The sequence below is a fragment of the Pinus tabuliformis genome, chromosome J (assembly GCF_031772625.1).
Source record: "Pinus tabuliformis cultivar Carrire ecotype Pingquan chromosome J, CPIR1, whole genome shotgun sequence".
In the NCBI taxonomy this organism is placed as follows: domain Eukaryota; kingdom Viridiplantae; phylum Streptophyta; class Pinopsida; order Pinales; family Pinaceae; genus Pinus; species Pinus tabuliformis.
This window is the reverse complement of record NC_142295.1, coordinates 323,147,085-323,416,120: the sequence shown is the minus strand read 5'-3', so window position 1 is coordinate 323,416,120 and position 269,036 is coordinate 323,147,085. Positions and strand designations below refer to the sequence as shown.

Genomic DNA, 269,036 nt, shown 5'->3' with positions numbered 1-269,036 from the left:
CTGTCCCCTCTATTGAACACATCCTTCAATGCGTTTCTGGGTCTGAAATGTTATCCCTATTAGATGGGTTTTTAGGATATAATCAAGTGTTGGTATCTAGTGGGGATCAACTGAAGACAACCTTCAACACTAAATGGGGCACCTACACATATCGTAAAATGCCTTTTGGACTCATTAACATGGGCGCCACATTCCAGAGAGCTATGGACATAACTTTCCGAGGATTGATTAACAGATCAGTAGTGGTTTACATGGAAGACATCACTGTGATTTCATATCATAGAAGGGATCATATTTATCACCTGAGACAGATTTTTGAAAGATGTCAAAGGTATGGAATTTCATTGAATCCCAAGAAGAGCATCTTTGCAGTCATAGAGGGGAAACTACTGGGTCATATCCTCTCTAAAGAAGGGATTGTTATTGATCCTTAAAGAATAGAGACTATCATGAGAATACAACCCCCTGCAAATAAGAAAGCCATGCAATCTTTCTTCGAGAAGATCAATTTTGTTTGAAAATTTGTCTCGGGCTTTGCGGAAATAGTGCGCCCCATGCAACTGATGATGAAGAAAGACGTTGTGTATAAATGGAGCAATGAAGCTAAGAAATCATTTCAGCGAATCAAGGAAGCCATCGCAGAAGCTCCTACATTGGTCAGCCTCAATTTCGGCAAAGAAATATTCTTGTACACTTTTTCTTATGATCTTTCATATGCCGCAATTCTCACTCAAAAAAATGATGATGGAAATGAAGTCCCTATTTCTTATATGAGTTATAATCTCCAAGGAGTATAACTGAACTACCTAGACGTGGAGAAACAAGGCTTTGCGGTCTTTAAGGCCATAAAACATTTCCGCCCTTATTTATTAAAGGCCAGGACTAAAGTAATCGTTCCCCATCCTATGATAGCCCTCTTCGTGCAGAATGAAATGGGTGAGCGAAGAGGGAATTGGATCACCACACTTTAAGAATTCGACCTCGAGATTAAGCCAGCAAAGATAGTCCAAGGGCAGGGGCTGTGCAGGCTAGTAGCAGAAGCCTTGGTAGATAGAGAAGGGGCATTTGAAGAAACAAAAGCACAGAGCATGCAAAACGAACAAGTAGAATGCAGGGAGGAGCCCCTATGGATCAATGAAGCGCTAATATATGAACGCGAAGCGTCAGTACCCCTTTTGGATCTTGAGTCGTGGTATTACGACATACGCTTCTATCTCACACAGGGGTCATGTCCTGAACACATGGACGCATCATAGAGGAGAGTGCTCAGATTGAAATCTAATCAGTATCACTTGGCCAACGATACATTATATTATGAAACCAGCTCAAGAAAAGATAGAAAAGATAGATCAACGCCTTGGAATTCAGCCTCTTCGAGGGCGCAACCTCCTTTACATTACATAAATGAACAATTCTTGGATGATACAAATGAAAAGACCTCCTTTCCATATATAGGAGTCTAAGGGGTCATAACATAATCAGAGCCGACATAACAATAATAATGTAAGGGCACAATAATAACAATAGTGGGCTTCTATGGGGCACAATAGTAACAATATGGGCACTACATGGGTACATCAATATAATAAGTGGGTTTTACTAATAACAATAAGGGGTTACACTAGTAGTATAGGGGCCTAACAATTATACAGAAAAAATTATGATGGAATCTGGCTAAGGTGTTTGGAAAAGGATGATGTCGACCATGTATTGAAAGAAATGCACGATGGCCCAGCATGTGGTCACTACGGCGGAGAAACCACTACTCGCAAAATATTAAGAGCTGGGTATAATTGGCCCATAGAGTTCAGAGACTCGCATACCCATGCTCGCAAATGCAACATGTGTCAAACCGCCGCAGGACGAGAAAGAAAGCATGTTCTTCTCCTCAGGCCTGTTATGATTTATCGATCATTCCAGGAATGGGGCCTAGACGTCATAGGCGAGATCACTCCAAACTCTTCACAGCAGCATAAGTATATACTCACAGTGACTGATTACTTCACCAGATGGACCAAAGCCATCTCGCTTCGGAAGGTGAACGAAGATGAGGTAATATCATTTATTGAGAAATTCATTATCAACAAGTATGGCATCCCTGACGCTCTCATATTTGATAACACTTCTTACTTTTCATCACTGAAATTGATTGAGTTTGCTATTGATAAATCAACCCACATAAGGTATGCAACATATTATTACCCCCAGGGAAATGGAGTTGCAGAGTCTTGAAATAAAAACCTTATCCGCATAATCCGCAAATATGTTGCTGACAACCAGAGGAACTGGCACAACGCCCTAACAAATGCCCTTTGGGCCGATAGGGTCACCCCAAAAGTGGCCTTAGGAAACTCCCCATACTTCCTCGTCTATGGACAAGAAGCCATCCTGCCTCCCAACATTACCCTTCCCTCTTTACAGCTCTCCCAAGCTTCAAGAGGAACCCCTTCAGCCTTACTCCAAGAAAGGATCAACCAACTGGTGAAGTTGGAGGAATTGAGAGAGAAAGCCAGAATAAATTCAAAAATCACCAAATGATTGTGAAAAGATGGTTTGATCATCATCTCGTAGGAGATAAAGACTTCCAAATAGGAGAGCTAGTCCTAAAATGGGACAAGTTGAGTGAGCCAAAGGGTAAACACACAAAATTCCAACACTTATGGCTGGGCCCATTCCAAGTTGAGGAGAAGATTGGTCAGGGAACTTATAGATTGAAAAATTTACAAGGAGAAAGTAAAAAACTCCATGTTAATGGCCAACATCTCAAAAGATACTTCCAGTAGCCACCACATGGTGGTTACCTTCTGAGTAGTTTAGAATTCATTTCATTATGTTGTTAGTTTAGTTGTATTTCTATCTTTTCCTTTTGTTTTCTGCAAAATTTATTTTCCTGTTGTTTTGAATTACAGTCCTTTTTCAGCCAACTGTTTTTGGTCCTCCAACCTCGTTTTACCCTTCAGATTTTCCCTCATTTACCACCTTCAGCCTTTCCCTTCCTCACTAACCTGCTGATTCTGTTGTCCCTAAATCCATCATTACCTTGCAAATCAAACAAATTTTCAATAAGCCCATGAGAACTTGAAAATTAGAAGTGAAATGCAAACCGAAACCCCTCATTGGCTTCTGTTGGGAACTATGTGAGATAACTTGGATATCTGGAGCATGTAGGGGCATCTTTATAAAACAAAAAATGTGTAACTACAGCTAGACTGGCATGGAGGAACGTTGCATCTTAAGTGAATCCCACTCAGACCTAGCCTATACTTGCTTATAAGGTTTACAGTCATTCTCCAGTGGTCCCATACACCACACTAAATTGTCCAATACCTATTATCTACAATTAAACCTCCTTTCATGGGCTAAGCTCACTGTCATATACCCCATGGCAAATCCAATTGTGATCTAGTCCTTGTGCCTGAAACTGGAAGGACTTATTTAAAAGAAAATGAAATGTCAAGTCCTTGTGCTAATCTGGAAGGATGGGTTGTTTGGGAAGTCGGTTAGAGTAAGGACTGTTGTTGGGCTCAGAGTACCGGTTGATACAGCAAGACCAACCTTGCTTAAGCAGTTTAAAAATATGGCATGACCCATGACTGTGCCCCATTCAATCATATGAAAATATAGCACTGAAATTCTCATATAAAGTGCAGATAAACATATCTACATCAAGTTTGATGAATAATAAAGAGTTGAGGTACACAACTAAACAGGTATTGACAGACCAGTGATGGCCCCAAGAGGATTTTTGAAAGTAGGAAATAGGTAAAGTAAGGTTAATAAATCCCATAACACTGCCATTGGAGAATGCCTGTCAAAATCCTATCAGTAAGTAGAAGCTATTTGTTTCTATCCCACCTGAAGCAACTGGTGTTGAAGTGGAACCCATGATGGTCCATCTATATAGTTTGCATTTCAAGTTTATCTTAACACCCTCATGTTTTATTGATCTGAGGATTATTTGGAAACAGAGATAACTGGTTCGCCCAGCGGTTCGCCATTTGTTGTGGCCACAACCACCACCCATTCAAAACTTGCCTTGGCAACAATTTTGGATGGGTCCCCTAGAAGTTAATCTTGCATCTCTCTGAATGATCTATTTTACCTGAGGGATTTAGCTCTCTGGAGAGTCAAATCTTCCATTCACAAATGGTTAAAGCCCCTTAACAAATCCCTCGCATATAACCTTGTTTAAGCCCTTCATTCATATGCTCATCGGGATTTATTTAACTCACAAAACCCTCCATCGCATCATTATTCCCATCATAGCTCTTTATAGCAGAAATGCTCAAAAAACATGTGTAAAACCCCTTCTCCACCTATCGCAATTAACACTAAGACTTAGTGTTCACCGTTACCTTCCAGACCCGACGGTAGTATTAACCTTATTTTATATATTTCGGATCCGGAAGCTATATCGCTATATCGCTATCGGCGGAGTCTTATACATATATGGCACACCACCGTTATCGGACCCGATGGTTCTATTAAACACGATATATATATATATATATATATATATATATATATATATATATATATATATATATATATATATATATATATATATATATATATATATATATCAGGTCTGGGGTTTAATCGCTTATCGCTATCGGGAGGCCCAAGGCTCATATATATATAGCGTGCTTCCATCTTCTGGACCCGATGGTTTTATTAACCACGATATATATATATATATCGGGTCCGGAAGCCACATCGCATATCGCGATCGGCGGATCCTGGGGGTCATGCAGTTAGCGGAGAGGCAAGAGCTGGACCCAGCGATGATTATATGCCTGATTACATAACATTTGAAGTCCGGCCTACGGCCGGCCACAGGTTTTGTCTGTGTTTTCCCTTGTATTTTCGAAAAACGCTAGAGTCTAGGTTCTACAAAGGGGAGCCTTAGGCACCGGACCCGAAGGAATTATGAACTCCAACATATATGCATGTCGGGTCTGGCCAACCGAAAGGCACAATTGGCATAGTCTTAAGCCCAAGCTCATGGCACGATGCGATGTGATGTGGTGGACCCGACAGGGTATGGGTTACCGCCTATAGTTTTTCAGGTCCAGATTTTGGATGCAGCCCTGTGTTTTGCGGGGACTTTCAGTGTAAATCGGATTTTCGCCTACAAGACCAAATCAATGCGTAGATTAAAGACCAGGGGCCGATTCTTTCACGATTGTTGCTCTTGATGTTATAAATGCTTCATGAATGCAAAATTTGTGTTTTTATGCATTTTTTTAGCATATCTATATATGTATAACTGATGTTGGCCATATCTGCAGGTGAGGACTGAGAGAAGGCAAGTGAAACCTAAGGATGGATGCATAAGCTTCAAGTTTGACTCCAAATAAAAGATACATGCACAAATCCGAAGAGTTTACCCTTGTGGATATGTTTATTTGAAGATTGGACTCTATGGCGTGGCGGTCATTTGTCCAGGTGTTGCCTATGTATTCCAAAAGCGAAACCGCCCTAGATTGCATCATGAAGAGATGACACACAGTCATCCTCTCTAATCAATAACCATTCAGTTCCCAGGAAATGAAGCACTCTAATGACAGGAAACGCCCTTTATGTGTCAACAGTGACACCGACTGTCTTCCTCTGTTTCTTCTGATTGGTATAATGAAGGAAGGAGAGGGAAGTTGAAGGGTGAAAAGGGAAGGCCGAGAGTCATTTCCAGGGGCATAAATATTCCCTCTGGAGGAGAAAGGAGGGATTTTTGTTTGGAAAAAACAGCTCTGATTTATTGTGAATAAAGAGAGACTGTTTGGTTCAATGAAGGGCCTATGTTTCAGATCGATTTCCCTCTTCTCTTACGTGTTTTGATCAGAATGTTTTCGCTGGCATAAATGCAAATGTATATTTGTTTTTCTTATGCATATTGATAACTTACAATTCATGGTTATGCCTAGTTATTTGAATATGATTCAACATCATGGTTAAATCATGAAAGGTTGCTGATTCAAAACTATGCTAGACATCAGTTGCAAGCTTTTCTTCCATAAAATGGAATGTGTATTCCTGTATGAATGATTAGATTGCAGTTAGGATTTAATACAACCTTGTTCTTAAAGTGGACCAATAATTGATTCATTCAGACTTGGGATTTATATATGATGTTTAACCTCCTTTTTTTTGCTCTTGCAGGATAGGTTAGGATAGTTAGGATATAAACTAGGGTAGTTAGAAATAGCTTAGATAGGAGTTGATACATATAGGTTAGTTGTTTTAATTTTGTTGATTTAATTAAAGCCTTCTTCCTAGAAGCAATCTTTCAACTCATTTAATAGTTTACGGGGTCCCTTAAAACCCGTTGGAACTAGCCATTCCAAATGAAAGCAGGTCTAATTGGGGCTTGCGATCGATTTAGTTACCCTTTGTTGGTATAGCGAAAATTCGCCATGTCAACATAATGAAAACAAGAGAACCAAATATCCACATGCATGTACCATGCATGCCAAAACTAGCAAGGAAATCATATATGCAACTCAATACCTGCAATCAATCCCCTTGTAGCCACTTGATCTAACCCTTCCTTCCTAGATATTTTCTTCCCTTTGCTTTCTTTTCATTCCTTTTCCTTCCTTTCTCTAATGCTAGAGTGCTCCAAGAATTCTCTAAGTTTCCAAGAGTATGAGAGAGAGAGAGAATAGAGAGATAGCTCCAAAAAATAACTGACAAAAGGTTGTGAACTAATCCTTAGAATCCTTTTTATTAATGAGGCCTCTATTTTCTTCAATTTTGATTATTTTCCTTCAATTTCCTCCTCACTTGAAATATGTGACCTTTAACCTTCCTTTTCTCCTAATTTCCTTTATTTTCATAAATAAAATACCAAATAATGCCACTTTTCCTTTTCAATGCCATTTCCATTGCCTTTTCCAATTTACCCTTAGCCATAATAAACCAGATTAACACCCACTAGGATGTTTTTCCCAACATTCAGCTTGGAATACATGTCCCATGACCTTGGTCTTATTTTTCCTTTATTAACTTTATTACATGGATTTTTAACGATGGTTGTTACAGAACCCCCCTCCTTGGGGAACGTTGTCCTTGGTGTTCAATGACACCTATAACTAGAAAGACTATTAAAAACCAAAACATATTGCCCATGTACATCTATAACATAGATCGATGCAATATTTACAATGAACAACCTACTAAAAATCAAAACTAATATAACCAACATGACCACATGACAACAATACCACTTGTTGGAGCTTTATAACACAACTTGATGCAGTATTTACATCATACATATGCATATAGACATAAAAAAAACATAACACCAAAACATGTACCGAAATACATTTGCTCAACCAGCGAATAGAGAAGGATACATAGCCCACATCTGATTATCCATCTCCCATGTAGCTTCATCGAGCCCAAAGTGCTTCCACTGCACTTTAACTTGCTCGATTACTTAGTTTCGGAGCATGAGCATATTTCGTTGCAATATGCATTGCGGTTCTAGTTGGAATCCTCCTTTTGGCTCCATCATCCTTTACATATCTTTTAAGTAATGAAACATGGAAAACATCATGGACTTTCACTTTCGGAGGTAGTGCAGGTCTATAGGCCACTGGTCTAATCCTCTCAAGGATCTTGAAAGTCCCACAATACCAAGGTGCCAACTTCGCACAAGACCCAATCCTCAAGGAGCTCTTCTTGGGCTTGATGCGTAAGTACACGTGTTCTCCAACCTAAAAATCCTTAAATAACTTGTGTTGGTCTGCATAACTCTTTTTCCTATCCTGTGTTGTCTTTAGATTCTTCTTGATAACTTTCATTTCATGTTCCATCTCTACCAACACGTCCAATCCAATCAACACCACGTTCAATGGATCACTCAAACTAATAGGATTATTAAAAATCCACCCATATAGTGCCTGAAACGGATTCATCCTCAGTGACTCCTAATACCCATTGTTGTAAGAAAACTCTACTGGTGGAAGGTACACTTCCCACTTCCCCTGCTAATTCATAGCATACATTCTCAACATGTCCTCTAAAATCCTATTGACCCTCTTTTTCTATCCATTTGTCTACGAATGATAAAATGTGTTGAAGGCCAACTCTATACCCAAACCTGCAAATAACTCTTTCCAGAACTTGGAAGTGAACTTGGCATCTCTCTCTGACACAATATTCTTCGGAACACCATGCAACCTCACTATATCTCTCATGAAGATCTGTGCTACCTCACGCACTAAATAAGTAGACTTAACCACTACGAAGTCAATTACCTTTGTCAACCTGTTGACCACAACCATGATGGAATCATGTTGTCTAGATGTCCTTGGAAAACCTGTAATGAAATCCATAGAAATTACCTCCCATTTCCACTCTGGAATCAGAATCAGTTGTAGTGAACCACCTAGATGCTTGCACTCTACCTTTACATGTTGACAATCCAAACATCTAGCCACAAATTCTGAAACCTCTTTCTTCATATTCAGCCAATAGTATAATTTCTCAACCATTGTCAATGTATTTTGATATCCCAGGTGACCTTAATAGGGCGTAACATGAAATTCCCACAAGATAAGCTTCTAAAGATCGTTATGTATAGCACATAGATCCTATCCCTAAATTTCACCAAACCATCTTTCGTGAGATGATAGTCCACATTTTTTTCACCTATACCCTACTGTTGTAACCTATGCCTAAACTCCGTGTACCTGTTATCCTATTGTTCTACCTATAAGATCAGATCCTGTAAATTTTTTCATATGAACTCATAGTTGTTATGTGATTTACCTGTGCTCTTCTGCTAAGAGCATCTGCAACCCTGTTCTATTTTCCTTTAATGTGCCTGATCTTGAAGTCAAACTCACTAATTGTATCCAACAACCTAGTTTTCCTAGAATTCAGATTCAGTTGGTCAAACAAGCTTCCCAATCCACTGTGATCACTCATTAAGATGAATCACCTACCAAGAAGATAGTGCCACCACATCTTCAATGCATGGACGATCGTTTCCAACTCAAGATCATGTGTGGCATAATTCTGCTCATGCTCATTTAGTTTCCTTGACTCGTAGCATGCTATCTATCCCTCCGACATCAGGACTCCACCAAGTCCTCTCTTGCAAGCATCTGTACATACCACAAATTCTTTATCCGGATCTGCAATCTTTAGAGCTGGAATATTTGTCAACAACTTCTTCAACTACTCAAAATTAGCTGCACATTCTTTTGTCCATTCAAATTTCTTTCCTTTCCTCTACAATGATGTAATGGGATAGACAATCCGTGAAAATTTCTAGATGAACCTCCTGTAGTAACCTGATAACCCCATAAATGATCTAAACTCTTCCACATTCCTAGGAGCTTCCCATTCCATGACAGCTCTCATCTTTTCTGGATCCATTGTTATGCCTTCCTTGGAGACAATATGCCCCAATTAATGCACCTATGTCTGAAAGAAAATGCATTTAATAATCTTTGCATACAACTGATGTTGTCTTCGTAATCTTAATATTGTTTCTAAGTGTTTGACTTGCTCTTCCTCATTCTTAGAATATATAAATATATCATCAATGAATACAACAAAAATCTTGTTCAGATAAGGGCACAACACACTATTCATCAAGAACATGAAAGTAGTTAGATCATTATTCAAACCAAAAGGAACTACAACAAATTCATAATGCCCATACCTGGTCTGGAAATCAGTCTTGCAGATATCCTCTTCTTCAATTCATAACTGATGATATCCTAATCTCAGATCAATCTTAGAGAACACCGCTATTCCCTTCAACTGATCAAACAAGTCATCAATCCTTCGCAAAAAATACCTATTCTTGATCGTTACCTTTTTCAGCGTCTTGAAATCAATACATAACCTAAGAGCACCATCCTTCTTCGTCACAAACAACACTGGTGAACGCCAAGGTGACACACTTTGACTAATGTATCCCTTGTCAAGCATTTCCTGCAGCTACAACTTCAATTCCACTAACTTTGGAGTGCTCATCCTATACGGTGCCTTTGATGCTGGTGTTGCCCCTAGTACCAACTCAATAGAAAAGTCCACTTCCCTATGAGGCGGAAACTCTAAAATCTCTACTGGAAATACATCATAAAAATGTTGTAAAACTAGATACTTCTTCAAGACTTCTGCATCCTCAACATCCTTATCTTTATCACTAGAAATATGAACTACAAATAACACACATCCTTTCATGCGAATGTTCTTTTCCTGCATAGTTGTAACCATTCTAACTGATTTATCCTTCTTCTTACCCTACAAGATTCTTTGTTTTCCATTGTCATCTAAGCACTCAATAGCCTTCTCATAACAATCCACCTTAGTCTTGTGAAGATACAACCAATCCATGCCCAGAAGTATATAGAATGATCCCAATGGAAGTAAATTCAAATGAATTTATGTAGGCATACCATTCAACTCAAATACACAAGCTCTTACCGAATGACAAACTCTCTTCTTAGTACCTGTGGCCAAGTGCACTAACCAAGACTTTGCATGCACTTCTTTTCTCAAATTATCCACCAAGTTAGGGTTAACATAACTATAATTAGATCCAAGTTCAATCAAAATAGAAACAACTTTATCACAAAGCCTACATTCCATCTCGATAATAGACGTCTGGTGATTCGCCTGCCTATTATCCAACACTGTATAGATCTGAGGAATTATTTGTCCAATATCCCCAACTATTTGCACTTCCTGTGCATTGTAGATATGAGGCCTACCACCTTGATATGACATGCAATCCCTCTTGATATTCTCCTTGCCACATATCCAACACTGCGAATTTCCGTTACCCTCACCTTCATTCTACTTCCCTCTAGGTTGTGACCCATGCCCCTTTCCAGCTACATTAAACTTCTTGTAAGGAACACCATTCTCTTTTTCACTTGCATCTTGAGGTCTTGTTCGCTTCGGTATCCATTTACCTTTAAATTTGTATTTCCCTTTCCAACCTTGTTGAATCTTTGTCTTACACTTCAATTGCTCATAACAGTGCTTCAACTTTCCAATTACTTCTTTAAGTAACCAAGGCTCATCATACTCAATCTGATATTTAAATGCTAATGGTAATCCATTGAAAAATATCTTAACTTCGGAATTCTCATCCTTAATATAAGGTACATATCTCAACAACTCCAAGGACTTAGTTGTGTACTCCTCATTTGTCATTGATCCCATCTTCAACTCATAGAACTCCTTAGGTTTACTTTCAATGTACCTCTATGACAAGTACTTCTTTGGGAAAAGTCTCTTGAATTCATGCCAACTTGACTCCTCTGTCCTGATGTCTCTGACCTGCTTCACATCTTCACACCATATGTATGCTTTCCCTTTGAGGCTGAAAATAACTATCTTGGCCTTAATGTTCTCTGTATAGTCATGCAACTCAAATAATTTATTCATTTCAAGCAACCATGACTCTGCATCTTTCGACTTCTTCAACTCTCCATCAAATATAGTTGGATTTAATTTCTTGAACTCATCCGACAAATATCCCCTATCATTCCTTATGTGAGGATGACAATGATGACCATGATACATGTCTAAACTAGAACTAGAGTAGAACTCATGTCCATCACCTCTCCTTTCTGGTGTATCCAAGAACCTTCCATCCCTAATGGTATTATCCTTATTCGACTTGTGTCCACTATGAGATCTACTACCATAGGCTCCATTAGTCATGTCCTCCTATCCATAACTGATCCTAAGGTGTCCCTGTCTCTACAAATCTGAGAAACACTCAAGGATAACAGTATTGACCTCTGCTCATTTCTCTTGGGCCTTTGCAAATCTCTCCTGTGCCTTGGCAAGTTTCTCTTGTGACTAAATGATTTTGTCATTATCTACCTTGCAAATTCTTATTTATGCCTTCAAACTTCTCAAATTTTTTGTAATGTGAGGGGATTACTCATCACCATGTTGCTCATCTGATCTGTAGGGAGATTCTCGTGAACTATAATCCAACATTTTGTCAGTAATCTTTGATCTTCTTCTTCTTGGAAGCATATTATGTTAGATAACCAAACATAAACATAAGAAACCAACATTAGTATAGTTCAGGGGAGGATATCTTGTCTGCAAGATCAACCAGATTAGCACGATACATGTATAATCATAATCATAATAATATATCAACATCATCTCAATCATTATCCAGTTACCATGCATGAAAAAACCAACTGCATATGATGCCCTCATGCACGACAACCATGCCCATAACAATGCATGCATAGACACTAACATGCATAAAAAATGCATATACAATCAACATGCATTCATGACAAACACATCCCAATGACAACATCATCAACTTCTACATGTCAACAAAACTGCAACAATGACCACCACCATGCATACATAGCATGCACATATACAACCTTCATGCATGCATGACAACACATTCTGCCCATCCAGTCCAAGGGTTGAATGATGCTATGATACCAATCTATAACACCCTCCTCCCACACTTACCCAAGCTTACTGGTCCACTGGGTAAATATGTGACGAAGAGTTACTATGATATGACTCAACTCCCTAAGTAAAATTAAGTAAGTGGAATCGACGAACCAAAAACAAATTAACCTTCCTCGGGAGCTACAGGACTCCCAAGAGTTAACCAACCACTCCAAGTGCCAAACCCCTGAGTTAACTTGCTTTTTCACTAACCTAGGCTCTCAGGCGCTCCCATGACAAGGCAAGCTAACAACTGGAAGCCTCCAGTCACTCCCATAAACTCGCTTCCCAGTGACTATAGACTAATTGACTTAGTTTTGTGCCAATGACCACAAGATTTGAGACACTTTTTCAGGGTTAGGACCCAGACCTCTTCCCAGAACTTAATGAAACTCTTAGAATTGATAAATAACACAAAGAAAAATCCTTTAATGTAAAACTTGAACAAGTATATAACCTAACCCCTCCCAACCATAACAAACATTTTGTCAAACACATCATGAACATGTAATCTATAGGTCATAAATACACATCTGAACATAGGGGTCTCATACTTATCTGAGAATCGTTGAGAAGGTTTGATTCCCTCTCAAAATAGTTGCATTATCATCTATTAGGTCATACATTCATTAAGCATTCATTTACTAATCAAAACATGATGAGATCCATAATTAAAGTCTGTCGTAAAACCATGCTTATAACCAACATATAGCCAAAATATTAACAATGATAAAGCAACCATCAAAGCCACATCATAACAAATATAAATACTCATGAAATACAAGAGGAAAAGGGCTCTCATTAACATATGCAAAATCCAACAAAGTTAGGGACTTCCACGTACCACCTGACCATAGATTAGGCTGAACCAAATATTTCTTTAAGCCAATCACCCCCGTTCCATATTCCAAGCATGAATGCGGGACTCGCAAAAAAATAACCAAGGCTTACTCAGGCTTTACCGTGTATCCTACCATTACTGGTTAAGGGATTCCTAGGCCCAAAACCATCATCTATACAACTAACTTTATCGTGTATCCAGCTATTATCGGTCAAGGGATTCCTAGGCCCAAATAAAGAAACATACACTACTAGGCTTTATCGCAATCCTGCCATTGCCGGTCGATGGACCAATAGGCATAAACCAACATGAATGTCTTCGGATTTCTTCACCAATACCTTGAGGAATTTTCCAGTCTCCACCCTCAGGCTTTACTATGTATCCCTCCATTACCTATCAAGGGATGCCTAGGCCCATGGGAATTTTCTTGATACCACCTCCCCCGGTTCCCAAAACCATCTGGAAATTCAACTCAACCAAATGAAAGAACCCTATCACACCATGGTTATCCATAAATGGCAAGGTAAGGATGAAACCATTATCACACCTGGAAAAACATATGCCAATGATAGCAAGAGAACCAAATACCCACAAAAATGTACCATGCATGCCAAAACTAGCAAGGAAATCATACATGAAACTCGATAGTTGCAAGTAATCCCATTGTAGTTGCTTGATCCAACTATTCCTTGCTTGATATTTTCTTCCCTTTTCTTTCTTATCCTTCCTTTTCCTTCCTTTATCCAATGCTAGAGTGCTCCAAGAATGCTCTAAGTGTGCAAGAGTATGAGAGAGAGAGAGAGAGAATAGAGAGAGAGCTCCAAAACTGAACTAAAAAAGGTTGTGAACTGATCCTTAGAAGCATTTTTATTAATGAGGCCTCTGTTTTCTTCAATTCCCATTATTTTCTTTCAATTTCCTCCTCACATGCAACCTGTGAACTTTCACCTTCCTTTTCTCCTAATTTCCTTTATTTTCAAAAATAAAATATGAAATAATGCATCTTTACCTTTTCAATGCCTTTGCCAATTTCCCGGTTAGCCATAATAAACCAAATGAAGCCACTAGGATTTTTTTTCCAACATTCAGCTTGGAATATGTGTCATATGACCTTAGCCTTATTTTTCCTTTATTAACTTTATTACATGGATTTTTAACCACGGTTGTATCAAAATTCAATAATATCCATCTATCATAATAACGAAAAAATGGTAGCTCTAGTTACGATTTTATATAATTCAGTTTTCCTAACAGATTCATAATCAGAGGGACATTCCTCATATGAATTATCATCATCTAAACTATTTGATTCTTCCCATTCTTTTTTCTCAAATAAATTGAAAATATTTTCCGAATGGATCTTATCTGCATCTTGAGTTTTATATGTAGTATCTGAGATTAATCAGGGTTTCTGATAAAGTTTCTTTGGCCCTCATCCCTCAACTAAATTCAGTTTATCTTTTATTTTCTCAACAACCTACCTGGAGGTGGGCGACTTTCCTTTTTTCCCATTGTGGCCTGCAACAAGCAAGAAATTCGTAATAGAGAGAAAAATAATGGAAGAAATTTACTTCTCAATTAACCTAATACGAACCAACAAAAATGTGTTCATCCAAATTTCTTAACATTTCAAGACGCAACTTAAGATAAAAACTTGGGCATAAAACTTTAAAATTTACAATGAAAATGGAAATTTTAAGAGTAAATCTTCAACAAATGCTTGAAAAGTCTCGTAAAACTAAAATGTAAATGCATAAAAAGTTTCCATAAACTTTAATAAGTATGATGTGATTTATCGATTTTTTATGGGAAATGTTTGTAATTGGTTGATCAATGTTCTATGGACGATGTAAAAGGTGTTGTCTATCGAGGCCACCATTTTTCCCATACAACAAGTTTGTCGCTAGAATCTGATGAATTTCTTTTTTCAAAAGTATGACTATGGGATTGTTTAAATCACTTTTTTTATGGAATAAATGGATCAAGTTCCATCAAGAACCACAGGGGCACCTGGAATCCTAAAGCTTGACAACTATAACCCATATTTTCAAAAGTTCCTGCCAATTTTTTTCAAAATCTAGCTGGAATTCCTATTATTTTTTGGGAAAAATTGTTGCCTCTTTAGACTCCTCGTTAAACAAAAACACTAAATGAATGGCGGGTTGTTATTGTCATAGTATAACGAGGCTTCAAATTTTCCCAGAAAACCATGGAAATTCTGACAAGATTTTGAAAAAATTTGGCAATTTGATTTGTAGATCCAAGTTACCCTTGTCAAGCATCAATATTTTGTGTGCCCCAGGGGTTTTTAATGTTGATAAATCCATTTCCATTATCAAACATGATTTAAACATTCCTCCTTCTAGATTTTTGATAAAAAGTATTGTCGATTTCCGACCACTTTTGGTTGTCCATGCAAATTGGTAGACAACGCCCTATTTATTTAACGCTTTAATCTAACAAATAGAACAAAAATTTTAAAAATTAAAACATAAGAAAATGACATAAATATGAAAGGTCTAGAGTCAGGAAAGGTCGAGAATGAGGACATTACAATAAACGTATTTCAAACAAAAGGTCATGACCTCCAAACTTATGAAGAGTTACACATGTTAGTTATGGCCTCAACTTATTATGATCTGTCCCAGGTGTCACTTTTTGGTGAATAGATGGCTCCCTTTCGTGGCTCCGGTCATAGGGGATCACATCTATTTAATTTGTTGTAAGTGAATTAATGAATTACCTCTAAACTAAAGTAACTAGTGCAATTCAATCAAGCATGAAGTAATTTCTTCTGTCCTACTATGATGTTATACCGCCATTATTCCATTCAAGTGAATTTCATGTGGAGTTTCAAGTCTTTTTGTTGCAGAATGGCTCATGCTATCATCCGAGTCCTTCCTATTTATCATCTGCTTCGAACACTTTGTTCTCATCTTAGTTTCTTTGTGTGTTCAGTTATTGGGTTTTGGTTTATTTCCAAGTTATGGATCAAGCGGGTGTGAATTCCTCAATGCCCTGAAGTTCAGAGTTATCTCCACATAATGGAGGAAATTTTCATCCCTTTGGAAAGTATTTTTCTCTCTAACATCATTGATAGAATGTTGTATTCCTCCTAGGCCCTGATTTCCACTATCTAGAAGTTAGAAGATATGGTGGAGCATCAAAGATGTTCCTTCCAGTTTTTCATGGAGGACAATTTGCTTGTTCACCATGTTTAAATGTAAATATCCCTTAATGTAATGAGGGAATAAATTCATCATCTTAGCTCTCGAGTTACAGCTTTGGAAGTCTCCTCCTCCTCTAGTGGCAGGACTACTCTTGAGAACACTATCCTTGCAACTCCTACTGCCCGTAAGAGGTTTCACCGCCCAAGAGGATCATATGTTAATGGTCGAGGTGCCTAATTATGTTTGTCACATTCCCTGGAGATCAAATTTCATTTTATGGCTCATATTGTGCCAACTATCTCAGTTTTTCATGTGTTTTCGTAAATGTATTCTTTTGTTGGGTTATTTCTGTAGAATATACAGTTGTCGTCTCGTTTGTCTTAACTAGTTAGTTAGTCTTGGAGGTAGTAAACTTTTTTACACATTTTTGTATACTTCATTGAAGATGTGTTTATTGTCTTAGACAACAGTCGTAAGGGATCTGGGCCCTATCCTAGTTTTTATTAATAGAACTTCTACTATCTGTTCTGTTGAAAAATAAAATAAAATTAATCAATATATGATAGTTTCAGAATTTAGAACTCTCAAAAAACACGAAGACCATGATGGATAAAGATAACATAAATAAACATACAAAAACTTCTAACAATAACCCATGACTTTTCAATGAAGGCCAAAAATGGAACTCCATGACATCATATTTCTAATTGAAGAACAAACAAAAAATAGAATTCCATATCATTGGATTATGAAACATGATAATGTTAGTTATACATCAATACTTGTTATAAAAATGGGGCCAGGCACAACTTATACACATCTTTTGTGGAACAAATAAATTCTACTATCAATTACAATTTTCATAAGAGGCAGGTACTAAGCAACAACGCTAGATATTACATCTATTTGTTTTTTAACATAAATTTCAGAAAATGTGCTCCAATATAAATTAATCATAGCTCTTTAGTATAGGAAACCATATATATAATGAAATTTATAAAGTGCAATGAAAATAAAAATATTTTCAATCTTTTTTTGGAAACACTTTTAACAAGAATATGTTGCAACATGCAGAGTAAATTAACTTTCATTAAAATCGCAAGAGATAAATTTAAATTAAAAGATATTTTTTAACGATAGCCATGTGGAGAAGGAAGCACGTGGGATGGACAAGCGTCATGCGCGGATTGGAGGGTAGGTTGATGTGTGAAATGACATGACTTCCAATGTCATCTTGGAAGACAAATCTCAGAAGAAATTCAAAGGGGTGTTTTTTTAAGAAAATTTGAATATCATTTCTCTGAGAAGACATGAAAGGTGGAGACCGGTCGTGTTACGTGGACCGTTGGATGGATGATAATCGAAAGTGAGAAGATGTGAACCTATGGGCCATATTAGAACTTGAATCTCGAAAGTATTCAAATGGAACTCTTGGAAAAAATCCAAGAAGCAAGTCCTGAAATGAACATGGCAACCATAAAAACTATGGAATTCTTATATCCTCTCGATTCTCCTCAGACACTTGGTGTAATAAATGAAATTTTATGGCATGTAGTCGTGGGTCCTCCCCCCTTACGTTATCATACAATCCACAAATAGAAACACATCATCTAATCCACAAACAAAAACTCAATTAGTTTTATATGATGATATTGTTGACCCCATTTCAGCGGATAATTGGAAGGCCATATTTGAATAGCGGGGGGGGTGAGCTATCAAGGTTTCGCCTCCTAGTTCTTCCCCTTCCATCGAATGACTACTATCCACTCGACCAAATTGACCGTATGTGCAATTTTATGGTCTTGTTTAGCATACGATGGGGGGGGCCGCCATCATAGTTTTCCCTCCCAATTCCTCCCCTCCCATCAAAATTGTTATTATCCACTCGACCAAATCGACAGTATGTGGGGGTATCGTCCCATTTTTCATATGGAGGGGGAAGGGTGGGTGGTCTCACTATCGTAAGTTAAAACAAATCTAGTGTGCATTAGATTTGTTTCTAGCACAAAAACAAGCATCACAAAGTAAAAAAAATCTAGTGCATGCTCTCTCGGGAGTAAGTTCTCAACAAAAATACAAAAATTTCAAGGTAAAACAAATGTAGCACGTGCTAGAATTGTTTCTATCAGAAACACAAGTAGTACAAGATAAAACAAACATAACACACATTAGATTTGTTTCTAGCACACAAGCAAGCATTGCAAGGTAAATAAATCTAGCAAGTGCTAGATTTGTTTCTAGCACAAACAAACACATTGCAAGGTAAAATAAATCTAACACATGCTAGATTTGTTTTTAGCATAAACACAAGTATTGTAAGGTAAAATGAAACCTATCACGCACTAGATTTCCTTTTGGTAAAAAATAAAATATTTGCAAGGCAGAACAAATCTAATGCAGGCTAGATATGTTTATAACATCAACACCAACGTTGCAATGTAAAATAAATGTATCGTGTGCCAAATTTCATTCTACAACAAATAATGCAACCACAACATGGTATTTATGTTTTTAGTAAAACTTAGGCAACACCTTCAGTGCTCTCGTGTGCCAAATTTCATTCTACAACAAATAATGCAACCACAACATGGTATTTATGTTTTTAGTAAAACTTAGGCAACACCTTCAGTGCTCTCAACTATCCACGTGTTCTCACCCATTCATTTTTCCCATGAGAGAAAAAGTAACCTTTTGATCTTCTTTTCCCTTTTAAAAAAAGTTAACCAAAATTTCACCAAACACGTTCTCACACAATTTCCAAACTTTCTCACAATTCCTCACATTGTCTCCCACATAAGTAAGAGGTTGGGGATTCTCTTTCATCCACCCATTTATTACCCAAATTCCTTTTGAATCTGAATAATCGATGAAACCTTAGGTTAGGTCACTGCTTTGAATGTCATTGGTAGTTATGCCAACTAGTCTGACTATTTGGTGGACCCACAACACAAGGTCGAGGTTGCGTTGAAATGATATGTCTCTTGTAGAGGTTAAACAGGGACCGACCTCCGACTAATGGTCATCTCTTCAACTATAGTGTATCACAGAAGGAATGGTGAATAAATAGTGGTTTCTTCCATCGCAATGGATTCTTGCTTTGTGATGATGACTATGAAGTCTTTATTCAATAAATTTTAGCATTGTGATGTTGAGTGTAACGTTGGTTCACTATCACATATGTTGACTAGATTTCAGTGATTAATAATGAACTACGCAACCATATGAATATACACCAAAGTGATCCCCTTGGTACAAGCTTCATGATTTTAAAGGATGAAAATATGGAAGTTGTCTTAAGCTAGAAATTTGGAAAACAAAACTTTGATCAAGACAAATCAAAACACCAATGAAATCATTCATTTATTTTCTTTATATTCCCCTCACATTCATGAAGTTCCAATCTTACATAGAATTATATAACACGATAAAAGAGGAATGACAATTAACATAACATTTAAATTCGACAATGGGCCATATTCTAGAAGTGATTATTTAACAAACAAAACATTTTTCCTGTAAAAGGAACACATCTACTAACACTAAAGAATCAAACTATTGAAATTTCGAAGTCTATCCGTTAGAAATTTAAGTTGTATTCTTCTGGTTTATGTATTCTACTTGTTAATTCTGAACAAGTTATTTAAACATATCAATAACAAAATAAACACAATATAGTCTCAACATCTACATATGAACAGCTGAAAGAAAACAACCACACAATTGACACCATTATTTTTAGTTAAACATCCCCAGAAAAAACCCAATGTGGGAAAACCGGTGCAGCTATTTTGAGGGTTTATTATTATGCAGTATTTCCTTGAGTACAACTAGGTGCCAAACTAGCTCACTCGACAGAGAAAAAAAAATGGCAATAATACCTCTCTATTCGGAAACAGGTATTCAAATACCCTGTCCCATGAAACCCTCTCCAACAAATCTGAAGCACCGCATCATCCTCCTGCTGCTCTGCGTCAACCTCAAAACCCTCTGCGTCAGCCCTCTAAGGCATTGCACATCCTCTAGGACCCTCTGTGTCACTCCTTCTTCCCTCTGTGTCAATGATGTAGGCCCTCTGGCCTCTGCGCTATCTCTATTGGGCTCTGCATGGCCTGCTATGGTTGCTGCGTCTCACTCTCTGCCTCTGCGCTGGTCTCTCAGCACTATCTCTGCCTCTCTGCCCAGCACTCACTACACCTTGCTACTAATAACTAATTCAACTTTTCTTAGCAACCCCACTCTAGCAAATCGAATGACTGATCACTCTGGTGTGTCTACTGACCCTCAAACCTCCTCTTATACTTTTCTTGTTGGTCCTTCAACGGCGGAGATTACATCTCTAATCAATGACTAAGATTAGATTTTGGCTTGATCCATGACTTTTGGAACCTTCTAACCTATTTTTATATTAATACCCATTACTTTGTTTTTCCTAAGTTTAGACTTAGGAACTCCATTAAAAATATTAATTATTTTAATATCTCCCAAACCAGTTAGAATCTACCCAAACCATTTCTAAGTCTTCGAGATCTCATGTGCTTTAGCCTCTCCACCAATTTTCATGGCTAGAGCACATCCGATGCTACCCAAAATCAACACCCCCTCTTAGCGAGGATTGTGCTCTAGTAATACTCCTCACTAAGCATCACTCTAATTATCCGGCACTGATACCTGTGCTGATGCTAGGCCTCCCTTCCCCCTATCCTCTGCAGTGCTACCCATGGCCCTGACACTTCCACTGATGCATCCGTACGATAACTCCCTCTACATCTGTGTTGTTTCTAGTCCATCCTCCCAATATTGCAACTACACTGCATTTCCCTCTCATCATGCTACATCGTGATACTTCCAACTACTACCGCACTACAACTCAATTACTAAGAAGTAAGTAACTGATCCTCCCAACTTCTGACATCCTTGTAAAGCTAGAAACACTCCTGATGTTGAAGCTCTCTCTATCGCTATCAAGTGCTCCCTCTATGGCCTCTGCACTGCTACAACAACTCCCTGCATATCGTACCCCTACAAACCTCTCTATGCCATCTTGCACTGTTGCAACACTCTCCATGCCTCTTGCACTGTTGTAGCCTACTAGCCTCGCACTGCACGGGGACTCCTGCACTGTAGAACTCTCCGTCACTTCATCCGCATCCATCTCTACCGACATCTGCCAGTGTTTCTACTCTCTCTTCGAGGCTCCCGTAGCAAGGTATAATTCAGTAGGTTGGGTACCTCAAGAATCCTACCCCTCATCACCTGTAGTCTTCCTGACTACAACTCGATGTCTCCCCACCTATTATCTAGAGATACATGAGCACTCATGGCACAATCGTCATCCTCCTCGACCTTTTTATCTTCCTTCACTGGAACTACCTTAGATTCAGATGCCTCTCCCTTACTTTTCTTCTTCGGACACTGGTTCACATAATGACGCATTTCCCCATAGTTGAAGAATTTGACCTTAGAGAGGTCCTTTTTCTTCCTCTTCTCCCAATTTCCAGCAAATGCTAGAGCTGCATCCTCTTCCTCTTCCTTATTGATCCTGACTCCTTTGCTACTATTTCCCATCTTGCTCAACTGCTTGATCTCCTCTTGGTGAAGATCCGCCCACAATTCTTCCCAATCTGGAAGATCTGCCCTGCCCAGTATGCTCTGGACAAATGTCTCCCACTCCTGGAAGACTGCATTAAGTGTGTTCCTCACCAACATCTCTTCATCCGGCGTGGCCCCTATGGAAGTCAGTTGGTCCAAGATCTCCTTCAACCGACTGAGGAAGTGATCTATCTGCTCCCCCTTTTGCATCTGGTATGACTACAGCTGATTATCAAGTAACATCTTCCTCAATACAAAATTATGCTGGTATAATTTCTTCAAGGCATCCCACATTTCTTTTTCCATCTCGTTCTCAGCAATATGTTGGAACACATGATCCTTGAAGCCATCAATAATGATGCATTTCGCCCTAGCCATTTCCTCCTTGTACTTCTCATTTTCAGCCAGGTGAACTGGGATCGCCATTGTTCTGAAAGTGAAGGCCTTGATGCGATGTCTATCTAGAATGGACAGGATCCTGGCCTTCCATACCACAAAGTTGGACGCCCCGTCCAACCTATCCGGATCCCTCAACCCATTCATGGCCATCTCTCTACTCTTCTGTCAACTCCTCTGAGTCTCTCTACTTTCCTCTGCAAGTTCTCTCTTCGACTCTTGCTGAGTCTCTTTACTTCCCACCTGGAATTTCTCTGCTGGACTCCCTCTAAGTCATGATTTCCCTTCTGGAAATCCTCCTGCCAATCGTCAAGTTGTACCTCTCCAATATTCAATGCACCTGCAGCAGTGATCCAGATTCCTTGGCTAGAAATTCGCCTTGGTAGCAACTCCCTCTACATTGGTATTGCCCTGTTAGGTATTTTTCTACCCATATTACCCCACCAGTTTTGCTCCCGCAAACTTCCCACAGCTTCCCATGCCCCAACAACTAAAGGACTAAGCCTCTAGGCTCTGGGCAATCACGGCACTGGCAAAAAATCTCCCTCAACCAACTGTGTCAACCCTTCTGGTCTCTGCGAGAACCTCTTTCTTCCCTCCTCAACCTATGCGCTGGCCTCTCTCTAGCCCGGAATGATGATGTAGTCCCTCTACGTCAACCCTTCTTCTGTCGCTTTCTACAAGGATCAACTTCTTTCACTCAAGACAATTGGTTCTGCTACAAATGCTCTACTTAGTTGATGCCTTCATCTCTCTTATGATCTACAACCACGCTCTAATACCATGTTGACATTTCTAAGTCTATCCATTATAAATTTAATTTGTATTCTTCTGGTTTATTTCTTCTACTTGTTAATTCTGAACAAGTTATTTAAAACATATAAATAACGAAATAAATACAATACAATCTCAACATCTACAGATCAACAGCTAAAAGAAAACAACAACACAAGTGACATTGTTATTTTTGGACAAACGTCCTCAGAAAAACCCAATGCAGGAAAACCGGTGCAGCTATTCTGAGGGCTTATTATTATGCAGTATTTCCTTGAGTATAGTTGGGTGCCAAACTGGCTCACCTGATAGAGAAAAACAACCGATAATAATACCTCTCTATTCAGAAATAGGTATTCAGGAAACCTGCCCCACGAAAACCTCTCCAACAACTCGAAAGAACTGTGTCAGCCCTCTGAGTCACTGCGCGCCTCTGGGACCCTCTGCATCACTCCTGCTGCCCTCTGCGTGGATGATGCAGGCCCTCTGGCCTCTGCGCTGTTTCTACTAGGCTCTGTGTGGCCTGCTCTGGTTGTTGTGTCTCGCTCTCTGCCTCTGCTTTGGTCTCTCAGCACTATCTCTGCCTCTTTATCCAGTACTCACTACCCCTCGTTGCTTATCACTAATTCGACTTTTCTTACCAACCCCGCTCTAGAAAATTGAATGACTGATCACTCTGGTGTGTCTTCCAACTAACCCTCAAGCCTCCTCTTATACTTTTCCTGTTGATCCTTCACCGACCAAGATTACATCTCTAATCAACGACTAAGATTAGATTTGTCTTGATCCATGACTTTTAGAACCTTCTAACCCAGTTTTATATTAATACCCCTTAATATTTTATTTTTCCTAAGTTTAGACTTAGCAACTCCATTAAAAATATTAATTATTTTTATGTCTCCCAAACCGGTTAGAATCTTCCCAAACCATTTCCCGATTTTAGAAATCTCATGTTCTTTAGCCTCTCCACCAACTTTCATGGCTAGAGCACATCCAATGCTACCCCAAATCAACACTCCCTCTTAGTGAGGATTGTGCTCTAGTAATACTCCTCACTGAGCATCACTCTGATTACTGGGCACCGATACCTATGCTAATGCTAGGCCTCCCTACCCTGCATCCTCTACACTATTTCATCCTGTATTGTTGCCCATGGCCCTGCCACTGCCACTGTTGCATCCTTACAACAGCTCCCTCTACATCCGTGATGTGCTGGTGTTAGGGTCCAACCCTAACCCCCTTATTTATGTAATAAGGTCGAATCATAGTTATAGTTAGTTAAAGAGTCAATAAAGCCCATATTAATAATTGTAAGTGGTTGACCCGCATTTAAAGAAGGGACCACAGTTAGTTGCAAATGGGCCACGGTATTAGATAGATGGTATTAATATGAACCATGGTATTGCATGTATGAATCCTATATAAAGGATAGAGACTCCCCTTGAGGAGAGTCGTGTCTTATTTTATAATTGAGCCTAGCTCTATTGGAGGTTTCCCCCTCAAAGAGGCAAGTGAACATTGCTTTCCTTTATGAATAATAAAATACATTCTATTATTTCTTATTGTTCTGTGTTCTAGGTATATTTCTTCACATATTTGGTATTCTGGTATTTTATCACAGGTCAAGAGCATAACAAGTGGTATCAGAGCACTTTCCAGGGCCAGTGGGAACTCCATTTTTAGCAGAAATTTTTTTGGCTAGAGACGTGTTCTAGCGTCTTTAAACCATGGGATCTATCGTTGAGCGCATAAACATGTGGATTTGGGGAGGCATGCACGCAGGAAATACAATAGGTGGTCACGCTTGTTGGACTCCCTTGTAACCCCTGTGGGTACCCCTTCGAGTAGTAGCGCATTAGACAGAACCGCGCATGGACTGTCTTCCAAGTACCCTCTGGGTATATCGGAAGCCCCCTAGACTCTCTTGAAACCTCGCCATAGATAAACCGTTAGCCGTCTTGCTACTACATTACACCGAGAATAGCACTCGGGGAGATTACTCGCGCGTATGATAGGGTAGTCAGGTTGTACGACTAAGGGTACGGTTGATCCTCCTTGGTTAGTGCCCTGAAATATTGGGCCGAGTTCTACTGTCGAACCCTTATGTATATTGCGATCTGTAGCACCTGACACTCCTTGAGACCATAGTTCCCTTGTATCTCTCTAGATCACGCATCATCTTTTCCAGATCAGATCTAGTAGATTGGGTTCTGTCACAGCCACAACAATCAGTTCCGCCATTCAGATCTATCAGATCCGCCATTTAGATCTATCAGATCCGCCAATCAGATCTATCAGATCCACCATTCAGATCTAGCAGTTTGGGTTCTGTAGCAGTCGCAACAATCAGATCCACCATTCAGATCTAGTAGCAGGGGTTTGATCACTGCTACATTCCTACTCATACTCTGCAGTTGAGGGTTTCGCCAACAGATCTGATTATTTGTGTGTCTCCTATACCTAGGCGTGATTATCACATGACATTGGCCAGAATTAAGTTTTTTGGGAATCGACTACTGTAGTATTCCTAAGCGAGGAGTAAAAAAAAAAAAAGTCTGAGACCCTCCCGAGACGCTTATAGGAGACTTAGCCCATAAGAATCGGGTCGATGAGCTAAGCAAGGTGGTACCATTCACTTTTCAGCGTCAAAATTTTAGGTGGTCCCAAAAAAAAAATTCACAGTAATGATAAGTGCATCGGATCTATGCATCGTACAAACCAGAGCTCAAGCTAAGGCCAATGAGAAGATAGACACCCTTGACCAAAAGTTGGAGGCATTAACGAAGCAGATCCATACCTTAAATGACACAATCACAAAAGGCAAGTTGGGGGAACAATCAAAGGCATATGATTTTAATGAAAACCTTAAGGGCGAGTCTAGCCATTCTCTTCATTTCTATGGAAACCACCAATAGTCCCAGCCTTGACCACCCAAGTTGGACATGTATAAATTTGATGGCTCTCATCCATCCATATCGCTAGCACAAATGGAGCAATATTTCACATTGAATCACATCAGAGATGATGTGACTAAGCTAAGTGTGGGAAGCCTGTACTTGGACCAAGAAAGATGGCAATGGTGGCAGTGGCATAAATGTTGCTGTGCAATGCCAATGACTTGGCATATATTCTCAAAAACCCTTTCTAATTACTTTGATCATGAATCTAACTTTTTGGGTCGTCTTACTAAGCTCTGACAAACAAGCACAGTGCAAGAATATATTAAATCCTTTGAAGCATTAGCCTCCCGCATAGGAGGTCTAGCAGATGAATTCTACTTGGAATGTTTTGTCAGTGGTCTCAAAGATGCCATACAAGCCCACATCCAACTGCAACACCCAATCTCATGGCTGGCAGCTTGCAAGATAGCTTGTGAAGTAGAATGCACGTTAGCGGCCCAGCCAACTCGTCCAAATGTCATAGCCAAGGGACGCCCCACCCAGGCTCCGAGCACTACCCAAACACTTAAGGTTCAAAAGGTGTCACCAATGGAAATGGCGGAAAGAAGAAAGCAAGGATTTTGTTACTACTGTGATGAGAAATACTCCCCGAGGCATAAATGCAAGGAACCAAAATTCTTTCAAATTGATGCTACTGATCATAGTTCATCTGAGGAAGCCCCACCATTTGAGGGACCAGAGGAGGATGATGAGGACAACCAGCCAGACAATGAGCTCCCAACTACACCTGAATAACCAGTTATCTCGCTTCATGCTTTGGCAAGAATTTCTTCTCCCCAAACTCTCAAAATCAAAGGTTTTATTAAGCATCGCCCTGTAGTAGTCTTGATTGATAGTGGCAGTACGCATAACTTTATCCATCAAAGAGTCGTTGAAGCAGTGCATTGTTTTGTCAGAGCATTCTCTAATTTCCAAGTCCAGATTGCTGATGGGGGACAATGAAATGTGAAGGCGCTTGTGAAAATGTCAAACTTCAAATGGGGGATTATCACCTAAAGACCCACGTGTTTGCCATCAACATGGGTGGGTGTGACATTGTCTTGGGTGCTGAATGGCTCCGCACACTCGGCCCAATCATAAAGGATTTCCAGGAGTTATATATGAGCTTTAAGCAGAATAACTACACACATATCCTCCGCGGACTCCAGGCAGGTGCTCCTTCTATCATCAACTCGCATAGGATGGAAAAATTGTTAAAAAGGGCCACAATGGAGTTATAGCCCAATTTAATTCCATCCAGGCCTTCGAACCCACTTCCCTTCATATTCATCCTGAGATGCAACAGGTCTTAAACAACCATCTGCAGGTCTTTGACAAGCCTCATGAGCTTCCACCCTCGAGAGGGGAACATGATCATAGCATTACTTTGGTCCCAGGGGCACAACCACCAAATGTGTGCCCATATAGATATCCTTTTGCCCAAAAGAATGAAATTGAAAAAATCATCAAGGAACTCCTGGAAGCTGGTGTCATTTGTCCTAGCATTAGTCCTTATTCATCGCCTGTGGTCATGGTGCTCAAAAAATATGGGGAATGGCGTATGTGTCTAGACTTCAGGGCCCTCAACAAGCTGACGGTCAAAGATAAATTTCCCATCCTGGTTGTTGATGATTTGCTGGATGAACTAAATGGGGCTCAATTCTTTACTAAGCTCGACCTTCGCTCAGGTTATCACCAAATTCACATGAAAGAAGTAGACATTCCAAAGACTGCTTTTCGAACTCATGAAGGCCATTATGAATTCCTAGTCATGCCATTTGGTCTCTGTAATGCCCCATCCACTTTTCAGAGCCTCATGAATCACCTGCTCAAACCATATCTCAAAAAATTTGTCCTTGTTTTCTTTGATGACATCCTCATCTACAGCCTCACCTGGGAAAAACATCTTCAGCATGTAGATCTACTCTTGCAACTGCTCCGGAAGCATAAATTATTTGTCAAATTGTCCAAGTGTTCTTTTGGCATGAAAGAAGTTGAGTATTTGGGCCACATTGTGGGGTGTGAAGGTGTCAGGGTGGATCCCAAAAAGATCCAGGCAATGCAGGATTGGCCTCAAACAAAGACCTTGAAGAGCTTGAGAGGATTTTTGGGTCTCACCAGCTACTATCGCAAATTTTTCCATAATTATGGTCGCATTGCTAGACCCCTCACTCACCTTCTCAAGAAAAATTCATTCCTCTGGAATGATGAAGCGCAACAGGAATTTATAGCTCTCAAACATGCCATGTGTTCCACTTCTGTATTGGCACTACCCGACTTCACCAAATGTTTGGTGATTGAATGTGATGCTTCAGGTACGGGTATTGGGGCTATCTTAATGCAGGAAGGTCGACCCTTGGCCTTCACTAGCCAACAACTAAGTGGGACAAATCTCGGACAATCTACCTATGAGAAGGAGATGATGGCCATCTTACATGTAGTGGAAACCTGGAAACCATACTTATTGGGGCGGCATTTCCAAATCCGCACAGACCATCAAAGCCTTAAATATTTTTTAGAGCAATGCCTATCCTCGCCACAACATAATAAATGGCTAGCCAAAATGTTGGGATATGATTATGAGATAATTTACAAGACAGGGTGCGAAAATGTCATAGTGGATGCTTTATCACGCCAATTTGAGGAGGAAAGCACCCTGCTAGCAATCTCTCTTCCCATTCCAGAGTGGATTGAAGAGGCTCGCAAGGAATAGTTTTCACATCCTTTGCTCTCCCAACTCATTAATAAATCGCAGGCGGATCCAAATTCCACAGCAGGCTACTCTTGGCAGGATGAGATTTTTTGCTACAAGGACAAAGTAGTGATATCACCAACATCCACCCTCAAAAATCACATTTTGGCAGAGTTGCACTCATCTCCCACTGTAGGCCATTCATGCTTTTAGAAGACTTATGCTCGCACTCGACATTCATTCTTTTGGACAGGCATGAAAAAGGACATTCTTACTTTTGTAGCTGAGTGTGATGTGTGTCAGCGCCACAAAGGAGAAACAGTCAAATCCCCAGGCACATTACAGCCATTGCCCATCCCTGCCTCAATCTGGATGGAGGTTTCTATGGATTTCATTATGGGTCTTCCGAAGTCAGGCAACAAGTCAGTCATCATGGTGGTTGTGGACAAACTTTCTAAGTATGCTCATTTTTTCGCCCTACCCCACCCTTTTACACCAGCTTTGGTGGGTCAATATTTCATGTACCAGATCTTCAAATTGCATGGCATGCCCACTTCCATTGTGTCTGATCGTGACCCGATCTTCACCAGTAACTTTTGGCAGGAACTCTTCAAGCTACAATGTACCCAACTACAACTCAGTACTTCCTATCATCCTCAAACTGATGGTCAAACTGAAGCAGTCAACAAATTTCTGGAGACCTAACTTAGGTGTTTCACTTCAGAAAAGAAACATCTATTGGTATAGTGGTTGCCTCTAGCAGAATGGTGGTATAATACTAACTATCATGCCACCACCAAAATGACTCCATATGAAGAAGTTTATGGTCAACTCCCTCATTCACCTACTTCTTATATCTAGGGATGCTTGAAGGTACAAGCAGTGGATCAACTCCTATAGAACCATGCAACCATGCTGGCCCACCTCAAACAAAATCTCCATCAAGCTCAAAATCGCATGAAGCAACAGGCAAACCAACATCGTTCAAAGCACAAATTTGAAGAAGGGGATTTGGTATTCTTGAGGTTGCAACCATATAAGCAAACATCACTCAAAGACAATGGTTGTCAGAAATTTTCTCCAAAATTCTACGGCCCATATCAAATACTTCAACGCATCGGAGAAGTAGCCTACAAGCTAGCCTTGCTACCCACTGCAAAAATCCATCCTGTCTTCCATGTCTCATGCCTCAAGAAAGTGATTGGGAACCATTGTAGAATTCAAACCAGTCTACCGGAATTGGATGAAGAAGGTTCAATCTGGCTCCAACCTAAACAGGTTCTTTACACGCGAGAATGGCACCTGCGCAGCTGCACGATCAAGGAATTCCTCGTCAAGTGGAAAGAAACCTCTCCAGAAGAAGCAACCTGGTGTTACAGGGAAAAGTGTCTATTTAGAACTGCTCTATCCCACTAAGGTGTGACAGCTGCCTTAGAAACAAACAGAGGAAAACTACTTTTGTATTTCCTTTATGAATTATAAATAGAGAGGAATAGAAAGAACCAACCTGTGTCTTGCGCTAATCCTTTGATCCAATCCCTCTCTTCTTTGATAGTCTCCAACTACCTGCTCCCTTGCATGCCCAGCTTCACAAAGTACCTGTAAGATCACAGAAGAAGAGCACTATACAAAGACATGGATCTATATTCATAAACAACTTAGGATGATATTAAATTTAACCATACAAATGTAACAAGCATCAATGATACAAAAGCATGGAGGAGAACTCAAATAGTTTTTATTGATAAACAAGAAAAGATCCAGGAGGAGTTACAACCAGTGGTTCTGACCCAGCATCAACCTCCCAGCAAAGAAGCCCCTCTTCACCTTAAACAAAGCATAAATCACCCAACAATCTGATGTTTGTCTCTAGAAACCAACAGCAATTCCTTACAATATGCAAAATTCCAACCTCTGGATCTCTGGGATGAGGGATCCATATATAGATATCTGTAAGGAGGATGAGTCAGCTTGTGATTTGATTAGTGTCTTCTCTCTGTCAATTCTTGCTTCCACTTGGAGACTGAGGGCCTCTTACTCATCCTTGGTCGAATTCAGTGAGGCAAGTGTCACAAGAGAAGATTCTGGAAGCTTCCATTGCCTCTCCACCTCGTGGAATGACACTGCCATTTGTCATTTCTCGCCCATCGCACCCTACAGAAGGGAGTTTTGAAATGCAACGCACCCTCATAGTGCATTTGGGTGAGATGCAACGCACCTAGCCATTGGAGCAGCTGCAATGATCCTGTTTTGACCAATTCTGAGCAGTTTCTGGTGGAGAACTTCTGGGAGAAGCTGTAATTTGTTGACTTTGTTCCTTTAGGGGTTAGAACAACACTTTTAGGGACTTAGGAACCCTTGGTTTATGGACATTTCATGCTTGGAGTTGTAGGGCACAAAAATGTCTATAACAGTTTCCCCCTAAAGTATGAGGCCGTTAACCTTTTGGTGTCGGGTGAAATGCTTTATTATGAGGATCCGAAGTTCTTTCAATGCTGGGAGGAGACCTGTAATAAGATACAATACAATACATTATCTTCATACTATTTTCATGATCTAGCTGAGGCGGGCATTCCCATGCTCAGCTTTATAAATTCATTTTCATGTACATAGGACAGACAATCGTCTGAGTGTAGACTGATGATTCTGATAGAGCCATCATCCTTTTGGTAGGATGATTATCTGTGCTGCAATGTTGTACATTTAATGTCTTCATTTTCCTGAATATATATCGCAGCCCGGATGGAGGAAACTAGATCCGGGGTCTTCAATCTCGTCCGATCTTCACTCAAAGTACAAGTTGATCCATGTGAGAAATGTTCTGAAGTCGAACATGGAAAGACATCGCTTGATTACCAGTCAATGATGTAAACTGTTAACAAGCACAAGGGGAATCACCGATAATGATAATTATCCTCAAGGTACTGCAGTACAATTCACGTGGTGTGAATAAAGGACTTGGCATCGAACACCACGCAAAATCTTTCGGTCGAAGGCCATTGATGTAAACCTGTCGCCGAAAGTGAGAAACTTGCCATTGAGGCATGCAAGCTTCAAAGTACTGAATGGGGTGTTCCTAGATCAACTTCTTGGATAATGAGATGATGTCGACAAGAAGTCATCCGTCACAAGAGGGCCTTAATGAATCCCACATCGATGACATGGAACGGAGCAAATGATTTTGATGAAGGTGAAAACGATCTGGTGATATAAGGTTCAGGGTGATGGTCATGAAAGAATGCAGTATAATGTATGGTAGTGGGTGAGACACAGGTGACTTCTCTGGATGACTTCTCTTGAACATATCGGCGACACTGATGTGATGGATTGGTAGCATTAACCCCAAATGTGGATGGTATGGCGTGACCATGGTGATGTGACCGGTGAATGAAACAACCCAACCCGACTCAGACATGGAGTGGAAGTGTCATGTTCAATTGAAACTTGCTACCAACAAAGTTTCTTTGAGTTTTCTTCCCAATTTTTCCCCTATCATTGCTGACCAGAACCTCTTTATTTTTGTCAAGATTGAGGAGGATAGCATATGCTTGTTCTATAATTTTCCCTTCGGGCAAACCCATCGCTATGTTTTAACAAGCCTAGCGATAGTGAAACTCGTTCTCCTCTAAAGACAAGTTTGTCGCTATTAATCTTTTTAACGAGTTTAACGACAAAGATAACTCGGTCCTTTTCAATTTTAGAGAGTCTGAAAAGGAACATAAAGGTAACTCCAAAATTCCTTTTTTGTCATCTAATCCCTTAAGTCCGAAAAAGTATAAAGCAATACAGAAGGGATGAATTTTCGATAGTTTTAACGAGCCGAACAAAACAAGCACTCGATCTTTTTGTGTAATAATCCCTCAGGTCCAAAAAGATTAAAATCTAGAGGAGGGATAGCACTTCCTATCCCTTTAACGAGCTGGAGAGGCCAATGGCTCGCAATGTTTTCATATTTTACGAGTCAGTTGAAAAGAGCTTAAAGGAGACTCGTCTTTTGAGGAACGAGTGATAAAACGGGTAGCAGCTGATTCCAGGTAAGGTTTGGAATTTTCCAATCACGGCGGTGTCACAAGGATGGCTAGTGAAATCACTCTTCGCAGCTGTTCCTAAAAATGGGTAAACAATCAAATGGAGGTGAATGATCGGCCAATGAAAAGTGGAGGTGACGGTGCAAACACGACCAAGGCTTTAACAGCTGAAGTACTACATTCACGATGGTTATTTACCGGTGAATAGTTCATTTTTTAATGAGCTTAAACGCGGGTGGAAACATTTGCTCATGTCTTATGTTTATTTTTTAACGAGCTTGAACTATGTGCTAAAACTGCTCGATTAATCCAGTCTTGTGATAAGAATGTCCCATATAAAAATGGCAACTTTTAGAGTTTTGCCCCACATCCTTTCTTTATGCAAGTTAGGAAACAACCAATCCAAAAAACAGATAAATGATCGTTCTTTGTTTGCACTCCAAAAGGTTTGCATGCCCCCAGGTATAAAACAGAGTTTCAAGGTTACCACTTCTTCAGTCCGTTAAAACATTTGTTTTACCAAGAGAGGCCTACCTCTTACAGGTTACCAAAGATTGTTCTATTTACAGCGTAAACAAAACACTTATTCGGCAATGTCTACCGAAATAAACAAAGGTGAGCGACGATGCTCGCCAACTCACATAACTTTGACAAGAGAATCTTGTTCCAGAATAACCCCCTCTTCCAATCGCGGACGGGGGTACAGACTAGTCATATTCTCCCGTGGAAATCTACCCTATACCCGAAGTTTTCCTGCCAAGGCAGACCGGGGTGCATGCCCCCTGGGTTTCAGTCGTATCCCTCCGAATCACTCACACTCATCGGGAGGACGGACTGGAGATTGAGACATTTCTTGCGTGAAAAGACCATTCAGGGATGGTATATGACTATTTGCTCTGTATGATCCGGGAAATGAAAGCTGGTCCATGAGCTTGACCACTCTTCCTTCGTGCGGAAAACACATTACTCTAAAGAGCGAGGAGACAATTGCTCCCATGCAATAAATATAGTCTCGTCGAAGGAGTAGATTGTAATCCAAGGGTCCTTGAACTACCATTACGTTCATGTGAACGGTTTTCCCTCTCAATGTTATGGGCACATCAGGAAGGATCCCTAACGGTCAACTGGTTCCTTTATCAAAGCCTGTCAGATTTCTCATCTCAGGCAAAAGCGATGGCGAACCAAGCGCTTTCCAAGCAGTTGAGGAAAGGATACTCACAGAAGCCCCCTCATCTATGATGGTACTAGCCATAACCATTCTATGTATTTGAACAATAATTCGGAATGGTACACTAGCTGGTAAACGGGGTCTGCCTAGTTGATTCCAGTCGAAGGAGACAACTAGGTTGCTTGGAGGTGGGACCAAATAAACGGTCGGGTACGACTCTGACGAACTTCCTTCCTGTGGTAAAGGAATGAGTAAATTGTCCCCATGTCCGTTGTAGTCTGTGCTTATGAAAAGAATTTGGACGGTGTCATCCTTGTTCTCTTCAGTGATTGTATCATCTGAAGATGGAACCTCTGAAGGCAAGACCGGGTCAACTGCCGCATCGACCTTTTGACTTTTGTCTGGTATGGATTCAGATGGTTCATCTTCAATGACAGATGCATCGGCCGACCACTTGAGCGGGTCAGCCGGATTTTCAACTAGTGACGGACTCGGCAAGAGTTTTTGTATCCAGGAGGAAGTCGTAACGGAAAAACCGGACGATCATCCAAAACTCTTTTAGCTTCGTCTAAGAAGGGACAACGATGGATGGCATGATCGCCTTCACACAGTTTACAAGGAAATCTATATTTTCCTTTTTGTCCTGGGGCTTCACTTTCGCTAGTTGACGGTGTGTTTTCAACATCATCATCAGAGGTTGACAACACCGGGTTGTGCAAACGAGGAGACCAGTCCTTTAAGATCCAAGGGATGCAAGGACAATCTCTGTGAAAATGGTCTCCTTTGCAAATGACACATGGCAATTTAGGCCTGATCGGTGCAGTGTGTGGATTTTCGTTAGACGACACTCGTTTGCCCCCATTCGCTTTCGGCTCCTTCTTCTTCTTCTCTTTCTTCTTCTTTTCCTTCTTCTCCTTAGGAACTTGACTTTTGGCTTTACCAGCCCCATCAAGCGAAGAGGAAGGAGGAGAGGAAGAATTAGAGGAAGTAGAAGGTTGGTGGGTAACTCTGGACTCGTCTAATTGCTGATTCGATTGTTCAGGAATAGTGGTATTCTGAATGACAGAGGTTGAGAAGAGCCATACAAGTAAACCAATTTTCAGTCCTGGAAGCGACAATGTGGCCATATGGGGTGCACCAACATCTCCCCAAGAGGAGAAGGGACTAGGATTTCCTCCAAGGGGAATTCCTTGGTTGGTGGACTCCATTTTCTCAACCCAAGATCAACGTAGGAAAGGGGTAATGAATATTTAAAATAAATTTTTAGACGCTTTGACACAACTTGTTTTTTCAGTTTTTAAGAGTCAAGAAAAAACAAAAAGATGACTCTAGTCGCCTTCGATTTTTAATGAGCCTGAAGTGACAAGTGCTCAGATGGACCTTTTCCATTAAGGAGTCTGAAAAGGAATGAAAGGGACTACTCTGGAGATCTAGGTAGAGGGAGTACCAAACCAATCGCAAAACTGCAGAATACTTTTTACGGTACGGCAGTCAATCTTCCCAAATGCTGTGTTCAGTGCATTGCGATCGATAGGGCAGCAGACACGGCTTCCTAAGGATAAAGGATTTAAGCCTATAGGGGTCTCCCAAAATATACTCGACGGTACGTGGGAGCACAAGTCCGTACTCGCACTTATCGTCTCAAAGTGGAGAAATCACCCAACCATTAGTGAGGACAACAGTTACCAGGCTTTACGACGCCGGAATACGTCTCTAGCCTAGACCTCTAAATGTTGTGCGTTAAGTTCCAAAGCGTTGTTAGATTCATTGAATTTATTTTAAGTTGATCTTGTTTATGAAATTTGTCTTTCGGGTTCACCATGAGATGTAGATGTAATTCCTAAAATGCAATCTAAAGATGATAAACAAACTTTTATCTCTTTTGTGCAATGAAATCCCTAGCTATTAGGGGAAAAGAAAGACAGAATCTTTTCACAAAGAGCAAAGAGCACACTGTAAATGCACTTTCCTAAATCAAGCCAAACAGACTGTCTATATGCAAATGCACATGCATGTATTTTTTTTCGACTTTCTTAGTATTGATGCCAAAAAGAAAGTTGATGTACAAATCTGAATTTCTTTTCAAGCGACAAATATAAACAAGCTCTTTTTCGAAATCAAAAACAGAGATGATTACGACACCTTACGATTTTGAAATGAACACTCGTTCTTGACACTAGAAAATTACAAATTCAGACCAAAGGCGATAGTAACAGTATAATCGACCATCAACAGTAATCAAACTTTCTCCTATGATCGAAATCGACACTTGCGACAGATTCAAATCACAGGACGACAGTACGACTATTCTACTTTTGCAATGGAAAACTATAAATGACTCAACAAACACACAAAAACATCTACAGTTCTTTTGTACAAAGGAGGCAGAATAACAGCAAGGAAAAGAGGTTTCAAATAGACATATATTGATCACAGGCAGCAAAATTCAAGGATAGAACTGGAAAGAATGAAGCACAAGAACCACAACTACACAAAGCTAGTCTGATCAGCGCACCTGTAACACAGAGAATCTGAAATGCAGCGCAGGTTGCCCCTTCGGGAAGTGCGCTTAAATTCAGGATCTCTGAACAGTACCTGCGCTGGGCCAGAAACGAGACTCTGTCCGGGTTCCGGGTCACAATTTGCAGTTCAGTCCTTGGTTTTTGGCCGAGTAAAAAGTAATCAGTAATGAAACAATCAGGGGTAGATCTAAAGAGGATCTAAGAGCTATCACAAGGGCAATCAGATAGTTTGTGAATCAGCAGTTTAAATCATAAATAGATCCAGTGAATGGATTGAAGCAGCAGTTATCTACTTTGCATTTGTTATGGCAAATGCAGTTCGAAAGCTACTTATAAGTTTATGAAACAAACAACAAAGAATGATACACAAACAAACTAATTAGACATTCCCCAGCAGAGTCGCCATTTTTTTACAGGGAAAAGTGTCTATTTAGAACTGCTCTATCCCACTAAGGTGTGACAGCTGCCTTAGAAACAAACAGAGAAAAACTACTTTTGTATTTCCTTTATGAATTATAGATAGAGAGGAATAGAAAGAACCAACATGTGCCTTAGAAACAAACAGAGAAAAACTACTTTTGTATTTCCTTTATGAATTATAGATAGAGAGGAATAGAAAGAACCAACCTGTGTCTTGTGCTAATCCTTTGATCCAATCCCTCTCTTCTTTGATAGTCTCCAGCTACCTGCTCCCTTGCATGCCCAGCTTCACAAAGTACCTGTAAGATCACAGAAGAAGAGCACTATATAAAGACATGGATCTATATTCATAAACAACTTAGGATTAGATTTAAGTTAACCATACAAATGTAACAAGCATCAATGATACAAAAGCATGGAGGAGAACTCAAATAGTTTTTATTGATAAATAAGAAAATATCCAGGAGGAGTTACAACCAGTGGTTCCGACCCAGCATCAACCTCCCAGCAAAGAAGCCCCTCTTCACCTCAAACAAAGCATAAATCACCCAACAATCTGATGTTTGTCTCTAGAAACCAACAACAATTCCTTACAATATGCAAAATTCCAGCCTCTGGATCTCTGGGATTAGGGATCCATATATAGATATCTGTAAGGAGGATGAGTCAGCTTGTGATTTGATTAGTGTCTTCTCTCTGTCAGTTCTTGCTTCCACTTGGAGACTGAGAGCCTCTTACTCATCCTTGGTTGAATTCAGTGAGGCAAGTGTCACAGGAGAAGATTCTGGAAGCTTCCATTTCCTCTCCACCTCGCGGAATGACACTGCCATTTGTCATTTCTCGCCCATCGCACCCTACAGAAGGGATTTTTTAAATGCAACGCACCCTCACAATGCATTTGGGTGAGATGCAACGCACCTAGCCAGTGGAGCAGCTGCAATGATCCTGTTTTGACCAATTCTAAGCAGTTTCTGGTGGAGAACTTCTGGGAGAAGCTGTAATCTGTTGACCTTGTTCCTTTAGGGGTTAGAACAACACTTTTAGGGACTTAGGAGCCCTTGGTTTATGGACATTTCATGCTTGGAGTTGTAGGGCACAAAAATGTCTATAACACATGGGAACCAGCCACTGTTCTTCAGCAGTTTCTGCAACTTCAACCTTGAAGACAAGGCTATTTTTATATGGGAGGGCATGTTAGGGTCCAACCCTAACCCCCTTATTTATGTAATAAGGTCGAGTCATAGTTATAGCTAGTTAAAGAGTCAATATCTAACAGCTGGTCCATCCTCACAATACTGCATCTGCACTACATTCCCCTCTCATCATGCTGCATCTTGCTACTACCAACTACTACTGCACTGCAACTTAGTTACTGAGAAGTAAGTAACTGATCCTCCCAACTGTGGAGCACTTGAAAGGTATGTTTTTGACAAACAATTTAGTGACTTTTTAGTAACAATTGTAACCTTTTCTGCATCATGAACTCAAAGAAATAAAGAATTCTAATAGAACGTGTGAGAATTAGTATGGAAAGCTTAATCGCTGATAATTGTCATTTTTCTATGCAGGGAAAGGTGGAAACGAAGAGCTGCCGTTCAAAAGGGAAAGACAAAGGAGAAATAACTGTTGTCCCTTTAGAAGGGAACCGGATGCAAACGAGATTGAACAGATCGAAGCAGAACGACCCAGGAAAGAAAGAAGGGTTACCAATTCGGCGGAACAGGGAAAGAAAAGTAAAGGATTAACGGCTTGGTGAATCCCTCAGGATCTTTGACCCTGAGGGATCACTGTTTTACTTATTTTTATTACCTAGATATCTCCGCCATTACTTTTATAAAAAGGAACAGCATCGTTAAGAAAAGGGACTTTTATGTAATTTTCAGTTTCAGACTAAACTTTGATCATCGACTCTCACTGAGACTTGGTTTCCTGTACGTTTGTTGATGCGTTAATATAAACGACTTGGTGTTTATTTCATCTTTGCGTCTGGAGTAATCTAAGGCGGTGTACCATTGGAAGCTAAGGGCCCGGCTCCGAAGGACACTTGCTTTTGTATCATTATAACTTGATTTTTGCGTGGTTTGCTTATCTTTATTGCTCAGTAATCTGATATGCTTTTCATGTGCTATTCCATGCTTTGCTACGATTAATTCATCAATGGTTTCTTCAGGAAATTCATGTAGTGACTCTGTATTGTATGAGTGAATCTTTTCGGAGTTGATTGCATGTTATTGGTCTAAACCAACTATTTCTGTTACAGAGCGTTTGTACTGAATATTACTGTTATTGGATTCATTTGAAATCCTGATTATTGGAATCCGAAAAGTGATATTATTCTATTTGGAAACATAGTCGTATTCACCTTAATCGTCAGATTACTATATTAGCGTGTTGTATGTATATATGGTTGATTCTTGTTGTTCCATAATTCATCAGTGAGTGCTGTTCCATAAAGTACATTTCATCCGATTTTCCTTAAGAGAGAAGATTGTTATTTTATTGCAGAGTGTGAGTTTGGTTCAATAGAGCAAGTTTGGTTCTGACTCGTGAGACTTAGTTTATTTGGTTGTTGTTCCATTTTAGACTTGCTGTTCCATTTCCTGTTTGCTATTCCATTTTACTTTCTGTCGTTCCATTTACTTGCATTTGCTGTTTTGGTGTGAGAAAAGGTCTAAGGCTGTAGTGAGCCTCAGCAGTCGCTGCCTAGCTCCCAGACCTATGGTCCATGCTCTAATTTCCTTTCCATCAGTTTCTAGAGGGATGGGTTATCGCTTTCGCACCCTTGACTGATAAACTACCCTGTGTGATTTTATTCTTTTAAAGTAATTTAGTCATAGTTTAGCATCCGTTTACTCTTGTATTTTCTGAACGCTGTACTACTAAGCATTACTCTGACGAATAGCCTCGGATTGAGATGTTCTTTGCAATAACAAAGCGTTCCCGGATTGACTTATTAATGTGGGATAACTAAAGGTGAAAGAGACCCTTGTTACAGCTCTACATTTTGGCGTCGTTGCCGGGGAAAGAGTATAGCCATTTGTCTTTTACAGAGTAGTGTACGAATCTGCTAGGGGAGAGCTGGATTTTAAAAACGGAAGGTAAGAACCTGCGTACGGAGCATGTAAAAGCCCTGCTCCACCGTCCGCTTTCCTGGTAGAATTGTGGGTTGAATAGGATCTAGTAGTTTATAGAGTGCATGACTAAGCAGAAAAAGCTAGAAAAGAATATCAAACCTCCATTCAAACCCGAAAAAGCCAAAGGGCCGGTGACCCTTGGCCGAACAACCTTCATAGACGAAATCTATAAGAAAACTGAATCGCAGCCATCAGTAGGGCCCAGGAAAACCAATTCTAAATAGCCTACTAGTTCCCTTCAGGCCGCAAGATCACCATCTGTAGCCTTCACTGAGGTGCATAGTCAGACTGATGAACAAGACTTTCAAGAAATTGAAAATTCTATTCCAGAACGACTGCAGGAAGGGAATCTAAGCAATATTTGTGAAGGAGAAGGGGAAACAGGAGAAGTTGGGGAGCCAAGATCTCCTCCTAGGATAATTCAGCCATTAAATAGCCCAGATAAAGGGAGCGTTGCAAAAATCATTATTGGGGGAATTCAATCTCCTCAAACAACAGGGACTTTCACTATTCCAGACAAAGGAAGTGCTATTAAAACAATCCCTGTCAAGGCCGTTCCTTCTCAGCCTAGGAATACCCTCCTAGAAATCCCGGAAGGTTACTGGCATATATTTGATCCCATGGCGCAGAATCAGCCAAATACTCAAACTTCTACATTACAATATCCTATAGTGGATTCCGCAACAAATGCTCCTATGAAAGCAATTCCCCTTCAACACATTCCTACATTTCACGGACTTACATCAGAGGACCCCGATGCATTTTTATTTGAATTTGATGTGCTATGCAGGGGATATGATTACACCACTGACCCCCAAAAATTAAAATTGTTCCCCTCCACTTTGAAAGGGGCGCCTTTAAGATGGTTCATGGGTTTAGGTGGTGGAGTTATAAATAACTGGGAGAAAATGAAAGAATCTTTCCTAAAGAAATATCAAGATTACTGTAGGTCTAGAGAACTGAAAGATGAAATATTTCAGATGATAGCTAGACCAAATGAAACATTAGAAGAATATGTAGAACGTTTTCAGTACAATTTACAAAGATCTCCCTATGCATCACTACCTCTGCCTGATAATGTGTTAAAAACTGCATTGATCAGAGGCATGAAGGAACAATGGATTGAAACATTAAATATCATGGGAAAAGGGGATATTTATCAAGAGAATTTTGCTGACATCATTGATTTATGTATCAAGAGCTCGAGAGGCAGCACAAGGATAAAACCAGAAGAATATGATCGGTTTGTCAGAGATAACAAAATATCAACAGAAGGAGTAACACGTGTAGAACTTGGAAATTTATTAGAAAATTTTAAAATTGATATTCTGGGGACATTAACTACACAACTTGATATTGTGCAGGCTAAACAGAAGCAGATGGAGGCAGAATAGAATTTGGCGATCTTCTGCCCCCGATGTAGAAGAAAACATAGCCATAAGGAATGTCCACTGGATGCAGTTCAAACATGTGCTATCTGTACAAAAGATCACCTTACTAAGAGCTGCCCCTCACTTCCTGGATTGAAGGCAGTATATAAGGAAGCGGAAGAAGAGCCAGAATCAACATACTTCATTAACCAGCGTCGCCAATGGCAACCAAGGCAATCTGGTATGTTTTCAGACCCAACTTCTTCTTTCCAGCCTCCGCAGTATAATGCTCAGCAATATGGTATGTGGCAAAGCCAATCTCAACCCCCATTTTCGAACTGGTCATCACAGTCATTTCCTTCTCCAAATCCGTGGATGAATCAGACAAGCCAATTTGGCTGGCCGAATTTTCCTCATGCCCCACCATATTGGCAAAATAACCCATATCCTCCACAATGGACTCCTCCTACTTCACAAGGTTCACCCTGGCAGACAAACTGGCCAAAATTGACATATCAGCCAGCAGGAACTATTCCGCTCCCTCAACCGACTCTGCCAGCTTTACAACAAAACCCCCAGTCTAATCTGAGACCGCAACTCCCAGCCCAACCCAATCCCAATCCGAATAACAGACCGGTCCAATCCCTCCAAATCATGGAATCATCTGAAATCGGACCTGACCTGAGGGAGTGCAATGATCTTCAGTTAAGATCTGGACGTATAATAGAAACGGAGGGAGATAAAACAATTCACATTGAAGATCAATTACCAACAGAATAGCCGTTACAACAAGAGGGTGTAAATAAGGAGCAGACTCATCATCAAGCAAGTACATCCTCTCCTCCCTTCCCAGAACGATTAGTCATACCACGACCTGTACAATATCCAGACTTTGACATTCTGGGAGAGTTACAAAATCTGTACATAATAATTCCATTCCTCCAAGCCATTCAAGACATCCCTATATACGCAAAAACTATAAAAGAATTGTGCATAAAAAAATCAAGGAGGAATGTAACCACTAACCCAAGAGTCCAAGTAGTCGGTACTTTATCTGACCTGTTATCAGGAACACCCATTAAATATGAAGATCCGGGAAATCCAATCGTAACTGTTCAAATCTATGGTCAGACCCTGACTAATGCTTTAGTTGATCTAGGAGCTGCAATTAATATTTTGACAACTTCTACTTGCCAAAAGCTCGGCATTACATCGGTAGAACCTACTTCTACTTTGTTAGAATTGGCCGACCGATCTGTAGTTCGACCAGAAGGTACTCTATACGATGTCATGGTCTCTGTAGATTCCTGGGAATACCCAACCGATTTCCTGGTAATTAATCCAAAAACCCGACTGGATGGACACCCGCTAATTCTAGGTAGACCTTGGCTTGCTACCGCCGATGCTTACATTGGTTGCCGGCAAGGAAATATGACTATAACCAGAGGACCAGATATTAAAAATCTAGTTCTATACCCTCCAGCACAGCCAAATCTTACGATGATAAAAACTAACCAGCACCCTGTGTCATACCTTACTGATAATATCAGATCCCCATTGACTGTACAGAAGGCTCTAGACTTTAAAGACCAAACAGAAGACGATGCTATCAATAATTTCATTAGTCAAACTGAATCTAGATCTCACACACAGTGTTTCATGATAGAAGCTGCATTCGATAGCGAACTAGAAGAAGATCCTTTGAAAGACGCGCATGACCAAACAATACCTGTGACTTCTGTTGCCAATAGCAAAGTAGTGGAAATTGGGCCGGGAAAGACTCTAAATATCAATGCCAACCTTACATCGGACCAAGAAATAAAGCTCATCCATCTGTTACGAAAGTATCAAGAAGCATTTGCATGGGATTACCCTGATATGAAAGGGATTGATCCCCAATTGTGCACCCACCATATTTATATAGAAAAAGATACAAGACCTGTTCGTCAACCGCAAAGAAGACTCAACCCTCATCTAAAAGATGTCGTAAAAGCTGAACTTCAGAAACTTTTAGATGTTAATTTTATCTATCCTATTTCTGATAGTAAATGGGTCTCTCCGCTTGTGGTGGTACCCAAGAAGAATGGGAAATGGAGGATTTGTGTGGATTACAGGGAGTTAAACAAAGCCACACAAAAAGATCACTTCCCTCTCCCATTCATAGACCACGTATTGGACACTTTAGCAGGAAAGAAATTCTTTTCTTTCCTAGATGGAATCAGTGGATACAATCAAATTCAGATTGCCCCTGAAGGCCAGGATAAAACTACTTTTACTTGTCCTTGGGGAACGTTTGCCTATCGAGTTCTACCCTTTGGCCTATGTAATGCTCCTGCTACATTCCAAAGGGCTGTCCTTAGCATCTTTGCAGATTTAATAAATGATGGACTTGAAGTGTACATGGATGACTTTACACCATATGGAGATGATTTTGATCCAGCTTTAGACACTCTAGAAAAATTCCTACAACGTTGCATTGCTACCAGGCTTTTCTTAAGTCACGAAAAATGTTATATGATGATGACTGAAGGGCTTATTCTAGGACACTATGTTTCAACAGCTGGCATTCAGGTAGATCCGGCTAAAATTCAAATACTTTCGCTTATCCCCACCCCCACTACTCAAACAGAGGTACGCAGCTTTCTTGGATTTTCTGGGTATTATAGACGATTTATAGAACATTATTCACAAATTGCTGCACCTCTATATGCACTAACTGGTAATGTTGATTTCTTGTGGACAGAAAAATGCGACCGTGCTTTCCAGGAATTAAAAAAGCTTGTATCAACAGCTCCAGTCCTTCGAGGACCGAATTGGAATTTACCATTCCAAATCTCATCTGATGCATCAGATACAGCAATCGGTGCAGTCCTTGGGCAGGAAGAGGATAAAAAACCATATGCTATCTATTATATCAACAAAAATTTATCCCCTGCTGAATTAAATTACACTGTCACTGAAAAAGAATTCCTGGCTTAGACATTATATCACAGGCTATCCTGTTATTTTATATACAGATCATTCTGCTATCAAATATTTAGCAAATAAGCCTGTCACAAATGCTAGAATAACTAGATGGTTGATCTTATTGCAGGATTTCGATATCACAATCAAGGATAGACCTGGCAAGGAAAACCCTGTAGCTGATTTTCTCTCAGGAATACCAAAATCAATTGAAGCAGCAACAGTGGAAGATCAATTTCCTGATCAGCACCTGTTTTTTGTTGCTGTTCAAACACCCTGGTATGTTGATGTTGCCAATTACCTTGCAGTAGGTAAGCTACCAAAACACTTAACCCCTAGTGAACGTAAGCAAATTGTTCAGAAGAGTACTCGATTTTCGTGGATTGGGGGTTATTTGTTCCACACAGGGGCAGACATGCAAATTAGGAGATGTATTCGAGAAGATGAAATTTTCGACATCCTAAAAGCCTGTCATGACGGATCATGTGGGGGACACTTTGCTGAAAAAAGAACGACACATAAAGTATTGCAGACAGGATACTACTAGCCTACAATTTTCAAGGATGCAAAGAAATTCGTCCAAGCCTGTGACAGCTGCCAGCGAGCAGGACGACCTGGTCAAGCCGACGAAATGCCTCTGAGGCCACAATTAGTCATTGAACCATTTGAACGATGGGCTATTGATTTCGTTGGACCCATAAACCCATTATCAAATCAGAGAACATATATCTTGGTAGCCACAGAATATGTCACTAAATGGGTTGAGGCCGAAGCGTTGCCTAGAGCTACAGAAGATTCTGTAATACAGTTCTTGTTCCACTTGTTTGTACGTTATGGCCTTCCGAGAGAAATAATTACAGATGGAGGACCACAATTTGCCGGAAACAAATTAGCTACAACACTTAACAATTATCACGTCCAGCATAAAATTACTACCCCATATCACCCGTAGGCGAATGGGCAAGTAGAAAGTAGCAATAAGGTAATAGAATCAATTTTAACAAAAACCATTGCTTCACATAGGCGTGATTGGGCCGCCCGACTACTTGAAGCACTGTGGGCTTATAGAACCACCTGGAGAAGTACCACCGGTTATTCACCCTATCAATTAGTGTTTGGAAAACAACCTATTTTCCCCATAGAATTCGAAATCCAAACGTTACGAACTGCACAGGAAGTTGGCCTAGATTTAAGTGAGGCACAAGTTAGTCGATTACAGCAGATTAATGAATTGGACAAAATCAGGCTCTCTGCATTACAGAATACAACACTTATTCAATAGCAGCGAGCTAAATGGCATGATGCACTTATCAAGAACAAAGTATTTCACGAAGGGGACTGGGCTCTGTTATATGACTCTCGGTTTCAGGACTTCCCGGGGAAACTGCAGACTCGTTGGTTGGGACAATATGAAATCCAGAAAGTACATGATAATGGGACCCTCACTCTGATCACAATCGACGGTTCTGAATATGCATTCAAGGTAAATGGCCACTGAGTTCGTCTCTATCGCAAGCCACTCACTCGGCAATCCTTCTGTCAGCAGCTACGTCGAGACACTGATATGGAAATTTTAGGAGAGGAAGCAAAATCTTCCTCACCTATAATTCAGTAAGGAATGCATTTTTTTCCTATAACTTGTACATAAGTTTTTGTATATACGTTTTCTTAACATTTTCATTGATCTTTCTCTTTTTTAATTTTGATTTTTGCATTCTGCGTGTCTTTGCTGTTCCTTTTCCAAAAGGAACGACATTTGACTATTTTTGTGTTTCTGCTGTTCCTTTTCAAAAGGAACAACATTTGTGATTTTCTGCTGTTCCTTTTCAAAAGGAATAGCATTTGCGAGTTTTTGCTGTTCCTTTTCAAAAGGAACAGCATTTGTGAGTTTTTGCTGTTCCTTTTCAAAAGGAACAACATTTGTGATGTTCTGTTGTTCCTCTTCAAAAGAAATAGCATTTGTGATGTTCTACTGTTCCTTTTCAAAAGGAACAACATTTGTGAGTTTTGCTGTTCCTTTTCAAAAGGAACAACATTTGTGAATTTTTGTTGTTCCTTTTCAAAAGGAACAACATTTGTGAGTTTTTGCTGTTCCTTTTCAAAAGGAACAACATTTGTGAGTTTTTGTTGTTCCTTTTCAAAAGGAACAGCATTTGTGAGTTTTTTGCTGTTCCTTTTCAAAAGGAACAGCATTTGTGAGTTTCTGCTGTTCCTTTTCAAAAGGAACAGCATTTGTGATTTTCTGTTGTTCCTTTTCAAAAGGGACAGCATTCGTGATCTTCGGCTGTTCCTTCTAAAGAAACGACATCTTAAGTATTTGTTTGCATGGATTCTTCTCTGCTGTTCCTTTTTCAAAAGGAACACCATCGCCATGTTTTTGCTCTCTGTGATGATTTATATTGAGGATGCTTTTCGCCCATGTTCTCTCCAGTCTTTAAGATACAGCTATGCACTTATGCAATGAACATAAATCACGACATACCGAAGTCAGCAGATCATAGATCGCTATCTTTATAAGGCCTAGTATTGATAAGAGGACAAGAGGAGGGACACACTTACTTCTCATCTTCGTTGTCATTGTCTTATTACCATTGCTTTGGTTGGTTATCTTTATCATGACGATTTCCCTAAAAATTTTCTTTGATTATTACTTAAGGATAAGAGCAGAGGATTTATATCTTCCTGTTGTGATGATAATACTTCTTCCACCATTCCCACTCTTAAGGAGTGCTGAACCACCCTTATGTGTAAATAAATAAGAAAAAGTGCTTTGCAAAAAGAAAAAAAAAATATGGATTATCAATTGTCAAATGCAGGATAGGGGGTCTCATCAAGAGCCAGCCTACCATGATCATCAGGATGGAAACAAAGTGGCATTCCCATTATGGCCACCACACCAGGGATATGGTCCAAAAGGTACACTAAATAAACAGACCTTGGAACAGGGGGTCTCATCACGAGCCGGCCTGCCCACGTTTCGCACCTTCCTTGTGAATGGCATTATGGCTACCTGGTTACCAAGCCAGCATAATGGCCTGCATTTTGACAAAATACTTTTCAAAATACACACAAAGGATCATGGTTCCGAGGGGTGAAATAAACAACTCTGCCAAGGTTATGAACACCTGTCGGCAGCAGAGCTCTGTTAATGGTATCGAAGTCGTAATGGTTACACCAATAGGTATGATATTAATACTTCTTTGTCTCTTATATCCTATGGATAAGTCATATTTTATGTCCCGACGTATACATCGCATGAACACTCATTACCACCAATCATGGCAAGGGAACTGACAATGACCTCTGGAGATTTCGTACGATTGACAGACGTCCCATCCCCCAGCCTCGCATCATATCACGCAGGCTCTTATGTAAAACGTGGTCCACCTTTTTGCCTCGATTTCGGTATTTCGTTGTCCATCTAAAACATGGCATAATTTCATATGCTGTTCCTTTATGACTTGGTTACACAATGGCTGCTCCTCCTCTATTTGACGGCTGGGACAGCCTATCACATCGCGGGGGGGAAGGTAACCTCATTACTCCACGAATTACGTGTCAACACACCGTTCGGGGAAGATAGTGTACGAAGGTATGGCATGGTTTAACGGTATGATAATTCTATTTTACGCAAGTTGCCATCCACAATCCATTTTTGTTGCATACTCTGTTTTTTTTTTCTTGCGACAATCACCCTCTCTGCGTCTCAAACAGCACAGGCAGTTGCTGTTCCATTGGAAATTCTTAGTGGAACCATGGGGGGAAAGGCAATCCGAAGCGAACCTCAGGAGTTGACAGTCTCCGCTGCTGCCCGGGAGATCCTAGAAAAGGCAGGATGGCTAAATTATTTCAGTCGCCTACAAGAATCAAACGAAACAGTGGCGTTGGAGTTTCTGCAAAACTTGCAGGAGGACTACTCCATAGTAAGAGAGAGGCGGATAGCGGTCACTGATGATATAATTGCAGAAGTCTCTGGACTACCAGCCGCCGGACCTGTATGGACGCTAAAGAAAGAAAGATTACAAAAGACTATGGGGATTTACCAGGATGAAGGCCAAAGCTTGACAGTTAAGGGGAAGGGAGTTCTGCCAGCAACGTTAGGAGAACCCTGGACCGAATTAGCAAAGATAGTGCAGAGCTACATCACTTGTGAAGGAAGGAAAGACGTGGTAAGACCACGTCATCTTAAACTCTTAGCTGTTTTGAAAGAAAAATGTTCTGTAAATTTGCTTGCACTTTTAAATTCGTTATTGCATGATGTGGCCCGAAGCCTGAAAAAGGCACAGCACGTAGAAACAGTTGTTAGCCACCATGGATTGATTCGATTGATAGTGAGCCATAGTCTCACTCAACAGCAGAGCAGCTGGGAGGAGCTCATTGCAATGATCGAGGGGGGATTGGCTGCACCATCCCCAAAACCTAAACATTCCTCTAGCACACCAGAACGATCAAAGAAATGCAGAGAATTGGCAGCAGAAAAACATGTTGCTCCAAAACGAAAACATTCTTCAAGTACACCGAAACGACCAGAAAAACGCAGAGAATTGGTAGCAGAAAAATCTATTGCTAGTACACCCGAACAACCTGAGAGACCAAGAAAATCAGCCTGGCTAGCTCGGATACGAGGGAGGCTGGAAAAGATTCAGGAGAGCACCAGCCAGCCAATCGAGATTACAGACAAACCTCCAGAACCAGAAGGAGGACCTTCCGAAGAAAATGCTAAACAATCTTGGGGCGAGGCTGAGCAAGCCAGAGAAGGAGTCGAGGAGGGAGACGTGCACTCCGAAATAGAAACAGAAGCTGAACACTCCAAGGCAGTCACTGAGCAGGACAATCAAGAGGACGAAGTAGTACAGCCAGAGGGCAGCCCGCTGCGAGACCCTGTGGGTGAAGACGAATTGGCCGCAATCCTGGCCAATATGGGGGAGTATGGCCAACCCTCCAGCCCAGCAGGTCTCCCCGACAGACCTCCAGAGGAAGACATACCTGAGAAATCACATGAAGAAAAGGCAGGAGAAGAAAACCTGCCCGTTTATGATGAGGAGATAAGAGACACCAATCGGGAACAATCTGTTCCCAAGACACCAGAAGAAATTCTAGATGGAGTAGGAGCAGATTTAAGGGCCAGTCATGAGCCCTCTACTGAGGCAATAGAAATCAAGAAATTAAGGAGGAAACAGCAGAGGCTGCTGAACACTATAGCCCAGCTCCGACAGCAAATTCGGATTCTGAAAGCCAATCTGAGGATACGAAGGACCACAAGGAAAAGAAAAAGGGCCACTGCAGCAAAATCCCGTAGGACAAGAAGACGAAGGACTTATAGCCGCCCTATTGGTCAAAACCCCGCTGAAAGACCTACTGTCGTTCCAAATGACAGTGAAGAACAGACTGCTATTCCAAATGGCGTTGAAGAACAGACTGATGTTCCAAATGACGTTGAAGAACAAACTGTTGTTCCAATTGACACTGAAGAACGGACTGTCGTTCCAATTGAGGCAGAGGGACAGGATGATGTTCCATTAACAGGGGAACCACAGCAACCTTTCATTCGTGTTAAGAAAGAAAAGGAGAATAAGGAGATCCAAACAGAGGCACCACCCTCAGGGGTAATTCGGGTTCCGAACTCCAAACAACATAACAAAAAGGTTCAGGTAAAACTCCCGGCCTCTACAGCTCTATGGAAAAAGGATCCGAAAACAAGAACCTTGCACAAGATGATGAAGCAAGCTCAGCAAGAAGCCAAACAGCTGAGAGAACAAACAGTCCCCCGGGAGAAATATGAAGAGTTACAACAGCAACTTCGGGATATTAGTCAGTCCGAGAGCCAGGCCTTCGAAGGATGGCAAAAGGAGCAAGAAAAGGTTGCCAAGGTAACTCGTCGATTAGATATTGTTGTTAGGCAGATGGACACTGTGTGTTCTTTGTATAATGACGTTCTGGCCTGTAGGGCCCCTGCTAAAAACTATGCTTTATTTTTGCTTGAACGATATTTACGATTAAAGATAAAAGCTGTCAGGGCGGGTGCCCCTATACAAATCAATACTGTTAATGATTTCATAGATTGTTGCAAGCATTATGGAATTAAGGTTCAAATATTATTGTGTGAATTTTACTTGCATAACCTCGTGCTAGACCAGGAAACTGATTTAAATCCTGGCCCTTTTGTTGGGGACATACAATTGCAAGCCTTCATTTCATTCGGGGTTAATCAGCTAAAATGGCTCAGGGCTTATAACACTTTTCAGAGACAGGAAAATAGCCTAGACTTGTGGGTGAGAGCTGAGCCTAGAGACCCAGTGCTGTTATGGAGAGCACATAGGAACCTTATGAGAACCCCGGGTGTTATGGAGACATTAGGACCCATGCACGAGGACCTAATCCGACATAGTCTAGAATATTTTCTGACTATTAAAGACCTCGCCATCGATGCTGCAAAATTCCGATACCAGATTTCTAACCAAAACATCCAGCTCATGGAACCGTTCAAATATGAAAATTTTGAGCTGGCTGCCAGCCGATTGAACCTTTATGGCGAGCGTATTTTGCAAGCAGGGCCATCCTGGTTAGGGTATCGATTTCGTAGTCTAATCATTTGGCACCCTGCACCCGGATATCAGGCCTTGTATGAAATGCCTGAAGGTCAAACAAATCAGTTCTTTGATGATCTAGTTGCTCATCACGGTTGTAGGCCTCCACACGAGGTTCCCTCTCCGGCCTATTCTCTTACCGCCTTGCATGTCAACTATAATGTTTTCATGAGGGCATGAAACAGGGTAAGCAGGGGGGTGTGTGGAGCACTTGAAAGGTATGTTTTTGACAAACAATTTAGTGACTTTTCAGTAACAATTGTAACCTTTTCTGCATCATGAACTCAAAGAAATAAAGAATTCTAATAGAACGTGTGAGAATTAGTATGGAAAGCTTAATCGTTGATAATTGTCATTTTTCTATGTAGGGAAAGGTGGAAACGAAGAGCTGTCGTTCAAAAGGGAAAGACAAAGGAGAAATAACTGCTGTCCCTTTAGAAGGGAACCGGATGCAAACGAGATCGAACAGATCGAAGCAGAACGACCCAGGAAAGAAAGAAGGGTTACCAATTCGGCGGAACAGGGAAAGAAAAGTAAAAGATTAATGGCTGTTTTACTTATTTTTGTTACCTAGATATCTCCGTCGTTACTTTTATAAAAAGGAACAGCATCGTTAAGCAAAGGGACTTTTATGTAATTTTCAATTTCATACTAAACTTTGATCATCGACTCTCACTGAGACTTGGTTTCCTGTACGTTTGTTGATGCGTTAATATAAAAGACTTGGTGTTTATTTCATCTTTGCGTCTGGAGTAATCTAAGGTGGTGTACCATTGGAAGCTAAGGGCCCGACTCCGAAGGACACTTGCTTTTGTATCATTATAACTTGATTTCTGCGTGGTTTGCTTATCTTTATTGCTCAGTAATCTGATATGCTTTTCATGTGCTATTCCATGCTCTGCTACAATTAATTCATCAATGGTTTCTTCAGGAAATTCATGTAGTGACTCTGTATTGTATGAGTGAATCTTTTCGGAGTTGATTGCATGTTATTGGTCTAAACCAGCTATTTCTGTTATAGAGCGTTTGTACTGAATACTACTGTTATTGGATTCATTTGAAATCCTGATTATTGGAATCCGAAAAGTGATATTATTCTATTTGGAAACATAGTCGTATTCACCTTAATCGTCAGATTAGTATATTAGCGTATTGTATGTATATATGGTTGATTCTTGTTGTTCCATAATTCATCAGTGAGTGTTGTTCCATAAAGTAAATTTCATCCAATTTGCCTTAAGAGAGAAGATTGTTATTTTATTGCAGAGTGTGAGTTTGGTTCAATAGAGCAAGTTTGGTTCTGACTCGCGAGACAGTTTATTTGGTTGCTGTTCCATTTACTGTTGTTCCATTTTAGACTTGTTGTTCCATTTCCTGTTTGCTGTTCCATTTTACTTTCTGCCGTTCCATTTACTTGCATTTGCTGTTTTGGTGTGAGAGAAGGTCTAAGGTGGTAGTGAGCCTCAGCAGTCGCTGCCTAGCTCCCAGACCTATGGTCCATGCTCTAATTTCCTTTCCATCAGTTTCTAGAGGGATGGGTTATCGCTTCCGCACCCTTGACTGATAAACTGCCCTATGTGATTTTATTCTTTTAAAGTAATTTAGTCATAGTTTAGCATCCGTTTACTCTTGTATTTTCTGAACGCTATACTATTAAGCATTACTCTGACGAATAGCCTCAGATTGAGATGCTCTTTGCAATAACAAAGCGTTCCCGGATTGACTTATTAATGTGGGATAACTAGAGGTGAAAGAGACCCTTGTTACAGCTCTACACCAACTTCTAACATCATGTCAGACTAGAAACACTCCCGATGTTGAAGCTCTCTCTGTCGTTATCAAGTGCTCCCTCTATGGCCTCTGTGCTGCCGCAAAAACTCCCTGCATATCACACCATTGTAAACCTCTTTGTGCCATCCTACACTGTTGCAACACTCTCTATGCCTCTCGCACTGCTGCAATCTGCTAGCCTTGCGTTGCCCAAGGACTCCTGCACTATCGCACTCTTCGTCGCTTCATCCGCATCCATATCTAGCGACATCCGTGAGTCTTGCTACTCTCTCTTCGGGGCTCCTGAAGCAAGGTATAATTCAAGAGGTTGGGTACCTTAAGGATCTTGCCCCTTATCGCATGTAGTCTTCCTGACTACAGCTCAATGTTTCCCCACCTCTTCTCTAGAGGTACATGAGCACCCATGGCACAATAGTCATCCTCCTCGACCTCCTTCTTTGGCACTGCCTTAGAGTCAGACGCCTCTTCCTTAATCTTCTTCTTCGGACACCGATTCACATAATGACCCAGTTCCCCATAGTTGAAGCATTTGACCTTGGAGAGGTCCTTTTTCTTCCTCTTCTCCTGCTTTCCCATAGATTCTAGAGCCGCGTCCTATTCCTCGCCCTCCTTGATCCAGACTCCTTTGCTGCTACTTCCCGTCTTGCTCAACCTCCTGATCTCCTCTTGGTGAAGATCCGCCCATAATTCTTTCCAATCTAGAAGATCCGCCCTGCCCAATATGCTCTGGAAAAATGTCTCCCACTCCCCAGAGACTACGTTAAGTGCGATCCTCACCAACATCTATTCATCCAGCGTGGCCCTTATGGAAGTCAGTTGGTCCCGGATCTCCTTCAACCGACCAAGGAAGTGATCTATCTGCTCCCCCTTCTGCATCTAGTATGACCGCAGTTGATTCTCAATTAACATCTTCCTCTGCACGAAAGTATGTTAGTACAATTTCTTCAATGCGTTCAACATTTCCTTTGTTGCCTCCTTCTTAGCAATATGTTGGACCACATGATCCTTGACCCCATCAAGAATGATGCATTTCGCCCTAGCCATTGCCTCCTCATACTACTCATTTCCAGCCGGGTCAATTGGGATCGCCATTTTTCTCAAGACGAAGGCCTTAATGCAATGTATATCTAGAATGGATAGGATCCTAGAATTCCAGGCCACAAATTTGGATGCCCCGTCTAGCCTGTCCTGATCCCTCAGCCCATTCATGGCCATCTCTTTGATCTTCTGTTGAATCCTCTGAGTCTCTCTACTTCCCTCCGAAAGTTCTCTCTTCGACTCCTGTTGAGTCTCTCTACTTCTTGCCAGGAAGTTGTCTGTTGGACTCCCTCTGAGTCACAATTTCCTTTCTGGAAATCCTCCTTCCAATCATCAAGTTGCACCTATCTGATCTTCAGTGCACCTGCAACACTGATCTAGATTCCTTGGCTAGAAATCAGCCTCGGTAGAAACTCCCTCTACCTTGGCTTTTCCCTATTAGGTACTGTTCTACCCACAGTACCCCACAAGCTTCTCTCCCGCAAACTGCCCACAACTTCCTATGCCCCAACAACTGAAGGATGAAGCCTCTAGGCTCTGCGCAATTCCAACACTGGAAAAAAAGCTCCCTCAGCCAACTGTGTCAACCCTTCTGGTCTCTGTATGGCTCTGCGTGAGCCTCTTTTTTCCATCCTCAGCCTCTGCGCTAGCCTCTCTCTGGCCTAGAATGATGATGTAGTCCCTCTGCATCAACCCTTCTTCTGTCGCATTCTGCAAGGATCAGCTTCTGTCACTCGGGATAGTTGATTCTGCTGCAAATTCTCTACTTAGCTGATGCCTTCAGCTCTCTTTTGATCTACAACCATGCTCTAATACCATGTTGAAATTTATAATTCTATCCGTTATAAATTTAATCTGTATTCTTATGGTTTATTTCTTCTACTTGTTAATTCTGAACTAGTTATTTAAAACATATAAATAATGAAATAAACACAATACAGTCTCAACATCTACAGATCAATAGCTGAAAGAAAACAACCACACAAGTGACATCGTTATTTTTGGAAAACATCCCCGGAAAAACCCAATGCAGGAAAACCGATGCAACTATTCTGAGGGTTTATTATTATGAAATAATTCCTTGAGTAAAATTGGGTGCCAAACTAGCTCACCCTACAAAGAAAAACAACCGGTAGTAATACCTCTCTATTCGGAAACAGATATTCAGAAAACATGTCCCACGAAACCCTCTCCGGAAACTTTGAAGCATTGTGCTAGCCTCCTGCTACTTTACGTTACCCTCAGAACCCTCTGTGTCAACCCTCTGAGGCACTGCACAACCTTTAGGACCCTCTGCGTCACTCTTGTTGCCCTCTACGTGGATGACACAAGCCCTCTAGCCTCTGCACTATCTCTGCTAGGCTCTGTGTGGCTTGCTCTGGCTACTACATCTCGCTCGTTGCCTTTGTGCTGGTCTCTCGGCATTATCTCTACCTCTCTATCCAGTACTCACTACCCCTTGTTGCTGATCACTGATTCGACTTTGCTTAGAAACCCCGCTCTAGTAAATCGAATGACTAATCACTCTGGTGTGTCTTCCAACTAACCCTCAAGCCTCCTCTTATACTTTTCCTGTTGGTCCTTCAATGGTCGAGAATACAATCTAATCAATGACTAAGATTATATTTGTCTTGATCCATGACTTTTCGAACCTTCTAACCCAGTTTTATATTAATACCCATTAATATTTTATTTTCCTAAGTTTATACTTAGGAACTCCATTAAAAATATTAATTATTTTAATAGCTCCCAAACCGGTTAGAATCTGCCCAAACCATTTCTTAGTCTTAGAGACCTCATGTACTTTAGCCTCTTCCCCAATTTTCATGGCTAAAGCACATCCGATGCTACCCCAAATAAAGACTCCCTCGTAGTGAGGATTGTGCTCTAGTAATACTCCTCACTGAGCATCACTATGATTATCTAGCACCGATACCTGTGCTAATGCTAAGCCTCCCTGCCTCGCATCCTATTCACTGTTGCATCCTATATTGTTGCCCATGGCCCTACCGCTGCCACTGTTGTATCCGTACGACAACTCCCTCTACATCCGTGCTGGTGCTGGTCCATCCTCCCAATACTACATTTGCACTGCATTCCCCTCTCATCATGCTATTGTCAACTGCTATCGCACTGCAACTCAATTACTGAGAAGTAAGTAACTGATCCTCCCAATTTCTGACATCCTTTTCAGGCTAGAAACACTCCTAATGTTGAAGCTCTCTCTATCACTATCAAGTGCTCCCTATATGTCCTATGCATTTCTGCAACAACTTCATGCATCTCACACCGCTGCAAACCTCTCTATGCCATCCTACACTGTTGCAACACTCTTTGTGCCTCTCGCACTGCTACAGCCTTCTAGCCTCATGCTGCCCAGGGACTCCTGCATTGTAGCACTCTCCGTCGCTTCATCCACATCCATCTCTACCGACATCCACCAATCTTGCTACTCTCTCTTCGGGGCTCTCGTAGCAAGGTATAACTCAAGAGCTTGGGTACCTCAAGGATCCTGCCCCTCATCGCTTGTAGTCTTCCTGACTACAACTCTATGTCTCCCCACCTCTTCTCTAGAGGTACATGAGCACTCATGGCACAATCGTCATCCTCCTCGACCTCCTTGTTTTCCTTCACTGGTGTTGCCTTAGAGTCAGACGCCTATCCCTTACTCTTCTTCTTCGGACACTGGTTCGCATAATGACCAAGTTCCCCACAGTTGAAGCATTTGACCTTGGAGAGGTCCTTTTTCTTCCTCTTCTCCTACTTTCTCGCAAATTCTAGAGTTGCATTCTCTTCCTCTTCCTTCTTGATCCAGACTCCTTTGTTGCTACTTCCCGTCTTACTCAACTGCCTGATCTCCTCTTAGCGAAGAGCTGCCCACAATTCTTCCCAATCTGGAAGATCTTCCCTACCCAGTATGCTTTGGACAAATGTATCCCACTCCTCGGAGACTACGTTAAGTGTGGTCCTCACCAACATCTCTTCATGCGGCATGGCCTCTATGGAAGTCAATTGGTCCCGGATCTCCTTCAACTTACCGAGGAATTGATCTATATGCCCCCCTTCTACATATGGTATAACCGCAGCTGATTCCCAAGTAACATCTTCCTCTACACGGAAGTATGTTGGTACAATTTCTTCAAGGCGTCCCACATTTCCTTTTTCATATCCTTCTCGGCAATATGTTGGACCACATGATCCTTGACCCCATCAAGAATGATGCATTTCACCTTGGCCATTGCCTCCTCGTACTTCTCATTTTCAGCCGATTCAACTGGGATCGCCATTGTTCTGAAGGCGAAGGCCTTGATGCGATGTCTATCTAGAATGGACAGGATCTTGGCCTTTCATACCACAAAGTTGGACACCCCGTACAACCTATCTTGGTCCCTCAGCCCATTCATGGCCATATCTCTACTCTTTTGTCGACTCCTCCGAGTCTCTCTACTTCCCTCCGGAAGTTCTCTCTTCAACTCCTGTTGAGTCTCTCTACTTCCTGCCTAGAATTTCTCTGTTGGACTCCCTTTGAGTCATGATTTCCCTTCTGGAAATCCTCCTTCCAATCGTCAAGTTGCACTTCTCCGATCTTCTATGCTTGTTATGACATCTTCAAATCTAATTTCTACTCATTTATAAAATAGTTAGACGATATTGTGTTATTCAGTTACAAACTGGATAATTTCAATATATCATTATATGGGTAGTAAGCTTGCATTACACATGTGCTTCTTTGTTCTTGTGCATGTAAATGCATATAATGTATTGTAGGATATTTTATTAATATTTGATATTTCATGTTTTCCATAATTGTTTTCAAAAACTATGGAATTGACTATATCTGAAGTCCAAGTAAAGCAGTGGAGGGAAAATGAAAAATAGGTGATACACAAACAATGGCTCCTTCATTTGCTATGGTGGTTTTATATATTATTTATACTCCCTTAGAAATGGTTAGATTAGTTGGTCTTGTCAAATTAGTTAAACACTATATAACAATGTTTGGAATTATAATTTCATTTTCATTTTTTTTAATAATTCTTTTATGATTGTTTGCAGAGTCTCATTGCCCCAAATCAAGCAAAACGTTACAAACATCATCTAAGAAACAAAAAAGTATTCCAATTCAGACTACATTTTCAAGAATAACTTCTACTGGTATTTTTGAAATGATCCAAAAGTAAAATACATCCAACACATTTGAGTTTGTGCAAGATGTGTATGTTCAGATAGAAACTCCCATAAATATGTTTCCTGGTATGTATCTATTTGGGTGTAGATATGGAATCAAATTGTACAAATTAGGAATAATTTTTAATTGTTATTCTCATAATGATAGTGACATCAACTTCCAAGTGGAGGATATTGGAGAAAATGAAGTAAAAATAGTTTCTTGTGAAGTGGAGTATACAAAATTTAGACCAGACTTGATTGAAGCTTCAAGTAATGATTCACTAGAATCACTAAATAATTCAATGTTTAAGTTGGATAGCTATGAGAGCTTCTCCAAATCTGGTATCAAGAGTTGCATAGATATTTTAAAATGTATCACTAAATTTTTAAAAAATCGTTGGGTAAAATGTGTAAAAACATCATCTGTACTTCTTTATTTGCAACAAAGAGGTAAAAATTTGGATAAAATACCAAACGATAAAATTGATGCTCAATTACTTGATTTGAGGAGAGTATATTTAAATGAGTTGGAAAAGAGCAATGTAGAAAGGCATTTCAAACCTACTGTTGAATTCCAAAAATCTAGGAAAGTTGAATCTGAGATGACAAAGCTTGCAGAGCAATGTGATGAAATTCATGAAAAGTTCAAGCATTGCTACTCCACTACTCAATCTTGTAAAGATTGCAAATTAAATATATATAGTTGTTGAAAACACCAAATTTTGGATAGTTGATGATCAACACACCTTCAAGCGGTGAAAGAAGTTATAACAATCCAATATATAGTGTATTTATGGAGGCAAAGAAAAGGTATCAATGATGTAATGCTCATTTATATCCTTTAGTTGAACCAAGTGAGGTTATTAGGATTTGTTGTCAACTCAATTCTGCAAACAAGGTGTTCTATAAAACACCATTTATTGATTGTGTGTGCTCTGCAAAACATTTCTTAACTTCCAATGACAATTTAAAGAAAAGTAGGATTGGATATTCTAAGACAATTGAAGACAAGGTATGAAATTTTAATTATTTTTGCACCTATCACTTATTATCATTTCTCTCTTTATTTTACACAAATGATTAAACATCATGACTTATTTAAGTTGATAATATAAGTAATATTTTATCATATTTACAATTAATTCGCATTAGTTTATATTTCCTTATTTTATTTCAAAATATAATTCATATTTTCATATCTACATTGAATTCTTAATAGTTTAATTTTCTTTTTATCAGGGTAATGATGAAATGTTGTTCTTCTTCTTTGACTGCCTAAGTTTGAATTTTGCCGATAAAAAAAATTCTCCTATATCTTGATCAATCTACTTGGGATAAATGGGACACAATTTTCAGTTGTTATAAACTAGGAACATTGAAATGATCTCTAAGTCAACCTGAATTAGAGAAGTACAAGACACATAGTCTACACAGTTTGACAACTACTTATTTTCTCCCCCTTCAAGGACTAACTACAGAATAAATAAGCTATTGGATGGGACAATTTGGTTTTCTATTTCACCTAATGATCCAACAAGTGCCATAAAATTGAAAGATTATTGCAATAAATTGAAAAACCAAAAACAAATATTGGATGCAATGGTCGCATATTGTATAAATCATGACGAGAAAGAGAAATTGAGTGATATGGGTCTTACCACATCCAATATTCTGGAGCATTATCAAATAAGTGATATTGCATTTTCTAATTTTTATAGAGCAGTGGCAGGGTCTACTTATGTAAAAGGAACAAGAAATACAAAAATAAATACCATTTCTCAACAAGTATGCATAATCCTCAACAGAATAATACATGGATCAACAAAATTACAAGAAACTGACAACAATTTTCAATTTGGTTGTCATTCTAGAGGGCCTTGTCTTTTGACAACAATTTTGCACTCTTTTCCTTATCAGTTGAAAGAAGAAACATTCAACAAGGGATATTATATTGATTTTTTTCAATATTTTATTGAAAACAATGAGTTGAATGACTTTACTATGGTTCTCTTAGTGGAACTTTGGTTTTGTCATGTAGTACACGACGCTTTGGAAATTTCCATAAAGAACTCCAAGTTCAACTATAAAATGACTAATGGCATTTATGAATATGAATCCCAAAATAGGTATATATATGATATAATTTTAACTCTACATTTCCATACTTATCATTTGAAAAATTTTGAGAGTTCAAAATACTCTCACACTACTAAAGACACAACTGATGAAAACGAAAAAGATTATGATTTTTGGGTAGATTCATTGGAAAAGCACCAACAATGTAGCAGTGGAAATGTGATTATTTCGCTTTATGCAGGGACAAATTTAATTAAGGCTTCTTATACATATGGAAGAAGAATTTCATGTGTTGTCTAAACAGAGTCACAAATGACAAAGTTGTTGAATAGTTACAAATATTTCTAACCGTCAAACCCAAGAATCATTAATTTCCTCAATACTTTAGGTATTGCACTTCCTTTGTTGCCCCACTTATAATTCTTTGGATATTTTATTTCTTAGAATTACTAATGGTCAAAATGTCTACCACTAATGATGGAGATTCTGAAACAAAGAATGTTGAAAATGGGGAAAATATAAATGATTGAGACAATGAACATGAAAGGATGGAGATGGAAATGAGCATTAATCATTGTAACTCTCTCTTTCTTTTCGTATTTTTTTTTCATTAGCATGTTTCATAATATTTCGTATGATTAATATAGTTAAAAATAACTAGAATAACTACAATGAAAATGTGAATGTCCTACAAAACTATATTCAATATCAAAATATTATATTAACAATTTAACATGATTCATCATTTGCTTATTTAGTTGTGAATTATATTCATTGCCACAATTTATAGCACTCTTTATGTTTATTATAGCAATAAGGAGAACAATGACATTGAATCACTGACAACAAAACAAATAGATATAATATGAGGGACATATAACCTGTTAAATAGATTTCCCTATTATTTAATGATATGTATTCATTTTTACAAATTCAAAACATTTTTATATGTTTATTGTAGTGACAAATGAGGACAAAATCAGTGATTAGGTGCAAGATTATAATTAAGAATATGATTGCATATCAAGTACTTATAACTTGTTTTATCATTTCACTTGTTACTTTTTAGATTTTATTTTTTTTAATAATCATAACTTTTCATATGTTTATTACAGGAACAAAGCAAAAGATCAAAACTAAAAACTAGAACAATGTTAAATGTGTGTGTGTATTGCATTTCTAATGCTTATATTTTATTGTCAATGTTGTATTGAATATGTATTATATTACTTAATTTGGTCATAAGACGTATTATTAACATTTGATTGAACCTTTGACATATTTTCTCCAAGGCCCATGAATATAACAAAAAAAAATATAAGCTCATCTGTAAATAGTGGGAAAAATTTTCAAGGTAATTGTACTTTTTCAACAATGTTTTTTTAGAAATTTTTGTAGCATGAATAAAGTGGTTTGACTAGATTATCTATTATTGTGTTGCAGACAAAACAAATGGAAATAAGTTATTTATTTTAGAGTTAAAAGACATTTTCTATTAAAGCATTGATGATAGTGCAACAGAGGGCCATATTGAGAAAATTGGAAAGAAGGTAGATTGCTTAATAGGGAAAAAATTATTTTGGTTTCGACCACATGCAAAAGCTTTTCTTGAAATGTGTTTGTAGACTAAATCTCTTGACATTGCAATTTGGGTGACAACTTTGAAACAAACAACATTAAGAGTTCTAAGAAAGTTGGTTTTAGAAAAATCAAACATGGATCAACATCTGTTTATGTGGACTACTTTAGATTGTAAACTATTGAAGGACCATAAGGTCACTGACAATCCAGAAAATGTTACATTAGAGGAAATTTCAGCATAAAAGTGGCCTCTGAAGGAAAAATAATAAAATAATAGTTAAAATAATAAAACAAGAGTTATGAAGAGGGAAAAGAAGAAAACTACATTTTTTATTGTATTTTTGGATTATCTCCTTATAGGTCTACTCAAATTTCAAGTGTATACACACTTTGGATGCAGAATTAAATTCCACATATAATGAGTACCCATTACACATACTTCTGAGAAGAGCCACATTGAAAAAATTGAAGATACATTAAAAATAATGTTTAACACATTTTTTTAATGTATCTTCAATTTTTATCAATGTGGGTCCTCATAGAAGTATGTATAATGGATACTCATTGGATGTGTAATTTAATTTCCCATCTAACGAGTGTCTACACTTGAAATTTGAGTAAACCTATAAGGAGATAAGCCAAAAATACAATTAAAAGTAGTTTTTTTTTCCTCCAAAATATTTACATGTAATTTTTTTTTAATTTAAAATATTTTGATTGATTTACATATTATGTACATGAAAATTTCATGGGCATCCTTAGGCTGAAATGTTCCCTAGTGTAACCCTAAATCATTGGAAAAGGTGTGGGAAAAGCATACCCAATATGATGAAACTAATATTGTGGTAATGAATTGTTCACCTAAGAATGTGAAAGAGAACCCTAAAGGAAATGTGTTTATTGCTACTCCATTCACTGGAACAAACAATAATGAGAATTGGTTAATCGATGTGCTATGGACAATGTTAAATAAATTGATCAAGGAAACAAATCTGTGAGCTATTTTGAAGGATCTCTAGATGACAAGTGTGCATACACATATACTATCAATAATATTAATTCTTTCTCATTCTCTGTATGACATCATGATTTTTTATTGTATTTTGTAACCTTTATTAATTTAAGTTGACTTGTATTTCATGATACCAAAAGAAATATTGGTGGTTTGGTTTGTCATTAGTAGAAAAAAAATATTTTTATTTTGTTCTTATAACTTCTCTTATTCCACAAAGATTAAAAAACAATGGTGTGTTGGAGGCAGCACCAACAAGTAGATCTTGCACTAAATTAAACACCAAAAATAACGAAGGGATCCATTATCGAAAATAATATATAATTTATTCGTATGTTTGAAATTTAGAAAGTGTATTAGGTTTGATGTGGAAACTAACATATAATTAGTTTTTCTACTTGAGTTGGGCTATTCAAATTATTTTCGTCAATTGTAACTAAACAAATCATTCTTACTCCTAAAATCAACAATTTAAATGGTGGGTCAACATGTTCATGTGATACGTGTTCCATTAAAATTAAATAAAGGTATTAGGTTGTATGTAAGTAGACATATCATTAATTTGTTCACTTAAATGGGGTCAGTGTAAATGTTTTTTCATCCCTATTCAACTCATAAAATTCACTTTGTTAGAAATGGAAAAAATAAATCATAATATATAATAACATCATATTTTGAATGTTTTGAAGTGCTATGTTTTGATGTTCTCAAGTAACTAAGTGTTAAAGTGGTGATATGTTAATGTCATGTATGTGTTTGCAGTGCAAATGAAGTTAACCAATAATGTAAGTGGGAAGATGTTGTTGATATTTGAAATGGTTGGAGTATTCTTCTAATCATACACTACGAATGAACCAATTTGTCAAATCCAAAGAGAACCATATTGGTAGTTTGGTGATAGGTCTTATTTTTTTAGGCCTTTTTAGTTAGAATTATTAAAATATTGCTTAAAAAATTATGATGTTGCAATATGGACATTAGATGCCACTAACAAGTACATCTGACAAGTACTTGAAAATTCAAATATCGATATGGGGGATTTTAAATTCATATGGGACAAGTCTCATTACCATTTGCAAACGAAAGTAAAAGCAGGGAGAACAATACAATTCTACGAGAAAATATAAACTGATGTATCATCCCAATACGGAGATAAATATGAAGAATCAAATGTGTTGCCAATAGATACATCAAAACATCTGTCTCATTCATCGGATATCAGTCAAATCACATCTTAATAAAAGTATATACATGACAAGAGCAAGATACTTGGCTTATGCAGGTTTTATTTCCATTTTTTAAGACACTTATTCGTATCAAAGAGAAACTTGAGTACATTCGAATGTTCAATAGAACATGTATTTCAGTGTAATGGATGAAGATCATTTTTTTTTTTAATAAATTTGGTCACAAAAACATTCCAATTTTTCAATGCAACTTGGACATGGCTTTTTTGAATCAATTTGTATGATTTTTTATTTTTTGGAAATTTGTAATCATCTTTTACATTCTTTTTGTTGTACGAATGCTTATTTTTTTAATGTCTATGTGTATTTTAATTCATAGTTACCAAATTCGAAACTGAATTCATATTTGGATTCTATTAAATATGGAAAAAATTCAACTATATAAAAAAACAAAAGTATATATCTTATAAATTACTTATGCATATTATTTTTTCAAAAAATTTAAATCAACAATCATTATATTTAAAACTTAAAATTTAATAATATTAACATTTTTTTCTATCTAAGACTTTATCAACTCCTCCTATTTGAAATGGTTTATAAATATTGAGGAACAAAATAGAACTTACCATTCCATCACGTATTAAAATTTATTGTTTTTAACAAGTGCCAACTTACCATTCTTTACCATATTTTAGTATGGAATTTATTGTTTTTAACTCCTATTTGAAATGGTTTAGAAATAATAAGGAACAAAATAGAACTTACCATTTCGTATCATATTAAAATTTCATGTTTTTAACAACTACAAACTTACCTTTCTTTACCATATTTTAATATGGAATTTACTATTTTTAATAACCTCAATTTTCTTAGGGGAGGCAAGAGCAGGAGGGGTTTTTTTCGCCTCGATAAAGAAAGGGAGTTGCAATTTTCCTGAGGCCTAGATGTATAAACAAACAATCAGGCAGAGTACCAAGCATTATGGCAAGGTTTAGAATGGGCCTATTCTAAAGGGACTAGACATTTGACGATTTTCTAAGAATCCACACTAATAATCTAACAGATGATTAAATGTCGAGAAAAGGATGATCAATTTCTACCCTCAATCTTGCATTGAATCAAGCGGAACCTCAACGAAGGGGCAAACAACAAAGCCAGTCAAGGGGTGCAATTAAAGAAAGGAGAGTTAAGTGTATTCCTTAATTAATTGAAATAAATTCCTTGATGATGTGAAAGCAATTGAAATTAGTTTGGTATTCAATGCACATTAAGCATAGGAGAGGGAGTCAAATCATCATATTAATGCCAGATATTTTATATCTAATAACTTCGTCAATTAAGACAATGAAGTGGCATCAGTCTGATTTGGAGATTTGTGTCATTACAGCCACCTAAAGCGATGACATGATATTGAAATGGGCACTAGACAGTTGGAACAGACATAATTTGATATATGTAGGAGTTTGAATGTGTGAATTATCGTTATCTGCCTCATTATTTCATTTTGGCGGTGGGTACTACATCAGAATTCGTTGTGTCTGTGCACCCCTCATATGGATTCAGTGTAGGTGGCCTTGACAAACACAAAAAACATCAATGTTGCATGTTAGTATGAGAAATTATGCGATAAGGAAGTATGGCTTGGCAGTATATATGGAGTGATTGGGCAAGTATGTAAGAAGTGAAAAAGCCATTCAATTCCTCATCTTGATGTGTCAGCAAATTAGGCACACTTTGAAATTTATGGAGCATAATTTAAGGGATGCATAGGAGCTCAGTGTTCCGCTCACCAGAATGGTAGGGGTTGTGGATTTTATAATTACCCTGATTTCACGCAATGTTGAGAAGTTCAAGGAAAAATCCAAGGCTCATTATGAGCTGCTTTCTCAGTGGAGCTTTCTCAGTGGATGGAACTTCTGGAGTTAAATTGGACTGCCTTCAACTGACATCTAAAATGCTTGAATTTTGGGTCAATAATTTGGGGAGGGATGTAGTAGAGAATGTTGTAGCAACGCACAACCCAGTGAATGAAGGAAATCGAGAGCAGTTCGTGATTGTGGAGCAGATGGAGGACGGCAATAGTGATGGTGTTGGTGACCATGAAAACAACCATGAGAAACTCAATGAGGAGGCAACTACAACCATGAGAAAATCAATGAGGAGGCAACTGGAGTCTAGGTCGCTCGTTCCATGGAGGATTTATAGTTTCAAAAGTCCTTAGTTTTTTGCTATGTCATGTCAATATGTAGTATTTGATGGTTTATGTATTCAAGCTTTTGTGATCCATAATGAATTAAGCAAAGTCTTTTGGCAGAAATCACATAAGAGACATTTTTGGCTAATGTGTTTCGAACCAACAAGTGTGGTTCATCATCAAGGCCAGATGAAGAGGCAGACCATGGAAAAGGATTAAATAGAGAGCAATGTAGAGACATAATTTGATGGTGTTTTTTGGAGAATATATGGATGTAATCTTGTTAGAATAGTAGTACATAGTTCAAGGGTTACACATGTTGTAATGTTGTGGAAATTTTGGAAATTAGCAGAAGAATGTATGGCATGTACGCTATACAAGGTTCTGGCCTTCAAACCAGTTCTTTATAATGCCAAGAATATCCATTCCTTTAAAAAAAAACTATCCTCAATTTTTTTGAAATGTAATTCATTGTTTTATAGTTTTTTTTTTTTAATATAACAATTACTATTTTTTTGTTATAGAAATAATTATTGTTAGAAATTAAAATTTATAATTAAAAAAAGTCCAGATTGAATTCGAATTATCGAATTATGGCCCAAACCGAATGGAATGGGTGAATTTTCAAATTTATGGGGCCTTACAGCCGAACTTGGTAACTATGTAATTTAATTTGCATTCTTAAATGAAATTTGTCATTAAAATAATCTTATATGATACATTAAGGCGAAAAGTTATTTTTATTAATTTTTATTTACTTATTTGCACTAATACTCATATAAATGTGAAATGTAGACTTTAAAATAACTTTCAATGTAAATTAAGGTACAAATTATTTTTTTTTAAGAGAAGGCTAGATTTTCATATTATAAAGGCTGGATTATGGTCCAAACCCTTACAAATGCTCACTACATTTTTTTCTTTGAAATTTTATGTTCAACATTTTATCCAAAAAAAAAAAAATGACATGTTCTTACATATTCTAAAGTCATAAATGACTATACAACCTATAAATCATTTGTAATAGAAATAATGTGATTAAAACCAATAATGTATAAATGACTATACAACCTATAAATCATTTGTAATAGAAATAATGTGATTAAAACCAATAACACATTAACTTATTTATTGAAATGCATTTAGTTATATGCATTGATACAAGTTTATATATGTATTGCACTTTTGAAAAAGTTTTCTTCACCATGCTTTATACGCAAAAACATGGTAAACACATACATTATTTTTTAAAATAAATGGTTATAAAATTTCTATCAATACTGGCTAGTTTAAAGGCCACAACCTTTTATACCAGAGACACTATTTTCATCTTCATCCTTTAAATATTAAAAAATACACTATTTGTAACATTTCTTCTAATACAAACGACTGTTTTAAGAGTACTGTCCTAACACATGACCTAATATATCTATGTGATTACAAATAAAAACCTAAACTTTATAAAATAACACTATTTTGCATAAATCCCCCTTCGGCCGGGGGCTCTTTATTTCCAAGATTATCTAAGGGTGACATGGAGAGTTCCACTACCTGAGATTCCATAATCATCTCTTGTTGCACTCTAGAGGTTTCTTCTTCTTCATCGTTGTCCCCTACTTCTTCAGATTTGGAAGGAAAAACAAAGGCACAAAGCTTAATGTTGATTTAGTCACATGCCACCAGAAAATCTAATTTCTTATTTATCAGCTCAACACGAGCTCTAGACTCTAATAGGACCATTTCACCATACCTACTTATTAAACTAATTATAAAATCCATTGAAGCCAACAGGTGAACGATATAATAGTTGTTACCCTCCTGCCCTAAGTTATTGCGACTCTCCATTAACTATGACATATTCAAATCTCCCTATTATGTCTTGCAATCAAAGTGAATCACCAACAAACTTCTCTGAACATGCGAGGGAAATCCCTCTCTTCTTATAACCAGGGCCTTCTACTTTTTCCTGGCTCGTGATCATTCCTACATAATGAATGACGCATTGATGCGTCTATAGCCATCAAACATGCAAATCCTAAGTCATGATTTGCATCCTGAATTGTAAATCTTTCCCCATTAATTTATGCTTTCTTGAGTGTGTTTTCTGGGCAGCTAATGCAAAGGTGCAAATAATAAACTTCAGATCAAATTTAATAACAATGGGAGGAAACTTCCATATGTGCCTTGATAGATCTGGTGATGCATGGGAGAGGAGATTTGGTACACAAATCGGTATCACTTCATGAGGAAAGGGCCCCTAAAACCTTATGAATGACATATTACTTAACTCGACTGATGACGTCTCTTCCTTTAATTTGAATATTGAATCCATCTGCGATATGCATAATAAGACAATTGATGTCTCTTCCTCTAATTCCAATATTGAATCCATCCACAATATGTATAATAAGAGATCCATTGCATAATTGTTCCATTTAATGAAATTAAGGGTAATGGGACTGTCGATGTCTTTTACTGGTTTTCTAACTTGATTAGTTAAAGTTCTAAATTCTAATACAGTGATATGGGCTTTAACGGTAAGTTTCGTTGGGTGAAACCCACGAGATGAGGGTTCAAATCTCATTGAGTATATATATGCCCTGTTGTGTCTTGGCTAGAAGAGTAGGCGACCCCATAGCGAACGTCTCGGCTCTTGTTGAGGCATAAGTTTCCTGCTATTGTGCGGCTTGCAGGGGGTTGCACGTAGCCTAGGTTTATAGTGGCAACCAGTTAGATTTGATCCCGGGTCTGTTCAGGATAACTCTCACCAGTTACCGATTATCCTAGATTTAAAAAATAAAAATTAAAAAAAATAAAAATTCTAATCCATTGCATAATTCCAAATTTAATGAAATTAATGACAACGGGAGTGCTCTCATCTCTTACTCATTTTCAAACTTAATCTAGTTAAAGTTCTAAATTTTAGTTCCATTCCATTATTCTAAATTTAATGAAATGTGTTTGCAATAGGTTCTTGGAATATAATTTTTCCAATTTTACGGAAATATGTGTTTTATGTTGATAGGTGTGTTTATTATAATGTAAAAGGGCTTTTATAATTTTAATTTAATTATCAATAATTATTAGGTGTATGGTAGAGATTTAACCTCCATAGAATATTCTAGAATATTCATAGTTGTATACACAAATCAAAGGTTGAAATTTATCTCCAAAGTAATTATGTCATTTTTTCCTTTTAATTAAATTGATTAATTAAAAAAAATGGCATATGAACAACTGTCATATGAAGTGAGTTATGGTTTTTTGGGCATGCGGTATTAATAAGCCATTGTATTAGTCCATGGTATTGTAACAAATCCTATTTATAGATGAATAATCTCCATGACAAAGTGGGGCTAAATCTCCATGGTTAAGACTCTTGTTCCATGTTTTTTTTAAAAGTATGTATATATATATATATATAACTTTTACATATCAATCCTTTTAATTACTTATTCTTAATAATAAAATTTAAAATACCCCCTGATCGGAGTGACAACCAGGGAAAGCATGTGAGGGGAGGGGAGGGTTGGCCTTCACCATCACCCAACTTCACTAAGGGAGGAGAAGATGTTAGTTTTCCCTCAACTTGGCATCAAGCCTCAATGCATTAACTCATGATACTCTCTTTGATTACTACACCTCCCAAGGTGCTCTAGGGATGCCTCAATTTGATAATTCCTTTGTATTATCCGTTGCGACGAGGTCTATTTATAGTGGTGAGTGGTAACCTCAAGCAACAACTTGCCATATTTCTCACTACTCCCTTGTCATTTGTTGTTGTTTCCATCATTGTTAAAGGGGTAGGTCTAGGTCCTTCTGACATGACCTCCCTTGGAACCGTTAGTGTTTCCCAACTGCTCATAGAGAATCTAATTTCAAGAATTGTAACAATGAGGATAGTCTGAGTGACACTTGAAATTTTCTTTGTTAATGCTCGAGAAGGTAGTCTTATGATTCCAATCTATTCTCGTCATTAGTGCACACCCACATTAGAGAAATTTTGAGGTAAAAAATGGGCCTCAAAACAAAAATGTACAACACAAATAAACTTTATAAGAACCAATAGGATTCAATATGATGATGTCAACCATGAGGGCTGATTCACTATTTTTTGAGTAAAAAGGTAAAAAGATAATAATAATAAAAAACACGTTTTCAACTCATTTTTTCAACTTATGTCCCTATGATTCACTCAAATTTCGAGCGGGAGCACTTGTTGGACGTGGAATTTAATTTTGTATCCAAGGAGTACCCATGTTGTATATTTTCGATGGACCCTACTACACGAAAAATGTGAAATACATGAAAAAACATGATTGCAATCACATTTTTTATGTATTTCACATCACGCTTTCTCATGTATTTCACATTTTTCGTGTAGTAGGGCCCATCAAAAGTATGCAACATGGGTACTCCATGGATGCAAAATTACATTCCACTTCTAATGAGTGCTCCCCCTCAAAATTTGAGTTAAATCATAGGGAGGTAAGTTGAAAAAGTTGTTTTTTCATTTTTTTTCTTCAAAACTTGATGAGGTAATCTAATCTTATTTTATTATTTCCACTATTATTTTATAATATTCCTTAGGAGGCCCATTTTAGACCTCAAAATTTCTCTAATGGTACTTGCCTTGCATCTACTTAGGTGCTCTCTTATAATGGTACTCTAAAGTCTTTTATGAAGTGCATCAGTCTAGCATTTAAATTATGTTTTTACCAATATTTTTCCAAGCTCCGATTTAGTCTCTCGTTATACTTTCCATCTCATCTCTTTTCCAGTTAATTCTAGTCGCAATTCGAGTCCACCTATGAAGGTACTTTGTTGCAGTGTTTGACCTATTATGGGCCTCCCTTAGAGTCTATCTTTTATTGCATGTGTGGTCTCTTTACACTCCCCTGGAACTTGCCTTTATTTTTCCCTCTTCTCATCACCAAATTATAGTCAGTCTTTGTGTTTCTCTTTGTTTCAGCCCTCAAGAAGCTCATGTCCTTCCCTTTACCTTCCATTTTCACTCCTTCATAGAACACACTGTCACTCTACTCCAATATAATTACACCATTGACTGTCAACGCACGAGATGTCGACATGGATCTACTAGTCGTGGTGAAGGTAGATCCTACACTGAGGCTACACCTGAGCACAATCATCACCGAATTTACCATGTAGCCATTGAATCTATGCATGTGCACGAAACTGACACTGATGATGATATATTTTCTCAAGTTGATTGAATTCTTGATCCTAGTCACACTCGTGGTAAACATAACCAATACTTGTGCACAATAGAGCTCTACTAGCACATCAACACTCTTAATAGTAAGGCTGTCAGAGACAATTAAGATAATAAAATAAAATATTCCCTCGAACTTAGCATCCTAATGCAGAAAACAGGAAGATGTCGTTGGAACATAGAGACATGGAAATGAGGCTTGCAAAAATTGGAGTGCTCCTTCACAAAGGGAAAGGTACAACCTCTATGGTCACTCCTACTGCAACTTTTAATGTATCTACCTCTGCCTAGTCATCACTCCTTCTCTTGTTACAACGGTTGGAAGTGTTTCTCTATGGTTGGCATTCCCACAGTCACGATTGACCAAAGACAGAGTTTTGGGCATTTTGTTTAACTTAGCATAACATATATTTTTGTTATATTTGTATCTCATGATGATACTCTCTCTCGGGCCTATTTTTTTACTCTGCTTATACTCTTTTGGACTATGGATTTACTTTCACTGATCTAGTTTCCCTAGTGGTAGATCGCAATGGAAAATACATTGATGTATGATCTTTTTTAATAATCAATAGAAATTTTAATTAAAAAAAAAGGTTATAATCTAGTCAGTTTTTATGATTTTTATTTTATTTTATTTTAGCAACATGAGATGTATCATGTAATAAGTGTTTGATATGTATTACTCCTTGCCTAGACAAGAATCTAACTATCGATTTGTAGTTTCACGGCTATTAGTTTAGCTTTGCCTTATACAAAACCTAATGTTGAACTTTAGAAATAAATAACATATTTTTTATTATAATTAAAAGAATCATTTGTAAACACTTGATTGGACAAAATAATTGATGTAGTATTTCAGCTTTAATGCCATTCATCTTAGTTTCACCAATAAACTCTACACTTTGAGAAGTCATCGCTATTCACAACCATTATATGCCACCATGCTTTAAAATTTGACATCATACCATATTTATACGTATATACAAATGCAAAACCCATATTTTAAAACTGTGATTGTTCACTAAATTGTGACTAGCAAAGATGGAATGTCATATGTACATGATTGTGGATGCATCAACCTTAATGTCATGATTTGAGGCCAAATCTAAGGTAACCAGTGCACTAACATAAGGCGGCCGGTACATGATAGTTGTCAGTGATACTTGCCAGTGACAATTGTAAACATGATTCTGGAACTTTCACCGGAAAAGATGGATAATAAGTTTGAAGGTGACAAACATCTAATTCCAACCGGCCCCGATCCGCTACATAAAAAATACTGGAGTTCGATATATCATAAATGTGTTGAATGGTGTTGTCATTGTTGTCAACATCAGTTCTTAAATGCTCTGAATATACATTATGAATTACATCAATGGAAAACTTCAGTGAACAAGTAGTCCTGGAAGGATGACAAGAAACCCTAGTAGCCTCACATTTGCTAAGGTTTTTGAGGATGAAGATCAATGAATTTGATCTCAATATCATTGTCATTAAATGCTCCTCCTCAAGTTGATTCTGGTGATATGTGGCATGACATGAGAAACTTCACAGTTTGAGAAATATACCCTCTTCAATATGGCAACCATAAAGCCCAAAACAATAAATGATGTGGCGCATGGCACATTGATGTTTTTGTGGGTCTCACGTTTATTTTTAAATTCAAATACATGAGGGATTGTTTGTTTGAATCCAAATGAAATTAAAACTTGATCCTAATAAGTAAATAAGTAAACAACCTCCAAAGTTTAAGGTTAAAATTAAATTAAGGATTTCCCCTTAAATAAATAAATTCTCCCTCCCGGCCTCCAAATTATATATATACATGACTTACTGCTCTTCAAAAGTATCATGAATCTAATGCTTAACGTATTGAATTCTGAATTAAAATTTCGACCCTGTGGATCAATGCGTTAAATATGTTGGGATGTCGAGATTTGTTGACGTTTTGAAGTCTGGAAATATCTCACTGGTCTAGCTTGAACTCTAATGAAAAATTTGTCAGCCTTTGCTAATTACCTTGAAGAATCATGCAAGACATCAAGGGTTTTTGAAATTGTCTCTAAAACTTCTTGAAGATTAGAAGCCAGTGAATTTATTTGACATATCCTGTAACTTTCGACACCCTTTTAGGCCATTTTCTGAGCATTATATTGACATTTTGGATTCGGATTTGTTGAAAGATCAAGGGCCCCATATGTGCAGCGAAGATTCAGGAATGGTCTAAGGTTTATTGGGTATGATATCTGAGTCTTGACCCTTCTTGGGGGTATCACTTTTTTTTTCAGTAAGAAAAAAACTATATTTATATTATCAGATGGATCATGTACATCATAGCAACATTCATTTGCTCGTATCATCATAAAAACCAGAAATTCCGGGATGCATGATCAGCCAACCCCTATAAAGTGACCTTATAAAGAAAGAGATGTACATACAGAGAGTGTATATCTAAATATGAACTGCATATGGAATATAGCAGATATATAAGAGAAAATTAAAACAACTAATTCCATCAAAATAGCTTTGTGATGAAACCATATCTTGTATTCATAGTGAATCATATAAAGAACCATATCACCCTCTGATTCCATTTTTTACATGTTGCATACAAAAAAAAGAAAATCGCTTATACAAAAAAAAGATCATAGATCATAGAGTATATGCAAAAACTATCCTGGAAACATGAACTCCACGGCGCCCATAATATTGCCCTCCATAAATATATCCATATGCACTTCTCCCACTTTTCCTTGCAATCCTTTCTTTGAGAGCTCATCCGCAAGCTGGTTATGCTCTCTGCCGGTGTGGTTGATTGGAGGCCTCCTGAGCTGAAACCAAAGACTTTCAATTCTCCTTAACCAACCAAGAAGAGCTGATTGTTTGATCTGTGCCTTGCCATTTACATGATCCATGATAATCTTTGAATCCCCATATATATGGATGTCGGGATGTTGACAAAACTTGTGATCCATAAGATGCCCTATAGATCCATTGCCTCAGCCTTGTTATTCGATCCCATACCAGCATTCCAGTGGGCTCTGTATTGTAATTCATTTGACATCACTATCCAGAATCCACAACCGCAGACATTATTTTGTGCCGCACTATCAAAAAAAGCAATCGGGTACACCATGGGAGGGAAGTTGCTCCTTTGTTGATTTTTTTTGGAAACATTCTCACGTATAGGAAATAGTGAGTATAATGATATGATCCTCTCATATACCAGTCCAAAATCCTTGGCAGAGTTCTCAAATATGTGTTTATTTGAAAACATAAAACGTCTTGGGGTATCACTTATGAACATAAAACGTCTGCGGAAAACTTCTGGACACACATCCTTTGGTTTCATGTGCATTTTTGAGCAAAATATTTCCAGGTTCAAGTGCAGATCAGTTAAATATTTGCGTCCTGGTAGAATCCACATGGAATTATAAATTGTTTGAGGTGTATACGCTGCTCAACAACTAAGGACTCTATACGGCTTTGTGGTGCAAGACAAATCAAAAGTAGCTCGAATTGATTGAAGGTTTGTATGCTCCTTTTAAGGGTTATTCTACTTGAAATTTATAAAGTCAAATGTTGCAACCTTACTTCTGTTACAACAGAATCTTCCAATATATTAAGGGTTATTTCAAGGTTTGATTGAAATCAAATTCCTGAAGCATTAAACTAAGTAGATTACAAATATTTTCCTTTAAAAGGTCACTGGAGGCGCAAATTTAGCTCAGGTTATAATATCCTATCATTCATTACGACTCAACTTGCTTTGTTACAAGATCAAGGTTTATTGATCACTGTACACTGAACTTCAACTTGTATCACGCACAAACTGATATCTTCCACATTGCATGAGAATACACTTGTAAGCAATATTGATAACCTTAGATCTGAACTGTCCCTGAAGCATTTGAGGCCTTGGTAACTTGTGAGCAGTCTACATAGCGTCCCTTGTTCAAAGATAAAAAAAATTAAAGATCATCATCAACATATTCAGGTCTGTAGTAAGGGATTTTAAAAGGAAGAAATATAGTATGGTCTACAGTGACATTTCCTTCTAAGGACAGTAATTGAACACTCGTTGTGGAACTATTTTGTAATTGTTAAAGAAATCTGAAGAAAGGGTATTTTAGCCACAGTTAATATTTTATGATTTCTCAGTTGTTTCATCATCTTTGTATCAATTGCCCAGAAAATCTTCAATGCATCTATTGATAAGGAAGAGTGTTGTCATCATTCAGAATTGAAGTGGTCGGACTTCAGAGACATATCATTTTGCAGTAGTCTTGTCATCTTGCAGCACCAGATTCATTTGTTTCTAAGGGATTCATTGTTTCATTATTTGTTCTGGGATTTCTTTGTATTATTACATATTCAATGTACATTTGTACCAAGATTTCATCATTCATACAACTGTAAGGGTTTCACTGTCTTATTATGCATCTGAACCAATGTTTTTAAAACCGGAACCGGTGACCGGACTGGTCCACCTAATTAACCGGTTTACCGACCGGAACCGGTCTAATCGGGACTGGTTTGGTCTAAACAAACCGGTTTTAGAAAAATACATTAAATAATTAATTTTTAATGAAACAAAACTATTTTTAAGATTTAAAACCACGATTCCAAGCCAATAGAGACAAAATATGCAAAGTTTGCTCATTTATATACCATGCAAAGGTGAATATATCGAAATGGCACTGAGTGCAATACATATCATCAACAAAATAGCAAAATACATAAGCAATGAGGCTCTAAATGGCCTATAAAGTCCAAAAACAATGCTGTAAGCTATGAGGCCATTGGCCTACTACAAGTCTACACTGTACACATGATCAATCATCAAGTTCATCGCCACTACTAGCCACAGGATCATCATCAGGAGCTACATAGACATCATCTAGTTCAGAGTCTGAGGATGCCTCAGCCTGATTTGCAACCTCAGTAGCAATGCCACCAGGTGCTTTGTTCATCATTTGGTTCCTCCTCAGTCGAAGATTGTATTGCACGAAAACAAGGTCACTTAACTGTTTTTGTTCCTTAAAGGCTTGGAGAGGGTGTTTTTGGAGGGAAAGCACCCTTAATTTCCCTCTAAAACCCCTAAACTACTTTGGCAAAGCCGCACTGTGGGTCCTCGGTGGGCATGGCAGGTAACCGGCCGATTTAGGACCAGTTAGGGCCAAATTCTCGCCACAGCGCCTCCTTAACCGGGTTTTTCAGCCAGTTCCAACCAGTGGCCCTACTGACCGGCCGGTTAGACCGGTAAATGGTTAGCTAGGCCAGTTTTAAAAACTATGATCTGAACCTCATTAGTGGTAAGAGTTTAATTGTCATTATTGAAGAAGCATAACAATTAGGGTTTGAGACAGTAGAGAGGGCTTGTATGATTTTGTTGCAACAGTTAAGACAGTGTAAGGTTGGATACATGACAGATTGATGGCATCTAGGTTTGTGCTCTTTGCCACAAGTCAACAGTGGGAGCAGTGACAACTTTGAAAGATTGTGATGCTAGAACAAAGACAATGTAGAATGTTGTGATTGAGAATTGGATTCACCATTTCTAGAGTCATTAACATATATATCTATATGACGAGACGAACAATGTTTATCACAATTGTGGAGCTAGGGTTGAATTACAACATTGAAATTGACATTGAAAGCTAGGGTTTGGTGTTCAAATTGAGCAAAGGAAGAATTGATTGACACTTTCTTATATTACAATATTGATATTGAGCATAGGTGGATCTAGTCTAAAAATTGTGAAACATGGTTCGTCAGCTGATAAGGTGGCAGGGTGGTACAAGGCAGGAAAGTGGAGTCTCCTTCAGGTTGGAGCTTGAGAACACTTTAGGGTAGCAGGATGGTGCTAGGGCAAGTCAGAGCCTGCACGGGGCATTGGAGTTGTTGAAGGAAATGTAACTAGGTTCGGTCTTCATAAATGTACTTTTGATATTTGTATTTATTCAAGAAAAGAAATAGTATTTTTATAATATATGTCAATGAGTTTCTTGCTCATTGAAACAGGTCTAGCACATGTTAAGTGCTATAGGTGAGTCAAGGAGTCAAAAGAAAATGTTGAAGACCTTAAGGGCATATTACACCATGAATGTTTATGTATTAGAGTCAAGAGAATACCTCCAAGCAAAGTCAACAAGTCTCCTCCATGCAACGAACGACACATACAAAAGAAGCAATTCGAATTATAAATGTCAAGTCGGCCTGCAGTCTTCTAGTCGTCCTAAAAGGAGGGACAATCCTCTATATATAGAGGGTGTCCACTCCATTATAACGTCAAGTATTCTCTCTGAAATCAACAAAGGTAGAAGGTCAAATAAAGGGTTGTTGAAGGACGAAAGAAGAGTCTCCAAGGGCAGGGAAGAAGGACAAGTCATCACCAAAGGGTTAAGGACTGTTTCTAGGGTAAAATGTAGTCACACATGCAAAAAGGGAATGGTTTTCCCGCGCTCAAAACAACAACAACTTGCAGTCAACATATATCATCATTTAGTCTAAGAAAATAGGCCTAAAGGGTCTCCCACTCAAGCGAATAAGTAAGGAAGAAGAGCGAAGGTAATAGGATTGTTCTAAAGCCTATTGCAGTCACACATGCGAGGAGAGGGATGTTGTCCCTGCTGTTATAACAACCCTCCCATTACAGACATACAAGTTCGTTGGTTGGTGTAGAGAAGGAAGAGACCATTATAAGGGAAGGGTCTCATCAAAGGTATGTCTTCTAGAGCAAGTATAACAAGACTTACCAACAGTTGAAAGAAGAACGCAGTGCCGGAAGAAGGAAGACGAAATGCCGGAAGAAGTGTCGGGAAACAAAGTGCAGAAAGGAGGAAGGACTTGACTTGTGCTTGGAGGATATTCTTGTGAAGGGTCTAGGGTTTGGCATTGATCAATAAGAAGCTTCAATAAGAGAAATTTACCAAAGGGTTTTCCTCTCAAGAGAAGATAGGTTTTGGCCCTGGTAGAGAGCCAAAATCTTGTGTTCTTGTTCTTATGTTTTTTGGTAGCAGTTTGATGAAGTACACACACATGCATTAATAATAAGAAGAAGAAGATTAAGTAAAAAGACTCCACAAATTGTTATCAAGCAAGAAGAAACACACTACACCTAATTGCCCTTGATTCTTCAACAAGAGTGTCCTTCAAGTCAGAGCTGGTAAATAGGGTGTTGGACAATCCTTCGGGTTGGAGCTTGTAAACTAGAGCGTTGAAACGTCCTTCCAGTTGTATCTGATAAGTTAGGGGGTTGGAGCTTCCTTCTAGTTGTAACTAGAGAATCTTGAAAGTTGGAGCTTTCCATTGATGTAATCTTGAAAAGACATATATTAAGAAGTGTTTGGTGGTTGTTCTCCTCTAAGTGTTTCCACCTAAAAATTTGTTGTCTACTGTCTTTGATATTATGCATTGTTGAATGATGTTGATTTATGTATTGATTTGATGCTTATAATTAATTAATGCTCTGAAAATAAAAATTAACTAATTGAAGAGAAATATTGATTCAACCCTGATCCGGATTTAAACAGGAGCGCAACAAATTACAGAGAAAACCATAAACACAAAGATGCAGTAGAAAAAATACTTCATTTCATTAATGTAAAACACTGAAATATGCTTACAAATAGCAATGGAAATAGACCAGCTAGGGCGATGGTAGCTTATCTCTGAGAAGAGATGTGGCGGCTACATGCCTTTGAATTGTCTTACAATGAGGCTCGAAGGCCTATTTATTGTTGAGAAACAATGGAAAACCCTCAACATCCAAAAACCTAACCCTAGAAGATGAAACACCAAACTGTGGGCCTCGTTTGGGTAAATTGGTAGATCAACTTCCCGGGGTTGTAACTTTGGCATATGATCTCCGTTCGACGTGTACAATATCTCGTTAGAAAGATCTATCCGAGAACTACAACTTTGGGAAGAGCAGCATTAGTCCATGGACCCATGTTACTCCTAGTTTTCCCGAAAAATGTCGTTTAGGGCCTCAAAACGGCTCTGGAAGTTCAGGACCCGAAAAACTGCTAAAAATAGTAAACTGTGCTACAATTAAGGAAACTGAAGAGCTGAAAGAAACAATGGTGGGGGTCCAAGTGGACTTGGCAGGTGGCCGCCAATATCCACCTGGATCATTCCTCCCCCCTTAGGAAGCAATGGTCCCCATTGCGTTGAGTTCCTCCATGAGATGAGGAAACTTCTGCTAAACTTGGTCCCTGGTGAGCCACCGGCCCTGGTGAAGGAGTTGTCCTACTTTGACAACTCGATATAGCTGGATATTCTGCTGGCGAGTGTGCTTGATCTGTGTGTCCATGATCCGATCAGTTGCAGTTTGTTCTATGTAATTTGGATTTAACTCTGTGGGTGTGAGCTGTTCTGAAATGTCGGATGTGTCTAGTAATGGTGGAAAGTAAGGCCGAAGGTGGTCCACATTGAACACTGGGTGCAGGCCAAGGAATGGGGGAATGCTGAGCTCAAATGCATTGTCTCCCACAACCTTGGTAATGGTGTAAGGACCATATCGGATTGGTTTGAGTTTCCGATAGGCTCCGGTAAGGCATTCCTTTTGCAAATGCAACCAGACTTTGTCGCCCACCTGAAACTTGTGTGGCACCTGATGTTGATCATGTCGTTGCTTGTACTTGGCATTTGATTTCTCCAGAATGTCATGGACCTACTGGCGAATATGTTGGATGTGCTCAATGAAGCTGGTTGCCTTATCTGTTTCAGACTGGACATGAACCGAATTTGCGTGAGTAGCTGCAAATGGCATGGCCACATCAATGGGACATAATGGCTAGAATCCCAAGCCCACCTGAAAAGGGCTGTGGCCAGTGGAGTTGTGGAGAGCTCGGTTGTAGCTGTGTTGAACATAGGGGAGGCTCTCGTCCCATGTGCGTGGATGCTTTGAGTTGTACATGCACAGAATGTGTACGATCATCCTGTTGACAACCTCTATCTGGCCATCAGTTTGAGCATGGAAGGCTGTGGACTTAGCGAGTTTGATGTCCAACATCGATTAGAGACTGGACCAAAATTTACTGAGGAACCTGCTGTCCTGATCTGAGATGATAGACTGTGGGATCCCAAAGTGTACCCACACTCGTTCAAAGAAGAGTTTAGCAGTGGCTTCTGCAGTGATATTCTTCTTGCAGGCTGCCATAATGGCCATCTTCGAGAACCTGTCGACGACCACAAAAACACAGTCGTTTCCATGCTTAGTGGAAGGAAGGCCTGACATGTAATCCATGGAGATGGATTCCCAAGGTCGACTAGGGGTAGGCAACGGGGTATAGAGGCCTTGCTTCTTGATGGTCAGTTTGGAAATGGCGCAGGCAGTGCATGATCTGATGTACTTCCCGACATCCTATCGAAGATTTGGCCAATAGAAATACTTTTGCAGTACTGCCACCGTTTTCTCGAGCACGAAATGCCCAGCAGCCCGACTGTAATGTGCTTTCCAAATTATCTTGGCACGCTTGCTTGAAGGAACACAAAGGTGACCCAGGTGGCATAACAGAGCATCCTGGAGGTGAAAATCTGGAACATGCTGATCCTCCAAGAGTGTCTAGTATGTGTGGCCGAATTCTGGGTCGCTTTTGTAGAGAAGTGGCCAATTAGAAGTCTCGTGCCCACAAGAGTTGAGCACAGTGGTTAACGCCATGATCGGTGGTCGACTGAGGAAATCTACAACATTATTGGTGCTACCCTTCTTATACTTAATATTCTAATGGAACTGTTGCAGGTATGTGGACCACTTCTGATGGTGATCATTCTGCAATTTCCCTTGGGTCTGTATGAACTGCAGGGGTCGGTGGTCTGTGTGGATGACCGTTTCCTTCCCCAAAATGTAATTCTTCCATTGTCGGCAGGCTTGCACAATGGAATACATCTCTTTGTCATAAGTGGGATACTTCCGGACTGTGTCTGAAAGTGTCTCACTGCGATATGCCACTGGATGCCCGTGTTGAGTAAGGATTGCCCCAATAGCATAGTTAGAGGCATTTGTCTCGACTTCAAATGGTTGTTGCAACTCTGGTAATGCGAGCACTGGTGCCGTGCAGAGGCGATCTTTCAACTCTGTGAATGCCTTTTGTTGAGATTAAGACCAAAAGAATTTTGCTTTCGCTCCTCCCTTGGTGACTTGACTCAAGGGCCAAGTGATATGAGAAAATCCCAACACGAACCTACGGTAGAAGTTGGCAAGACCTAGAACACTGCGGAGCTCTGTTAGAGTGGTTGGAGATGGTCAATCCCGAATGACTTGGATCTTGGATGGATCCACATGCACCCCCTGTTCATCAATAATGTATCCCAGATACTGAACCTGGGTCATGCCAAAAGTGAATTTCTCCAAATTGGCACATAACTTGTGTTGTCGCAGTGTTTGGAGAACCTGTTGGATGTGGTGAAGGTGCTCTTCCCAACTCTGGCTGAAGATTAGGATGCCATCCAAGTATACCACTACAAATGAGTTGGTGAATGGTCGCAAAATGTCATCCATTAGCCTCATGAAGGTTGCAGGAGCACTCATCAATCCGAAAGGCATAACCAACCATTCGAAAAGGCCCTCCTTGGCTTTGAAGGTAGTCTTCCACACATCGGAGGGTTCGATTGGTACCTGGTGATATCTTGACTTCAAATCGATCTTGCTGAAATATTTTTCCCCCTTCAGTTGTTCTAGGAGGTCATCAATTCGTGGGATCGGGTACCTATTACGGACAGTGATCTTGTTCAGCGCCCGATAGTCAATACAGAGTCTCCAAGTCCCATCCTTCTTCTGTACCAACACGATCGGGCTCCCATAGGGTGATGAACTCGGACGGATGTGACCTTTCTGCAGCAGATCCTGAATCTACCTCTTGATTTCATCGTTCTCCAGAACGGAGCGCTGATAGATTGGTCCATTAGGCAGCGGCGCACCTGGGGTCAGATCGATGGAGTGCTTGACCTGACAGTGCAGAGGAACCCCTGCGGGAGAGGTGAAGATGTCCTTGTACTCCTCCACGACCTTGTCCATCTGTAGTTGTCGTGCGGAGGGGCCCTGTCTGGAGGTCGTGGCCACCGTCTTCTTCTTTCCTTGAGGGCGTATCATCAGGAAAACAAATTTCCCGGTTTTGAAAATGACCTTACTGCATTGTTTTGCAGTAGCCAAAGAGATGGCGGTAGGTGGTGCTACCTTCGATATCCTGTACCACTTATTTCCCAAAGTAACAATAACAGCACAGGGCCTTGATTCATACACAGCATGTCGCTTCGACAAGTATGGTTGTCTTAATAATACATCACAAACTTGAAGGGGAGTAATGTCACACAATACCTCATCCGTGAAGGGCTTGATGTTGTATGGAAGGCGACACTGTTGGTTCACGCGAAGATCCCGTCCTTGGTGAAGCCACCCGATGGTGTACGGTTGTGGATGTGCTGTGGTTGCTAAGCCCAGCCGCTTCACGACCTCAGCCGAAATGAGGTTCTTTTGGCTCCTGCTGTCAACAATGAACTATAGCGGGGAGCCCTTTACCCACATTTGGGAGTGGAAGAGACGCTCCTCCTCCTCTGGATCTTCGGGTTCCTCCTTCTGGATCTTTGTAGTGGCAACGGTGGCGTTGGGATCCCCATCAATAATCTGCTTCCCTTTGTCATTCCCCTTGTCGGGTTTTGACTCAGAGTCGGAACATGCATCTGATTCTGAAACCTTTAGCTCGGCCACCAGTGACTGCTTGGCCCGACACTCATTTGTGTTGTGAGTGGAGCTCTTATGGAACTCACAACACTTTCCCGTGTCCTTTTTCAGCTTCACGGCGTTGTTCTTTACTTGCAGCTTTGGCGGGTTGTCTTGGGCCGCCCCGCCTTGGCTTTGTCCTTTGTTCTGCGGTTTGGGGCACCTTTCCCTTGCTTTGGATTCGCAGATCCAAAGTCTCGCTTCTTCTGTTTAAACTTTTGCTCGACCTTGACGGCATATCGGTATGTTGTGCCGAGCGAGGGGATGTTCAAGAATTCTATTTCTTCCTAGATGTACTTGTGCAGGCAGCCACAGTATTTGAGTACCAAATGCTGCTCTGAATCCTTGATACCCAACTTTATGCGAAGGGTATGGAAAATATTGGTAAACTCCAGCACGTCTTGGTCCCTTCCCTGCCGCAGCGTGGTCCACTTTATGTATTGATCCTCATAGCTTCCGACAGGGTAGTACTGCTCCTTGATGACATCTCGAAATGAATCCCAAGTGGGTGCAGCTGAAAATAGTGAGCCTGTACTTTCATCCTTCTGCTCGCAGTAGGTTTCCCACCAGTCCTTTACGTGGGGGGCTGTTTTGAGAAGAGCGAAAATAATCTTTTCCTGACTGGAAAAATCATGAAAGAAAAATAAACCTCTAGCAGATTTAACCATTTATCGACAGCATCTGCGTCTATCTGACCCTCGAATATGGAGATTTCAAAATTAACTTGTACCTTAAACGGTGTGGCGTTTCCAGAGTAGCTGTTGGAAGCCAATGTGTCGCCCCTGGGTAGTCGCTTAAGGATCTGGGCAAAGTTGTCCATCATCACGTTCCTTTGTCGCTCGAGGGCTTCTTCGAGCAAGATTTTGATAGGATCTCCTGCCTCCTCGTCTTTCTTTTCATCTGCCATGGGAGGCCGTCGGGATTTGCGAGGCTGGTCTTGCAAAGGTTCGACCAGTTCAAGCCCTAACTCCTTATATCCTGACCTTGTTGGGGACATGCAAAGAAAAACAAAGAAAAAGCAAACCGCTCTGATACCACTGATCCGAATTTAAACAAGAACGCAACAAATTACAAAGATAACCATAAACACAAAGATGCAGCGGAAATAATACTTCATTTCATTAATGTAAAATACTGAAATATGTTTACAAATAGCAATGGAAATAGACCAGCTAGGGCGATGGTAGCTTATCTCTGAGAAGAGATGTGGCGGCTACATGCCTCTGAACTGTCTTACAATGAGACTCGAAGGCCTATTTATTGTTGAGAAACAATGGAAAACCCTCAACATTCAAAAACCTAACCCTAAAAGATGAAACGCCAAACTGTGGGCCCCTTTTGGGTAAATTGGTACATCAACTTCCCGGGGTCGTAACTTTGGCATACGATCTCCATTTGACGCGTACAATATCTCGTTAGAAAGATCTATCCGAGAACTACAACTTTGGGAAGATCAACATCGGTCCATGGACCCATGTTGCTCCCCGTTTTCCCAAAAAACGTCGTTTAGGGCCTCAAAACGACTCTGGAAGTTCAGGACCTGAAAAACTGCTAAAAATAGTAAACTGTGCTACAATTAAAGAAACTGAAAAGCTGAAAGAAACAATGGTGGGGGTCCAAGTGGACTTGGTAGGTGGCCGCCAATATCCACATGGATCAAACCCCCTCTCAATATTTCCAACAAAATGCAAGTTGGTTAATGCCAATACATGTGAAAATTTTCAAGTTATCCTCCAAATTTTGGTCATTAGGTTTTGAAGATAAGTCTGGTATCGATTGAGAATCTCCAAAGCTATAAGGAAGTGGTGTTATGCTTGTTTGCTCGACTTGCCTCTTTTATTTTCCAGCTTTCCCTTCTTTTATAAGATATGTGTGAAACAATAGTTGAACACATTTTATCTTGTAATTTCTTGGAAATAGCATCTAATTTTATAAAATCTCCTCTGCTTCATGTACTAGCGATTTTGATTCAACTCCAGCATATAATAGTCAGAAATGTAAAATAGAGGAGATTGTTCTGTCTGTCCCTTAGTTGGGTTGATTCTTCATAGTAATCATGTCTCGCTTATATAATTTATTTGAATTTAATAGCAATATGGGTATCTTAACTGTATTGTTTGCAAATTTTTATTGGGTGTAATGATCACTGGGGCAATGTCTCATTTTTTTTTGTTTTGCTTTCAGACAGTTGTTCCTATGATCGATGAACATATAGAAAATACATCTGCTCCTATTATCGATGAACATATAGAAAATGTATCCTATTTGGGAAACTTAATTAGGGAGTCGAACCTGTGTTATAATGCACAGTTGTCGTTCCTCAAGGGGTCACTATTGAGACCAACAATGCAAGTTGAACAGTATTTTGGATGTGTGATTACTTGAACCATATGGTTCGTAGCCTGTACTGTACTGTCTCACTATTTGAATACTTTCTTTGATTTCTTTGTGTGTAATTGCAATATCAATCTCCAGCAGGAATATGATTGAAATAAACACTGAATGGGGGCAAATTTCCTTATCTATGAGTTATAGCTGAAAAGGGTAAACATTTATTGCTGGCAGGGAAGCGAGGTGATCTTCAATACTTCGTGTACCAACAAAAGAAACCCAAAAAATGCTAATGTTGAATTTAATTTAAATGGTAGCCAGTCGTCGAGTTCTTCCTATAAAATTTATTTAAATTTTTAAAGTCGTCCATAAATCCTATCCTATTTTGGAACTGTTGAAATGAAAAATTACCGTGCTAATATTAGTTCATTAGCAATTGCAGTATTTCTATTTCTGGTATCAGTGTCTAGTGTATTCTGTATTCTTTAGCAGCTTCAATAGATTGAAGACAAAGATATAGACGAATTCCACTTCATCCTTCTACAAAGATGTGATTTATTGATTCAAACTTATTGCAATGTTTGAAAAATCTTGTTAACATAATTAGATTTTGATGGACTCGATAGTCCTAAAAATAAATCCTGTCATTAAAATTTGTCACAATGTTTTCCTTGTATTGTACCATAAAAATCAAGCTTCATAATATTAACAATTCCATGATAATTATGCTTGAAAATTCACAGTATAATGAACGTCTTCTGTATCTTTTCTAAACAATTGCGTAACAGGTATAAAAAATGGTTATTCAAAGATAAATAGAGACTGTAACTATAAATGAACCACCAACTCACTGCAAGTTTTTGGCGGTCATTGCACAGTGAGGAAGTGCTTTGCCTATTTTCTATGCCTAAGTTGAACTTTTGGAAGTTGCTCATCTAAGAGTGGTGGCATTTATAAGTAGCAATACAATTAAAATTCATAACCAAATTCCGTTAACAAATCAGTAATCACTTAAGAAATAAATTATAATCTAGGGCAGAATGCAAGAAGTTTCGTGTGAACGATAGTATATGCAATCTTTTGACTTTTTGCACAACAAAATATAGATGCAAACACGTGTTTGGTTATTCCCCGGATAGTTTTTTTTAGTAGGAAAAAATCTTCATATTATATATTGAGAAATATATCGTGGTTACATTGGGACCGCAGTCCTGGAAATGTGGATAATGGCGTCAAGAGGACGCAAGAGGAATGTATCAGACAGCACCATACAGATATAAACAGCATCAAAAAATGATACATAGATATGAAAGTAGAATCGGCAGCATGAGTGGTTATTCCCCGGATAGTTATATGAATATCTTTTTACGAAACAGGAATATATAAAATTAAGTTGTGGAGTAATGGAAACAATACAATTAATTAAAAATTAAATTTTAATGTTTTTATTGATATCATGTTTGGAAAATTTTGTTTTACTTATTGATGTTTATTAGGCTTTACCAACTATTTAATTTATATAGTTGTGCTACTGTATATTTATTTTCATTATGATGATCATTCTTCATAACTATGAACAATTAATTAATTAAAGTATTTTGATAATTACGCTGATAGGTGTGTTTATTTTGAAATAGGGATTCCAAATTTTTAATTTAGTTGTCAATAATAATTAGGTAAGCAACTATTAACAATTAATTAATTAAAATATTTTAATAGTTTGCTGATATGTGTGTTTATTTTGAAATAGGGCTTCCAAAATTTTAATTTAGTTATCAATAATAATTAGGTAGATGGCAGGTATTTAATTTCCATAGAATATTCTAGAATATTTATAGCAGTGTACACAAATGGATTGTTGAGATTTATCTCCAAAGTAGTTATGATCTTTTTAACCTTTTAATTAAATTGATTAATTAAAAAAATGTCATATGAGAAAGTGTCATATCAAGTGAATTATGGTGTTTTGGGCATGTGGTATAAGCCTATTTACAGAGTAAGAATCTTCATGGTAAAGTGGGGGTAAATCTCCATGGTTAAGAATCTTGTTCCATGCTTTTTTGAACAACTCGAGATGTATTATGGAGTGTTTTGATGCTTATTAGAAATTGATGCCTATTAGCATTTACCAACCATTTAATTTATATAGTTGCCCTAGTTTATATATATATAAAGAGTATGAAAATAGATAATGTTGTAAAAATGATTTTTATGTTTATATAACTTTTGTATTAAAAGGTCATGAGAATCCATCAATTCCATGTTGCAAGTTAATTTGAACATTTAAATGGCCCGTTAAATCTAAAATATTTATATGATTCCGCCTCAACAATAGGGCTTTAACTTGAGACATTATGAAGAAACAAAATTTTGAAGGACTTAGTAGATGTTGTCTTTGGGAAGTTGATTTAAAAGCCAATTTCCATCTCATCATCTCTTGCCCATATTCGAAACAGTTCTAGAGAGATATAGATGGACTAATATGTTTCCATAACTTTCACGACCTCAGGGCCTCCTACGGTCATAAGGTGCCTATTGCAATCTCTTGAGCATGTGACACTAACATGTTTCATAGTTGCTTAGTGTAGCACAGTGTTACTTCACTCGGACTACGCCTCACAATGTAATTACTTGTGTTTTTTTTAATATTTATATTAATGTGTGGAATCCATCAAACATAGAGTTATAACAACATTGTCACATCATTTTCCATTAACAAAAATTATGTACATCATATGCAATATATAAAACATCGTCATAAGCATATACAATTTCAAAGGAGATGATCCTTTGGCCTTCTGCTTTTATTAAAATATCAATGTACAGGGAACCAACAAGACAACGAATCAATCCAACCAAAACATAAACCAAAATCACTAGGAGAATAGGAAGAAACCAACTAAGAATCTTGTTGACCTTAGCGAACCACCCTACCACCTATCCCCTAGGTTGTTTCAGGTTGTCCTCTTTTCCTCAGTTAGGTTAGTCGATTGGTCGCCTTCGCCCTCGGGCCTTGCCCTACCGCAAGCCCGAACCATTCAGAATCATTTCTCCATCCTTTGCATCTTGTTTTGTCTCATTTTTTTGGTTCGATCAAGTTTGGTTCATTTTGTCCATGTCTCAACTCATTCCACGTCACTTTATTTATATCGCATAAGCTCGCTCATGCTACTATGTCTTCGCCCATTCATGCAAGTCGGCTTGATCAGGCCAACAATTGTCCCACATTTGATGAAATTTTTTGTTTAGTCAAGTTCCAAATTCCATTTGACTCGTTTGTGCTTTTGGTTCATCCGTCCTTGTAAGGCCCCAAAATTTTCGTATTTAATACATCCTTTTGCCCCTATGATAACCTATTTTGTTCCCTTGTCTTACTAATTTTGAACCTCTACCTTGTACTTTCACATCCATTTGATGTAATAATGAAGATTTCTGCTCAATTTGCATTTTACCTAAAACACCTTCAGTTGTGTGCAATTTTCAAGATTTATGATTGTTTATAAGTCACTAACAAAGGTTGCACAATTCTTGTACTATGTATAGAGGTCATGCACCAAGGAAATGGATGCGTGGACTTCTTTGGCCATTGAAGTATGCCATGAGGGCCAGTGATTAATCAATATTGTGTACCCCTGTTAGAGATCTTTTTGGAGTTATATCAAGGTCACAGAGTGCCCATTATGATTACAGTTAACTCCAAACTGAGGAAGAAGGAACTAATCTCTAGCTCTTCTTGTAGCAAATCTATGATTTTCTTATTTAGTTTGTGGTTGCACCAGATTTTCCTTTGAGCAAAAGTTGTTATGATTCTTGTTTTGTATTCGATTGGTTGTTTTGAAGCCCAATGATGTATTGTAACATTTATAAAATCCAAGCCATGACCATGTGCCTAAGGCAGGTGGTATTATTGTAGATCTATATTTTTTATTGCTTCTTTGGTCAACTGGACCTGAGACATTGATATGGTGTAGAGACTAGGCAAATCTAATACAAAGTTTTATGCCAAGTTCCATCTTACGCTTTTTGTGCATTTGTTGAATTAAAGTTTCTTTGTGATTTAAATTTTCTATAGGAGGCACGAGCTGGTTGGATGGGCCCGCCAATCTAGCTCATTGTCCTCCTCCTTGTGCATTCATTTAGCTAGGTTTCAGATATGTTGATTGATGCTTGATATTTTTCCATTTGGTGTGCTAACTTGTGCATTTGATCTCAATTCTAGAGGTTTCCCGTGTGAAAACTACACACTTTGTCTCCCTGGTAGACAAGTCTTTATTCTATGTTTACTTTAAATTTATGAATCTGGGAGTGTTGAGATTACAAGCATGATGAATTTCCATGGAAAACATTGCACATGTAATTCATTGTTGTAATAGATTTTCATGTGATGATGGCTATAAGCTACAAAAAAGATTGCTTATGCATATTGTAATGATCAAACCAACCGATACTATGTTTTCTTATGATCCATCGCTTAGGGTTTCGATCTGTGGTCCCAATCTAGAGTGCTCCATTCAATGTCAATATAAGGTGTGTTGGATCTAATGAGATTTGGGTTTTTCTCTCATAACAATGAACAATAGATTGACTGAGATTTAAAGTTCTCCTTGTATAAGTATAACAGTTATGTTAAGATGTGGGATCCTTTGGTAAATTTATAGTTTGGGTTATCACAAATCTATTGTAACTTTAAACCGGTTGTTGAACAATGACGAGAACCATATTTTATTCACCATTATTCGTTGAGTTGAGACATGAATTGCTCTTTGATTTATCTATGTTTGTGTAGAGTTTATATAAGTGTTGCTTGGTGTATAAGACTCAATGATAGGGATGTTTTACATGTATAATGTGTTGTCACCTTTGTGGAAAGAATTAATCTCTTGAGGATTCGAATTATGGTTTCAATCCTGAGACATTCCATCTAGCACAAATCGTATTAGAGCCGTTGAAATCCAGTATCTGAACTAACACAAGTTGCAATGCGACTTGGAGTTATTGATTGATTTGAAACATAAGCTACAAATCTAGTGACCCTCTTATGCTTGTGCACTGAAACATAACATATATGTATTGTTGTTTCGAGGTTTCACAACAATGGTATAAGTGATGCATTGTCTTATCTACTCGGATACATGTCAAAGGAATTGTTTATAAGAGGGGTTTGATTATTTATAAGGCTATAACTTTTTCATTGGAAACAAAGTGATGATTTATGCTCTGAAGGATTATAAAATTACTTCTTTCCTATGTCCTTTTTATGACCAAGATATTCTCTTTTAGAATTCATATTTGATTGATTTTGCTTAGAAAGATTTGAAACTTTTATACTAGTTTGAAAAATAATGTGAATAGATTTACTTGCAACTTTTATGAAGCTTTAAATGAGTGTTGTGTGTATAAACTAAGTATGGACCTTGTTATTCATACATATGGTGTTTTACATAATTTGCACATTTATAATGGACTGATGTGTGTGTGGAACAAATCTGGAATCTTTCTTTTATTTTACACAGAGCGCAATATCAAAATAGACTTAGTTGTTTCTTTTGATTTAGAGGCTTGCATTGAGTGTGGAAAGATTTTACGATGTGTGGATTGACTAAGATCTCAACTCTTTTTCCCTTCAAAGACAATCTTTACATTTTCTCAGCCGATGCTCAAGTTTCTAGTTAATTAGTAGCTAGGGTTTTCATTTTGATAGTTAGGGTTTGTTATTTAATTGTCAATAGTTAAGGGTTTGCCTTTCAATTAAATAGTTAGGGTTTTCTTTTCAATTGTTAATAGTTAGGGTTTGCTTTAAAATGTTGGTAGATTGCAGGATTAGTATTTGTAGTAGTTAGGGTTTCACTTCAAATGAATGCCTTTAATTATAGGATTAGACCAGGGAAATGATTATTGCTTGTCAGAACTTGAGATGGACAATTTCTAGACAGATTAGTGCTTTGTTTTGTAGGTCCTTGGAGTCTTTCTCTAACATTTCCAGTGTTGCGTCTCGAAGTCTACGAACCTCAGATTGATATCAAATGTTGGTCCATTAATCTACCATATACTAGATCCAACAATCCTGTCTCGGTTGACGCCCTCCACTCGTCTCACCTCATGTGATTTTGGCATGTCTTTCCCAAGTCGTCTCGGTTGGCAGACACAACTTTTCTTTTCGACACGTCCTCCATAATGATACATTTCTTACAACAGGGGTGTCACCCCAAATAAGTCCCCTGGTCAAGGCTTCAAGTAGCATGCCTTGGCACCATGGGGCTTGATATCCTCCCCCACCCTGAGTTGTTTTCGTCCTCGACAACCTTGGTACTTCCAAATAATTCTTCTCCTCGTAAGCTCTTAGATCCTTTTCCCATTTCCACAAGGACTCACAGGTCTCCCATCCATTCTCTTCTGGAGCATCCTTTTATTTGACGAAGCACTTGCCCTTCCTGTTGCTTCCAATGCTTGAATTATAGTATCTTGTGATATCATTAAGCTCTAACTCTGGAGGATCAACAATCAATACAGGGGCTTGTGGCGGCTCTACTTTGCTCAGATCCTCTATATCCACCTTTCCCTTCTTCAATTGACTGATATGGATCACTAGATGTCGAGCTCACAAGTGAAAGGAAATTATAGCTTGTGGGTGATGTTATCTACTTATATGTACATGTTAGGAAACGAAAACTCCATTCCCTAATGGACAGGGCACCTATCAATTTTTTTGAAGATTAGAAGTCCAACAAGGCATTTTGCCTCTTTTGACTCTCTATATTCTCTCTTCTCTATGTAAATTCCACAACTCCATGGGGGAATTGTAATAAATGACACTAGCATGATGAAATCATGTAATAGGCTTAGACCCTTGGGACCTGGTTACTAAGAAAGTCACTCTAGAGTGTTTTTCTTACTTGATTAATAATTTTTGCTTTTTAACGATAAATAATTAATCAAGTTTTTTCACTCATATCATACAAAGTTGTAGCGTGTCTTAATAGTAGGGCTTTGAGTGTGTTTTTAAGTCTAGTGTCAATGTATATTACCATGCTAGGAATTTCCCAAAGTCTTACAAAATTGCATTTGGTATTTTTAGGATTTTTTAATAATTAAAATTTCCTTTAGAACAAGAATTTTTAATAAATTTGGATGTAATAAGTTAAAAAGTGGCACTGGGAAATTGTATGGCATTTGAGTACTTAAAATACCAATATTATCCTAGTACCCACATTAGGGTGCAAAAAATAAACATTTCCCCGAGAAAAATCATTTTTACTCATAAAAGTGAGAAAAAGACAAGGAAATTCAAAATTAAATAATTGGGAACAACCCAGAAGCATGTTTTGAGATGACTAAAATTCACAATTAGTTAAGTGAAGTGATTTGGCATCCAAAGGCTGAGTTAAGCCCATATTAAAGGGCCACCTAAGAGCATCACGAATTTGTCCATGTGGAGGTCGAGTTATCCCCTGGATTGTTGTAACGAGTTGCCAAATATAGGAGGTCAAGTTGGTTCTCTCATTGCTGCTAAGATAACTTGAAGTTAGTGGGAGTTATCTCCCCCTTCACTCCTCTCCTCCATACTTGGAAACCAAATTCCATATGCATGCTTGTGACAACCACCACACAACTCTCCATAGCATCCACACGTAACACATTTGGTTGTCCCTCTTGTTGTCTACGCATAGTTAGGAGATATGCTACAACCACTTGTATCATCACTTGAAGAACTCACAAACCATCTCAACCACCTAGCAACCATATGCAACACTCAAGGGGCAGTTGTCTACACTTGGATATTCAGGGGCATTGTAAGGAGATCCACACTGCCACTTAGAGCCACTTGGAGTAGTTCATTGGCCTTGGTATTATCATCAACTTGGACACTTCTAAACCATTTTATCATTGGGATTTTCTCCCATTCTTTTGTATATTGTAACCACCTCTCTCATTGTAAGCTAGTGTTGGAAGCTTGAGCTCGGGGAATTGTTGTTGGTACTATTTTGCAATTGTTTCATATCTATCAATAAAAAAAGACATTATAGGTCAAATGGTGTCAAGAATTGTGTGGTGTGCTTGAGATATTTGAGGTAACTTTGTACATGTTCATATTTTGAATTGCTTTCAATTTTGTAGCCTAGGCCCTAGAAAGGGAATTGTTGTTTAAGGAGAAGGTTAGTAATTGTTTACTACCATATTTTTTACTTACATTCTATACTTTATTAACACATGCATTTCTTGGTTGAATAGCATGTTTAATCTTGTCATTGTGTAAGTCACCACCTATGCCACTAATATTGTTTTGTAAGATTTTTAGTGTGATACAGGTTACCTCTATGTTGGAGTTGGCAACATTCTCGGTTGAACAAACCATCTTCAAGCCTACTAAGATGCAATAATTCCACTCACATCAAGTGATTCTAAAGGACTTTAAGAGGAATTCAAGAGGACTTCAAACGCCCCAAAATTTCTCTCTTCCTTCCTCATAAAATTCTAAAATTCTATTCAAGTTTCTTGGTTCTATTTGTGAGGGCTACATTTTTATATTTAGCATCTCAAGGATTGTTATTTACAGTTGTTATGACAACAACAATTTAGCAAAGAAAAGACCAAGTTATCTTTGTATTTCCTTAGCTAACTAGTGTAGGAAACTTAGTAGTCTAATTGTAGATTTTTCACTTGGTTTTGGGCTAACACATGCTAATATTTTTTAGGTTTTCTAAACTCATTTCCATAATTTTCTAAGCTAATAGCTTGAACTTTTTTAGCAGACCCATGCTTTTACAAGGGGAGATGCTAGTGATATTTCATCAACATTGAATATTTGGAGCATCCAAAGAAGGCCTATAACCTTGTACCTCGTAAAAACATCAATTTTAACCGTTATAACCTCTCTAAGAGCCAAAATAACCCCATTGTTTATAAGGGAAATCATTTGTAACTCCATATGTCATTTTTCAAGACCCTTTATTCATAAGGGATTTCTTTTTCTCTTTTGACCCCTTTGATTTCAAGGGATTCATTGCAGTATTATAACTTTTTTAGGAGTTAGGGGAGTCCCCAAAACATCCCTACTCCCCATTTGGGGATCTTCTTGTGGTTTTGTCTCTTTATGATTTGCTATTGTTTTTTGCATATAAAATTAACTTTATAATATAATAGTCACATTACATTATAATAGATTGTAGTTTCTTTTGATTTAAATTCACTCATGCAATCTAGTGTAGATTTACTTTCATTTCATTAGAACAATCTAACTATAGTCTAGAATAGTTTTCCTTTTGTTCTTATATTAGATTAATTCTAATTTATTTATTTAGATTAGATTTTATGTCATGTTATTAGCTTAAATTTCATTTCTTGAAAGGAGTAACGAACCTCCATCAAACTATTTCCTGCTCTCTGCCATTGCAAGCTTAGCCTGATCTTTGTGTGTGATCATGAAAGAGCTTGTTGGTTGAAGTAGATTAATTAGGTCCCACTCTCTTCTATGTTTTCTTATTTTGATATGGGGGAAATTGGTAAACATTTGACTTGCTAAATTAGGCTAGGGGATCATTATCCTTAGTGTTAGATATGCTTACGAACATGATGAATTGTGGGCTCTTGGGGATACTCATTGAAGCCTAATATTCCCCTTGTAGGATCCTCTCACAACTTTTCTTAACCCAGCGAGGATAAGACCTGAAAAGGAAACCAACTTTAGATTAGTTTTATCTTTTACAGCCACACATTTCATGGTGTGGACTCGCACACTTAATCAATCTAAATGTTAGCTTTGTAACATCGAACAAGTGTTATAGTCCCAACTTTGGTCAGAGAGGTTAAGGAACATAGGAGCTCCAGAACCCAAAAAAATTCTTAAAGATAAAACACCTAGAGATGTCTCAATTAAGTTGATTAATCAATAATTAAATATTTCCTAAGTCTAACTTTGGAAAAGTGATTAATTAATAGTAATTGATTGAGAAAGGTGAGGTTTCTCTATAAATTCACATGGATCGACTTAGAGATGATCTTAGTTGTTGATGTGGATCTAATCATGGTCGTTGGTTCACCAACGAGAGATTATAAGAGGATTTCATGGGGTTGGAGATAAATATACTAGAGAGGTTATTTTCCTTGGCAAATTGAGCAAAGAGAGTTTGAGGCAGAAGGGAAGCAGAGACAGATATGGAGTAGATACAGTGAGTTAGGAGGAAGATTTTCAGTTTTGGAGAGGCAAACGCAAGAGGCCGAGTTATTCCACTAGAGGTTGCACAAGGACTGCGTAGACAAATTCAAAGTGGCAGATCGATTTCGCTGAGCAGGGGGTCGATTCAACTTCCAGAGGCCGAGAAAATTTCCAGAAGGTCGAAAGATCACTTCCAACAACAACAGTAAACAAGATGTTTGACTCAGAGGAAGATTCCATGAGTGTGAGTTACAGGCTGCGCAACATCTGTGAAGAAGCCTATGCAGGGGTTTTGGATGGCCAATTTTATGAGTGGTGTTGTGCTGAGATTCCCCATGGAGGAGGGAGAAAGTCCCTCAATAATTTTTGCTAGTTTTTCTTGCTAAGGATTTCCAGTTTTTGACATCCAGATTGTACTTAGATTATTCACTATTGCATAATAATAAAACCCTCATTTGCTGCACCGATTTTCCCACATTGATTTTTTCCGGGGACAATTGTCCAAAAATAATTGTGTCAATTTTATTATGTGTGTGCTAGCATTTTCTCAGTTTCCAACATTTTCCGCAACATTTTTATGGTGAAATTGCAGTTGTGATTTTATTTTTTATTTGTTGTAGCAAATAAAATGCACTTAGTTAGAAGAATAATTTCTAGTTGCTGTAATAGGTTAAAAATCTCACACTAAACTCAAGTGAAAATCTAATCTTAACTAAAATTAACCAAGTACACTCCATCACATTTCCATTTTGCAACACCTGGTATTGGATCATTATCTCATTTCCACTTTACCTTTTAAACTCATTTACTTTTGGCAAATTTATTTCCAAGTTCAAATACATTTATATTCAAGCACTTTATTTCTGAAATACTTTTACTTCAAGCATTTTACTTTCATGTCTTTACTTTTCAAGTAGTATCTCACGATTTGATCATTTGCTTTCCAAGCTATGTGACTTTGCACTGGTCTCTATTAGGTTATCATTTGTGAGCATTTCATTCAATTTCTTATCATTGTTACATATATTGTTTATGAATGATCATGCTGCTTATGTTTATTTTCTTGTTAAAACATTTACATGCTTTGAAGATTGCATGTTGCAATTCATTTATTAATGGTTGAATGTATCTTGTATAATTTCTTTTAACTCTTATAACTTAATTTAGTTTAACTTAGCTTAAATCAAGCCTTAGTCTTTTTTGTCTCATAGGGTCCACCCCTTGGCTTTCCTAAGAGTTATCTTAGACATAGAAGTTGAGATTTGAGTGACAGGTATTCAACTCGAGACTTGTCCCCAAGGCCATACCAACTGGAGTTAAATATTTCCTCCATGTTAGCCTAGGTGTGGATTTAGGCGACAACATTTTCTGGCGCCATTGCCAGGGATAAATCTTGGCAGACCCATACGACTTCTTTCTTGACTTTATTTTTGTTTTTTTAATGTATTTTTTGTCATTATAAATTGGCTTGTGTCCAACTGGTGACTCCACTCACTGAAAATTTTGCAAGATATTCTACTAGAAGAAACTCAAGTAATTTTCTTAATCCCATTCTTGAACCTGAAGGGGATTGTAAAAGGAGATTAAATAAACTCCTTGCAAGTCTTGGATAGGAATTGATCTCCGATATCCACCTTTTTGAAGCAAATAGTAGCCAGGTAGAAGAAATCAATGATTTATTTGCTCCATGTGAATTTTCTAACATTAATAGTTATCCTCATAAAATTCCTGACAAAGCTATAAATAAATTGTCAATCTTTTCAGGGTAATAATGCAATAAGTGTAAAACACACATAAGCAACTTCAATCTTTGCATTAATAAGTGGTGCAATAACGCAAATGATGAGGATATAAAGATGAATTTGTTTGTCTTGTCATTAGAGGAGGATGCTTTAGATTGGTTTGAAAAACAAAATAAAAACTCATTCACAACTCTTAAGCAAATCATTAATGCTTTCAAGAATAAGTGGGGAGACAAAAAATAAGATTATCACCTATTGGCTACTTTGAGTGGAATTAAAAAGGATGAGAATGAGACCATGGAAGAATTCAACAAAAGATTTAATGATATAGTCAAGAGTCTTCCTCAAGACATTAAACCTCCATTAAAGTTTATTCTCATATACTACATTGATGCATTTAATGGTGATATATCATATGAACTAAGAGGTAAGGAACCAAGAACTTTGAGGCATGCACATGCTATGGCTATAAAGATTGAAAGGAACCAACAAGCTTTGGGAAAGTATAAATTCCTTGGTTTTATAAGAGGGGCTTCTTTAATGTCTCATGAATCTAAATGAAAAGAAGTTAAGGAAGTAGCTAGTGACCCCATTAGGGAATTAACTGAATTAATAAAAAAAATGGAGGTTAATTATGAAAACAAAATTAAATCCATGGAAATTAGCCATGCAAACCAAATGAATGCTATTTAGAATCAACTAATTGCCATGGAAAGGTCACAAGCTAGTAAATTCCCTCCTAAGAAAAATGGTAGGTGGCAAAAAAAAAATCCTTCTCAAGACCAAAGGCCACCTAATCCTCTGGATTCCACAAATATGGTTGACCATTCAATGATTTATTTTTGTAGGCCATGTAATGATTTCCATAAGGAATCTACTTGCCCTATATATTATCAAATTGTTGAAGGGGATATGGTTGGGACGAGTGAGCAAATAAACAATGGTGGGAAAAATGTATACTCTTTCCATGGAGGATTAGATCGAAACCATTGAAAGAAGTCAGAGGGTTAATGATACACCTGCTACTTGTAGTGTTAACAATATGTTTGATTATTGTGATAATGCCACTAAAATTTATGAAGAGAAACCAACACCGGAACAAGTCCTTACAATGGCTAGGCACAATGGGTTGACACATCAAAGAAAACGTAATAAAGATCAAAGTGAATCACAACATAGTATGACTGAGGTTTTTACTCCTTCTACATTAGATTTAAACATTGATTTAGGTGGTTGGATTAGCAATGCAAATTTTTTTGTTCTAGTGGCAAAACTACTTAAAATACCATCCCAAAGGGCGAAGTTGTTAAAGGATTTAGAAGTCTTGCAAGGAGGAGCTAGTGAAAATATGTTGAAAGATACAACTAAGGATGCTCCAGTGATATTAAAGAATATGGATAGGGGCATAGGAAATGAACAACATCGGCCATTCTTTATAACTTTGTCAATGAATGACCACCTCTTACATAATTGCATGCTTGATTCAGGTGCATCTTCAAATGTAATGACTGAGAAAGTCATGGAGCGACTAAATCTAAGAATATCTATGCCATACCACAATATTTGTGTCAACGATTAAAAAATAATTCAAGTATATGGGTTGGTAAAGGATCTATGAGTTCATTTAGCAACATACCCAAATAAAATGATCACTATGGATATTGCGGTAATAGATGTACTTGATGCATTGGGCATGCTCTTATCTAGGAAATGTGCAACACACTTGGGTAGTAGCATCCAAATGGACTTATCATATTCCACCATCCCAACAATGGATAATACTTTTGTCATGCTTGATCAGGAATTTGAAATAATATACCATGTGCAAAAGCCATAAGGAGCCAAACGATGAGATAATTTGTGGGTCATATAAGCATGGGAGTTTGTGGTATTGTCAAATTCTTTAGCACCCATGAATGATAAAGTTAAATATGACGAGGTTGATAAATTTGGGCATTCAACAAAATAATTTGATATATCAAACTTAAATACAATACCTAAGGAACCAAGAAGTAAGGTAGAGAAGTCGGGTGTTCCATCATCACATCAACTCATAGAGAAACCGACAAAAATTTAGCAAAGAAAAAAGACAATCACCTTTAGACTGTTAGCACTGGACAATGTAGATCATCAGTGGGTTGGAAATCATAAAAGGAAAATAAAAAGGAGAAATAAAATTGGTGGCCACATATAGGTTAGCATTGGGACAAGTCAAGATCACAAATTGGTCAGAATGGGAAAAGTCGCATCGGAGAAAGAGCTAATGGATTCCCCTGTGAGCAGGAAAGTACTCAAGGTGGGCTTCACTGAGAACATCTAATGCCTAAGGGGCATTCTATGTAAAATATTTCTTCCCTTGCCTTTTATTTCTTGTATTTTATTTCAACAATTTCATTTAAGCATTGTCATTTCCTTTTATTTAAGTTGTTAGAATAATTATGACTTTATATGATGCATCTGTTTCTAATATCTTTTGTTGCAAGATCTTTGTATATATTCTAGATTCTCGAGTTCTTGCATGCTCTCCTGAAGATCTAGCACACGTCCCCATGTGGAGCCAGATGTTCCTTTCTCATATGTACATGGAAAGAAGTGAAGGCCCCATTTCCCAATGGATAGGGAACCTATCAATTTTTTTGACGATTAGAAGTCCACTGGGACATTTTGCCTCTTTTCTCTCTCTATATTCTCTCTCCTCTCCATGCAAATTTTGCACCCCATGGGGGAATTGTAATGAATAACACTAGCATGATGAAGTTATGTAACAGACATACCCTTGGGACCAGGTTACTAAGGAAGTCACTCTAGATGTTTTTTTACTTGATTAATTATTTTCGCTTTTGAGAGATAAATAATTAATCGACTTTTTTCGCTCATATCTTCCAAAGTTGGAGTGGGTCTTAATAGTTGGGCATTGAGTGTGTTTTTAAGTTTAAGGTCAACGTATATTACCATGATAGGCATTTCCTAGAGTCTAATGAAATTGCATTAGGTATTTTTAGGATTTTTTAATAATTAAAAATTTCTTGCAAAACGAGAACTTTTAATAAATTTGTATCTAATAAGTTAAAAATTGGCACTAGGAAATGTTGTATGGCACGTGAGTACTCAAAATTCATACTCATAGTACTAGAATTATCCTAGTACCCATTTAGGGGTGAAAAAAAAATATTTCTCCATGAAAATTCATTGTTACTCATAAAAGTGAGAAAAAGCCAAAGAAAATTCAAAATTAAATAATTGGGAACATCCGAGAAGCATGTTTTGATTTGAATAAAATTCACAATTAGTCAAGTGAAATGATTTGGCATCCAAAGGCTGAGTTAAGCCCAAGTCAAAGGGCCACCTAAGAGCATCACGAATTTGTCCATATGGAGGGAGGGTTCTCCCCTAGATTACTGCCACAAGTTGCCACATAGAGGGGGCCGAGTTGGTTCTTTTATTGTTGTTGAGTTGACTTGAAGTTAGTGAGAGTTATCCCCCCCTTCACTCCTCTCCTCCACTCTTGGAAACCAATTTCCATATGCACACTTGTGATAGCTCCCACATGGCTCTCCATAGCATCCACATACAACACAATTGGTTGCCCCTCTTGCTGCCTATGCATAGTTAGGAGATATGCTACAACCACTTGTACCAACACTTGGATAACTTGTCGACCATCTCATCCACCTAGAAGCCATACACAACACTCAAGGGGAAACTGTCTACACTAGAAATTCATGGGGATTGCAAGGAGATCCAAGAAGCCACTTACAACCACTTGGAGCATCTCGTTGGGCTTGGGATCACCATCAACTTGGAAACTTGTAAACCATTTTGTCATTGGGATTTGCTCTCATTATTCTATATATTATAACCCCCTCTCTCATTGAAAGCTAGTGTTGGAAGCTTGAGATTGGATAATTGTTGTTGATATTACTTTGCAATTGTATCATATTTATCAATAAAGAAAGACATTGGAGGTCAAATTTGAGGTAACTTTGTACATGTTCATATTTGAATTGCTTTCAATTTTGTACCCTAGGCCGTAGTAGGGGCATCGTTGTCCAAGGAGAAGGTTAGTAAGTGTTTACTACATTTTTGTTCGCTTACATTCTAGAATTGATTAACACATGCATTTATCGGTTGAATAACATGTTTAATCTTGTTTAAGTCACCACCTATGCTACTAATATTTTCTTGCAAGATTTTTAGTGTGATACAGGTTACCTCTAGGTTGGATTTGGGGGCATTCTCAACTAAACCAACCATATTCAAGCCTACGTATAAGCACTAATCCCACTTGTTACCACACAATCTAGCAGGGCCCTAGGAGGGGAAACTTAAGGGACAACTACTATACTAAGTGATAACAATGACCCATTGTCACCTCAATCAATGTCCCTTGCTCTTTATGAAATTTCACGGATGGGAGGAGTCCCGGTAGGTAGAAAATCACTTGAAATAAATATGTCAATAACTAGGGACTTAGTGATTGCATAAATCCCATTCAAGGAGAGACATAATAAAGGCTCGATGCTCCAAAGAAGCTAACACACTCTCCAAGAAAGACATTAGGGAGAGAAGATGAAGACCTGGGGTTTGAGATATGCAATGATAATATGTATTCATAAGGTCAAGACTTTAGGGGATGGGGTAGGGCCTCACAAAGGAGCTCTATGTAATAATTTAGCACTTCTAAAAGGCTCTTCACTCTCTTTGAAAGAACTAAGGAAGGTTTGCTCTAGACTTAGGTTTTATGAATAAGCGTGGGAAGAAATACTTCCAAGATACTCGCTAGGTCAAGGAAATGAAGGAGAAAGGATTTCTTATGATTTATTCCAATGAATATTAAGCTCATACAACCCTCAAAGAAGTCCCCAAGGTGAGAGAGAAATACCTAGGTTTCCCCTCTTGGAGTGACACCTAGGGAAAGAGATTTTATGGAGCTTAGACCCTAAGCTTGATGTGCGGACCCTCAGATTCCCAAAAATCACCTCCCTAAATTTTTTCTGTTAGCCCTAGATTTCTGCCCTACCTTTAGGGGATAAAAATTTAGAAAGAGAAAATATGGAGAACAGAAGAGTTTATCACCAAACTTTTTGGATTAGTGCCTAGTCCTTTGTGCTATGGAGTCTTAGATGATTTAAAATTGGCCCAAACCGTCCTTAAGGAGGCTAAAGATTGATGCCACAGAAACCAACCTTTAACATTTACCCACTCAAGATTTATGGAGTTTTATGGAAGAAAGACTAAATTTCATCCACTAGGAACATTCATCATTTGTCATACAATGAGTAACATATGCAATTTCCAACCAAGAAGCTTTCCAAAAAATGATTTTCAATAATTAGGGAAAAATAACATTAACCTAGTTGCAACAATTCCATACATTAGACCAAATTCCAAGAAAATATTCAACAAGAAGCACTTGCGAGATGACAATATGATATATCCATCCACAAATCATGAGATAACTCCAAAGAAGATCGAAAAATCTCAGCTTCAAATGTCAAAATGCATCTAAGAGAAGAATCCAAGTGATGATGATGATGCTCACACAAATGAGAGTCATGTTTATTTATATGATGCTCCTATTAATTCAAATTATCCTAATAGCCCCTACAATGATAAAATAATGTGCAAGTAACATGTCCTTGGTGACAAGCCCACCAAGCTCATAAAGTGATGAAGAAGCCATAAGTGAGCCAAAATGATGAAACCATGGTGTAGAGGCGTTGTTGGAAGGCTGAGATGAGTCCTCAAGGTGCCATAATGAGGGCGAGGGCTCCATGAATGATGAACAAGGGGTTGGTCCCTCAATCTTTGTGCAAATGATCATGTGGTGCTCCAAAGTGGCTCTAGCGCACAAGTAGTGGTCTTATAGGTATCTTGATGAAAGATAAGCCTACAAATTGCTCTAAATGAGGGCATGGAAGATGGTGCTTTCCCTCCCATGTATCAAGGATGAGACAAACCTCCTCTGGCCCTTGTATCATCTACCAAACCATGTATATATTGCCAAGTCGGTTGGGGGCACTGCTGGTCCAAGTGCATCATCTCACATATTATGTGGGGCAATGAATAAGTTGATGAAAGTGTAGAGGGAACCCATAAGATGAGACAATGCTATCTCACATGACGGAGTCCCATGGCTCTCAACACATCCCCTACAAGTGTTAATATGATCCTCTAGTGGGATTGGGACCCAGTTAAGTTGCCCAACCCATGATGAAACCATCTGCTAATCCTGTATAAGATCTAATGCGTCTCCTCACCTCATGTACAATAATTCATTAGTGCATCTAAGTGAATCAAACTTGTTATTCTAGGGAACAAATGAGACTTTATGATGGGTTTCCCTTCCAAATTTTTGGCTTTGAGCGTGTAATGGTGTTACCTCCCTAGGCAAGAGTGGTTAATAAATAACCCTATTAGGTTTTCCCAGCCCCTAAAGGGAAGGACATGTCTAAGGTACATCCTTCAAGTGGTAGGTGTCATGTGGATAATGATGAGGTGGATTGGGACATAGGGGTCTCAAGGCCAAATGCCATGAGCTCAAGGGTGGTAATGACGAGGGATGTCCACATATTTGAGTGTATGAATGTAGGAGGGATCGATTGTGGTACATGAGTTACCCTGACCTTTATTTTTCCACCCTTCTTCATTTTCCTTTTGGCTTTTATTGAATTTTCTTTTATTTCACTGCTCGGGGCTCCAGGGGATGAGAGCATGTTGTGTATGATATAACATAGATTACCCCCTTAAGGTGGCGTAGTTCATTGCCCAACAAGGGTTGGGACATGCATGAGTTCCTTAATGATGTAGGGGTCACTCAAGGGGGCCCTACAAACCAGGGTGATGGCCATAATGATAATGCGTAGAGCTCATGTTTTTTTTTTTCCCATGTGCTAAATTCATTGTCCCGACCATATTTTGCATTTTGTGGCATTATTTCCTTTTGTATGTGGCCATGATATGCTTTTATCTTTATTTTTTTAGTTGCATCAACTTTCGAGGCATCATTCTAGGCCCGACCGAGACATGTGGACAAGGGGAGGGTGAGTACCAGAGCCTTGCGAGCCTAGTGGTCATGTGGACCAAGAGAGGGAAGATGATGAAATAAGGCATGTAATGTGTGGCAGGGAGTGAAAAATGTGGAATGGGAAAATGAGACTGCACTACCAAAATTGGGGTTTCCCAAGTAGTGCCCATCCTAAATCGTAAGCCAGTAAGAGAGATCCCATAGGATTAGGGTTGAGGATTAACCCCCCATTTAAGGTGAGGGAACAAGGCTACAGTCGAAACTCTTCCTCCTTCCAAGTCACCAAATAATCCATACCCAAGTGTGCCCAAGAAAAAAAACCATAAACACCTGATTTCACAATGAAAGACATACCTTTCGTATTGGATGGACCACCTTCAAACATACACTCTCGACAGATGGGCGAAGGGACATATGAGTGGCTTACGGAGCTAATATTAACTGGTACGATATCGACTACATTGGTGGTTGCAAGGTTGCTGGCTTCCCACTGAAGGCAAAACTAAAAGAAAAAAATTCTACCATGGGGTCACCCACTGGTGGTGGGTAACATCTAGCTCCAACTGGAACATGAGATCTATGTGGAGTGCACATGTACTCGAACGAGAGGTCATGAGAACACTAGAAATCCTCTGGGACGTCAGATCTATATCATGCACATCACAAACAAATGTTGGATGCATTTGTCCTGCACATACTTTATCACCCATGTTTTCATCAAAATAATAAAACCATATAAAAATAAAATCTATTCTAAAATGAAAATTTTATCTACATGCATCTACTCTAGCATGAGAACATGACATGATGATGTTAGCTATGCAAAAGCAATATGTAATGCATCCCACTCTAACGTGCATATTCCATTATGCATATGTTAAGTGTAATCATAGAAACAATGTAACCAACATATCATTAAATCAATATAAGGACACTTTCCCTTTTGATACCTCATGCTATAAGTCCAAGAGCAAAGATAGGAACAATCATATGGAAGATCACAAGGGTGGGAGGCGGGAAAATATGAGATCCATACATAATAGAAAGGAGTAATGGATAAAGGGTAAGACAACAATTTGCAAAATCAGATCCTCTCCTATAAACAAAGAATGGAGGATTGAATGACCAAGTTCATGAACTTTATATCAAGATCCTTCTTAGTGATGTTGTGATCCATAGGGTCCTTAGAAACGTGATGAGAAGGATGAAGGGCTAGCTGGTATGAAAGGCCATAACCATATCTAGGAGTGGGAAATGACATATGATCGTCATCATTAATAATTATGGGTCGAGGAATGATGAGGGTATCTGTGGATGGCTCGAATATACCCCCATGATTATAATGAAAAGTAGGGAAATTCAAGGCCACTGTTGATCTTACGATCATCAATATCATAGATAAGGTCCTTATCAAAACGATGTCCATCGATCTCCCACTTCCCTTCTTCAAGATGCATGTAATCACTAATGTCAACGTTCAAGGGGTTAATGGGGTCATCCCTCTCAAGGTCCTCCTCATGTTCAATGAAGGCTTCCTCTTGAATATCTAATGCTTGGAAAGCTTGTTCCCTAGCTCGAAAATGCTCAAGGAAGTTGTTAAAGAATGGTTCAATTGACGAAATGCTCCTAGGCTCACAATTTTTAGAACCATGAATTGTGACCATAGAGGGACCTTATGAACAACATTATGAGGCCATCATGATGAACCACCTTAGCCTTTGAGATATATGTAGCAAAGTTTTCCAAATGATCAATTGCAGAAGATGGATCACCATAAAACTTGGGCACCCCACATATTGTGGTCTAGGTGACATGATTAGGGTGTTTAGGAATGCCAACGAAGTCCAAGGTGCATATTTGATCAAGGTAAGACAATCTATTAGGTTAAACATATCAAATATGCAGGAGTCACCAAGGTGGATTCAAAATGCCTTGAGAGATGCTTGCTTCACCCTACAAGCATTGCCTTTGATGTTCAATGAAGAACAAGGGCTTCGTTCTTCCAATGGAGTCACCAAAAGAGGATCTATATTGTCTTAAAAATAATCACTTATTCAAATATTAGACCAAGGAAGTAGACCTGCTTCCTCCCCGACAACGACGCCAAAAATGTTACCAGAGAATCTAGAAAGGCCCTAGGAGGGGAAATCTAAGGGAAAACTACTAGACTAAGCGACAACAATGGGACAATGACCTACTGTCAGCTCAGTTGATGTCCTCTACTCTTTACGAACTTTCATCAATGGGAGGAATCCCGACAGGTAGAAAATCACTTGAAATGGACACGCCAATAATTAGGGACTAAGTGATTTCACAAAGCCCATTCAAGGAGAGACACAATAAAGGCTCAATACTTCAAAGAAGCTAGCACACTCTCAAAGAAATACCTTGGGGAGAGAAGATCAAGACCTAGGGTTTGAGATATGCAATGGTAATATGTATTCCTAAGGTCAAGACATTAGGGAATGAGGTAGGACCTCTCAAAGGAGCTCTATGTAATGATTTAACACTTCTAAAAGGCTCTTCACTCTCTTTGAAAGATATAAGGAAGGTTTGCACTAGACCTAGGGTTTTATGAATAAGCGTGGAAATAAATACTTCCAAGTTACTCACTAGGTCAAGGCAAGGGAGGAGAAAGGGTTTCTTATGATGTATTCTAATGAATACTAAGCCCATGCAACCCTCAAAGAAGTCCTCAAGGTGAGAGAGAAAGACCTAGGTTTTCCCTCTTGGAGTGGCACCTAGGGAAAGAGATTTTATGGATGAAATTCGGGCGAATGCCCACCGAATTTGGAGCATAGGTAGCCTAGCATATAAGCTTGATGTGTGGACCCTCGGATTCCTGAAAAATTACGTCCCTAAAATTTCGTTGGAAGCCCTATATTTTTGCCCTACCTTTAGGGGATTTAAATTTAGGAGGAGAAATTATGGAGATTCAGAGAAGAGTTGATCACCAAGCTTCTTGGACTAGTGCTTAGTCCTTTGCGCTATGGAGTCTTAGATGATTTAAAATTGGCCAAAACCATCCTTAAGGAGACTAAATATTGATGCCCTAGGAACCAACCTTTAACATTTACCCACTCAAGATTTATGGATTTTTATGGAAGAAAGACTAAATTTCATCCACTAAGAACATTCATCATTTGCCATACAATGAGTAACATATGCAATTTCCAACCAAGAAGCTTTCTAAAAATGATTTTCAATAATTAGGGCATAATAACATTAACCTAGTTGCAACAATTCCATACATTAGACATAATTGCAAGAAAATATTCAACAAGAAGCACTTACAAGATGACAATATGATATATCCATCCACAAATCATGAGATAACTCCAAAGAAGATCGAAAATTTCAGCTACAAATGACAAAATGCATCTAAGAATATCCAATAGTCTCCAAAGAAAAAGTGTGAGTTCTTTACAAGAGACGAATCCAAATGATGATGATGATGTTCTCACAAATAAGAGATCTTTATTTATATGATCCTCCTACTTATTCGAATTAGCCTAATAGCCCCTGCAATCATAAAATAATGTGCAAATAACATGTCCTTGGTGACAAGCCCACCAAGTAGCTCATAAAGTGATGAAGAAGCCATCCATAAGTGAGATGAAATGATAAAACCATGGTGTAGAGGGGCCGTTGGAAGGCTGAAATGAGTCCTCAAGGTGCCATAATGCGGGAGAGGGCTCCATGAATGATGAACAAGGGGTTTACCCCTTAATATCTTCCCAAATGATCATGTGGTGCTCCAAAGTGGCTCTAAGGCACAAGTAGTGGTTGCATGAGTCTCTTGATGAAAGATAAGCCTACATACTACTCCAAATGAGGGAACAGAAGATGGTGCTTTCCCTCCCATGTCTCAAGGATGAGACAAACCTCCTCTGCGCCTCGTACAAGCCTCCAGACCCTATATGTATTGCTAAGCCGACTGGGGGCATTGTTGGTCCCAGTGCATCATCTCACATATAATGTGGGGCAATGAAAACGCTGCTGAAAGTGCTAAGGGCACCCATAAGATGAGACAATATTATATCACATGACAAAGTCCCATGGTTCTCGATGCATCCCCTACAAGTGTCAATATGATGCTCTCGTGGGATTAGACCTCAGTTAAGTTGCCCAACCCATGATGAAAACCACTTGCCAATCCTGTATAAGATCTAATGCATCTCTTCACCCTCATGTACAATAATTCATGAGACTTCATGATGGGGTTCCCTTCCAAATTAGGGGCTTTGAGCATGAAATGGTGTTACCTCCCTAGGTAGGAGTGGTTAATAAACAATCCTATTAGGTGTTCCCAACCCCTAAGGTACATCATTCAAGAGGTACGTGTCATGTCGATAATGTTGTGGTGGATTGGGACATAGGGGTCTCAAGGGTGGTAATGATGAGGGATGTCCACATATTTGGGTGTATGAATGTAGGATAAAGAAATTATGATACATGAGTTACCTCGACCTTTGTTTTTCCACCCTTCATCATTTTCCGTTTGCCTTTTATTGATTTTTTTTTTTTAATTTTACTACTCGGTGCTACAATGGATGAGAGCATGCTATGCATGATATAGTAGTGATTACCGCCTTAAGGTGGGGCAATTCATCGGCCACCAGGTGTTGGGACATGCATGGGTTCATTAATGATGCATGGGGCACTCAAAGGGGCCCTAGGAACCAGCGTGATGGCCATAATGATACGGGGCAGAACTCATGTTTGGATTTTTCCCATGTGCTAATTTTATGGTCCCGACCATCTTTTGCATTTTGTGGTATTATTTCCTTTTGTATGTGCCCATGATATGCTTTTTTTTTTTTTTCTGGCTGCATCAACCTCTGGGGCATCGTTCCATGCTCGACTCAAACATGTGGACAAGGGGAGGGTGAGTACCAGATCCTCGTGGATCCGGTGGTCATGTGGACTTATGGAGGAAAGATGATGAAATAGGGCATGTAATGTGCATAGGGGAGTGAAAATGTGGAATGGGAAAACGAGACCGCACTACCAAAATCAGGGTTTCTCTAATAGTGCCCATCCTAAATCCGTAAGCTAGTAAGGGAGATCCCACAGAACTAGGGTTGAGGATTAAAGCCCCCATTTATGGTAAGGGAACAAGATTACAATTGAAACCCTTTCTTCTTCCAAGACACCCAATAATCCATACACAACTGTGCCCAAGAAAAACACGCATAAGCACTTGATTGCACAATGAAAGACATACCTTTAGGATTGGATAAACCACCTTCAAACATATACTCTCGACAGATGGGCGAGGGGACATAGTATTGGCTCAGGGAGCGAAGATCAACTGACACAATATCGGCTACACTAATGGCTATCAAGGTTGCTAGCTGCCGATTGAAGACAAATCTAGGAGAAAACTTTCTCATATGGGGTCACCCACTGGTGGTGGATAACACCACTCACATTAAGTTACTCCAAAGGAATTCAAGAGGATTTCAAGTGGAATTCAAAGGCCCCAAAATTTCATTCGCCCTTCCTCATAGAATTTTAAAATTCTATTGAAGTCTATTGGTTCTATTTATGAGAGTTACATTGTTATATTTAACATCTCAAGGCTTGTTATTTTTTGAAGTTATAATAACAATCATTTAGCTAAGAAAAGACCAAGTGCTCTTGATATTTCCTTAGCTAAATAGTGTAGTAAACTTAGTGGTTTAATTGTCGAATTTTCACTTGGTTTTGGGATAACACATGCTAATATTTTTTAGGTGTTTTAAACTCATTTCCATCATTTTCTAAGCTAACGGATTGATGGTTTTTAGCAGGTCCATGGTTTTACAAGGGAAGATGCTGGCAAAATTTCGTCAATAATGAAGATTTGGAGCAACCAAAGAAGACCTATAACCTTCTACCTTGTAGAAACATCAATTTTGACCATTCTAACCTCTCAAAGAGCCAAAATAATCCCATTGTTTATGAGGGATTTCATTTTTAATTCCATCTATCATTTTTCAAGCCCCTTTATTCACAAGGGATTGCTTTTCCTCTTTTGATCCCTTTGATTTCAAGGGATTCATTAGAGCATTGTAACTTTTTCGGGAGTTAAGGGAGTCCCCTAAGCATCCCTTCTCCCCATTTGGGGATCTACTTGTGATTGTACCTCTTTGTGATTTGCTTTTCTTTGTGGGATCTAAAATCAGCCTTAGAGTAGAATAATCACATAACATTAGAATATGTTGCAATTTCTATTTATTTAAATCACTCATGCAATATAGTTTAGATTTACTTTCATTTCATTAAAACAATCTAACTACAATCTAGAATAGTTTTCCTTTTGTTCCTAGATTATATTAATTCTAATTTCTTGCTTTAGATTAGATTTTATTTTATGTTATTAACTTAGATTTCATTTCTTGCAAGGAGTAAAGAACCTCCACCAAATTCTTTCCTATTGTCCGTTGTTGCAGACCTAGCCCAATCCTTGGAAGAAATCACAAAAGAGCCCATTGGTTGAAGTAGATTAATTAGGACACCCCTCTTCTATGTCTTCTTATTATGAGATTGGGGAATATCAATAGATGTTTGACTTGCTAAACCATGTTAGGGGTTCATTATCCCTAGTGTTAGATCTACTTGTGGATGGGCTCATTTGTGGGCTCTCGAGGGTACTCATTGAAGCCTAAACTTCCCCTTGTAGGATCCCCTTGCAATTTTCCTTAACCTAGCGAGGATAAGGCCTGAAGAGGAAACCAACTTTAGATTAGTTTTATTTTTTGCAATCACACATTGCATGTTGTGCACCCACACACCTAATCAATCTAAACCCATGTGAAAATATAATCTTTAATTAAAATCAACCAAGTACACTCCATCACATTTCTATTTTTCATCATTTGATATTAGATCATTATCTCATTGCCACTTTGCATTTCAAGTTGATTTACTTTTGGCAATTTTATTTCCAAGTTCAAGTACATTTATATTCAAGAACTTTATTTCCCAAGTACTTTTAATTCAAGCATTTTTCTTTCAAGTCTTTATTTTTCAAGTAATATCTCACAATTTGATCTTTTATTTCAAAGCTATCCTACTTGGCAATGGTCTCTATTGGGTTATCATTTGTGAGAATTTCATTCAATTGATTATTGTTGTTACATCTATTGTTTATGAATGATCACGGTGCTTATGTTTATTTGCTTGTGAAATCATTTACATGCTTTGAAGGTTACATGTTGCAATTCATTTATTGATGGTTGAATGTATCTTGTGTACCTTTTTTTTAACTCCTAGAACTTGATTTAATTTAAGTTAGCTTAAATCAAGCCTATAGTATTTTTTGTCTTGTAAGGCCCACTGCCCTTGGCTTCACTAAGAGTTAGCCTAGATGAAGGAGTTGAGATTTGAGTGACAACTACTCAACTCAAGACTTGCCTCCAAGGCCACACCAAGTGGAGTTAAATTTTTTCTTTATGTTAGCCCAAGTGTGGATTTAGGCAACAATATGTGACATCACCAATCCGCTCCAAAACTCAAAATGGCCCCTCAAACCTCCTAACAAATGATCTAGACATCCCAATAGGTGACAATAACTACTCCTTAGTCATCTTAACGAAGACCATATTGCCCACACTAAACTCTACATCTTTCCTATTCTTGTCTGCCCACTTCTTCATCCTCTATGATGCCTCTATCAAGTGCTCTCGGGCCATCTCCAACATCTCTTGCCAACAATTCATGAATTTCAAAGCCAAAGGATTCCTCCCATAATATCCTTGCATGACCATGTGTGGAGTGATGGGAATTTTCCCTTGAACAAACTCAAATGGACTAGACCATGTAGAAGCACTTTTCTACAAGTTGTAATTGAACTAATCTGCATCCAACAAGCTTGGATAATTCTCCTAGTCGACCCTCACATAATGCTTGAGGTAATCCTCTAGTAGGGAGTTGATATGCTTCGTATGTCCATTTATTTGTGAATGAAAACTAGAACAACGCAACAACTTCATTCCCACAAGTTTGAATAAGGAGGTCCAAAACTTCCCTATGAATCTTGTATCTCTATTCAACACAATGCTCAATGGTAAACCCCAGTACTTCACCACATTTTTGAACAAATTCTCTTTATTCTCTTCTGCATTGCATGGTATCTTTGCATATCTTTGTAGGTACAAGATGACATACTTAGAGAATCAATTCACAATTACCAACACTCCATTATACCCTTGCATTGCCGATAACTGCAAGATGAAGTCCATTGAGACACTTTCCCAAGGCCTCTCTAGAATCAGTAAAAGGTGCAACAATCCTACCTACACCACTGTAGGCCTGAACCATTCATAATTGTTTCTCCATCCTTCACATCTTGTTTTGGCTTGTTCCATTCCATTTTAGTCAAGTTCAATTAATTTTCTAAGTATCTCAACTCATTCCATTGTCTCTCTACTTATATCACACGCGTTCTTTCGTGTGACTTTGTCTCTGCCCATTCGTGCAAGTTAGCTTGGTCGAGCCAACACTTGTCTTGCACACAACACCAAATTTTGTTATACCAGGTTCTTCTGTAGGGAACCAAATTTAGTTTCGTTGGGAACCAAATGTCATTCCAGCCGATTTGTCCATGCCTTCGGTCCACCCATCCCGTCTCAGTCGTTGCTCTCAACTTGTCTCATCTCGGGTGCTCTTGGCACGTCTTGCCCAAGTCGTCTTGCCTGACTGGCACAACTTCGGTTTTTCGACCCCTCCTCCATAACATCACATTACTTGTGACAGGGGCATCACCCCAAACAAGTCGTCTCATCAAGGCCTTAGAGAGCGCACCTTGGCACATAGTTGGGATGAGGGCATGCCTTGGAGCCCTGGGGCTTGACAATAACACTTGTTAATGGGACACTATTGGGGAAGCTTTTAGAAGATGGTGTTCAAATAAGGAGACAAAGAGATACAAAGCTCTCCATCTCAATTATGCTTGATGACTTTGGTTGGTTACAAATGCCAAAGTTTTCAAAGGTGTGAGCATTCATCATCTTCCATGTGCCACACAAAGTCTCAACATCATCTACGCTTTTCCTCAAATGTCTTTCTCTTCCTCACACTTTTTTAACAAATCACATAAACAAAGGAATTCATTAGATTCTCTTTTGTTACATCCCTAGTTTGACAGTTTTTGCAGGGAGCTTACTAAGCTACTCACTTGTTCATGAGTTGGTTTCCATACAACCAAGTTCATTAGTTGGTTTCATTTCCTTTTCCGTTGGCGTCAATGGTCACGCATCCTTGGCCCTCCTTTCTCTTCCTTTTTCTAAACTTTGAAAATAAGACAGACTTGACCTCAGCCTTACTCTATGGCATAGAACCTTAGGTTCTCTTTTGATGGAGCTTCACAAGGAATTATATTCGTATTCCCTAGTCATATAATACCATTTAAAGTTGGAATGAGTCTTGTAATAAACCATTTTTGTGAACGAATGACTCTCAAATTGGTTCTCATGTTGGCTCAAGAAAGACAAGTTACACAAATTCAAATATTTGGAGACTCACTTTTAGTCATTCAATGGATGGATCACAATGATGAAGTTGTCGTAGCTAGCAGCGATATGAGGGAGGTGGATGGAAAAGTTATTGACTCTTCTGTCACGGTCGATATATATGTCTTGGCCGATGTCATGAGTCATTTGAGGAACATTCATCTAAACAAAAGCATCAGATATTTGGGAGAACCTCAAGTGAAGATTGTGAATTTTGGAACACAGAGTCATCTTGCCTTCTTCAGTGCGTCAACTCTTTGTAACATTTATTCCTATATATTGAAAACTGTTTCAGCAAAGGATATTGTCCAATTGCAAGCAATACAAAGTACAGAAAACGAGATAGCTCAGGTGCCTGAAGAAAGAAAAAATTGTGGATCTTGTCCACCATTGGAGTATATATACCATATTTTTAACAAATTTGCAACCAGTCCTTCCCTGTTTAGTGAAGATAAGAGGGATGTTCTTTTCAATGTACTATTAAGCACCAAAGTCGACGATCAAAACTGTAATGATCATGCATTTTAGAATGTCTTGAGATCTCTTCGTCAACAACTGAAGAAGGAAAAAGGTAAAGATTTCTCAAACATAGAGATTCAAATGGATGTAAAAAGATTTGAACCATGGATATCTGGGGCTCGGTTGATCTTACGGGCTTGACAACTAAGGCTATGGGAACATGGATTCGCACCCTTCCTTGTCTTGTCCCTATCCAAATAGCCTGAGCAGAAAACAATGGGCTGCTTGCTCTCAAGGACGGGCTTCAGAAACCAACGGAACTGAGTTATGAAGACAGTTTATCTCTGGCAAATTTGATTACTTTTGGAATTTATGACGCAGTTCTTAGAAACTGGGAGCGTGAAATTATGGTGATATCATCCATGGGAAAACAAAGTAGTGGAAAATCTTACTTGTTAATGTAAAAATCTTAAGTTACAGCCCAAAGATTATCAATACCAAATATTTCACTGACAAACTTAATATGATCTTTGTTTAAGATGACATACCTTGATTAACAGCGGAAGAAGTAATGGCTGCCATCTTCTGTCTTCTGTCTTCTGTCTTCTGTCTTCTGTCTTCAGAATTCGGTTTCTCTCCTCTTGCCCTCACTTCCTTTATGCGTTTCTTGATGGAGAAGAATACAACTCTTGTGTGGGAGAGAGAGGACCCAATCCTTTATATATATCATTTAACTCTTAATCTGGTACGTCCATCATATACCAATTCAACGCTTTAATGCTTTAATGCTTTAATGCTTTTAACGCTTTAATGCTTTAATTTTAGAATGATTTATTTATGACTTAATTAATCGGGTCACATTAAGATTTAGAAACTGCAGATTTCTAACATTCTCCCACTTGACCCGACTATTCATAATATTAAGCGTTGAACATCATACTATGATAAATTGCTGAGAGTTATGGCGGTTGTGCACTATTAATTCAATGCATTCCCTTCCATATACTACAATACCAGCAATCCATCAATTCATACTCATAATTTATATAAAACAGCATAATGGTCCACATAATGTCTTATATCATAATGATTAAACATAATATCTTTATAAGACTCTTTCTTGTTTAAAGTTACATAAAATACGTACTACTACATTAAAACAAGAGACACATAATTGTATATCAGAAACACATAAAAGAGCTCAGAATGTCACACATCAATTATCATTAATACAACCAAGACCCATTCTTTGAACATGTTCCTTAAATTGTCTTGGTTGTAACCCTTTCGTCAAAGGGTCTGTAATCATAAGTTCTGTCCTGATGTGCATGATTGACACTCTTTGTTTCTGAACCTCATCTTTCACAACAAGATACTTCAGTTCTATATGTTTGGCACCTTTAGAGTACTTGTCGTTCTTTGAGAAAAATACTGCTGCAGAGTCATCACAATAAATTTTCAGCGGCTTGCTAATGGTGTCGACAACCGCAAGTCCTGAAATAAAGTTCCGCAACCATAATGCATGAATTGTGGCTTCATAACATGCCACAAATTCTGCCTTCATAGTGGATGAAGCAACGATAGTCTGTTTCGCACTTTTCCATGATATGGCACCTTGAGCAAACATAAACAGGTAACCAAAAGTCGATTTTCTAGTATCGATGCATCCAGCAAAATCTGAATCGCTATATCCAATCACATAGGATGCCTCTCCCATATCTTTCATTTCAAAGTTCGTCGAGAGAAATTCCTTAGTCTCATGCAATATACTTAAATTATTTGCAGCAAGCAAGATGTCATTAACATAAAGGACCAGAAAAATAAACTTGCTCCCACTAATCTTTTGGTATATACAGTGATCAACCGTATTTTCCTTAAAACCAAAAGATGTAATAATGGTATTGAACTTAATATACCATTGCCGGGATGCTTGTTTAAGCCCATATATTGACTTCTTAAGTTTACACACCAATTGTTCTTTACCTTCTACAGAAAAACCCTCAGGTTGATCCATATAAACATCCTCATCAAGATCTCCATTCAGAAACTCCTTGTAATCAACAATTCCAATATCATAATCTGATTCTTGCATATAAACCACATAATCATTAGAAATAGCTGAACTACGATTTCTTTGAGGTCTTCTTAATGCTACTTGTTGTGGTTCATGCATATCAACATTATGTAAGTCTTTCCTTCAGGAAGTACTTCTTCATTTATATGTTGTTCATTATCATCATGCTGTTCTACAACAGCTGGAACAACATTTGGAGTAATAGTAGATGGAGGAACTATTCTAGGCAATGTAACATTTACCCTTGTTTCCTTTATTTCTACTATTTCTCTTCTAGTACTCCCACTGACTTCACCATTCTCAATGAATCTTGCATTACCAGTTTCTAATTGCCTCTCAACTTCCTTTACAAACGTCTCAAGGACATTCACAGATTGAGATTTTTTCATGAAGCAAATAGACATAACCATAACGGGAAAAATCGTCAATAAAAGTGATGAAATACTTTTCTCCATTAAAGGCTGGAGTGTCCATAGGTCCGCAAATATCAGTGTGTATTAGTTCAAGAAGCTGGCTGCTTCTAGTGGCTCCTTTCTTATTATGTTTGGTTTGTTTACCTTTAATACAATCCACACATAATTCTAGATCACTAAAGTCCAAATTTGACAAAATTTCATTACTTACTAATCTCATCATTCTTTCTTTGGATATATGACCTAGTCGTTTGTGCCACAAGAAAGCAGAATTTTCATTCAACATGCTACGTTTACATCCAACATTATTTACTACATTCAACAAGGAATTCGCATAAGTGTCATTCAGTTTCAATTTATATAAACCATCAATTAGAATACCAGAACCAACATTATCAGTATTCTTATATAAATCAAAACAACCAGATCCAATCATACATCTAAAACCAGAAATATCCAATTTACTTGCGGAAATAAGGTTTCTAGATAATGAAGGTACATAAAGGGTACTGTATAAGTTTAATACATATCCACTTTCTAGAATTAGACAATAAGTCCCAATGCCTTCAATTGAAGATTTCATTCCGTTTCCCATAAAGAGAAAACTATCTTCATTTGGATTTATGGTTCGGATCGTAAGAAATCCCTGCACATTGATGGAAACATGAGTTGTAGCACCAGTATCAAGCCACCATGTATTAATAGGAACTTCAATTAAATTTGATTCAAAACATACGAAAGATAGATAATCACCTCTCTTTTCGAACCAAGCTTTCCTTTTCGGACAGTCACTTTGATAATGTCCTTTCTTTTTACAGAAATGACATTGAACATCCTTTAGTTCCTTCTTTTCCTCATCCTGCCCATTCTTAGCAGGTGCCTTTTTCTTCTTGAAATGACTTGATTTTCCTTTCTTTTCTTTACCAGCTTTATTACTCACAAAACTTACTGAGTGATTCACTTGATTTTTCAAACGTCCTTCTTCCTGAACAAGTCTACTGGCCAATTCATTAACATTCCACTTATCCTTTATAGTGTTATAGTTAATCTGAAAAGGTCCATATTCAGAAGGTAGCGAGTTCAGGATGAACTGGACAAGAAAAGAATCCTCTACTGTAAGTCCCAGGGAGTTTAACCTTGCTGCAATATTAGTCATCTCTATAATGTGCTCTTGCATAGTTCGCGACCCATCAAACTTCATGGTTGTGAGTTCTGCCATAAGAGTACCAGCGAGTGACTTATCAGCTGAACGAAAACGCTCTTCCACAGACTGCATATATTCCTTAGCACTTTCTGTTTGTGGAATTGTTGACTTGATGTTGTTAGCAACAGTCATCTTAATAAACATAAGGCTCAATCTGTTACTGCGTTCCCATGCTTTATGGTGTGATTTTTCTGCCTCAGTACTATCTCTTGTAAGAGCAGCAGGCTTATCCACAAGGAGTGCCAAGTCAAGATCTTGAATACCTAAATGGAAATTGACTTGTTCTTTCCATTCAGAAAATTAACACCAGTGAACAATGTAACAGATGAAGCATGTGTATTCATGGTAACTCCTGCAAATTAAAATGAAATAACTATAAGCTCATAACTAACGCGATTCAGATGTAGACATAATAGTATAATATAGCACTCCTTTGGGTAGATACTATCTTACACTTAACATAATTAAATACCAAAACATAAGCAGGTAATAAATATATTCAATCAAATAGAACTGACATCTTTGGATGATCAATATTTATTTAATCAAAATATCTATTAAACCTCATCATGTCAACTAGTTATAGAACAAGACTTTCCTTTGGGTAAGTTCTCAGGTTCTATCATTAGTGACGCCAGTTTTAATTGGTATTTTTATAACTGGCAATTTCTATCAATAATCATTATGTCACTTATGCACTAAATGATTATTCTGATTTTGACCACTTTGGTGATTAACAAAATCATAAATCTCATGTGCATAAATGATTTATAACACATACTTGATGCGAAACAATCAGTCACAGAACAATTACTATAGAGATCCATCATTATATGGATCCATCATTATATGGCAAAACATCAAACGTCAATAACTTCTATTATCAACGCAGTTACTCTGTGGAAAAAATAAATTTCCAACACATTATTCTATAGAGCATGTTCTTGTACAAAATATATAATGGATTATATCAAGATATTTATATGCTGTTATTGATTCCACTATGGGCCAAAATCTTACGCCTCAAGCTAGCAGCAACCAAAACCTTGATTTTTACCACTCAACCACCATGGAACAACTTAGAGTTTCGCAGATTCCATTACAGCAAATACAAAATGATGGAAAAATCACAATACGGCAGTTGAGACAGGACGGCAAGTAATAACGATGGTCACGATGAATTTATTCACCATATCGGCCCCATATCGCATTACTTTAGCTTTAGTATTATTGTTTGGGTGGGCATAAAATTCAATACAGTCAATACCCTTATGTGATTATAGTATACATTTCGATATTGAGGGGATTCATAGTTATTCTCCAGAGAAGCCCAAATTTCAAGCAATGCCAAAAGTGCATAAATCTTGCCCTAAAATCCAAAAAAACGTTCTAAGAATTCAGTCTTGGGTTATACAAATACTGATATTAACTTTTAAATATCATACAATATGACGCATTCAAAACAGAATTAATCCAATAAGGAAAGACGTCACTCCAAACTATATGCCCAGGCGCAGAATGTATGATTCGAAGCTGGCAATGCGATGAACTTTTGACAGCGCTGGAAAATTCAGTGGTAGCCTGAGTTTCTCGTGAGCATACCTATCATTCTCAGGAGCTGTCAAAACAGGAGGGGTCGGATTTGATTCTTAGTACAGAGGCCGAGCATATTTTTCAGAATTAAAAGCCGGTGGCTACAGAAGGACGTATTCAAAAGGGCCGACTACTATTTTTCTTCTCATGTCGAATAGCCAGTGTGGGGATTCGAACCTTTAGTTTGAGGCTATTCTTCAGATCAACGGTTTCATGTTGTCACAGTACCCACCAGCAAGGAAATCGATCTTTACAAGGGAGGATGGACTCGTCATTGCCATTTTCATAAATGATATTTGGGAATGTTAAACCTCCAGGATTTCCCAAAACTTAATGGATGATCGCAGGGCATATAAAACGCTAGGAAATATTCATGGGAAATATTCAGTTATTGATTTGGCTCCGATACCAAATGTAAAAATCTTAACTTACAGCCCAAAGATTATCAATACCAAATATTTCACTGACAAACTTAATATGATCTTTGTTTAAGATGACATACCTTGATTAACAGCGGAAGAAGTAATGGCTGCCATCTTCTGTCTTGTGAATTCGGTTTCTCTCCTCTTGCCCTCACTTCCTTTATGCGTTTCTTGATGGAGAAGAATACAACTCTTGTGTGGGAGAGAGAGGACTCAATCCTTTATATATATCATTTAACTCTTACTCTGGTACGTCCATCATATACCAATTCAACGCTTTAATGCTTTAATGCATGCTTTAATGCTTTTAACGCTTTAATGCTTTAATTTTAGAATGATTTATTTATGACTTAATTAATCGGGTCACATTAAGATTTAGAAACTGCAGATTTCTAACAGTTAAATCACTTCTCAGGGTCTCTTTTGGATGTGGCAGGTGGAAGGTGTACTGGTGGAGTGTGGATGACTGCGAGAGCAGCAGAGAAACGCATCTATGTCGTGCTGGACTTTGAAGGACTGGGTAGTTTTGAGGGGACGGAGCAAGAAGATATGCTCCTATCGGTTCTAAATGCAGCTATAAGCAATTTAACGATCTTCAGCAACTAGACTTGTCACTCCAGTATAGTTGCACAAGAGTCATGATTTTGTCTTGGACTTTCGACAAGGCCAAAAATTCTGGCATGGATCTGGGTGATTGTAAAAGGCTATCATTCTGGATACCAAGGGATTAACAAATGCAAATTGTGTGCAGAGTAACTGTCAGCAGTTCCCTTGCAAAAGATGGTGACATGTCAATTTTTCTCTCGCTCAACTCAAGCATTATTTTACAATTACAAACAACTTCCTATTCAACGCATGCTAGACTTTGACTTTCTCTGCAGTTAGTTTCCTTTTGCTTCTACAATGGCTTCCTAAATGTTCTCCTTACTTGGGGAAGCTTGCACAAAACATTTGATTCAATTTCATCTTAATTTAGTTATAGTATGGTGGAGGATAGCTGAGATCACTTTTGTTTACATTTCAGGTAGAGGGGCAACGTCTGTTGCTGGAATCATCAATTCTGGTTCCGAAGAATTTCAGAAACTGTTCTTTGGGAAGGAAGAAATTGCCATACCTGTTCATTCAGCATGAGTCTCTTTCCTTATTCTGTGGCAAGTATTCTATGGGTGTTTTGTTTCAAATCATTTGAACTTAAAATCTTGAATGTTTTTTATAACACTTTTGTGCATATTTTGCGGTATTGAGGCTGCATACAAAGCCCATCCGATGTCTTCATTAGAAGGCACCTTTAATAAATTTTTGCTGTGGGTTTGATTTTATTCTTATACCATCTTCATCTTGAGATATGGAAGATATGAGAAAGGAATATTATCTCTTCCCGTAGCTATCTCCTGTTCTTCCAGACCTTACCATTATAGTTTCTGCTAACTATATTCTCAACAGTCTTCATTTGAATCCTCTCCCATATCTGCTGCTCGCTAATCTGTAAAGAGAGTGCATGCTGTCTGCGCAGTGCATTTGCTTCCCCTGTCTGCTCTCAAGCAGCCAACAATCAGAGTAGCAGCTACAATAGCAGGTGTCCCGGAAGGAGATACTAAACTTTTGATTGCTTATGCCCGTGCTAATAATAAGGTAAAAACAATTTTCATTAACATTTTTTCCCGGATGGTTTTTCATTATCTTGTTCGCCAAGAAAATCTCAAACATCGGCCGTGTGAGATGGGACAAGGGAAATTAAGGGATGGTTGTCACTTTAGTTTTTTATTAAAGGTCCCCTTTCAGTGTTATGGACTTTATGAAGGTTGCTATAGAACAGAGTCAGACTTACCCTTTTCCTTGTTTTTTTGCCTTCAAAAAAATCGTAATTTTATTTAATGATAAAATCACCTTGCATGCATTCATTCCAAATAAGGAACCATAAATAGGATCAGATCCCCAGATAAGGCAATAATCATACAAAAAGATTCAGAGTACATGTTTGAAAATGTAAAATGCAGTGTTAAACCACCATAGACAAGCTTTATACTCTCCACAAATGACTAAATATAGTCCTGATACCGTTTTCCTAGTTAGTGCTAAATGCTTAAAACTGTACTGCAGCTTATAATTGGGCCTACTACTGTAGGTGGAATTCAGGCCGGAGCATTCAACATTGGTGATACAGCTAGCACAATTGACAACATTATTCAGTGCAATCTGTACAGACCACGATCTGTTGGCTTTGTTTCTAAATCCCTAATTATCTTAAGTTCCCTCTTAGGTTGGAGTTGTCTTAAGCAATACTCTGCTCTAACATGTTCTTCACTCTTGAATCCACTTGTATCTTGAAATTTTGCTGTAATCACGAAATCCACTTGTATCTTGAAATTTTGCTGTAATCACGAAGCCATTTTATTTGTAACGAGGTTTTACCATCGTGGTGGTCATAGAAAATTCGTTGATTGAGTTGGATGTTTATAATAACCTTGGGGTTGGTCCAGGTTTCGAGGAAATAAAACTAAGGTTAAAGTTGATTTTACTCATTATCTTTTTGTACTTATAGATGCTTACCTTTAACAAATATATGATAGAAAATTCGTTGATTGAGTTGTATGTTTATAATAACCTTGGGGTTGGTCCAGGTTTCGGGGAAATAAAACTAAGGTTAAAGTTGATTTTACTCATTATCTTTTTGTACTTATAGATGCTTACCTTTAACAAATATATGACAGATTTTAATGGAAGTGAATAGATATTTAACAGATTCCAAATGAAGATAGATCTTTGTTAATTATTGCCTATTATGTATATAAAAATAATTATATATAATAATTAGTGTGTTATTTTATTATTAATATATAATAATAATTAGTACGTTTTTTTATTAATATTATAATATTGAAGTTGAAATATATTTTTTATAAATTTAATGAATGTGAGATTAAAATGAATATAAATTAATTAATTTGTTCTTAAAATAAATTCATAAATTAAAATAATTTCACAATTAATTAAATTTAATAATTTTTTATTTTTTAAATTATATAAATTAAAATTAATGAATAAATAACTAAAAATATATTTTAAAATGAAACAGCTAACAATTTCATTGAGCTAGATTAGCTTTTTATTTATCCATTATTATAGTTTTCCATTCATCTAATTGGGTAAATGAGTTAAGCATTTTATTTATTTGAAGAAGCTACCCTATATTCTCAATTTGATTGTGCTATTTTCATATTGATTAGTAAAATTTCACCGTAAACAAAATCAATTAATAGGCTGAGATTGCAGTTTTCAGGTAATTGTGGTAGTTTGAGCAATTTAATTATATTCTTTCTTGAAAGGCAAATAATATTGAGATGCTGAAATTGGAAATGTTGGATCAAATGTACATATTATTGAAATTACTACAATTTAACAATCCTATCAGAATCTCTTTGCACCTTCTACTTCTATTGACGTCTCTTGAGCGGTGTAATCAACAAATAGCTTAGTTTTCTAAATCTAACTACACAATTTAGTTGCCTACATTTAAACCGAGCGACTAAATAACTTATAGATAGCAACAGGTCAACTGTTGCAGAACAAACTTATTGGGTTTCAGGACATGTAGTTCTCTTCGGGCAAAGCCATGTAACCAACGAATAGCTTAGCTTAGCTTTGCAGATCAACTGTTGCAGCACAACCTTATTGCAAGTAAACTATTACAGCCCAAACTTATTGGGCTTGAGAGACATATACTCCTCTTCAATCAAACCCATGTAAACGACGAATAGCTTTGTTCTCTAGATCTGAACACTCAATTAAGATGCGATTAAAGCAAAGCTACTAAATAGCTTATGGCTAGTAACAAGTCAACTGTTGGAACACAAACATATTGGGCTTCAGATATATATACTCATCTTTCACTAGACCGATCTAACGAACGAATAGCTTAGCTTAAAATCTTTGCAGGTCAACGGTTGCAGCATAAACTTACTAAGCTTCAGAGATTTATAATCCTCTTCAGCCAACCCCATATAATCAGCTAATAGCTGAGTTTTCTAAATCTAAATACCCAATTTAGATGCATACAATTATAAAAAGTTGCTGAAAGGCTTATAACTGGTAGCAGGTCAACTGTTGCAGCACAAACTTATTGGGCTTCAGATATATGTACTCCTCTTCACCCAAACCCTTGTAGCCAATGAATAGCTTAGCTTAGCATTGCAGGCAACTCTTCCAGCACAAACTTATTGGGCTTCAGACATATATATTCTCTAGCTTAACCAACTAAACATTTGGCCAGTAGAGCCCAACGAACGGCCTTCTGCTGTTCACCCCACCAAGGGAAAGTGTTCAGATCACTTATAGGCAACAATACTGAGCAGGTCAACTGCAATAATTGAAAATTCCTGACACAGAATTGCATTCAAGCCTGAGCTTTGAAACACAAAAACTCAGCACCCACATACCTGCAATTGTGAGCCACTTCCTCAAGCCCCCTCGTAGATAACCCAGAGCACTTCTCGAGTTTGAGCTACTGCAACATGTGACCTTGGATCCCGGACGAGAGTGGCCAGATCATCATCGGTAACAATCATTTTGGGCAGATGGAGGGCCTTGAGACAGAGACAGAGACAGGTGAAGGCAGGGGAAGGAGATTTGGTCTATCCAGCGCCGGGCATAACCCCAACCCCCCCCCCAATCGTCAGGGAGCAGATTATACATGGCGGCCCTGGGTTTCCTGCGGGTGAGGTCGCTGGCGTGTATCGAGTAGCAGTAGGCCACGGTCACATGCTTCCTTGTGAAGGCATCCACGTCGTACCACTTCTTGCAGACCAGAGAGACCGAGCCGCGATCTATCGGATCCTCCAGCTGGCCCATAACGCACCCCAGGGCTCGTCCGATATGCATCCATAGCTCGCCCGCTTCACGGCCATCGCATTCAACACAGAGAGGTGATATACTCAATGAATATATTCATATGGACTTCAAAGCTATATACACAGAGAGCCCATGGTCGACCTCGGCCTCTGATCTGATGGGTTCCTTGGTTATCTTATATCTATTTGCGATATTCCCATCGTTCATTGTTCACTCATCGCATCTTACAGTAACAATCTAAGCTTCCTGTAGGTCGGGAAAATCTCTCAGACGACAAAAGGGAAAGCAAACCAATCGTGGTCGCAGGGGAGTGGATCCGACGAGGAAGGCAGAATCTTGCATCAGCGTCGCGCGATGGGGTTCGATCTCCGCGACTAACATTATGCGAGCTGTTTTTACTATGATTTTATTAATTTTTTATTATTATTTTTTTTGGTGGGAAGTTTTTGGTTTAATTTCTTTAAATTTTGGTGGGAATTTAATGAAATAATAAGTTGGATGATAACACAGTAGGTTTTAGAGGTGCTAAATTATATATAATAAAAAATCAATTTAAATAACACAAATTAAGATTTCATCTCAAATTTTTCAGAGTCATTTACGGGAGAATTGCTTGGATGGCCAAAAAAGCCAGAATTTAGTCAAAAAAATTTCAAAAAATCTTGGAGTAGTAACAGTGTTTGAATCATGTTTTTGATGGTAGAAATAAATTCAGCACCATCAAAAACCCCTAAAGCACCCAAAATATTAATGACCAAAATTTCTATAATTTCCAACGCAAACAAACTATATGATTAAACAATTACAAATTTTTCACCGAAAAATTCAAAAAATCACATTAAAACAACTCCATTACTATGTATTCTACTATACTCTTAATGATTTTTTTTTAACAAAAAAAAACCATTTATTATATATCACAATAAATATATATGAATAAAAATTAACTAATATTTATTTAAAAAAAGTGAGTCTCAAATTTATCGAAGGCCACGGTACAACGTCAAATTTCATATTGGTAAGCCATCAAATATATTCCGAATATTCTCTAGCATCTTCAGACCCGATATATATATATATATATATATATGCGAACCAGAAATTTGAATGCAGTCGCAATGGGGGAAATGGGAGCAAGTACACGTGTGTCACCGTGTATATCGTTTCTGGTATTAATGCTGTCATTACTTGTAGTGGAGAAAGGGGGATCAATTCCAATTCCAAGCACGGCAGATGGCCCGCAGAACCCAGTAACAGTGCGTTTTGATCCATCCCTTCGTAAAGGCAGCGATGACCTTCCAATGGACAATCCCAAACTCGCCAAGAGAGTCCCCTCGATATTCCCAGAACAAATTTCTCTTGCCCTTTCAACCCACGATTCTATGTGGGTGTCATGGATTACAGGTATAATCACCTTAATTTTCAATCAGATTTTTTTTCAGAAGAATTTTTTTCAATCAGATTAGTCAACAGATGGATGCAGATTATAATAATTTTTTGATTTAAGTGAATAAATTGGCTTTGTGCTGCAGGGGATGCTCAGATGGGGCCTACAGTTAAGCCTTTGGACCCTTCAAGTGTTGGAAGTGAGGTCCGCTATGGGACAGAGAGTGGGAAATATAAGTTTGTTCAAACTGGCGCTGCTTCTGTGTATAGCCAAATATACCCATACGAGGGCCTTCTCAATTATACTTCTGGCATCATTCATCATGTTCGTCTTCAAGGTAACTATTGCGAGAAGCCTTTTTAATCTTCGCCACAAGGGGAAAATATTTGCAAATTGCAACCTTCCCTGTTTTCGTATTCCATTTCATGAAGGCTTTTCGATGGCCTCCGGTTCCCAGCCCTTTTTAATACAATGCCTTATTTTGTCTATCAAATTAGGGAACTATTCGGAGCTAATGTGGCATTGAAATTCTTGAATTAAGATACTATTTTTTTCGCTTAATGTAATCACGAAATCTGGTTACCTCACCAAACTCACAATTCAGTATGAGTCGGGGTCTGTCAGTTATGTTATAAAAAAATAATCGCAGAGATTATTCATGTGGCAACAAATTTGTATGGAGTATCATTCTACAATAACATTCATGTGGCAATTTGGAATAATGCTTACATTAGTATATAGGTAGGATGGTAAGATTGGGTTGTTGGAGTTTTGTTGAGAGATTTTCTCAACAATATTCTTTTTGTTTGGAATCTGTTGAATCTAGTGACCACTATTGCTATTTATGTGGCTTGTAATTTGGCTTTGTGATGGTAGGATTGGGTTGTTGGAGTTTTGTTGAGAGATTTTCTCAACAATATTTTCTTTGTTTGGAATCTGTTGAATCTAGTGTCTGTTGAAGAAAGTGTAACTAGGTTCGGTATTTACAAATGTAATTGTGATCTTTGTACTTGTCAAGAAAAAGAATATTATTTTTGAATTATAAGTGAGTTTCTTCCTCATTTCATAGGTCTAGGAAAGTCAAAGAGTCAAAGAGCTCTTCTTGAGCATATTTGTAATGTATATAAGTCTACCTAGTGACTAGATTAGCCCTCCAAGACCAGCACAATCCTCATGAAGAAGACAACGAGCAAAACGATAAAGATTACAGTCATGTCGGCCTCAAAAATATATATATATATATATATATATATATATATATATATCATGTCGGCTCAATAAACAGACACAACGTTTCTGTTAATTTTAGGTATGTTCTATGCTTAGAGCAATTTATTTCAATTTTCACAGTTAGCTCAATACCTTTTCCAGATTAGCAATCACATCAGCATTAAAATAAGCTGCAGATAGAACATAAACATAAATCGCAGAATACAAGCCAAGACAAGAGGACACAAGATGTGGTGTTAGCTAGGGACAAACCCCAATATGAGGAAACCCTTGATCAATTCTTCTTCTATGTTCTTCAATATTTCGACAGAGAGAGAGAGAGATAGTACCTTTACAACAGAAGTCAACACTTTGACTTATCTAGATATGAGCATAGATCATCTCTAAGAAGATGATACATGAGATCAATTGAAGACATGCTGCGTCAACTGATTCTCCAAGGTGACTCCTTCACCTATCGTTGTGCTGCATTTCGTCATCATGCTGCACCTCACCATGCTGCACCCATCATCACTATGTTGCATCTCATCATGCTTCATTAATCATGACTGTAACCATCATTGTACTGCATTATGTGCCATTGCTGCACCATGTTGCCATACTGACCTATGTGCTGGCTGCATCTTGCTTGCTTGTTGTCCTTTGCATGCTCGCTGTTGCATGCTAGTTGTCCCTTGCATGCTAGCTGTAACATTGCATGCTTGGTGTATTTGCTGCTAAGTACCATACAACTGTCCCAATGTTAGTTAGCTGTCCCTTGCATGCTGCTCTCCCTTAGAGACAGATGCTCTGGCTGTTCTGGCAGTTCCGGCAGTTCCGGATGTTCCCGGCAGTTCTGGCAATTCCGGCAGTTCCAGCAATTCCGGCTGTTCCCGACAGTTCCGGCTGTTACCGGTAGTTCCGGCTTCTGCCCTCTGCGTCAACTTTTCCGCCTGTTCCAGCAGTTCTGGCTGTTCCCGACAATTCCGACTATTCTTGGCAGTTTTGACAATTCCGACAATTTCGGCTATTCCTGGCAGTTCCGTCAGTTCCGGCTATTCCCGACAGTTTCGGCTTTTCCCGGCAGTTCCGGCTATTCCCGGCAATTCAGGCAGTTCCGACAGTTCTAGTTTTTCCCCGGCAGTTCCGGCAGTTCCGGCTTTTCCCGGCAGTTCCAGCAGTTTTGGCTTCTGCCCTCTGGATTAGGGCAGCGTTATCCCTTAGGATCTCTCCTCCTACTAAAACCCAAAGACAAGTAGAGAGGAAGAGATCCCAAGTGTGTTGAAATGATTTGAAGGCCACCTCTATTTATACTAAAACGTTGAGCACAAGTGGGGTTTATTTGGTTGCTGGCCGATCTTGACGAATTGTCCCATAACACAAGTAAATTCATATCTCCATGAATACTTATTGGAATCGGATGATCTTTAGATCAATCCTACACCTCTCGATGAGAGGGATCCAAGAAAAATATCAGCTTCCATTAATAAGATGACCGACATGGAGTTTGGCCCTAGTTGCCAATTTTAACAGTTTCACACTATATGTTGGCTCATTTATGGAGACGTGACCACTATAAATACCCCGCTGGGGTCACCACAGAAAACACAGAACTTCGCATAAGCCTCTACAACTTCGAATATCTCTGATAATTCGGATAAGTGTCTGCAACTTGGGATGATGACAGATGTAGGAATTTGCAGGGTAAGTTCCTCAGACAGAACACCAAAGGACACTGCTCACAAACAGATCACAGATCAATACACTAGTATTGTTGACGTGGTTAAAACCCTCAAAGAGGGAAACAGTCCATGGCCTGAGCCAACGCGGCCACTTCAGGCAATTTATTAATAAAAGAATGAAAATTTACATAAGCTTCTCTCATGAATGATTACCCTACAAATGTCCCTCCATGCTCTTTAAATAGAGATCATGGACCAATCGGGTGTTAAGCCACGGATCAAGTGTCGGTAATACCGAGGAGAGAATGAACCGTCGGATCACTGCATATCGTGACCGTCGGATTGTAAGTTACAAAAGTACATAGTAAAGAAACATACTTTACCTAACTCTACATTAGACCAAGTTATACTTAACTATTTCTTATGTGTCGGAATATCCTAACATCCCCCCTTAAGAACAACTTGGGATAGGATTGAAGGATGTACAAATATGACACAATAGGAGAAGGAAGGAGGCACTAGAGCCTATCCCCCCTTAGTGACAACTTCTTGAACTCCAACCATAAATCGAAGTTTAGTAAACTTCGCCTCTGTGAGAGCCTTTGTAAAGATGTCTGCAACTTGATCATCTGTTGAACAATATTGCACTTCAAGAACATGGTCATGAATGAGCTTTCTGATGAAGTGCATGTGCAGTTCAATGTGTTTGCTGCGCTGATGTTGGACTGGATCTTTGCATAGTTGAATGGCACTTTGATTATCACACCAAAGTGTAGTCGGATGCTGCTACTGAAAGCCAAACTCTAACAGGATCTGACGAAGCAACAGGGCTTCCTTACTAGCTTCTACGGCACCACGATACTCTGCTTCTGCTGAAGAAAGGGAAATGGCACTTTGTTTCTTGCTAGCCCATGTAATAGGTCCTGAACCAAGAGTGAACACATAACCTGCAGTAGACTTCCGATCATCAAGGTCACTAGCCCAATCGGAATCAGTGAAACCAACCAATAGAGGAGATGCTTCTGCACTGTAATGAATCCCAAACTGAACTGTACCTCGAACATAACGAAGTATTATTTTAGCTGCTTTCCAATGACTTTCATGTGGGTTTTGCATAAACCGAGCAATAAGGCCAACAACAAAGGAAAGATCAGGACGAGTATGGGTCAGATACAAAAGTTTTCCTACAAGTTGACAGTATAAGGTAGCATCAACTTCAGGGGAAGTACAAGTGACTGAAAGTTTGGCTCCAGACTGAAAGGGAGAAGGGGCTGGCTTACAGTCTTCCATGTGAAAATGGCGTAGATGATCACAAACATACTTGGACTGGGAAAGGGAAATACCTTCCTTGGATTGCAAGACTTGAAGACCAAGAAAATAATGCAAGCGTCCTAAGTCTGTCATTTCAAACTTCTTTTTAAGGCTGGACTTCACATGGTTTATAAGGTTGGGATCACTACCAGTAAGGATAAGATCATCAACATAAAGAACAAGAATGATAAGAGATTTGCCCACTTTCTTGGTGTAGACAGTATTGTCAGAATGACACCTAGAAAATCCAGTTTCTAAAAGAAAGCTATCCATTTTGGCATAGCAAGCCCGAGGGGCTTGCTTGAGACCATAAAGGGATTTCTTAAGCCGACATACAAGACTGGAGTCTGTTTGTATAAAGCCAGTAGGTTGTTCCATATAGATTTCTTCATGCAAGTCCCCATGCAAGAAGGCAGATTTAACATCCATCTGATGAACTTCCCATTTGAAAGACGTAGCAAGGGAAAGAACAAGGCGGATAGAGTTCATTTTGGCAACAGGGGAGAAGGTTTCAGTATAGTCAATGCCTTCTACTTGTGGAAAACCCTTAGCAACAAGACGAGCTTTATGTTTATCAACTTTTCCATCTGGTCCATACTTGGTTCTGTAAACCCATTTGCATCTAACAAGTTTTCGTCCCTTTGGTAGAGGAACAAGATCCCATGTATCATTTGCCAATAATGAATGATATTCTTCATTCATAGCTGTGTCCCAATCTGGATGGCCTGAAGCTTCTGCAAAGGTGTCAGGATCATAATTAGTTGAAGCTTGAGCTAGTAAAGAAGAGGCTCTATCGAACTGAGAACGTGTATGTCACTGATCTGTAGGATCACCGATAGGAGCACCTGCTACATCCCGAGTAGCACAGACCCATTTTGGAAGCTGAGGAGCTGAAGGAGGATCCTGAGAAGGTGGGGGAGGATTGTCATCCTCGCTGTCATCATCTGAAGAAGAAATATTTTCAGAAGTAGAAGGGATAGAGAGAGGTGGCACATCCGCCGAACTAGGCTCGTAGGCCGATATATTTTCAGCAAACTTTACATCTCTTCTAATGATAATATTTTTGGACTTAAATGGAATAAGTCTGTATCCTTTGACATCTTCAGAATATCCAACAAAAATACATTTTTCACTCTTAGGTTCTAAAGCTTTATGTTTCTCATCTGGAATATGGGCCCATGCTTCACTTCCAAAAATACGAAAGTGACTTACATCTGGTTTAATTAAGCTCCATGCTTCTTCTAGAGTGATATTCTTTAAAACCTTAGTAGGAGTGCGATTTATTATGTAATTTGCACAGTTAATTGCTTCTGCCCAAAAATTAAGACTAAGTCCTTTAGATTGAAGCATACAATTAGCCATTTCCTTTAAGGTGCGATTCTTCCTTTGAGCTACACCATTTTGTTGTGGAGTATATGGAACAGTATGTTGCATTTGAATTCCATTCTCAGTGCAAAAGTTGATGAATTTGTTGTTAACATATTCTCTGCCATTATCAGATCTTAGCTTAAGAATTTGATGTCCAGATTGTTTTTCAACAAAGGCCTTAAAGTCCAAGAACATGTTAAATACTTCACTCTTGAGTTTTAAGAAGTATACCGAAGTGCGTCTGGAGAAATCATCAATGAAAGTTCAGAAATACTTGTAGCCAGAGAATGAAACCACTGGAAGTGGACCACATAAATCACTATGCACAAGCTGTAAAGGGGCCGGGGCGTGCCAAGAGGCACGTTATTCAAAACTGTCCCGATGATATTTTCCGAGTACACATCCAGAACAAACACCATCCCTACAAGATACCATTGGAAGACCTGTCACCATATTTTCTTTCAATAGATTCTGAAGGGAGCGATAGTTTAAGTGACCAAATCGCTCATGCCAAAGTTTGCTCACTTCATCATTATGAGCAACAAATACCGAGGGAAGATTTGATGACCCAAAGTTGTTAAACTTATACAACTTTGTAGAATCATCAACAATGCCAGTAGCTAACATCTGTCTAGGATCTCTTAGGTCCTTAATTACAACATCGTGAGGTGAAAATTCAACGATTTTACCTTCACCTGAATGAGTTATCTGATATACAGATAGAAGGTTGCAGGATAAGGTTGGAACACATAATACATCATTAAATTGACCATTGTCTATATGAACAGTTCCAGTCCCTACAACACTAAGAGATCTATCATCACCAACATATATATTTTTGGCGTTACAATCATTTAAAGAAGAAAACATGGCTTTGTTTTTGGCCATGTGATAAGAAGCTCCAGAATCAATGAGCCACTCATGAGAATGAGAAGAAGAAGATACATTTAGTGCATATCTAGACCGAGATGCTTGACAACCACATGCAGAAAGTGCTATTCCTGAAGATGAAGTTGAAGTTGTTGAGTGCTCCAAATGGATGTTATGCTTCTTCATTGCTGCTTCCAAGGCTTCCATCTTTTTAAAGCATTTGGATTCTAAGTGGCCATTTCGATTACAAAAGTGGCAATGTCTATCAGTCCAATGTTGCAGTTATCGTTATCGAGATATTATCGGCGAGGGGAAAAAATCGGGAAAAAATTGGTAAAAATGGGGAAAAAATGGGGAAAAAATCGTAAAATACAAAAATATTCATTTTTTTTTCAATTTTTTTAATATCTAAAGCATCTACAACATAAAATAAATACATTGACACATAAATATGATAAAAGAACTAATATATAAGATGTGTAATATCATTTCTAGTGCTACATCACACATAACAGTGAATCATGTCCTGAATAGTAAGTCCTGACTCTTGAGTCCCAACTCAGCCTCAAAATATCAATAGAAAATATAATAATGTATTTCATATCATGAGTCATAATGTCATATACAATGAAATGAACCAAATAACTAAAGTTTAATACTACTGATTTCCTCTGCCCCTCTTGTGAGTAAATGCAATAGCTTTCCCTTTCCCTCTAGATGTAGATGCCGGTGGAGTTGGCAGTGGACTCTTTGTGCTCTAGAAGCTGAAGAACTAGGAGCTATAGGAGGTAGACCACGTCCTCTGCCGGTGGCAGGGGTAGCCCGGGTAGGTGGTGTCTCCTTCTCCTCCTGTTGTTCCGCCTCCTCCTGCCCCTCCTCCTCCTCCTCCCCCTCCACTACCTTCTGCTCTAACCAATCATCGATAGAGTCCATGAGAGGCCTCTCGGCCTCAACCCTCCATGCAGCAGTGATGTCAATCCCATCCAATGAGATGGCCTCCATATCAGGTATCCTTTCAAGTAGACATAGACCATATCATTAAGTCGCTGGGACTCCAACCTATACAAAGATCATGAAATAATAATTATAAAAAAGATATTGTTTAATGAATTAAAAAAATTATTTGGAAATTTGCAATATTTTAAGTTTTAAGTTTAACTTGTTGAGCTTCTTGTTGTGTATTTTTTCAAATACACTCCAGTTGCGCTCACATCCTGAGGAGCTCCATGTTTGGCTGAGGATTCGAATGGCAAGCTTTTGCAGAAGGGGTACCCTGGCACCATACATTCTCCACCATGCATTTACAACAAAATTACAAATAAAATTTTAAATAAACATAAGAAAAAAAATGAAATTTGAAAGTTGAAGCAAAGTATGAATTTATGAACTTGAAGAGACAATGAAATTTGAAACAAACTAAAAAATACCTGGCATTTTAGTCATCCTATCAGTCACAGCCATGTCAAAGCCAAATGTGCCACCTGCCATCATGTATGTCTCAATTTCTTTGGAGATTTTTGTACGTTCTGCTGGGGATCACACCATCCTCTGAACACAGGTTAAGAATCCATCCATGATCTCAGCATCAAATACGAATCCACATGCTTAAGAAAATGCCGGGTTCAGGTAGATCCCTGCAGCATGAATGGGACGATGGAGTGTGTTGTTCCATCGTTCATCAATCACTTCCCATAGAAAGAGTTGTCTTTGAAACCCCTCATCTCCCTTATCATCATAGTAGGCTCGAATGGATTCTTTGGCCCTATCCATGGCCTCATACAAATAGGCCATTGCGGGCTTCTCACCATCAACTAATCGAAGAACCTTTACCAAAGGTCCAGTAACGGTGCACACCTCCTGCACTCCCGCCCAGAAGTTTTCCTGGTATTTAACTAATCTGCATATGGCCTCTTCCTCTGGTTTGTGGCTTATTTTCAAAGCACACCACTCCTCTGAAAGAAACATTCTCTTCACATCCCACATATAATTCAAGAGGGATTGAAGATATATGAAACTGGTGGCGAACCGTATAATGGCAGGGCGCACCAACTCTTTGTTGTTGGCGAATTTTCTCATCAAGCTAAGCACAAATGTATGATTATATATAAATTTTGTAATTCTTTTTGATGACTCAACAATATCTTTGACAAAGGAAATTTTCCCTATGTCCTCCAACATCAAATCAATACAATGTGCAGCACAAGGTGTCCAAAATAAAGTAGGATGCTTCTCCATAAGCATCCTGCCAACAGCAACACAATTTGTAGCATTGTCCGTTATGACTTGGACAACATATTCTCCACCCACCTCCAAAATAAACACATCCAGCAAATCACATAAAGTTTTTGCATCTTTGATATGTGAAGATGCATCAATAGATTTCATAAACATTGTCCCCTTGGGACAACTAACCAAGAAGTTTATAAGGGTTCTCCCCTTTTGGTCGGTCCAACCATCTGACATCACAGTGCATCCTGTTTGTGCCCATGATGCCCTAAACTCCTCCAATCTTTTGGTGCAGTCAACCTTTTCATTTTGAAGAATCCGGCCTCATAAGAAGGGATTTTGTACTCTGGGCCAACAGTTGCAATAACATTAACAACAGGCTGGAAAAATGGATTATTCCTTGCAACGTTGAAAGGAATATCACTCCAAAGGAAAAATTTGGCCAACAACTTGTCAGCTTGTTCTTTCTCAGTTTTTTTAAGCATTGAAGTGATAGATGGTTGTGAACCAGGCGTGGTTCTAGGAACAAAAAATGATGAGGCAGCTACCGGGTTGGTTGTAGATATTGATGCTGAAGTAGAACCAGTGCCACTTCCTTGTTCACCTGAGCCTAACACAGTCTTTGCTAGTTGCTTCTTCATTTCTGCTTTGGCCTCTCTATTGTGCTCTAAATTTTCCAATGATCTCATGGCTTTTCGGATGATTTCCGGATTTGTATTTCTGCAAGGCCCTACATCAAATCCAGGGATTTGTGCAAGGTGATACTTCAATCTATAAACCCCCCCTGACATATGCTGCCCACACAACTTGCAAGACAAGTTTATTCTATCAAACCCTCCATCAGGTTCACCAAATTCCCACAGAGGGTCCAATTTCCTTGGCATGTTTGTAACTTGGTTGAACTCTTGACTCTTGAGTTTTAAATTTGTAAGATGAAGTTTGAACTTTGAAGTTGAATGGTGAACCTATGGCAAAATAAGGATTGCAAGTTACAAAAATTAAAAAAAATTACATACATGAGTAACATGACAAAACACATTGAATTTTTGACAATTTAACAAACAAAAACACCATCAAATCAACTCAAAAATATTTGATAAACCAATGGGTTATCCAAACCCAACCAAAAACAAAAAAAACCAAAACAAAACACATAAATTTGGTGCCCATACCGGTTGCCGGAGAAAATTGATCCTCTTCTCCTCAGCTCTCAATCCATCGGGGGTTTTGAGTCATTTTCTCCTCCAATCAGCGCCTAATCGACCAAGATTTTTCTCCAAGGGGACTCCCAATCCACCGCTGCCGCTGTCTGATCAAATGAATAAAAACAAAATCGTTTTTTGGGTGTTTATAACCCGTTGTCTGCCAGCCCCACGATTAAAACACATCGAATTGCGATAATATCGTAGTTATCGCGATAATTTTAAAAACTGGTGCCAAAAAAAAAACCCGCCTACAAATCGGCCGATTTTATCATCGTTTTGGAAAAACCGCGATAAAACGATAAAATCGCGATTTTATCTCGAGTTTCGCATCACTGTATCACTCTTCTTCCCTTTGTTTTTATTTGCCTTATCATTTTGTTGAAATGATTTTTCATTTTGAGACTGAAATGGCTTAAGACCTTTGTTTGGTTTAGGACCATTCTTTTTAGGATACGGCTTCTTAGGATTCTTTGAATTTGGTTGCTGCTGAGCGGCTAAGGCTTTCTTAGAAGAGTTTCCAAGATTAAGAAGACCAAGATGTAAGAGTTTTTCTTGTTCTCTTATTAAAGAATCACAAAAGACATCAAAGGAAGGGGACTTGTAGTCTTGTCCTTGAGAAATGAAGGCTTCTCTTGTAGAATGGAAGGTGGAAACAAACACAGAGTAGGCTGGTCCCAACTTAGTAAGAACGGAATAGATAAGGTTACCATCTTCTTTCTTAACCTTAACACCTTCCAAGAGAAGTCTAAGGGTCTTGAACTTGGACAAAAAATCTTCAATGGAAGAAAAATTATTTGGGTCCAATGTAAGCAACTCATTTTCGAGTTGATGGGCTCTAAGTTCATTTTTAATTCCAAAAACTTTAGTGATCTGTTTCATTGCTTCATTAGGAGTATCAAGTTATGCGATATGGAATCTAAGGTCTGGAGAAATAGACATCCCTATCAACCCACGTGCTTGATCTTGCCTATTTTTCCATTTGGCTGCCTTATCTTCATCTTTCAGTTTGGTTTTTTGGCCTGAGGCTATTCTGTAAAGACCTTTACTTCTAAGTAAATCCACAATGTAGGACCACCATTGGAAGTGGTTGGTGCTGTCAAGAATAACTTGGCATGGACTTTCCATTTTAACATAAACTGAAGTTATAGATGCTGAAACTAAGTGTTCCAATGGAAAGATCTCGAAAAATTAGGCTGATTAAAAAAAAACGGCTCTAGAAACGGCTTCTGGACGAAGAAGTTATGGCTTTTTGAAGAAAAGAGTTGAAGATGTCGACAAAGTGCGGGAATGTGCGGAAATGAATGATAATGTTATATTTAAAAAAAATCCGCCCCCTTTCCAAACTTAATCTAATTATCTCAACAAAAAAAAAGACTTGAACTCAAGACCTCTATTCTCATAAAGTAGTTTTGGACCAAGTGAGCTAGATTAAAAGTTAGTAATTTTTGGAAAAGAGGAAGGAGGTTTTTTTTTTAGTCACTGAAGCTTTGGGGTGCGTGCTTACTTGAGAAAGCTCTTCTTTGCCTAGAAAGCAAAAAACACAAAATCCAACACGGACATACAAAAAAAAAAAACCTTACGGCTCGAAGTTAGCTTTACCCGGAAACTAAATATTTTCCTCAATGTTTCTGATTTTCTGAGATCACACTAAGGCGCAGCAGAAAAGAGCATACGCATGAGAAAAATTCTTCCTTTCTGTTTCTGATTTGCCCAGATCGCACAGAGTCACTGGGCAAAGAGCATACGCAGAAATGAAAGGTATAGATCCGCTAATAAAAAAAACAAAGAGCTAAATAAACCGAAATAAACAGAGAGAAAATAACTAAAAACTGCAAATAAACAATGTATACCTCCAGATCTTAAAAATGACATAATTAGGGCTACTGGAAACCTTTTCGTGTCAAACGAAAGGGGTTCCTCACTGGAACAGATGCTCCTAACACAATAGAGCAGTCTTCTCGGCCCGAAAGCAGTCAGTAACAGTAGATCTAGGAAACGACAGTCAGATGCAGTTCTACCGGCTTCAGATTTGGATCACCACCGGATGCGGCCCTCAAATAGCTCTGATACTAGGAATTTACAGGGTAAGTTCCTCAGACAGAACACCAAAGGACACCACTCACAAACAGATCATAGATCAATACACCAGTATTGTTGACATGGTTAAAACCCTCAAAGAGGGAAACAGTCGATGGCTTGAGCCAACGCGACCACTTCAGACAATTTATTAATAAAAGAATGAAAATTTACATAAGCTTCTCTCATGAACGGTTACCCTACAAATGACCCTCCATGCTCTTTAAATAGAGATCATGGACCAATCGGGTGTTAAGCTACGGATCAAGTGTCGGTAATACCAAGGAGAGAATGAACCGTCGGATCACTACATATTGTGACCGTCAGATTGTAAGTTACAGAACTACATAGTAAAGAAACAAACTTTACCTAACTCTACACTAGACCAAGTTATACTTAACTATTTCCTATGTGTCGGAATATCCTAACAACAGAACCCCAGAATACCTCTGAAATCTCGGTGACAACTACAAAAATCTCGTCGCATATTTCCCTGCAATCTCGGCCTAGTTCAGGGTACAGGAATCTCGGATAAAGACAGAGGTTCAGTGTGTCAATGGAGAAGGGTCATGTCTCAACAGTCTTGGCATAATGATAATAAGAAGAAGCTCAGTGATCTCACAGTGAAGCATTCTCGACATACTAGTCACAATCATGATCTCAGTGAGGTGGTAATCATGAAGATAAGGTCATGATAAATATCTCGGTGCAACTCTCATACATTATAGAGACCTCGTTGACATAAAGATGATTTCAGTAAGGGTGCAACAAGGATATAAGTAAAGGAGCAACTATGGTACAACAACGATGATCTCATTATCATGGTAAAGCCCTCCATATAGTTGCAGCAATGAAGAGTGCAGTAGTGATGGCCTCAATGATGCAACTATGATGATGATCTAGATGACGCAGTAATGATGATGATGATGTCAACAGTAAGAAGAGGATTGGTGTCTTGGTCTTGGAGTGGCCTAGTAGGTCAAGGGTCATGGTCTTGGTATTCGTCAAGTAGAATCTCTATAAGAAGAATTTTGTGCGGGTTTTCCTCTCCAAGAGGGAGAGGTTTTGGCCCTGGCAGAAAGCCAACATCTGGTGTTCTTGTCTCTTGTATTTTGGTAACTGTTTGATGAAGTAAGAAATACACACACTAATGATATCAAGATAAGATTGTGCTAATAAGCAAAAAGTTAAAATACCTCACAAATAGTTATCATGCTAAGAAGAATCACATTAACTACATGTGCCCTAGATTCTTCAACAGTGACCACTACCACTATTTATGTGGCTTGTAATTTGGCTTTATGAGTAATATACAAATTGCTTTGAGTAAAGTTGTGCACCATGTTTGCTCTACCAACAAAGACAATGTTTGCTCCAATTGTGCTTCAAAGGTCACAATTGGTCCTCTCGGAAAGAGAGGAATCTAGTTCCATGATTGGAATTTGTCACTGAGCTGCCAAATTAACATGGAGTTCAACCTAGAGACCAATAGGGTGTGTGTGATCTTTACCAAGGACATTTGTGATTGCCATGGACTTGGTTCTGGTAAATTGATCTCCCCTACTGTTGGTTGTGGATTATTCTTCTTCTACGAGATAAGATGAGCTTCTCTTATGACGAGACATATACATCCGAGATAAGACACATAGTGCAGCTATAAATTCGTCCCTAACTGAGAGGGAGTGTTGAAATTTGGGGAAGCTATGGGATGGATTTCCCTAATAAACTCAATTACCCCAAGGAAAATTCATCTTGCCCCAAAAAGAGAATTTAATTTGGATAAAGAAATATTGTTATTATTATATTTGGCACTCCTCCCATTATTATTTGATGTGATGAAATTATTTGGGCAAGAAATCGTCAAGGCACTTACAAGCAAATTTGAATTTATGTTTTTTTCCCTCCAAATTCACAAGTCAACCTCATAAATTTTCAAGTTGGCCTGCACTAAAGGACGTTTCCCTTCGTATGTGGAAACAACTATAAATTGGCACCTTGTCGCCATCATTTGGCATGAATTAGATTTCTTCTGTGGTGGATTTTGGCCTCCTAAGGCATATTTCTGTGGCCTCCTAAGGCATATCTTTGCAGCCTATTTCATTGGATCATTTGTGGCCTATCTCAGAACATATGTGGCCTATCATAGTGGTCTCTTTGGTGATATTTGCGGCCTAATGAAGGCATATCTCTGCGGCGTTTTGTATGGATCAAATGTGACATACATCCCAAACCTAATGCAACCTTTCACTATGATTTATTTGTGACCTAATCTCTACAATATGTATGGTTTCCGGCCTATCTTTGTGTATATATGTGGCTCTCTTTGTATGATCTGTGACCTACCTCTATGATTAGATGCGGTCTTTTCTTTATGCGTATATGCGGCCTAATTCTTTGTGGTATATGCAGCCTCCTTTTGTGATTTATATGAGGCCTAATGTTTCCTTCTTCTGCTTCTTTTATATATCAATTGCGACCCTTTTCTCTATGCATTTGGCCTAATCATGTGCGACCTTTCTCTGTAAAAAAAAAGACTATTCTAGCAGACATTATTTGTAGTCTCTTTGGCATAACTTGGTGTGGTCCTATTGGCCCTAACCTTCAACATCTAGGGTATTGCTTTGTGGTCTCTATGAGGTTTGTTAGAAGACCTTTTGCAGCTTTCCTGAGCAGTGTTTACGTGCCCTAATTGTTTGTGTTTGGAAGTAATGTATGGCCAATATATTTGACAGTAATCTTGTGACAGTGGGCAGAGATACTTGTTCCTGTATGGCAGTGTTCCCTGTGAAAGACAATAATGTATGTCAATGACCTTATAACAATGTTCTCATGACTGTGATGTAAGACAAGTATTGTATGATAGTATCTTTTCTGGCAAAGTTATTTTGTAGCATCCCTATGATTGAAATGTATGGAAGTGTTCTTGTATGGAAGTATTCTTGAGGACAATGATAACAATAATATCTACAATACTCTTGATGACAGTGATAACAATAATATTTACAGTACTCTTGATGACAACGATAATAATAATGTCTACATTACTCTTGATGACAGTGATAATAGTAATGTATACATTGATCTTTTTGACAGTGATGTATGGCATGACAGTGATGAATGGTGGCGGTAGTTGTTCTCTTCGCAGTGAGCTTATGTCAGTAATATTTGGTCAACAACAATTGTCCTTGTGACAAAGATGTATGGGCAGTGATTATTGTACGTATGATAGTACCCCTGGCAGAATCATATATGACACTCGAGACAAAGATATATACCACTTACAATGATATGGAAGAAGCCCTAGCAGAGATCTTATGATTAGCTCCTTGATAGAGTAGTTTGTTTCCATCTTATGAGGATCCTGTATGATCCAGGGTTGGTCTTAGAAGGCCTAATATGATTGATGATGAAGGACTTGTGTCTTAGTATATTTGTACATCGTATCTCAACTGAACATCTGATGAATATCTAAATATGAAGAAAATTTGATTTTTTGGGTTTTCCCCCTTGTGGGGTTTTGCCCTGGTCTCTGACCAAAATTCTACTATTGCTGTATGCTTTTCATTTGTTGTTCTTTTCTGTTACGCTGCCTTATTGATGTTATTGTTCTCTCTATGATGATATGGGGTGTATGTAATGTGTAAATTGTTGAAAATTTTAAAAATGTGATGCTTTAATGATCATCACTAATCCAATAGTTAAATCTAGGGTTCGCGTTTTTTGCAGTTTGTTCGACATTTTATATGTTTTTTGTTGAATATAAATGGATCAAAATATATTAAAATATGTATTATATAAAAAAAGCTTTGCTCTTGGAATCTTTTGGAAATTGCACTTTTCACTCTCACTCCTGCTCCTCGATTCGAACAACCTTGCTGTAGGGTTCTTGTTGGGGGCCATCTATAAGAAACATTAAGCTTATAAATATGTTGAAAATAATTTTATGAACCTTTTTTGGACAATTATGTCCACTAGGAGGATATATCATCCGATATGGATTTAAGTCAAACCCTTGTGAGCAATGACCTAGAAACTTGCGAGCACATTATTTTTCCCTTGCAAAGTGATATTCCTCCTTTGAGATAGCTAGTCTACACATGCAGTATAGGTGGCAAGGTTTTAACTTTTTTATGGAGTCCTCTTTATTTTTATGGAACAAAATAGCCAAGGAAGCAAAGGACAAGTTTCCCAAATGCGTGCTAAGTCCATATACTATGTTGTCAAGCATTAGGTTTTGATTTTAGAGCAAGTTATTCTTTTCCTAGTAAAGGATGATTGAAGGAGAGATTGATTCATTAGATTCCATTTTATTGATACTCTCTCACCATCTAATGAGATCAAAACCACATGTGATATATTCTATTTTTGGTGGAAAGATGCTAGAAAGAACAATGACCAAAATCAGGGTTGCGGGGGAGTGCCCCCCCCCTCTCGCTCCCGCTCCCAATTCGCACTCCCAAAAACGCTCCCGATAGAATGACATATCAGAGCCATTCTATCCATTCTGTTCGAGGTAGAAGGGAGAAACATATCTGTTGTAAGCAAAAGCTGAAGGTGTCTTTCGCGATAAGTCCCATTGTTGTTGAGGAAAGGTGTTGTTGGGCGCAGGGTGTGACCCATGATTGCAAATCTGCAATTTTTCAGGTGCTTTTAATCCTTTTATCTTCATCAGTATGGATGCTAGGCAAAGTTTTAATTTCTCTACTGAATCTTGTAAAGTAGCACATGAGAAAAAATGGGCATGGCTTACAAAGTTTTTGAACAAAAACAATACAGATGTTTTGTTTGATACTAGAGTTGTAGAGCAAGAATTTAATCCACAACCTAATTGGGAACTACCAAACATTGAGATGGAAAAAATATATAAACTCCCAGTTTTTCAGTTCCGCGCTGCTACACTGTTTAGATTTTCCTCTGTAAATGTTCCTGTTTCTATTGGTCAGAGTGTATATCAAATTCCTCTCATTAGAAAGGAAGATGTAGAATGGGGTCTGAGTCATGATTACAAATACATACATATCGGACTCATACAATTTGGGATTAATCCTCTTATACGACCAGGGTTAGATAACTCATGTCTAACTTGTGTTCTTGATAACAAACATAATAAGTTTGAAGATGCATTGATAGGAGGATTCCAAAGTCCCTTAAATAATGGTCCTGTTTGGTCTTCAGTCATCCCAAGATACCAGGTGTCGCTTATAGATCCATATATTAATGAATTTCTCCAAGATTACATACAGTTCCATGGATATGATACCGCCCCTCATACACAAATAGCACAACTCCAATCTAATGTCTGTATTAGATTTGTCTCCTCTACTATGCCTCCACTACATCCCAAACTACCACAGCGAGCATTAAAAGGTGTCATTGTTGGTCCTGATAATACTACTCCGTTGTAAGTAGGATTTTGTGAACTAAGTCTGCCATCTGAATGGAATAGTGAGTATACTTCGATGTCTCAAAAGTATCCATAGCTAGCAAGCTCTTCATCTCCAAACCAATTAAAGTTAGTTCCAAACCCTGATGGTAGTACCAGTTTACGGTTCCAACTGACTACTTCGCAAAAACAATTACCAAGAAGTCAGTCAGTCAGAGTCCCTCGTTCTGTACAAATACCACCCAGACTGTCAGTATCTTCAAGTAGCCATAATCATCGTCAGTTACCAGATTGTGTATATTGCCATGAAAAAGAAAAAGAAAATTCAAAAAAGAAATACCAAACCATCACTTCTACATCACACCAAGGACAACATTCAGACTGTCCTGAATGCATTATGTTCCCTGTCCGAGACCAGAAAATGTTCAGTCTACCTAGAGAAAAGACAGGCGCAAAAGCAGAATTGCCAGAAAGGAGACTGGAACCTGGTAATAGTACTCCTAAATTCAGAGATGGTGCTATCTAGAGCGATTTGCAATTTTTGCATTATCGATCAGCCACAGAGCCTAAACCAGTAGAATACTTAAAAATGCAGAATTATGCTAACTACATGTCTGTCTATGTGGCCCAAAACATAGATGATCTGGCAAGAGACATTGTAGAAGTAAAAGAGCATGTCAGAAATATCCACCAGAGCATAGATACAATGTATGCTCACCAGAATACTCATGAAAGTCAGTTAAGAGCAATTAATGATCAATTAGGGGTAATAAGCAAATCAGTCACAAGTTTTGAAACTGCTATGAGTAGATCAAGATCTCCCCCTAGATATTCTGAGATAGAAGAAGAAGGCCCCAAATTCACCTTGATAAAAGCTTCCTAGTCCTCATCCAGTCTCTCTCTCAAAGTTTTTGAAAAGGATGAAAGCCAGTTTGAAGCCTTAGCAAAGGGTACCGAGTTAGCACGAGAAAAATTAAACCTTTTGAAAAAGAAAATTTCAGAATTTTACATGAGAGAAATAAAGATGGCAAGCTAGTCAGGGGATGAAGGTGGATCCTCTACAACTAAGCAGAAAAGAACAAGTTCTTTCAGCTTTTCTAACAAAGCTGCAAAGACATCAGAAGGTGGTGTTAGCTCTCATCATAAAAAGAGTCCATTCCATTCTTGGACTCAACATCTTGCCTTTGCAGAAGTTAGAGATGATATGAATGTCCAAACAAAATTTGGAAATCAAAACAATACTTTCTTTATCAATTTTGATTGTCTAAACAGGGATCAGACATTAATTCTCCTGCAACAGATTAATGCATGGGCTTCTCAGAAGAAAGTAGACACTAAAGCTTCATGGAAAGAGGTAGTCATATTAATCACATGGAACCTAACAGGGAATGCTAGACTATGGTGGGAAACGCTTAAGAAAGAAGAGCAAACATAAATTCTTGAAAATGATGATCCTTTGGAAGCTATCTTGATGGCTCTCTCCCATGAATTTCTGGGAGTTATTTCCTCTGACAGTGAACATTATGCCCAAATGTTTATGAGTCAAAGATTGTGCAATTTAGATTTATTATCAGAATATTATTGCACAATGCAAAATCTTTATTATAAAATCCCTGATCACCATAATGTGGCTTATCTCAAGCACTACATAGCCTCCATGCCAGGCAAAATACCTGAATTAGTTCAACAGTCACTGTCCGCACAACACATCGCCATAGATACATTGTCACTAGCCGCACTTCACCAACACATTCTTACCATCTTGAAAAATGAATGTGTCACCAACAAAACTTGTAAGAATGTCAAAAAGCAGTTGCATTTCAACCCCACCATCTGTGACTCCTTTACTAAAACACATCATTTTGGATGTTATAAGAACCACTCCAGAAAGGGTTCTCAAAAAGACCAAAGTGGTAAGTGTTCTTGTAGGTCGAGACCTCCTACTAAGAAAAAGCAATATCGGTCAAAATCTCCCACAACCGGAAGATCAAGATTTATTTTCAAGAAAAGGTCTAAACCAGCTAAGCAATCCAAATGCTTTATTTGTGGTCAGACTGGTCATTGGGCTAACAGATGTCCCAACAAAGGAAAGAAAGGGATCCAGAAAAAGATTGCAGAAGTTTTTAAATCCTCTTATGACCCAGCTGACTGGGACATAGTTTCCCAGATTGATTCTGATTTTGAATGTTTTTCTGTACATAGTACTAATTCAGATAATAGCTATGACATTGATGAAAAATTCCAAAAGGTTTCTCTTTCAGACAGTAATAGTGACAACAACGAATGTACATATCTGTCTAATTGTTTTATGTTTTCATTTTACGATCTCCAACATCAAATTGAAGAAATCCAGAGACAAAAGGCCTCTCTTCATCCCAGCTTGATTATTCCTCAGAGACGTCTCCAAGAAAAGATTGACCAGTTGTAGGCTTTTATTCCTCATGGAGAAGAATTTGAGGTTTCAGATGAAGAAGATCTCTAAAGAGATAGAAACCAGATGAAGCAGCTTGCACAACAGATTCAAGCCAACATGCAAGAACTTGATAGTCTGAATTCACAGTTTGTTTCTTCTACTTTCCTTTCCTCTCAAACTCCATTACTATCATCTAGTCAATACAGTAATGAAAACATTCATGACATCAGTGGTATTGATGATAGGATGGTCATCCTTGTAAAAATAAAAGTGCCAGGCTACAAAGAATATACTCTTGATGCTCAGATTGATACTGGAGCTATGAGCAGCTGTTGCAAATTCAAGGCCATTCCTGCTTACTATTGGAAACCCACTCAAGTCCAGTTTAGAGTAGTTAACAAACAGCTGATAAAAATCCCATATATTGCTCCAGACTTCCCAATACTCTTAGGTTCACAAGAAGTATATGTCACCTTATATAATTATGATACTGGTGCTGATATGTTACTTGGACAGGATTTTATGAAGAAATTCATGCCAATCACCATTGAAAAGAATCTGATAATTTTCAGCATTCAAGGAGACAAGGTGCAAGTCCCTGCTAAGAGTAAATACACACTCAGGGTAAAACTTGATGAGGTAAGCAATTTTGATGAAGCAGTAACAGATCTTTCCAAGATCCAAAAAATTGTCAAACATGTAGAAATCCATGGCCCTGCCATTTTGTTTGATATTGTAAACAAATTGAAAAATGACTGTACAGCAGAACACCCTGACGCATTCTGGTTCAGGGAAAAGTATTTTGTTTCACTTCCATTCCAAAAAGAAGGCTCCGTTAAAGCACAAAAGGCATCAACAAATCACATGAGCCCATCTGAACAAGAGCTTTGCAAAGCAAAAATTAACAGTATGATAGAAAGAAAACAGATAGAACCGTGCAAGAGTTCTTGGGCATGTCTAGCTTTTTATGTCAACACGCACTCAAAACAAAAACGTGAAAAAAAGAGGTTAGTTATCAACTACAAAGCTCTGAATGAAGATCTTGTGCCCATTAAATATCATCAGCCTAATAAAGAAATGTTGTTATCAAAGATCGCCAAAGCAAATGTGTTCAGTAAGTTTGATCTTAAAACTGGGTTTTGGCAAATTGGCATTAATCCCGAGGATAGATATAAAACAACATTCATGGTACCTGGAGGACAGTTTCAATGGATAGTTATGCCATTTGGTTTGAAGAATGCTCCATCAGAATTCCAAAAGAGAATGGAAGATCTTTTCAAAGATTATTCTTTTATTATTGTCTACATAGATGATTTGTTAATTTTTAGCAAAGATATTAGTGAACATAAGAAACACTTAGAGAAATTTTATCAGGTTGTTTTCAAGCATGGTCTAGTTCTCTCTGCCTCCCTAGATAAGTTCATCATTGCACAAACCCGGATTGAGTACTTGGGTTTAATCATATCCCAAGGGAAAATAGAATTACAACCACATGTATTGAATTATTTATCAAATTTTCCAGACTATCTTCCAGATGTTAAGACTGTGCAAAGATTTTTAGGATGTTTGAATTACATCAGGCAATTTTATCTAGAGCAGGCCGCAGATACAAAGCTTCTGCAACAAAGATTAAAAAAGGGCAGCAGTTGGAATGACTAGATGACCAAAGCAGTCAAAAACATAAAGCAGAAAATCAAACAGCTACCACCTTTGGCTCTTCCCCACAGTGACCTACCATTCATTCTTGAAACAGATGCCTCAGATTATTGTTGGGCAACAATCTTATTGCAGAAACATGGCAAAAAGGAAGAAGTATGTGCATATGCCTCTGGCACATTCTCAGAAGCTGAAAAAAATTATCCTTCTTCCCATAAAGAAATTCTAGCAGTAAAGAAAGGTATAAAAAGATTCAGGTTATTCCTTAAAAGTGTCCACTTCATTGTTAAGACAGATCTCAGGCACATGAAAGGAATGCTGCAAAACAAAAGGTTGCTAGAACAAGGTAATTCCAAAGTTTTAAGATGGGCTTTGTGGTTAGATGGATATGATTTTGATATCATATATAAAGCCGTTAAAGAGAATTATCTTGCAGATTTAATGACCAGAAGGAGCAATTATACAGACAAAATATGCAGTTAAAAAATTTGAATTTGGTGAATGTTGATGATCCTCCCAAAACAAATCCCAAGTTACATTATGCTCTTCCTGCCATTATTCTTTTTGTGTGGATTGTCTTTTAGGAAAAGTTCTGTCTTTACCCATGGAAATTTAGAAGATCATTCTTGAGAAATAGTTTTGGCTCTCAGATAAAAGACACAACTATGATATTCCATTAGCACCTATCAACAATAACCGTGCTTATTTTGGTGCAGTAAGATATCCATATCACAGACTTGTTTATATTTATGATCCTAATCTGAGATGGATAGATTATTATGCCATTCTTCAATATGCTCGTGCTTATGAAAGAGTTTCAATCATCATGTATTGTGAAGACATCATGTCTCCATTCAGTCATTGGAGTAGTTGGATGAATCTCCTACTTGTTTCATTTGTTCCCAGAAAAGAAGATCAAGGCAGGCTCTGTCAGCAGTTTGCCCTTTCTATTTTGTATAATGACATGCAGGATGGAGCATAAAGATATGATATATTTGAATTCGATTTATTATATAAGGGCACCAACATGAAGATCAACCAGGATAGTACTTCTCCTATAGGTTATAATTTTACTATTGAAATTGACTATTTTGGTGAAGTCGGAATTCCCCCAGATAAGCTAGATCCATTCATGTGTTTCTCAGCTTTTTCAGCTAGCTTCGGAAGGGAACCATCATGGTTACAACAACTTCCTGGGTTAAGTCTTGACAGGTATGTTGAAGAATACGAGTCTGACTATGATCCTGACTATGACTCTGACCATAGCCCCAAAGGCTGGTGACCAAATCTTCAAAGAGATTTTATTTTAGGCTTTCAAGGGTTCTCCTTAAAAGAATCTCCTCTGTGTTGATAATCATTGTACCTAGTTTACTTTATTTTAGGCTTTCGAGGGTTCCCCTAAAAGGAATCTCCTCTGTGTCAATAATCATTGTACTTAGTTTTGCTTTCGTGGGTTTCAAGATATTGGAATATCCATTATGTATCAACTTTTAGTACATATATGATTTCTTCCGTGAAGAAACATCTACTGTATATAACCTTTTAGTACATGCATTATGACTGTTGTGGATTCCCCCGGTCAGAATCTCCACTTTGTATCATATCATTAAGATTTTATGTTATATGAAAAATCTCTTGGGAGAGGGGAAAGATTCCAAAGTTGGAGCAATACCCCAAGGGTCCATCCTATATAAAGAAGCATGAGCCTCAGCTCAAGACACTTGTAAATTTCCGAGTTTTCCTATAATATGAAAGAAGTTCTCTTTGAGTTTTAAGTTCAAAATATCTGCATTCTGTGTTCTGTGATCTTTGAATTCTGTGTCTTGTGATCTTTGAGTGCGCGAGTGCGTATTAAGAGTGAGGAGGGAGCGTTTTCGGGAGTGCGCTCCCTAAAAAAAAACGCTCCCTACCTTTTCGGGAGCATTTAGCCTTTTTTGCAAATTTTTTTTGCAGTAATGTTCCAAATGCAATTTGTTTGAAGGAAACAAATAGGTTTTGAGTGGGCCAGCTTAATGATCAAGCCTATGGCCCTAGTATTGATATGCGATTCATAGTAATGTTAAATTCTTAAAGTAAAAGGATGAAATGAAGACTTTTACTTAAATTTTTAACATTACCATGAAATGACTCAGGATGTTTGAGAGTGGTTCCGGCCTCATTGGATTTCATATGGAGAAAATAGAATTTTAGATTTCATTCAAAATCCAGCAGACTTATCAGTTTTTCAAGATTTCAGGATTGGGGGATTGCAATGTTTCCATTGAATTTTGTCATGTATTAGGGTATGGAATTCATATTTAATCAAGAGCGCCAATCCCTCTATGTACCTTGATGTTAGTGACATTGGTTGTTGAACTCCTCTATCATGAACCTCCTAAAAATGTACGCATCACTCAAACAAAATCTTGACTTGACATGCTATGCTTTTTCTATCTTATGTTAATGCTTAGAGGGTGATATTAATGACAAATTCCCTATGTAGATACAGAGGTAATGACAAAGATACCTCTGGATATTAATGCTTAGAGGGTGATATTAAGGACAAAGATCCTGATTTTCCAACAAGACTAAAAATTTAGACATTTCTCGTGGTGGCAAGAGGCCCAAGCATAAGCAATAGATAATAGATTTACTTGTCTTTTCTAGTTTCTAGTAGTTTTTATAACTATTGACTCTTTCATATTTATTATGATATTTTTTTAAACAATATATGACAATTTAAGTTTGAAGTTGGCAATTATAACTCATTAGTAATGAATTATGAATATGATGCTTCATGAAAGTTGAAAGTTGTTTCATTTCATTTCATTTTATAACATTTCATTTCATGTTAGATATTATTTGTTGTAATGGTTACACTTAGCTTACAAGTACAACTTTGGTGATCAATGATGATAAATGTTATATATTGAATTTTGAAAGCTTGAAACTTTAAGATTGATGAATCATGAGACTCAATATGTTGTATGTTACTATGTTACTAACTTGTGGACGTGGTTGATGAAGATTATAACTTCTAGATGATTGTTGTTATATGGTTCAATCTATGTTTTTCTATGTTTTCTATATCTAATTCATCATTCTACATGTTTTTGTTGACATATATGTATCAAAATATAAAAAATAAAAAATATATACATATATTATATAAAAAACGCTCCGGGATTCGCTCCCAAACCGGGAACTTCTGAAAATGTCGCTCCCGCACCCGTTTTTGCTCCCGCTCCCAAGTAACACTGACCAAAATCATGATTGACATGCATAACTATTGGAACAATTTGGTTACACTAGAAATGGATGAAAACCAATATAATTTGAGAAATTAAGGGAAGTTGATGATAAATGTTATTCTGGAAATAATTCCACCCCACCTTCTCCTTGATTTCATAGCGTGTTGAACTTATGCTTATATTGAGATGGGTGAATTAGTATAAGATCCCCTTTTTTTTTAAATTTTAAATGATCATTCATTAAATTCAAAACATTAAATGCATGTAAACTCAAATTACAACACACAGAGTTTAATGTGGAAACCCTTGTAGGAGAAAACCACAAAAACTTATCTTTATAAAGGTATGTAGGCACCAACCTATTGTTACAAAGCTTGTAAGCACCAACCTACTGGAGACACCAATCTCCTTAGCTAAGCACCAATTCAACAAAATATTGTATAGGCACGAACCTACTGGAGACACCAATTTCCTTGGCTAAGCACCAATTTTGCAATTCTTGTATAGGCACCAACCTAAGGTCTTCATACACAGAGCACTTCTGACTTCACGTGAATGCTTCATACTTCATCCATTTCACAGCATCACCATACCCTTAACTTTCATGCTCCAGTGCCTCTCCTTGCTTCATGCCCTAGACATAGCTTCAAATCCTTGTCAGATTTAGCCTTCATGCCCTAGTAAACCTTATGGTATCATTCCCCATAATATAGTCCCAAACTAGTGCACCTCACAACATCACAACCCCAAAACTATGCACTTCACAACATCACAACCCCAAAGCAATGCACTTCATAGCATCATAGACCTTAGTCCTTGAAAGTGCACCCTTAACACTCCAAGAAAACTCCTTAGACTCCTCTTGCACATGTGTAAACTCCAAGAGTACTCCTGAAATCCTCTAGCACACATCTAATCTCTTTTGGGCACTTGTACTTGATCTTCTTGTTTGGATACTCTTCAAATGTGCTCATGTATCCTTTATTTATTGTCATTTTATGTTCACTTATGGGGCCTGTTTTTTGGCTAGGCTGATTTGATAGAATCTTGCATATTTCCTCATTCCTACGGAGTTAGAGGGAGTGCCATATACCATTAAGAAGGTTTTAGAATAAGTTTTTCAACCATATATTCTATGCTCCCATTTGAGTTAGATCTTTAAGTGTAAAGATAGGGCTAAGTCATAGGGTTCATCAATCTTGAACCTTTAGGTTCAAAATTGGACGAACCTCAAGAAAAATTTGAGGTTTGTTTAGGTTCATTGAACCTCAAATATGAATCTAATTGAAAAATTTTTGATGTTAGACGATAAGTTTGATTTTGGGTTTAGTTTGAATAAAAAATTAAAAAAATTCGAAGACCCATAGGCGATCATTTATGAACTTTGAGCTGGACCTTCTACAACATTCATTTTTCCATTCATTTATTTGCTATGTCTCAAGGGTCCCTCGCCACTGCAGTCTGTGCATACTGTGTAATCCCTCCGGTGTTTGCTCACCCCATCTTACATGTAATACCTTCGCTCGGTCCATTATCTCCCTTGTAGCGACTTGTAAACCTCAAGACGGTCATCACCGCCTGCCTCACCAAGTTGTTGTTCCCTGTAAGCTCGAGTCGCTTCCTGTAAACTAGCTCGACCATACTTAACAAAAGCTTTTGACTTCTTAGGGGTGATCACTTTTGTTTGTTTATAAGTTATATATATATATATATATATATAGAGAGAGAGAGAGAGAGAGAGAGAGAGAGAGAGAGAGAGAGAGATTTGAAAAATGTATAAAGCCAAACCTAAAGTCGAGCATCATCTAAAAATTTAAACTTGAATAGAATTTAATAACTGTCAAACCTGAACTCGTATCCTAACTATGTGACTTAGAGATAGGGTATGAAAACTGGGCACCAAAAATCCAAAAAGAATATTTCCAGGAATCTCCATCTTGCAATCTTTATCTTGGACATTTGTAGTCTCCCCTTGTCTTTGACATCAATGACAACAATATTTCCAACGTAGTGAACCTTATTAACACTTAGGACAAAGGTTTAAAAAATCAATATAACAACTAATGCAGCATCTAAGGAGTTTATACCAATTCCATGGTCCATACCTTGCCAGACAAAATTATACACTGAATATGACATTTAGCTGCTAGATGTTTTCCTTATGTTTTTACAGGTTTACAAATATTTAGTTATGCAATAGCTGCTTCTGCATGCAATATCTTAGTGAACCATAAGTGATCATACCCTCCCTTCTCTTAGGTTTAGGCGTTATGAGTTTGCCATGTCCTTTTGCACAAAAAGTTCAACCATTTTGAAAATCAAAAACTATTTCTCATACTCTAAATATCGTAACCAATTTGTGCTTGGTTCTTATTAGAAAAAAAAAAATCTGAATGAAAATTACTGTGGGTATTTCTAGTTTTTTCCAATGAAGTTGAAGGGTATACTGTGGTTAGTTCTGAACATATATTTTCTAACGACTGAAAATTCAAATATTGTTAAAATATTCTTTACTCGAGTAATTGATGAAATTCAAACATATTGACATTTATTCCGCTGAATGATGTATCTCTGTTTAGCTCAGTGTGAGACTTGTATAAAAAGAATAAATGTTTGAAAAAAAGAAGGTTGACATTATTTACTGTTAGATGAGACAGTGAAGACTGAATATTTACAATTGGTCCAGGTCTTTCTTCAAATACAAAATACTACTACAAGTGTGGCGACAGTTCCTTGTCAGCTATGAGTGAAGAACATGTTTTCATTACCCCACCTTTGTCAAGTCCACATAGTTATCCTCATCGGATAGCAGTAATAGGAGATTTGGGTCTTACAAGCAATTCATCTACCACTATTGATCATGTTGTTAAAAACGATCCTTCATTGATTTTAATGGTTGGTGACTTGAGTTATGCAAACCAATACATTACGACCGGTGGTAAAGGGGCATCTTGTTTTCAATGTACATTTCCAAATGCACCTATTAGAGAAACATATCAGCCTCGCTGGGATGGATGGGGCAGGTAATTGTTCTATTCCAGGATTCTAGAAATTACATACTAACAAATGTTCTATTTACTACAATGCAAAATCAATTTTTGTCAAAGCTTCCCTGATTCCATCTTGATGGTTGTCTTAAGAACTTGATGAGTATGACGTATGGAGACATGAAGTCACCTATCTAGTATAAACACATTCTCTTGAAAACTTATTAGTGTGAAGTTATCGATTTTGCCTCTTACTTTTGTTATGAAAGCCAATATTTCTGAGTTTGAATATAAGAAATTGCACAGCACGTTTCAGGATTTTTCAAAGATTGGTTTCAAACAAAAGCTTTAGTGGTTGCAGCTGTGAACTATATTCTTTTTGCAGACAATCTTATGCAAATTAGCCTTGATTTCGGATTTGCAACTTGTAGACAATCTTATTCAAATTAAATCCTGATTTACAACATGTATATGCAAGCTTTTATTTTCTTATAGTTGTTGTGACTTAGTCCAAGCTTCAAATAGGGCTTTTTTTGTAATCGAAAAGAGGATTTTCTAAGAAACAGCCCATTCTATCTTTTATTAGAATATTTCTAACTGTGATCAACTATGGAGGAGCATGCATAATTGGAGGGCTAAAACCAAACTAGGGTTTTACCCAATGTGGAAAAAGTCGAAGTCGGGATTAATTCAGCAAGGATCCAAAAGTTGAAAAACTCGTCAAAGTCGGGAGTTTTTTGAAAAAGTCGGCAAAATTAAAAAAACACAAAATTATTCATTTTTTTAATCTTTTTTAACATCTAGAGTATCCACAACATCAAATAAATGCATTTCCACATAAACATGTAAAGAAAGCTAATATATAATATGTATATGAAGTCTAATGCTACATCACATATCAAAATAGTGAATCAACTCCTGAATTTTGAGTTCTGTCCGAGTCTCAACTCTCAAGAGTCAAAATATCAACAAAAAATATAATAAATGTATATCATGAGTCATCTAAAAGTCATCAAGTAATCAGTCACTGAGATCCTCTTCCCCTTTTAATTTGTGTTTCCGCTAATTGTATTAAGAAATAAGCCATGCATTTATTCAGTAGATTGTAATTTGCTTGGGTAATAAGGTGTCAGGTGGTAGGTCCAATGAAAATTAACAGTGAGTATCACAGTAGATGTGAAAATTAACGCTTGGTGAATCCAAGCTGCTTATTTTCTGAGAAAACAGTAGATGTCAGATTATTAACCAAGCCTTGGCATCTATTATTCAAAAACTCTTGGAGGTAAAATCCACTTCTGATACATAACCTTTCCCCACATTTACAGGGAATTCACCACTAAAGAAGACTCCCTTTCAAAACGTGCTCTCATTGTAGGAAGGATCTTTGATGTCACAAGATTTCACAGGTACTTTGTTCATGTCTGAAAAATGGGTTCTTTTTTGAGTGACTGGTTTTGTTTTTTTTGGATAGGTTGTTGCTATTTGATCTTCATGACCTCCTCTTTGTTGTTTCTCCTGGAAGCATTCAACAACTGTAACAATGTTTTTGATGGTGTGGGGTTCTTTCTATAGAACACTGTTGTATGCCTGTCCTTTTGGTACTTTTGTAATCTTTTGAAGGGGCAGTGGCTGTTAGAGTCTGGATCACTGAAAGCCTAGAGGCTTAGCCAATGTATACTTTGCTTTCTAACTAGAAATATGAAGTATAAAGATTTGTTTTTCCTTGGAAAACAAAAACATATCTTAACCTCAAAACTAACAGATTACAAATGAGACTGCTATGCTCGCAAGAAGTATGACAAACAATGCAATGCAATAACTTGAAAATGCATGGATGGAAGCTTCAAATTATAGTTTTTTCCAGTGTTGTTAAAATCGCGATTTTATCACTATCCCGCTTAAATCGCGATTTTTATCCCAAAAAATCGCGGGCTTTTTTTTATAACGATTTTTTTTCGAAAAAATCGCGATTTTTATTGAAAAAAGCGCCGAGGCGCGGGGCAGCGGGCTTTAAGTTATGAAAATTGATTTTTTATTAGTCATTTCTGACTTTCGCCGCGCGGAGGAGGAGGAGACGCCTTGTGGAGGAGAGCTGAAGGGTTTGGGAGCGAATCCAAGTGGTTTTAGGAGAAATCCAAGACAAGATCACCAATTTGTCCATAAAAACGGTATGTAGATTAAATTTTTTTTGTTTTCCTTGTTATAAACTTTGTTTTTCATTGTTTTTGGTTGAGAAATTTCATATGGGCACCATTTGTTTTCAATGTTCATTGTTTTTAAAGATTTTTTTGTAATTTTTCATTGATTTGGGATGGGTAACTTGGTATGACTATGGGAACCAATTTTTTTTTTTTTTTTTTCATTTTTTTAAACATTGTTTATGTTTTTTGATTTTCATTGTTTTTTGGCATTTGCCATTTGGTTGGGTAACTTGGGATTTTGTAAATTTGTAACTTGTAATTTTGTAAATGCTAAATTGTAATTTGTAATCCTAAATTCCTATTTCCTAATCCTTATTTTTCCATAGGTTTGCAAATTCAAAATTCAAAAACAAACATGCCAAGGAAATTGGATCCTTTCTGGGAATATGGTGAACCTAAAGCTCCGAATGATAGACAAAACTTGAATTGCAAGTTGTGTGGAAAGGAGATATTCGGGGGGGTGTACAAGTTGAAGTTCCACCTTGCACAAATCCCTGGACGTGATGTGGGGCCCTGTATAAATACAAATCCTGAAATTATCCAAAGAGCCATGAGAGCATTGGGAGAATTAGAGCACACTAGAGAGGCCAAAGAAGAACTCAAAAGGCAACTAAAAAGGTCAGCTGAAGGAAGTGGGCCAAGTGGCACTGGTTCTACTGCAGCGTCAGTCAATCCGGTAGTTGCATCATCATTTTTTGTTCCTCGAACCACACCTGGTTCACAACCAACTATCGGTTCAATGCTAAAAAGAACTGAAAAAGAACAAGCTGATAGGTTGATGGCAAAATTTCTCCTCTGGAGTGATATTCCTTTCAGCATTGTAAGGAATAATCCATTTTTCCAACCTACTGTTGATGCTATTGCCAGTGTTGGCCCGGGGTACAAAATCCCTTCTCTTCATGATTTCAGAGGCCGGATTCTTCAAGAGGAAAAGCGTGACTGCACCCAAAGATTGGAGGATTTTAGGGCATCATGGGCACAAACAGGATGCACTGTTATGTCAGATGGTTGGACTGACCAAAAGGGGAGAACCCTTATAAACTTCTTGGTTAGTTGTCCCAAGGGGACTATGTTTATCAAATCTATTGATGCAACTCATCAAATCAAAGATGCAAGAACTTTATGTGATTTGCTGGATGTGTTTATTTTGGAGGTGGGTGCAGAAAATGTTGTCCAAGTCATAACGGACAATGCTGCAAATTATGTTGCTGCTGGTAGAATGCTTATGGACAGGCATCCTACTTTATTTTGGACACCTTGTGCTGCCCATTGTATTGATTTGATGTTAGAGGACATAGGGAAAATTTCCTTTGTCAAAGATATTGTTGACTCATCAAAAAGCATCACAAAATTTATTTACAATCACACATCTGTGCTTAGCTTGATGAGAAAATGCACCAACAACAAAGAGTTGGTGCGCCCCGTCATTACACGGTTTGCGACGAGTTTCATATCTCTTCAATCCCTCTTGAATTCTATGTGGGATTTGAAGAGAATGTTTCTTTCAGAGGAGTGGCGTGCTTCGTCAATGAGCCGCAAACCAGAAGGAGAGGCCGTGTGCAGACTAGTTTCATACCAGGAAGACTTCTGGGCGGGAGTGCAGGAGGTGTGCGCTGTTACTGAACCTTTGGTAAAGGTTCTTCGGTTGGTTGATGGTGAGAAGCCCGCAATGGGCTATTTGTATGAAGCCATGGACAGGGCCAAAGAAGCCATTCGGTCCTACTATGATGATAAGGGAGATGATGGGTTTCAGAGACAATTCCTTCTGTGGGAAGTGATTGATGAGCGATGGAACAACACACTCCATCGTCCCATTCATGCTGCTGGGCTTTTCCTGAACCCTGCATTTTCTTATGCATGTGGGTTTGATTTTGATGCTGAGGTCGTGGAAGGATTATTAACCTGTGTCCAGAAGATGGTGAGATCTCCAGAACAACGTATAGAGATCTCTAGACAAATTGAGACATATAAGATGTCAGGTGGCACATTTGGCTTTGAGATGGCTGTCACTGATAGGACGATTAAAATGCCAGGTATTTTTTAGTTTGTACTTTGTAACTTTGTTTCAAATTTCATTGTCTCTTCAAATTCCATTTTTTTCTTATGTTTATTTAAAATTTTATTTGTAATTTTGTTGTAGACGCATGGTGGAAGATGTATGGTGGCAGAGTACCCCTTTTGCAAAAGCTTGCCGTACGCATCCTCAGCCAAACATGCAGCTCCTCAGGATGTGAGCGCAATTGGAGTGTATTTGAAAAAATACACAACAAGAAGCGCAATAGGTTAACACTTAAACATTTAAAATATTGCAAATTTCCAAATAAATTTTTGAATTCATTAAAGTTTTAAACAATATTTTTTTTATAATATTAATTATTAATTATTATTTCATGAACTTTGTACAGGTTGGAGTCCCATAGACTTAATGACATGGTCTATGTCTACTACAATCTTCGATTGTGGGTGAGACAACTAGAGAGGACACCTGATATGGAAGCCATCTCATTGGATGGGATTGACACCACTGCTGAATGGAGGGTTGAGACTGAGAGGCCTCTCATGGATCCCACTGATGATTGGTTAGTGCAGGATGAGGGGGAGGAGGAGGGGGAGGAGGAGGAGCAGGAGCAGGAGCAGGTGGAGGAGGAGGAGCAGGAGGAGGAGGTGACACCGCCTACCCGGGCTACCACTACCACCAGTAGAGGACGTGGTCTCCGTCTACCTCAGCCTCCTGTAGCTGCTACTACTAGTTCTTCAGCTTCTAGAGCACGTCAGACTCCACTGCCATTTCCACCAGCACAGGCACCAGCTTCTACATCTAGAGGGAAAGAGAAAGTTGTGCCATTTTCTCGCAAGAGGGGCAGAGGAAATCAATAGGATTAGACTTTCATTTTATTGTATATGACATTATGACATGATGAGATACATTATCATATTTTTTGTTGATATTTTGAGGCTGAGTTGGGACTCAGGACTTACTATTCAGGACATGATTCAATGTTATGTGTGATTTTAGCGCTAGAAATGATATTAAACATCTTATATATTAGTTTTTTTATCATATTTATGTGTCAATGTATTTATTTTATGTTGTAGATGGTTTAGATATTAAAAAAATTGAAAAAAAATGAAAAAAAATGAATATTTTTGTGCCAAACGCTTTTTTCCCGCTTTTTTCCCGCTTTTGCCGATTTTTTCCGCTTTATTCCCGGCGCCGATTTAATCCCGATTGCGCTTTTAACAACACCTTTGCGGCCTCTTTGTCCGTGGCTTGGGAAGGGAGGAAGACTTTTTGGGTCGACTCAGGAAAAAATCGCGATTTTTTCCTTTGTGAAAAAGTTGCCAAAAAGTTGGGGGATTAAATCGTTTAGTTCAAAAAATCGCATTTTTAGGATTAAATCTGGATTTTTTGCAGACTTTTTCCACACTGGTTTTACCCTAAGGGAAAACAACTAAGGCAAGTGAGATTATGGACGAAATTGGAATGAATGCCTACCAAAGAGGAATGATTTTGAAGCAACCACTTCACCCTTGATATTTGCACTTTCCAAAAGCCAAATTTCCCTTCCTAGCCAATTTGCACTAGGCCCTAGGTGGTCGCTTGGCCTTAAGAGGGCTGAATTAGGTAAAGAGAGAGAAAGAGTAAAATTTATGGATAAAGTTTGACTTGATCACCAACAAAGGATGGTTAGTGCCTAGTCCTAGGGTTGATGGAGTCTATGGGTTCTTTAGTTTGGCTAAAACTTGCAAAGGAGTAAGGATATTTTGATGCCCTAGCATCAAAACCCTAACTATTACCTTTGTGAGGGATTGAAATTCACTTGGGAGAGCTAATGTAAGATCACCAAGGGGATTGCCATTCACATATCATACAATGAGTAATGCATGCAATAATATGACCTAGCTTCCATAAAATTGATATTCAACAAAATTAGGGCACAATATTTAACCTAGATCACCAATTTATTCCATACATTAGACATAAAATAAGAAATTATTGAAATAAAGGCACTGACAAGATAATGTGCATGTGCAATCCAATCATCAATCCAAGATAACTTTTCCAAATACAAGACAATAGCTCCAAGAAAAGACTTGCTCCATAAATCACATCTCTCCAATAGGAAAAGATGCCGAAATTCTCAAGAAGAGAGGTTGAGTTTTCAAGTGACGATGATAAGAAATCTAATATTTCTCTCCTCTATCTATATGAGGAGGAATAGTTCCTAATTAGCCTAAAAGCCCCTAGAAAGACAAGTAAAATCATATTGATGCATTGGGTTACAAGCCAACCCACTAGCTTAGACATAAAATCAAATAAATTGCCACACCTGTGAGATGTGAGGCCTATTATGCTAATGTCATCCATTAAGTGAGCTCCATGTGGCATGCGTTGGGGCCCTAGAGCACCATGAGTGGTGTAGAAGCCTCTAAAAATCACGATGTGAGGGTTGGCCCTCAAATCTCTGTCAATATCCCTTTGTGGACCTTGTTGTCACTCAGATTGTACAGGCATTGCGAGAATGACTCAGGTCAGGGGTTGTCACTCTGATGCCCAACCTCTTCGTTCTAGCTGTCTCCCAACAACAGGCTATGGGGGGTAGTCCCTATGAAAATGTGAAGATGAAGGACAAGTTGGCAACCAACTGAGTCTGAGAGACATGATTGAATGGCCTAGCTACTTGGTTAATTTTAGTAAGACTTAAAGATTAGATCAGATTTAAATGTGAGGCATGTGCCTTATGGGGTCAACTTCTTGCTTAGTACCAATTAGATGCCAAGTAACCGGATGAACAATCGCTACTTAGATACTTCATTATCCTATATGAGATGCAAATCCTACCAACTAGGTGAAATGCAAAATCTTGGTTAATTTTAAGTTAGATGCCTATTCTAAGTGTAACCTTATTCTTAATTGTTTTGGAACTAATCGCTAGAGTAGGTTGTGGGATGAAAGCTAATGGGAAGCAAGCAAAAGCTTGATTAACGATACCTCCCCCTGTGTTCCAACCACCCGATGCCTCCGGTGTTGCAGAGACTGTGGCTCTGACGACTGTAAGGTCACCGTGTTAACCACTAAAGAGGCGCTAAATTCCTCAAGATAAATTGAGAAAGGGTGGCCTCAAATATCTATCAACCAAGCTTATGCTTGGAGGTAAATTATTAATGCAACTAGACTTAGAATGCAATGCAAGATGGATTGAGTGATTCTTAAGGTAAGATTGTTTAAGTTGCTTAAGTACTTAATTATGACTTGATTTTAAATTATACCAACAAGTACTTATCAATAAGTTACAATCTTAACCACAAGAAAGTGTGCCAAGTTACCAAGTGCCACTAAGATACGATAGATACCCACAATATGCAATTATTCAACAATTACGTGATGTGCCAAAATTCAATGATAATTGAAGCACTTACAATAATTTAACCAACACTTAACAAGATACCAATGATTATTATTACAAGATTATCAACGTTCCAAGATACTTCAATGAGATAAATGCCAATATTATTCACTGTTGATTTCTGGTAGCATTAGATGTGCCCTAAGTCTCAAAATTTGCAAGGAGGCTTAAACACATGCATTCTCCAATACCCAAAAATCGTTTTGGGAAATTCCACCCAGAGATAGTTTTATTAAAATAATTAATTATTTTTAATGGGTCCCTAAGTCTAAACTTAGGAAATTGAAATAATTAATGGATATTAATCTAAACTGTGGGTGAAACTTCTAGAAGAAGGTGAAGATCAAGTCAATATGATCCTAGCCATTGATTAGAATCTAATCTGGACTGTTGATTGATCAACGAGAGGATTATAAGAGGAAGCTTGATGGGCACTTGGAAGACACACAAAGGGGAGATCAAAAGTTCGATTTTCTGAAGCAAAACAACTGCCGGAAAGATTTTTGATAGTGATATTTTGCAGTGAGGGGCAGGGATAGTATCCGAAGGGAAATCTTTACCGGTCAGAGAATACTTACCAGAGAAGAGAGAGAGAGATCCAGCAGAGGCAGTGTAGAGCCAGAGAGGCTGATGCAGAGCCACGCAGGGCCACACAGAGGCAATGCAGAAGCCAAGAGGGAATCCGAAAATTTGCTGAAGGAATCGATTGTAGAAGTCGAAAGCCTGGGTGTGAGACCAGGAGGTGCAAATCCAAGTTCTTGGGTAGCAAATCGATCCGCTGAAGGGGTGGCGTTGTCCCCAGAGGGTGTGACATTGGGCTGTGACGCAATGACTGTGCAGAGGCAGTTCATTCAGTGGTTGGATCAACCAGGATTTCTAGTGATAGTGTGAGGTAACTTCACTTATCTCTCTGTCAGTGATATTCACTATAACTGGATTGTCGAGAAGGCATCCAGAGATTGTATTAAGAAATTACTACTACATAATAATAAAACCCTCAGAGCTGTTGCATTGGTTTTCCCGCATTGGGTTTTTCTGGGGACATTTGTCCAAAAATAACTGTGTAGATGTGATGTGTATTTATTTCTTGTTCAGTTTCTTGTTTCCGCATTTTATTTAAATGGTGAAGGTTGCAGTGTATTAGTTTCGGTGTTTACTGTAGGAAACAATAAATAATTTTGTTCAGTAATTAACAAATAGAAGAAACATAGTTAGTTGTTGCTGTAGAAATTTGGGCATCCAAATTTTCACATGGTATCAGAGTTGCAGGTGAAACAAGAGAGAAGTGCTGGAAGAGCCCAGTGCTGAAGGATAAAGGGAGTTCGAAATTTTTGCAGAGGCAACAATTCGAATCCCCGAGGCATTGCGCAGTTCAAGCTAGGAGGGCTAGATTTCAGTGGTAAATCTCTCTTTGAGTGAGTCGATAGGGAGGTATGATTTCCACATCGAAATCTGTTAGCGGCAGAGGGAGCAGCACAGCAAAAGCCTCAGCGAAGAGGGGTTCTTAGTGTGATGCATTTTTCTGCAAGCAGTTGCTTGGCAAAAAGACGTCAAAAGAGCGAAGAGAGACACTTGAGGGAATTTCTAGCCAGGGAATTCGAATTCTCATTTGTTGAGCAACAACAAGAGAGAGGAGGTCATTCGACTTTTTCGATTGGTAGAGATGGCAGCCAATAGACTGAGAGATCAGGATCGGTTGGATGGTGCATCCAACTATGTGATCTGGAAGGCAGGGATGTCGTGCCTTCTGGATGAGCATTTTCTCAAAGTCTACGTCGACAGCGTGGTGGCTCAGCCCGCAGATCTAGATTTGCTCAAGAAGTACAAAGGAGAAATGGCGAAAACAAAGAGAATGATCCTCGACGGAGTGAAGGATCATATATTCTGTCACATCGCTAGCAGAGACACTGCCAAGGAGATGTGGGATGCATTGTCGACGCTATATCAAGGATCTTCCGAGCAGCGAAATATGTACTTAGAGTAGAAGATGAGATCTCCGTAGATGCAGAAGGGGGAACACATTGATTCGTTCCTCACAAGCTTCAGGAGGCCCGAGATGAGTAGGCAGTTATGGGGTCAGCACCTCAAGGTTTTGAGATGGTAAGATTGGCCCTAAATTCAATATTTGAGGAGTGGGAAGTCTTTGTCCAGAGCATCCTGGGCAGCACGACTTTGCCAAACTGGGATGAAATGTGGGCAGCTCTTAAGCAAGACGAGCTGAGGAGAGACTTGGTCAAGTGTAAACTTGATGGAAGCAACAACAGTGGGTCGAAGCCCAAGGAGGAGGAAGAGAATGGAGACCTTGCATCCAAGGGGCAGCAGGAGCAATGAAAGAAGAAGAAAGATGTTTCGAAGATCAAATGCTTCAGGTGTGGTGAATTCGGTCACTACGCAACACAATGTCCTCTCAAGAAGAAGGACAAAGATGAGAAGCATGATCCGAAGGTTGCAGCCGCGAAGATTGAGGAGTTCACCATGACAGCCTAGGCATCTCCAAGAGGGAGGTGGGGTGATTTAGAGTTGTAGTTTGAAAGGACTGCAGATGGGCAAGATCCTTGAGGAGCCCACCTTTCGAATCAATTCCTTGCTACAGGAGCCCAGATAAAAAATAGCAGGATGGACCAGTGTTAGTTGGTGTAGAGGAGTGCCTGAGTGACAGTTGTAGTGGCTAGGAGCGCCAGAGACTGAGCAGCGCAGAGCAAAGTTGGCAGCAGTGTAGTTGGCACAGAGCAGAGGTCAGCAACAGTGTAGAGAATTCAAAGGGTCAGCGTACAGACTAGTAGCAGTCAGAACTCCAACAACGAGATGTATCAGACTGAACACCAGTTCAGTAATTTGGGATGCTTTTCCATTGCTGATGCAGTAGCAGCAGAAATTGGAGAAGGTTTTCGCGCAGATGTAGTATTGGCAGTGGCAGTGCCGACATCAGCACGAATGTAGAATTAAGAGGGAGTTGCAGTATGGATGCAGTGTTGACAGTGGCAGTGTCAGCAGCAATACAAATGCATCATTTGCGCAGTAGTTGGTGGACATGATGTCAAACTTAGCAGTGCAGAGGGAGATGTTACAAAACAGGGTGATGCTTCAGCAGGTTGCATTGCTAGAGCACATTTCTCGTTAAGTGGGAGTGTTGATTTCTGGTAGCATCACATGTGCTCGAAGTCTTAAAATTTGCAGGGAGGCTAAGACACATCCATTCTCCAATACCCATAAATCGTTTGGGGAAATTCCACCCAGATACAGTTTTATTATAATAATTAATTATTTTTAATGGATCCCTAAGTCTAAACTTAGGAAATCAAAATAATGAATGGGTATTAATCTAAACTGTGGGTGAAACTTCTAGAAGAAGGCGGGGATCAAGTCACTATGATCCTAGCCATTGATTAGAATCTAATCTGGGTCGTTGATTGATCAATGAGAGGATTATAAGAGGAGGCTTGATGGGCGCTTGGAAGACACACAGAGGGGAGATCAAAAGTTCGATTTTCTGAAGCAGAGCAGCTGCCGGAGAGATTTTCGATAGTGATATTTTGCAGTGAGGGGCAGGGATAGTATCCGAAGGGAAATCTTTCTCGGTCGAAGAATACTTAGCAGAGAAGAGAGAGAGATCCAGTAGAGGCAGCGTAGAGCCACACAAAGACAGCACAATAGCCAAGAGGGAATCCAAAAATTTGTTGAAGGAATCGATTGCAGAAGCCGGAACCCGGGGTGTAAGATCGGGAGGTGCAAATCGAAGTTCCTGGATAGAAAATCGATCAGCAGAAGTGGTGACGTTGTCCCCAGAGGGTGTGACATTGGGCTGACGCAGTGACTGCACAGAGGCAGCGCAGGGGCAGCCACGGGTTGTTCATTCAGTGGCTGGATCAGCCAGGATTTCCAGTGATAGTGTGAGGTAACCTCACTTATCTCTCTGTCAGTGATATTTTTTGTAACTGGATTGCCGGGAAGGCATCCAGAGATTGTATTCATAAATTACTACTGCATAATAATAAAACCCTCAGAGTTGTTGCACCAATTTTCCCACATTGGGTTTTTCCAGGGACATTTGTCCAAAAATAACTGTGTAGATGCGTTGTGTATTTCTTTCTTGTTCAGTTTCTTGTTTCCACATTTTATTTAAATGGTGAAGGTGGCAGTGTATTAGTTTCGGTGTTTACTGTAGAGAACAATACATAATTTTGTTCAGTAATTAACAAATAGAAGAAACATAATCAGTTGCTGCAGTAGAAATTTGGGCATCCAAATTTTCACATTCACAACATGGTCAATTACTTAACACCAATTCAAATAGATTAGAGGCCTTTAAATTTTGATTTATCCATGACAATATGGGAGCACTTGTTCACCAAGTTTCCAATTAGATATCAAAAAGAGAAGCATTGTGACTTAGATCAATTGACAAATTACCAAGATTACTTCACTTAGGGAAACAAGGTCATTGGATCATGTGCTTTGGAGAGCGAGTTAGATGTGATCTTATGAAAATTTTATTAAACTCACAACCACAAAAGTGTTAGTGCACTTGAAACAATTAGAAACCAACTTGCTATAAAACCATGAAACAAGACAATTATGACCTATAGAGCATGAGCAAGGAAATTTCTTATGTTACTTATGTCCCAATCACATTCAAATGAGCAATTATTAAACCCTTTAGGACAACAATATGTAACTTCTAATTTAGAGCTCTTTCAAGTTCAAAATGAGAAACATATACTTAGCCAAATATGAGAAATAAGGATCCAAATGTCAAGCCAATCTTGCCCACATGAAATTATTGTTGAAGAATCTTAGGGCATGCATGTTAAGGTGATTCTTCTTTGACATGATAACTATTTGTGAAACATTTATACATTTTTATCATAGCTTGATGTTACTTCATTATTAACATATGTGAGTTAGCTTCATCAAATTGCTATCAAAACAAAAGAGACAAGAACACAATTGTTTGGCTCTCTGCCAGGGCCAAAACCTCTCCCTCTTGGAGAGGAAAACCCATGTGTAAATTCTTCTTATGGAAATTCCATTGACGAATACCAAGACCACGACCCTTGACACACTCTGCCTCTCCAAGACCAATAAATCGATCCTCTTCTTCCTTGCTTCTGGAATCATCATCCTTGTTGCACCTCTGATATCATTACTACGTCATTTCCAAGAACTTCATTACTGTTGCAAGATCATTGCTACACCATGGAAGCCATTACTTGTTGAAATCTTCACTGCTGCTTTTCCATCATGTCAGCAAGATCCATTGAGATCTTCACTGTGACAATCGTGATGACTGATTCATCATATTGATTTAGATCATGTCGAGAATGTATTTCACTTTGTTCTTATTATGTTGAGACAATATTGTTTCTCACTGTGTTGTAACCCTCTTTATCTTCACAGGGTCTCCTTCTCATTATACCGAGACCACCACAGTGAAATCGTTTGGATCCTCTTTAGTATGACAAGGCTATAGCAATGCTATACTGAGATATACATCGAGATCACAAGGAGACAGATGTAATGTTCACCAAGACTGTATGTATAAATTGTATTCCTTCATTCACCGAGACAGTAGCAATCACTGTCTTTACCGAAATTCCTTTCAACAGAGTATATGTATGCCGAGTTCATAACTGGAATGGTATATACATAAGCCGAGGTTGATCCATCCATAGATGTCTGCGCTTCTGGAATAGACTCCGAGTTGGTGTGCTGTTGAAGGGTTACCGAGATACACAAGTCTATACACCAAGACTGCTCCTTGTAATGCGAGATCATTTCTGAGCACTTTCATTCATCCGAGTTCTTCCTCACACCCATCCGAGATCCTTATAGAAGTCTGCCTGCACCTTATACCCATCCGAGGTGCAGTCAGACTCTTTTCCCTAATGCCATGCGGATCTGTTCCTCTTTTTCTCCATGCGAAATCTCAGAGAAAAGCAAGTTCTGTTCATTCACCTTTTTGGATCCTCTGCACCCACGAAATTTAAGAGAAAATGCGGATTTATTGTTGTGTTATTTGCGCTGACCCTTCATGGGTATTTATAATAGTTTGCCCACATATGTAAGCCGACATGATGGGATGAAACGACATGTTTATTTTGCCAAGCCGACATGACTTCCATTTATTTACTGTTGATGGTGCTGGACCCGCCAACATGTAAGGGGATCTCCCCGGTAAGAAGTCCCAATTAGACCTCAGATCGTTTGGTGTAGGAGTCCCAGCAGTGGGTCGTACGGCAATGCCTTGACCGTGATTTCGCACAGAGACAAGTAAGATGTCTCTATTGGTAACAAGGGTGTGACAACAGCAACAAGCCAAGGAAGGTGCATGGGATGTCCAAACACACAGGGGTGAAGTGAGTGTGCCCCTTGGAAACCTGTGATAGCACGGAGTTAAGAAGGAAACACACGAGCAAAGATGCATCACAACATGGAAGGCAAGTTAGCTAGCAATCCAAAGTGATGGTTAAACCAACAACACGTTTTAGAAAGATTCATACATACAAACACAGAAAAGTCCATACATGCATGCGTAAGCAAACAATACATGTATCATTTAGAGTAAACCGGATATCATAGAATACAATACAACATATGCATGAAACGTGCTGGCTCTGTTATATTAATAAGTGTAAGTTCCAGTCATACAATACACCCATGTCTAACCACTAGTTCCGACAGCGGAACGTTACAGCCATAACCGCCTACTCCTCCAAAGAGATATACTAGCTCTGCACAGTGGAGAAGCCAAGGCTTGTTACAATACTGTCCAAGCTCTCTCTAAAATAGCCCTATTGGAAACTTGGCTGACCAAAAGCCTTTACAATGAGTTATGAGGTTCTATTTATAGCAAAGGGTTGGGTGACCCTTGACATTCTCCTTTGTGACAGTTCATCTACCTTCATGAATCTTCATCTACTCTATGACGATTACACCCAACTATCGACGCTTGAACTTCCACTTGACAAGACATTACATTACAATGCACATGTGCCCATGTGAGACAAAATGGCTTGAGCAAGCCATGCAAGACATCACTGATACTCAGACTGTTGTGGTGAGGCCAACTCTTTGACATGCTTATGATGGTCAAGGGTGGTGAGCTGATGGAAAGCTTGGTTGTCTGTGATGGTGTCTGTGCGCTCAATGATGACATCTTGCTAAAGCGAACTCTTGCCTTCGTTGCATCCGGGTGCACTGATATGGCTCCTTTGTCCAACTCGTCTGATAACATGCGCATGGTCATCCTGGTGCGACCAGACCGACAACATGTTGATGCATAGTGTATATGCTACTCTCCAAGTATGTGTTGGTGGCCATGTGCATTAACTTGTCGGAGCACATGTTTAGCTCCAGTCAGACTTGCTTCTTGTCTTCGCCTCGGTGAGTGTGCTTAATGGGTGGGATCGCATGCGTGCGCACAATGACATGCATGCTGCTGTATTCCCTTGCATGCGATCAACAACACTGCTCACCTTGTCTACTCCGTGTCAGCTGTTGGGACGAATCTATAACTTGTACGGGTGTAGTTTCATCCGTCTGTGCATGTTGCGCCCCCTGCTGTACCTGTTCCTACTGCATCTCATTCTCTCCTCTCTGCAGCTCCTGTTCTTCCTTGAGTTGTTGCTTGAGCACATGCAACTCCTTCTCTGTTCCGTTCTCTGCCTTCATGTGATCTTCATGTCGCGCCGTCACCTCATAGCCTGAGTCTCCAAAGTTGCTTTCACCACAAGTAGATTTGCTTGAGCTTGCAACTTTGTTTCGCCTCTGTGTTGTCAACAACCTTCCTCTCGCGTTCGTTGAATCTAGTATGCTACCTTCAGCTGCTGTTCATGGTGCTGCTTGCTGTGATGCTGCTGCTGTCATATCTTGATGTCCTTGTCTACGAATAACTTGATGTCTTCGTGGGTAGGCAAGTTCATAGACACTTGATCGACTGCATCCCCAAGAACGGTGTCTTCAACTCTGCTCTCCTGGAAACCATTGTACTTGTGCTACTGAGAGGCAGATGAACACCTGTGATACTTGGAGACATGAAAACACTCATGGCGAGCAATCTGTCAGTCGAAAACCAAAATGAGCTTGAGATCTGACTTGCAACATCCCTGTGTGACTGATCATGAAGGTTGCGCAATTTCTGCCGGGAAGTCGGGACACTGACTGCCAAGACTGCTCAAGGCACAGTGCAGGTTGTCAGGAGGTTGACTGACTGCTGGAACTACGCAATGCACAGTCCAGCCTGGATGCTGATTGCTGGATTTGCGCAATGTAGAATCTCAGCTAGCAATGGTTGCAGGCTCAGTGACTGCATTGCGCAATTTTCTGGGCCAGCAGTCGTTGTCCCTCATAATTGCGCAATGCAAGACTGGAGGACAGTCACTGGGCGAAAATGTGCATTTCCTGAGAGGAAGACAGAGCCTTCCCTTTCAGGATTGCACAATGTTGTCTTAGTGAGGCAGAGTCCAGGCCAAGGCTGCCCAGATCCACCAACGGGTAACTGAAAGACAATGTGAATGTGAATGCCTGGCAATACTGAGTATAGGTGATGGCCTTTTTCCAGTGACATCTTCTTGTAGGTATCAACATCCTGCATACATGTTGACTCATCTCCCAACAATATCTGTTGTCAAGGGTCTTCATCTTTTCAGACTTCCATCAGAGTCTTCACATCATTCCGAGAGATTTTCTAGTCAAGTTTTCATGATCCTCTGGATGTTGATTGCCTTCATCATAGTTGCATGCTTCACGATCTCTTTCATCCTCATGTCTTTCATTCCCAGGAGCTCTCAGAGTTCTTCAATTGTAGTCAACTACCTCATACTTCATATGAGGACATATTATGTTGATTTCATCTAGTTTGACTTATGTCTTTTTGCATCCTTTTAGAGGAGGAGATCCTTTCCCTATTGATCATGTTCGATCCATTTTACCTGCAACCATGTATCATGACATTATGATATCAAATACAAATGCAAATACAAGCATACATGCCTCATTTTCCCTTCAGGCTACTTTCAACAGCTTTCTTTATTGAACGAATCTTCAATCCCTTGATCTGCTTCATCATGTCATCAGTTCTTCATCTCATGATTTCCATAAGTTGGAATTCCTGATGAAGCACTTGCTACCTTCCTAGACTAGGGGATTCTCCGCTGAGGTTTCCATTAGATATTCTTCAGGATCTAGTATATCCCCATTTGGCAAATGTTCCCTTTGTCCTGGATGACTTCTTCCTTTCCTTCGATGTTCAATGAGATTCCCAAGAGCTATGTTCTTCATGATTCATATGAGCTCTTATTTCCATGATGCCATGATGCATCTTCTTACCATGATCATATCTGCAAGGACTTCTAATAGGATCCTTTTGAGAGGGACACCATCTCATTCATAATGGAGATCTATTACTCCCTCTTTCCCTGATCCTTTCTTCAGCTTCCTCCATCCTTCAGGTAATCTTTCCATAGTACTATCTTGTCAACCTTTCCTTTGCACATATTTGAGTCTTTTGTCTTTCTCTATTCAACATAGAGACCACAAACTGTTGATCGAGGTAACCTTCTTATTCATGGACATTTGTTACCTTGCTTATCAATATCAATATCAATGATGATTATTTTCTCATCATTTTTCCCAGATCTCGTAACTGAGATCTCATGAAGATATATCTTCATTCTTCTTTACTGCATTTCAGATAGTATACCCTCTAGCATTTCATGTATCCTTCTTATGTCTCCTTCCTTACTTTATAGAACCTTAAGAGTTCTCATAACTTTAAAGGAGACCTTGATGTACTGACTTCTCTAAGGATAATGACAATCCTTCTCATTCCATGCAAGACCCTTGATGACCCATCCAATATAGGTCTTCTTGCAATCATGAAGTCATAAAACCAAATTTGATTATAAAATGAAAAGGTACTTACTTGATTGTGAAGATGAAGTCTTCACCTTGATCATGTTGGCAGTAGTTGGAGTAGATGTTTTGATGCTTCCATTGACTGAGATTCTTGATAGGAAGATTGCCTTCCAACAAATTGCTGATACATATCGAATTGAAGTTGCTTGCCATGATGCATAGCGATCCATTAGATAGTATAGCTTCTGATTTCAGTATTGTCCATATGCACTCCCTGAGATATGAAGGCTGTTGACATCCGAAATCCTTGCTGTTGTAGACTAATCTCTGATCTAGGGTTTGATCATGACTAGGGTTTGATTTTCCATCCTTGAGCTTGCTAGAACCTTGATTCTTGTATGTCTCTTTTGTGCCCTTTCTTTGACTGCTGAACCTAACCCTCTGATACCATGTTGAAGAATCTAGGGCATTTATAAATTACAATGATTCTTCTAATGCATGATAACAATTTATGAAGTTTTTATATAATTTATCTTATCTTGATCTTTCAATCATTATTAGTGTGTGTTTTCACTTTATCAAACTGCTATAAAAAACAAAAGAGACAAGAACACAAATGTTTGGCTTTCTGCTAGGGCCAAAACATCTCCCTATTGGAGAGGAAAACCCATGCAAAATTCTTCTTATAAAGATTCCATTGACGAATACCAAGACCATGACCCTTGACACTTTCTGCCTCTCCAAGACCAAGACATCAATCCTTTCCTCCATCACTGCTGAGATCATCATGATTGCTGCACCATTGAAGCTATCACTGAGATCTTCATTACTGCTTCTAACATCTGCTCCATGACTGATCCTTGATATTGCCACCGAGGTGATCTCTGCACTCTTCATCAAGACTATGATCTTCAATAAATAGATCATGACTTGTGACAACACCTTACTGTAGCTTGAGATAATGTGTAACATTATGAGATCATGATCCTTGTTGAGACTGTTCATCCTAGTCATCAGTATCACAGTTCCCCTCATTATTCCGAGATTGCAACTATCATAGTTGCTTACTGCTCCCTCGAGACTGCAGGTCCTGATTTGATTGTCACTGCTCTTTATTATGTTAGGACTGCAGTAGACACAGTCATCACCGAAATTCTCTTCAACGTAATTATAATATATCTATATGTTGATACTGAGATAGCACCTTCAGGATCACTGTGAAACCAGGTAAGGTGCCTAGGTCATGGGCTGTGGAACCACGTGACAATCACAACAGAAAGTCTAGAAAGCAACCAATCATTAGGGACAATAATCATTTTTTGCATCTAAGTGAACCAAGCTTGAATGTAAAGGGCTATTTAACACTTCAAATAAGGCTTCCTTTCCAAATTAGGGCCTTGAACTCACAATGGTGTTTCCTCCCTAGGTAGGAGTGGCTAAAGAACAACCCTATTAGGTGTTTCCAGCCCTCAAGGGGAAGTAACATTTTCTCAGTCTACCCTTAAATTGATAGGTATTGGTGAATAATGATGGTATGAAGGACAAAATACTTCATGGCCAAGTGCCATGGTCAAAGGGACCAACATGATGGGGATCCACATCCTGAGTGTATAGATGTGAGGAGGGAGCAATCATGGATGCATGAGTTTCCAATTTGGCCTTTGTTTTTCCACCCCTCTTGTGCGCCTTTTACTCTTGCTTGAATTTTCTTTGTATTACTGCTCATAGCTCAAAGGGTTAGAGATGAATCCTATGATGTATAGTTGTTTTATTACCCCTTAATGATGAGGCAACTCATTGCCCATCAGGTTGGGACATGCAAGAGTTCCTTTTATGATTTATAGGAGCAACATTTGCTTAGGAACCGAGTGATGGCCATAATGAGTAAGGTATATCTCACGCTAGGTTTTTTCCCATGTGCTAATTTATATGTCTCGACCATCTTTTTCATTTCGATATTCTTTTATTTTATTTTGTGGCCATGATATGTTTTTTCCTTTCCTTTTAGCTACATCAATCTCCCAGGGCAAAGTTCTAGGCCCTACCTATGTTTGTGGATGTACGGGTGCCAAATCCCAAAGAACCAATGGTCAGTTGAACCCAAAGAATGGAGGTGGAATCAATGTTATCAGAATCGAACCTGTGATTGAATCGGAAAATCTTGTGGACCGGGAACTGGTCAAAATCAGTCTGGAACCTGTAAAAAAACAGACCAAAAAACTGGTTGACCAAAAACAAATAAAATAGTCTAATTTTAAAGAAAAACATATATATACATGTGCATCCATATGAATCTAAACCATTTATACACAAATAAGAAAAATTTCTCATTTATATAGCATGTAAGGGTGCCCATAACCAAAATAGCATTGAGTGCAATCCATCCCTGAATCGAAAATACATCAACAAATAGGCTCTAGATGGCCTCTAGCATCCAAAAACAAATCATGCTATAATGAATACCTACATATCATCAAAATCATTGCCTAAATTGGGATTTTCGTCATGAATATAACCCTCTAAGCATTAAAATAAGATAGAAAAAACGTAGCATGTCAAGTCATGGTAGAGGAGTTCGACAACCAATAGTAAATACCACTAACATCCAAGCACATAGAGGGATTGGTGCTCTTTATTAAATACTAGTTCCTTACCCTTATACATGACAAAATCCAATGGAAATGTTGCAATCCCCGCAATCTTGAAATACTAAAATTCTTAAACATACCATGAATTGCATAACAATAATAGGACCATAGGCTTGAATATTAGGTTGAGGACCATAGGCTTGAATATTAGGTTGAGGACCATAGACTTGAATATTAGGCTGGCCTAGGGGAGAATTAGAAGTGGGCTAACCAAATGAAAACATAAAAAAATTAAAAATTAAAAAAATAAAAAAGCAAATTTTTACGTTGACCCGGGAAGGTACAAACCGCATTGGAATAGGCTAGTTCGTTACCGAACCGGCCTATCCTCGTTCGGACAGGTTTTGGGCCAAAAACGATCGGACCGGCCAGTTCCACCTTTTCTAGTCCGGTTTTGACAACATTGGGTGGAATATGGGCTTGTAATGTAAGATGGAAAGTGGTAAGTATGGAATAATGATAGATGGAATATGTTATCTCAATCAAGTCTTCTCGAGTAGTGCCCCTCCCATACCCATTGGGCCATTAAGGGAGGTCCTATTGGACTAGGATCGAAGATTAAACCCCCATTTAAGGTGAGGGAACAAAATCACAATCAAAACCCCTCCTTCCAAGTTACCCAATAATCCATATCAAATGCACAAATACAAACAAGCATAAGCACCTGATTGCAAAATGAATAAAGTACCTTTTGATTGGAAGCCCACCTGTGTCCATGTGCTCTTGCTGCATGGGTGAGAAGGTTTATGACTGATGTATGAAATATCCACGAATGCAACAATTGCATATTATTTTCCTAACTGATTAGCAGTTTATTTGTTTACGACAAATACCAAATAATTCACTGATGCATTCTTCACAAATAAAATACGCTGCCAAAGATAAAATTCAAGGACTGAGAAATAGATACACACATAATAATCAGCGAAATTATTTTGGACAAAAAAGTCTTCGAAAAAATCCCAAAGGGAAAACCCATGCCACTGATGAGGGTTTATTTTATTATTATGCAACAATTTGGAAAGTACAATAATCTGGATGCCCAACTGGAAATCCTATGGCAAATATTTTGGCTAAATATTCAGGAGATAATTTTCTCCCTCTGCAAATCCACCGGGCCTCCATTGGCCTGCTCACACTCCTCACTAGAAATGCGCATTGTTGGCCTAGAATAATTCACACGACTTGCTCGCTGGCTCCAAGTGAGTCGTCCTACCTCCCTCTGCCTCTGGAAAAATTCGCTCTACCTTTCAAATGATATGTTCGGCCTGCGGTAATTGAAACGATCTCTCTTTGACAATTCGCACTAGGGTTTCTGGCTGCTTTCACTGGCTTTCGTGGCCTGTTTTGCAGATAATTCGGCCTCCTTCCTCCTGCCAATCCGACAATGGAGAACCACTGGAAAACCTTTGGATGCCTCTTCCTCAAATTCTCTGTTTCTCCCTCTCTTTGATGCTTGATATCTAGCTCGAACCATGCCCTTGCTGAATCGCTACAACTGGATAGTTCGATCTGCCTTGGCTAACTCGCTCTCCTTCTTGTTGTTATTCTCCATCCCATCAACTTGCTCTTATAATCTCTCTCTGGAGCTGCAATGGTCAAGATCTAATCGTGATCGATGGCTAAGATCATCTTAGACTTGATCCAAGTCATTTTCCGGAAGTCTCTAGAGCATAAGTCAATCTACTCAATTAATTCCCCTTAATTAATCAATTTTCCTAAGTTAGACTTAGGCATTTTTTAATTATTGATCAATTAATTTAATTGAGTGGTCTCTAGGTGTTTTCTCCCGAAACCTTTTCTGGGTTTTGGAGATCTTGTGTTCTTGAGCATCTTAGACACAAATCGAGACTAGAACACCTGTCTGATGCTATCATATTATCCAAAAACTAACATGATGCAGGTGGCAAAGATAAATTATCATGTCATCAACTAGTGGTGGCTATTAAGGGCTACATGGTTGGTTGACTGGATGTGAAGAATGGGAAATTTTTTTCTCTTATAAGGTCACCCACTTTGGTGGGTAATAAGGCATACAACCATGTGGAGGCTCCTCAAAGCCCAACACTCATCTCAGGAGGGTAATGTTGGGGCTGCAGAGTCACATGTGCTCTCAAAACTGGGCTAGACGTCCTCTTTATTTCGTTGAAGAGGTGTTAAGCCATCCCTCAAGGGATCTTTGATGCATGTGTGATGAACCACCTTAAAATTACTCTTAAGATCAAGTGAGATCAACATCATTAGGGACAAAAACTATTGAAGTATCGTAGTGGACCATATTCATGTTAGTTTTTGTAGTATCAGACAAGTCTTCCAGCCAGAGAACTACAATAAGGAGATGGCCAAGGCAAAGACGATGATCCTCGATGGAGTTCGAGATCATATAGTTCCGCATATATCTGACAAGATTACTGCCAAAGAAATGTTGGATGTTGTCGCAAATCTTTTCCAGGATCCTTCCGAGAACCAGAAGATGCTTTTGAAGGAGAAGTTTAGGACTACCAGGATGCAGAAGGGTGAGGGAGTGACTCCTTATCTCATTAGAATGCAGAATGTCCGAGATGAGTTTGCAACAGTTGGAGAGACACCTCCTGACAGTGAGCTAGTGCATACAACTCTCAACAGTTTCACCGAGCGGGCAACATGTTGGAAAAACTGAGAGGGGGGTTGAATCAATATTTCTTTACAATTGTTATTTTTTACCAGTTTAGATCACTTATAATTAGAACACAGAGTAAACAATGATAGAATAATAATTTTATTAATCAATGACGATGACTTCAATCCTCCTTTTACAATAATCGAGTATAACAATAGCTTAGGGCTCCAACCTTGAAGACTCCAATCTTCAATCGACTAGGCTCCAACCTGCAAGGTGCCAATCTCCAACGTGGTCTTTATGAGGCTCCAACCTTTAGGGCTCCAACCCTCTCCATTGGCACAAGATTCAACCTGATCTTCTTGAGGACTCCTATCCTCTAGGGTTCCAACCCTTTGCTCTTCAATATGGATTCAACGGTTCTTCAAAACTTCCAATGTTTTCTGCAACAAACCATGGTAATGCTCTCAATCAATCTTCAATAATCCTTCTTTCATGAATGACAACTTTATGGTTCTCAAAAAGTGTCTCCACAACTCTTCATGTCACTGAAACAATTTTCTTCAAGGTCACATCATGAGGACTCTCATCAGTGCATTATGATCTCCAAGGGTGCCTTCAAGATTGGCTTAAGTCTTCAATAATTCTTTCCCAATATGTCTTCACAATATCCTCAACAAGGTTCCTAATTTTGACTTCAAGAGGTCTTCATGCAACTCCCCTTTCATCATACTTTCCTTCTTTTGATAATGTGGCACAAGACAGATGCACATAGTTGCATTTCTTCATGGGACAAACCAACTCCCCTTGCTTGCATAAACTCCTCTTTCTCTTCTTTCTGGTTATGGAACCCATCAGATGTGTAGTGGGGACAAAGAATCATGTTCTTTAATGGACTTTCACTCCATAACAATATGCATGGTCTTCTTCCTAACTGGCAGATCAACAACATGAGTTGATGCCTTGAGAGTCCAAGACACTTTTTACTTCAGTTTGCCTTCTTCTCCATACTTGTTTGACTTTATTTTCATGCTTGGGTGTCATGGTTTTAGCTTGTTTAGGAACCCAAGTCAAGTTACAATCACGAGCCATATGTCCAATCTTATGGCATTTGAAGCATTCCATCTTGTTTAGCAATGAGGAAGCATGAATTCTTTTTGCAAAGCTTCTTTTAGGACACTAATGGGGACCATTATATTTGTCCTTGTGGTATGCCCTACAATCCTTTGTCATGTGTCCAAAATTTGTACAAGAATAGCAATAACCAAAAAATATACTTTGGTACCTGCAAGATGGAGCTTGTCTTGATGTACCTCTGAAGTCTTTTTGCCTTGTGACCCTTTGATGATATCCATTGCTTTTTGCATTCTTGACATTATTTGCATATCTTCTTGAAGTAGGGTTTCTTCCAATGTCATCTTGACTCTTCTACCTGCTTTTGCTAGAACTGGGGGCATCAATATTTCTTCCAAGCTTCTCCACATCCTTGTTGTTTGATGTATTAGGGTTTGCATCATTTCTGTTTGAGGGTTCACCTACATAACTAAGCCCTGATTTATCAAGGGGAGATCTTTGATGACCTAGGATGTCATGTAGGGTTTGAGAGCTCTTTAGACTCTTGTTCAGATGATCAACTTCTTTCCTTAGGAGATCAATTTCTTCTTTTATCATCTTATATTTTTCATCCTTCTTTGCTAGATTGGTCTCCATTTCTTCCTTCATCCTTGTTGCTTCACATGTTTAAGCCTTGAGAGAGGTGATATCTGACTTTAATTTGAAAATCTCTTCATCCTTTTCTTCTAGTTGGCATGTCATGGTTCTTCTTTCCTTTTTTGCTTCATCAACTTGTCCTTCCAAAAGGGCCAAAACTTCCATCACCCTTTGAGCTCCTTGTGCTTGTTTCTTCGCTTCTTCCAACTGAGATTTAAGGGACGAGACCTTTTCCTTGTATTGACCAATATTTGCTTCAAGTTTGTTCAAGTCCTCACGTCCTTGTTCAAGTTGAATTGACAAAATGTCTTCCCTTTGCTTTGCTTTATCCAACTGATTTGTCATGGATATGACTTCTTCTATGATTCCTTTTCTTGTTTTGATGCAATACCTCCTTTAGCTTGGTGAGCTCCTCATCTCTTTCTTGTACTTGAAGCTTGAAAATGTCAACTTCCTTTCTTGTCTTGTCAAGGTCATGGTCAATATCTTGTGCTTTCTTTTTGAGCTCCTTATTTTCTTTTTTCAAACTGCTTATCTCTTCTAGGGAAGCTACAAGTTTTGCCTTAAAATCTATTTCAACCTCTACTTCAAGAATTTCTTCATCATCATCTTTCTTTGTACAACTGGTCCTTTCATTTTTGCTTTCATTTGTCTTCTTTGGTTCATCTTGATGGTCTTTGTCATTATCTTTAGCTTCTTTAATGGGTTATGGATTTCCTTCTTGTTTTCCATCATCTTCTTGATTAGAGGTCATGGTCAATGCTCCTTTTGAGTGAATATCTTGAAGTTTGTCGCACATATCTTTTGTTGATGAACATTTTCCACTTTGGCCTTATACTATATTTCTTGGATTCTTCGTCTTCTATTGTACAACCAGAAATCACTGAATCCCAGACTTCAAAACCTTGAGTCATTAAGAGATTCTTTATTCTTGCCTTCCATATTTCGAAGTTTCCATTGAACAATGGAGCTTTCCCAATTTGATTATCCACTGATGAGGTGACACCTTCAACGGGTTTGCAAGCCTTCTTCCTTGACTTTTCCATTTGTGTTCTAAGGATCTACCTTCAAGCTGTTAGGCTTTGAGTGAAGGCACTAGCTCTGATACCAATTGTTGGAAATACTGAGGGGGGGTGAATCATTGTTTCTTTACAATTGTTATTTTTTACCAGTTTAGATCACTTATAATTAGAACACAGAGTAAACAACGATAGAATAATAATTTTATTAATCAATGACGAGGACTTCAATCCTCCTTTTACAATAATCAAGTACAACAATAGCTTAGGGCTCCAACCCTAAAGACTCCAATCTTCAATTGAACAGGATCCAACTTGGTCTTTATGAGGCTCCAACCTCTAGGGCTCGAACCCTCTCCGTTGGCACAGGATTCAACCTGATCTTCTTGAGGACTCCTATCCTCTAGGGCTCCAACCCTTTGCTTTAGATCTTCAATATGGATTCAACGGTTCTTCAAGGCTTCCAATGTCTTCTGCAACAAACCCTGGTAATGCTCTCAATCAATCTTCAATAACCCTTCTTTCATCAATGACAACTTTATGGTTCTCAAAAAGTGTCTCCACAACTCTTCATGTCACCCAAACAATTTTCTTCAAGGTCACATTATGAGGACTCCCATCAGTGCATTATGATCTCCAAGGGTGCCTTCAAGATTGGCTTAAGTCTTCAATAATTCTTTCCCAATATGTCTTCACAATATCCTCAACAAGCTTCTTAATTTTGACTTCAAGGGGTCTTCAACAATGCTTTGACTAAACCTTCAAAATAACCTTTCAATCTCAACACAATCCCAGGTCTTCAATGTCCCTTCAACAAGCCTCAATAGTGCCCAACAAGCCTTCAATTTATGCTTCAAGGAATTCCTAAGGATACTCCTTCAAAGACTGCTCATAAGTTCTTCAAAGGTTCTCCAACTCTACCCTATTATGTTCTCAAGAGAAGACTTCAACAAGCTCTATTTGTCCAATCCCAATAAATCAACACTTCGACCACGACAACTACAGCAACTTCGACCACAGAAACTACGACAACTTCAACCACGACAACTCCAACCACGACAACTATGGCAGCTTCGACCAAGACAACTACGACAGCTTCGACCACTGCAACTACGCCAGCTTCGACCACTGCAACTACAACAACTTTGACCACGACAGCTTCAACCACGACAACTATGACAACGTCGACAACAACATCAACGACAACTTCGACCACGACAACTACGATAACTTCGACCACGACAACTACGATAACTTATCTGCTCCTAGCTCGAACCTGTGGGAGACTACTTAACCTAAGAACAATTCCACAAATTTGTCTTCCTTGCGTTTCTAGGCTGCGGCTACTCCTCTACCTCTTGTCTTGTCTCCACCGAAAAATCTGAGCTTGAATGGACAAATTTAGGTTTATATTTATAGTGAGTTTTCCATATTCTGAAGGGACACGTCTCTTTGCCAAGGCTTGTGAGCCTACTCAAGTCAGCTTGGACAGTTTGACAATTTTTGACATATCCTGATTTCAAAAATTGATCTCTTCAATGGTAAGGAATTAGGAGGCAAGTGAGTACTCATTGGAAAGCTTATGACCTCCTCTATTAGCTGATATAGTATTCCCTTCAAGATATGACCTCTAATGATGGAAATTTTTTTTTTTCTTTCATCATATGCATATTTTTTTATAACAACCCTATTAAAGAATTTCTTTTATGGAATTAGAGCATCAAGTAGATTAGAATTTTTTCACTATTATGACATGCATGTGATCTTCATGCATTAGGATTGCACACAAGGGCTAGGGTTTCTTTGACATATTCATACATCTAGGCTTTACTAGATTAGGGGTTCATCACATGGGCTTTTAACTCATTAGGATTAGGGCATCATTTATTCATTCTAGGAATTTTAGGTCAACATGAGCATATTTAGGGTTTCATCGTATGAATGAGCAATGCAAGGGCATAGACCTAGGTTTTCATCAAATAGCTTTAGGGTTGGTGCCAACAAGAGCTTTTCTATGTATCTAGGGTTTTCATCCTCAACAAGCAATGCTAGGGTTAGAGTTTTGTACTCATATTGACATCAATGACAACTTTACCAACACAACATTCGTTCAAGGCATCATTGGGCGAGATCAACTACCTGGATGGGATCGGTTGTGGAGTGATTTCAGGGAGGAGGAGATGAGGCTTTCTCTTGTCAAACGTAATACCAACAACAACAATAGCAAAGGACCAAACGCTGTGAAAGATCAAATGCTTCAGGTGTGGTTAGTTTGGTCACTACAACACTCAGTGTCCTCAAAGGAAGAAGGACAAGAAGGAGAAGTAGGAGCAAGCAACAACTTCGGCAGAGATCGATAGAACACCTTACTCGCTAAGAGGGAGTGTTAGTTTGTGCAGCATTAGACATGTGTTTTAGTCTCGATTTACATCAGAGAGGCTAAGAACACGAACTCTTTAAAACCCAGAAAAGGTTTCGCGAGATAAGCTTTCAAAACACCTTAATTAAATTAATTAACCATCATTTAAATATTTCCAACATCTAACTTAGGAAAACTGGTTAATTAATAGCAATTAATTAAGGAAAGGTGAGAATGCTCTAGAAACTCACACAAATTGAGTTGAGATGATCTTAGCCGTTGATAGAGATCTAATCATGGTCGTGTTAGATTTTGTAGAATCAGAGGTGTTCTAGTCTCAAAATTTTGTGGAGAGGCTAGAACACAGGTGTTCTTCGTAACCCAAAAATTGTTTCTGAAAATTCCATCTAGAAATGTCTTAATTATATTATTAGCCCATTTTTAATTATTTCCTAAGTCTAAACTTAGGGAAAGAAGTTAATTAATCATAATTAATTAAGATAGGGTGTGAATCATCTGGAAACTCACATAAATCGACAGAGAATTAATATGGGACCTTGATTAAGTTTTAATCTTGGCCATTGGAGGTCCAACATAAGATCAGTGTTTTTAAAACCTACTGGTTCTAATCGGTAAACGGTCAAACTGGCCGGTCAGCAAGGCCATCGGTTGGAACTAGCTGAAAAACTCGGTCAGGAAGGTGCTTTGGCCGATTTTTGGCCCTAACCGACCGGTTTGTAGTCAAACCGGCTGGTTCTGTCCTAAACCGACTGGTTACTATATAATGTTTATGTCAATGTCAAGGTCAAATTGTCAGATAAAGGGGAGAGAGGGTCAAGGTCAAATGTGAAGCTTTCTTACCGTCCATGGTCAAAGGAAAGAATCTCACTATGGAAATCACTAAAGGAACTAGATTCAACCTAGAGGATATCTCTCTATCTAGAAGAGTTGACCCTCTACCAAAAGCCAATGAAAGGTGGCCACCTATTGGTTATGTGTAAGTTGTCTCCAGATCACATACAACCATCCCTTCTAGGCCTCATTGCCAAGGGTTGTCCTTACCCCTAATGTTTGAAAAATTTGAGCATCGAAATGGCATTGCACTCTATCCACCTCTTTGTGCCTCTATGCATTGGGAGCATCGAGAAGAAAGATGTAATCCTCTAAGTAGTGCCCAAAAGAAGTGTCGGGACAAAGGATATGAGATCTAAGTCTAAGTGCCTCTCCCAAATATAACACCGGGCAATTGTTGAGCTAGCAACAACTCCCCCAAGTTGTGCCTTTGGTACAAAAGGATAAGAAAAACTTGTATACCCTTCTTGAATTTTTTTAAGCTTCAAGATGTGCAGCTAGTAGAGGTTGTGACTCAAATGAAACAAGCTTGAGTTGGAATCAGCGTCCATTGCCACTTAAAGTCCACCTACATCTTGAAACAACTACATTTTACCTACAAGCTCCTTGTTTCACATTAGATCTTTAGCTTGTGTTGTTTAAAGCCTTTTTGGCATTGAGCTTATGACTTGTGAAATTTGTGGAGTGTTGCTAAGCCTTAATTTTCCATCTACTAGTCCCTCTTTTATCTTCACCTCAAGTCTTTTGTTGAAGTTTTCAAGCTTTGACACACCTCCTTGAAAGTTACTCTCATTGTGACACTTTTCATGTCACTTAAACTTAGAACTTGCTAGTCCCAGCAACATTCACTAATTTTTGGCAACCTTCCATCTTTGTAATATGGCATGCATCATCGAAGCTTTTAACTTTTTAATACTTATGACAAGGTGAAAATCTCCTAGACTTTGAACCTTTTAAGCCTGTGTCATTTGATCAACTGCCTCTATCTTTTGATTTTTTGTATCAACCTATGGCACAAAGTTTGCAAGTTTTGAAGTTCAAAGTTACCACAACATGTTGCACAATGATGTACCTTTGGGTATCAATAAAGGTGCAATAAGACCATAAGAGCCACAAAGCAAAAGAAACAAGTTTGGAACTTTCAATAATGTGCATCAGATCACATGTAAATGAAAGATTGAAAACTCCAATCCTTATGATAGGGAGCAAAAGGAAAAGAATTTGCAAATGTTGCATTTTGCAAGCTACTTAAACTTTCAAAAAATCTCAACCTCACAAGAAAGTAAAACTTCAATATCAAGTAAATTGCAACCAATGTTGTGAAAAGCGCGAGCGGGATTAAATCGGCGTGGGGAACAAAGCGGAAAAAATCGGAAAAATCAGGAAAAAAGCGGAAAAAAGCGTTTGGCACAAAAATATTCATTTTTTTTCAATTTTTTTAATATCTAAACCATCTACAACATAAAATAAATACATTGACACATAAATATGATAAAAAAACTAATATATAAGATGTTTAATATCATTTCTAGCGCCAAAATCACACATAACATTGAATCATGTCCTGAATAGTAAGTCCTGACTCCTGAGGACTTGAGTCCCAACTCAGCCTCAAAATATCAACAAAAAATATGATAATGTATCTCATCATGTCATAATGTCATATACAATAAAATGAAAGTCTAATCCTATTGATTTCCTCTGCCCCTCTTGCGAGAAAATGTCACAGCTTTCCCTTTCCCTCTAGATGTAGATGCTGGTGCCTGTGCTGGTGGAAATGGCAGTGGAGTCTGACGTGCTCTAGAAGCTGAAGAACTAGAAGTAGCAGCTACAGGAGGTAGACGGAGACCACGTCCTCTACTGGTGGTAGTGGTAGCCCGGGTAGGCGGTGTCACCTCCTCCTCCTGCTCCTCCTCCTCCTCCTCCACCTGCTCCTCCTCCTGCTCCTGCTCCTGCTCCTCCTCCCCCTCATCCTGCACTAACCAATCATCAGTGGAATCCATGAGAGGCCTCTCGGCCTCAACCCTCCATTCAGCAGTGGTGTCAATCCCATCCAATGAGATGGCATCCATATCAGGTGTCCTCTCAAGTTGCCTCACCCACAATCGAAGATTGTAGTAGACATAGACCATGTCATTAAGTCGCTGGGACTCCAACCTGTACAAAGTTCATGAAATAATAATTAATAATTAATATTATAAAAAAAATATTGTTTAATGAATTCAAAAATTTATTTGGAAATTTGCAATATTTTAAATGTTTAAGTGTTAACCTATTGCGCTTCTTGTTGTGTATTTTTTCAAATACACTCCAATTGCGCTCACATCCTGAGGAGCTGCATGTTTGGTTGAGGATGCGTACGGCAAGCTTTTGCAAAAGGGGTACTCTGCCACCATACATTTTCCACCATGCGTCTACAACAAAATTACAAATAAAATTTTAAATAAACATAAGAAAAAAATGGAATTTGAAGAGACAATGAAATTTGAAACAAAGTTACAAAGTACAAACTAAAAAATACTTGGCATTTTAATCGTCCTATCAATGATAGCCATCTCAAAGCCAAATGTGCCACCTGCCATCTTATATGTCTCAATTTGTTTAGAGATCTCTATACGTTGTTCTGGAGATCGCACCATCTTCTGGACACAGGATAAGAATCCATCCATGATCTCAGCATCAAAATCAAACCCACATGCATAAAAAAATGCAGGGTTCAGGAAAAGCCCAGCAGCATGAATGGGACGATGGAGTGTGTTGTTCCATCGCTCATCAATCACTTCCCATAGAAGGAGTTGTTTCTGAAACCCATCATCTCCCTTATCATCATAGTAGGCCCGAATGTCTTCTTTGGCCTTGTCCATGGCTTCATACAAATAGCCCATTGCGGGCTTCTTACCGTCAACCAACCGAAGAACCTTTACCAAAGGTTCAGTAACGGCGCACACCTCCTGCACTCCCGCCCAGAAGTCTTCCTGGTATGAAACTAGTCTGCATACGGCCTCTCCTTCTGGTTTGCGGCTCATTGACGAACCACGCCACTCCTCTGAAAGAAACATTCTCTTCAAATCCCACATAGAATTCAAGAGGGATTGAAGAGATATGAAACTCGTCGCAAACCGTGTAATGGTGGGGCGCACCAACTCTTTGTTGTTGGTGCATTTTCTCATCAAGCTAAGAACAGATGTATGATTGTAAATAAATTTTGTGATGCCTTTTGATGAGTCAACAATATCTTTGACAAAGGGAATTTTCCCTATGTCCTCTAACATCAAATCAATACAATGGGCAGCACAAGGTGTCCAAAATAAAGTAGGATGCCTGTCCATAAGCATTCTACCAGCAGCAACATAATTTGCAGCATTGTCCGTTATGACTTGGACAACATTTTCTGCACCCACCTCCAAAATAAACACATCCAGCAAATCACATAAAGTTCTTGCATCTTTGATTTGATGAGATGCATCAATAGATTTGATAAACATAATCCCCTTGGGACAACTAACCAAGAAGTTTATAAGGGTTCTCCCCTTTTGGTCAGTCCAACCATCTGACATAACAGTGCATCCTGTTTGTGCCCATGATGCCCTAAAATCCTCCAATCTTTAGGTGCAGTCACGCTTTTCATCTTGAAGAATCCGACCTCTGAAATCATGATAAGAAGGGATTTTGTACCCCGGGCCAACACTGGCAATAGCATCAACAACAGGTTGGAAAAATGGATTATTCCTTACAATGCTGAAAGGAATATCACTCCAGAGGAGAAATTTTGCCATCAACCTGTCAGCTTGTTCTTTTTCAGTTCTTTTTAGCATTGAACCGATAGTTGGTTGTGAACCAGGTGTGGTTCGAGGAACAAAAAATGATGATGTAGCTACCGGATTGACTGACGTTGCAGTAGAACCAGTGCCACTTGGCCCACTTCCTTCAGCTGACCTTTTTAGTTGCCTTTTGAGTTCTTCTTTGGCCTCTCTAGCGTGCTCTAATTCTCCCAATGCTCTCATGGCTCTTTGGATAAGTTCAGGATTTGTATTTATACAGGGCCCCACATCATGTCCAGGGATTTGCGCAAGGTGATACTTCAACCTGTACACCCCCCCGCGTATCTCCTTTCCACACAACTTGCAATTCAAGTTTTGTCTATCATTCGGAGCTATAGGTTCACCATATTCCCAGAAAAGATCCAATTTCCTTGGCATGTTTGTTTTTGAATTTTGAATTTGCAAACCTATGGAAAAATAAGGATTAGAAAATAGGAATTTAGGATTACAAATTACAATTTAGCATTTACAAAATTACAAGTTACAAATTTCCATAATCCAAAGTTCCAAACCCAAGTTACCCAACCAAATGGCAAATGCCAAAAAACAATGAAAAAACATAAACAATGTTTAAAAAAAATGAAAACAAAATAAAAAATTGGTTCCCATAGTCATACCAAGTTACCCATCCCAAATCAATGAAAAAATACAAAAATTATTTAAAAACAATGAAAACAAAAGGAAAATGGTGCCCATATGAAGTTTCCCAACCAAAAACAATGAAAAACAAAGTTTTTAAACAAGGAAAACAAAAAAAAATTAATCTACATGCCGTTTTTATGGAGAAATTGGTGATCTCCTCTTGAATTTCTCCTACAAGCACTTGGATTTGCTCACAAACCCTTCAGCTCCTCTCTCCAATAGCTTCTCCTCCTCCTACGCGCGCCCACAGTCAGAAATGAACAAATAAAAAACCAAAATTGGATTTATAAACCCGCTGCCCGCACGCCTCGAGCTTTTTTGGCAAAAAAGCGCGCTTTTTTCGAAAAAAGCACGCTTTTTTTTGGAAAAAAACGCTATAAAAAAAGTGCCGCTTTTTACCCATAAAAAGCGCGTTTAAAACGGCAGAGGGAAAAAAGCGCGATTAAATCGCGCTTTTAACAACACTGATTGCAACAAGGAAAAGGGCTTATCATGATAAGTTGTAAATGAAAGCAACATATTGCAAACATCATAACGACTGAAAGATTCAACTCACGCAACAAGACACATAAGAACGACTGAAAGGTTCAACTCACACAACAACACATATAAGACAGATCAATAGCGATGCGCCACATCACAAGTTGCAGATCAGGCTGAGGCATCCACAGACTCTGAACCAAATGATGTCTATGTAGCTCCTGATGATGATCCCATGTCTAGTAGTGGTGAACTTGATGATTGATCATGTGTACACTGTAGACCTGTATTAGGCCAATGGCCTCATAGCTTGCAGCATTGTTTTTGGACTTTATAGGCCATTTAGAGCCTCATTGCTATGTATTTTACTATTTTTTCGATGATATGTATTGCACTCGGTGCCATTTTGATATATTCACCTTTACATGGTATATAAATGAGCAAACTTTGCATATTTTGTCTCTATTGGCTTGGAATCATGGTTTTAAATCTTAAAAATAGTTTTTTTTCATTAAAAATTATTTATTTAATGTATTTTTCTAAAACCGATTCGTTTAGACCTAACTAGTCCCGGTTTGACCTGTTTTGGTCGGTAAACCGGTTCATTAGGTGGACCGGTCCTGTCACCGGTTCCGGTTTTAAAAACATTGCATAAGATTATAAGAAGAAGTTGATCGGTAGATGGAAAACACACTTGAGAAGTTCGATTTTCCAGAGAGCCAACAATTGCCTAAAGAGTTCTCACTTCAGAAGGGAAGCATAAACAATGAGGTTGGAGGAGGATATTCAAATCCAACGAGTGCATTTGCAAAGAGGCCAAGATTTCTCCAAGAGGCTGCGTAGAGGTAGCGCAGAGCCTCAAGAAGGTAGTTCAATTCACTGAGGAAGGAAGAATTTTCATTTCCAGAGGCCGGACAGAGGTTCCAGAGTGCCAGAGAAGCATTTTCCCAGTTAGCAACAAGCAGGACGGCTTGATTAGCAAACGATTCAGAAACACGTGTGGCAGGAAGCTTCAGAGTGACACAAACCCTGCGCAGGCCTAGTTGAATGACTTGCTTTTCAGTAGCAGTCAAGAACCGGGATTGCTTGGAGTGAGGTTAATTTCCCTCAAGATATTTTAGCCAGTAATTTCTTTGCAGAATTGCCAATATTCTACATCCAGATTGTACTCAAAATTTCTCACTGTTGCATAATAATAAAAACCCTCAGCTGCTTACCGGTTTTCCCAAGTTGGGTTTTTCCGGAGATATTTGTCCAAAAATAACTGAGTTAATTTTTATGTGTGTGTGCTAGCATATTTCTCAGTTTCCAACGCTATTATTTTCCGCAGTTTTATTTGTGAAAGTTGCAGTCTAACTCACAGGACACATCCCTCAGGGTCTCGTGTCTCGTATTTCACGTGTCAGACACGAAAACTGCCCTAAAACGTGTCAAAAACGTTTTTCTTCATGTCCTCCAATCGAGACACGTGTTTTGGACGTGCCCTAACGTTTTTGGTTCTTAGGACACGTGTCCCATGAAAAGCGACATTTAAAACCTGCAACATGGTTTATTTTTGGGTTTTTTTTGTCATTGTTCACCACTGAAGTTGAGTTTGCTCGTCACTGGAATCCAATTTGTTGTGCAGTGTGAGGAATTCCATTAGATTCGAGCGCAATGCTCACAACTTCACATCGACCTGGACCTGGAGATGTAGGAGACGAGTGTTCACATGCTTTGCTGAGAGTTTGGAGCACTTAAATTTCTTGTAAGTTGTGTTATAGCCTATGGAACTTAACTTAATTATACATGAGTGACCACGTATAGATCGTGTGTTGAAATAAAAATCCCAGCTCCCCATCATGTGCTCATTGCTTACTACACCTTTAAGGTTTAAAGGGAGGGAAAGCTCGATTAACGCTCTGGTCAACAATGAAGTTTGAACACATAAATTTATAGTTCATAAACTACCTTATGTGAAGTTTGAACATGAGCAGACTTGTTTGAAGTTAATAACAAAAATTATAATATGAATAATGAACATTGAACTGTGAACATCATTGATGTAGTAAATTAATAAACTAATTAGTAAATTACTAAATAGTAAATAGTGTATACTAAATATTAAATAGATATCATCATGATTCATATCTATATGGATCAAGCACTATATTTCAATATATATATATATATATATATATAAAAACGTGTCCCACGTGTCCTGTTTCTAGGGTCTCTGCGTTTCGTGTTGAATACTTGTATTTACGTGTCATGTGACTTAGGTTGCAGTGTGATTTATTTAGTATTTGCAGTAGCAAATAAATTGTTAAATTTATTAACAATTAGAAGAAGACTTTCTAGTTGTTGCAACAAAATTTCCGACTTGAAATTTTCACACACTATTGGTTCACGAACGAGACATTATAAGAGCAGGTCGATGGGGTTGGAGATAGACAAATGAGAGACACGTCGAACAAGAGGGAGAGCGAGTTCCTTGGGCAGATAGAGCTATCCAGTTGCAGAGATTTTCCAGGAGAGAGTTCGAGCTAGAGCATTAGTTATTGAGGGATTAACATTAGAGTTTCGGTGAAGTTTCAGTGTCGAAGAGCTAGTAGAAGAGAGGCCGCAATATTTCTTCCATGAGGCTGTGCAGGGCCTGCGCAGAAGCTTCAAAGGGCCAGTTCGATTGAGCTGAGAGCGAGATCGATTCATCAGCTAGAGATTGGGAAGAGATCCAAGAGGTCAAGCGAGTCATTCCCAGAGGTAGAGTCAGGTAGAGAGAGATTTCAGTGAGTTCCAGAGGCAGTGCAGAAAGAGCCTGCGCAGAGGCTGACCCAGGGGTTTCGAGTAGCGCAGACAAAGCCAGTTTCAGAGCTGAGATCAGTTGTTGGGTGAGACAAATTATCTCACTAATATTTTGGCCAGATTATTTTGCTAGAGGATAATATCCCAGGTGAAGTATGGGAACAAGAGTACAATCGTCAATCATCCAGCTTAGCCTGTGATCCACATTTTGTATGCCCCAAACATTAAATGAAAGCACATGATTACAGAAATGGTTAGTGTACCTTCTGACAGATGATACACCTTCCTTCAAGAAGTATGCTAAATGGGAGAGAGCACTAACTAGAGCATAAGTGGAGAGGTCTGAAGTAAAGCTATCTGTGGATCATCATAGGGCCGCTGGCTGGCTGGCTGACCAATACAGAGAAAAAAATTCTCGTTGGGGTTACCCACTTTCGATGGGTAACATGGCCCATTATTATGAGATATCATGAAAATATCTCCACATTGGTTCAAATAAAATTTGGTTCTGGCATGTTTATTGAAACATATAGCCAAACGACGTATAGGTAGGTAATGTTCTAACAACTAGCAAGTATATTGTTACTGGTAAGTTCACCAAACCCAGGGTCAAGATAGAGATAATTGCCAACATGGCCAACTTCTGCATTCTATCTGTAAATGCCAAATTTTCTTTTCTCAGCTGCTCAGCTGTGTTTTAACAGTGTCATTCAGTAATTATAACTTTTTCCATTTCTATTCATATGATTTCATCCATTTAGTTGAAAATGGCTGACTTTGCAACATCCATGCATATGAGCATGAACTTGATTCTGCAAGGAATGATTAGTGTTTTGTCTGATTCAAGTGAGCCGTTACCTTACTGGTCTGCTCATGAGGTGATCTTCTCTTGCACTTAGTACTTTCTCATAATAGAAGAAATCTGAATTGATCCACAAATGTCTTTCTATATTTGGTATTTTGTACCTCAGCAACATCTTTATATGATTTATCATCGTCAATTCCTGTTCTTTCTTGCCACAATGCTAATACCTGAACAATCACAATATATGCCTAGCAACTCTTCTTGGTATTATTTCAGAACGATCTTTCTATGTATCAGAATGAAATATATTCACCTCAAGAATGAATACTTATGCTTCGTCTCTACATTAACCAATTCACAAGCTGCTCTATTTAGTTTTGCTAGAATACTTTGCTCCCAGCATCCCTGAATATTTTTGAGATATATGATGCTTTATTTTAGACTGACTATTTGGACCTTTCAAATGTTAAATAATGATAGATGACATCAATTAGATTGTACTTTCCTTCCATCTGGATTCATGATGAGGGGTCAGTTTGACATAAATTTTCGTACAGCTACGAGTCATGCACTTGTGTTTTCTAGATTAACCAATTTTTCTATCTTGCTCAGATTTATGGAGCCCTTGACCTCAAGAGTGCCTATGATGGTGATAGAAGGAAATCATGAAATAGAGCCTCAAGCAGAAGGGGAAACATTTGCTTCTTACAAGGCTCGGTTTGCAGTCCCATCTCAAGAATGTAGCTCAAACAGTAGTTTCTACTACTCTTTTAATGCTAGTGGAATACATTTTATCATGCTGGGAGCATATGTGGACTACAACAAAACTGGTAGACATTTGCCTCTAAGTTGTAAAATAATACTTTTCATGCAAAACTTGGTGCGTGTAAGATTCATATTTGCCTTGAAGGACACGTGTCTTATAATGCTAGCATTGTGTAGTAATCAAGATAGCAGCATGCACGGTGGAAAAAATTACGTTAGGCAGTTTTGAAACTTTGTATTGGTGATGAATGTGTGGAACCATGAGAAAAAATATACTTTTAAAATAATCCATTAGTTTATTTGCTGCTGTTATTTAGGCATGCAATATGCTTGGCTGAAGCAAGATCTGGCGAATGTAGATCGTGAAGTTACACCATGGCTAGTTGCAGCATGGCACTCTCCCTGGTATAATAGCTATTCTTCACATTATCAGGAATTTGAGTGCATGAGGCAAGAAATGGAAGAACTTTTGTATGGATTTGGTGTGGACATAGTCTTCTCTGGACATGTAAGTCATTATAGCAGCCACTTTGCATGCATCATATAAAACTTCTTTGACATACAACATAAAAGGTTTAGTTAAAAGGAGAAAGGAAATGGAAATAACAGATGTTTAACAGAACCATAAGCATATGTTTGGATTATAGATTATTTTATCGTGTTTTTCTGTTGCTTTTATCATCAGATGCAGACTTAGTATTGTCATCAGCACCTCTATTGCAAGGGAAATTTTTTATGGAAATAACTTAGAATAAGTTGATCTCAAAGCCAGAGCACCACACTGGGATCTGTTCGTACTTTATTGCAAATGTATCTTTGTGAACCTAGGTCATGACTCATAACTATAGATAAGTTAATCCTGGTTTGAAGGGTAACAATAGTTAAGAGTATCATTTAGGTTTGTAATTTATCAACCGGCTTTAAGGTAAAATTAGTTAAATTAAGCATATCCAGGTCAGTTCAGTGGACTGCGTTAAGAGTCATGCAATATATGACTTATTGAGACCCTGTTTCATTATATATGTGTATAATTTGGACTTGGAAAGGAATCACTTTCAAGTTTCAATATGTGGTAGACACGACTGGATCTGAAGATGCAAAAGTAACTTTCAAAACCTGAATTTTTTTATTTTTTGATAGTGCCTTCTTTTTCCATATTCTTTGGAAATTTAGTTGTCGTTGTAGTAGTTCAGCAAAGGAAGTAAAAGAGATTGTTAGTGGCATCTAAGAAGAGGAAAATTGGAAATCATAGCTTTCAGAAAGCTTGCATTTGCTTGAAGAAAAGCATTCTAACCTTTAAGATTTGTGGGACAGATTGAGGAGCCCCATGTTGTCTGATATATTTCTGGCTTGGAGCAGAGGTATTACGAGTTACAAAAGTTGATAGAACTGTATTCTTGTATTTGGAAAGAAGAAAACTGTGTACCAAAATTCTTAAGGGAAAATTAGATTTACACAAATGTAACTGAAGTTTTTGACACTATGCAAAAGAATTTATTACTAAAATAAAACAAGTATTCCAAATATTTAGAATCCTTGACCAAATTGTTATGCTGCCAGTTGGCTTGAAGTCTTTTCCTAGAATAAAAACCCAATGGTACTAGACAGATGTGTAACAATATTATGAGATCTTTCAATAATCTGTGGATTCATTCTATTATAAAATCAATTATAAAGAAGAAATTGAAAAAAGTCATGAAAAATGATGAACTGATAAGGGAATAAACAATCACAGCCGGGCTTAGTTTCGGTGGTTGGAGCAGATCGTGGGTTCCTATCTATATGGTTGAAGTAGGGTAGAGAGAGAGGTCTCACGTTAGTCCCTTGTGTTATTTGTATCATGCCTAAGGTTGAGGGTGGGCTTGGTTTAAGTGATGTGGCTACCCAGGGGAGTATTCTTGTAGTGAAATGGGTGGTTCATTATGTTGAAGTGTTTGGCCCTTGGTAGGTGCTATTATGTCATTGGTTAGCTTCAATGTAGCATGTGAGAAAGGTTTGGGGTTTTTGGACACATGCAGCATTATTTCTTCACCCCCCACTTGTTCTAGGTTCTCGGCTTGTTGATTCTCAAGAGTATTTGGATGACTTGGATAACTATGGGTTGTTTGTTTGATTCAATGGAACACCAAGGACAATAGATCAGGATGGGATTTCGCAGGGTGCCCTTTTTGGTGTTGGACGATGTAAGGGTGTTGTATTACAGAGATGCTCACTTCTAGGCTTGTCATCTGAGTAGAAGGGGCATGTTCTTTTGGTAGGACTTGTGGGATTTAGCAGCATGTTCTTCAAAGAATTGGTGTTCTTTGATGCATGAATTTTATTTGCTCCCTTCAAATCATCTTGTTACCCCTTTTTTTAGTAGGAGTACCTATATTGTAGCATTTTTTCACACCATTGTATTCTTGTAGTGAAATGGGTGGTTCATTATTTGGAAGTGTTTGGCCCTTGGTAGGTGCTATTATGTCATTGGTTAGCTTCAACGTAGCATGTGAGAAAGGTTTGGGGTTTTTGGACGTGCAATATTATTTCTTCATCCCCCACCTGTTCTAGGTTCTCGACTTGTTGATTCTCAAGAGTATTTGGATGACTTGGATGATGATGGTTTGCTTGTTTGATTTGTTGAAACATGAAGGACAATAGAGCGAGATGGGATTTCACTAGATGTCCTTTTTGGAGTTGGAGGATGTATGGGTGTGGTATTATAGAGATGCCTCACTTCTAGGCTTGTCATCTGAGTAGAAAGGGAATCTTCTTTTGGTAGGACTTGTGGGATTTAGCAACATGTTCTTTGAAGAATTGGTGTTTTTTGATGCATGAATTTTATTTGCTCCCTTCAAATCATCATGTTACCACATTTTTTAGTAGGGGTACCTATATTGTAGCATTTTTTCACACCATTGTAAGCCCAAGGTCACAAGTCAAAAGCCATGAACAACCATGTGAGTCCCTATATAAGGTATACCTTGTGTCATGTTGAGTCTTGTTGTTTTGGTCAGACCATGTCTTGCCCCTTTGAGTTCATCTATGTTTCCTTTTGTCCTAGATAGGCTTGGAGGGCCTTAGGTGAGCTTATATGTGGAATCATGGTTTTATGGGAGTCTGGTTTTGTAAGGATGATCATTGGTGTATGGGCTAGTCTAGCCCGCATCAAGGTGCACCTGTCTTTCCACATGGTTATGAGCAATGTTGCACAAAACGGGGACGTTTTTTGGAAGCAAGGACGTGGAAGCTTCATTTTCTAAAAATCTAGGAAGTGAAGCATCTCAGAAACGCCTACTATATATATATCTATCTATATATATATATAGATATATTGCATTTATATTCAAAACAAACATCCCAAATACCAAATTAGTTGTAGAAGACATGAAAACATGCATATTTTTACATAAATCAAGATAGATATGGCATCCATGATTCCATTGTACATCAATGATTAATTATTCGAGCATCAACCATCTATATTCTAGCAATTACAAACATACATCAAATTTTTAAGCATATTATAAAACATAAAACATAAAGCATATTATCTAGCAAGTGAGCAACTGTCAACATTAGTCATGTCCAAAATTCAAATAATAATGTTTACAAAATAGGCCACTTGGCCACCACCAAGACAAAAAGGTTCAAATTCACAACAAGCCTACAAGTCTAATGATTAATCTATGACAAAAGTAGTAAATTGTGAATATATCTACTAATCTCTCTTCCTTCCACCACGAAGAGTAGGGTCCTCCACGTGGTGGCAATGAAGAAGATGGTGCTCGTGGAAGTTGTGGCACTGAAACTGATGAAGATGAAGCCCCTGCTATTGGTGTTGAACCATGGAACCTGGGAACCAAGTGACCATAAGGGGGTGGCATCTCAACTCGATCATCATCATCTTGGAATCGCTCAAAAAATTCATACAAAAAAAACCACTAGTTAACAAAAAAAATTAAAAACAGGAATTAGAGAAATGCTTTATAAACAAAATTGACACATTTGAATTCAATGGACATACCACTTATTGACTGAATTTTGAAATTCATACCACAATGGACATACCTAGATAAGAGCATCCTCTAATTTCTCTAATCGCAACACTACATACTCCAAATTGGGCTCCTCTGGATTCCTGTCCCAAACCTTAAGGTCTTTATTAGTCTTTGCATCATCACAGTAATGGGACAACAATCACAAGTGTAATGAACATAAACCAGCTCTCTGCCTGGTCTAAACTCAACCTGTTCCTTTTAACACTGTGGATGAAAGAATAAGAGCTCCAACACCTCTCTGCAGAAGAAGTGTTTACCACCTGTGATAGCACCTGCAATGCCAAAGTCTGTAGAAGTGGAGTAGCACCTACATGCATGTTCCATCACTTGAGAAGGAAAACTCTCTCGATCTCTACTTGCATGCATGCTTCCAAATGGACCAGTGCTAAGCGTGTAGTTACTCAACTGTTTTTGTACCATGGCAACCTCCTCCTCATCAGGGACTAATTTATCCAATGCAATCATATATTTTTCTAGAACCTTTGGATCTGGGTGTGGTTTTCTCCTCCCCCCCCCCCAGGTGTTGGTGTTGAAAACCATGATGGATGATAGTATTTAGGTGTCAAAACATATGCTAATGCATGCAATGGAACATTTAGCATTTCCCATCGGTTTTCCACCTCTGCACGAATATAATTGTACATGGTGATATCTCTAGGGTCAACAATGTCTTTAATCTGTCTCAACATGTTATCCATTTGCTCATACACCTCCCCAATTATTGGCCGATTTGAATCTGCAAACTTGACCATGTAATAAATTGGTTTGGTGATTTGCAAAACATATTTAACCTGTGACCAAAAGAACATGTCAAGAATAGTGTCCTTGGCTACATTAGCACCATCTCTATCAATGTTAATTTCCTCCCATGATTCAGAGGTCACCATATTAGTTAAAGCTTATCTCACCTTCACTAGCCGCCTAAAGGTGAGGTAATAACTTGCAAATCTTGTTTTTGCAATTTTAAGCAACTGCAACTTGGAGTAAGTGCCATAGAAGTAGTTTACCCTTGTATGCCCTGTGATAAATTTAATGAGTTGCTTCCGTCTCTTGTAAAGCTCATTAATCCACCCACATTCTTTATGCTTCACAATATCATGAATCAAAAGGTTCAATGTGTGCACCAAGCGTCGAGACCAAAAGATGTGTGGATGAGTACGCTCAATAACTTTTCCTACTACCTTACAATTTGCTGCATTATCTGTGATCAGTTGAACCACATTATTCGGACCAACATCTCTGATTGATTGCAATACGAGATTTGCAATGTTTTGGGAACTTGCACTGATGGAGGAGGAGTCATGACATGTAATAAATACTTCACCACTAACAGAAACGCCAAGAACATTTATCAAATGTTGTTTCTAATATTTTTCCACCCATCTGATACAATGGATACCCCACAATCCACCCACTCATTTGTAAAATGTGTCAAAGCTCTTTGAACCTTTGCTTTTTCTCTTTCTAACAACATTGTTCTAGCTTTCTCATAGTTGGGGGCCTTGTATCCTTTTGGGGCTTCATTGATGGCCTTTACCATTTCATGCCAATAGAGAGAGTGAAGCACATTGAATGGTACACCACAAGCTCAAAGAAATCGGACTATCTTTCCATCCACATCATCCCTCCTAGCAACATTCAGGAAATCCCATATTGTTCTTTTACCTCCAGAGCTTGCAGAAGTACCATGAGGAGATGAGCTACCAAATCTAGAGTTTGCACTTGATTCAAACTGAGTATTTTGTTTCTTTCTTTTTTGTTGTGCAACCTCCTCTATTTGGATGTCTTTTCTTCTTTGTTCAGCTGAAATGTTTGGGCAAATTTATATCACCACAACACCCTTTTTATCATCACTGTCCATCATCCCACAAAGATGCCTCCTCACGCGGGTATATGAACCACTAAATGGTTTTCCTCCATGACAACCATGAGGGCACAAAAATTTGTAGCTTCCACCACCTTTTCCGCCTTCAAGTTTGGTCACATAGTTCCACAAGGGTTTCAATGCAGCTTTCCTCTCTAGTGTTTCATTGTTCACTTCAGGTTCATCCCCTTCCTCTTCAAACCCGTCCTCCTCATCATACATTGGGTCACTCAAATTGGGACCACTATCCTCTTGTTCTTCTTCCCTTCTATTCCTACTACCCTTTGCCATCATTAAAACGAAAAGTGGAATGATACATAGAACCCAAAAAAACACCATCTTGGAATATGAATATAGGTGGTGGAAAACCTAAACTTAAATGAGAAAGAAGAAAGAATGGGAAAGAGTAGGAGAAGGAGAAGAAAAATACAAAAATCAATGACAAAAAAATGAGGGAGTTTGGGGTTTGCACTTACCTCTTTAGCTCTTGTAGATGGAAGCTTTTTTTTACATCTCCAAGCTCCTCCTCCTTCTTCACTCCTCCAAGCTCTCCTCAAGTCTCTCCTCTCTTTCTCCTCTCTTCTCCTCTCTTCTCCAAGCTCTCAAAAAATACAAGTGAGCAAATGAGAGGTGAAAGAGCCTTTTAATCCCTTCATTCCCTACCCTAACCCAACTTGGACCCCACCCCCAACCACTAGATAAAAAAAACGTTTTTGTGGCGCCGCACGGCGGAACCGGCCGGTTGCCCACGAAATCGGTCGCGATTCGTACGGATCCGGCCCCTAAACGCGGCGTTTCAGCCAGGTGATCCACCGCCCGAAACGCATCCCGACAATTCCGAAACGCGGATTGGACCGGACAGTTCCCACAGGGCAGGAAGCGTCTTTTCTGGTCTGATCCGCGTTTCGGACTTTCCGGGATGCGTTTCAGGAGGCAGATCACCCACAGATTTGTACGGGTCGCGTTTGAGGTTTTTGATCTAAGGGGGGGGCATTTCATGCAACACTAGTTATGAGTCTATCAAGTTTGTAGGTGGCCTTGGATTTGGTGTCATATTCCAAAGGCTTAGAGGGAGTTGACTTCTAGCGGGAGCTTGCAGATTCAAAGGGAGACTTTGCAGCCCAAGAAGAGTGCGTGGTCAGTAGAGAGCAAGGGTGCTTCCACATTTGCCAAGAAGGAATCATGGAGAGAGTGGAAGACATTTCAGGAGAAGAAGAAGTAAGATGCTTCTAGTGACAATGACACTTTCGAGAGAGGCGTAGTTCATACTACAGGGATTGCTGCAGTGGTGAGCGCCAAGAGTTGGGCGAGTGTTGCGAGTAGTTATGATGATGATGTGTTACTTCCTAGTCTTGGAAGTACCTCCCTCGCTAAGAGGGATTGTTGCTTTTTTAGTAGCTTGGGAGGTACTCCAAGCCCTAGGGTTTGGGGTTTGGGGGTGAACCACCACAAGAGTCACTTGTGGGCTTGGAACCCAAGGTTGGGCTTATGCACCCATCGATGTTTGGGCCAAAACCCTGGATCATTTTGGACATGAAATGGATGGAGATGATAGAGGATGGCGAGGAGAATCCAATGCTTTGAGAATTGTCAAAATCCGAGTTGTCCTTAGTGAGTTATGACATTTTGAAGTTGATAATGGATTTTTGGACAGTCAAGTTATGTAGGCTTGAAATGGTTAAGTCCAAAAGACATGTCCATTGGTGAATTCGAGTAGCCCTTCTAAAGTGTATAAATAGAAGGTGAATGTGTTTCATTTTAGCATCCAAATGTGCAAGAAACATAGAAGATCAACTTCAGAGGTAGCTACAGCTCTAGAAGAAGGCAGGTAGACTGGGTTTCCGCAGGCAGCGAGTTTCCGCAAACTGGGTTTCCACAGGTAGCGAGTTTTCGTAGGCAATGAGTTTCCACAGATTGGGTTTCGCAGGCAGTGCGTTTCCGCAGACTGGATTTCCGCAGGCAGTGCGTTTCCTCAAACTGGGTTTCTGCAGGCAGTGTGTTTCTACAAGATGGGTATAGGCCGAGTTTCCGCAAGCAGGGGCTGCAGTTTGACAACAAATTTGAGGTATGGTGATGTTGATTTTATGTTGAATTTGTTGCTAGTTGGATGGTCCTAGTGTGGATAGAATTGTAGCAGCCTATGGGAGCCAATTGGGAGGCTTGTCTTGATGGTTGAAAGAATCATCTAGGAGCAGATCTCATAGTGATTGGATTGGGCATCATTGGACTGGTGGAGGGCAGCGTGTTGATAGCCCAAAGTAGCCCTTGACAAGCAGTCATAATGAGAGCTTGACAGCTGAAGGTTGGGTGAAGGATTGAGCCTATGTGTAGCTCTCTGATGGACGAAAGAAGCTACTAGAAGGAAGATTGGATCAACCTGTGTTTATTGAAGCAGAAGCGACTTGCAGTGGTGATAGGTGGCAGCCCTCCTGGAGACTCTATGTGTTGTCCTTTGATGGACTAAGGGGCAGCTAGAGAGCAGAACGGAAGCGAAGGACCGACAGGACAAGATACAACATAGAGACTGCAACGAGATTATCATTGTATCTTGTATCCCTTGTATGGGAGCCCTAGACTGTTGTATTACTTAGTTGGTTTAATATAATGAAGATTGGGTTGTTGTACATATTTGTACAATATTTTGTAAAAAGTTGTCTATACTTGTGCATGTGTGATTTACTACTTTATATTTTTCGCTATGCAAAGTAGCTTTAGTTGAGATTCTTGGTTTGCTAGCGTCAAAGATTCTAAGATTCTATCCTAGACCCAAGATCGTGGAAATTCAATAAGGACCATGAAGTGACATTTACTCCAGTTGCTAGGTACATTTCTATTAGAATTATTACTTCTATTACTTCTGTTATGGATTGGAGATTACATCAGATGGATGTAAAGATCGTTCTCCTCAATGAAGTGATTGAGGAAGAAGTGTACATAGAGCTACCTCGGGGCTTTGAGGTAGATGAGAGGGAATCTCATGCTTGTAGATTGAAGAAAGCTTTGTACAAGACCTCGGGTATGGATATAAAATGAGTCCTAGTTGATCTAGTTATTATGTGGCTTATTTCTGACAGAAGTAGAAGGACTCACGTGACAGAGGGTGCAAAGTGGCAGGAGGATTTGCTTCCATGATAAATGGAGTAGTCAAGCCCTGCTTCAGCGTTAGAGGGAGTTGACCTTTGAGTTCGAGATGAAGGATTTTGAATCTTTGATACATTACTCCTTGGGACTAGAAGTGTGGAAAAAGCCAGGTGAGATCTTCCTTGGTCAAAGGAAGCATATTATTATGATCCTTAAAATATTTGGGATGATGGACAACTAGTCCATGACCACTCCCATGGTAACAAATCTGAAGAAGCTAAGTGGCAAAGGGAGTAGCTTGGATTGCTACAACAGGATCTGCTTTTCTATCAAACAACTATGGTGATGGATCCAGTGAAACCGATTAGTTTATGGTGTTGCCAAGGCATGCATCACAAGATGTATCGAGGTATTGACATGGTACATGTCTAAAATGATGAAGTAAAACTGTAGGGATATACAGATTCAAATTGCGCAGAGAGTGCTAAAGACAGAAAGAGCACATCAAGATGATGATTTAGTTTGGATTTTGCTTGGGCAGGAAGTAGACATCTGTTGCACTTAGGACTATAGAGGCCAAGTATATTGCAGCTAGTTTGGCAAGCTGTCAAGTAGTGTGGCTTCAGGAGCTATTTGCAAGATTGTTTGATCAAGTGCAGGAGACGACCGTGATGACGGGTAGAAGCACGTCGAGATCATGGTACCACCACTTCTAGGACATTATACAAAAGGGAGTGGTGAGGCTTCTATGCATTTCTATAGATGAGCAAGTTGCTGACATTCTCACAAAGTGTCTGTCCTAGGATGAAGTTTGTATACTTCAAGGAAAAGCTTGGAGTGGTTGAGAATGTTTCCCTTGGTTAAAGGGAGTGTTGATGTTGTAGCATCAAGGGGCAGACATTCTCCTTAGGTCAGGATAGTAACAGGTCAAAGGTGTTGATCAGGGGCCATGTAATGTGGCTAGGGAAAATGGCCTAAAGAGCATCAAGGCCCAAAGTGCTCACCCAATCAGAAAGTTCTGCCCATATTGCTAATGCTTATTTGGCTAGTGGGTCGAGTGAGTGCCTTATATCATTGGGCAAGTGTTTTGTCTTTCAATAACATGTGACGACATGTGGGAATGGTAAATGGGCCCAGGTTTTCACCATAGTTCACAAGTGTTGACCAGATTCCAGGTGACAATTTGGATAATTGGTGACCCAAGACTAGCCTTGACCCTAGAAGGCCAGAAGGCCTTTGGCCAGTGGGTGACTAGATCCATTTGTAAAGGGGATGTGTCTAGTGGGTGACTAGATCCCTTTGCATGATGTTGATGCAAGATGTTTTCCACATGGTTTTGGCATAAAACATGAGGTGGATGGATTCATCAACATAGTTGAGCTCATTCAACCTTTTATTGGGATAGAGAAAATTTTCAACAAGAAAACATTTGAAGAAGTCAAGGCAAATACCTCCCTAGCTAAGAGGGAGTGTTGAAATTTGGTAGTTGCAATCGGTATTCATTTATTATATAAGCCCACAAAAATTAAAAGAAGCAAAATTCAAATTTGGATTCAAGTTGGCTCCAAAATAAAAGAGAGAAAATATGAATTTTTGATTTTTAAAATTACCTCCAAACGTCAAGTCGGCCCAACATAAGGTCAGGTCGCCCCAACCATAAAGACACACCTATTTAGGCCCATTCATCCACTATATATTGCTATTCATCCTCCTCCATTGGCATCAATTTAGATCATGAAAATCATCTAATTTTTTTGTTCATCCATACGAAGGGGAGAGAGAATAAAGGAGATTTGTTTAGCCAGCATTGATCAAATTTTCTAAGGCAGGATTTGACCGAATTTATGAGGAAGGTTGACCGCAGGTCTAAGGCAAGTTGACTGACTTTCTAAGGCAGTCGCAGTAGGTCGAAATTCGGCTTGTGTTTGGACAGTTGACTGATGATATTTTGTGGAATGTTTGACCAGGTTTGACCTGGGCTTATTTACTGGTTAGTTTGACTTTATTTGATTGGAAAAATCAGATTATATCTCTTGTTGAATTGGACAATTTCTCTAAGAAAAGGTTGTTGGGTTTTTCCCTAGGTAAGGTTTTCCTAGGGTAAAATTTCGTGTCCCCTGTGTTTGGTTGTCTCTTAATGATCCTATTGTCATTATTATTTTATATTTGAGATTTTCTATGTATAATTGCTTAATGATGAATGTGACACAAGAAAGATTAACTAAGAAATCATTGGAAGTAATTATCAAATTAGAAATTCTTGAAAAATCAACACACTGCATCTTTTCTAGACTCATTCCTAGTTGTGTGAGCTCCAGATGAACTTAGTTTTCCTTATCGGGTTGATATTCTTCTCGATTTTGGTGGTTGCCTCTTGAACAACGCCGAGGTTCTAGGGGTCTTTCCATTTTAAGTGAAAATCTAGCTTGCCCTCAAATGCATCAAGGTAGTAAATGAGGATTCTTAGCTTTGGGGGTTTGATATTAGCATGGACTGTTTGGAAAATTTAGTTGAATCTTTTATCAAACTCATTGATCGTTTCATTCTCATTTTTGTTTGCGATATTGAGGGAAACCAACAAATACCTATAGTCTTTCATTTCTCCCCATTTTTCCATAAATATATTTTCCAACTCTTGCATGTTTTGTATACTATATAAGGGTAAGCTTGTGAACCAATCTAAAGCACCATCTTCTAGGGAGAGTGGAAATAATTTCATGTGTTTGTTTCTGTGTTTCCCTCATGTCGTACAATTCAATTTATAAATGCCCTCTAATGATCTATGGAAAATACAACATTATTTCCTTGGAACGTAGGCAATTTGTCAATAGCCTTCTCAGGTAATCATGAGGATGTCCTTGGAAGTTGGTAAAGTCAAATGATCTAAAGAGCTCATGACTCCAATCAAACTTTGTGACTTGGGTAGGATCAAAAGGATTTTCTCAAACAAACACCTTATATATTCTATGATAAGTGGTTTTGCGCTGTTTGGGTTCCATATCTTGTTGACTTATCTTCTATAATAATTTTCCAATTCTAGGATCAAACAAATTAGGCATGTTACCCACCAAAATGGGTAACCCCATAGGAGGAAAATTTTCTCCTACATTTGACAGCTAGCCGGACATCCAACTAGATGGTAGCCCTAATATTCACTATTCGATAATCATATGCTATATTCCTCCACCATCTGCATCAAACACATACCTCTCACCATCTAGAATTTCCACCTAGATGAAGGTGGGATACTATTCATCACATTTGTTGGTCACATCACATTTGTTTCTCATCATCACTTGTGGAGTATTTCGACCTCCATAGAGGATTTCGGCCTAGCTATTGTGACTTGTATTGTTGTGGAGATGTGATCTATTGTCGAAATTTTTTCTTTTGGGAGACTAGCTCTTGTTCTGGAGACATCACTTTGGGAGAATAAAGGACTTGTTCATGCATATGTTGTAAGTATTCTTGATTGTTGATTATCTTTTGAATGGTTATTGCATGGAATGGTTGTTGCTAGGGTTTCTATGTTCTTGTTAATTTGAATATTTTTCCTATGGAATCTAGGAAAATTATTGCATGTTTTAACTAGAGAATGTATGCCATCCCTTGTAGATCTTCGTGAAATGTCTCTTCATGATTTTATCCCCTCATAAAGTGGTAGTTAGGGTTTTTGAAAACTATGATTTTTCTTTCCCTTACTCCATCCTAAGGTTTGATATTTCCATTAGTAGGTTTCCCTTAGATTCCATCACCCAAGGATTAAGCACTAGCATTCACATAGGTGATCATATATCATTGGAAAACCTTTTAAGCCTATTTCTCTCTCTTTAACCTCTTTTACCCTTCAAGGCAAACTGTTAGGCTAGGGCATAGGACCAAATTTAAGTAGGAAGAGTGCATTAGCATGTGGTGAGGTTATACACGTGGGCTAGCTCTCATTGCATCAAAATCCAGCCTTTTCCATGGTTATTTTTGCCTTTTTAGGGATGACGTCACAAACACTATGTAATTTTTCCCTAGGGAAACCCTAACCTAACCCCAGGTTAAAACTTAGGGCTTTTTGAGGGCTTGTTGCTCCAATTGTTGATCAAATCAATCTCTAGCAAGCCTTTTCTTCGTCTTATGCACCTTGGTAGGCCTTTATCCTTGCTTATTCATTAAACCCTAGGTCATAAGTGCCCTTGATAGGCCTCTTGAAGTGCACGCCTTTCCTTTTCTTTATTGGATTAAGCCTTGCCCTTAAGGTGAGTGCCTTTCTTGAGCTTATCCATTTCTCATGTCTAAGCCATAGACTTTGAACACCTATTAGGTGACCAATACTAGGAAGTCTCCCTTGTGGTGAAAGTCCACTAAAGAGTAGGAGGTGGAGTGTTGTGGTGATAGTGGGCTTCCACTTCATTGTTGTCCCTCGGTCTAGTTCTTATCTTGTGAGCCCTCTCATAAGATCTACTAGATTTTGAGGTAACAAGGCCTTGAGAGGATGTTCTTGTGAAAAACATCTTGGACACAAGTTCACCTTGTGGAGTTGCTATATGAGCTTATATTGTGTTGATTACAATTTAACTTAAGTCTCATCAATGAATGAATCTAAGGTATTCTAAACACAAGGTAATGGACTTTGTCCCTGACAACTGTGCCAAAATGTTACCTCCCAAGTTCTCACTTAGTGCAAAAGTCCCCTAAGAACAAGCTATGAAACCCCAAGAGCAACTTAGGCAAACTACCCACTGTCACCTCAGTGGTCTTGCCTTTCTCATTTTAGGCTAGCAAGGTTCTAGTCTAGGGGGGAATCCCAATGGTCAAACTAAACTTGTATCATTGTAGGGTTTAGAGGGATGGTAGCTTAGTTTTGTTATCCGATTTAAAGTTTGTTTTATGAACTTGTTTTCCAAATTTAAATCAAATTTCAACTAGCCTCCTTTAGATTTTCAAACCAGCATCAAATTTAGGCTAAAATCCGTGAAAATTCCACAACCGGAATCCTATTGCAACAACTGGAAATTATTCTCCTAATTGTTATTTTAATTTAACAATTTATTTACTGTTTCCTACAACAAACACTGAATAACTCATATGGCAACCTACACAAATGAAACTGCGGAAGAATAAACACTAGAAGAAATTCTAGCACACACACATAACATAACACAGTTATTTTTGGACAAATGTCCCCGGAAAAACCCAAATTGGGAAAATCGGTGCAGTAGTTGAGGGTTTTAATGTTAAGCAGCAGTGAAATAATCTGAGTACAACTGGATGCCAAAACTGGCAATCTTACAGAGAAATACTGGCAAGAAAAATCTAGTGAGGAAAGTTCCTCACTCCACAGGCAAATCCGTGCTCTGACCTTAGCTAAAATTGAGCCATCCAAACTGGCTTTGCGCAGCAACTGCGTCACACTAGCGCAATCCCTTCTGCACTCAGTCTGAACCAACGTCTCCTCAAGTTGTCTAGTCTGTTGTTGTCTGGGAAAATGTCTCTCCTGGCCTCCGGAACCTCTGTCAACTTCTGGCACTAAAACTCGTCTTTCCCCAGCATAATCAAAACTACCTCTAGAGGCTACTGCGCTGCTCTACGTCAGCCTCTCTGTGGCTCTTCTGCCTCTCTGCAAATGCACTCACCGGATCTGGAATCCTTCCTCCGGCTTCACTGTCTCTGCCCCTCTCTCACTGCTTCGATCTCACTGGCTCTCTCTCCAGCAACTGACTGTTGCTACTCAGGAAATCGATATTCTCATGAAATCGAACTGCTCAAGTGTATTCTCCAAGTGCCCATCAACTTCTTCTTATAATCCTTTGTTAGGACTCCAACGACCAAGATTAAATCTTAATTGATGGCTAGGATTAACTTGAAGTCGATCCATGTGAGTTTCTAGATCATTCACGCCTTGACTTAATTAATTCTAATTAATTAACCATATTCCCTAAGTTTAGACTTGGAAATATTTAAAAATTGGCTAATAATCTAATATAAGTCATTTCTAAGCGGAATTTCTAGAAACAATTTTTGGGTTTTGGAGATCTCATGTATTCTAGCCTCTCCTCAAAATTTCAAGGGTAGAACACATCCGATGCTACAAAAACTAACAAAATCAACAATTTATTTTAGGGTTTTAACACGAAAATTAAGGATTTTCCTTAAGAAATAACAAGTTGATTTACAATTCTGTTTTCAATTTCAGATTCAAATCACGCCCTTTAAATGTCCTTTTAGAAATAGAAAACTGCAAAAAACGAGAGCCAATATAAGCAAATCGATTCACGTCTAAAGCTAGAAAGTCAACAATTTACTTTTAAAAACAAGAAGCGAACTTCAAGATAGTTATTTGAAGTGGAAATGGTTTGAAATGCTATCTGATCTAATTATTTTCTGTCGTAATTTAAGATTGTTTCAAAAATAGAAAAATAGAAAAAAAAATTGTAATTTTTTGTGGTTGGTTGGAAGGAATAATTACTGCCATAAATCATTCAGCATATGGGATCAAGTTAGTCTATTTTAGAGGGTTATTCTTATGAGAGATTAGGGGCTTGTTGATAGCCAATGACATCCAACAACAACCTTAATTTGGTAACCCAGATCACAAATTTGTAAAGGGTCCATGAAAGATCCACCTTCAAGATAACACTAATGGTAGCCATTGCCTAAATATTCTAACAAATGCAATTACTCTTTCAATCTGAAAGCGTTAATTTTTCTCTTTAAAGAAGATGAAGCAAAGAGAGTTAAGGAGTAATTCTATCACACATAACCTCTTCTAATGTAGAATATTTTGCCCCTCTATGGCCCTTGAGTTTCAGTATCCTAAAATTTGTAACATTAGCTCCAATAAGCACCAGGATTCAAGAACAATTTATACTACTTTAGCAAAGAGACTTCACCATTACATAAAAGCCTAAACAAGCTAAAACAAATTGTTCCAACAGCTTGAGAGTACTTTCAACCAATGTTATCAGAACCGGACCGGAACCAATTCCAGTCCGACCGTTTTTGACCCAAAACCGGTCCGAACCAGGCCTCCAAACCAGAATAGGTCGGTTCGGTACCGAACCGACCGGTTCATGATTGGTTCCATGCAGAAAAAAATTGCCTTTTTTTATTTTTTGATTTCTTAGTTGGTTGGCCCACTTCTTACTCTCCCCTAGGCTAGCCTAATATTCAAGCCTATGGCCCTCAACGTAATAATCAAGCCTATGGCCCTAGTATTGCTATGCAATTCATGGTAATGTTAAATTCTTAAAGTAAAAGGACATTTTCCTTAAATTTTCATTTTCATCCTTTTAAATTTTTAACATTATCATGAAATGACTTAGGATGTTGAGAGTGGTTCCAACCTTATTGGATTTCATATGGAGAAAGTAGAATCGTAGATTTCACTCAAAATCTAGTAGACTTAACAATTTTTCAGGATTTCAGGATTGGGGGGATTGCAACGTTTCCATTGGATTTTGTCATGTATGAGGGTATGGAACTAGTATTTAATAAAGAACACCAAGCCCTCTATGTACTTTGATGTTAGTGGCATTGGTTGTCGAACTCCTCTATCATGACTCTACTAAAAATGTACCCATCACTCAAACAAAATCTTGACATGACATGCTGCATTTTTTCTATCTTATTTTAATTCGTAAATGGTTATATTGATGGCGAAGACCCCAATATAGGCAATGATTTTGATGATATGTAGGCATTTATTGTAGCATGATTTTTTTTAGATGCTAGAGGCCATTTAGAGCCTATTTGTTGATGTATTTTTGGTTCATAGATGGATTGCATTCGATGCTATTTTGGTTATGTGCACCCTTACATGCTATGTAAATGAGAACTTTTGCATATTTGTGTATAAATGGTTTGGATTCATATGGATGCACATGAATATATAAGTTTTTCTTTAAAATATGAATATTTTATGTGTTTTTGGTAAACCTTTTTTTCCGGTTTTTTACCGGTTTCGGTCCGGTTCCGACCGGTTCCTGGTCCACAAGGTTTTTCGGTTCAATCACCGATTCGGTTTTGATAACATTGCTTTCAACAATGATTATAACGGAGGAGCTTCTTATTTATGGATCTATAACCCAACAACTCCATCAATAAAATAGCATTAGATCCATCACTAACCTTATATCTATGATCAAAATAATAGTATTCTCCAACTAACTTGAGAGGACAATATCAACAATAATTTTATATGGTGAATTAATGCCACATGTACATCAACAATAGAATAGATGGCTCAACAAAGTGGACGCCCCCCTCAAAATAGAATAATAGATGTAGTTAGAGCATAACCTATCCCCTGTAGGGAGTCGACCCATCAACATGCAACAATATATTTTCAAAATGCTCTAACAACCTCCACATTTGTGGATCTATGGCATAGAAGGAGGGTTGTTCCCTCAAAATGCTCAAAGATGCCTCAACCAACCACACCTATGAGGTGAATTCAAAGAAAGGAGGATTTCTCTGTCGAAGTGCTCCAAAAACGTCCATATACAATGCCAAGTGAGTGAAATGTGGAGGCACGTGTGGCCCCAATGCATGTGGCCACAGTCCAAGAAGCAAGTCACCCCCCAAAAAGATGATAGAGGTCCCACACGTGTGGCTCAAATGGTGTGGATGACCTTGTCACAAAGCCCAATGCAGAGGTCACAATGTGCTAGGCATAGTCATGATTCCCTATGCAAGTACACAACTCCCAATGAAGATATGCAATGCTCTAGGCAAATACATAGTTCCCAATGTAGGGGTGCCACTTCATAACGATGAGCCATACCTTGATATATGTGTCATTAGGTGGTGAAACTTTAAGTGACATCCTTTAACTTCTTAATGATTCATTTAATTTTTATCATTTCCTAAGTTTAACCATGGTGCAGACATCATTAACCTATATTACACATGACAACTTCTAAGACGAGAAGCATTTCCTAGGAATCTAAGCTAGGGATATGTGATGTTAGGGAGAAGGGTATTGTCATGTGTTGACCCTCATTACCACATAGGATGATGTAGAAGTCTTCCCTTTCGAGATTTCAACAGCTAGGGGTTATGATTTTCATTCCATGTGTGCCTTTAGGGAGGGAGTGCTTACTAGCATTGAGTTACCATTCCTGAGCCTCTTTTTGTTACTACCCCTTCTTTGTCTTTTTCTTTATTTGCTTCATCCATTTCTTTAGATTTCACATTCCTTAAGCATGGGACTTCACGAAATTGGGCTTTTTGTAAGGTGTCATGATTCAAGCTTTACAATTTGATTTTTTTCTTTTGGCTGCATCAATCTCTAGCGTTTTAGCTCTTTTGACTTTATTTAGGCTTTTCAGACATGGGATTTCTTTGCTTTGGATCTTGCTATATGACTCATGATAAGACAACCATGAGAGGGTAAATGATGAGTGTGTATGAAAATGATGGGAAGATGACTAGGTGTATAAGATGGTTAGGGAAAATGACATGCTACACCCACCTAGTTCTCTAGTAGTACAACTTGAATAAAAAGGTGACAAGTGACAACACTTGTCTAAAGGAAAATTATGTCTCGTCATCGTGCATCTAAGCAAAAGACAAGAGAGTGTTATGATTCATTATCAGATTACACCAATGTTCACCATGGTTGTGGCTGATACATGAAGCAATATTATCATACATGAGCAAGAATAGAAGATATGACAGTATTCACTACATCAAGCATTATCATAAGATCACAACAACTGAAACATTGGGGCACTCTCATACATGTGTGCAAAATCATCATGTACCATCTGCATGTCAAAATCAACTCAACCATGCACAAAATTGCTACTGACAAGCTGATATACATCATGAAACCAACCGGGCAAGTCCACACTGTGAAATAGAACATGTAGCCAAAATTCTGTGAAAGATATTATCACCCATGTGCTTTGAATGACCAACCTGAAGTGCCACTTCACATCAGGTGTGAACTAGAGCATCATGCCACTGGAAGAGTGGTGCTCATACTGGAAGTCCAATATGTAATCACAATCTCCTCATGCCATATGAGGGGGCAACGTTATGATCCATTGAAAACCAGTGTAGGCATTTGTTGAGAAGTTTCAAAAAACCTTGATATGCATTGTGCGTTTGTTCAGAGGCAGGTCAGAATTGATACCCCTGAAATGGAAGGGCACTTTGAGGAGTTTTTAATCCTGCAGTTGCATGTCTGACCCAGGGTTTTGATGGGTCAAATGGTTCAAGATGAGGAGTTCGTAACCTAACTACATTAACTTTTGTAATATTGTTATAGGACAGATAATGATATACTTTGCATTATTTGACATAATTGTATGGGTGAGTAATGTTAATAAATTAAAAGGAAAATTATTAATAATTTCATATGAAAACATGTTAAAGATTTATTTTATCAGAACATTAAAAAAATTAAACTAATCAAAACGAACCCTTTTGGTTTACCATACCATACGAAGTATTATTTTTATATATGTTTAATATGTAATTGATTTAACTCACATAAGAGTACAGTCCGTTGTTGTGCTTGTAGCCCCGATTGTTTTCCTTTTTAAATAGCTCTCTCTATCTCTCTTAATTGCATTAAGATTCATTTCATGGCCATGTATTGAGGAGATCCGTTTGGCTTTGGCTTTCACGTTTGTTTACTTGTGGTTTTGTTTGTATCCAGTTTCACCATGGTGTATGTCCCCAATTTTATTATTACTATATTCTTCATGTTCTTAATATATTGACATAGCTTAATGGCAGGTACATGCATATGAAAGAATGAACAGAGTGTACAACTATAGTTTAAACCCATGTGGACCAGTATATATCACAGTTGGTGATGGTGGGAACATCGAGGCAATTGATACAGATTTTGCAGATGACCCAGGTAAGTGCCCTGGGCCTGGTGACAATCAACCTGAATATGGAGGTGTCTGCCACATCAACTTCACCTCCGGCCCTGCCAAAGGAAATTTCTGTTGGGACAAACAACCAGAATGGAGTGCATTCCGAGAGAGCAGCTTTGGACATGGCATTCTAGAGGTTTCATCTTCTAACTTGGCCATGTAATAAATATTTATGTATGTTATTGAAAGGTTTGATCATGAGCAAGTGGTCATGTCATTATGTTTCTTGCAGGTATTAAATTCTACTGATGCCTTGTGGACATGGCACCGAAATCAGGATGCTTACACAGATAATGCCGTTGGGGATCAAATATACATTGTGAGACAGCCTGAAATTTGTCACTTCAAAAAGCGTAATCAGACCATTAATAGTCCACTTTCAAGCATCAATGCTAACTGTAACACACACGCATATTGTATGTATTTTTTATGTGGAGAAACGAATTTTAATCTCGTTAAAGGCATATTACTGCTATTATTATTCTCAATGATGCATATTATTTAGGAAATAAATAATATGCAAACAAGAGAAGGATCTCCATTTAGCAGTCAATGTATTATGATGATGATACAGAATAAAATATGTATGAAATGAAATTCAATGATAATGCCTCCGGGAGGTTGTGCTACAACATGTACTCTACTTTACCAGATTTTCGAAAGAAATAAAGGCAAAATAAAAATAAAAAAGAGGTTTAGGAAAAGAATTTAGCAATACACTCGAGATTTTCACATTTATTACTTTGTAATCGTTTAGTTTATGATCATCACGATTCATCAATACTGACCTTACTATTTAATTTTGAACCTTTTTTTAATTTATTTCTGATTTTTTTAATTGCTTTATACATATATATAGGTTGACCAGCCCCAATGTTAGATGGAAGAATAGGTAAACAACGCAACACATAATAGACAGGTTTAGACAGATTTATCATGGAGAAATTCAATGTGGAAAAACTCTTGCATGAAAATGGCTTGCTTGGCTCTTTATTGAATTCAAGACAATTGATTTACAAAGGTGTTCCTGAAGCCTTCTTCTCTGTCCAAATGACACAAATGCTACAGAGTGAATCCGTTCTTTGCTTTAATACAACTCTTATACCTTTTCTTTCTGGGCTGCATCAACAACCTTCATTGATTCTATTCTCTTGAAATTCTTTCTCCTTGTTTTTCTTTGATCTAGCTTCTCCTATACCCCAATGAGCAATATATCCAAGAATGAATGTCAAACTCATCGAACAAATTTTCTGGATTAGGTCTTTCTTGTATTTATATATCTCTCAAGAAATGCCAATTGTTGACGATAAATTGTTTCCCAAGTCGGTAATTATCGAGCTTGTTTAAGCTTCCCATGCGTTCATTCATGAAGGTGGTAATTGCTAGGCGTATGTGGTGTACGTGTGGTTCCTCGTGATTGGTGGGTTCCCATGATTTCTCACGGCTAGTTGTTCCGTTGGGCTCGCCACCATTCCATAGTTGATCACGGTATAACTTTAAGGCACATCATTGAAAAAGGGTGGGAGAAAAAGGAAGAAGGCTTTTGTTGCTTTGTTGATTTCAAAAAAGCCTTTGACATGGTCCCTAGGGATAAGCTTTGGAACTAAATGGAGGAACTTGGAGTTCCTAGGCATCCTAAAGCAGTTGTGCATACGCTGTATGAAGAGGTGAAAGTCAAAATCAGAACTTCAATAGGGATCTCCGAAAGTTTTAGGAGTGATATCGGGGTCAAGCAAGGCTTCCTATTGTCTCCTATTCTTTTTGGTTTATATATTACCAAAACTTGAAGAGTGGTTAAAATTGCAAGGGGGTGATGGTGTCCATTTAAGCGAGTTTATTATAAGGCTTCTTTTGTATGCGGACGACCTTATTGTGATTGTTAAATCTACTCTTCGTTTGCAAGAGCGCTTACTTTCCCTTAAGCATTTTTGTTGAAGGGTGGGAATACAAGTCAATATTAGCAAGATGAAAGTGGTGGTTTTCTCTAACAAAAGAAAACATAAATAGCATAAGTTCTACTTTGAAAGAAATACTCTTGAAGAAGTTGCTGATTACAAATACCTCAGAATTGATTTCAACAAAAATCTAAGTTAGGAATGCTGTAGAAAGAAAAGAACTTTCGGGGGTTGGAAAGCATTTTATAATTTTCAGAATAAGTGTAAAGAGGTAGAGTTGTGGGATTGGAAGACCACTCAAACTCTTTTTGGGCTTTTAGTGATTCTGATGATTCTATGCGATTGCGAACTGTTCGAATTTCTAAGTTTAACCCGTTAGAAATTCTTCCTGTGCTATCTGATTTATTTCTTCCTACTTGTTCAATTACTTAACAAGTTATTTACCATGTAAATACTGAAAATAAATACAAGCACGGTATCAACACATACAGATCAACAACTGAAAGTAAAAAAGCACACAAGTGACACCGTTGTTTTTGGACTAATGCCCCCAGAAAAACCTAATGCGGGAAAACCGGTGCAACTATTCAGAGGGTTTTATTATTAGTCAGTTTCAGAATACAACTTGGGTGCCAGAATTGGCTCAGCCAACAAAGAATGCCCTCAGCGGTAGTACATCTCAGTCGGAGATAGATATTGCGGCTAAATCATCGGATGAACGATCCCACAACAACAATGTAGCTTCTGCTGCTCTACGTCACTCTGATAGGGACTGCGTCACCCTATCCAGCGTTCCAGCTCCCAGTCTGTCCCACGAAAAATCTCCCAGCGCTGCCTCTAGGCTCTGCGTCAGCCTCTCTGGTCCAACGTCAACCTCTCTGGGCTCTGCATCAGCATCTTGAGGCTCTGCGTCTCACACGCTGGCCCTTCTCTGGTTCTGCGCAACTCCTGCCTGCCTCTACGTGGCCTCTAGTTGTCTCTGCATCAACCTCTCACGGCTTCTGTGCTGATCCTCCCAGTGCTAACTCTACCTCTCTGTTATGTATTCAATGCCCCTCCGTTGCAACTCTGATCACTCACTCAATTTCCTCAGCAAACCCTGCCCCAGAAAATCGAGTTCTTGATCTCTCTTGGTGTGTTCTCGAACTGACCCTCAAACCTCCTCTTATACTTTTCTCGTTGGTCCATCAACAACCGAGATTAAATCTCTAATCAACGGCTAAGATTAGATTTGGCTTGATCCATGACTTTTGGACCATTCTAACCCAGCTTTATATTAATACTCATTAATATTTTATTTTTCCTAAGTTTAGACTTAGGAACTCCATTAAAAATATTAATTATTTTAATATTTCCTAAACCGGTTAGTGTCTGCCCAAACCATTTCTGTGTCTTGGAGATCTCATGCGCTTTAGCCTCTCCACCAATTTTCATAGCTAGAGCACATCCGATGCTACCCCAAATCAACACTCCCTCTTAGCGAGGATTGTGCTCTAGTAATACTCCTCACTGATTATCACCCTGATCATCTAGCATCGGTCCCTGTGCTGATGTTAGGTCTCCTCGCCCAACATCATCTGCATTGTTGTATCTTGTACTACTACCCATGGCCCTGCCACTACCACTGTTGCATCTGTATGGCAACTCCCTCTGCATCCATGCTGCTACCCATGGCCCTGCCACTGCCACTGCTGCATCTGCACTGCATCCCCTCTCATCATGCTGCCCATAGCACTGTCACTGCTAACTGCTGCATTGCAACTCAGTTACTGAGAAGTAAGTAATTGATCCTCCCAACTCTTACATCTCCGTCAAGCTAGAAACACTCCCGATGCTGAAGCTCCCTCTGTCGCTGACAAGTGGTCCCTCTACTGACCTCTGCGTTGCTGCAACAACTCCATGCATCTCGCACTGTTGCCTCATGCTGTCCAGGGACTCCTAAATTGTAGCTCTCTCTATCGCTCCATCCGCATCCGTCTCTACCGACATCCGCCAGTCCTGCTACTTCTCTTCGGGGCTCCCGTAGCAAGGTATAATCCAAGAGGTTGGGTACCTCAAGGATCCTACCCCTCATCGCCTGTAGTCCGTCTGACTACAACTCGATGTCTCCCCACTTCTTCTCAAGTGGCACATGAGCACTCATGGCACGTCATCCTCCTCAACTTGTTTCTTCGCTCTTGCTGGCGTTGCCTTGGTCTAGGAAGCCTCTCCCTTACCCTTCTTCCTCGAACACTGGTTCGAAAAATGACCCAGTTCCCCACAATGGAAGCACTTGACCTTGGAGAGTTCCTTTTTCTTACGCTTCTCTTACTTTCCCGCAGATGCTAGAGCAACATCCTCTTCTTCCTCCTTGATCTTGACCCCTTTACCGCTACTCCCCGCCTTGGTCAACCTTCTGATCTCTTCTTGACGAAGAGCCGCCCACAGTTCTTCCCAATCTAGAAGCTTCGACCTGCCCAGTATGCTCTAGACAAATACTTCCCAATCCTTGGAGATTGCGTTCAGTGCAGTCCTCACCAACATCTCCTCATCCAGCATGGCCCCTATGAAAGTCAGTTGGTCCTAGATCTCCTTCAATCGACCAAGGAAGACATCTATCTGCTCTCCCTTCTGCATCTGGTATGACTGCAACTGATTTTCAAGTAACATCTTCCTCTGCATGGAAGTATGCTGGTACAATTTCTTCAGGGCCTTCCACATCTCATTTGTTGTGTCCTCGGCAATATGCGACACTACATGATCCTTGACCCCATCAAGGATGATGCACTTTGCCCTGGCCATTGCCTCCTCGTACTTCTCATTTTCAGCTGGGTCAACTGGGATCGCTATTGTTTTCAAGGCGAAGTCCTTGATGCGATATCTGTCTAGAATGGACAAGATCCTGGCCTTCCAGACCACGAAGTTGGATGCTCCGTCCAACCTATCCTGATCTCTTAGTCCATTCACGACCATTATGTTGTTCTTCTTTCGACTCCTTCGAGTCTCTCAACTTCCCGCGTAGAAGTCCTTTGTTCAACTCCTGCTGAGTCTCTCAACTTCCCGTCTGGAAGTTCTTGGTTCGACTCCCTCTGAGTCTTGATTTCCCTTCTGGAAATCCCTCTGCCAACGTCAAGTTGCCCCACTCCGATCGTCTGTGCAACTGCACCACTGATCCAGATCCCTTGGCTAGAAATCTGCCTCGGCAGCAACTCCCTCCACCTTGGTCTTGCCCTGTTAGGTATTGTTCTCACCACAGTGCCCCACCAACTTTACTCCGCAACCTACCCACAACCTCCTATGCCTTAGCAACTGAAGGATTGAGCCACTTGGCTCTGCGCAATCCCGACACTGACAAAATCTGCACCTCCTGGCCACAACGTTAATCCTTCCTGGCTGAGAAAGATGATCGAGCACTGCGTAGGTCAGGTTTGCTCCTCTTTGCCACTGGGTTGATCCTCCTCCTGGCTCGAACTGATGACGTAAGCACCCTGCATCACCCCTTCCTTGCTGCTTTCTTCTAGGAACGACTTCTGCCACTCGGGACAGTTGTTTTCTGCTGCTACTGCTCTGCTCGGCTAATTCCTTCAATTATGCTGTGATCTGCAACCACGCTCTAATATCATGCTAGAATTTCTAAGTTTAACCTGTTAGAAATTCTTCCTGTGCTATCTGATTTATTTCTTCCTACTTGTTCAATTACTTAACAAGTTATTTATCATGTAAATACTGAAAATAAATACAAGCACAGTATCAACACATACAGATCAACAACTGAAAGTAAACAAGCACACAAGTGACACCGTTGTTTTTGGACTAATGTCGTCGGAAAAACCCAATTTGGGAAAATCGGTGCAGTTATTCAGAGGGTTTTATTATTATGCAGTTTCAGAATATAACCTGGGTGCCAGAATTGGCTCACCCAACAGAGAATGGCCTTGGCAGTAGTACCTCTCAGTTGGAGACAGATATTCCGGCTAAATCATCGGATGAACGATCCCACAACAACATTGCAGTTTCTGTTGCTTTGCGTCACTCTGATAGGGACTGCGTCACCCTATCCAGCTTTCCATCTCCCAGTCTATCCCACGAAAAATCTCCCAGCGCTGCCTCTAGGCTCTGCGTCAGCCTCTCTAGCCCAATGTCAGCGTCTCTGGTCCAGTGTCAACCTCTCTGGGCTCTACGCCAGCCTCTACATCTCATACGCTGGCCCTTCTCTGGCTCTGCGCAGCTCCTGGCTGCCTCTTCATGGCCTCTAGCTGCCTCTGTGTGGCCTCTAGCTGGCTCTGCATCAACCTCTCACGACTTCTGCACTGATCCTCCCGGTACTAACTCTGCCTCTCTGCTATGTATTCACTGCCCCTCAGCTGGAACGTTGGTCACTCACTCAATTTCCTCAGCAAACCCTGCCCCAGAAAATCAAGTTCTTGATCTCTCTTGGTGTGTTCTCGAACTGACCCTCAAGCCTCCTCTTATACTTTTCTCGTTGGTCCATCAACGGTCGAAATTAAATCTCTATTCAATGGCTAAGATTAGATTTGGCTTGATCCATGACTTTTGGACCATTCTAACCTAGTTTTATATTAATACCCATTAATATTTTATTTTTCCTGAGTTTAGACTTAGGAAATCCATTAAAAATATTAATTATTTTAATATCTCCCAAACCGGTTAGAGTCTGCCCAAACCATTTCTAAGTCTTGGAGATCTCATGTGCTTTAGCCTCTCCACCAATTTTCGTGGCTAGAGCACATCCAATGCTAACCCAAATCAACACGAACTGTGGGCCAAAAGTACATCTAATGTACAATGGAAGCAAATGGAGAAAATTCAAAAGCTCTTAATTACAAACAAGTTCAAAATTAAAAGCTCAGTTCCTTATGATATCTTGCTAAGTGAAATGGGGGCTACTCCTATTAAAGCAATTGCTATGGTGCGACTCATAAGATAGTTTAAAAATATTGAGCAAATGGAAGAGGGCAGATGGCCTGAGGTTGTCTTCAATGACATAATGTGCAAATGAAAGAAGGCTTGGATGCGGCAAAATAATAAATGGTTTAGTGAAGAGGTATTTATTTGAACATGTGTCCCACAAATAGTAAAGAGATAAACACTTTTGTTATGGGTAAGTTCCACAAGCGTACTTGGAATAAAAAGCTAGAGAGAAAGAGAAAGTACTATATTGAAGAGTTTAATCCCACTCATAATCATCATAAAAAAATGTATATAGGGGCCAATATTTCGTGGAGAGCCAAAATTATTATTGCTCAATTAAGGACTAATTTTCATCAACTCCATTGTGAAACAGGGTGCTGGAAAAGACCCAAAGAAGTTTGGGAAGAAAGAGTGTATTTTTTTCATTTCCGTAAAAGTGGAAACAAAAAAGCATTTCATTTTAGAATATGAGGCCTTCAAAGACAAGGAAAATTATGTAAATATTCTGAGAGCTAGCTCTTTGAGAAGCTGAGAGCGCTCATTGTGAGGTTACATAAAAAAAAAGGGATGAATGCAGAAATCAAATGGTGACACAGTGTGTCCCATATAGGCTATCTTTAGACTCGTGGACGTTAAAAATAATTTCTTTCTTTTTTTCTTTCGATGACTTTTGGAGTTCTCATGCCACTTGTCATGATAACATTGGATTTTGGGAGGCTATCTTGGCTTTAAGGAGATCTTTTTTCTCGGACCTAAATGATGTGTAGGCCATACAATCTTTTCTACATCAGACAGTGGTGAATTAGGGAGGAATCAATAAATTTTCTTTCATACCATTTTTACTTCTGTAATTTTCCTCGAGTCCAGACTGAGACAACCACTGTTAACCTATGTGAGTAGCCCAAACCTTTTGCAACATTGTGTCTTCTAGTTCTTTGAGAGTTTTGGAAGAACCACTATTAACCTATGTGAGTAGCCCAAACCTTTTGCAACATTGTGTCTTCTAGTTCTTTGAGAGTTTTGGATGCAAAGTCTTCCACTAATGGTAGCACTTGCCCTTTCCTTCTTTATCCAACGTGGAAGGCTAAAACAATTGCATGTTCTTTACGTTAATGACCAAATCCATTGTCATATGGTAGATTTCGTCTGAATGCATTATTATTGACATATTCAATGATCTTGAATGGTCCGTGTTTTAAGGCTTCATTTTTCATGCGGTGGCTATTTATTGAAACAGAGTATACTTTATCCCCAACAAAAAAAAATTGTGATATGTTCTATGTTGTTTATTTACATAGATTATAATTTATCCCCAACAACAAAAAAATTGTGATATGTTTTATGTTGTTTATCTCCAAGTTTGTACTTTTGTTGACTTTGATTTTGTTGTTCCTACATTTTAAGATGAATCATTCTAATTTTATCAATGAACTTATGCATTTTATGTGAACCCATATGCATTTCATGGTTAGCTTTCTTCTACTTCCCACAAAAAAGCATAAAAAGGTGATGATGGCAAATAACCAAAACAAACTTCAAAGAGGCGGTTTTTTGGGTGAAAGAATATGTTGTCATATTATAAGAGTGTTATATTTATATCCACTATTAACCCCAAGACATTGGATTTCTAATCATATTCTGAAAACCATTGCACTAAAGCTCTATTATCAACCTTAGTCCATGCATTAATCTAGGGATGGATTGTAGTGGATTGCCTTAACTTCTCCATTCTTTGCCATAACATTGTCAAAATTTTGCTCAAAAATATTACATCTTGATTAGACACAATTAAATGTGTGAATCCAAAATGTGCCCATACATTTGAAAAATAATCAATAACCACAAATAAGTAATCATGGGTTCTCCTTGTCTTGAGCAAGTCTTTAACATAATCCATGGAGATACTCTCCCATGGTTCAATAGGTATTGGTAATGGTATACAAAGACCAGGTTTCCTATTGCTAGGTTTACTAGTGTTACAAAGAACACAAATATACTTGGAAGCTTGTACTTGCATTTTAGGCCAACACACATATCTTTGTGAATTCACCTATGTTCTCATTGTCAAAATGTCCAAAATGCATTGCCCAAAGATTTCTCTTATGTGATTTCTACCAAAAGACATTGCTTAATTCTTGAAGTATGAGCTTTTTTTATGCATTGAGTTATTCTGTCTTGTGGATTGCACAAGTTGCCAAACTTGTAAAGTAGCCCATCTTGGAGATGATACATATTTTCTTTTTGTTTCAGTGGTTGATACACACCTCTAAAATCGACATCATTCACATATTCTTCCCCAATAAATTCATAGGTGGATGGTGCAAGCTTCAATATTGTTCCCACATTGGAAATCCTTTGTATGGGTGATTTTTGGGTATGTGTTACATTCCTTGCACAATTAGCCCCATGCATGATTCATATGACTAGATGCAGTGGGAATGAAAAAAAAATATTGGGAAGATTTTTGCATCTTCTTTTGGTACATGATTCTAGGTTTTGGCAGTTTCTGTGACACATGGATTTTTATCCTATGGTTTTCCAATTCCGGTTAAGGAATTAAGGTTGTAAATTTTGTAGTGATTAGTGATCTATGTGAATCATTGTGTTCTCTCCTAATAGTGAATGCTTCCACTTGACATTTTGTACTAGGGAATAGAGTTCTTGATCATTAGTGGGATACTTTAGTGTTGCTTTGTGAAATAACTTGAAGTGGTAATACACAGGGTTCCTCTTTGTAAGTACAGTCATTGTGGCATTCCCACTCATTGTGAATTAGATATTGCTAGGATTAGTGCTTGATGGGCCTTTCTGTTTAGCTTTTCGAGAAACCTCTATTGACTTTTCCCCATTGTTTTTCTCTCTTTTTTTGTGTGCTTTTCTATTACAACATGAAGTGGTGTGCTAAGGTAAATCCATAAAGATGTTACTAATTTTCTTTTTGTTTGGGAAAAAAATGTTGATTTTATTGATTTTTCAATTTCTGACTACTATAGCTTATATCTACATTTTGAATTTTCATTTGTAGTAAAAGATGATTTGTAGTAAATTTTATTAGTTTCATCTTCATTGACATTTAAGAAGTCAAATTGATGTTTTTGATTGTTTTTCCTTTAAAAATTCAAGGGTGCATGATCTATGAATTTTTTTGTCTTCTTTGATTTCAATATTAATTATCAAATTTGGGAAACGTTATACTAAATAATTTACATAGATTGTTGTAGTGTTCTATTACATTTTCCTAAATTTTTTTATGATAAAAATATATTATTTTAAAATTTCAAGATCGGGAAAAAATAAAATTTGTAGTGTAATGTTTGCACTTTTATGTGGACTCTAGTTTTCCCTTCAATTCTAATTAAATATAAGAATATGAAACTATCCCTTTAAAGAGGATGATACAAGGTTGTGTAAATTGGTTTTTCCACATTTTTTTACGGTGTGTTTCTAAAACATATTAAATGGGAGGAAAGTAGATTCAATGCCAAATCTAATGGTGTCATTTCCAACTGCATATATGCAAGATTTTACAAAGTCTCCATTTTATGCCATTAGAGAACTATTATTGCAAAATCTATTACCTTAGTACGAAGCCCCATTAAGTAATCTAGATTGAGAGAAAAAATGAGACTAATTACCATTGTCACTTTAATAACTACTCCTCAGTATCTTGTGGTTGGATACACACACCACAAGGGAGGCTTTCCTAGTAGATCTTAGGGATGAAATAATCCAAATGGTTTTAGGTTAAATACCCCCTAAGAGTTCTACCACAAAATTCATCCAATGACACATGTTCAATGATTAAGGTTTTGGGTGATTTAATGTATGAATTCAAGAGAGAAATTTCAAAGATATTGTAATGTTCCTAATTAGGAAAAATAGTGATATACAAAACAAAATTATACTCGCAGACACAAAATTCAGAAAAGTAAGTGAACACCCATGAAATCTCCAAAATCACCATCCATCTGAGCCATTTTATTAAATACTTGGAGCAATAGTACAATGGTATGGAAGGAGTGCACCTAGGATTTCCTCAATATCAAGCTTGAAAATACCCAGGTGAGGAAATACAATGCCCAGATGAGAGAGTGAGTTGCCCCAAATATGTCCTGCACTACCCTGGAAAACTACATTGTCTACTGGAAAGATATTGTTGAAAGGCCCACCTCTGGTGCTCAAAAAATTCTACAAAATTCGCCCCAAACTCCTCTCAAATAACCCACCAAAACTCAGAAAGGGTTTGTCCTAGTTCTGACCTTCAAAAATTAGCCCCAATTACCACGTCCTCATCAATTGGCTGGAAAATATGGCCTGGTCTGTAGTCCCTCTGTAACAACCCTCCAATCACTTCAAAAATGTTGAGTTTCACCTCCCAAATGATCTCCTAAATTCTCTTGGAAAAACACAGCTCCCAAGCTCTTCCCCCAATCTCCCACGTGTGCCCAGAAAGTGACTCGTACGCAGGTCCTGAGTGAATAAATTTCGTTCTGCCTCAATGCAACAATATTCCCCCCCCAAACTCCTCAACTAGCTTGTCTTGCCCCTGGAGCAACTATACAAAATTTCTCTCAAAAAATGCCTCCCAGAAGATAGTTGAAATGAGTGGTATGTGGTCCCCTTCTGTGTCCTCCTAGAGTACGAAGTTGACTGAGAGAAAGGTTGTACGGTGTACCCTAAGCTCCTCCAATATCCCCTACAAATTGGTACAATCTTACCTCCCTAGGGTGGCACTCATAGTCCACCGAAAGAAGGGTGATCTCTCCCCTTGGAAAGCTCTGCTCTGAACAACATTGTGACCCAGCGAAGCAACTCGAGCAACAAGAGAAATGTGTGATTGACAAAGACCCCCAATAGCTGCTAGGCCCCTTCTATTTATGATTTTTGAGCTGCCTTCCCATGTGGGCCACTCAAACAAGAATTTTTACCTCCTACCTTAGCAAATCTAAATCCCCTCTAAGGAAATGCATACTTCATGTGGGTGTGGCCCCAACATCCCACAAACAAAAAAAATTTCAGCCTCCATCTCCTAAGTCTTAGGCAAAATTTTCGTGGGTCCCATAACAAAAAAAATTGCCAAATTTGTGAAAGTAAATTCATGGAAATTATTCTAGGAAGGGATATTACAATCCTCCCCTCCCAAATGTTACTTGTCCCCAAGCAATTGCAGTGTTGGATACTGAAGTATGTGCTCACGCTCCCAAGTGGCATCCTCATCCGATAAATTTTTCCAGCGTACCAAATACTTCCTGATGGTTCTGCTCCTAACTTCCTTTCTCTAGTCTCCAAAATGGCCTTCGAATCTAAAACAAGGTGCCCCTCATCATCTAGTGGAGGTAACTCTGTAGCTGTTGTCACCTGCTATCCAAACACCTTTTTTAGGCATGAGACATGAAAGGTATTGTGGATCTTGCTTCCTGGTGGAAGCTCCAGTGCATAAGCCACCTCTCCAACTCTCCTAATCACCCAGTATGGCCCATAAAAGCGGGGTTGTAGCTTCTTGGCCCCCTTCTGTTTTAGTGTGGACTGTCTATATGGCTGTAGTCGTGGGAAGACTAAGTCCCCCTCCTCAAACTGCCTCTCAATCATGTTCTTGTCTGCATATATTTTCTGTTGATTATGGGTTGTTAGCATGTTGTCCTTAAGAGCCTTGAGGATGTCTTAGCTCTCTTGGATCCAATCTTTCACCTTTGGGGCCCGACTACCTCCAAAAAAAAGGTCAGCAAAAGACAAAGCATCATAACCATACAAAGCACGGAAAGGCGACATACCAATGGACATGTGGTGGGAGGTGTTGTAGCAATACTCGCACAAATGTAACCACCAGATCCACGACCTTTGTTGTCCCGTCACATAGTTCTGTAGGCATCCCTCTAACCATTTGTTGACCCTATCGGTTTGGTCGTCCGTCTGTGGGTGGTAACTGGTGCTAGGGGTGAGCTTAGTGCCCACTAATTGGAAAATCTCTTGCCAAAATGATCCCATGAAGCGGTTGTCCCTGTCACTGACTATGGTCTTGGGGAGACCATGCAAACTAAATACCTCTCTAAAAAACAACTATGCTACCTGTGAAGCAGAACACAGGGTTGGGATAGCAAAGAAGTGTGCATATTTTGTCAAACGGTCCACCACCACGTATATACAATATTTTCCCTACACCATAGGAAGGCCTGTGATAAAATCCATAGTGATACTTTAGCATTTCCCCTAAGGAATGGGAAGTGGCTGCAACAACCTGGCTGGATGGGTCAACTCTCCCTTGTTCCTCTGACAAGCCTCACACTCCTGCACATACCTCAACACTTCTCCCTTGAGGCCTTTCCATGTGAAACGCTCTCTGACCATCATGTATGTCTTCTGAAACCATTGGTGTCCGAACAATGGAGAGTCATGGGCTGCGTGGAGAATATTCTCCCTCAAATGTGAACCCGACACCAATAATATGCATCCTTTGTAGTATATGACATTAGCCATCACCCTGTAATGCTCATCAGCATGTGCACCCTCCAAAATCTCACACTCCAGTCGATCTTTGGAGTACACCAACAACTGTGCCTTCCAATCATGATAGATGCACATGAGGGAAAGTGTCGCGGGCCTCCAAGATAATGCATCTTCTACCACATTATGTTTTCCCTTGACATACTCAATATAAAAATCATAGGCCTGGACCTTTTTGACCCACCTCTACTGTTGTCATTAAGGCCCTGTTGCCCCATAAACTGGCGAAGACTATTGTGGTCAGTGTTCACTCTAAATCTATTGCCCACTAGATACTGTCAGAATTTGGCCAACACATGCATAATGGCCAACATCTCCTTGTTGTAAATAGAATACAACCTCTCATGTGGAAGGAGCTTTTGGCTCTCAAAAATGATGGGGTGGCCATCCTGTGATAATACTGCACAAACTCCCTCACTTGATGCATTGTACTCCAAGGTGAAGGGCTGAGTGAAATATGGGAGTGCTAATACTGGACATCTTCTCATCACCTCCTTGATGCGCTCAAATGTTGAATGTGCTCTATCTGTGCAAGCGAAAGTCCCCTTCTTGGTCAGATCTGTAAGGGGCGCTGACAATTGTGAGAAGCCCTTCACGAACTTCCTGTAATAGGTGCATATGCCCACAAAACCCCTCAACGCAGTGACATTCTGAGGAACTAGCCAATCCTGGATGGCCCTGATCTTCTCCTCATGCACCTTCATTGCATCCTCCCCAATAATATGCCCCAAATACAACATCTCTATCAACCCAAAACCGCACTTGGACAATTTGGCGTAGAATTGTTGCGCCTCTAAAATGCATAACACCCCCTCCAAGTCTTGTAGATGCTCCTCCCAAGTCCTATTGTAAATCAGAATGTCATTGAAGAATACCAATACAAACTTCCACAACTATCCGCGGACCACATGGTTCATGCAGGACTGGAAGGTGGCAGGTGCGTTGGTCAGCCCGAAGGGCATAACCAAGAAACCAAAATTCCCATAGTGGCATCTGAAGGCCGTCTTGGGGATGTCCTAATCCCTCACTCTAATCTGGTGGTACCCCAAATGAAATTCTATATTAGAGAAGTTACTTGGCTCCTCTAAGCTCATCCATCAACTCATCAATGGATGGAATGGGGTAGTGGTTCTTCAGGGTCATCTTATTGAGTGCTTGGTTGTCTATGCACATGCGCAATGTTCCATCCTTCTTCTTCACCAGAACAACTAATGAAGTGAAGGGGCTATAGCTAGGCCTAACATTCCTAAGTGTCAAAAACTCTTGAATGGCTCTCTCAATATCATCCCTGTAGGCCTTGGCATATCTATAAGAAGTTGTACTAACCACATGTACCCCTGTCTCTAGCTCAATCATGTACTCAAATCCTCTGTCGGGTGGTTTCACTAGTAGTATGTCCCAAAACACTACTAGGTACCTGTCCAAGATGGCCTGTATGTTAGGGTGTGGTGGCTTGGGTTGCCACCTAGCCTCATAAACCCTCCACTCCACCCCCCATGTTGCGTCCCCATGCCTCAAGTCAGCCTCCATCCTGTGCACTGAAACTGTCTATGGAGGATATGAATGCATACCCCGAAGAAAAACCAACTTGCCATCCGTCTCGGTGCACTCCATCTCCAACTTCCTCCAATCTGTAGTGACCCACTCAAGGGAGTAGAGCCACTGGGCACCCATCACCACATTAGTGTTCGATACATCAACCACAAAGAAATTATTTGTTATTGAGTAGTTCCCCATGGTCACTATCAAAGAGGGAACATATCGGGTATACTGCATGGTCCTATCCCCCGACATTAGGACTGAAAACCCCTCAAACTCCTCTGTAGTGATACCTCGCCTTTGAACCATCTACACATCAATGAAATTGTGGGTGGCCTCATTGTCTACCACAATTGAGACACGTTGCCCCTGCACTGTGCCTCTGATCCTCATGGTCGTAAATTTGGGAACCCCACGCAAAGAAGTTAGAACTCCCCCAGATGGTGCGAAAGGTGCTCCCCTAGGTGGTGGTGGTAGTGGTGGCCCCTTCTCTGCATGAGTCTCGTTGTCACCCCCGCCTATCTCCAACTCCATGTCATCCTCCTGGTCTTTATTAAAGAAGAACTCAATGTAACGGGCCTTGCCCGATGTGCATCTATGGTCTGGTGCCCAAGGCTCCCGACAAGTGAAGCATAGCTTCCTCCTCCGAAGGTCTCTCCTGGTCTCCTCATCTAGTTGCCCATGCCCCTGGGTTGCTCACTGTGGTGGGGGCCTCGTGTCATGCCCCTTTTGTGGGTAGGGAGCGTGTAATGGTATGGGTGCTCAAGTCTTGGGGATTACCCCCTGCAAATTCCTGGCAGACGTCACAACCTCCTGCAAAGCAGTGGGTTTGCGAGATTTCACCAATCCATGCAATGGCTCAAGCAAGCCCTCTACAAATGTGTACACCCTCCTGGGATCGAAAAAATTTGGCACCATGACTGAGACCCTCAAAAACCCTGATATATACTGCTTTGGATGGTCAGTCTACCTAAGCTGGGTCAACTCTCTAAAATGAGCCCCCAGATCCCTCCTATCAAAATGCTCCACCACTCTCCGTGTAAAGTCCTCATAAGAGGTCATGCTATCATGCCCTAATGTGGTCAAGCCATGAAACCACCAGTTGTGTGCCTCTCCCTCCAAGTGCAAGGTATCCATTTTGATGGCTTCCACCTTTATCATTTGATTAAGCTGGAAATAGGTATCCAACTTATCCACCCAAGCTTGAGTTGTGCACTTAGTAGATCCATCATACGTGGGAAAATACATCCTCCCAATGGTACGCTGCAACTCTGAACTCTGCGTGCTAGACCCCCCACTGTACCTTCCCTTCTAATTCTGCTTGAGCTGGCAACAATCCCTGAAGGACAAGGCTTCTTTGAAATCTCCCCCCATGGACTGTCATTCTCTGAAATAATATCCCATGGGCATATGATCATCCAACCCACCCTACTCACTTGGGGCCTAAAGGTAAAAATGTAGGTAGTGTGGTCCTAGTTGGCCCAATGAAAGATGGTGGGTGAGTGGCTAATGAAGGGTTGTCATACTATTGTAAGGCTCCTGAAGTCTCCCCAAATAGGAACTCACTATGGATGCTTATGTCCCTATTCTGTTGTTTGAGTCCTCCAACATCTCCTCCTACCCTTTGGCTAGATCATTTATGTCCTTCAAGAGGCTATCAAATGTTGCTTCCTCCTTTCTCCTTAGCTTCCCCATATTTTCCACCACTAATTCCTTCTCAGGTGTCTCAGTATTGGGTGTAATCTCCAAATCCCTTTCCCTGCTCCGGTATCTCTGCCTTTGATAGGTAATGTTCTACCTATACTCCTCATTCATAGGAAAAATCACCCACGGCTGAGCCAAGAACGAAGCCTTGATACCACTGTAATGTTCCTAATTAGGAAAAGCAATGATATACAAAGAAAAATTATAAGTGCAAGCACAAAATTCAGAAAAGTAAGTGAACACCCATGAAATCTCTGTTATCACTCAGGTTGTCCTTAAGCTTCGGAAAGGATACGGCCGAGGTAACCACTAACCAACTTTGGACTGCAGGTTCTAGCCCACCTGCAGTCACAGAGGGCTCTCTCTTTATGATTTAGCTTTGTTGAAATGATATCAGGCTAGCTAATGAGTTCAAGGGGGTTTTGTTTATGTTTGGTGGGAAGGAGGATGCTTTCAAATAGAGAGGCAATGCATAGTGTTGTAAGTTTCAAACCATTGGGCATGGAGTCATGGAGGAAGACTGTTGGTGCGTTTTCTTGGTCACAAGAGGAATGGGGAGCAAGGTAACTGCTTATGAAACAATATTCAAGGTAAAAGAGATGGATTGGGGGCTAAGGAATGAGAGGCAACAAAGAATCTCTCAAACAGGTTAGCAAAGGGAAGATGAATGAACTCTATCTAGGAGCAGCTAAGAATTATTAGACAACAGTCATTCATATGTGAAATAGATTAAACATGAGCCATAAAGGAATTCATATTTATGCCTAAATCAAGAAGAAAACATAAAGAGCCACAGAAACTGAGCATAGAGTGCAGCTAAGCAAATTCTAAGCCAATCTTTTGTTCTGTGACTTGAGCATGTATGAAATTGAGATAACAGAGGTGAGAGACACTTATTGATCCATATAGCAGCACATGAATTCCATCATCCACTCTTCAACCATTAACAACACGTCAAACAGTCCATCCTCCAAAGCTTTAGCAGTCTTTGATTAAAGAAAACATATCAGATACAGAGCGAGTCTCTAGAGGAGTCATACAACCAACCAAACCCTTACAATGGTTCATAGGGTTGTTTAAATAGAAAAACAAACCAAAACCGCCCCTTGAACAGGTGTCAAGGGGAAAATGTCTGAAAAATATCTAGTCAAAACAGATCCAAAGAGATCTGTGCAGTCATTGTCATTGATCCTAATCTATGCTGGAAATAAATTCATAAAACATATTAAACAGCTGCACATGAGGCAACAAACTTCTCAAGTCATGTGAACAAGGGCTGCGCATGAGGCAGCAACCTCAAAAATAGGTGAAGAATGACCTCGAGCCGTGTGCTGGCCTCATGGCCATAACTGTGCATGGGCTGAGCAGCGCCGCCCCAAAATGTGGCTTCACACATTGTCTTTGCAATAGATATGCTTTGAAATCCTTTATCTGTGTCTTCAAGTGGTCCTGCTGCCTTAAATGGCAAAATCTGCGAGTTGGTGAGCCATTACAGCTCAATGATGCCTTGCTAAAACTGCTGGGGCCCTTCTTCCTTCATTTGCTTTGTAATATCTCCACTGATACCCTCCGCCGCTTCCCTGATACACTTTGACACTGACCCGGGCCACTATCTCTCTCTGATACTCTTTATCTGCCTAATAGCCCCCTTTCTGTCTTTGTCAAGGCAAAAATCACTGCTGCTAAGGTTCCTGTGGTCTTTGGAAAGCTATCGGCACCCTGGCCGATCAAGAATAGCCTTAACCTCTAAAAAATGATGCAAAAAGGAGGAATAAGTGTTGTTGATTGAGCCGAGGCCAAGACTGGCCCCCTGGAGCAAAATAGGGCTTGGAGCGAGCCTACATGACTTAAGGATGCATGATTTCCCTTAGCAGATGTGGCAGGCGGGAGCGCTGCACAAAATTTAAACAAATACCCCTGTTATCATAATACAAAAAGAAAATCTTCACAACACTGCAAAATTATGAAAATCGGGCGCATAAGCGGACACTGTAGCCATCATTAAATCCTGGCCGTTGGATCCGGCGCGGGCCGATCCAACGGTTGGCGCTAAATCGCATCGGGGCAGAGGTACCGGGGGGAAACATTTGTGCGATCACCGAAAAGCTTTCGGACCCGAAATGCTTTATAAGACCCGCCCTGATAATATTTCGGCTCCGCTGGTCGGAGCCAAACATAAGGGGTGATCGCCGATCAAACATGGGCCGTTGATCTGGGGCCCAAAATGGATGGCTGTGATTCAATCGGCATTTCGCTATCGGCGGAAACATGGGTTGCCACATAAAATCGCCGAAACACCATCGGACCCGAAATGCTTTATAGGCTCTTTATTATATGAAATCGGGTCCGGGCTTTCGGCAATGCACCATAGAGTAACACATTTTATCGCCCGACCTTTGGAGAACCTCCATTTTGCTTATAATATGCCACTGCCCCCTCCCGATAGCGATATCGCATCGAAGGGGGATCAAATAGATCCTTATCTCATCGGAGCATGCTTTTTATGAAAAAGGCAAGGCAAATGAATTCGGAGGGGTGATTAAGGTGCTTTAGAATGGATTCCTAGGGCATCGGAAGGGGTCCGATGGCCCGAAAAGAGGATTTTTTCAATTTTTTGAAGGTTTAACATGGTTTTTGAATGGCTTGGGCAGTATTTTGCCTTGGAAGGAGTCCAAAGGCACTTAGGAGGAAAGTGATGTGGTTTTGAGTGGGGTTTAGTGGTCAAAAGGGGTTTTATGCCTTACAAAGGCAAACCAAGGTCAAAGGGGTGATGTTTAAACATGTGAAGGGGAATTATGCAAAGGAATGAGTCCTTATGCACTTGGAAGATAGTTAGGGGGGTGATGAAAGGTTATATGCATTGGAAAGGGTCCACAATGCATGAGAAGATGATTTGAGGGGAGAAATGAGGATTCTTGCTGAGTTTCAGATAAACTTAGCAATTTCCAAGGATGTATATGGTTATTTTTCAACCAGGGGGAGGGATAAATATATAGGGGAGTTATATACATAGTTTTACTAGGGGAAGGGGAAATAGATAGGGAGCTAGATACTAGTGTTAGTAGTTAACATGACAAATGATAAGAAAGCACTAAGCATGTGAATCTTGGGCTATTAAGGGGGAGAATGATTCATAGAAGCGGTATGGACTTTCCTTGAGTGAAGCAGATCTTCACCAAGGCAAATGATATGGAGAATGATGGAACTAAGAGGTATCAAGCAGATCTTGACCTCTTTGGGGGAAGTTAGTGAGTGATTTGGGGAAGAGGAAGAAGGGGGGAGTCAGACATGCCTCGCTTGAAGTCTTCCAACTGAAAAACTGCCTTCAACTTATGATCTGATAGATATAACACTTAACAATATGAAATGGATCACAAGCCATGATTCTGCAACCACAAAGCTACCTACCCAACCTACTCACATAGCATTTTCTCTTCTTTTTGGTTTGGGTGCACTTGAGCTAGCATACCCAGCTTTTCATTCTTTTTTTCTTGCTTGCTCCTATCTACTTCTACACTTATTTCAACCAGGGGCTCAGATTGAGCTGTTGAGCACCCTTGTTTCTCTACCTAACTACAAATCTGCCAAGATTAAGCTGTTTGGACAGATGTTCATTCTCTATATTCTACAACATGAAATTGAAACCCAGGGAAACCAAGATTAAGCTGTTTGGACTTCCCATACTTGAAAACTGATCAAAAATGGTTTACTCGTCAAAACTGGAACAAAGTAGTGTCATTAAAACTAGCACACCTTCATGGATATTTCTCTGGCTATCTGTAGCAAATATGGAGCATTGCAGCATGCATAGTATGACATATTTGGCATGTAAAAATGTCGATCATGAAAGATGATTAACCTGCTGCAGCAGGAGGCTAACAGTGGCTCCACTTGGGGATGGCTTTTCCTTGTGAAAAGCCAAGAACAGCAGGTCAGACTGCCTTGATCCTCTGTAGCTGTGGCTTGAAAATTTCCCTGTGCTGACTGCTAAATGACTGGAACTTTGAGATGTGAACAGCACTCTCCTTCAACTTAAATATTGTGAATCAATAAAGCATCGCCTGCTTTCTTCCGCGTGCTTGATATTGCATACACTTTTGCTTGAGAACTGCATTTTTGACGTACACACAAAAAGGGAACCAATTGGAGCAACTCATCTTAATTTTTTGTCTTTGCACAGGCTGTAGATGTAACACTAAAAACCAACGCTCCTCTGATTTGATACTATTGACTGGAAAGCCACAAGCCTGAATGCAACATTTTTAATAGAGCTCGCTGTCATTAATAACAGCGCTGCCCTTTACCATCGAGAGCATTTAAAATATATCTAAACCTGGCTTGTGCACCATTTGAAGTAAGATCATAACCGGGGGCAAAAATTGATGCGGTTCTCTTTGAAATTCTTATGAACAGGGGCATCGGATGTTGTTCCTTTGGCTTCTTTTCTTCGGGACTGCACTCTTTTTCCAAAATCATTGCAACGACAGAGATTTGAAATGGGGGACTGCGTGGGCTGTGCCTTCAAACTTTGCTGCGTTGTTTTGCAGTAGTCAATGCTTATGGTAGATTGTTAAAACAGAGGACTTGCGCTCTTGGTTCCAAGCAATTGGATTGCTTATACGAACATAAAAGAAAGCACTTATATATGTACATGCGTTAATATACAAATATATACATCAGAACCCTGTATCCCTTAGATCACTTGATCAAGGTAATGCTTCAGCATGCGGCCATTCACAGGGCCCTCTTCAACTGCGCAGGCATCTAGAGTTTTGAGAAAATATGTATTATTGCCTTGAATAGCGCTGATGACAAATGGGCCTTTCCACAGAAAGTCAAACTTGGCATGCTTTCCCTTGTCCTCTCGTCTTGAGTCCCACCTTAACACTTTATCGCCAATAAAGAAATCCTCAGCTTTAGTCCTCTTGTCAAACGCCTTCTTCAGCCTTTCTTGTAACATTTGAGCTCTGTCATACACCTGCTCTCTGGTTTGCTGAAGATGAATGGTCTGATTGATCCTTCGTTGAATATCATTTGGTTCAGCTTGAACCTCCTGCAACAGCTTGATAACAGGAATGCCTAAAGAAGCTGGAAATTTGGCCTCCATGCCATATACTAGCTCAAAAGGGCTCATCCCAATGGATCTCTTTGTTGAAAGTTTGTCTGCCCATAGGGCATTGGTGAGCCTTTTATGCCAGTTCTTCTTGTTTTCTTCTAAGGTCTTCTTGATAATACTGATCAGGCTCTTGTTAGATGACTCGGCTAAGCCATTACCTTGAGGGTAATAGGCTGTGGAATGGTCTAAAGTGATATGAAATTTACGGCAAAAATTGATCATCTTTTTGGATTTGAAAGCGGCGGCATTATCAGTGATGATCTTCTCAGGGCAGCCAAATCTAGAAAGGATATTGCACTCAAGGAATTGGATAATAATGGTGTCATTGGATTGCCTACATGGGATGGCCTCAATCCACTTAGTGAAATAATCGGTGGCTGTTAAGATCCACTTATGCTAGCCTGAGGAAGAGGGATGGATTTCTCCAATGAAGTCAAGACCCCATTGTTGAAAAGGCTTCTCGGTTGAGATGGGTTTCAGAGGCAGAGGGAGCAGCTTTTTCTTGCCTTCAAAAATTTGGCAATTGTGGCATGAGGCGACAAACTTCTTTACATCTGCAAACAAAGTGGGCCAATAGAAACCAACGCTTAAAATTTGATCAGCAGTGGACTTCCAATATAGATGTCCTCCACAGTCCCCTGCATGGAATTCTTTCATGACATCACTAGTTTCATTCTTGGTCAAGCAATTAAGCAATATGCCTTCATGATTTTTCCAAAATAATGCACCATCTAAGACACAAAATTTCAAAGCCTTCATTCTCAAAAATCTCTTCTTGGTCCTGGACAATCCTGGGGGAGCACACAGGTTTAACAATACAAAGCAAATATCAGCATACCATGGGGATTGCAAAAAGGTGTCACTGATCTGTGGAGTCGCCAGCTCCTGTTCATTGTCTAGTTGGTTGATGTCTAAGGCTTGAAAGTTTGTTTCGGACATCAGTTTGGCTAAACCTTGTCCCTTTATCATCTTGGTTGGTTTTATCTCTATGTCATACTCGAGAATTTTAGCAATCCACTTGCCTCTTTTGCCTTCTAACCCCTCTTGGGTTAATATGTCTTTTACAATAGCATTTGGCACATAAGCAATCACATGTGAGTATAGAATATAAATTCGGAATTCCTTGATTGCTTTAACCAGGGCATAGGCTTTCTTCTCCATGATTGGGTATTTCAGGGGGGAATCTCTTAAGGCTCGGCTGAAAAAGGCAATTGGCTTTTCAGCTCCTTGATCGTCCTTTTGCAAAAGGACAACAGCTATAGTATTATCAGATGCGAATGAAAATATGATAAAGTCCCTATCAAATTTTGGACTTGTGAGGACTGGGGCTTGAGTTAAGGCTGATTTGATGCCCTCAAATGCTTGCTTGGCCTCTAGAGACCACTTTACCTTGGCGTCTTTCTTGAGCATGTTGTTTAGCATTCTTATTAGCTCAGCCAAGTTTGGGATAAATCTCCTTAGGAAATTGATTTTCCCAAGGAATGCTTGTAATTCTTTTATGTTTCTTGGATAGGGGATTTGCAATATGGCTTGGATCCTTTCTTGATCAATCCTAATACCATCCTTTGAGATGATGTGTCCAAGTAATTTGCCTTCTTCAAGGCCAAAGAGAGACTTTTTGGGATTCAAGGAAATGCCATACTTCCTGCATGTCATGAAAATTTGCCTAAGATGCTTGAGGTGCTCTTCATCAGATTTGGAAAATGGGGTTAAGTCATCAAGGTAGACAATTAGGAAATCATGTATTTCTTTAGCAAATGCAATATCCATTGCTCGCTGAAATGTAGCACCAGCGTTTTTAAGTCCGAATGGCATTTTTACATACTTGAATGTCCCCCACGGTGTGGTAAATGCTGTCTTGTCTTGGTCATCCGGGTGAACAAGTATTTGGTTGAAACCTGAAAAGCCATCAAGCAGGGAAATTCTTGATGACCCCACTACTGTTTGTAGAATGTGATCCATTTTTGGCAATGGGTAGTGGTCTTTTAGGGAGACTTGGTTCAAATTTCTTAGGTCCACACATAGTCGAATTTCACCAGTCTTCTTCCTTGTGGGAACTAGGTTTGACACCCATTCGGAAAATCTAATGGGTGCTATGATTCCTACCTCATACATCCTCTTTACCTCCTTCTCAACCAAGGGAAGGAGCACGGGGTTGATTCTTCTAAGTTTTTGTTTGAAAGGCTTCTGATTTGGTTTTAAGGGAATGGTGTGTTGGATTACTGAGGTGTCATAAGACTTTAAGTCCTCATAACTCCAAGCAAAGACATCTTGGAATTCTTTGAACAAATCCACATACTTTGGTTTTTTATCAGGAGGCAGAGACTTAGACAGTTTGATCATTTTGGGCTTTTCTGCTGTCCCAATGTTGTGTTCTTCTATAGCAGCGTTTAAGGGCTGCATTTTTGCCTTTTTGGGGATATCATTGGCATCAAACATGTCTTATAATGGAGTGAGGCCAGCAGGCAGAAAGTTATCTTTTAGATCAATGATCTTGGCCTCTGTTTTGGCTATTTCCTCCAAATGCATTTGTTTCAATTCCTCTATGTTTTCTTCATCAAAGACGGTTGGTTGTAGCATTTTTCTAGCTGTTTGAACTGTTACAGTTTGCTGGACTTGGTTCATTGCTTGCAGTTGTGGGTCCTCCATGGTATCCTCATCAATGTTTAGGCCTGAAAATTCATGCTGTAAGGTAAGAAAATTGTTTATTTGAGCATCATCCTCAAACACTTGCCAATCTTCGATATTGTTTTTTCTTTATCGATAAGACTACTCTAAGAAATTATATTATTTACAAGGAGAAATTACAAACAGTGTAGCACGTTTTCAGTCCAGCTATGGCACTGAGACAATGTAGCCAACTGTGGCTTGCTTTGAGCTCTGAGTGCCAATATCCTCCTCCAGAAAAACCCGAGATTAATCAGAGACATAGCCCACGCAGGGGTTGAGATGCAAAAACAATACCCACGCTGGGGTAGAGACCCAAAACCATACCCACGCAGGGGCAGAAACTCAAAAACCACCACCCACGCAGGGGCGAAGACCCGGAAGACCTTGCCCACGCAGGGGCGACCCTGCACCTTAACAAGATTACGTAATAAACCAGCGCATGCCCGCTCGACCCAAACAAAGAGACATTGACCAAAACAAACATGAGCAACCAACCAGACAGAGACCAAGCGACAGAGACCAAGAGACCAAACAACAAAATCTGACCTGAACGGCAAGCGAGTGATGCAGTTATGCGCCTGGCCCCAGGTCGTCCAGGTCGTCCAGGTCAGCCGGGTCCATCTCCACAATTGGATACCCGAAGCCAAAGGGAAAGTCCAGGTCCTCGTCCGCTGCCGCTTTGGAGGATGACGCCTCCTGCGCCATGTTCTGGAGAGGCTCCTTGCCTTTTGTTTCTTCCCCCTGAACCTTGTTTTGGTCCCTCTGGTTCTCTGAGGGCAATTCATGCTTATCTGCCCCTTCAAGGTCCATCGTTTCATCTCTGACAAAGAGGATGGTAACGTGGGCATTGAAATTGCCCAACTTGAATACTGCAGAGCCAAATGCTGGGCTCTCAGTCTGCCTTGGCGATTTCTCATGCAGATCCTCTGTGTCCAGGAATTGAGAAACTTGCAAATGGGGAATTCCTGCCCGACGAAGACTGCAACAGCAGCAACACTGATGCTGCCTTTCTGCCATTGCTGGGGAGCGAGAAGGTGCCCCACGTCCAGGTCCCCTTCGACATGGCTGCCTCTCTCTGGTTCTCGCCATGGGAGCAGAGAAGCTGTCCACACTACAAACCCAAAACCAAATCTCCAGAAGCGTCCAAGCACAGAGAATGTTCCCACTCTTCCGCAGAACCTGAACTTGCCCAGAATGTCTCTGCCACATTCCCACTTCATTCTTAAATTCCTCCTCCTTCCCTCGGCACCAGAGCGCCATGAATGCTCTACACTCTCCCCTGCAACCAGCATTAATGGTCATTAAGACTTCTTGGGCAGAGGCTTATGTTATTTAAGCTTCCGTCCCCTCCATCACGTGGCTCCCTTCGCGCGGCAAGTGGCGTCGGCCTCCCGGCGTGTGGCTCCATGCCCTCCACCTCATCACCCGCATCCGGGGTTGAGCATCAGCAATGATGAGATTTTGATATTCCTGAAGTTGCTGCCTGTTAGGAAGGATGCTTTTATCCCCTGCAAGGAGAGGTTTGCTCGAATCAACTCCTATGTTGGCCAGGAGATCCGCAACTTTGTTGCCCTCCCTTTTAGTATGAGTGAAGGATATGGCTCTGAAATTGCTGATAAGCCTTGCAACCTCATTCAATCTTGCCTCCAGCCTCCAACTTGGCGCTACTCTTCTCGCTTTTGAACCATTCTGTAGCCTGATGGCTAAGTTGATCAGTATTTGGGAGTCCCCTTCGATGATCACAGATTGAAGACTGAGAATCTCTGCTTGCAGCATTCCTTGCAGAAGACCTTCCAACTTCGCAGAATTGTTGGTGTCCCACCCTAGGTTACCATAATATATCCTGATAACTTTACCTGTAGAATCTCGAATGAGACCTCCATATCCAGCCTCCCCCGGGTTCCCTTTGGAGGCTCCATCGAAATTGATTTTGAAGGTGTTGCTAGGGGGAGCTTTCCACCTACAGTCTCCCTTCTTGGAATAAGGAGGAGACTTGCTGAGGAGAGAGCTGGAAGAAAATTGAAGCTGCCAGTTGCCTAATATGCTGCGCTCAACCTCAGTGGAAGGGAAGTCTTCCTTGGACCAGTTCTGGAGAGCCATAGTTTCCTGAATGTTCTGGTGAATTTTCCTCCAAGTTTCTTCTAAGGGTGAGTGTTTGTCCCTGAAGATTCTCTGGTTGCGTTCTTTCCAGATGTTCCAGAGAACAATGCCCGGAATAATGCTCCATAGATGGTTGAGGATTTGGCATTCAAAAGGTTGCATTGGCCAAAGTCTTAAAGAAGAGACTATATCATTTTCTTCCATACATCTTTTCTGGCATCGGAAGCTGGCCTTGTCCCATATTTTCTTGGCAAATTGACAGGTAACTAGGAGGTGGTTGAGAGTCTCTTCGTCCTTTGCACAATTCATACATATTGAAGGGCCCTTATAACGCCGTTTCCTAAGCTTATCCCAAGTAAGAATTTTTCTATGGCTTACCAACCACAGAAAGTAAGCAATTTTCGGCCACGGTCCCAATTTCCAGATTTTGCTCCACAACAAGTCTGGGGGAGAGGGGAAGTTATTCATCAGATTGTAAGCTTCCGATGTGGAGTAAGTACCTTTTGGCAAATAACCCCATCTAAGGATATCACTGCCATCATCATGCCTTATCCTTCTTTTGCTGAGTTCAATGGTGAGCTCCTCTTGTCTTTGAGTGCCAGGGTGGTGGAGGATTCGATCGCTGCCCTTCCATTGTCGAAAGTTGTTCTCCGAATCTGTTAACCAGTACTGATTAACCGTTTTGCGCAGTTGGTTTGGTTCATCTGGTACGATATCCTGGTGAAGAGTGTCTTGTAGCTTGGGCTGCTGGTTCCAAGCATCAGTCCAAAAACGAGCCATGCGTCCGTTCCTGATCTCCCAAAAACTGTGCTGTTGGATGAGAAGATAATGTTGCTTAGCCGAATTCCATATAGGAGAACCCTTTGCATTGGGAATGAATCGAATGAGCTCCTCTTGAGGCCTGTCTTCTGCATATTTGGTTTTCCATACTTTCCCCCAAGGTTTTTCTGGGCAGGTGATCCACTGCCACCATAACTTGGCATTCATTATGGAATTGCTGTACTCAGGGTCCCTCAATCCTATTCCTCCCTTTTCCTTGGGCATACAGGCAGTGGACCATTTGACTAGTGCCCACTTGCGATTGGTCGCTGCGCTGCTCCAGAGGAAGTTGCGTTGAAGATTCCTTAAGCTTTTTAACACCCATTTAGGCGCTGCCAAAATTGAGAATAAGTACAGAGGCATGGCCTGCAAGACGGATTTAATAAGGACAATGCGTCCAGCCAAGTTGAGGGATCTAAAGGTCCATTGAGAGAGTCGATTTTCCAACTTCTCTAAGAGGAATCGCCAGGCAGGAAGTTTGAGGGCAGAGGCCGATAGGGGGGCTCCCAAATATTTGGACGGCAAAGAAGCCTCAGGGAAGCCCAAAATGCGGGAGACAGCCCTTTTAACAGAAGGAGGAGTGTGGAAGAAAAAAATTTGGGATTTGGCATTATTTATACTCATTCCTGAGGCTTCCGAGAAAGAATTAAGGAGAGCTTTGAGGCGACGGGCTTCTTGCACTGAGGGATAACCAAAAAGCATAGTGTCATCCACAAACTGATGGTGGGAGTGAGCAGGGGAGTTATGAATAGAGATGCCTTTAATCAGATGCGAGTGGAGAGCATGCTTAATGAGCCTTCCTAATCCTTCTGCCATTAAGACGAAAAGGAAGGGGGAAAGGGGGTCGCCTTGACGAATGCCTCGAGAAGGGTTGAAGGGACTTGAGGGGAAGCCATTGACAAGAATGGAGAAATGAGCAGAGGTGATCATATTCATAATCCAGCGAATCCAGGGAGCACAGAAACCAAAGGCTTTTAGCATCTCCTGTATGTAATTCCAGTCCAATTTGTCAAAAGCCTTGGAAAGGTCAAGTTTAAGAAGCATACCTGATTGCTTTGAGTGCTTGAGGGAGTGAATTACTTCGTGAGAAAGAAGGATGCCATCCATAATGTTCCGCCCCTCCACATACCCTGATTGTTCCGGGGAGATGAGCCCAGGGAGGAGAGGTTTCAGACGGTTAGCTATCACTTTTGAAATTACTTTATATATCACATTACATAGCGCAATGGGCCTGAATTTGTCCGGTGTGAGGGAATCCTCCTCCTTGGGAATGAGCGCTATGAAAGTGGCATTGAGAGCTGGCAAGAGCCATCGCATTGCTCTGGATTCTTCCACTATTTGCCATACCTCCTCCCTTATCATATCCCAGAAGGCATGAAAGAAGGTGGTAGAAAAGCCATCTGGTCCTGGGGCCTTGCCTTCCTTTAGCTGTCTCATGGCGTCATCTACTTCCTGTGGAAGAATGGGTCGCATGAGGTGCTCGTTTTGTTCCTCTGAGATGAGTTTTGGTATTTTGTCTGTGATTTTTCGGATAGCCTGTCTCCTGTCTTCTTTTCCTTCCATGTGGATCTGCTTGAAGTGATTTAGTAGGACTTCTTCAATCCCTTCGTGCGTTTCCACCTTCTCGCCTGTCGCTTTTTGTAAAAACGGGATTTTGTTGTGGATTCTTCTTTGCACCGTGGTGTTGTGAAAGAATTTTGTGTTACGCTCGCCCTCTTTTAACCATCGCACTCTTGACTTTTGTTTCCAATAAATCTCCTCTTGCTTTCTCCTGTTATCCATCTGACTGTGCAGACGGCGTTCCTGTTCTAGGCTGGCTTCAGTATGCCCTTTCTGAATGACTTGTTGATGAAGATTCTCCATGTCCTGAGCGAGCTTCTGTTGATCCTGGAAGATGTTGCCAAATGTATCCTTGTTCCAGCGTTTGAGGTGGTCTTTGAGAAAGCGTAGCTTTCGCTGAAATTGAAACATTTTGGAGCCCTCGGGAGGGATGAAGGCATTCCAGACTGATTTAACAAACTCTTTAAAGGCGGGATGAGTGAGCCAGAAGCCTTCAAAACGAAAAGGGTGTTTGAGTGTGTTACCTGGCCTCTGCCATTGGAGGGCGATTGGCCAATGATCCGATCCTGTGTGGGCGAGGATTGCTGCCGAGAAATCGCCGCCTAGGTGAACTGCATTGTCCGAAAGGAGGAAGCGGTCCAACTTGGAGGCAATTTGATATTTACCTGATCTTCGATTATTCCAGGTGAAGGTGCCGTTGCTGAAGGGCATATCGATGAGGGAGGAGGATTGAATGAAACTTTGGAAATGGGCGTCTTCTGGTTCCAATCGGCTTCTACCTCCTTGCTTATCAGTCGTCTGCGTTATCATGTTGAAGTCTCCCACTATCATCCAAAGCGGGTACTTTCTATTATTGCTGAGGTCTTCTATAGTGTCTAGAAGCGCCATCTTGCTGCCTGATTCTTGAGGGAAGTAAACATTGGACAGGTTGCCATAGACATTGGTGCCCAGGATGTGAAACGTTGCCTGGATGAGGTGGTGCGAGGCGTGGAAATCTGAGAGGGAAACTGCCTGTGGGTTCCAAGCAATCTTCGATATTGTTAGGGACAGCAGGCCTATGTTTTATTTCAGCAGTGAAATGGTGATTTGGCTCAAAGGGAAGCTTGCATGTACTAGCGAAAGTGGCTAGGCTGTGAGCATGAATGTTATGATTTCTTGAAATCTTGGCAAGCTTGGATTCAGTGAATGTATCCAGTATTGCAGTGGCAGCAGTCCTATAAGCTCTTAACCTTCTATCATTGGTAACAAAGTTGCCTTTCATTTGTTAGATTACTAGGTCTGAGTCACCTAGAATGGAAACTTTGGCAGCTCCTAAAGCTTTGAGCAGCTTAAGGCCTAAGAGGAGTGCCTCATACTCAGCCATGTTGTTGGTACATTTGAAATTCAGTCTATAAGCATGACCCTCTGCATGGTTGTTATGTGTATTGTGAATCCATATTCCTGCCCCTGCTCCTAACTTGTTAACAGAGCCATCAAACTCTAAATACCATGTGATTTCTTGCTTGTGGTTAGTATTAAGAGTTTCAGTCATTTTAGGATTGGGCAGATTTGAAAATTCTGTTTGGGGAGGTTCTTCTTGTATGCTGGTTGCATTTGCTGTTGTGATGATTTGTTGAGTATGTGCAATCGGTTCTTGATTGATATGTGCTTGCTGCTCTAAAGCCAAAGGCTTGTCATCAATTAAAGGGCAGCTATCATCATTAAACAAAATAAAAGAATCCATATCAGTATGGACTGAGTAGATGGGGAAATTTTGGGGCTTGCCCTCACTACTTACCATGTATTTCATGAGAGTTTCTCTATACAGTCTTTTTGGTTGCCCAAAGACTGATATAGTGGCATAAGAGAGGTCTAATTGAAGGGATCCCTGGAGCTTTGCTCCCCAAGATCGTGATAGGAGCATCCCATACTTTGGAGGGATGTCAGCAACTACAACATCCATGAGGATGGTCTTGTTAGGATATTGGACTAAGGAGACACATAAGTCCTTGATAAGACCTAAACACTTGACTTGATTTGAGTCAAAGGAGAATAAATCTTTATATGGCCTAGTGACATCAAGGTTCAGTCTTTCCATTACAACTTTAGGCATAAGGTTGTGCGAGGCACCTGAATCAAACATTGCATTATGAAAGATCTTGTCATGTATATGCAGGCTGATATAAAATGGTAGAATAGATCCATCTGTTGATTTTTCATTAACTTCTAGACCAAACAACAGTTCCGAGGTATCATCTAGAATATTAACATCATCATTACCCTCTGGTATTTGCAGTGATTTTTGAATTTGCTGCCTATAAACATCATGCTTAGTAAGTTCAGAGAGGGGGATGGATACCTTTAATCTTCCTATTTCTGCCTCTAAATTAAATGGCTTATCCAATGTTTTCTTTGCCTTAGAAATGGCAGAATTCTCTTTTTCACTTGAATTTTCAGTGTTTCGCTCTTCTTTGCCATCGTTAGGGAGATTGTTTGCTTGCGTTTTTTCAGTAATGGGCAGGATTTTTGGACTACAATGCGCATTTTCCTTTGAGGGAAAAGGTGGCAGATGCTGATTTGGGAGAGTTTTATCAGCATTTTCTTCAATGGGAGCCTTACCTTTAACTCTGTTAGGTTGTTCTTTTTCTTTTGGTTTGATGGGCACGGGCACATCAACGGTTCTGTTTCTGAGTTTATATTGCTTGTTTAGCTCATAGACAGCTGTGTCATATCCTTGCTTGAAGTCAAATGACTCCCAAAATTTGGTTTGGAATTGATTAATGTTGTCATATTCTTGATCTTCTTGGCTTAGAAAAACATCTTGTTCATCATTCAAGCCCATCAAGTTGATATGAGTGTCGTCTGTCTGTTGGTTAGATGTGGATGCTTCAGTATAATTCTCTTGGAAAGGAGGTCTTATATCATAGTCCGGGCCAGGGCTACCAACATTTATATTCTGGGTTTTCCTAAAATTTGGGTTCCTTATGGGATTGGACTGCTCTCCTTCCCATGATGCTTTTCTCTCGACATTTTCTACTCTTTCTCCCAGTCTTTGCAGGCCATTGATGATAGCATCAAGCTTTTGGTCAAAGGCTGAGGGTTCTTCTTTAAAGGTGGTTCTTCTTTCCATTCTCGCTCTGTTTCTCTTGGCAATCAAATTGGCTTCTACGGTAATAGCAACATTTTGTGCATCTGCAAGAGTTGCAGGGGCTCGTTCTTTCAACTGATATGCCATATCAGGATCAAAACCGTCAGGAAATTTGTACAAGGCGAGGTCAGGTGGAGGCCTTAAGTTCTGTGGTATTGCATTGTAGACATTGTTGAATCTAGCACAGTACTCTAAGACAGTCTCTTGAGGGCCTCTTTTAATTGTATCATATTCAGCTAGTATGTGCAAGGGGTCTTTCTTCTTCTCCCATCTAGTAGTAAAGGATTGGTAAAGCTCATCAGGAGTGGTTATGGAATTTGCAGCAAGCGATCTGAACCAAGTTCTTACATCACCGGTTAGACTCTGAACAAAAATTCTCATTCTTACACTATCATAATCGATTTCATAGCTTTCGAAATAGTCTTGCATCTTTTTGGTATGCTGAATGGCTGTGAAAGGACCGGTGGAATCAAAATGTGTGATTTTAGATTGGTAATCTTGAGGTAAATCCCCTGCATTGGCAGGCAGTTGCAAGGGTGCGTATCTATTAGCCATATTGATGGGGATAAGTGGAACGACAGGGATGAATGGAACAACAGGAACAGCTGGGATAACAGGAGTAACTGGAACGGTGGGAACAACAGTAGGAACAATGGGGATATGTGCAGTGGATGAAGGTGTGGAAGGAGTACTTTGGGATGTGGATGATGAACTAGGGGAAACAGGGGTAGACCGAAATAAGATCTTGACAGGAGTTGGAACAGCACTTGGTCAAGTTGTTTCAGAACTCAAACCAGCGCAATCTTCTTGACTTTCTCGCTTCCTAAGGATCTTCGGGATTAGGTTGGGATTCTCAAAAACAGCTGGAGGGTCGGGATCTGGGTTTGACCTTGTATGTCGTGGGTTCTTTTTAGGGGCCAGCTTCCGAATCCTATTTCTGGTATTTTTATATGGATGTTTCAGTAATAGCAAATGACTGGTCAAAATTCGAGACAGCTATCTACAATTTAAACTAGCATGAAGATTGACTGAAGCAGCGTTTGTTTACTTCTGTTAATGCAAAGCGAAGAACAGTTTCAAAAGCTTCCTGGCTGACATTCAGGCTTCATCTGTAGTTTAAAGAGTGGACAGCGATTGAATTGGAAAGTTTGATTTATGGTCTCAGCGAAGCTTTCTTACCTTCTTTGTGAAATCATCTGAGGAAAGTTCCCCAGCGGAGTCGCCATTATGTTATCACTCAGGTTGTCCTTAAGCTTCGGAAAGGATACGGCCGAGGTAACCACTAACCAACTTTGGACTGTAGGTTCTAGCCCACCTGCAGTCAGAGAGGGCTCTCTCTTTATGATTTAGCTTTGTTGAAATGAGATCAGGCTAGCTAATGAGTTCAAGGGGGTTTTGTTTATGTTTGGTGGGAAGGAGGATGCTTTCAAATAGAGAGGCAATGCATAGTGTGGTAAGTTTCAAACCATTGGGCATGGAGTCATGGAGGAAGACTGTTGGTGCGTTTTCTTGGTCACAAGAGGAATGAGGAGCAAGGTAGCTGCTTATGAAACAATATTCAAGGTAAAAGAGATGGATTGGGGGCTAAGGAATGAGAGGCAACAAAGAATCTCTCAAACAGGTTAGCAAAGGGAAGATGAATGAACTCTATCTAGGAGCAGCTAAGAATTCTTAGACAACAGTCATTCATATGTGAAATAGATTAAACATGAGCCATAAAGGAATTCATATTTATGCCTAAATCAAGAAGAAAACATAAAGAGCCACAGAAACTGAGCATAGAGTGCAGCTAAGCAAATTTTAAGCTAATCTTTTGTTCTGTGACTTGAGCATGTATGAAATTGAGATAACAGAGGTGAGAGACACTTATTGATCCATATAGCAGCACATGAATTCCATCATCCACTCTTCAACCATTAACAACACATCAAACAGTCCATCCTCCAAAGCTTTAGCAGTCTTTGATTAAAGAAAACATATCAGATACAGAGCGAGTCTCTAGAGGAGTCATACAACCAACCAACCCCTTTACAATGGTTCATAGGGTTGTTTAAATAGAAAAACAAACCAAAACTGGCCCTTGAACAGGTGTCAAGGGGAAAATGTCTAAAAAATATCTAGTCAAAACAGATCCAAAGAGATCTGTGCAGTCATTGTCATTGATCGTAATCTATGCTGGAAATAAATGCATAAAACATATTAAACAGCTGCACATGAGGCAGCAGACTTCTCAAGTCATGTGAACAAGGGCTGCGCATGAGGCAGCAGCCTCAAAAATAGGTGAACAATGACCTCGAGCCGTGTGTTGGCCTCATGGCCATAACTGTGCATGGGCTGAGCAGCGCCGCCCCAAAATGTGGCTTCACACATTGTCTTTGCAATAGATATGCTTTGAAATCCTTTATCTGTGTCTTCAAGTGGTCCTGCTGCCTTAAATGGAAAAATCTGCGAGTTGGTGAGCCATTACAGCTCAATGATGCCTTGCTAAAACTGCTGGGGCCTTTCTGCTTTCATTTGCTTTGTAATATCTCCACTGATACCCTCCGCCGCTTCCCTGATACACCTTTGACACTGACCCGGGCCACTATCTCTCTCTGATACTCTTTATCTTCTTTGTCAAGGTAAAAATCACTGCTGCTAAGGTTCCTGTGGTCTTTGGAAAGCTATTGGCGCTCTAGCCGATCAAAAATAGCCTTAACCTCTAAAAAATGGTGCAAAAAGGAGGAATAAGTGTTGTTGATTGAGCCGCGGCCAAGACTGGCCCCCTGGAGCAAAACAGGGCTTGGAGTGAGCCTACATGACTTAAGGATGCATGATTTCCCTTAGCAGATGTGGCAGGCGGGAGCGCTGCACAAAATTTAAACAAATACCCCTGTTATCATAATACAAAAGAAAATCTTCACAACACTGCAAAATTATGAAAATCGGGCGCATAAGCGGACACTGTAGCCATCATTAAATCCTGGCTGTTGGATCCGGCGCGGGCCGATCCAACGGTTGGCGCTAAATCGCATTGGGGCGGAGGTACCGGGGGGAAACATTTGTGCGATCACCGAAAAGCTTTCGGACCCGAAATGCTTTATAAGACCCGCCCTGATAATATTTCGGCTCCGCTGGTCGGAGCCAAACATAAGGGGTGATCGCTGATCAAACATGGGCCGTTGATCTGGGGCCCAAAATGGATGGCTGTGATTCAATCGGCGTTTCACTATCGGCGGAAACATGGGTTGCCACATAAAATCGCCGAAACACCATCGGACCCAAAATGCTTTATAGGCTCTTTATTATATGAAATCGGGTCTGGGCTTTCGGCAATGCACCATAGAGTAACACATTTTATCGCCCGACCTTTGGAGAACCTCCATTTTGCTTATAATATGCCACTGCCCCCTCCCGATAGCGATATCGCATCGGAGGGGGATCAAATAGATCCTTATCTCATCGGAGCATGCTTTTTATGAAAAAGGCAAGGCAAATGAATTCGGAGGGGTGATTAAGGTGCTTTAGAATGGATTCCTAGGGCATCGGAAGGGGTCCGATGGCCCGAAAAGAGGATTTTTTCAATTTTTTGAAGGTTTAACATGGTTTTTGCATGGTTTGGGTAGTATTTTGCCTTGGAAGGAGTCCAAAGGCACTTAGGAGGAAAGTGATGTGGTTTTGAGAGGGGTTTAGTGGTCAAAAGGGGTTTTATGCCTTACAAAGGCAAACCAAGGTCAAAGGGGTGATGTTTAAACATGTGAAGGGGAATTATGCAAAGGAATGAGTCCTTATGCACTTGGAAGATAGTTAGGGGGGTGATGAAAGGTTATATGCATTGGAAAGGGTCCACAATGCATGAGAAGATGATTTGAGGGGAGAAATGAGGATTCTTGCTGAGTTTCAGATAAACTTAGCAATTTCCAAGGATGTATATGGTTATTTTTCAACCAGGGGGAGGGATAAATATATAGGGTAGTTATATACATAGTTTTACTAGGGGAAGGGGAAATAGAAGGGGAGCTAGATAGTAGTGTTAGTAGTTAACATGACAAATGATAAGAAAGTGCTAAGCATGTGAATCTTGGGCTATTAAGGGGGAGAATGATTCATAGAAGCGGTATGGACCTTCCTTGAGTGAAGCAGATCTTCACCAAGGCAAATGATATGGAGAATGATGGAACTAAGAGGTATCAAGCAGATCTTGACCTCTTTGGGGGAAGTTAGTGAGTGATTTGGGGAAGAGGAAGAAGGGGGGAGTCAGACATGCCTCACTTGAAGTCTTCCAACTGAAAAACTGCCTTCAACTTGTGATCTGATAGATATAACACTTGACAATATGAAATGGATCACAAGCCATGATTCTGCAACCACAAAGCTACCTACCCAACCTACTCACCTAGCATTTTCTCTTCTTTTTGGTTTGGGTGCACTTGAGCTAGCATACCCAGCTTTTCATTCTTTTTTTCTTGCTTGCTCCTATCTACTTCTACACTTATTTCAACCAGGGGCTCAGATTGAGCTGTTGAGCACCCTTGTTTCTCTACCTAACTACAAATCTGCCAAGATTAAGCTGTTTGGACAGATGTTCATTCTCTATATTCTACAACATGAAATTGAAACCCAGGGAAACCAAGATTAAGCTGTTTGGACTTCCCATACTTGAAAACTGATCAAAAATGGTTTACTCATCAAAACTGGAACAAAGCAGTGTCATTAAAACTAGCACACCTTCATGGATATTTCACTGGCCATCTGTAGCAAATATGGAGCATTGCAGCATGCATAGTATGACATATTTGGCATGTAAAAATGTCGATCATGAAAGATGATTAACCTGCTGCAGCAGGAGGCTAACAATCTCCAAAACCACCATCCATCTGAGCCATTTTATTAAATACTTGGAGCAAAGTATAATGGTATGGAACGAGTGCACCTAGGATTTCCTCAATGGAAAGCTTGAAAATACCCAGGTGAGGAAATACAATGCCCAGATGAGAGAGTGGGCTGCTCCAAATATGTCTTGCGCTACCCTGGAAAACTACATTGTCTGCTAGAAAGATATTGCTCAAAGACCCACCTCCGGTGCTTAGAAAATTCTACAAAATTAGCCCCGGATTCCTCTTAAATAACCCACCAAAACCTAGAAAGGGTTTTTCCTAGTTCTAACCTCTGAAAATTGGCCCCAATTACCACATCATCATTAACTGGATGGAAAATACGGCCTGGTCTGCAATCCCCCTGTAACAACCCTCCAATCACTCCAAAAATGTTGAGTTTCACCTCTCAAATGATCTCCTCAATTCTCCTGGCAAAATACAGCTCCCAAACTCTTCCCCCAATCTCTCGCGTGTGCCTAGAAAGTGACTCCTATGCAGGTCCTGAGTGAATAAATTTTGTTCTGCCTCAATGCAACAATGTTCGGCCCCCAAACTCCTCAACTAGCTTGTCTTGACCCTAGAGAAACTATACAAAATTTCTCCCAGGAAATTCCTCCCGGAAGATAGCTAAAATGAGTGGTACGTGTTCCCCTTCTATGTCCTCCTGGAGTACGAAGTTGACTGAGAGAAAGGTTGTACAGTGTACCCTAAGCTCCTCCAATCTCCCCTCCAAATTGGTACAATCTTACCTCCCTAGGGTGGCACTCATAGTCCACCAAAAGAAGGGTGAGCTCTCCCCTTGGAAAGCTCTGCTCTGAACAACATTGTGACCTGGCTACGTAGCTCGTGCAACAAGATAAATGTGTGATTGAAAAAGACCTCCAATAGCTGCTAGGCCCCTTCTATTTATGATTTTTGAGCTGCCTTCCCATGTGGGCCACTCAAACAAGCATTTCAACCTCCTACCTTAGCAAATCGAACTTCCCTCTAAGGAAATGTGTACTTCATGTGTGTGTGGCCCCCACATTCCACAAACAAAACGATTTTCAGCCTCCATCTCCTAAGTCTTAGTCCAAAATTTTGTGGGTCCCATAATAAACAAAATTGCCAAAATTGTGAAAGTAAATTCATGGAAATTATTCTAGGAAGGGACATTACAGATCCCTATGGCTAAATTTAGAGGGTTTAGTTAGACTAAAAGAGGCTCAAATATGTACCCAAACATGTGCAATCGAGAAAACACATATTGCTATTATAAGCTAGTGTTTTACTAAAAAATTTACAACATGCAAAAGTTTGTAACAAAAATAGGAAAACAACCCCATCATTTATGATAAGTGAAAAAATAGTATCATTCACTAAGTTAACAAGAGAATAAATTATAACAATTTCTAATGGTTGAAAAACATATAGCAACAATAGAAACCATTGACATCATCCATAATTAATGGCTAAAAAATGCATCTAAAATGATATACTTACTTTTGCAAATGGATCCATGCAAATTCTAACACTAGGACAATAAGGTCCAAGGTAGATAATGTTGAAAAATACATATTTTTTTTGTAACATAACCCTAATTCACCTTAGAAGAACATCAAAGAAATTATGATTTTGTTTTTTTATTTTATGGATTGGCACAAGAGAAAATACTAGTGCCTTTCTCAATCAAGGGGCTAATGGAGTTGAGGGTTATAAATCTATGGAGGAGGACTAATGGAAGCGATTTCAAGGAGAGAGAGAAAGATGGACTTGTGTTTCTCAATTCCTTAAACCCTAGCACCCTTTAATCTTCTTTGGAGATTGAAAGGGCCTAAGCTACATTTAGGATCCTTAAGAGAAAGTTGATGAATATCTTGTTCAAAGAGATATTAGAGCCATAAAACATCGACAACACCTTTGGTGAAAAATTTACTATATCCTAATTCTTCAATAAGTATAATATGGAAGGAAATAACTTACATGAAAATACCACATATCATCAAAGAATCACCAATAATCATCGAATCATCCAATCAAAATATCCTCCCGAAGACAATTTCATTCAACTAGTGCTTCACAACGACCAAGAGAGAAAATACTATCTAGTATGCATTGATTGCCAAGTGTCCGTGACAATGATCCTAGGATAATTGAACCTCCCTCTATTTATATGAGGGTGCCAAGTTGAATTTCTCCTAATTTAGTCTAAAATCCTTAAAAATAATATTAAATGTCATTACAAGTTGGATAAGTCACAAGAGAACCCCCAAATATAGTTAACTCAATGATAAAACATAAAAATAAGCCTCAAATAGTTCGCACATGTGAGCCGAAATATCTCCAAGGGTGTCATCATCCTCCAAAAGGTGTGTCACTTTGTCAAAGGTGAAAAGGATCAACCCAAGGGGTGCACCTCATCTCAAAGGTCACATCTCCTCATCAAATGGTGTGCAATCATCGAGCAATGGCTCCCTAATTTATAACTCATCCTCAAACTTTCCCACATCATCATTGTAAGCCTTATGAAGGGGACATCATGGAGCTAGGGTATGTTCTCATCATGTAAACCAATGTACCAACCCTTCTAGAGGGGTCCCATGTCATCATCATCATCAACAAAACTCATTTAAAACATAGTAGTGTCCATCAAGTAGGTTCAATGCCTGCCTGGGGTGTCCTATCAACTATGGAGTACACTTGCTCTCTAAGGAACCTCCTAGATTTGGAGGGAAACATTTTGGGTCCCATAAGGAGAGAAGGGTGTTACAAACTATGTTGAACCATCCAAAGGTCAATGGAACTCCTTAATAAGTAGTAAATATCTTAGGTCAAAGTGACAAATGGAGTCATTGATTAGAGTTGGTCATCCTCTCTTGGGTGTTGGAGAAGCATCATATGATCTCTCAATGGATGATAGTTGTACCTATATCAAAGATTTAGCAACATAAAAAATAAAGTGGGATCATCATAGGTACACAAATCATAAGAGTATTAGAGTGGGCCATAATTAATGTTAAGGGCATCAAAGTAATTTACACATGCATCATATTCAAATGTATTTCTAACTTGTGATTTGTAAAAAAGTCGCCTTGCCTAAGTATATTATGGTCATCAAAAGGCCCTATTAGGTGCTTCCAACCCTAAGGGGAGGAACAATTCCTAGGCTGGCCCATCATTCAGTAGGCGCAAGTGATCAATCACATGATATGGGGTTCATGAAGGATGCCACTATCTTGTGCCATATATGAAACTCACAATATCCTTGAGCATTTTGATGTTAAGGAGGAAATATGGAACATGAGTTACCCCTTTCCTCAACCTATTTGTACCAGCCCTCTAGTGCACATTTTTCATCATTAATTTTCCTTTTTACATATATATAGCCCGGGTTACAAGATTTCATCGATTCATCATTGACCCCTTAAAGATGAAATGTTTCCTTGCTCGTAAGAATTGAGATATTCAAAGTTCGTTTTTATTTAAATAGCTCATGCATTATCCAAGAACTAGGTGAGGGTTAATGAGTGGGGTAAAGCTCAAGATAGGCTTTTTTCCACGTACTTTCATTTATCCCTATAAATATTTTACATTTTAACATATGACTCGTGATTTATCCTTTCTTTCTGTTGGAGCCGCCTCTTTGGGAAAATTTTCCATTCCCTTACTCAAGGACAAGGAAAACAAAGAACCAATATTGGTGACAAACAAAGGTAAACCTGAAGATGGGATGTGGATGCATGGGTAAGATTGAAGTTGTTAAGGATAAATTACCATGGATACACAACATCAATCTGAGTCTGTTATTTGTGCCTGTCCTAGATAGTGAAAGAAAGGCCTCAAGGGTTACACTGGACTAGGGGCAATTGATCACCACCAAGGTGAAGCATGAAAACAAGTGTACAATCAAGAGTGGTATATCATCCAATTCAATTAATGATCCATATTAGAATGACCTTAAACATTTAATGGAATAAATTTAATACAAAAATGGTTAATTTACCTCATATTTGATGACCCGCCTTCATTGGATGAGTAGGCTAGATGAAGAAATCATTGTCTAGAGAACAGATAGGAGGCATCTGAGGCTATCTATCTATGTTTATGATAGAGATATTGGCTAGCAAGTTGAACCATCAAGATAAAAAATTGAAACAATTGTACAGTAAAAAAGTGATATATCATCCAATTCAACTAGTGATCCATAGTATAAGAATGCCCTTAAACATTAAATTAAAGCACTTTAATACAAGCATGGTTAATTCACCTCATATTTGATGACCACCTTAATTGGATGAGTAGGCTAGATGAAGAAAGCACTGAACAAAGAATGGATGAGAGGCATCTGAGGCTATCTATCTATGTTTATGATAAGGCTACTAGGTAGCAATTTGAACCAGCAAGAGAATTTTTTTTTCTTATGGGTCACTCACATGGGTGGGTAAGAAGAAAGATTGGTGATCTAGGTGGCTCCAGAGACACACACAAGAAAAAGAGGGCTTATGAAAGCTCAAAAATCAAAGTGATCAAAATGCTTTCGAACCAGGACTAGAGCGTAGATATCGTCGTCTTGATCGCAACAGTGTGAACGGTTCGTCAATCCGAGTCTAGATGAGGAAGATAGAGGCAGTGAAAGTTTTGGTTGACTTTTGCTAACTAGACGGGGTTAAGGAGGCTGCAATTTGGACAAAATCCAGCCAACCTGGGCTAGATTCTGGGCGAATTTGTGGCCCATTTAATTTGACTACTTCGGTCAAATTTTGAAATTTTCGAAAAGGCCTCTTATTATTAAAAATTAAAAAATATATATAAAAAAAGGAGGTGGTGGGCCACCACCCCCACCACCCCACGCCTACCCATCATACACCAAACTATATTTAAATTTGGCTGACAGTCCATGACCCCCGTCGGCCCTCAAACCCAATAAACGTAACCATAATGTAATTAAATACGAGGTGGGCGCGGTGGACCCGGCCCACACCCAAAACCTCATCGCATTCAAACGACACGGGAATTGTGGTAAGGGTGCCGGTGGGGGTCGAACCCGCCTAGCCCACGTGGTCGACCCCATGAGTACAACAAACAAACAACGACCCTCAAATAAATGCGCCCCCAAACCCAAATTTAATTCAATGTTTATATACACATGTAAACTTCGCCAATCTAGTTTTGTTACGGAGGGTATGGGGGTGGGCCGCCCAATGCGGACATGTTGAGGCCTCAAAAATCGCTGCAACAACATTGGGGAAACCACCCGGTCCGGACCTTAGTACAGCTCCTTTTCCGTTTGGAATAGTGGCTCCGACTGGGGATAATGGGACCAGTTTCCCAGAAATAGATAAATGGGATGGATGAATGATTTATAGATTACACTAACGGTAAGCGAAAGGCTAAAACTATTAACAGAAATATAATTGAATGAAACTATCCCGGGATTCTATTGAGCTCTAAAGCGCGGCGTTTGATGTTCTGTGTCTAAAAGACAAGCATATAGATGACTGTATCTTTTAGACATAGATATTAACTCATTCAAGATTGCTGTGCCTAAATAGTTAAGCAGAGCGATTAAAGCGAAATTACCACACTTTAAACATCTATATCATTGTCATATACATGATTAGAAGGAAAGGCATATCACACAACATCCAATAGTGGAATGAATAGGATCTGCTGTTATAGCGCATGCATATAATCAACAATAGCAAGAATACATAACATAACAATTCATATAAAAGGAATGAATTCAGACGTAGATAAAAATACCATATGAGCTGCGGGACATTCCCAGATATCAATCGCTATTTGCAGTTCTTCCTTCAACACAAAAACCGTTCATAACAAAGGAAATAGTGCACAATTGCATTAAAAACTTTCATGTCAAATTGAGAACAACTGGTCCAATTTCATAAAAGAATATCGATTGAAGCACAGTAGTGCAAACTTCAGTCTATTAAGTCTGTTACAAAATTTTACGACCCTTTCCAAAACAATGAAAGGGTCTATAAATACTAAACTAATTTAAATATCTACTAAACAGAAATGCTACTAAATTGGTATCAATAAATCTTGATCCTATTTTGGGTAGCGATCTGGCAAGCGGGAGGGTGATACATCAAGTCGGCTGCTTTCCTTTGAATCTGAGCTGATTTATTGCAAGCATTGGCTCAACTTCAGGAGGTTTGTTGAGGCGCGAACTGAGCTGGGCGGCATAGGTGGCATCTTGAATATCGGGGATTATACACCCGATTGCATCTGTAAGGCACTTTAGGGCAGATCTCTGTGTATGTGGCTTGATCAAAAAGAGCCAATATGCATCTAAACTTAAGCTTTTAATTCCAACGATTAATCTTCCTTTTTCCTCTAATTCAGGGTAGCATGATTGCTCTAATGTATTTGTTGTTGTCATCTTTCCTGGTGTACATTGGGAAATCATATTTGCCAGGTAAAGAGTGTTGTTGACTAGATCAACTAGATTGCTGGAAGTTGATTTACATCTTGAAGCCGCCCTTTCTGCTTTCATCACTTGAGTGTGCCATTCTGTGAAGAGTATATCCTTATATGTTTCTAGGATCCTGGGCAAATTTGCTGCTTTCCCTTGATCAGAATCTTGCCAGTCAAGATATGCAGTAATGGCCTCGTCAGCTTGATCCAGTTCAGTCCTGGCCTTTTCTACCTGCTGATTTATGGATATAGTTAACTCACATAGTGGCTCAGCTTGAGCGATCTGTTTACACAAGAGTCTGACCTGAGATATTAATGCATTGTTTATCAATAATGCTTCTGTTTTGAACTCTGTCACTTGTGACGCGCCCTTCATCTTTTCTAGCTGCGATGACATTTGAGCGATTTGCTCATCTTTGGTTTTTATCATTTGTTCATTCGCTGCTCTCAACTGTGCCAATGCCTCCGACAATTCTTTTTCTTTCTGGATCGCACTTTGGTCGATCCTTTGCTTTTCCTCTTGCAACTGCTGGGTTAATTGATTGTTCATTTGTTGTTGTTCCAGCAACTGTTCCTCTGCTTGCGCCGCTTTCTGCTTTGTCTCAGCCAATTCTGCCTGTAATGCAAAGATTTCTTGGTCCTTATTCTTCAATAGAAGGCTTACCTCCGATGCTTTGTCAATTGTTGCTGCCGAATAGGCTCCCGCATACTGTGACAGCTTTGTTAGGTCATCGGAGGAGTCCAATTCCTCCTTTCATACTACATTACCCGTGACTGTTTGTTCTGGGAAGATAGAAGGTTGATCAATCCTTCGTCTTTTCCTTGATCGCCTTACAACTGCTCTATGCCTCGGGCTGTAGAAAACATCCAATGGAGGAATATCTTCTACCTGTAGAATGATTTGATCGGAGGGGTCTTTTGGAATTATCTCAACATCTTTAGAACTGGGTGGGCCGCTGGTTCCACTTAGAACCTGAGGTGAAGTAATGTCCTATGTGTCGTTTGTCTTGGAAGTGTCTGTATCTTTTGAGCATTCTAGTCCACTGATGATGGAATGAAACTGCTGCCATTCCTGGAGCAATTTAGGATCCGTGGTAGTGTCCACATTGACATCAGTGGTGGTCTGTTGCCCTTTCTCGGCTTGAGACTCCTTCCGTTTTTGTTCCTGCTCTTTCCTTTTACGCTCCTCTTGTTCCCTTTGTTGCCTATCTTCATGCTCTTTCTTTAGCTGTTCCTCTTTTTCCTTCCTCAGTCTTTCTTCATTTTCTTTCTTCTTCTGTTCTTCTTGCTCCTTCCTCTGCTTTTCCTCTTGTTCTTTCCTCTGCTTTTCCTCCTGCTCCTTATTATGATCTTTCGTTACAGCAGGAGGTTCCTTTAATTGTTGCCGAACAGGCTCGCTTGACGATGTCGCTGGGGTCGTTGCCAGTAAATCTAGAGGCAGAGTTTGCAACCTCTGTTCTCTGAGTTTATTGAACTCAGTCAACCCCTCATCATTATATTTCATCCTAGCGAGTTCTTTAGCCTGACCTATCATTTCAGTTGAAATGAACAGGTCATCAAACATATCTTCCTGATGTTCAAACCTTGTTAATTTGGCCTGTTCTAAAGCAGCATAGGCAACTTGCTTTGGATCAAATGGCCTATTTGGGATTGTGGCCAGAGTTAAAGATTGAATCTTTATTGCTTCCTTTTCTGCATGTTTGAGATCATGCAGGGTATAGACACCACATCTCAAGGGAAAAGAGGGCCAGCCTTTCTTCTTTTCTCTTTTGAGGGTCTGTGTAGTACTCTCAGCCATAATCTGATATGCGATTTCCCTTGCCAGCAGCTTATCTGGAATATATAAAGGGAGAACATGTGGGTCGGCTTGGCTGCCGAACACTCTGATATAGGTAAATTTCTCTTCTCCAAACCAACTTGCTACTGCTGGTAAATCAAAGGAAGCTTGATAGGAAATCTTGGAAATGGGTTTATCAAAAATGGAATAGTAAATGGGTACCATAAAGCCATTGCAGAGCTGATACAGATGGTGTTTGTAAGAAGACTTCCACAATTTTTGGTGATATATATGAATGGGTGAGGGGTCCTGTGCAGTCCACCTCCAACCGAGAACAGGAAATTCGGAATTGAAACATAATGTGTCTAAGATATAAGCACTATAATAAAATGGGGGAATTTTCCTTTCTGTGACAACAATCTTACTTCTAAAATCACGAACAGCTACTGCTAATTTATCCGAGAGAATAGTAGCCCAATCCATAATTATACTGTTTACTGCTGCCTCCATTAGAGGAACCATTTCTATGGTAAAATTGGCAGAATCATGCAATCCCCACAGTCTACACATCATTATCCCCGCATAACAATAAGGAGAAGCCAAAGAATCAACCGAGTACTTACCGAAAGATTCGTGTTTGTGCTTGTTTGGATTTTGTCTCCAATCCTTGATGGGTTCGGATCCAATTTCATTTTCGCTTGCAAACTTCTCCAGGAAGGCCTTGTTATATATTTTCTCCGGCTCGGGTAAATGATACATTTGCCTTAGGTCATCTGGCTTGAATGATCCGAAAATCCTCCCATCTCTGGTACTGAAAGTTCTGTCTAGGATTGGGATTTCTTCAATCGCCCATCGCACAACGTCTGTGTATGGGAGGATTTGCTCCCTGGCCGCTATTCTGTGAAGGAAAGAGTCGGCTAAATATTTGAGAGTACTCTCAGACTTCCGGAGTAAATCCACACTAGCTTCTGTTACTGTCTTTTCTGGTTGCTCAGCTTCAATTAGGTTGTAAGTGCCTTGCCAAGTAACTCTGGTGAGACCCGTGCATGTAGTATCAGATATTAAGCCCTTCTTCTTGTTTACGGCAGCTTGTCCTGCAACTGGTGTAGCGGAAGCGCCCGCAGTCTTCTTGGACTTCTTTCCCATCTTGCTCAAGCTTCTTTCTATGGATGAATTCTGCACAGAGAGGCAATTGCGCGTAATACAGAGAGATAGCGATGAAAAGCTTACAAGTGATAAAGAACATATGAATAGATGCGTAATAAGGGATTTAGCCTTTAAAATGGGCGCGGACACAATCCATAGAAAGATTTTAAGACATGATCTTATTAATTGGCCGTTTAAAACCTGTCATCCCTTAAATGCCCATTATATCGTTATTCGGGTGAACGATTCACTTAAGCGTGCAGTGGACGTTTTGGCGGTTGAGCGCAGGTGAATGATTGCGTAAGCGATCAAGCTTTAAATATGAATGAATTGTGCTATCCCATCACTTAACGGCTTTTTATTGAAAACTGCGCTTTATCGCATCGCGTCGGGAGAATGAGGATTACACAGTGCACATTAGTTTATTACCGATGGCCGATAGCGATATCGCATCGCATCGTGGGTATGACCAGTGCGCCTTAACGATGTGTATTGGATACCGCCGATCGCCGAATGCGATATCGCATCGGCGAAAAGCTTTAAGCGCATTAAGACTTAGGTGAAATTACCGACGATACCCGATTCCCGATTGCGCATCGCATCGGGACTATTCTTTGGGAACGTTAAGACTGCTTATAAAGTGTCGCCGATCGCCGATCGCCGATTGCGCATCGCGTCGGGACTATTGGCATGGGGCGTTATAAAATGTACATGGAGTTTTGTCGATTGCCGATTGCGATATCGCATCGACGGAAAGCTTTGGGCCGCTTATTTATATTTCTTGTGTCATTGCGATATGCGATCTTGCGATCGCTTTATCGCAATGACAAAGATTCGCTTTATTTCTTTTAAATGGGTTTTCTAAAAGGGTTTTATACAATGCGCTTATTTGATTTTTCGGGCCTTTTTTTAAATATAAAAGTATTGATACCAATTTAAGCTTTAAAGGGACCCATTTCATATGTTAATGTTTGAAATAAAAATGATATGAAATGGGGGGTTGTTGTAGAGCACAACAATTGGCGATTCGCTGGAAGAACCAGTTATCTCTGGAGATGATAAAAATACTTAAGCTTTTTCAAAATAGAGTTTCAACTAAAAAGGGGAAAATTCTAATATAACTAGATATTTATGCATTCCGAATATAATGAAACTATTTTGCTAACTTCCTCCCTTTTTTCAGAAAATAAGTACATTTTAGTCTTAAATAGGCCTTTATTGGTTTATAATGATAAAAATAGAAAACCTTTCCAAATCAGCCTTTATAGTAAACTCGTCTATCATAGGTAGAGCCTCTGCTGCCAGCAAACGTTTATAGTTTCGACAGAGATACCTTTTAACCATGTAATTGTCCATTGTCCCATCCAATTAAGAGTGTGATTAACAGAATGAATTCAAAACATGTTTTCATATTTTGTTCATCTTTCTTTTTTCTGTCATTGACAGGATAAAAAGCCATTGTCCTGGTTTGGTGGCCAGTTGTTGACAATGCCATTCACTGGTAGTAATCTAACTGAACAAGCTAGCTCGTGATGAGACTCCTTGTCTTGCAATTTCAAGCCATTACCCTGTTTAGGTATGCAGTATTGGTAATGTCAGTTAAACTATTTCCCTATGAACATGGTAAGTAGGCTTGTAATAAGACCTCTTATCTTTAATATCTTATATTTTAGAATTACACTCTGAATCATCATAAACTTTAATGAATGGGATGAACAATTTTCTCCTTAAGAGTCAATGGATGACAGGGTAAGAGTTGAAGATGCTGAAATTGGATTGGCTTCTATCTTGATATTGATAACCTTTTGAGACCAATTTGAAAACAGAAAATGATTTATAGTACTTCTATACTTTGGTAGGAGTTGGCCAAATTTGAATTGTGGTTTCGGAATACAATGATACCTAATTTCCCAAAAATTATCCCTTTTGGTTAAAAGTTCTATTATTTAAAAGCAAATATTCACATTACTTCCGTGGGACAACCTTTCAAACACAGCAAAAGGTCAATTGAAGATGTCTTTGAACCTTATTTCCTAAAAATCCTACAAACTATAAAATCCTATAAAATGAAAGGAGAAGGGGTTACCTTCTCAATTGAAGAATTTTTTCAAGATAAGGCCATTAACAGGGAGAGAATCTCTCAAACCTGCTAAATCTTGCAATATAAAGGTCGAATGGCCTATCTTCTCACAGATTTGAAATGGTCCAAGCCATAACTTCTGGAACTTGGTGTGTTTGCCCTTGTCTTCATGGGCTTTGTCCCATTTCAGAACTAAATCACCGACTTGGAATTGTTTTGAACCGGATGAGACTGAATCAAAAGCTGCTTTGATGATTTGCTGATGTTTGGCATGGGTATCCTTGGCTTTTTCTCTTTCTTCTTCTAGTTTTAAAATTTGGTCATATCTAAGCTGAATAGAAGAAGAAGGAGCTTCCTCAATGAACTGCACTAGGGCTAAAGAAGGAAGAACAAGATTTGTGGGTAGTATTGCTTCTTTTCCATACACAAGATTAAAGGGAGAGGTTCCTATAGAAGCTTTCTGTGTTATCCTGTCAGCCCATAATGCAAACACTAAGGATTTGTACCAATTTCTATGATTTTGCTCGATGGTTCGCTTGATGATTTTAATCAGATTCTTATTAGTGGATTCTGCTAAGCCATTACCCTGGGGATAGTAATTAGCAGAATACTTTAATTTAAATCCTCTTTTGATAGCAAAATCAAACATAGCATTTCCTGAGAAATAAGAAGCATTATCAAAAACAAGAGCATTTGGGACACCAAACCTGGTAATGATGAATTGATCTATGAATTCAATGGTTGCTTCAGAATTTGCTATCTTCAAAGGTATTGCCTCAACCCATTTAGTGAAATAATCGGTAGCAGTAAGTATATACTTATGTTGTTTGGAAGAAGGTGGATTAATTTCCCCAATGATATCCAATCCCCATTGCTCAAATGGTTGTTCAATGTTGACTGGTTGCAAAGGGAAAGCCGGTTTTCTTTGTCTTCCACTAGAAGTTTGGCAATTGAGGCATTTCCTTACATACTCGTGGGCATCTCTAAATAGAGTGGGCCAATAATATCCAGCATGAATAATCTTGTGAGCTGTTGTGTCAGCTCCAAAATGTCCTCCTGCTGGTCCATCATGTAACTCCTGCAAAATCTTTTGGGCTTCAGGTTTCTCAAGGCATCTTAGTAAAATAGAATCATAATTCTTCTTAAAAAGCACATCATCAATAATTGTAAAACTCTTTGCTTTTAACCTGATGGCCCTTTTGTTCTTGTAAGATAAATTTGGAGGAGCATAACCATTCTTTAAATAAAATATTAAATCTGCATATTGGGATTCAGAATCAGTGACACTTATCTGATTGATTGCTTCAGTTTTATCTGTATCGCTTGGTTCGGGAATGTTGGATGCTCCTGCCAATATCCTGCAAAAACCTTGGCCCCTAACAATATTTGCTGGCCTAATTTCTAAGTCATACTCTTGAAGTGCTGTGACCCAATTTGCCCTTTTTCACCCAGTTCTTTTTGGATTAATAATTGTCTTACCGCGGGGAAAGGAACTATAACTTTTGTGTGAGTTTTCAGAAGGAAGGGTCTATAGTGTTTGACTGCTTTAAACACAACAAAGGCTTGTTTTTCCACATCGGAGTAATTCAATTCGGCACCCTGAAGATTTGAGCTAAAAAATGAAATTGGTGCTTCCAAATTATGATCATTTAGTTGCGTGAGTACTGCAGCATATGAAGAGTTGGAGGCGATGGTATACAATGTAAAATGATTGGAGAAATTTGGAGTATTTAAGGAAGGGGCGTTGATTATGGATTGCTTGATTAGATCAAAAGCTTCTTTTTCTAGCGATCCCCACTTAAAGACTGAATTTTTCTTAATCATTGTTTGAAGTGGCAAAATAATTTGAGAAAAATCTGGAACAAATCTTTTAACAAAATTGATCTGGCCTAGAAATGACTGCATTGATTTTTTATTGTGTGGAAATGGGATTTCAGAAATTTCTTTGATCCGATCAGGATCGATATAAATGCCATCTTTAGACACAATAAAACCCAAGAGCTTCCCTTGATCAAGAGAAAAGAATGATTTTTTAGGGTTAAGAGAAATACCATATCTTTTGCAGCGTTGAAAGATCTAACTTAAGTCGTGCAAATGATTAGACCTCTCTTTAGAGAATACAGTTATATCGTCTAGATAGACTACCACTGTTCTATTAATCAACCCCCTAAAAGCTGTATCCATAGCTCTTTGGAATGTCGCTCCTGCATTTATTAGTCCAAAAGGCATTTTCTGATATGCATATGTTCCCCATTTTGTTCTAAATGTAGTTTTAAGCTAGTCATCAGGATGAACCAGAACTTGGTTGTATCCTGAGAAACCATCTAGAAAGGACATCAATTCAGAGCCTGCCACTGATTGAAGTATTTGCTCCATAGTAGGCAATGGGAAATTGCCTTTCAAGCTTGCTTTGTTCAAGTTTCTGAAATCAATACAAATTCGAATGTCGCCATTTTTCTTTCTGACTGGCACCATATTAGAAACCCAGTTTGAATGTCGGACTGGAAAGATAATCTTGGCTTTCAGGAGTTTGTTAAGTTCCGACTTTATCTGGCTTTCTAAGTTTGGGTGTATCTTTCTTAACTTCTGCTGAATCGGTTTCTGATCGGGAAGCATTGGAATGGTATGTTGGATAATAGATGTATCATAAGTCTTCAAATCATCGTATTTCCAAGCAAAAACTTGTTTATTCTTCCTTAACAGTTTAATGAATGCTTCTTTCTCATCTAAAGAAAGTCCTAATCCTAAGTTGACATTTTGAGGAGCTTGCTCAGTACCCAAATTAATCAATTCAAACTTTAGGGTAGAGTTTTGGATCTTTGCATTAGTTACAGGTTTAAATCTGTCTTTGATATCATAAAGATCTTCTAGCTTTACCACAGGCTTAGGAATTGCATTTTCTTGAGGTATTTCTTTTATTTGGGAGTCATGCTCATCTTCTTCAATGATTTGATTATCATAAGACTTCTCAGAAGTTAAGAATTGTAAAATATCATCATCGTGGTTGAATACTCTCCAACTAGTGACATTATCAGGGATTGAAGGCCTAAAAATTAATTCTACGAAAAATCTATCAGGGCTGTAGTCTTGAGAAGGTAAAAGCTTGGAAGCTACATTGGCTAGTAGGTCGGCTGCCGAATTTTGGGACCGAGGAATGGAGGAAATGTTGAATGCCAAAAAGTGTGAAGTAAGGTCTTGCAATAGCGATTGATAATGCTTAAGGTGATTTGAAAGGCAATGAATTGCATTCCTAACCTGTTTAACAATAATTTCAGAATCGCCGAATACTTTTAGATAATGCACCTTAAGGTTAATTTCTTTATATAATCCCTGAACTAAAGCTTCATATTCAGCTGTATTGTTGGTACATTCAAATTCTAATCTACAAGACAACATTGTCTTTTCTCCCTGTGGACTAACCAAGACGCATCCTGCTCCTGAGCCTTCACTAGACTTGGAGCCATCAAAATACAAAGACCAAAATAAAGGAGTATTAACAATCATATTTACAGTTTTCTCATCATCATTAAAACATCTAGACTTATTTGTTTGTGAAAAATTCTCAATCTGAGATAAAAAAATGATTGACTGAGAAAGGGGAGGGTTAGGCAACAAAGTTGCCAAAGAATGACTCTACTGAATAATTTCCCAAAATGTTATTATTGAATGCTACGGGTTGGTTTTCTTGTTCAAATTCAGTAACTGTGTGGGTCATATGTTTTTCTCGATCGATCCTTATTTGATTTGGCTTACCCTTATAGGGAAGCCACATGTGTGACCAATCAGTGGAAATATACCCATGCAATTTTTCGGACCAATCCCTACTTAAAATTAAACCGTAAAATTCAGGTATATCAGCTATTAGAATGTCAATCCTTTGTACTACTCTGGGATCAGCAGACAACCTGATAGTTACGGAGTTAATCTCTCCCACAACCTGCACTTTGGTCCTGTCCAACTGTACAATATGGATGGCAGACTTCTGGGGTTCAATGTTCAGTTTAGAACAAACTGAAGCTGGCATTATGTTAGATGATGCCCCTGAGTCAATTAAACAGTTGTGCAGGTTTTTTTTATAGATCTCATAGGTCAGAAGGAAGGGTGGAGTATGAGAATTTGATCTATCCCCAATCAGAACTGAATCGGTAGCCTCAACCATACCTGGAGGAGGTTGGCCTGAATCATTAGCAGCTTTTGCACTGGGAAGTGGTATAGAGGGAACAACATTCAATTCTTTAAGTAGTAGTTTTTGTTGATGTTTTAATTTACTAAGTTCAAACATGGTTATGTTTGCTTTAGTTTTCTTCATGTCATCAACAATGTTATATTCCATTGAATCAGATACCACTAATGTTTTAGATGTTGAAGGAGAATTTGTATTTGAAGGCTGGTTTTGGGGAACTACTGCAGGTGATTTCTTTGGAGGCACTTTTTCCTTTGTTGTGGCAGCACCTGCACTCCTTTTCTTTGAAGTTGCCTGGACAGGTTCAGAAGTACTTTTACTTCTAGTGGTAACTGGGAAGGCTTCTTCTTCGTTATCGGTATCAGAGTTGGGGAGTATAAAATCCCACATTCCATGGCATTCAGCTACTTCTTCTTCATCATCAGTTGGTGAGGTTGTCTCCTCTTCCTCCTCTTCTTGCTCTGAATCTGCGTTAGATATGACATTGGGTGGCTTTGATTCAGTTTTCCTATAAGTCCTAAATGGTCTTTTGTTTGAAGTTTCAGCCACCTGTTTCTTTATGTCAACCATTTCATTAGACAAAGTTTTCAGGACCTTTTGCAAACCCTCCATGTCATATGGGTCTTTTGGGCTTTTCTTCTTAGAATCTTCTTTGAAAGAGACTTTTTTGGCTTTTCTGTCTTCCAAGGCAGCTTTCTTTTCTAAAGCATTGATGCGCTTTTCCACAGCAAGTGCTTCTTTCATGTTTTCGGCTAAGGTAGGTTTCCCAGCCCTATCTACAAAAATGGCTATATTAGCAGGTAGGGCAGTGATATACCATTCGCTTCGAATTTGTTCACTTGGTTTGGAAGCTGTAGGGATTTTGTTTAGGAGTTTATTGAAGCGAGCATTAAATTCCTTTATTGGTTCCCTATGCTCTATTCTTAGGTTGGAGAGATCGTTTATTAAAGTAGCCAAGGACCTATCATCTCCATATTTGGTAAGAAACTACTCTTGGCAAGTGTTCCAACTGGTAATAGAACCAGATGGCAAAGAGAAATACCAGGATCCTGCTGATCCTTGCAATGTGTAAGGGAAGAGTCTAACAACAACATCTTGTTCTGTGACCCCTTTCAAGTTGACTGCTAACATAAAATTATTAATGTGTTCTTCAGCCTGGGTCCCATCATCTGGATTAAATTTGGGTAGCCATTTTTCAAGAGCATCGGGTAAAGGATGCAATGGTGCAGGCATATTGACTGCACCAGGCCTGGTCCATGGGTCTGCCATTATGATAGCAACAGTGGTTGATACTACTGTTGGAATTCCAGATGAATGGGAAGGAAATAATGCTGAGGAGTGAGCAGGTTGGGATGTTGAGGCTTCTAATCCCTGGTGAACAACAATATGTAATGGAGGAGTGGATGGTTGACTTTGCAGATGGGGAGATGAAATGGAGGATGTGGATGAAAGCTCTCCACTATCAGATCCTTCAGTATATTTTTTCGCCTTTTTCCTTTTGGGTAAAGGGAATTCGATGGGTTCAATACCAAGCTTTTAGCTTTGAAGTCTGGTAAGTGGATGGGATAAATTGAACTGCGAAGTCACACTGCTTTGTGATACCTCAGATTTCTGTGGCGAAATCGGGAAGCTCTGAAGTTTGTGGATAAGAGACTGGACTTCAGGGGATTCAAGACTTAATTGTTCTGGAGTATGATGGGTTTGAGCAGTGGTAGTTGATTCCTCTTCTTCTTGATTGTATGCTGGATAACCAGCATGCGATTGAGAAATAAGAAGAGATTTGGAGGGAGAATTACTCTTAGAATGACTTGCAGATTTGGGTTTGCTTGCCATTCACAGTCAAGGACCTCCTTCTAGCGCCAAAACTGTTGAGGCCTCGAAAATCGCTGCAACAACATTGGGGAAACCACCCGGTCCGGACCTTAGTACAGCTCCTTTTCCGTTTGGAATAGTGGCTCCGACTGGGGATAATGGGACCAGTTTCCCAGAAATAGATAAATGGGATGGATGAATGATTTATAGATTACACTAACGGTAAGCGAAAGGCTAAAACTATTAACAGAAATATAATTGAATGAAACTATCCCGGGATTCTATTGAGCTCTAAAGCGCGACGTTTGATGTTCTGTGTCTAAAAGACAAGCATATAGATGACTGTATCTTTTAGACATAGATATTAACTCATTCAAGATTGCTGTGCCTAAATAGTTAAGCAGAGCGATTAAAGCGAAATTACCACACTTTAAACATCTATATCATTGTCATATACATGATTAGAAGGAAAGGCATATCACACACAACATCCAATAGTGGAATGAATAGGATCTGCTGTTATAGCGCATGCATATAATCAACAATAGCAAGAATACATAACATAACAATTCATATAAAAGGAATGAATTCAGACGTAGATAAAAATACCATATGAGCTGCGGGACATTCCCAGATATCAATCGCTATTTGCAGTTCTTCCTTCAACACAAAAACCGTTCATAACAAAGGCAATAGTGTACAATTGCATTAAAAACTTTCATGTCAAATTCAGAACAACTAGTCCAATTTCATAAAAGAATATCGACTGAAGCACAGTGGTGCAAACTTCAGTCTATTAAGTCTGTTACAAAATTTTACGACCCTTTCCAAAACAATGAAAGGGTCTATAAATACTAAACTAATTTAAATATCTACTAAACAGAAATGCTACTAAATTGGTATCAATAACTCTTGATCCTATTTTGGGTAGCGATCTGGCAAGCGGGAGGGTGATTCATCAAGTCGGCTGCTTTCCTTTGAATCTGAGCTGATTTATTGCAAGCATTGGCTCAACTTCAGGAGGTTTGTTGAGGCGCGAACTGAGCTGGGCAGCATAGGTGGCATCTTGAATATCGGGGATTATACACCCGATTGCATCTGTAAGGCACTTTAGGGTAGATCTCTGTGTATGTGGCTTGATAAAAAAGAGCCAATATGCATCTAAACTTAAGCTTTTAATTCCAGCGATTAATCTTCCTTTTTCCTCTAATTCAGGGTAGCATGATTGCTCTAATATATTTGTTGTTGTCATCTTTCCTGGTGTACATTGGGAAATCATATTTGCCAGGAAAAGAGTGTTGTTGACTAGATCAACTAGATTGCTGGAAGTTGATTTACATCTTGAATCCGCCCTTTCTGCTTTCACCACTTGAGTGTGCCATTCTGTGAAGAGTATATCCTTATATGTTTCTAGGATCCTGGGCAAATTTGCTGCTTTCCCTTGATCAGAATCTTGCCAGTCAAGATATGCAGTAATGGCCTCGTCAGCTTGATCCAGTTCAGTCCTGGCCTTTTCTACCTGCTGATTTATGGATATAGTTAACTCACACAGTGGCTCATCTTGAGCGATCTGTTTACACAAGAGTCTGACCTGAGATATTAATGCATTGTTTATCAATAATGCTTTTGTTTTGAACTCTGTCACTTGTGACACGCCCTTCATCTTTTCTAGCTGCGATGACATTTGAGCGATTTGCTCATCTTTGGTTTTTATCATTTGTTCATTCGCTGCTCTCAACTGTGCCAATGCCTCCAACAATTTTTTTTGTTTCTGGATCGCACTTTGGTCGATCCTTTGCTTTTCCGCTTGCAACTGCTGGGTTAATTGATTGTTCATTTGTTGTTGTGCCAGCAACTGTTCCTCTGCTTGCACTGCTTTATGCTTTGTCTCAGCCAATTCTGCCTGTAATGCAAAGATTTCTTGGTCCTTATTCTTCAATAGAAGGCTTACCTCCGATGCTTTGTCAATTCTTGCTGTCGAATAGGCTCCCGCATACTGTGACAGCTTTGTTAGGTCATCGGAGGGGTCCAATTCCTCCTTCCATACTACATTACCCGTGACTGTTTGTTTTGGGAAGATAGAAGGTTGATCAATCCTTCGTCTTTTCCTTGATCGCTTTACAACTGCTCTATGCCTCGGGCTGTAGAAAACATCCAATGGAGGAATATCTTCTACCTGTAGAATGATTTGATCGGAGGGGTCTTTTGGAATTATCTCAACATCTTTAGAACTGGGTGGGCCGCTGGTTCCACTTAGAACCTGAGGTGAAGTAATGTCCTGTGTGTTGTTTGTCTTGGAAGTGTCTGTATCTTTTGAGCATTCTAGTCCACTGATGATGGAATGAAACTGCTGCCATTCCTGGAGCAATTTAGGATCCGTGGTAGTGTCCACATTGACATCAGTGGTGGTCTGTTGCCCTTTCTCGGTTTGAGACTCCTTCCGTTTTTGTTCCTGCTCTTTCCTTTTACGCTCCTCTTGTTCCCTTTGTTGCCTATCTTCATGCTCTTTCTTTAGTTGTTCCTCTTTTTCCTTCCTCAGTCTTTCTTCATTTTCTTTCTTCTTCTGTTCTTCTTGCTCCTTCCTTTGCTTTTCCTCTTGTTCTTTCCTCTGCTTTTCCTCCTGCTCCTTATTATGATCTTTCGTTACAGCAGGAGGTTCCTTTAACTGTTGCCGAACAGGCTCGCTTGACGATGTCGCTGGGGTCGTTGCCAGTAAATCTAGAGGCAGAGTTTGCAACCTCTGTTCTCTGAGTTTATTGAACTCAGTCAACCCCTCATCATTATATTTCATCCTAGTAGTTCTTTAGCCTGACCTATCATTTCAGTTGAAATGAACAGGTCATCAAACATATCTTCCTGATGTTCAAACCTTGTTAATTTGGCCTGTTCTAAAGCAGCATAGGCAACTTGCTTTGGATCAAATGGCCTGTTTGGGATTGTGGCCAGAGTTAAAGATTGAATCTTTATTGCTTCCTTTTCTGCATGTTTGAGATCATGCAGGGTATAGACACCACATCTCAAGGGAAAAGAGGGCCAGCCTTTCTTCTTTTCTCTTTTGAGGGTCTGTTTAGTACTCTCAGCCATAATCTGATATGCGATTTCCCTTGCCAGCAGCTTATCTGGAATATATAAAGGGAGAACATGTGGGTCGGCTTGGCTGCCGAAC

The 269,036-nt window shown here is 39.2% G+C and overlaps 1 protein-coding gene and 1 long non-coding RNA gene across 2 annotated transcripts; one reads left to right on the top strand and one right to left on the bottom strand.

Moving 5' to 3' along the window:
• Positions 1-123,888: 123,888 nt before the first annotated feature.
• LOC149227057 (uncharacterized) lies at positions 123,889-125,237 on the bottom strand. The gene is made up of 2 exons (XR_016247091.1): positions 124,424-125,237; positions 123,889-124,281 (listed from the first exon to the last, which is right to left on the bottom strand). It is a non-coding gene; the product is annotated as an uncharacterized LOC149227057 (long non-coding RNA).
• Positions 125,238-125,924: 687 nt separating this feature from the next.
• Positions 125,925-212,251, top strand: LOC149227056 (purple acid phosphatase 23-like). Its single transcript, XM_089377681.1, has 7 exons — positions 125,925-126,239; positions 126,368-126,559; positions 153,538-153,874; positions 191,634-191,851; positions 192,104-192,294; positions 211,509-211,790; positions 211,887-212,251. Exons 1-7 carry the CDS (start codon positions 125,954-125,956, stop codon positions 212,157-212,159), a joined length of 1,779 nt encoding a protein of 592 aa, XP_089233807.1. The 5' UTR covers positions 125,925-125,953; the 3' UTR covers positions 212,160-212,251.
• Positions 212,252-269,036: the final 56,785 nt, after the last annotated feature.

Bases quoted from the DNA above. Each gene is read 5' to 3' on its own strand.
- LOC149227056 (XM_089377681.1), top strand. From the start codon at position 125,954: ATGGGGGAAATGGGAGCAAGTACACGTGTGTCACCGTGTATATCGTTT. The intron at 126,240-126,367 runs GTATAATCACCT...TTTGTGCTGCAG, and splicing joins GTGGGTGTCATGGATTACAG to GGGATGCTCAGATGGGGCCT. The intron at 192,295-211,508 runs GTAAGTCATTAT...GCTTAATGGCAG, and splicing joins ACATAGTCTTCTCTGGACAT to GTACATGCATATGAAAGAAT.